Source organism: Primulina tabacum, chromosome 11 (assembly GCF_025594145.1).
Source record: "Primulina tabacum isolate GXHZ01 chromosome 11, ASM2559414v2, whole genome shotgun sequence".
In the NCBI taxonomy this organism is placed as follows: domain Eukaryota; kingdom Viridiplantae; phylum Streptophyta; class Magnoliopsida; order Lamiales; family Gesneriaceae; genus Primulina; species Primulina tabacum.
In genome coordinates this window covers 1,689,717-1,908,046 of record NC_134560.1, presented here as the reverse complement: position 1 = coordinate 1,908,046, position 218,330 = coordinate 1,689,717, and the positions used below count along the sequence as shown (strand labels likewise).

The following is a 218,330-nucleotide window of genomic DNA, read 5'->3' as shown; positions in this document are numbered from 1 at the left end:
GTTAAAAATTGTATACGAAACATCATGAATTAATGTTTTAATTCAAAAATGTCTATTGATTTTTTTGTAATCTAATATTACAAAAATATATCTGAATTAACCGGTACTTAATATTTTACGTAACACCAGATTGATGCCTAAAATTTTAAATAATGAAGGAAAAAGGAAGGGGTTTTAAATTAAAGCCATAGAACATGGCGTGGCTACAGTGATTGTGAATAGTGTAATAACTGTTTAAATCACATTGACGGCAAGAAATTGTCTTTCTTAAAATAAGATTAAAGATTTTTAATTTTTGAAAAGATCAATCATATAATCAACTAATCTGTACGTAGTAATTTGATTTTTGCTCCCCTTTTGACTCTGCTTTATCATGATTTAGAATTGCAAATATTACAAACATCTATTTTATTATTATAAATGAGCATGTCTCTTGTGAGACGGTCTTACAAATCTTTATCTGTGAGACGGGTCAATCCTACCGATATTCACAATAAAAAATAATACTCTTATCATATAACGAAAATCTAATGGCTCCAAAAATTTCTGTATTTGGTATATGAAAGCCGACAAAGATTATCGAATTTTCATGCTCTTTTCTCATCTTTACACTTCCATATTCCTTTGGTATAATCTTTGAATTGTGAACACCAGATCGAGGTATTCTAATTACAGTAACCACACTTTTTTTATGGGGAGTGTTTTGTTAATTACACTCCAACCCTAATTTTTTTAATTCACAAGTCAGGAAGAATTGCATCATAAAATAAAGGAATTTTATTTAACATTTTAACTTTTATTTAAATCTATTTTGATTTTTTAATATCTATTGTGCCATTATCTCTCTAGTTTTCAATAAAAATAGAATAATAATTTGAGAATTATAATAATTAAATTAAATTTCATGAATAATAAAAAATGGCAAAGAAATTCCAAATTTTTTTTGAAGTAGAAACTTTTTCAGAAGAACTATTAAATGTATGGAATTTCAAATCGACATTTTTTCTTTTAAATGAAAAAAAAAACTTTGGACTCAATACAAATTATGATTTAATTAATGGGAAATAATTTCATAAATATTTTTTAAATAAAAAAGATGAGAAATTATGACACATTAGCTGATAAAAAAACAAATTAAGAGTTAACTGAAACACAAATGAATGATTTTATATTAAAATATTAAAAATAAAATAAATACTGAATATGTTATCATGTAATATAATAATTATACATATTACATGCACATTCAAAAATAGGAAAAAACTTGTTATTGATATTAAATTGAGAAAAACGTAACTGAAAGAAAAACGAATTCACAAATTATTAAAGGGTTACAAAAAAATAAAATAAAATAAATAAAGAAAGAAAGCAAGCTAAAGGGGAGGGTTAAGTTGAGGGTAGGAAGAAGAAAACGCAATTCTGTGTGTACAAATATTGATGAAGCTTCTAACTTTATGAGAGCAAAGTCGATTAGTCTGCATCGAAAGCAGTTTGAAAAGAGATATTCCTCATTTCATGCGTATTCCTTGCGTCGCCGGAACACGGAATACCGAAAACAATGGTCATTCGCTCGTTGATTTTTTTACCATATATCTTCCTTTTGGCCCGCACTCCCATGCAATGCAAGTGGACTTTTACGAGAAATTGGCGGTTCATTGCTAGCTCAACCAATTGAAAATTTTGGAGTATAGCAAAGTGTGTACGTTTGGTTTGGTGCCTTGAAGCCCAAGCCCAAGAGCTTCACCAGATGAAGATAGCAAGATCGACTGTTTGCTTTCCTAGAAACGATTCCAAGTGAAAAATGTGCTTCATATTTAAAAATAGTACTTTTATTATCATATGACATATATAGTATATAGTACGACTGCCGGCTAGCTAGTATCTGGGAGATCTTAACAGCACATACAATTATCATATAATTAAAACTCAGGTAAAGAAGGTGAAACTCACGGAAAGCACAATGTGTCATATGTATATCACATCTAATTGTGAAATACATCAGAAGCTTTTTCATTCTATCATATATAAAATAAGGATATATATATATATATATATATATATATATTGAATTTACATTTCAGGTATATATATATTAGTTTTTTTCTCAAATAATTCTTTTTGGACATGGACTAATTGAGAGTTGGTGGAGTTTGTCAAAACCCCAGCACTCTGTAATACAAACTAATTATCGTTAAAAATATCACTGATATATCATGGATGAGCTCATTACCTCGACCCATCAAGAGCAGGCCCAAACCCCCGGCCCATCTCTCGTCCAGAGGAAAAGCAGGCTCATGACAGGCCAGTGTATTCTCATATAAATATTAAATTTGAGTGTCTAACTCATCATTCACTATATTATTTTTCAGCAGCACTCTTAGATGCAACCTGCGTTTGGACTAGTGTCACTTGCTGGAATCGGATCCTAAATTTTCAGTGAGTATCAATCACCTTTAAAAATTAAAGAAAAAATACATTAATATTTTCAATTCAATTTATAAAAAGGCATGTCCTTGAAATATCTCATAAAAGTATCGAATATAAAATCAAACAAGCACTAGTCTTTGTGGGAGATCGAGCTTCAAAAACTTTAAATAATACTTCTTCTTCCGTCGATCCCAAATATAAATGTTGCATTTCATATTTCAAACGTCTTAAATATATGGTCTAATGTCTGTATTTAGTACTATTTATCAATTATTTTATTAATCTACCATATTCATTAAATAGATTAACTATTTCTAATAATTTTTATATTCCATGAAAACCTTCGTTAAATAAGAACAAAATGAAATATTTTTTTCTAATTATTTGTTGCGAAAACACAAATAAATGAATGGGATGGAGGTACCGGGGTAGTATGTAAAAGAGGAAAATGATGTACAATTTTTATTTAAACTTTTAAAAAGTAGCAAAGAATTGCCAGTGCTGGCTTAATTCGCGAGATGCTGTGGTGATGGTTCTTTTAGTTGCATGATCAAGGGAGATCGAAAATGTTCAGAGGTACAAAAGATATACAATGATTAAACATAATTACTGATTCCCCATCGGAACAAATTATTGGCAAAAGATATTTAGTCTAAAATCCAATGATCACGGGGAAACTAGTTTTTGTTCTGTATCAAAAATATCCGCAGGAGGAATGAAGGAGTCATATGAAAGTCCAGGCACGTTGAAAACAACGTCGTGTATCCTCCATATCTCTTCCATCCTCGTCCTGCTGTGATGCATAGACGTCTCGCCGAATCGGAACACCGTGGCGACGGTCCTCCCTTGATGTGCGATCAATATCCCATCGACGTCTCTATAATCTCCAATGCTGCTACCTATGGTGGTCTCCCAGTACACGGTGTCGTTTTCCGTGGAATGTACTCTGGTGAGGTGAGAGTCTTCCATGTAGATTAAGAGGCCACTCTTCTGGCTGAAGTATCCATAGAGAACATGGCGGATTACCACTGCAGGGCCCTCGTTTCTCTCCATGACCGCTGCTCGATCCGCAGCTACTTTCAGGACGAAGCAATCGTCGTCTCCGATGCGTTTCTCGCCCAGGCATTGTGCTTTTGCGAAGAGGCTTGCGGTGCTCTTTGGATCCAGGCCCTGCGCAATGGTGAAAAATATTTTAAAATTAATGTTTTTTATATAATGATATTAAATCTAGCTGCCATTTGATATTTGTGGTCCCGATCGGAGTAAGACATAGCAAAGCTTTGAATTTTAATGGTTTTTACGGATCCAAGAGTGTGGCAGCATGTGATCTCTTTAGCATATTTGAAATTTTGTAGATTGGTAGCTGCATCTCTCTTTGGCACAGCTTTTCTTGGTTTGACAGAGGAATATAGATCTTTGTAATGGATAAAATAATGGCGAAAATGAAAGAAATATAAAGGATGAAAGAAATATAAAGGATGGGAGTTAAAAAAAAAAAGTAAAAGCACCAAAATCAAAAGTATATGTATCTTCAATCATACACTTTTATTATATATAATATAATATAATAGAATTCGACTACAAAACATTAGATATCACGAACATTTACTATCACTCGATATTTATTTTAAATAAATAAAATTATATAAAATGATCAACGAGATCTAGATCAAATGTCGTACAACGTTATACGAAAAAATTAACATGGAAAATAATTGGGGTACAAAATAAATAGGAGAAGTTTGTGAAAAATTCTCAATCAAAATATTTTTTTGGGTTCACTTCCTACCCACAAAATTATGGTACTATGTCATACAAAATGTGGTACTATAATAGTACCTAAGACTGAATAAAAAAAAATCGACGACACAGAATTGAGGGCTAATTTCCCGAAATAAATAAGTGATGATGTCAGATAGTATCCGTATTGACATGCTCTGTCTCCATAAATCATGTGCGTGTCCAAAGATAAGTGTTGGGTAAAGCAGGGGACACTGTCAGTTCCCATATCCATCACTAAATTAAATCCATGCTATTTATTGATTAAAAACATTTCTTGGAACCTGTTATCCTCACGCTTTGCCCATTAATTTTTTGCTTAATTACATCAAAAACCCAAAATTTAAGACAGATTCGTGAATGCAATTAGTTATTGTACATAATTTAATATATTAATTTACCTGAATGATACGACGTAGAGGACGTTGGGGACCTTTAGCTGCATGAGTACCGAGCCATGGCGTATGCCTCCACGCAATGTTTCCGTCGCTGCCGGCGACCACTTTATTTCCGGCGACCGCCAGTTCAAGTGACCACATACCCGGCGACATTTGCCACATTACAAAACACCCATTTTCACCGCTTCTTGAACCCATCGTTCTCACGCTTTTACCAGACGAAATCTCCGTTTCGCAGCGTATCAGTTTCACAACCCCAGATGTGTACATGTTCTTCGAACATTTTTGCTGCTTTGAGCACCCTGTTGCCGCCAAGTATTGCTGAATTATGTAATACGCCGCAGATGTCTCCTGTATCCAAATCAAATTCAAATGGGCTGAACCGATAACCAGAAATAAACAATTTACAGCTGCTTAATTTGATCACTCACGATGGGGATGTCTTTAATGTGAAGTTGCGAGATGGGTTTGTTTGAAATGGGTATCGGAGCGAGTGGGCATCCCAAAACGCCAAGTAGAAGTCTTAAATCTTGCATCTTCGCTGGACTAACGTTTCCGGATCCGTACAACGGTGGTGACGATGGAAAGCTGCTACCTCCGGGTGGCACACTTCTCTCCATTCCGAACCATTCCCTGATAATTTCCCAAGAACTCTCCTTTTGTTTCCCTTCTTGACTTTCCATTCCTAAATCCGGGCCTTCCATCAAAGGAGTCAGCTGTTGAACACACCACCTCTGTTTCCTATGACCCCTCGAAGCCATCGTTTCTACGCAAATGCAGCACTTTTTGCAATCCTAAGTGTTGATGAGATCAAAAGAAAAAGAAACCAAGAACAAGATATGGAGATTCCAGCATAGAGAAGATATATTGTGAGTTTTAGAGTGAAAGAATCGGTAGCTTTAGGCTCAAGAAGGGACAAAAGGGACCGTCCATCTACCCAACCGCAGAGAGTGAGATCAGAAGATGACAAATTAAGAGTGATATTATAGTGAAATAGAGGTGATTTTTGGGGATCGGGGAGGGGAGCTGTCGCTTTTGGACTGAAATTGTCGTCTCATTACTTCTTTTATTCTTTCGAGCCACTCCAAATGAGAGGGGTATATTGCTGCTGCACTTGTCATCAAGTTGTTATGTATGCACCTACCGTTTTAAGACATATTTTATTAGGATATAACTTAGTACGGGAGTCCCATGAAATTTTCTCGAGTTGGGAATTTCTCCAGCTGTAATAGCTTATTTCCCACTACTATTTTGTATCACTGCTATTTTACTACTATTGTTATATACTTGTAAACCAATATATCCCAATACTATAAAGCCAACATGAGCCATGTTTTGTCATAATGTTTTGTCATAAAATTCCTCATCATAAATGATGCGATCCGGGTGAATCGGGTGAGTGAAGTCGGGACAATCCACCGAACCTGATTTGTGTTTTGTTTAAGGAAATGAGCGAGGAGATAAATCTGTGAGCTATAGCTTCCATTGTGACCTACAGACAAGGAGATGAACTCGTGAATGGGCGCCGGAGGGGTGTCCGGCGTGGCCACTCCGATGTTTAAGTCAGCAGGTGAAGATGAAGGAGAATGACAATATATGTGAAGATATATGTAAATGCCAAGAGCCTCGAATCAAGAAATAACTCTCTCTTTTTATGGAAGACATAAATTCTATTTATTGGAGAAAATATGGTAGGTACCTTGTTTTTAATGCCTACTTGTCAATTGATCATTATAGATGTTGACTTCCTGTCACGCCACCCTATTCTTCTTTCATGTCACATCAATAGGATTCTGTCAGTTATATTTCTCGAGACAAGATCTTATCTTCTAAAGCACTCGAGTACGGCATTGTTATCGAGGTAGCTCGGGTAGAATGCCTCCCAAGAACTTATACGAGAGTCCGGGCTTCTGGTTGCCCGTGGAGTAGAGCACGGGCATCTCTCTGCCCGACTGCTAAAGAAAGCACTCTGCGTATTGACCTTGTATTGGGAATCCATTTAATATCCCGGGTCATCCATGACCCGGACTCTTATGGGAGTATCATCATACTTCATGCAAAAAACTAGATTTATTGTCAATGGCTTTTTACGTTTGAATATATTTTTAGCATTGTCATAAGTAGGTCTCTAAACAAATCTAGTTTGGATTTGTGAACCGAAATCGAACATGTCAGGAACGTATTTTTGTTTTAATTTTAGATGTTTACGTGAGCATCTTGTATAAAATATAACATGGGTTTAGGTGCAGCATAGACCAAATCGTCTCCAAGATATATATGTATATTAGTTGAACGTATAAAGTATAACTGATCTTTCTAATTTATAATGGAAACTAGTAGTCCGATATCTATTTTATATTGAAGTAAATCAAACTTATACTTTTTAAAAACTTTTAGTTTAAAAATATGATCTCATGGCATTTTTTTTTATGACGCTCCACTCGATTATCTTTACCCCCATTCAAATGTATAGCCGTTTGGCAAAGTAGTTGGGCAATTGGCATCTTTTGGGCAAACCAAACAAATCTAAGATAATATATCAAATCTCGTACCAAGTAGGATATGTATTTCACCCACCTATTGATATATATTTTACCATGTAGCAACATATTTATTTATATACTTTAAGGCAGGATCCTACTACCTTAAAAATATAGATATTCTTTCTTTCTTATCAAATTTAATATTGTCCCATGCATCGCTTCCGATCTATACATTTCAACAACAAATTTCGACACACCTAAACTCGGAATTCTAATCAATTAAAGTTCACAAGACTGAAAAATATTTTCAAATGGAAGTTTTTTTTTTTAGGTTTTTAGTTATGAATCGCAAAAGTTAAATTCAAATTTGTTCTTCTTTCCCATAAATATTTGAGTAGGTCTCTTGTGAGACGGTCTCATGAATTTTTATTTGTGAGACGGGTCAACCCTATCGATATTCACAATAAAAAGTAATACTCTTAGTATAAAAAATAATAATTTTTCATTTATGACTCAAATAAGATATTCTTTTCACAAAATACGATCCGTTAAACCATCTCACACAAGTTTTTTTCCGAATGTTTTACAAGAAAAGGACGCATTGGTAGAGGCAAATCAAACGTTGTGGATATGAAGAGTTGGAGAGTCGGCATCAATTGGCTCCAAGTGGGTCAACAGATATATTGACGCCAATTGGTAGCTCAACTTCCAAGGCAAGACTAAATTTTAAAAACAACAAATAAATAATGGGTCTTTCGTATATAGAAATGGTTGGTGTAAACTGAACCTTGTTATTTTACTTTCACATTGACAAATAATTTAGAATTATTTTTATTATTTTATAAACGATAAATTTAAATATGTATTTGGATAAAAAAATGTGAAAATATTTTTAAAATTGTGTTTTTTACATATAGTTTTTAACGAAAAATTATTATATGCTTTTTTTTTTTTATGTTTTTAGAACTGAAGGTAAAACATACTATTTTTTAATTTTTAAAACATTTTTAGAGAATAGTTTTTTAAACACATATTTATTCTTAAATGAACTTTTACAACATTTTAGATTTTTTTTCAGAAAGAACTTTCACAAAAACATTTTACAAATATTAGTCCTAATAGAACTGTAGACTTAAAATCTATCTTCTCTATTTATATTCAAAGGATAGATATATTATATATATTGTATCATTATCATCATCATTATTATTATTATTTTAAATTTCTTGAAAAATATCTTATACTGAATATAGTAGTTATAAGTGGATTATATACTTTATCAAAATATATATTTATAATATTTTTTATTGAATAAAATACATATTTAAAGAAAATTGATATACTTATCCATCGAATCAAGGGATGTGATGTTCCGGTTTGGACCCATTAAAAGCCCAATTCCAGATATCTCTACAATAGTCAAGAGCTCGGCCCATTAAACACGATATTGGCACGTGGCGCATTAACTTGAGGACGACAATAATTATCGCGACATAAATACAAATTGACCATTCCTGTTGTAATAACCTGCTCATTTATTTTCGTTAAAGAAAAAAACTAGCCATTTATTTCAACGATGATTTTAAATTTATAATATTGTATCAAATATATTTGTTTGTTTATCCGCCCATATTAAAAATATTATAAAAATAACTAAGTTCAAAAACAAATTCAATATTTGAGTATGTTTCTCGTGATACGGTCTCACGAATCTTTATCTGTGAGACGAGTCAAACATACCGATATTTACAATAAAAAGTAATACTCTTAGCGTAAAAAGGTATCACTTTTTCATGGATGACTCAAATAAGAGATATGTCTCACAAAATATAATCCGTGAGATCGTCTCACATAAGTTTTTGTCTCAATTTTTTATCTTTGTTTAATTCGTCAACTAATTTTTAAGTTGAACAACAACTTACAATCTTTTAAAAAGAATGTGGTAAAAAATAACTTTATAAAAAAATTATAAATGTGATTGTATAGAAGCCAAAGACTGATCATCCTGTCAAGATATAAAAACTGAGACGGGATGAAAATAACTTTGTGCGGAAGTAAATTAAACCATACATGGAGTATATACTGATTACACATTTTAATTACGATATTGAATGGAAACATGACTTGTACTGCAAAAGACAATTCTTTAAAATTATATTTTCTTTTTAAATGAGATTGTACATTAAAACTTTTGTCTTTATAGAATATCGAGTTTCTTAAAATTTAGATTTGATATATAATATTGTCGGAATTTATTCAATGAATCATATCAAGATCAAAATAAGTCTCTAGAATAGTTGTTGAAAAAAACGAGTGAGATACGAGAGAACAAGGAGAGAATATATAAAGTTCGTGAGAATTTTTTGAAGAACTCGAAAAGACGAAGCATCGTAATTTCACTATGTTGTTGTGACATGTTAGAGACATTTGAAGACACCATACGTACAACGTGTTAATTGAATAATTGTTTTGTTGCTCCAAATTTCGATCACACTGATTTACATTCTTGTTTTTTTGTTATTTTTGCTATTGATATTTTAGGATGCAATCTATTTAATTGATTTGTTAAGGAATAATGTTTTTTTTCTTCACCAATACTGGTTTGATAAACCTGATTTCTTTTCTAGTTAATATTTTACCATGAGTCATTACACATGTTAACATGTGCATAATTATCTCATCTTTATTTTGAATCAAGTCATTTATTTATGTGTTATGTTATTCCGCTGCATATTGTCACAATATGTTACAATATTTAGAACAATACTTATATTTGATAAACACAATCTTTATTATCATGTTAAACAAAATTATTTCAAATATGTTTATTTATTTTTTATATATATATCTGTTGAAAAAAAATATTTCCTCTGTGTATTCAGGCAGATGTATATGAAGACTTGTAATTTGGTTAATAGAATGTCTCTTTCAAATTATTTTTTTTATAATAGTTATGACATGTATAATTGCTTTTATATTTAAAATTGATCAATGTATATACAAATACTTTGACGTGATATTTATATACTTTTTTTTAAATATCGATAATTTAACTTTCCGAAAATTATATAATTATATTATATTATTTTTTAACTGTGGAGATCTTGGTATTTTAACGTGAAATATTTAATTACAGCATTTCTTCCCTACGAAGTTCTAACATCATAATCAGTGCATTAATCACAAAATGGAACCACTTTATAATTCCTATATGGCGTTGAAATTAATGGCGAGCTACCCACTTTGGCCCCTTTTTTCCATTTACATCGAATCTAAGTTTTAAACTGCATCATTGATTGTTATGTCTACTGTCCGGCGTCTCTAACGTTTATTTGTGACGCAGGTGATAAACCACAAAAATTTATCTCCACCAACTACTTGCACCAGTTTACGAACAAGCATAGTAATTCGGATAATCACAATTTTTGGCTACATCAATATCTAAATATGATGCATCTTTTTATTTTCAATATTAATACAATGATAATTTAATTAAATAAAATATTATGACATTCAGAGGTGTGAAAAAGTTTCTCTTAAAAAAATGAGGTTTGACCGATGCCATTCCCTCAAATGTGTAGGTTCTTAGCAAATTGAAATAAATTTTATAACTGCCCGAAACTTTGATTATTGTAATCTGAAATGATTTGTTGATAAATTGATGTGATTATAGACAGAACGAATCAGACCGGGAAAGACGAGCGAAGACACGAATTATGTGCGAGGACTGAGCCCCTCGCGCATATGGGCGACCCAGCCGGGCGCTTATGCGCGAGGTAGGCAGAGAACCTCGCGCATATGCGTGACATGGGTCCACGCATATGCGCGAGTATGGCAGAGAGTTGCAAAGAACCTCGCGCATATGCGCCGGGTGAGGGCGCGCATATGCACGAGATGCCGTGATAGATACGCGCCGAGACATAGTGTCTCGCGTATATGCGCCGAAAGAGGTCGCGCATATGCACGAGACGTGCAGTACCTAGAGTGAGCTTCAACTGGACGTAAGTTTTATTACGTTTTGTTATGATTTGAAAATATGATATTGAAAGAATCGGATATGATTCATATATGATTTTCTTGACATAGTAGACATCATATAATCGAAACCGGAGCAAAGAACAGATACCGTATAGAATTGTTATGATTTTCAGAGTTGATTTGATTGAGATTTGATATCATATTTGTGTTATTATCGATTATGAGATGTTGGAATTGACATCTGATTGATACTGTATTGCTGTGTATATTGAGATTGTACCGTTATGCCGTTGAAACAGAATTTGATTGAGTTCTGATTATATTCAATATTGATTTGAATGGTGTATTGATACGATACCCTCGATATTGTCATTGCCAGATTGAGTAATTGACAAATTCGAATTCAAGATTTCGACAGAGCCAGAAACCGACGAAAGAAAGGTATAAATCAATGTTGATCCGAGATTGCACAACTCGAGTTTCCCAAAATCACATACTTAATTGTCATTGCCTCGATATGTTTCAATGTTTGAGATTGATATGCTTATTCTATTGATTTATAGTTAAGCATATTTTATGTGAGGAGTCATGGGCGGATATGCCTAGTCCTTGGGCTGATGTGCCTGATATTTGGCGGAGATGCCAATTTTGCGGAGAGGCCAAGTCTTGGGCAGAGGTTCCAAGACACCGGACGTTTGGTCATATCGATGTTGCCTAGGAGTAGAGCGACTTCTATCGCCGAGATTCGATATGGACAGGACCAAAGTCCGTAAATAAGAACGTACCGCCACCGCGATCGGGAGAGTAGGTGGGAGATTGTTACGTTCTTATTCAGATCGGGATCCCTAGACTAGGAAAGAGTCGAGTCAGAGATTATGAGTCAGAGTTTGATTTGCAGTTTTATATCGATTCATGTCTTTCAGATTTGATACATGTTATTGATATTTGTTCATACTTTTATATCTGTTTATATGATTGCATGTATACATGATTTATACTGGGAATATATTTCTCACCGGAGTTATCCGGCTGTTGTTGTATTTGTATGTGTGCATGATAACATGTGGGACAGGATCATGGTCAAGACGAGGATGAGAGATTATACTTTAGCGTGGAGATTCGGACCCAGAAGTAGAGTAGGTTTCAGCACTTGATATTTAGTGGCTGAACCCTAGTTGATTTTAATGTATTGAGTACAAGACATGTACTTTACTTTTGATATGTATATCAGATTGATTACATTATGTTTCCACATTTGTATTAAAAAAAAAATTTAGACCATGTTTATCTTAATTGATTCAATTATTCCCAAAAATGATTAAGAAATGAATTAGCATCCGGGTCCCCACAATAACGCATTAGGGAGTCCAAATAAAAAAGATCTACGTAAGGGTTAAACACCAATTTCATTTTCTGAAGAGGGATTTTTCCCTACTTTTGATAAACCACAACCGGAAATAGGGTAAGTAATTTATTTTTTAAAAAAAGGATTCAGAAAAAGTCAATTTAGAAAAAATTGTAAACACTGAATTTGATAATTGGGCCAAGAAAGAACTTAAAGTTTGTTACTCATCCCATTTATGGGCTTTCATTCAATAGGCGGTGCGCACTATAAAGCCCAACCCAAGTACACTAATACGTTTTGAATCTCAGTTCTTAAATACGACGCGCTGGTCTGTTTTCTCGTATTCCATTTGATTCAATTTCATAGGGTTTCTTCAACGCCTGTTCAATTCACTACTCGTCATAATATTAACCACGATATCTTTTCTTGATGCTCATGTGTAATTCTAGAAATCTTGGAACGAATTAGTTGGACATGAATGGATTCCGCTGAAATTCCGAATAATTAGGGCAAAGTCCTTTTCCAACTGTTGAATATTGGGAAAAAGGAAATTAGGGAAAAGAATAGATATGCCGTTGTTTCTGTCTGATGAAGAATTCCAGCGGCTATCTCACGACGCCTCACTGGTGGCGGATAAGGCGGACGTTTTCATTCGAGAAATTTACAATCAACTTGAAACCGCCAAGGCAGAGGCTGATGCGGCCGCCATTACAGCAGAGCAAACTTGCTCTGTAATTGAACAGAAATACGTTGCTCTTACAGCGGAGCTTTCCTTCCTCCAATCACAACACTCCGAACTCATCACCGCCCTTGATAAACGTGATCTTGAATTCGGGCAACTACAATCCAACAAGCAACAATTCCTCCTCCAGTCTGTAAGTCTGAGTTTTACTTATTATCATTATTTTTTTGTCCATGGCCAGTATAATAGATCTCCTACCTTTTGTTTGGACGCTAATAAGGTTGAAAAGGATGGGTTGATTGAAAGATTGAAGCTGGAGGGATCGGAGCTCCATAAATCAAAGAGGCAATTGATGGACATCCTGGAGCAGAAGGATTTGGAAATCAGCGAGAAAAATGCCACCATTAAGAGCTATCTTGATAAGCTTGTACAGAAAATCTTTATCCATTTTTTTTCATTTTTATTTTTCCTTTGAAATTGTTTTAAGTGTCAGCACGCCCCGATAGTACTTGTATTTTGTGGAAGTTTAATGCACCATATGTTCAATAAACATTGAAGGTTTTTTTATCACTTACAATTACAAACACACAGGCATATCTAGATGTATATTTGTTTTTATGGAAAATCTTTGCTCCACCAACAATGTAGAGCAATAAAATCTGTGATGCATCCTACTTGTGATGCTCAAATCACAATGTTGTTTAGTTAATCCTTAACTACCTTTCTTTAAGGTCAACTTTTCTGAGATCGGGGCATCAAAAGAAGCACATCAAGCTGACCTAGAATCTGAATTGGCGCGATTGAATGCTACAACATCCCGCCTTTTGCAGGTAAGATGAATTTTTCTATTAAATCCTGATGGTTGCCTCATTTTTCGACAAACCACCCCGGATTTCTGATTTCAAACAATTTGGGCCACATGTACTGAATTGGACGGACAATTAAGTGTCGGGATTTGCAAATGTATTTTTGTCAGGAGTATCTTGTATTATTCAGTTTCTTTCATTATAAATGATGTAGTGTTAATAATGACATTTTACTGGATAACATATCTTTAGGGAGTTTGATGGGGATTGATGAAATGCATGGCGCAAGTGCAGAATATATATATATATATATATATATATATATATATATATATATATATATTAACGTTAACATTGGTTATAAATATATGTCTGTATGAATTTATGAAGCCATGGTGTTGCCTACTCGCTAGGGAATGTAATTCTTGTGGTTCATTTTTTCCCAGTATTTTCCATCAGGCTTCCTGTATCTGGATTTATATAATGTATTATTTGTATTTGTTGGTAAAGTTTGGAGTAAAATCTTCTATTTTATCTTATCTTTTGCAACACTAACATCAGTTCATTGTTTGAATTTGGAGCTGAGCAGGAAAAGGAGCTTCTTGAGAGGCATAATTCATGGCTAAATGAGGAGTTAATGGCCAAGGTGGACGATATCATCCAACTGCGGAAAGAGAACGGGGAACTTGAGGCAGATATGTCTTCCAAGCTTGCTGATGTAAGAATCATTTTACTGTTTCCTGTTTAACAATTGCAAAGAATTTGTTTTACGAGTGGTTTGGGTTTTTTCTCATGAAACTAGGGCTACAATCTTAGTAAGTTAATATTTTGTAATCCAGGCTGTAAGTGAATATAAACTGAGCGCTGATTCTTTGAAGTTCCACAAGGATAAAGTGAGTGAATTAGAGGAGAAGCTTGCATCCATGGAAGAGGTTTGTTTGTTTCATGCTTTCTCGAGTTTTCTTGCGTCTTACATGTACCTATCTGTTTAAATTGATGTGTATCTGATTTTCTTGTTGAGTTTCACAATTTTGGCATTTATCTTGTTCCTATAGGAGTTACTGTCGACTAAGAAGGAAGCTGCGGCAGCAGAGCAGCATTTTACAGCCGAAATTTCAACTGTAAGTTTAACAACCTGTGGATGCTTCCAGATTTCGTTGTTATATTTAGTGCTATTGACGGAATTCCGTCGTTGTTCGTCTATATTTATTTCATATTAGGATTGTGATTTGTGAAACTTCATATTGTGTGGACTAAAAAATGTTTGCATCGGCATGCGAATGATGTTGATTGCACGTACAGTCTTCTAAAACCATGGTCATGGCGTCTGTCTTATGGTATATTGTGTTTTAACATCAAATATGACCAGAGCTTTTTGCTCAATTTCATTTTAAGAAAGTGGCTTGTTTTACTGTGTAAAGTTTATGATAATACTGTATTACGCTTGTATTGTTTTGTTCAAATGTTAAGAGTTCATGATCTTTTCTGTTATGTGATGGCTTTCTGAGCTATTGAATTGGACACAGTTGATATGCCCTTTCCTGAAATTGATTATGATTTTTGTTGTTGTTTGTGTTTAGCGTGGACATTTGACTGGATATAATTCGTTTAAACATAAATGATGATATAGTATGGGATAGAGTATAGTGGCGTATGAAGATTCATATAGCCGAACACACCTAGTGGGATAATGGCTTGATTGTCGTTCTCTGTGTTTAATGTGGCCTTCTAGACAATCAAACAATAGCATTTTTAGTGTTGCTCGTATTTACTTTTGGCGTGCTTGCTACTTATATACATGGAGAAATTCTATTTGGTTTTGATATATGCCAGTGGGTTTATCTTTCGGTATTTTTGAAAAACATAGGTCACCAAACTCCTGGATCTGTACAAGGAAAGTTCTGACGAATGGTCGAAAAAGGCTGGGGATCTCGAGGGAGTAATTAAGGCTTTAGAAGTGAGCTCTGTTATTTTTATTTTGTTTGAATCTGTAACTATTAATATAACCCCTTGTGCTCATCCCCTGGAGAAATGTTTTGTGGTATGCTTTAATTGTAGTCTTGATACTTGTAGAATTTCCACAATTTATGTTGGTATCTCTGAGCAGACTCATTTAAATCAAGTGGAAGACGAACATAAGGAGAGGCTTGGGAAGGAAGAGTTTACAATGAAGCAAATGGAAATGGTATGACATATTCTGGCCACTTTTTTCTGTAAATATAAAACTTCTTGGTAATGTTCTTACCTTATTTTTTCTAGCAAAAGATGCACTTTTATGTAAAAAAAAATTATACCCATCCACAATAATGCCAATTAAGCAAAAAAATTATAACCAGCCACAATAATGCCAAATAAGTCGGGGTCATAATTTTTCATTTATATTTTTACTTTTTTATTTTGGCACTTTTGCACAGGTGAATGTCTGTTTGTCTTGCCATGATAAGAGGATAGAAACTGAAAGGAGCAGAAAATTACAAACATATACCCATCAATCTCCCTATGCTCTTATTTTTGTCAGTTATTTTTTATAATAAATAAATTTGTTAATTGAGGTGAACATTAATTTGGGTTTTCGAAATTATACACCGAAACAAGCAATGAATCGACTCTCCACTATCCTAGAGATGTCAACAGGCCGGCCCGCAACACCAACTAATGGGTTGGGTTGGTAATATCCGAACTTGCCAAAATGGTGGACTGCCCCAACCTGCCAAATTAGGCACAAAATTTGCTAGGCCCACTCAGCCACCTAAAGTAATGGGGTTGGGTTGGTGATTTCCCAACCCGCCAAAAAGGCTGACATCATTATCTGTTTTTGACGAGGCTGGCATCATTATCTGTTTTTGGTGATTTGAAAACAAATGTGCTAATTCTTTTTACCAGTTTGGTTTAATAGTTTTCACCAATTTATCTGTTAAATTTTGTCGAGGGGATCAGTTCTTATCTCAACTAATTAGCAATCGTTTTCTTTTGTCTGTTACAGGAATCGGATGAGTTGAAAGAGAAACTTCAGACTTGTGAGGCGGAGCTAGAACGTTTGAGGAAAGAAAATGAGCTAAAGCATCCTTCTCTGAGTGATTTTACAGCTAATTCGTGAGTCAGATTCCATATATGCACACACATATTAATGAAAATTTGGTTAACTTATTTCTCAGATTCTATGCTTCCATTGTTGGCATGGTCTATATAGTCGATGTTATCTCCTATGCATTTTGTCATTGATGTTTTGGGTAGTATCTGCTTTATGTTTCTGTTCTTTTGCCCCACTCCTTAGGGAAAATATATACTCTGAATACAAAGGACCAGCATAAAATTTCTCTTCTGCGATTTCTTTTTCTGTGTTTAGTGCTTCGATAAAGAAATTATTAGGATGATCATGTGGCCTTCTGCTAACTGTGTTTAGAGAAGAAAAATTTACCAGCTGAAATCAAAGGGCTTCAATATACTTCTGCAGGATTTATTTTCTTTATACAGCTAAATTCAGGATAAGAATCTCTAAAGTCTATCCTTTTTTGTCTTTAAAAGAAACTATTTGGAGGCCTATTTTGCCAATGACCATGGGTTGAACAAGTGGTATGATGTGGGAAAACTTTTTTTTTGTTACGGCGGCGACATTTTAATTTTCAATTGTTTTACTTTTCCATATATCTTCACTTCTCTATGTAATTTGTAATTGTTTAATGATGTACACAAAATTAAATTTTCAGATTTGTCTATGTGCCTTTTTTTTATTATCTTTTTTACCATTGAATGTTAGATGGATGGACTTGGTTGATACCGGTGAATTGGTTGAGGATGACCGAGCAATTGTACCAAAGATTCCGGGCGGGGTTTCAGGAACAGCGTTAGCAGCTTCACTCCTTAGGGATGGATGGAGTGTGAGTTGTATCTGTATAATTATTTCTTCTGTTGAATAAATTGCCTTGAAATAATCAAACTTTCACATCTCTTTTATTTCATGAGAAATGGATGGGCATAACGGTGTTTCATTTTTATGTAATTGAATTTTTTTTGGTTTTGTTTTACTCGCTCTTGAAATAAGATTTTCAACTTCCTCGTAGCTGGCCAAAATGTATGCCAAATATCAAGAAGCTGCTGATGCACTGCATCATGAGGAACTGGGAAGAAAGCAAACACAAGCTATATTGGAGCGGGTATGCTTTATTGAACCATCATCCATTTGATTGCTGATAAATTTGAAGTTGCAAATACCAGTTTGTCAGTTTCTTACCAAATAACTACCGTTTGTTCACTCTTGCGATTTTTCTGGAACTACCAACTAGAACTTGCTTTTGGAAAGAATTGTTTTCTAATTTAGCATCAATAAACTTTAGACTTTAAGGGGCCAAATTTTTTTGGCTAGTATCTGCTGCTATCTGAGTAGGTGCACCCATTGCCCCAGGTGAATCAGATTTTCATTTTCTAAAACATTTGATTGTTTAGCCATGCCAAAATACATTTTCTTGTTAAAAAATTTGAAGCCAGAGAGCATTGGCGTTATCTAAGAATTACAATCTTTTTTCTTTTGAGAGAGAGAATTACAATCTTGAGTTGTCATTCATCGTTACAATATATACATGGCATGTGGAGAATTTGCATGAAGTGATGCTATCCCAAATATGACGATTCTACTGAGTGATGATATCCCAAATATGACGATTCTACTTTTCTTCAAGCTTTCTCATTCTTTTGTAGGTACTTTATGAAATAGAAGAAAAAGCTAGGGTCATCATGGATGAACGAGGTCTGTTCTTCTGGATTGTCTGTGTTTTAGAAAGTTTCATAAACTTCTGCAACATTCTATCATATGTACATTTATGCTTTTCTCCTTTTCTTGCTCCATTTCTGTATATTGGGAAACTAGTATGGTTCAACAATTCTTCTTGAGCTTTTTATGAACTTAAACAAGGTCTTTATTCTGGGTGAATTTCTAGGTGTTAATCATTATACTTGCGATTATATTGGGGAAATAACAGATAAATTTGAACACGATCAGCTTCCTTTCTATGTCACCGTGTGATGAAAAATTGATGGTTGTTCTTTAGTTTATCTGATATGACCTTTTTCTAATGTCCTGTAGGTTTCCAGCTTTGACAGTTTGAATTTTTTGTTTGCAAGTTGTGTAATAGGTATTGATAGTAGCTTGAAAAGTAGTTGTGTTGCTAATGTTAGTTCATGGATGAAAATATAAAACTAGATTGATTTTTAAATTGTTTTCTGTGCATCAGTTGTTTTTATATCTTTTCAGCACAACCTTGTATGTGTTGAAATCTTGGAAAATGAATGTGTTTCTCTCAAACACTTTAAATGAGGGTGACTGGACTTGTTCACCTTCTTGAGGAGGTGTTCATGAGTTAGCTTTTATTAGCGAGCCCTTGTTTTGTACTAAATTGTTCGAAGAATGTACGAGGGAAAACAAAACACACAATTGATGGAATATAGCCAGCATGATTTTGTCTATGTATGTGCAATGCCGGTTTTATCTTATCTTTAGTTTGTTATCCTTTTATTTTCACAATTGAGAATCTGAAAATAATAATTTAAGAAATTCTCTCTCTTCCAGAGGAACACGAAAGATTGGTTGAAGCTTACTCCGCTCTTGACCAAAAACTGCAGCATTCCCTATCCGAACATTCTGATTTGGAAACAAATATTCGAGAGCTGAAGGTTTGTTGGGTGTGGTCTATTTTTTCTGGTAACCTAACCTAAGCACATAGGTTTTCATGTGGGGTGCTATTGTTGAGGATGCGGCTCAAATTGTTTCCCAGGCTAGCTTGAAGAGGCAAGAGCGTGATCGTGCTGTTGCTCAGAAGGAGATCGTTCAACTTCAGAAGCAGGTTTGATTGGAGATGATTTCACTTTTTATGCTTAGATCTCCAAATATAATGTTGGTTCTAAGTGTAGTTTTGCTTAAGAATACTTTCAGATCACATATTGGGTTGACCAGGTCTGTGGCATATGATTGGTGTATTATATTTACGATGCTTTACGCTTGCTTTCCGATTACCTCAGGTGGCTGTTCTTCTGAAGGAATGTAGAGATGTTCAGTTGCGTTGTGGATATGTTGCCTATGATGATGAGATGATTACTGTTCCTGTGCAGTTGAATGCTGAATCAGATGCTGAAAGTATTTTATCTGTGAGGCTGGTAAATATTGTCCGGGTCTCTCAACCATCTATGCAAATACCTTCTTGTTGACAATTATCACAATTTTATATCCACTGATTTTTATTAATTTCCTTCAGTTGACCTTCAAGGATATTAGTGGATTAGTTGAACAAAATTCCCAGCTGCGGAGCCTTGCTCATGACCTTTCACAACAGATTGAGAAAAAAGAAGCAGAGTTAAAGGCATGATGATGTTTCTCTCTTTTACGCGTGTTGAAATTCAGTTTTATTCGGACTAATGTTGAGATTTTTATTTCTTGAATTTTCAGGAAGAGTATGAGATGGAGCTTCAGAAACATACAGCTGACACAGCATCTAAAGTTAACGCGGTGTTGCAAAAAGCTGAGGAACAGGGACAGATGATTGAATCACTTCACGCCTCTGTAAGTTTTTCAGGTGTTGGTTTGTGCTTTAAAGGATCTTTTTGTCCCTTTATACATGTCATAATAGAAATAAATTTGACAAATGAATTTGATATCACGTCCTGATTAAAACGAACATCTTTGGTAAAATCATGCTGCATGTGGAAATAGGTGGCGATGTACAAGAAGTTGTATGAAGAGGGAGAACTTAAACTTCGCACGGCTTATCGTCTACCCACGGAAACAGCACCAGGCAATTTCTTCTTTATCCTTTCATTTTAGTTGGAAATGGACTTGTGATTGTTCAAGTGTTTATCTTTGTATGAATATGAATACTGCTGTATTGTTGCAGAACTTGGAAGCCAGAAGGTCATACAGTTAAGAGAAAGCAGTCTTGTATGTTTCTATTAATGTGCATGGATATCAATATATGCACGATCTGTCTATTGCTATCTGATCTTTGTAAAATTATTATGTTTCTTACTTCACAGGAATCATCAAGTAAGATACCAGAACAAGCTTTTGAGCGTGTGAAAAGTCTTGAGGAAGAGTTATCAAAATCCAAGTAAGCTGCTGCTTCTTTTCTGCTTTTCCATTTCTCTCTCCTGATCCTTTGTGGCTAGGGGTGAGCATTAATTTGCTTAAACCGACCTAACCGAACTAATTCAGAAATTCAGTTTTAATTTCAAAAAAGACTGGTTCAGTTTCGGTTTTTGATTTAAAGCAATCAGTCAACAAATATTTTTTTAAAAATAATATTAATTTTTTATATGACTAAATGATATTTATAGTATACACCATATATTTTTGTTGTGGGCTGTGGGGTTCAACCTTTATATTCTCGCTGGCTTTAGCCTTATTTATTATTTATTTTTTAAAATCGGTAACCGAATAAACCCATTTTTTATTGGTTCGGTGTGGTTCGGTTTTCACCAAATTCGTTTCAGTTTCGGGTTTATAAAAAAATTCGGGTTGGTTTTATATTGCTTAATTTCCTTCTTTTCACTGTATTTTTTCGAAGTAACTGTTGGATTTCGAGGCTTCTGTAATTGGAAGTAATATGCTGTTGGTTTGGGACATAAACTTGTCTAAAGATAAATTTTTATATATATTTTATTTTGATATTGATTTCCACCAACCATATAGTTCCTTTTGAAGTGGTAACCCGTCCTTGTACTCCCAAGTGACTTTACTGTTGTGTATTTGTTGTTTAAATCAGGAGTGGCCTAATATCACTTCGAGCTGAGTGCGATAAGCTGTCTCTGGAAGCACGATTTGCCAAAGAAAAACTGGCCAGATTCATGAAGGAATTCGAGCATCAGGTTTATTTTGAAGCTATATTTTGGGCTATGGCTTGGGGGGTTATAGAACATTACTTTATGTCTTTACTTGAGGTTATAGAAATTTGCTTAAGCTCTTTGTTTAATGGTTATAGTTTGTGTGTTTTGTCAGAGAGAAGAACATAATAGAGTCCTAGCTAGAAATGTTGAATTCTCTCAGTTGATAGTTGACTATCAGAGGAAAGTACGTGAAAGTTCCGATTCTGTAAATGACTCCAATAAACTTTCCCAGAAGTTAACAATGGAGGTGAATTTTTTTCTCTTTCTTGAAAACTAATAAATATCATGCAATTGTTATTATGGGTTTTATATGGTTTGATAGGTCTCAATATTGAAGCATGAAAAGGAAATACTGCAGAACTCTGAGACGAGAGCTTTTGATGAAGTTCGTAGTTTGTCGGAGAGGGTTCACCGTTTGCAGGTCTTAAATTCTAAATAAATAATCAGATGGTAGTTGCTTTAAATGTCGATTCTTCCTATTATTTTAGATATTTCTCTCTTTGTCTAGGCCAGTTTGGATACCATACAAAGCACTCAGGAAGTCCGTGAGGTAGCTTGTCTTCCTCAAATTTATTACTCTTTCTAATGAGTCCCTTGTATGTTAATTGTTTAATTTTTCATGGATTAGGAGGCCAAAAGTATTGAGAGGAGGAAGCAGGAAGAGTATGTAAAAAAAATTGAGGTATTTTTCCCTATGTTGAGTTCTCATCATATCCGACTCGTGGATGAAATAGTTTTGGTGTTTGATACTAGCAAGCATGCACATCTGATCTTTGAGAGGCTTTCTGGTTTATCTGCACCCAGATGTGCAACCTTGCACACTCATTTGTCTATTAATGTGTTTAAAAATAATGTTAAACGCAGCAAGAATGGGCTGAGGCAAAAAGGGAGCTTCAACAAGAGCGAGATAATGCTCGAAATATTGCACTCGAGCGTGAAAGCACCTTGAATAGTGCCTTTAGACAAGTTGAAGAATTAAGAAAAGAATTGGCCAGCGCATTGCAATCCGTAGCTGCTGTGGAGTTGAGAGCTGCTGTTGCAGAGGTCTTTAGATAATTAAGTTGCTAGTAATTATGTTGTAGCTTCTACTTGGTTGACTAGCGTAAGTATTTTATCCAGGCTCGTTGTGCTGATTCGGCGAAGATTATGGAACCTTCTCGAGTGAAGGTAATGTCTTTGAAATTTTGCTTTGTGGTAGCATTTAATCCTATTGTCTACCCAAAGAAGAATCTTAACTGTTTACAGGGGGCAAAGTTATTTCAGAGCAGTCTTCATTGTTCTCTGTTTGTTACCATACCAATGCTTACTGTTGGCTGGACTGATAACTGTGATTATTTAATAATGCTGCAAATTCATGTTTGGGTTTAATTTTGCGTGTGCATGTTGCGAATAATATTTATCTTCTATCCTAGCTGCACTCTATCTGATTGACATATTTTATGCTTTACTCTTTGCTTCAGGATTCTGACTCTGTCGAAGGTGATCCATCCTCTTCTGCTAGTGAAAAGGTATTTCTGAAATTTAACGGTAGTTAAACTATCACTGTTTTCTCATTCTGAATCCTTATGTTTTTCTATCTTTTTTTTCGTCCTCACATGAGATTGCACCTCCCCTTCCCAAAGCTAGAAAAAAGTGAGGAAAGAGATCGTCCTCACATGAGACTGCCTTGGCTATGTTGACTTGTTAATTGTGCTAGTGTTTGATTGTATCTACGTGTTATAATCTGTCATATTTACTTCATTCTGATTCTCTCCGTCTGTTTGTTTCACAATTTGTCTTTTCCATTTCACTTGGTGCCTTAACTTGTGGTTGCATCTCCGAAAATATGATTCAATACTTTTTTGAGACATTCTCTTCAATTGGCTACGAGGAAATGTGTTTTTACATTTTTTTATTTTAATTTATGTCGCTGCATTATGCTTTAGATTCTGGCAAACTTCCGTGAGGAAATTGAGAATTTGAGAGGGGAGGCACGGTCTAGCAAAGATCACATGCTTCAGGTATTTGATTTCTTCATATTTGCGCCATTGGTTCCATGTAGTGTCCACTGAATTTCATTTGCTTTTCAGTACAAGAGCATTGCTCAGGTAAATGAAGCAGCCCTCAAACAGATGGAATTGGCCTACGAAAATTTTAGAACTGAGGTACCACTGATGTACATTGGGTTTCATAAAATTCATCGATTAATGTTATCATTCGCTATGCATTTTTAATCTGCTCTGCATCACAGGCCAATGATGTGAGAAAATCTCTTGAAGCCGAGCTTCTTTCACTTAAAGGGCAAGCCAAAGAACTTGAAAATGAATGCAAATTGAAGACTGAGGAGGCAATTTCTGCATCCGCTAGGAATGAAGAAGCTCTTACTGGTGCTTTATTGGAAATTTCGAGTCTGAAAGAAGATTGCTCAGTTAAAATGTGAGTTTCTTGGCTTAGAGTAATGTTGTCGTAAGACAAACTCTGATATTAATGGGCTACGAAGCATTGGTCCTGGCCAATATTTTAGAGCCCATGACAATATTTCCAAAACAATCCTGAGGCTCGAAGAATCTTGAAAAGGGTAAGGGGTAATAATGCGAAAGGGGAGACTGTGGTGCATTATGTTATTTAGTTTCTAGAATGAGACTACTAGTTTGGCTGGGGTGAAGCGGTGAGCACACTTGTACGGAGGGTTACCTTTGGAAAGCTGTCATATTAATATAACACATTTTACTTACTCGTTTACCTTATTTTTCCAATTAATTGTGGTACATTCTGTTATTTTGTTTCTAGCGTGAGACTGCTAGTTTGGCTGTAGTTTGGCTACGGTCAAGTGGCGAGCACACTTGTACGGAGGGTTACCTTTGGGAAGCTTTCATATTAATATGACACATTTTACTTAATCGTTTACCTTATTTTTCCGTTTACCTTATTTTTCCATTTACGTATTCTGTTTTTCCACTAGTGCATTATTTCGTTTGTGGTTGCAACATTTGGTTTGTTCTGTCTTAGATTATTGTGTTCTTGTACTGCACTAGGTCACAAATCTTGTTGATGGAATCACAATTCTCCACTCTGAAAGAAAATTTGGAGCAGGAGCATCAACGGTGGCTTTCTGCCCAAGCGAATTATGAAAGACAGGTTGTCAAAAGACACTTTACATGTTTCACCTTTTTGTTTACTCATGACTAGTGATTTATCATTAAATCGCTAAAAGCTTTTCTAAAATGTGTTATATACTTGGTGCAAAAGTATAACAGCCATTGAAGAGGTACTCAAAATTTTCCTGTGCTGCTTATTTATACTGATTTTGGGGGATGTGTTTCTGATCTGGTGGAATTATTGACATTGGTTTTCTGAGGATATATTGTTTCTGATATCGTGAACGATGTAATTGTAAATTTGTGGTTGGTTCAGATAGAGTTTTCATTATGCCAGTTAACTAGACATCACACTTGTGAGCATCAAAAGCCACTTAGGAAAATGATTGTGAAAGACTTCATTGAGGTTTTGGCACCAGAATGAAGTAAGACGCATTAACGCTGTTTGTTGCAGTGAAAGTACAATTTTAAGGGAAACACAAGTTGCTTTTCACCAAGTAAATGTTATGGGCTATGAACCTTAAGCTGTATGTAACATAGCGCTTGCTTCTGTATCTGAATTAGAAGGCTTGCATGTAATAATAGACTTTGTTTTCTGGGATTTAGGAATAAGAAAATTGTTGGTGTCAGCATTTAGGATATGGTTTCTGTTGGATTCTTGTACCTTGTCTAATCGAATTTGGTTTTCACCTTTTTGAAAGGAGATTGAACATTCGAACCCTAACGATCCTTGTGGTTTTGGTTATAGTTTGAACTGATTGTTATGTGCTTGTTTCTGGTGGATGACATATGCGTATGTTCAGTTATGCTGTTTTACCAGGCTTTTTTATTATTTTGTGCGTTGTTTTCAGGTTATTCTACAGTCAGAAACAATACAGGAGTTGACTAAAACATCACAGGCATTGGCTTCATTTCAAGATGAAGTATCTGAGCTCCGCAAAGTGGCAGATGTGCTGAGAAATGAGAATGTAGTTTCTTACCCTACAGTATACTTATCTTATTTTTATTTTAATTTTTTCATATTTTACGTGCATTATCATGATGAATACGAAAACGCTATGAACTGGTTTTCTGAATCCTATCACTCTCATAATGGTATTGAAATCTATTATGTTTCCGGAGAAAAATGTGACCAAGTCCTCAGCCTTCTTTCATCGCTATATTGTCTTAAAAATCTACGTGTTGTTTGGTAGCATTTTGATAAATATGTTTTGGAAGATTATGTCAAGAATGTGATGTATATCTGAATCATTTCTGTAGAACTGTAGATGTCGTGCCATGCCATGTTAGAGAATTTTAGGTTAGAGGTGTTGCGTCTTATGTTTTAATTAATGTTATTTTAGGTAGTTTAAAATTGAAACACTGTATTAGTATTTCTAGTATAATATACTAATAAAATTGTTTTAGGACGCTGAATGATGAATTTAAACTAAAAAATGCTCCGGACATCCACATTTATTAGAAGAAATTTTGAAATATATTGTTAAAAGTTTGAGTGATAGATACCAAAATAATGATTAGGTTTCGAATATGAAGTGTACATTTTTTAGCATTTGTACAGTATTTATGGAAATAGAGAATGGAAGCAGAAGGAGAGATCCTGCATAAACATGGTCTGTCTCTGGCATTTTTTCTGAGCTGGCTTCTTTTGTTTCCACAGAATGAGCTGAAGTCAAAATGGGAGACAGAAAAGTTAGCTCTGGAAGTTTATAAGAATGTGGCCGATAGTAAATACGATGAAGTCAATGAGCTGAACAAGATCTTGCACAGTCGCCTTGAAGCCTTGCACATCAAATCAGCTGAGAAAGAAAGAGGAATAGCTTCTGGAAGCACTTCCCAGACTCGTACTGATGACGATGGGTTGCAAAATGTTATGAATTATCTCCGGCGGTCAAAGGAAATAGCCGAAACAGAGATTTCTTTGTTGAAACAAGAGAAGCTTCGATTGCAATCACAGCTAGAGAGTGTTTTGAAGTCATCAGAGGATGCACAAACATCACTTCGGTCAGAGAGAGCTAAATCTCGATCCTCATTATTCACGGAGGAAGACTTCAAATCTCTCCAACTTCAGGTTAGAGAGCTGACACTACTTCGGGAGAGCAATGCACAGCTCAGAGAGGAAAACCGGCATAATTTTGAAGAATGTCAGAAACTCCGTGAAGCATTACAGAAGGATAAGAATGAAATTGGGAATTTGGAGAAACTTCTTCGAAGCAGAGAAACTGATTTGGAAGCTTGTAGAAAAGAAATTGATATGCAGAAGATGGAAAAGGTACATCTTGAAAAGAGAATTAATGAGTTGGTGGAAAAGTGTAGGGATGTTGATGTTAATGATTACAATCGCTTGAAAGAATCTTCTCAGCTGATGCAGTCGAATTTAAGAGAGAAGGATGCACAAATCGAAGAACTTGAGAAAAAAATGTCCGAGAAACAAGATTCAGCGTCACATTTAGAACAGGACCTTGCCATGTGCAGAACAGAATTGAATGAGAGAGATACCAAGATTAGTGAACTCTTGCAATCTGAGGCTTCGCTGAAATCTGAGGCTGAAAAATATAAGCGATTAAATATTCAGGGAAGGAGGAAGTTCGAAAACCTGTTGAAGGAGAAGGAAGATCAAATCAAAGAGATGCAAGCGCAGGTTAAACAATTAGAAGATGCCAAGCAGGCTAAAAGAAATTTAGGGGATTCTGCAGGCGAACAAGCTCTGAAAGAAAAAGAGAAGGAGAAAGACTCCAGAATACAGACTTTGGAGAGGGCGTTGGAGAGGCACAGAGAGGAGTTGAGGAAGGAGAAAGAAGACCATCTCAAAGAAAAAGAAAAAAGTCAGAAAATTCGTAAAACAATTCTTGACTCTCGTGAGATTGTCGAGCAGCAGAAGATTAAGCTCACAGATGAGCTAAGGAATCACAAGGAAGCTCTGAAAGCGCTTCAAGATGAAGTGGAGAAACTAAAGGGCTCTGGAGGCAGTCAATCTGAGAGTACATCTGTGGTTCAACAATTTTCCAGTACCATTTTGGATGATATGTCATCGGCATACTTCCAGGCTGTAGAAAATTTTGAACAGGTTGTGCAACCAGCTTGTGATGAACTTGAACCTGCCAGCGCTAAAGATGCTCCGGCTCCCTCTCTCGAAAATACGTCAGCTGTTGGAGCTTCAACTGGTCAGTCGATAGCGTTAGTGTCCCAAATTCCATCAGCTTCCGCTTCTAACGTTGCTTCAAAAACTGTGGAAGAGAAAGAGAGAAGATTTGGTTTAGGAAAGGCGAATGCTAGAACAGCAAGGAAACTGGTCCGTCCTAACATTACGAAACCTAAAGAACCTCAGAGTGATGTGGACATGTCAGAAGCATACGAGATTAATCCCTTGTCATCTTCGCAGAATGCAGAAACTCAAGAAAGTGCAGCCCTACCAACAGCGCCGCTTGTGCGGAAGCGTTCATCAGCATCAATTTTATCTGATGGGCAGGAGATGCCTGTTCCAGAGGAAGCAATCCCTGATATGGTAGCTCCTGTGGTGAAAAAGGCAAAAGGTTCAGAGAGCCTACAAGATGGTGGTGAAGAAAAGCCTGCCTCTCCTTCGAAGCTTGTTGAGGTTGTACTCACTGAAGAATCATCAGATGATGTGGTAAACATTCGGCAAAGTGTTAATGAGGAACTGGTTGATGCAGAAAAGGATGAGTTTGAAAATGTAGAGGAGCAGATTGAAGAACCAACAGTTGATGAACAGATTCATTCAGATCCAGCGAATGAAGCAGGAGCGGGTGAAGTTGCGGATGAGAAATCAGACAAACCAAGTGAGACTGTCCTGTCTCCGGAGCTATTGAGAGATCAAATTGAACAAGACATCCAGCAAATAGTAACAGAATTTGGCTCTGATGTGGAAGAGGGAGAGATGGTTGCAGACTTGGCGGATAATGATGGTGATAGCTATATCCCAGGATCTAGACAACTTCCGGCTGAGCAATCGGTAGAACCAGAAAATTCACCAGGAATGGAACCCTTTATTCCTGTAACCTTTGACATCGGGGAGATTGATCCTCCCCTGACTCCAGAGGAGAAGAACGATGGCGGTGACGTGATTGGAAATATTGTTGAAAGTTCAGATAAACTTAATGATGGAAGCGATACAGGTGGAGAAACGGATCAGTTTTCTGGGGCTGTAACTACTACCACGGACGATGTAGATCCTGCGGCTTCTGAACAAGGTGATACTGGAGGGAAACCAGTATCACCTCTAAATAGCAGCTCAACTACTATTAATTTACAGGAGAGGGCAAGGGAAAGGGGACATTTAAGACAGTTAGGCAGAAACATTTCTTCCTCGAGCCGACCTCATACAAGAGTAGTTCGTGTTCGTGGTAATCGTGGCGGCCGCAATGGACGAGGACAACCACGTGGTTAAGGGAGCGTTGTATTTTCGTCCTGGTTCTCTTGTTGATTACACTATTCGTTTATGATGCAGATGCACAAGGAACTTTCCTTTGATCCGAATTTTGCCCAAGAAATGTTTTGGATATTATTATTCAGATTTGTTGATCAAAACTCAGTCTGGTTAGATAAAAACCCTTATCATGTCCCTTTCCAAATATATTGTTCCGTTTTAATTGATTGCTATACATATTTATATACGCAACCTCTCTTCTGAGTTGAGGCAGTCAACGTCTTTGCTTGATGTAAATTTAGTCAGTGAATTATTTATATAGCCATTTTTAGTTTATTTATTTATTATATTTATATTTGTATTTGTACAAATATAAGAATATTGCAAGCGCTTTTCAGATATAGCTTGGCACGTGCCCACCTTTTGTTCAAATATAATCATAAATCTTTTAGCGTTTGAAGGAATGCTATAGATCATATCTTTATTATCTGACGCTAATTTGTTGGCTTTTCTATCTTATTATTAATCCATGTTAATAACTCTCCATCTCATCAAAAATGATGGGTCCACGAGCCACATATTCATTACATTAACACTTATCCATTATTAACACACGCCCACATTCATTTAATTTCAACTTTCATTATTTATGTGTCCCACTGTCCACTTACTCATTTTTTTTTATTTTTAATATTTCAATATCTTTCTAATATTTTTAAAATTTTACAACAAATATTACTAAAAATAAATAGTATTATTATTTTAAAAATAACTTAATTCCAATATTCATTAAAATATTATTAAGAAATGAAAAAAAAATTGGACTCTTTTATAGTGAGTAATTTCGAATATAGCCGTTGGTGCATAATTTTGCCGTTTGAAAATAGCCGTTGGTGATAATTAGCGACGGTTTTTGAAAAACCGTCGCTATGTGCGACGGGTGTTAAAAAACCGTCGCAAATAGCAACATTTTTTTTAAAAAAACAGACGCTTTTCACTTTGCGACGGTTTACGAAAAACCGTCGCAAATTTCGAAATAACGCCGTTCATTCTGATGAATTTCTTGGCTGCCATGTCAGCCAAGATTATTAATTCTTGCGCCCACATTGGTGGGCGAAAATTAATGGGTGTTATTAACACCCATTAACCAATCAATGTGGGTGCCCTTACGCGTTTACTCCATACGTAAATTATGGCGATTGGCAAAATAATTTTTTTTAAAAAATAATGAGAATAACAAAATAAACTTGATTTTGTTGATGATATCGTTTTTCTTCCCAAAAAATACTGTACGTAATAAATTTGCAACAAATAGCATGAACAGAAAAAAAGAAAACCATACAAATGTTATTTTGTTTTTGTTTTCATGAGTATGTCTTTTGATATGGTTTTATGAAATTATATTTGTAAGATATATCGATTCAATTCATGTCTATAACGAAGAATAATACTCTTTAGTTGAGTTCGAGATCTTTTTTATAAAATTGATATGAGACGATTTTATATTTTTTTTTATAATAACATAATAGCATCTTGTCACGGCATTAATTTTCCATCATAAATATATGTATGCAGTATGCATACATTTTTAAATTAGAATAGTAAAATTATAACTTAAATCATTGCAAAGCAAATATTAACATAGAAATTTAAAATTAGAAAGGATATGTGAAAAAACATTTTCTATTTACATGTTTATGACATTTAGATATTTTATATTATGCTTGAATATTTTATACTGTTTCAAAATTATTAATGATTAAATTAATATTTAAAGTTTGAACAAAATGTGTATCAGTGTACATTAACAAATATCTATTGAAGCGTCAATCTTTTATTTCATTCCATAATCTTGAATTTACAACTTTGAAAGCTAACAAATTAAAGTTATATTATTATAATTGATGATGCCCCGAGATATCCCGGGTCATGGATAATATCCATGGTTAAATGCCCGGGTCAGGAGAATAAAAGGTTCTGACCATACCAATAAAGTAATCGGACGGATCGGCACCCGAGTCATGAAATTACCCAGGATAACGAGAAAGTGGCTGGAAGAACCCACGGAAGGGCCGATCAATCAGAGGCCAGGCCACGAGATCACCCGAAGCAGAACCTCTCTGAGAAGTTATACATTTATGTTCTTATAAGGAATCCCAAGGAATACCTCACCCCGATCACTTCGATATGAGTGAAGTATTTAATGCCGTCGATCAACAGTGTTTATAGCCGATTTATCTCTGACATTATTACAAGTGGTCAATAAATCAAGTGGCCTGGATGTGACAAGTGTGCGATTTGACATGTCAGAACAATGTGGTATAATCAGCCACCCTATTATAATTAATGCTCTCACACGAAGAACGAAGTCATCATTGTATCCTCTACTATAAATATCAGGTCCTTTACTTGCATTTAGGATTTTTTTTTGAGATATTGATTCACATTTAATACTCTCATTTACTACACACCAATCATCACAACCATCACTTGGCTACATTGGTTTTATTGCTTGAGTACCCTGCTGACTTAAGCATCGGAGTGGCCACGCCGGACTCCCCTCCGGCGCCCATTCACGTGGTTATTTTCTTATTCACAGATCCTTCAAGGAGCTCGAGAAGTTACGATCCAAGCCCGGCGTCTAAACTCCTATTTCCTTCAATATCCTGATAGTTTACCCGGCAGAGTTTCTGACCCGACTCGTCCGTTTCGTCCGGGTTGCATCATTGGCGCCGTCTGTGGGAAATTCTGAGTTCTAAGACGTTGATATGGCTCCTACCAGAAGAACAGCAAATCAAAACAACACTCATGTTCAAGGAGAAAACAACACTCGTATCTCTGGTGCTGATGGTCCTCCCCCTAATGGTCCTCAGCCTACCATTCATTTAACCACCGAGGAGTTACAGAAGATTATAACTGATGCTGTTAAAATGGCCACGGCAAAGAAGGCCACTTCTCACCATGCCAGTCATCCCGAGCAACAACATGAACAGCCGCGAAGGGAAGAAAGAAGGGAAGAGGAGGGGGAATCGAGCGCGGGTTCTAAGTCTCCCACTGTTGCGGAAGAATTGGAAGAATTAAGGAAAAAAGTGAAAGTGTTAGAAAGGCATGTTGGTTCTAAAGGCAACGCTCCGGTTGCAAAAGGTTGCCCATTTTCTGACATCATTGTTCGAGAACCATTACCCGGGCATTTCAAGTCGGCTAAAATCAAGGACTACGATGGGAGTTCTGACCCCGAAGAGCATCTCGCTCGTTTTGAAAACATGGCTATGTTGCATTGTTATGAGGACCAAATTAAATGCAAAGTATTTCTAACCACTCTGATTGACTCGGCTCAAAGGTGGTTTGAGGGTTTAGCTCCTCAGAGTATTCTTTCTTTCGAAGATTTTCAGAAGGTGTTCTTACATCAGTTCAGCAGTAGTAAGAAATATAAAAGAACCGCCTTTAGCCTATTCGAGGTAAAGCAGCGCCCGGAGGAAACTCTAAGGGCTTATATCAAAAGATTCAACCGAGTAGCCTTAGACGTGCCTGCTTGCGCTCCCGAAACAAAAACTACTGCCTTCACGCAAGGATTGCTAGAAGGGGATTTCTTCCGCTCCCTCACCAAAAAACTACCCGGAGATTTCGAAGATCTTTTATCCCGGGCAGAAAAGTACATCAATATGGAAGAAGCCCAGCACCAGAAGAGAGAAGCATTGAAGAGAGCAAGGGGAGACCGGGCTGTCAGACCTGAGGAAAGAAATAACAAGAGGAATTGTACCGGGCATCTTTCTCATGTTCCCTTGAGAAATGCCCGGGGTATGGAAGTTCAAGAATGCAGTTCGGATGTGGCCCCACTCCCTAGTATCACACCCCGACCGGTCCGATCAGAGAAGGTCAGATATTGCACCCTACATAAAGAATGCTCCCACAACACGAATGAATGTCGATCCCTAAGGAAGGGATTTAAGAAGCATGCTGAGCCGGAATCTCGCCCTACTCGGGAGGAGCCCAGGTCGCCGCCCTGGGTATCACGGCGACCTGGACCGAATGTTCCTAGGAGATCGGATATCCCCAGTGGAAGCAGAAAAACAGAAGGGAACTCTCGGGAAGAAAAAAGCAGACAAGTGGAACGAGAAGACCTTCCCCCTATCCGGGGAGTGATCAAAATGATTTCGGGAGGATCTACTGATGGTGACTCCAACCGAGCCAGGAAAGCTAGGGGTAGAAGAGTGTGTTTAGAAGTTGATGGGAGAAATCGAAGTGAGCCGGTTATTAGTTTTGGCCCGGAAGACCTCAGAGGAGTCAGCCTACCTCATAATGATGCTCTGGTTATTCAGGCCCGGGTCGCTAATTATGATGTGTTGAGAGTTTTTGTGGATAATGGGAGTTCTGTTAATGTTATTTTCAAGGAAGCCCTGGTCCAGATGGATTTACATGAATATCCGCTGGAAGTAGTTGCGACGGCTCTGTTCGGCTTTGCCGGTCATGCTGTATACCCTGAATGGGAAATCATTTTACCCCCAACACTTGGAAGTGGAGATTTGAGGAAGACAGTTATGACAGTTTTCACCATAGTAGATGCCCCATCTTCGTATAATGTAATCCTTGGAAGGCCAGCTATGAACGAGATGAGAGCTGTAGACTCTTCTTATCACCAGAAGATCAAGTTCCCGATACGAGGGCAGGTGGGAGAGGTTAAAGGAGACCAACCCTCATCCCGGAAATGCTATGGTGAAACAATCCGAGTAGACCAGAAAAGGGCGAGAAGGGAGGACAGGGGAAAGAAAATGGCCCAGGGAGCAAAGGAGGTAGAGGGAAATGAAGTAAATTTTGTGGCAGAGGACGAGCAAGAGGTGGTCGAAATAAAACCAGGAAAAAGTATCCGAGTGGCCCGAGACCTGGAAGACTCCACCCGGGTAAAACTCCTAGCCTGTTTAAAAACTAATATCTCCATTTTTGCATGGTCCCAACAGAAACTTGTGGGAATATCACCCAAAGTAGCCGAGCACAAACTAAACATCATCCCCGGATCTCGACCTATAAAACAGAAGAAGAGGCACTTCGGGCCCGAAAAAGACAAAATCATAGAAGGGCAGGTGAAGGAAATGTTGGGAGCCGGCCACATCAGGGAAGTCCAATTTCCCACATGGCTCTCTAATGTGGTCCTTGTCCCTAAAGCCACAGGGAAGTGGAGGATGTGTGTAGATTTCCGAGATTTGAACAAAGCTTGCCCGAAGGATTGTTATCCGCTTCCTCGAATTGATCAGTTGGTAGATTCAACTTCCGGCTTTGAGTTACTAAGTTTCACGGATGCATATCAGGGTTATCACCAAATCCCCTTGGCCCGAGAAGATCAAGATAAGGCCAGTTTCATCACTTCTGGGGGTACCTTTTGCTATGTGGTCATGCCGTTTGGATTGAAAAATGCCGGGGCCACATACCAACGCCTTATGAATCAAGTCTTCCAAAAGCAGATAGGCAGGAATATTGAGGTATATGTGGATGATATCTTGATTAAGACTCGAGAAATGTCTTGTTTTATTGATGATTTGACAGAGACTTTTGCCACATTGGAAAAGTATGAGATTAAGCTCAACCCGGCCAAATGTGTGTTCGGGGTCAAGAGTGGAAAGTTTCTGGGTTTCATGGTTACAGACAGAGGAATTGAAGTCAACCCTGAAAAGATAAAAGCTGTGATTGACATGCCCTCCCCTCAATCTACTCGGGATGTACAGAAATTGACCGGGAGGATTGCTGCTTTGTCCCGATTCATCTCTCGATCTGCTCACCGGAGTTATCCCTTTTTCCAAGTCCTCAGAAAGGCCCAGAAGTTTGGTTGGAATAAAGGGTGCGAGCAAGTTTTCCAAGACTTGAAAAAACACTTATCCGAGTTATCTGTTTTGGTAAAGCCGGAGCCGGGGGAAAAGTTGTGGATTTATTTGTCTGCTACAGAACATGCTGTCAGTTCTGTTCTCATCAAGAAAGAAGGGAAAGATCAGAGGCCCGTATATTATGTTAGTCACGCCCTCCGAGGAGCAGAGTTGAAATATAGTGAAATGGAAAAAATAGCTCTAGCCTTGGTAATGATTGCCCGAAAATTAAGGCCATACTTTTTGTCTCATCCGATAGTGGTCCTCACCAATTCCCCACTTGGAAGAATAATGACACATTCGGAAGTCTCAGGAAGAATGGTGAAATGGACAATAGAGCTGGGGAAATACGACATCGAGTATCAACCCCGGACCGCTATCAAAGCTCAGGCTCTGACAGACTTCTTGATAGAAATGATCCAACCGACAGAGGAGGAAGTGTGGAGAGTCTTCGTTGATGGCGCTTCAAATCTATCCGGATGCGGAGTTGGAGTGGTCATAATAGCCCCGTTCGGGGAAAAGATAAAATTGGCCTTGAGAATCGATTCCTGGGTTACAAATAACAAAGCTGAATATGAAGCTGTTTTGTCAGGATTACAAGCCGCCCAAGAAGTTGGAGCCTCCCGAGTAATTATTTACTCTGATTCTCAGTTGGTGGCACAACAAATTAAGGGTGCTTACGAGGCCAAAGATGAAAAAATGCTCAAATACTTGAAACTCATAACAGCCCGAGCTGCCATTTTTACCGACTGGAGCACCGAACAAATACCCCGAGAAGAGAATGAGGAAGCCGATAGTCTGGCCAAGTTAGCTGCTTCTATGTCCGAAGTAAATACCCGGGAAATCATGTGTTTTACCCGATTGGTACTATCTGTGGATGAGGCATCACCTACCCAAATAAATTCATGGATGACTCCCCTGATTGAATACATAGTCCATGCCAAGCTTCCGATTGACCGAGTTCAGGCTTTAAAGGTAAAGAAGCAAGCACCCAGGTTCACTCTATTAAACAACACTCTTTACAGGCGATCATACCTGGGTCCTCTGTTGAAATGTATCTCAGAAAGTGAAGTAGAGTACATCCTCCGGGAAATTCACGAAGGGTGCTGTGGAGAACACTTGGGAGGGATGGCCCTGTCTCGGAAAGTCCTATTAGCAGGATTTTGGTGGCCCCGGATGGATCAAGATGCCGCCAGACTAGTCCGAAAATGCCAGGGTTGCCAACGTCATTCCAATCTTCACCATCGCCCAGCTGCAAGTATGCAACCAATCTCCGCCTCATGCCCTTTTGATCAATGGGGTCTAGATATAGTGGGCCCCTTCCCAATGGCCCGGGCACAAAAAAGATTTCTCCTAGTAGCTATTGATTATTTCTCCAAGTGGGTGGAAGCTGAGCCATTATCCAGGATTACTGAAGACGAAGTTATGAAATTTCTTTGGAAAAGCATTGTTTGCAGATACGACATCCCTAGGAAGCTAATTTCCGACAATGGAAGACAATTCCAAGGAAAAAAGATCACCTCCTTGTGTCATGAAATGAAGATTATTCAATCCTTCACCTCAGTAGCCTACCCTCAGGCTAATGGCCAGACGGAAGTAACTAACAGGATCCTCGTGAAAGCACTGAAAACCCGGCTCCACGGAAAAGGAAAAGATTGGGTGGAGGAATTGCCAAGTGTTTTATGGGCTTACCGAACTACTCCTCGATCATCTACTCTGGAAACACCCTATAGCCTTGTCTATGGGTCAGAAGCAGTCCTGCCAGTGGAGATCGGGCAATCTTCTATTCGGATAGAGTCCTACCCAAATCACAATGATCAGTCCCGGGCCATTGAACTTGATCTGGTTGAAGAAAGGCGAGACAGAGCTAACATTCGAATGGAAGCTTATCGTAGCCGGGTAATGAAATCCTATAATAAGAACGTTCGGGCGCGAAACTTTCAGATATGGGACTTGGTCATGAAAAAGGTGAAACCGGTAGGCGATGTAGGGAAATTGGAAGCAAAATGGGAAGGACCCTTCAAAATAATTCAAAGAATCAGTTCTGGTGCAGCTTATTATCTTGAAGATTCTCTGGGACAAACTCTCAAAAGGCCATGGAATGCTTTTCATTTAAAGAGATATTATGTGTAAAAAACGCTTGTATCTACTGATTTCTACATCAAATAAAAAGATTGTTCGAGAAAGCGTGCGAATACTTTCAAGTCCAGGGACCCGTACCCTGGCCCGGTGGACCCGTACCCCGGTTATACTTTCAAGTCCAGGGACCCGTACCCTGGCCCGGTGGACCCGTACCCCGGTTATACTTTCAAGTCCAGGGACCCGTACCCTGGCCCGGTGGACCCGCACCCCGGTTATACTTTCAAGTCCAGGGACCCGTACCCTGGCCCGGTGAACCCGTACCCCGGTTATACTTTCAAGTCCAGGGACCCGTACCCTGGCCCGGTGGACCCGTACTCCGGTTATACTTTCAAATCTAGGAATGTCGGGGAAGCCGTTATCAAATGCGATAAAGAGATCTCATTAACAAAGAAGATATTTACAGAGTGCCCGAAACCCGGGAGTAAAAAAAAAAAAACAACAAACAAACTTGTTTTATTTGGGATCCTGCTCCTTGTTCTGCTCCTCCTCCTCTTCTGGGAGAGAGGCTGCTGCTTTCTCTAAGTCTGGAAAATCTTCCTGGTCAGCTGGGACCAAACCCGCCTCCTCGAATTGTTCCAGGCACTTGTTGAAGCCCTGTTCAAAGTACGGGAAGGCTTTCTTAGCCAACATCAGCTTGAACTCAGAAGATTTTAAAAAGTTGGTCATCTGCTCCTCCTGAGCAGTCTTAAGAAGGGATACGGCAGCCTTGAGACCATCAGCTCGAGCACGGGAGGACTCGGCTTCCTCCCTTAACGCTTGTGTCTCTGCTCGGGCCGCTGACAGCTCTGCCCGCATCAAATCCATTTGCTGCTCCAAGACAGCCCTCTCCCGAGCCAACACATGCTCGTGAAGCTCGCTCAAACGACCCACCTCCTCTCGGAGTTTAGCATGCGTCTCCTGGGCCGAGGTAGCCCGAGCATTGGCCCCTTTAGCTACGATAGCTACTCGCTCGTAAGAATGTACGAGCATCTGCAGGCCCTGAAAATATTGTGCAAACTTGGGGATAAAGCGAGAAAAGAGAGAGAAAGGGAGAGAAGAAAAAAGGGGGGGGTTTACAATTTCCTGAACTTACAGAAAAAACTCGGGACGTTCCTTCGCAGAGAAGCACGTTGGGATGAAGTCCCTGAAGGTGTGCCACCTCGTCAGGACGAAGAAGGCCTAGAATCATTTTAAGAAGGTCCGCACCAATATCTTCCCCGAAGATGTTGGGAATAACCCAATGCCTTCCCCCGGAGGGCCCGGTAGAAGAACCTGTCATAGGAGGAGACCGGACGACCTACTCGACGTCATCCTGTACTGCCACCACCGTTTCCTGGATGGCTTTCCTCTTTCGTTTATTAAGAGGAGCTGGATCCTCTTCGGTAGATGGGACGGCGGATTCTTCCTGGGGAAGAATGGGTTCCTCACGAACCATCATTTCTGCTTCATCCCCCTGTCCTTCAGTTTCCCGGGATTCAGCCAATGCCCGGGCTTGGCGTTCTTCCTCCTCTTGAGTTTCCCGAGCTTTTTTCTCAGCCCGGGCTCTTTTTTGTTCGGCTTTTCTCTTAGCCGCGGCCTCCTGGAAACTCGTCCTGATCATGTCTTCGGCTGCATTACGAAAACAGCACGTCAGATGACCAAGCAAGTAAAGGATACATAAAGGGAAATAATGGTAAGATAATACTTTACCAGCCTGCGACCCGGGGTGATTGAACTCATCTATTATCTTGTCCACGGGTCTTCAGGCCGGGAACCAATCCCATAATGAATCAAGTTATCCCCCTCGATCAACATAGAGGAAAGATAAGATTGTTTTTCTAGGGCCCCCCAGGCTTGGATAAAAGGAGGGAGGAGTTTGTAATCCCGGGGAAGCTCGGGTTGGGAGGGCATAGCAGAAAGAAAGCCCAAGACAGTGGTAAGGAGAGTCGGGAATTGAAGAAAGAAAAATTTTGTCTTCCATCCCTTCAGAGAGGAAGGGATATCAGTCAAGAACCGGTAATGCATCCGGGCCATAAAAGAAAAGACCCCATCATTTAGCTGGCAAGAATAAAAATAATGAAAAATTGAAGAATTGATGAGAAGTTGTTTCATACGGAACAGTACAAAAGTAGCAGCCATAATACGAAAAGCGTTAGGGTGGAGGTGATTGAGGGGAAGGTTGAAAAATCGGGCAACTCCTTCAAAGAAGTGGTGTATCGTGAAGCGTAGACCACTCTTGAGCTGCTCAAGAAAGAAAGCATGATAGCCGGGGGGAGGGGTATCTGGGTGATCGTTCGGTCCGGGAATTTTGATGTCATAAGTAGAAGGGATGGAGCCCAAAGATCTCAACTCCTCTATACTACCCGGGCGAAGGGTAGAAGTCACAGTGGAAAACCATGGGAGACTTGTGGCCTTCTCTTTTCCCTTACCCTGGGTACCAGCAGGTCGAGAAGAAGAAGTTTTGGATTTTTTAAGGGGTCGAGAATGGGAAATGGGAATGCCTACTGGAAGGCGAACGGAGGTCTCAGAAGGGGTCGGGGAGTTATCCTCCGATCGACCTCTGACATTTTTGCCGGACGTAAAAGATGTGGAATTTGACATAATGAAAAGGATAAATGAGGAAAAGAGACTTACTAGGAAGAAATGGAGATGGTGACCGGTTGTCGACAAATGGAAAGATCGCCGGAATAACACCCACGCGACGGAAAAGCTCGAGAAAAGAATTTGGCAGAGCTTCGCTACAAGGGAATTTGCAAGTGAATTTTGAAAACCAGTCATATACTATATATAGGAGAAGAGACTGATCTATACCGTTGATCTAAAGCAGATCGAACGGACCAGATCATCCTCGAAAATTGGGCGGCATCAGTGGGCGGGATATTTGAAAAGACGTGAGCACAAATCGAGAAATTATAGTCATTCACTTGCTCGGAATACGGACAGTTCCTGACAGCTCGTCAGAGGGGGATGCGTCGTTCTGACATCGCATTAAATGATCAGGGAAGGCTAAGCCCCGGCGTATTATCCCAAGCCCGGGTGGTACGAAGCCCCGGTGTATTATCTTAAGCGCGGGTGGCACGAGGACCCGGCGATCAATTAATAGCGTATGATTTTCCTGTTTATTGATTCTTAATCTATGCCGGCTTGTTCACAAAAGATATAAAGTAGCAAGATACATTAAAATTTTTATTAAGGAAATGGTCGGCGTCGTATTACAGCTATTTTAGAAGATACATAATCCTGCCATTCATTCATCCAATCAGTCAACTCTTGAAAGTAAAGATTGGTGAAGGACTCGGCGGTTGAAATCTTGTTCAAATGATGCCACTCCTTCCACAGCATAGCATGCAACAGAGCTTGGTCGGTGGCTAGGTCTGCAATTCGAGCTATTTCAAGCTCTCGCCTATATTTCCTCGCCACTACTCTCTGTGCGCGAGTAAGAGCCAGGCCATTCTGGTAAGCGATGGTAATATCTTGAATCTTGCACCAAGTGGAAATAACCTTTACTTCGATATACTCTTCGACAGTTCTTTTTAGATTCTCCACGTAAGGACGTAGCTCGGCTGGTATTTGGCTATGTGCACCAACGGAAGAGACTGTACTGCTGCAGACACTGGAATCACTTGAGTTCGACATGATGAACTAATACTCATTTCATCCATATCGTCTTATTTATAGGAATGCGACATTTAATGTTAAAGAAGGTAAAGAGACCCTAGGCAATCGAAGCACCTTCCTATTTACCCAAAGGGAAAGTTGATCACCATCATTGACTGAATACATAAACGGTCAGGATTAGTCTTGAATATGGAGCAGAGCAGACGGAAGGACGTGCACAAATATCTAGGTGTTATAACCTTGGAATATGAAACGATTGTCGTCGACATAAATAAGCATGCATCATAATAATCCTCATGAATTGACCGGTTACACTAACCAACGAAGCATATTAGCCCGGGAAACGCAAGGTCCCGGCACTATCTACAGGCTCGAATAATGTGAGGCCCCGGTATATTCTTATAAGCCCGGATGGTACAAAGACCCGACATTTGATTTCGAGACTAGGATACTATTGTTTATTGACTATCAGTACCTATTTGCGTGCAGGAGATAAAGAAACATAAGACACGATAATTAATAATTTTTTATTATTAAAGAAAGATTCGACGAACTGTTACATTATCCATTATTGAAGATACAGAAATTTGCCATTCAGTTAGCCAGTCGGTCAATTCATGAATCCGAAGACTGATGAAGGACTCAGCAGTTAAGATCTTTTCCAATTGATGCCATTCTTTCCACAGCATCATGTGTAACAGAACCTGGTCGGTAGCCAGATCTGTAACTCTACCCACTTCAAATTCCCGGGTGTACTTCCTTGCTCTTGCTCTTTGTGCTCGAGTAGGAGCCAAGCCGTTCCGGTAGGTATCATTCAGGTCTTGAACCTTGTACCAGGTAGACATGACCTTCACCCAGATTAATTCTTCAATCGTCTTCTTCAAATCCTCCAGATGAGGACGCATTGCGTTTGTTACTAAGACGTGTGTGCTACTGCATTTAGTGGAGTCACTTGAAGACATGTTGAACTGATGTTCACCTTTCATTTCTATTCCATTATTTATAGGCACATGACATTTAATGGATGCACATCGTAAATGGTATCAAGTAAGACGACAGGACGTTCACGATTATCGAAGCATCATCCTTATCCATCTCGAAATATGGAACGTTTTTCGACAGGAACTTAATATTGATGCATGCGTCATTATGATTCTACATCATAGCCCGGGAGGTTTGAGGCCCCGGCGTCTTGTTTTATAGCACGAGGAATTTTAGCCCCCGACATCTCAGTTAAGGAGATTTATTTTTCAGTTCCTAATACAAATACAATATCTAGAAAAATTGAAATTCTCGACAGAATTAGAAATGGACAAGCATTTTTATCCCTGAAAAGGGTGCTGGGAGAGTAACGGAGATATAAAACAAAAATAACTTTTATTCAGAAGAAGAAATTCTTGCGGACTACATCGTAATATGCTTCCTCTACAAACATCATCCACAGGGTCATCCAGCCCTTTACTTCTCCAGTAGACGATTTGAGGAAGCTGTCGGATTCGACAATGTCCGTCAGAATTTTCCTTTCCTTGTAGAGCATCAGCTCGTAGACATAATCGTCCTTGAAAAGATCAGCTGTCTCAGAAACATGCAGACGTTCCCTATACTCCTTCAGCTTTACCACCAGTCTAGGAGTATTAGCTTCCCCAGTCTCGTAAAGAAACTTCAATCTCTGAAGCTTTTCCCAGTATTGGATAATTTTATGGAAGACTTCATCCTCCAGTTCCAGTTTTCGTTTCTCCCGGGCCGTTTTCATGAATTCTTCCGCCATATCAGGAGTCTTGGAGCCACTTGCACCTGCCATTGTATTCTCTAGAAGATAAATGTCGGTGTCATTGAACCAACGAAGGGTTGTTATATATATAGGAGAGTGAAGCCAATCCACACCATTAATCCATAATGGACCCAACGGCTCAGATATTCATCGTAAATAGTGCAAAGATATTCATACAGACGAGAAGATATTCGAAAAGACAGGTCCAGGATTCAATGCGTCATAATAATTCATTCTCTTGGAAAAAGAAGAGTCTCTGACAAATCCTACGGCCTATGTCAGCTATAATCCACGTGTCCATATATTACGATCAGCCTAAAAAATAATAATAAGCAAGTAAGCAAACAATTTTCCTGACCGGGCACACGAGACTAATCGGGACAACGAGTAGACTCTAGCCCGACTAATTAAGGTAGGAGTGATGATGCCCCGAGATATCCCGGGTCATGGATAATATCCATGGTTAAATGCCCGGGTCAGGAGAATAAAAGGTTCTGACCATACCAATAAAGTAATCGGACGGATCGGCACCCGAGTCATGAAATTACCCAGGATAACGAGAAAGTGGCTGGAAGAACCCACGGAAGGGCCGATCAATCAGAGGCCAGGCCACGAGATCACCCGAAGCAGAACCTCTCTGAGAAGTTATACATTTATGTTCTTATAAGGAATCCCAAGGAATACCTCACCCTGATCACTTCGATATGAGTGAAGTATTTAATGCCGCCGATCAACAGTGTTTATAGCCGATTTATCTCTGACATTATTACAAGTGGTCAATAAATCAAGTGGCCTGGATGTGACAATTGTGCGATTTGACATGTCAGAACAATGGGGTATAATCAGCCACCCTATTATAATTAATGCTCTCACACGAAGAACGAAGTCATCATTGTATCATCTACTATAAATATCAGGTCATTTACTTGCATTTAGGATTTTTTTTGAGATATTGATTCACATTTAATACTCTCATTTACTACACACCAATCATCACAGCCATCACTTGGCTACATTGGTTTTATTGCTTGAGTACCCTGCTGACTTAAGTATCGGAGTGGCCACGCCGGACTCCCCTCCGGCGCCCATTCACGTGGTTATTTTCTTATTCACAGATCCTCCAAGGAGCTCGAGAAGTTACGATCCAAGCCCGACGTCTAAACTCCTATTTCCTTCAATATCCTGATAGTTTACCCGGCAGAGTTTCTGACCCGACTCGTCCGTTTCGTCCGGGTTGCATCAATAATGAACATCAAAATAGTTAAATAAATATAATTAACATATCTATGACATACTAATTTATCATATTTTTTTTATAATAATCGTCACAATTCTAGTAGTTTGAGATATTCAAATTTTGGTGATTGTGCCGATATCAATTTCAAAAACTTTAGATAATACTTTATAATAATAATTTTTTATTTGTGAAATGTTGAAGTTGGTACACCGTCATTAATAAAAAACATGCATTGATCTCACAATTAAGTACAATTAGAGCTGTGGAGGGAGTTTATTTATATATAATTTCATATTTTTCTCAAATTCTATGGATAGGGAGTTTATTCATCTATAGTTGTAGATATAAAAATTATAACTAAATAATTATTTAAAAATAAAAATATATTTGATGGCTCATGGACTATTTTAATTATGGAAATTGATTATTCTAGTCTGTTTCCGGTAATAGACACTTCGTTCAAACTAAATGATCGATTTATGTGGTGTTTGCTTCAAATTCCTTCGTCAAATTTGTAAAAAAATATTCAGACAATAAAATAAAAAAAACCTTATAAATCTATTCATGTATATCACAAATTTAACGTTAAAATAAGTAGAAAATAAAAATTACAATGCAGTTCTTTCTTGGGTCAGGAAGAGCAAGATGAGCTAGCAAAACCCAATCTACCTTTGGCAATATCAAATTCCCAGAAATTGTTCTGTTGCATTATGTTGCCAATCACAGAGGTACCAGGCCAAGTAGCATTCACAAATCCGAGGCATTTAACACCAGTAGCGGCATCAATCACATAACTCTTCACTGGTGGCTCAAACATTGCTCCATCTGCGAAATGGAACACCAGTCTTGGCACCAAAGATTCTTTGAAACCCGTCGAATTGAAGCAGTATTCTAGTGGTCCAAAGTCCAGATTCAAGGTCCTAAAACCCGAAAGTGAGGGCTTCAGAGCATCCATTACAGGCTGATATGCCGGTTGAGTCAACATCGTTAGGCTCGAACCAGAGTCGACTATCACCCCTCCTACGCCATTCACATTCCACACTTCAATAGGGATATCCAACAGTATGCCTCCTATTGAGATTCCTTTAATATTTACAGCATAAAATGGAGGGATCACTCCTAAAACTAGCTCTGTGTATCGAAGTTTTATAGGGGACATGTCCGTTTCGTGGTAGGAGCCGAAGATTAGGTAGCTTGATACGTTATTGGGGCTTAAGTGATCAACTAGACAATATGAGAACTTGCCACCAAATCTTTTAGCTGCTTTAACTGCAAATGAATGGTTGCTGTAGCCTAGCCCTATGATCCCATCTGCAGCGTCAAAGCTTTGGCCACGGGAAGATCCGCTGCACCCAACCAGCACATTTTCCAGGCTTGTTTTCTTGCCGTTTGTTAGGTTGAATGTTATAGTCTCATTTGCAAAGACTCCTACTGTAGATGATCCATCTAAGTACCTGATCATGACCATTAATAATCAAGAATCGGATCCGGTCAAGAACTAAAAGTCTCGAGTTAAAGTGGAATGACACTTTCTTCCACGATTAATCTAATCACACTTCTGAGTTTAGGTCGCCTATGTAGGAAGCATATGAAATTATTAACACATCCCTTGGGGTCAACTATATGGATTTCTCTTTTCTACATCACGAAAAATGGGGCCAATGCTCAAGATAAGAAACTGCAACTAACTCAACCAAACAAGTTCTTGTGGTGATGGAGATATGTTGTACATAGCATGTGAGCCATTCTACTTAGAAATAAGTGTCATTACTAACCTGTAGGATGTAGGTAAGAGGTGTAATGAGTTCACCACCAAGATTGCAGCTTTTCCTGGTGACTGCTATTTTATCAAGTTAATACAAAGTTTCCACATCCTCTTTTACTTTTTCCCTGTGCCTATTTCTTCACTCCAAAAAGGAGTAATTTTGAAATGGACGAATGTGTCATGAGGTAACAAAACTTGATATATTTTTTAATATATAATTTAAAGAATATATTGCATTTAAAGTATGATGTTTCTTTGCTTGATGGAGTAGATACGTGAATGTCACTACTCACTCTTGATTATTTCGAACGGTCTCAACTTCTTACTTCACTTCAATGAATTTTTAGCTCATTTTTACTGGATCATCCGATAAGAGTCATAGAAGCAAGAGATAAGGAAACCATGTTAAATGACATGATTATGGTTATCGTCATCATGGTGTGCCTTTTTCAGCTATGAATTTCACACCTTCACAACCAATTAAAAACTAATTCAAGGACCCTCTTCGGCAAACGTGCAGGAATAATAAAATGCAACAAATGTAAAGGTTTATTAAGTACCTGTAATCATAGGCACAAGGATCCAACGGAGAAGGGCACTGAGCAAGGGAGAACAGATTTGCAAGCTCAATCTTGCACGTGCTCGAAGAACAAGGCACAGTCTTGAATGTGGACGAATCATCAGCACGAAAAACCCGCCGGTTCCTCAAATTTGTCCCGCATTGTGCACCTTCACACCTATACATGCACTTCGTCCAAGTCAATTCACTTCCGGTGTCAGCAATAAGGGTGATTTTTTGTGCGGGGGTTCCAACTTTGAGGTGCACAAAATACTGTCCTGTACCATAATCCGCGCCGGAATTCATCGGCATTTCACCAGCACTGCTGCTGCTGCCATTTATGCAGGCTTGATAATAACCGGTTTTCTCCTGGACTTGTCGTCTGGTTGAACTGAAACCGGCATGCTTTAGCCTCTGTCTACTCGATATCGCCCCAAAGCGAATTGTATCATGGTGGAGCATTTGCTTTATTCGCTTAAACGTCGAAACGGAATGGACTCCATTTCGCAGATTTCTTAGCAGATCATCCCTGTGAATCAACTCCAGCTTAGTTCCAAATGAAACTTCATGACCTTTCACGAGCTCTACTCCTGAGTTAGTTGCTACAAAGAACAGGATGATTAACAAGCAAGAGTCTCTTTTCTGCCAAAACATCACCATATTTCGTATCACTGATGGATTAAGCACACGAGTCTTTAAGATTATTGAGCAAGGAACCAATTATTTAAGCAACGCAACCAATTATTTAAGCAACGCAACCAATTATTTAAATTATCGAGAGAAAGTTGGCCGAGAGGGGCTTTTGTCAGCAAAAATTTCGGCAATCTTTCTTGGAGAGAAGGGAGGGCAGTGGAATTTATCCAGGGAAAATGACAGGGATATATAAAAAACCAAGTGAGAAAAAGAGTGCAACATTTAAAAACTGATTTAAATTCAACATGCATGGGTGCGTTGTTACATGAAAAATTCACGATCGAGTTTGATTGTAAATTTATTTGCTGTCATATCATATATTATCGTACGTTTGTTGTTTCTTGTATCTTCGGGGGATCTTAAATTCAACCATGCTTGTCTTAATCATTATATCTGTATGTCAAAAGCGTGTGTGAAAATACTGGAAATTAAGTTCATTTTACAACATTTTCTGTAAACGGTGAGACAAGATAACTAAAAAAATAAACTTTTGAAAAAATGACAGAATCCAAAGATAGGTAGGTGTACATGCGATAATGTCACGATTGTAATGATGGAGATTAGGTTCCAAGCTTTGGATTCGCACCCATTGTTATTTTCCTTTAGTACTGGGCACTGCTGACAACCTGGCTCAACAGGTTTTTTCGGGATAGTTGAAAAAAAATTTGAAGATAGAATTAACAAAGGCAGAATCCAAGGAAAAACGACGCTTCTGGGATTACAAAATGTGATCTTGTTAACAATATCAAGTGGGGGAAGATAAATAAATTAATTGAAAAAGGTCAAATGCACACACATATATATATATATATTATACATGTGTATAATAATTTTATGCTGGCAAAGAATATTAACAAATCCGCGTGATGAGCTGTTGTCATATATATATATATATATATATATATAAATAAAAACAGCTGTCTGGTAAATGAATAAAATATCTGAGTTTGACCCCTGATTTTGTGCCATGTTAGCTACCTCTTCTGCATTTTTAGACCCCACCCACTCAAATATTTCCTTTTAGTTTTTTCTTCTTTGGGATAGATCACCATCACTTTCACCGCACATTTCATGCTACTATAAATTTCGAAAATGGGTTTTGTACTGTTCCAAGTTGCTGTCTTTTCTGGGCCTGTCTTTTTCTTTTCTCAATTGGATCATCGTATTTTCCTATATAAATTTCTTCAAATATATATGTTACAATCATTAATTTAAAGGAATATGCCACCAGCTTCTTGTATGGTTAGTTTTTGCACCAACATTCTCATATTACATACTTGAGAATCAATATTTCCGGGATATGAGTGGAAAATGGAAAGTTAAATACATCAAATGGTACATTACCAACGAAACTAATATCTGAAATACGGTTAATTAGATGTTACCTTTTAACATAGTATTTTAAGTGTTTTCAAGAATTTAATTAATGGAAATTAACAGTGTATTCAAGAATTTAATTAATGCAAATATAACTTAATTATCCAATTTAATATCCGTATTAATTGCTAATTAGTGAGCACTTCTAGACGAGCAGACGAACCGTCGAAATTCAACTTACATAAAAAAAAATTTATACCACATAAATATATCAAAGTTCGATGGTTCCATTATCACAACAGAAATTTATTACCATAAATTTTTCTAATCTTTTGCTAATATATGCTCCTGAGTCCTGATAATAACGACTAAAAAACGTGAAACGAATGAATTAAATATAAATAAAATAGGAAATTTAAATATAGTTTGTTTTTTTTATTCGGTGTGAAAAAACAGGTCTATATAATAAGACGGAGAAAAAGAGAGCATTTTGAGAATCAGAGGCGGAGGTACATACAATTGGCCAATTTTATTTTTAAAAAAAATTTGTACGTAAATTTTGTATAATTTTGGAATAATATGATATTAGTTCGGGTAAATCAATTTAAAATATTAAAAGATTATAGAGTTTAAAATTCTAGCACGGGCAGAACCATGTTTTGGCTCCGCCACCGTTGAGAATTTATCCCAAAATCCGAAATTCAAACATTCTATATACTATTCTTTATGTAAAATGTTTTATTATATTATTTTTAATATAAGAGAAAATAAGAAAGCATATAACTTTGATGATTTCTCCTAGTGCTACCTTTAATCAAATTTATCCTAATTTTAATGTTTATCACGCCTAAAACGAAAAAAATATTATAAAATCCTATACAATTATTTTTACTTTTTAATTGTTCTAATTAATTATAACCAAAATTTATATAAAAAAACTAATTCCAAAATGGTTAATATTATTATAATCTCTAAAATTTTCTTGAAAAATTAATTCTTAAAAAATATTATATACAAAAAGTATAAAACCACTAAAAAAACATAAATATTGTGCATGGAAGAGCGAGAGAGAGGTGAAAATTATGATTGAAAGGCCGATGCTTGCGTCTTCCTCACCTTGGCCGCTTCTCCTTTCCTCCCTCCACGTCTCTCTCGCCATCCCGATATACATGCATAATTTCCCATTTTCTCACCATTTCGTTTACAAATCCTCTGCCGATGGCTGTACAAACTTTTACATTTGCCTTAGCCCATTTCCAACATCAATGCACGCGTTTACAGTGGATTTTCTCAAAGACCCGTTATTAGTTTCTGCTCCAATTTTTTGCGTTTCGAATGATCTCCTCGATCGAGGGAGAACCCGATGGCCTTCATTAGACGTCCGCTCCTTCCATCCCATTATCTTATACGTAATGTGAAAGCATTTTGAGTGTTCGAAATTTGTGTGCGTACGTGCATTTGATTCACAGGATCATAAATGTAGAGTTGTCTGTATTCTTTGACATCCTGGCTTGAACTTTGAACATGTAACCTTCTGGATTATGAATTACTTGCGTTTTATCACATGCCGCAATGCCATTTTATGATTTTGTCTGTTCTGCCGTTTTTTTTGCAGATTTTTATTCAGTAATCTTGAATTGTCATTCCTCCCAGGGGGTGGAAACTTGAATGAGGTAAGTATTTACCGTCGGTTGATTGTATTAAGATGCTGGTAATGTAATGGTAGGAAAATGTAACATGAATCACAAATGATTGGTTTACATTTCAGAGCTCTGCATGAATCGGGAAAAGATAGAAGATACTATATGCTATTATTTGATTAATTAGTTTCTCTGTTTTCTCTGTAGTTTCTTTTTCAGTAGACTTGGTTTTAGACATTGTGCCGTGGCTACCACATCAAATTTCCAAGATGTTAGACAAAAACCATTTCGGGACTTACGCTAATTCGCAATTCACGGAATGATCCATAACAGAGTATGTGATGAGGGTCATGTCCGTGAAGCACAAGTTGTAGTATCATTGAAAAATGAGTTTGTTTTCATACTTTATGGTTGCAATTGGTAGATAATGATTCTCTGAAGATGCAGTGATTAGAAAAAGAATTTTGGTTTTCTATGCCAATGCAGATGAATGCGCCATCAGAAGAGGGAACATTTGAGTCTGGTTGGATGGACTTGGCTGCTAAAAATCCCAGTTCATTAACTTCAAATGCGCCTCATTTCTTGAAGAAGCCAGAGCAAATGCCAAAAAGGAGCACGAATCCTGTCCATATCTTACCATGCGAACCTGCGTCTGCGGATCTCAATTCTCACGTTAATTCAACCTCAACTCACAGATCAACCAGTGACTTTAAAAGGACGCAGCCAATACTGCTGACTGGTACGAATACATGCCCAGTTCCCAGCCCCGGAAGATTTACAAATACCGACAATCTGACAAATACAATATCAAGTGGAGCAATATCATCACCGAAGTCTGTGGTAGGTAACGCTAAGAGTACTTCGTCAACCATCAATCATGGCTGGAGCAGAGGTAGCAGCAACCGCAGTGACAGTTTAGACAGTACAAGTGCACCCTTAAAGCCCCACACCGGAGGCGATGTTAGATGGGATGCCATTAATTCAGCTTCTTCTAGAGATAGTCCTCTTGGTCTCATCAATTTTCGGCTTTTGAAACGGCTGGGGTATGGAGATATTGGAAGTGTCTATCTTGTCGAACTTCGAGGAACGAATGCCTTCTTTGCTATGAAAGTTATGGATAAAGGTTCTCTTGCAAGTCGGAATAAGCTACTTCGTGCTCAAACAGAAAGAGAGATTCTTAGTCTTCTCGATCACCCTTTCTTACCTACCTTATATTCTTACTTTGAAACTGAAAAATATAATTGCTTGGTCATGGAGTTTTGCAGCGGAGGAAACCTTCACACGCTTCGACAGAAACAACCCAATAAACATTTTACGGAGGAAGCTGCGAGGTTCCTACCGAATCACTCTGATTTTCTTGTTTCTTCTAGTAACCGGTGAGTACATTTTCAAATTTAGATTGTGTTTGACATCTTGCAGATTTTTTGCATCGGAGGTCTTGTTAGCTCTTGAGTATCTGCACATGCTAGGAATTGTATACCGAGACCTTAAGCCGGAAAATGTGTTAGTAAGAGAAGAGGGACATATCATGCTCTCTGACTTCGATCTATCACTTCGTTGCTCTGTCTGTCCGACACTAGTGAAATCTTCATCTGTTCATGTTGGAAATTCAAGCGAAAACTCCGGTGCTATCTTGAATGATGACAATATGATCCGGAGTTGTATGCAGCCATCGAATTTTTTCCCGCGCCTCCTTCCTACAAAAAAGAACCGCAAATCCAAATCCGATTTCGGGCTGACCAATAACTCTAACGCCCTTCCCGAGCTAATGGCCGAGCCGACGGATGTTCGTTCTATGTCTTTTGTTGGCACTCACGAATATCTAGCCCCCGAGATCGTTCGGGGAGAGGGTCATGGCAGTGCAGTGGATTGGTGGACATTTGGCATTTTCTTGTACGAGCTCCTACTAGGGACAACTCCTTTCAAAGGTTCTGGAAACCGTGCTACTCTGTTCAATGTCGTTGGCCAACCATTAAAATTTCCAGAAACGCCGCAACTGAACTCGACGGCCCGTGATCTGATAAAAGGGCTGTTGGTGAAGGAACCTCACAAGAGAATTGCATACAAGAGAGGTGCTACTGAAATAAAGCAACACCCTTTCTTTGAGGGTGTTAACTGGGCCTTGGTAAGAAGTGCAATGCCTCCGCACATACCCGAACCTGTAGATTATAAGCAGTTTGCCTCTAAGGATTCAGCTAATTCAGACAAGAAGATGGCTGACATTGGAAATGATCGAAACAAAAGCAGCTCCACTGATTCTTCTTATGTTGAATTCGAGTATTTTTAGGATTTTGCCACCCATCTTTTTACCTCTTAAAGTCTTTTTTGTTTTCGGGGGGAAAAACACACACACAACAATGTGTATATACAAGTTATGTGAACCTTTTTTGTCATGGTTTCTTGCCTATGCACTTTTCCATTTGTTTTACAGTGTTATAAAAGTCACTGTGCAGGACCGTCTAGGCACCACGTGTCTAGGCGGTAGATGATCACTAATCGTCCCAAGTTTAAAAAAATCGGTTGATCTAGACGATGCTAGAAAAATAGCATGTCTAGGCGGTTAACAAATTGTCTACGCGATTATTATTTTTTAAAAAATAAATTTATAAATATAAATAACTTTTTCTTTAAAAAATAATAATCGAACTAATTATTCATAATTTTTTGAAATACATGCACATAAAAAATGTATGCAATTACCCGTTGACCTGGACAATCATAAGGACGGATTTAACAAACCCGATTCCATTATAGTTTTTCTATTTGTAAGATTATCGTTTGTCATTATTCATACAACAATCATGATAGACGGGTTATTTTGTTTTTTAACTTTAGTCAACTATCAGAAGAAGTTATTTTTCTTAATATATAATTGACCGAGGATTATTTTGTTATAAAATAATATATCATGCTATCTTCTTTTCAAGCACCCTTGTCATAAAACCGCAACCATGACCGTCCCATCTACGAGTATTTCCAACCTTTCATTCTCAATTTCTTAACCAAGAGTAATAATCTCAATAAAGAGCGAAAAGAATTGGTTGGAATGAAAAAAACTAATCTCAACACCATTAAAAAACACATAAATTGTTTTTTTTTTCAGTCAAACGTGACTGTCCGCTCTCTCGACGTTTGTTCAATTCCTCTCAAGGAATGCCCACTATTTTTCTTCAAATTTCATGGATTTTGTGAAATTCTTGTACCCATAATTGGAGGCGATTGTTAGGAGGCTTATGTGGCAAGTCGGTGGATGGAATTTTAGAGCTCCTTGGACTTGCATGACAAGTACATGATTCTAAAAATCGATTTAATTCTTTATTTGAAAATTTTGTGCTGCTTGAGGCTTCTTCCACGGAACAAAACTACAAATTTGACGGCAAAATTTCGTTTCATGATTTATGATAAATGTAGATAAAAAATGTGGGTCTTTTGGTCATTATAAAGTGATAAAAAAATTATTCGTACAACTTAAAATCATATATTATATATTTTTCTTATTATATTATTTATCCTTATATTCCTAATTTTAATCACTCAAAGTACTCTTCTTTTAATTATTCTACCGTTCAAACCATATTCTAATATTCCAACACGAAGTAAATAAAATCTTACAATTAGAAAATTCTCATTATATTCTATTATTCGATCAGCGAACAAAATCATATTCTATTATTCGATCAGCGAACAAAATCATATTCTATTATTCGATCAGCGAACAGTACCTAAAAAGGTCAATCAGCGCATTTCATTCATTGAAAAAATATAATCATAAGAAAAAAAAAATTCAACTAGATTGCTATTTCGGTCATTGTATAGTGAGAAAGATGCCTCACTGCACATTTTCCATATTTCAATTTATCAGGAGCAATATAAGCCACCTAGACCGACCTGATTCTTTCGCGCTAATGCCATCTTGGGCTCCCGTCGGTATCAACGATGAGAAGGAGGAGTCACTGATTTGATTGGACTTCGTTTGATCGTATCTAAGGAACAAGATTTGATTGGACTTCGTATGATCGTATCTAAGGCACTTGTTCCGCTCCAAAAACTGGTGCCTTACTACTTGGACTCCATGCGCAGTCTGAGATATAAAACCACCTATCAAACTGAACTAACCATAGAACCAACCCAAGGAAAAGGAAATACAAATTCATTGAGAACTAATATGATTTGTGCTTCCACCCGGGCTACTCATTCTGTTTTTATAGAGACCCGAGGTTGAATCAAAATGAATAAAGGTGAGCCCTTTCCCCGGAACAAAGTATAAAATTAAAAAATTGAACTAATGTTGGTGGGGTGCGCCATGGCCAAGATAGCAGTGCCACATCTAGGCGACGCACGAAAGCCCAGGTAGCAAGCTACCTTAGTCGACCCTCCCCCTACAAAAATAAATTTAATATCGTGTGGACAATTGATCCACGTATCAAATATTAATATTAAACTGATAAGAACAGATACTACTCTTGATCTTAGCCAAAAGGCCGAGAAAGGTATGAGAGTTTAGCCGTGTGGTATGGTCATTTTTATAATCCCCCTCATTCTGATGCTGCAAATCAGTCGATGTGGGATACCAAGTTGCCTTGCCTTCCCCAAGTTCGTGCTTAAACTTCACACAGTACCATAGAGACCAAAGTTTTCAGCAGTTCATAAAGGGAAAATCTTGAATTTAGTTTTCTCACTCAAAAAATCGTGTCTAATCCCAACATTATATTAAATATGTAATTTCATTTTAGATTTACAAAATAATAACTAATTAAATATTTAAAAATATTTATTTCGTACGTAGAGAATATAAATAATCAAAACTGTTAAAAATTTTTTTGAGTGATTTGTGGTATGAAATGCGTGTAAGGTTATTGTTAGAACATAAGGTGACTCTCAAGTTGGTAGTTGTAAAGTATACTCCAAAGGGTGACTTATCTGATAGTTACAATAAATAACTATAATTCGGTTAGTCAGAAGCTTTGGGTAGATCGAAGTTCAGTTGGACAACTGGAAAAAGGCTTGAGAAGGTTCAACCGGTAGTTATCTCTTGTGGACAAGTATATATAGCTTGGTTAAAGGAGGCAAGAGGGATTTGAGATCTTGACAGAAAAACAAGCCAGGAGAAAGTGCACGGATAGGGAGAAACATTAATGAGAGCATTTGAGAGTTAGAAAGATCATTTGTGATTCAATTTTGGCTATTGTTTTGTGCACTTGTAATCTGTTCCTTGTAGTGATCATCAATAAAGGTTTGGCTGATTCTCCCGTGGACGTAGGCGTTTTCATCGCCCAACCACGTATATGATTGTGCCGTGAGTGTGTTCATATCAAAGTTGATCGATTATTCTTTACAGTTATGAATTTTAATAAAAAAAAATTCTACTTTTATCCATATTTTAGTTAATGCATCGAGATTCTTTTTCGTAGTTCAGTGGATTCTTTGCGTATATTGAAATCGTGAAATTCCGTAATCTTGTATACATTTCTGGAACTACTACTATCACAACAATATTTATAGTTTCCACACACATTTGAAGCATGAAAATATATTTTTACTCAATAAAATCAGTGTAATATGAAACATCAACATCTGTGTCCACGTAACGTTGCTTTTGAGTGGAATACAAAAAATTTAAGAACCATTTTCCTTTATAACACACTTGGTGTATAGTTCTATCGATAGAACTATACATATTTTCTTATGTGTTCCACAAAAGGGCACCGGGCATTTTAGTCTCATCCTCATCAACTTCCTAAAGGATCGATGTCAAAGAATAAAAATTCCAGCACACAGCTATAATGTCACGTGTTTACGAACGATCCAAAAAAAAAAAACTGAATGCTATTGTTCAATGAAGATATTATTTAGTGGCAAAGTTGAAAAGTGAAAAAAAAAAACAAAACAAAATGGAAAAAGAAACGAGATGCATAACACGTAGATGAGATGTTGCAGAGCTGTTTCGCCGCCACGTGCGTCCATAATAGATAAGCTTGGCCGATTCAATTCGCCGCCAATTAATCGAGTACGCATAAATAAGTTCCAAGAAAGCGATATTAATTCTCGTCGGAAGTTGGTGAGATCTGAAGAAAAATATTGAATCTAATTTGTTGAAGGATGTCGGGAGCTCAAGGAACGCAGCCGCCGGGGTCGTACGCAGCGACGACGTACGAGTCAGTGGAGGGCGGAGATAACAAGACGCGGCTTGATATCCGGTCCAAGGAAGACGAGGGCGGTATCCAGATAGATAAATTGCAGGACAAGGTGGAGGACGCCGCCGGGAAAGGAGGTCCAGTTTTCGGCGCTGGCAAGGACGATGATAAAGATGACTTAGGTGTGACAGGCACAGCTTAGATTTTTCCAGCTAGCTACCATGTTTGCAGATTGTCGAGCTGCTTTTTGTTCATTTAAACTTTTCGAGTTCTTTTTCTTTGTTGAAATGTTCACGTGATGTGTTGTAAATTTATTCCATAATTTGGTTTTTGGACTTGGTATCCAAAATCCTGACTTGTAATGAACTTGGATTTCTTAATTATGTCAGTGAGCTGCACGTGGATCCATGTCATGTTAAAATTGGATGATTTTTTTATACAATCGAGAATCTAATTTCTAAGAATATTTTAAACAAGATGAATTTAATGAGCAGCATCCTTAAATACAATTTCCACATGAAAGTGAAATGGAGACCATGAAACAATTTAATGAGCCAGAACATTTGAAACATCACATATTAACGCTGCGTGCAACAAGAAAACAGTACATATTTTAATAATCGGAGTCCCTGCACGCAGTCAATTAGGGGCTTAATTCAGACAGTCTTTTCTTGAACATATTGTAGAATCGACTACTTGCAGGGATATCTAGAAAAATCTTGTTCAAAGTTATGATACGGGAATGAAAATCTCTGAGCTGCCGTTGGAACCAAGTCAGAAACTTGTGAAATCTGGCGATATTTTCCACTGTGATCCATAGTTTGATGCGTAGCGAGGAGTTTATCCAGGAATGTCCAGTCCCCAGAAAATTTCTCCTGTTGCATGACCCTGCCAACAGCAGGATGCCCATCTCCACCCCCAACTCCACTTGATGTTAAATTCAACAAGTTCTGCGTACACTGCAAGTCCATGGTATTCAACGGAAGTGATGACAAGAATGAAGGTGGAATAGTTGATTCGGGGCTCGTTAACTGTGGAAGATGCATGGAATTGCTAGGATCAAATACATAATTCATGTTGTATTGTATTTGATCAGTAGTTATCTGTTTAGGTACCAAAGTAGAATCTGCAATGGTAGCCTGGAAAGTTGCAGCCACCTGCTCAGCTTCTTGATCGGCCTCGGTTTGGGGATGGAAGCCTCTGGTGTGATTTTTCTTTTCGAAAACCCTGCAGACCACCCATCCGTCCTCCTGCTTCAGGAAATGACCCAAGTTTTTTAACCATGGTTCACGAAAAATCGATATATACATTCAAGTTTGATAGTCATTTCTATATATACGTGAGAGTTGGAATTTGGATGTGATCATCATGACAAATAATTATAAGCTTGCATTCGTTATGGGAATTGTGATTTATCTATATAAATCATAAAGGAGATATGAAGGTGCGCATTTATAAATTATTGTCATTTAATTTGTTTCATTTGTATACCCCCGATGAATTTAGATGTTTTGATAAGTAAATGTGGATACATGATAAAATGATTTTTTCTATTAATTTGTCCATTTTTTTGTTTGGTTAATTAACTTTTCAAAGTTTTTTTTTGGTATAATGACTTTTAATTTTCAGCTATTTTGATTCAATTATTGACATGACAGCTACATATGTCATTATTTTTTGATGTCACGTTATCATTTTTCGGTAGTATATCAAAACCAAACTTTGAAAAGTTAATGAGCTAAAATTAAAAAAATAGACAATTTAATGGACTAAAAAACTATTTTGTCAATAATCTAAGTAATGATATAATTTGTGATTGAAATATGTATAATGGATGGAACAAACGCTTTTCAAACACAAAAGTCACATAATAATAAAAATAACTACAAATAATAACTGAAAGTTAGAGAAGTGTACTTGGATTTGAGCATTAATATCGTCATCCAAACGATACTCGTGCATGATCCAATCAGTCTTGCATCCATGAGGGGCCCGTCCTGTGTAGAAAACCAGGGTTTTTCTCATACCAATTCTCTTCGAACTTTTCAGGTGGATCCCCTTGTCCCGACCCGTTGCCTTCCAGAAACCTGCTGACGTGGCCCGATTGGTTCTTGTTCCTGTGGGATACTTTTTGTCTTTGTGGCTGAATAAGTACCATTCATTCTGGGGACTTGACCCGATTCTACATTTATCTGCAGCACCCATCATCATTTTTTTTATCAATACAATGAGTTTCAACATGCGATGCTTAAAAAAACCAGACACAAGATTTGGAAAAAAACAATATTTTGAGGGTAAACCTTTGAGGTCCCAAGGCTCAAGTTTGTTGAGATCGACTTCCCGAATAACATCCAAGTCAATGGGTTCATAGGACACCTTCTTCCTCAGGTAGTAATATAGCAGTTCCTCGTCTGTTGGATGAAATCGGAAACCTGGTGGCACCGATAGCTCCCCGTTTCCACGCATCATGTTTTGATTATATCTGCAGGTTAATGTTCCACACGTATGCGTAAGGATGAAATCACGTGCAGTTTACAAAAGAAAAATTAATAGAAGTTAATGGATATCATGGCAAGAAAAAAGAAAAAAAAGCAAGCACCAGAACCCTAAAAGTGGATGGATTAATCTTTCATGATAAAGTTAAGAAAGCTGACAGGTGACAGCTAGGGTTTGTTTGTGGCCTTCCAGACACCTAAGAATTAAACTCAAGTTTTAGCTAAGGTTGCCAAAGTATGACTAGTTTCATCTTTCGACAGGGAAATGAACACAAAACAGAACCAGACGGCGCAGATAAATTCAGGAGAGAAATCAACAAAGAAAACAGGCAACCTGAATTTACTATTTCGTGTTTCTCTGAAGAGAAAAAATAATAAAAGGAAGAAGCAAACCTTTCTTGATTAGGGTTTTGAATTTTCTAGCTTCAATGCAAAAGGTAAAGGACAAGCAAGTGATCATATAGGAGAAGAAGATGGTTCAACCAACTTTTGCGGGTGAAATGCACACAATTCGAGTGGTATTAAAAAGAAGCCAGAACACGCACAGATAGAGAAAGGTGAAGTTTAAGTTAGAATATATTAACATATAGGAGAATTTATTTAGTTTAATTCTACAAAAACTAGAGCTTAGACTCAGGATTTAGGAGGATATATTATTTTCTTTTGTATGAAGAAGAAGCGAAGGTTTTACTGTTATATAATAGAAATTAGCTAGGGGTGTGTTTCATGTTGCTGAAGTGAAAATAATTAGATTTTATGAAATAAATGTTGGTTGAACAGGAGAACTATTCATCCCAAAATTCGCCGCAGATAAATCATGAATATCTGCTCCACTGTCAATTACTCATCACCCATTTAACTTAAATTTATTTATTAATATGAATTTACTATATTATGTGTGTGTATATATATGTGACAAAATTTGCATAGAGACGTATGCACGTACGGGCCGGGTCAGAGTCAAGAATAATGAAGGGAATTTATTTCATTGCAATCACATTTTGTGTACATACAAAAGGACATAAAATAAAATAAATATTTATCGGATCGATTGTCTGTATGTGGATTAGCCAACTTGTTACAAGGGATGAACTTTGACTGAAGAAAATTTGATTTCAATATTCTCTTTTACAGGAAACATGTTGAGAAATTAATTCTCAACTTATTTGACCAAGTTAGAGCTACCTCCAATCAGTCAAAGTTCATCCCTTGTAACAAGTTGGCTAATCCACATACAGATATACAATCGATTCGATAAATATTTATTTTATTTTATATCCTTTTGTATGTACACAAAATGCGATTGGAATGAAATATATGTATATGTATATGTGCAGACGACCGTATAATTAAAGAAATTATATATAGTTTGGATAAATTGTGATTAATTTGAGTCGAAGAGTTCAGAATCCTAGCTATAGGTTTAAACGGTATAGTAGAAAAGTACCACTTAAGATACAAATTCAATGGGGGAAGGGAGTGTAGATGGGCATATGTATATATGACATATATGGATTCAACAAGAAAATATGAAACAAATTAAATAAGGTCGGTTGTTGGGTTAATGAGATGTTAAACTCGAAGGTTGAAGCCATCCGATAGTTCTTCTTCATTCTCACATGTAGCTAGAGATCAAGAAAAAATCTTACATAGTTTTATTTATCTCGATCGCTATTAACAATAAATGTGGATTGTTAGATACACACTTGGGCTAACACTGATTTGGTGGATGAGTTTTGGATCATTCATGAGCTTGATTAGTTAATTATTCATCTTTCAACAAAGCTAACGTTGAAAAATCGCAGTATATTATTTTTTTCTTGCTACATGAAAAAATCCCAATTTTTAATGTGCCTTCAATATTTTCGTAAATTTCAAAATAAATTAATGGGAATATGAAGTACCCATCCCACTAATATATATTTTTTATTAAATTAAAATAAAAATATGTTGACCAATTATTTCGTGAAGTTGATGTGTATGATAATGCTGCATGCACGAGTGAGTGCTGTATATATATATATATAATAAAAACATTTTAAAATTGTTTGATTATTTCGGAACGGCCGACAAATAACAAATATGGAGCGTTTAAAGGATGAAGCAGCGATTAACACGTGAGAGAAGCGTAAAAAGAGAGAGCAAAATCCTGAAAGTCCGTGACATGTACGCGTTCCCATCCAACCTAAACCCCATGCATGCATGCCTCGATTACCTTAAACTATAGGCCTTTTATTTCAGAGCCAAATGGATTCCCATGCCACGTACGCCTCAAGATGATCATTCACCATTCTTGATCGGGACTAATCATATTTTCCATTTTATAATTTTTAAATTTTCAATTTTTCTTATACCATCGGTCAATTCATTCTCTTAGTGAACTAATATATATTTTGTTTCAATTTTAATTATTTTTCATGTGCACGTTGACATATATAAGATCCGACAATTAGAACATGTCTAATTTCATATTATCCGTTTTGCTGTCACATCATCATTTTCAGTATCATGTCAATACTTCAATGAAAAAGTACAAAGTAATGTACTAAGATCGTGAATTTATCGACAATATAATATTCATATATGGAAGACATAGCAAATCATAAAATTGTAAATATAAATTTTTTTCCCTTCTTGTTGGAATAGATATTATGATTGCCAAATATCATAATTACTGTAAAAATAATATGAGAAAATAATCAAAATATCGGATAAGTTTCCTCATTTTGTGTTTTGATTTTGTAAATATTCAATTTTGGGATTTGATCTTATAAGTTATGTTTTGGCTTTTGTTAATTTTTTTTATTGAATGCTGACATGTCATCGATAAATGATAACGTAACTCCATAAAATACTGATATATCTGAGATTACGTCATAAATCCATAAAAAAGACTAAAGACCAAAACACATTTAACTAATTACATGAGCAAATCCTAAAATTTAATGCTTACAAACAAAATGAGTAAAAACTTACATGACCATTTTGGCTATAATATCAAATAATATACAAGAAACCGAATTATAATTTTTTTTTCACATGTTCATGTTTTAAAAAAAGGGCCGAGCTGGTGCCCAGTGTGCAAGGTAACAAAATCATATATATGCGTGTGTAACTCGAATATGATTGCATATTTCAACGAAAATAATTATATAAATAGATATAAATATAGCAAACGAGATGGTCAAACACGTAGAGAAATTAAGCAAACTATGCTGCATAATTAGTGCATGTGTTAATAAATAATCCAGAGTTTAATAATTGCAATTAATATATCTAATTAAAAGTGCCGTCGCCTTCACGAATACTTTCCAACATTAATAAGCCACCCAGCTGGATTAATTATAATTAATGAAATATATACATATATATATATATATATATATATATATATATATCTTGAGAGATCCCATGATTAAGGTTCCACACCAGGATAAGTGAATCCATGTAATAAGAAACTTCTATTCTTCAACAACATTTATAGATTGATATCCCCAATACATTTATTATCACAACTTGTTTATATTCATCTCTCCAAAATTTCTTTGAGAGATTTATGACTGATATATACATATAACGTGCAAGCAGTTGAATATATCTCACAGCACATGCATTTATAATTAAAGCTACAAATAGAATATGGCACCATTTGATTTTCTTTTTTAAAAATTAAACTTTTATATAATTCCATCCAATTTTTCAATGTTAAATATGCTACAACATTTATTGATTGATTTTCTACACGTCAAAAGTTTTGCATATTTCGAATAGCTGATCGATGAGAGTTTAAACCAAAATTAAATTTTTTTTTATCAAGGCAGTGATTGTTTTCTCATGTATATATAAATAATAAAATTATTATATAAACCTCGCATCTTATGGTCGGTATATTACTTTAGGTTGCGCTTAGATGGAAGGATTTCAAATGTATTTTTGTATCTCCTTTATATTTATATAATATTTCATGTTAATTGTGATGAATTTCAAGTTCATCCTATAATGATGTCATTTAAAATTCATTCTACTTTTTATATAACTAATATGTAAACAAGTAAGATATGAAATTAAGGTTTGATATAATTTTTCATTGTTAACAATATAATTATAATCGAATCCTATGAATTTGAAATCCTTATAATATCCAAAATTTTAAAATTCTTATTATTTTTATAGATGAGCTCAATAATAGCAATTAAACGAGTGAACATTAGCACGACAACATATTGAGCTTGTGAACCAAGTCTTTATTGATGGGCTCAACGCATCCCCGATTAAAGTTACACAACGTGCCTGTCAACATAAGCAACATACTTGTGGGAAGTAACAAGTTTTAAGCGAGTGTCCCCAACAATATCTCGATATATCTAATGAAATCTAGACTTGTTAAATTAGGGTAAATGCATATTAGGACAGCATAGGGCCGGTTAGAGTCAGGGTAAACATGATTCTTGCTTGGAGGTTTCATTAATTTGGTCACATCTTAAGCAAAGTTAGAAGTTATTTATAATAACAAGATGCTAACTTCCGGACCCCTTTTAACACTTCTGTTTGTGTTTTCAGATTTCGAAGGTCCGATCAGAGCTCCCCAAGCGAAGATCCGACCTCCCAGCTATCTTTCGAAGGTCTGAACCGAGCTCCCCAAGCGAAGATCCGATCTCCCAGCTACCTAGGGCCGTGCTTATTAAGAGGCAAATGAGTCCAATGACTCAGGACCATTTCTTTTTTGGGGCCCAAAATTTTTTTTAAAAAAATTATTATATATAATACTAGTTACTAGATAGCCCTAAACCAAGTATTTAATCAATGGAACTTGCTTAGCCTGTTATCGATTTATTCCTCAATCTTCCCCAATATTCATCTGCAGACAAGCCTTAATCGACTCCAGTCATTGCGTCGTATCTAGGTTTGATTGAAAGACTCGTGAGGAGTTGTAAGTCTATTTTCTCATATTTGCTTTGTTCGGGCTTCTAATTTTTATTGTAGTTTTTTACTTTCTTCGGGGCTTTATGTGGTATCTATAATCTACGATTTTGACTGAAATTTTGGTGGATGTAATGCTTATCCGGCTTTCAATGTGTAGTGTATTTTCTGTTTTAATTCAAAGTGTTTTTTTCTCGAAATTTTGGTCACGAGTCTTTCTCAGACTCTTTTGTCTTTGTTTGCTCATGTTTTCTGTTTCGCCCCACGTATGACAAGTTCTCTTTCTTCGTACGAGCTATTTGTCTGCCTCGGTATTTACTTTCCTTGTAGTTTCTATCTGTATATGAAAAAGTTAATGTGGATGATCTATTTTCGGAGTTGACATTCTTGAGGTGTTCATTACTAAGAGAAGCAAAATCGGCCATTGATGTAGTGAATTACTTGAAGAAAATGGATGGGTGTTTCCCAAATGCTCATATTGCTTATAAAATCTTGTTGACTGTCCCGGTCACAGTAGCAAGTGCAGAGCGAAGTTTCTCAAAGTTAAAGCTCATCAAAACTTTTCTCCAATCAACTTGGCTATGTTATCGATTGAGAAAGAAATTACTGAACAACTTGATTATACAAACTTGATTAGTATTTTTAGCTCTAAAACTGTTAAGCGGGTTATTTTTTAGTGATCATTTTGGACATGTTTGATATTTTTATTCATTTAGTTTTTTATATTGTCTTTGACGTATTGATTTAATTTGAAAAATTGCTATAGAACTAAAAAAAATATGAACACACATTATGATTCAAAGGCCTGTTTTTAAAAGTTAGACTCATGCCCAAATATTGTTAGGATCAGCCCTGCAGCTACCATCCCGGATTTCAGCAACATCAGAAACATATGTTGCAATTTGCAAATGATATGTTTTCTTTAATTTGTGGGAAGTAAAACGTTTGCATTTTTTTTAAATTGAACGTGATCCAAACTTTTTCTATATATATTGCGTGTTTTTATTCTAATTTTTTTTTTTTGGCAAATGGAGTTTTTGCATTTAGTCGGTTGTAAGTTTTTGGTTTTTATATAGGATAATTTGGATATTTTAAAAATGAGTACACAGATTATTGATTCATGAGACCATCTCACGGATAAAGATTCGTGATACCGTCTCACAAGAGACCTAGTCTCCGTAGAGACAGTATATATATATATATATATATATATATATATATATATATATATATATATATATATATTAAGAAGCAAAATTTAAAATTTTAAAAATATATAATATTAATTATATTGCAAAAAATTGTATGAGACGGTCTCATATATCGTATTTTGTGAGATGATATTTTATTTGGATCATCCATGAAAAAATATTACTTTTTATTGTGGATATCGGTAGGATTGACCCGTCTCACAGATAAATATTCGTCAGACCGTCTCACAAGAAACCTACTCTAATTATATTTATATTATTAAGCGGGAACCATAATAATTTCAAATAACATTTTGAGATTTTTTTGTAAAAAAAGTAGTAGTAAGAATGGTTCCTTGGTTATGAGAAGTCTGTCCTTCAATTTGGAAGACACATGAAATTGACATTTTTCACTTTTTAAAAAAGTCAAATTTATGTGTTAAATAAAAATAAAACCAAAATTATCTTATTAAATTTTTTATTTGGGCTTGAAATTTTCGGTTTTAAAGGCCCAGAAACTCAAAGAACTGGGACCGAACAAAAAATTATATATCGACATTAGGACAATCAGTCTGTATGAATGGTATAGGGATGGGGCCTATATTTCCCTCGAAATCAAATCATAAATACATTATTATATGATTGAATTAGTTGGCGATTTTGAATTTATAACAAGCACTTGTCAGTTCAATATAGTTTTATATTGAGTTTGAACAGAGAACCAAGGGTAAATTCATAATTAATTTTTAATGAAGGATTAACTAGGATATAGTCTCTCTCTTTTTTTTTTAATATGATATAGAGTCTTATTTTCACACAAGGAAATTTTTTTTTAAGAAAAATACATTTTTGCAGCATATAAAGGAAGTTTCAACCCAGTGAAGGGAGAAAATACACGCGATTCTGGTTGGAAAAGGAAAGCAGCAGGAACGGGACTTAAATCACTTGATGTTTCAGCCAGAGTTCCTTGCCATCACAAGACTGAGACAGTGGAAACAAGCTCATACAAGGTCCTAGACGCCGTTAGGCAGATTCCGCGGTCTCAAAAAGCTTGCCATGGTTCTCAGAATAAACCCAAACTTTGTTAAAATCCAATTGACACTTGGTTCATTCTTCTTGCTTCTTCCACTTAACACAAGTCAGGATAATAAGCAATGGAGAGAAATCAAAATTAAAAAAAAAACTAATTTTAAAGTCTAGTTCGATTTTTTTTGTGTGCACAAGTAAGCAAACAAAACAAATAAGAGTCAAGTGGTAAGATAAACGCAAGCCAACAAATCGTTTTTTTAATTGTTCTTTCAATCCCAAAAAAATTAAATTCAAAAACCTATAATTCTTTATTATTTCATATCTGGTTTAATTGACATTTCAGAAATTAATAGTAAAAATAAAAAATTCCCAAAAAAACTCTGAACGCCTAGAACGCCTTGGCGCCCTTGCTGCCTAGTTGTTTGCCTAGCTCCTTTTCAGCGTAGGTGGCTACCTAGCCCGAGTTTTAGAACAATGTATTATATTTATAGTAGTTGATGCGTACCTTATTTCCAAAACAAAAGAACATATCAGACAATTGGCTTTCGCAGTATGGAAGGTAATGGACACAAACAATGAACACTAACATCGGGTAGGTAGTATCCTCTCACTAATAATTCAGAAAAGTTAAAAGTACATTTGAATTTGCCATATACACAACATATTGTACCGTTTTCCAGAGGAACTGAGATAAGGATTTCATGTAATGCCGAATCAAATTGCTTCATGGCCCTGTTACACTCACTTCTCTAGCACAAGTAGAGGCATTATTTGAGAGCATCTCCTGTTGGACGGACAGAGGAGCGGACTAAGAAAGAGGGCTTCTAACCCTTGTCTTGCAGAATTGAACAAGGTATGCCGCCTGCCTTTTCACCAACACGGCATGCACCAACTCACAAAAGAAAACCAATTTATTCATATTAACGCATCGAGATATGAATAGTTTCTGCAACGGTTGTACTGAAGGAGGCTACCATAGGTACGATCCCACACCCCAATGAATAGGCAATCTGTATCAGGACTAAATGAGACTCCAGAGATCTCACCAAAAAAATCAATCTCCTGCTCTTTATCATATCCATTCTTCACGTCGTACACATGAACAAAATCAGCTGGTTCAGCCATCACCATAAACTGCCCGTCAGATGTGAAACGGATGGAACGAATAGCACCAAGATTTCCCTTGAGTACAGCAATAGATTTAGACAGCATCCGCGCATCCCATACACGACAAGTCTTGTCCTGGTTCCCAGTGGCAAAGGTGTACCCATTCGGATGCCACGCAGATGCAAAAGAGAAATCCAAGTGCCCTCGCATGTGCGCAATAGCCTACAAACAAGAGGAGTCAATATAGCCCCCCAAAAAAGCAAAAATGATAATAATTTACCAACAATACTTTCTAAGTCAACAGCAACTTAGACCAGAAATTCCACGTAGGACCTTCTCAATATTTGTTTTACCCGACCGATGCAACTTTCAGAAGGAAAATACTAACCTTTCCAGTTTGTGAATCCACCAGCATGCCATCAGGATTGTCCCCAACAATAGCAATTATTTTTCCATCTGGACTTAGAGAAGTATGCTGCAAATAAACCAACAAAGAACTACCATTTCACATATCTTGTAGAGAGAGGAATCAACCCACACATCAAGAAAGAAAAAATAAGTAAAAACTAGCCAATCAACTATATCCAACAAAAAAACTCATCAATTTACCATTTATTACCATCAAAAAATTAGGCAAGGTCTGCACAGTTAATGCACCACAGCCATCTAGACTACTGAAGATAGAGAAAACTCAATGCTTCACTCGTATCTTCGAGTGAGCAACTTGCAACTTTATCATTAATAATTAATTGTTGCCTAGGCTACCATGGCAGAGCAAACTGAACTTCAAGCAGAAATATATTATTCAAGCTCAGCAAAACAAGTCAACTGAACATCCAAAACTCACAAATATAATAAATAATTTTAACTCCATGATCACAAATACACACAGTTCAAGATAAGTTGTCACAACAAATGTAAAGAATGGATGATTTCAATAATCTCGCACCAGGTCATACCCCTCTCATATCTAGCTTCCTCTAGCAAGGATGCAGGAGTAACCACATGGCTAGGAGCCCAAGGCTATGCAAGATGACATGAATTGTACACTCACAAAGGTGACTATTATGCCAGCTCACATTGCAGAAGCAGAACAGCTTAAGCAACAAAAGTAAACTCTCGTGGTCACATCGGAATTAAAAAAGGGGGAATTTTTTCGACTCTATACGCATTTGCACACGATCAGAACTTACATTTACAGGCCACGGATAAGAGAAATGCTTAACAAGCTGAAATCTCTCCATATCGAAATCTCGCACACCACAGTCGTTATTGGAAGCAGTGAAATGAATAGAGCCACTGATAATGATTTAAACCCATCAGTATGACATAGAGATAGTAAGAACTGTCAGTGCTGCAGTACATTACCCAAGAGAATTTGTTTGATATTAAAAAATGAAAAATGTCACCTTGGACTGCCATAGATATCAATTGCATTTGTGATAGCATTATCGTCGTAAGTTGTCCTCATGCAAAAGCTAACCCCAGGCCGATCAAGATACTACATCAATCACGAAATAGTTAGTCACAGTTTCAATATAATATCCGGCTATCAAGAAGCAACAATTGGCATTCCAAACATAGTTGCTTGTTTATTTCAATTATATTATACCGATAGGCGCATGATAAAATTGATCTACGGCAACGCTATTTGCAGTGATAAACCATATATCATCAGAAAAAACACATACTAAATCAAACGTTACATCGATGAATAAGGAGAATATTACCTTGCAAATAAGCTCCCCTTGGAATCCCCCAGCAATCAACAAATTGTCACGGACTGCAAGGGTGCTTACTTGTGTATGAGTAAATCCTTCCAGCAAACTTCCAGGATGTTTCTGAAAGAGAGATAATTGGTTTATCTGTCACAAAACCCATGAAAAAAAAATAAAATATAAGTGAAAACAAATTAACCCAATCAGATATACACACCTCACAAGGAGCCACATGACCAGAAACATTAAGAACTTCAGTCTTTTTGGAACTCAATGACGACCAATGAATGATTGAGTAATGCGACATGAGGTAAACATCATGCTTCGAGGTTGACCAAACCAGGTTCCTCAACTGCAAAGGAAGACAAGACTCATGAAATTTTACAAGTTTAATCCACATCGACTATGAAGCAGTCAACAAGCAACCAGAAGACGCCAAACTCCAAGGATAATTGGCTGTGGTTATGGACCATGGTTTTCAGTAACATACTAAAATTAATCTTAGAGGGTAATTCTAACTTGAATAGATCATATTTTTTTCTCAAACACTTCCAATATCATACCATATAAAACAAATTCATCATCAATCACATCACCCAAAAATTAGCAGCATAATCAATTTATGCCTTCAACTCACCTAGCTCCAACAAGAAATCCATTAGTGCCCATCTAGATCGATAAAAGAAGCATTTTTATTTCATCTTGCTTTAGGCGTTCAGATGATCTATTTCGGGGCATTAATGCAAAGTGAAAGACAATGTAGGAGATTCTATTCACAGATCAAAAGCTTCAATCGGTAGTCATCAGCAGGAAACAGGAGAAAAGCCCAGAGCAGAAAATATCATCTAACCTGAAAATGAAGAATAGTCGATTTGACAGATCTTGTGTTCTGCCAGAACTCATAATATACTCCATCTTTTCTTGTTAATTTGCATTCCTATTAAATCAAAAGCAAGATGTACACACTTTATGCACCAATAAGAGTTACAGAACTGGTCACCACATCACTGCGACCATTTAAAACTGACACTTACCTTTTCTGATCCCTCTCCAGATTGGGGTATATTTTCGTAATTCTTATACTGTTCTAGTCTAGTCTGCCTATACTTCTCCCGGGATATGCTTAGCCTCTCCCATGGAATGCCTTGGATGTCCTTTCCCTTCCGTGCCTCAGCAGCAGAAGTATCTGTAATCTTGTTGTCCTGATTCCACATCTCAGTTAGTTTGTATCATCCATATTCCATGGCAAATGATAAAAGGAGAACTTTTAAATCAACAACATATTAGTGTGCATGAAAGATTTGTAGGCAGATTGAACCGACCAAGTTGTCATATTCATCCTCGTCTTCCTCCTCTGATTCCGAATCTTCAATTAATCGACCAGCAAAATACATATCTTCTTCTACTTCACCCATTTCGTCGTCACCAGCTGCGTAATCTATCTCTTCCTCTTGAAAGGACATCTCTGAGTATGCAACTTTGATAGCTAATTAACTTCAAATCATGCCATCATAACATTTTACAATGGTTACAATTACTCAAATGTGGAAGGAAACCCTCAGATTTAAAAGAAAACTAAGACTTTCTCATAAATGGAGAGGATAAATTTTTGAACTACAAAGGACGACCTGCCCAACAACACACAAGCCACTAAAGGATTGTTGCAAGAAAAGAAGCTATACGGATAAGAAATTCTATGATTAATCCTGCTGTTTTGCGACATTAACAATTCATAATCTAAACAAGAGAATCCCAAGAAAACCACAAACCACAAAACAAAACTATAAAAATAATCACAAAAGGAAATTTATGTTCGGTATGAAAAGTAAAGATCTTTGTAACCAAATAAAAATTTAAAGACTCGGAAGTTAGCAAAATGGAAGAAAGATCAAGGGAAAAATGCAAAGGAGTACTCTGCACTCACTAATGAAACCCTAGGTACTGAAAAGCAACAAATTGACGAACACGGCATAATCTAACAAATCAACAACACAGAAAACGCAACTATATGGACTTAACATAAAAAAGGATGGCATAAAAATCAAAACTTTAATTCTAACCTGTAAATCCTTTATTTGATTTATTTACAACGAAATGTTGAATTGCCAAGCGAAAATTATGACAACAGAGTCTCCAGACTCCGATCGAAGAGCTTGGGTCCAAGTCTCTTCGCCTTCGATCAAGATGATGATCTATACAGCTCAATTCAGAACGCCAAAATCATGATATACGACATCAACGAGTTTTATTTTTCTTTTTTAATTGTCGATTTTTATTGCGGTAAAGAAAATGTGATAATTAGGTTTGGATTTGTGCTGTTTTGGATGTGGGGAAAATCTTCACCGCATTTTATATGGCTAAAAAACAAATTTAAGTAAATACAAGGTAATGTTCTGAAAAACTAGATAATGGCAAAACATTTTCAGCAATTAAATTTTAATACAGCCCCTCGTATTCTCATTTATTCTCAATTAACCACAAAGTTCATATTCATCCCAATGTTTTAAAAAGCCCGGTTAAGCGGAAGTGTTTTAAAAAGCCCGCTTAAGTGGAGCCCCTCGTATTCTCATTTATTCCCAATTAACCACAAAGTTCTTATTCACCCCAGTGTTCTAAAAAGCGCGCTTAAGCGGAACAAAAACCCCGTTTCGGAGAAAAGCGGAAAAAAACGGTCAAACTGGTGGTCAAACTACAATTTGATCGAATTAAACGTAATTAAGACTTTAATTAAGTGCGCTTAAACACAAGTAATCGCATCTGTTTATTTTTTATTTTTTATTATTCTTAAGGTATGTTTTTATTTTAAAATAATAAATTAAGTTTATAATTTAGATGTTTATTTTTTAATTTTAATTATGATTAAGCGTGTATGACAATGATTTGACTAATATTTAGTATTTTTTAATGTGTTCTAGTTGCAAAAGCAAATAAAGATTGTAATTTCGAGATTTTTATGTTTTTATAAATATGAGAATTAATGCATCAGACTTAAATTTATGTATTGTTTTATCTATTTATTTGTTTGAGATAATTACAATTACACTAAAGATAAAAACGCTTTTTCACGCTTAAGCTCGTGTTAATCTCGCTTAAGCTTGAAAAGCTTGGAGCTCGATATCCGTGCTTCGAGACGCTTCATGCTTTTTAGAACCTTGTTCACCCCATGATATTATTTATTTGATCTGAAGGTAAGAAACCTCGTAGATAAAGCTCCAAATGAGTGCCATTTTTTGTTTTTAATCCGACAAGTTTTCAAGTTTTGTGTTGAGTTGCTTCCGGTCTATCGACAAATATTTCATATTGTAATTTGTTCATTCTAAGTTTAGAACTTCTTCATAAATTTAATTGCATCTGAATCTTCTAAATGTAAGAAAATATCGAAGAAGTAGATAATCATGTATGTCAATGCAAAAAATACGAAAAAACAAAAAATTTTGTGTATCATGTACGTCTTGAGCTGAGATTTGTCCATATATAATATTTTTAGCAGTGGAGAACATACGTGTCCGAATGGACAATCGGATGTCAAATTTGTTTTTTTTTTCCAAATATTTTTTCTGTGAAAAACAAATTTCTGTCGAGCATCTTCATTTAATCCATTAAATATTATTATTTATATTCGTATTTGTGTAATTGTCTTTTTTTTTGGGTATAGTGGAGGCAGTTGTTATGGGTGCAGGAGCAGCACCTGGAGGCCTCAGCTATTCCTCCTTACTTTTAATTCAATTCGGTGTCTCTCCTCTGTTTACTTGATTCTCCCTTTTCCTTCAATTTCACCACAGTTCCTCCTTTCGCTCGCTGGAATCTCTTGTTCTTTTTTGTTGTTATTTTTATCTGTTGATATTTGTCTGTATCTATTTGTTTTATTCCTCCGCGGAGCTAGTTTTAGCTAAATTTAGGGGTTATTTTTGTGGTTTTGAGCTCTAGTTCTTAGGATCGAACCAATTTGTTTGCCTTCTGTACTTCTTCCTTTCAATCTTCATCTGACCTTTTTTCTTTTCTTTTCTTGATTCAATAACTTTGGAAAATCAGGTTTGGAGATCTGTCTCGATTAAACTAATTTTAGATTCTTTTTCTTGGTTATGTTTGGGTTTTCACATGGGCTTTTGAGACTTTCCTTTTTTTACCCCATTTAATCCAGATGTGAGAAGAGCTCCAGTTGTCGAGTATCGATGTTATAGAAGGAAAATTTCGAAAAGGTTGGAAATTTTAGCCATTTGAACCATAAATTTCTTGTCTTTACTCCCAAGATTCAGCCTTTGCTCAATGAAGTTGATCTTCGGGGTGGTTTCGCTGCTGTTATTGTTTGTTTTTTGAAAATGATAGTCGAGATAGTGTTGACTAAGCTCTTATAGTTAGGATGTTACCTTTTATGATTTTGAGCTTAGTTCCTTAAACTTGAGTTGGATTTTCTTCCCCTAGTTATATTTAACGAATAAAGATACAGAAGTCAGCCTCAGAAGTCAGCCTCCACATTTGCAATGGGAAAATAAATTAATTCTATCATTTTGGGAGTGGCTGCTTGAGTTAGTTTTCCATTCAAGATGTTCGAGCAGTTCATTAATTTTGTTATTCGGCCGCCTAGGTACATTTATTCGTCTCTCTTGTTCAATTTTCTTGTTTACTCTTGTCAGGATGTTGGTTTTTGAACTTGCTTGTCGGTTTAGTAAAAATCTGTGATATATATTGTGCTATAAAATTGGATCGTATATCAATTATCTTGTGAGTGATTGAAAATTTAGACCAACTCATTTCTCGAATCAGTGTCTTGTTCACATTCATCACCCCCTTGGTAAGCTGCCTCCTTTTCTATGGTCAAGCGAAGATGTAAATTTGTTGGTAACATCAACTACCCAATTTGGATATAAATTGTTCTTTTATTTACTGATCAGAAGTACAGGAAGTGGAGGAACAAAAATTTGCAATTGTACACAACCAAGTGATTCTTGGTAGAGCTTCTTGCGTTCTAGATGTTGCTGCTTTTATATACACTATCTTCTGGTCCCTTAAAATAGTTACTTTACGTGATAGCTCCTAAACCTCAAATAATTTATTCACTTTTTTCTCTACGATACCTTTACAATTTTGCAAATTATGATTAATTGTGATACCTTGTAGCATTTGCCTGCACATCTAAGCTCTTTCTTTGCATTATTGTTTTACCTGTAGTCTAACCTCCTGCTTTTAAAACAGGGCTGAATATAACCCAGATCAGTATTTATGGGAAAAGGATTTTACTCTCGGAGGAAGAAAATACATAAGAGAAGACCTGGAGGCAAGTATGGCCATCAGTCAACAGAAACATATATTTTGCAATTAATTAATAGGAATATAAGATGCTTGTTTCCATTTTCAACCATGAAGTTCTGAATGTATTAAAGAGTTAAAAAATACGGGCTGCTTGATTTTGCAGCTTATGAATGAAAGAGGCCATAGCTTGAGGTGTAGTCATTATGTCCCTTCACAGGTTCCTGAGGATGTTCCCCTTCCCTGTGTTATCTACTGCCATGGAAACAGGTATTCAATTGGCTTCTAAATTACCATGTTAGAACATAGTTGCTGCTGCATATCATGGAATGCACTAAGTGTATTACCTCATATAGTCATATAGTCTGAGTGGCGTCTATAGGAACACCGTGAGGAAAACAGAAGTGTCATAACATGTTGTACTATTGAGATGTTTAAAGCTTTACCTAATATTGTCCATCTTTGATGCATGTTTGCAGTTAGTTATATTTGGTGTGTTTAGTTGGATGTAGATCATGGATTCTACCTTTCTGGTGTAGTATTTTTTCTGGTTTACCACCTAGTTGGTTCTCTGCAGAACTGACCGAAAAAACGATGTCTTTTTTTATAGAAGTGGCAATTGATGTTGGGAAAAGCAGATTGCCTGGATTGAATCTCAGAATATATAGAATTTTATATGTATACAATACTTTTCTAAGTATAAGCTTTCATATATTTAAGTTAGTGCATTTTTTTTCAAAGAAAAACACCGTCGTGTAAAATTATCAATTATTGAGGCTAGGTGTGTGAGCTTGTGAATCTTATTTGTTTATTTTTCTCATGCAGTGGGTGTCGAGCGGATGGAAATGAGGCAGCTGTGGTTCTTCTGCCTTCGAATATTACTGTATTCACTCTTGATTTTTCAGGGTCTGGCTTATCTGATGGGGATTATGTCAGTCTTGGTTGGCATGAGGTAGTTTTCCCTTTGTAAATATGATATCTCCGAGTTTCTTCTTTGAATGATGTATTTCTTGCCTGAATTTTCAGAAAATTGACCTGAAGGTTGTGGTTTCATATCTGAGGAGTAATGAGAAAGTATCTCGTATAGGTCTTTGGGGAGGTCGATGGGCGCTGTGACAAGGTTCGTGATTGTTTTCTGCTTTGAATTTTTTGAATGTTAGTTTGTGCTCCAGATTTATTCCTATGTTTTTTTTTTGCTTCATATAACAATGCAATCCCCGAGGTACAATTTAACCTCTTATTTTTATTCTCGATCAAGTAGTCATTTATAGATAATTTTTCAAATGGGGATGAATATATGTGCAATAGTTTCATATAGAATGGATCCAGTTGGGTAGATATTTGAGTTTGGTGTTGACTTCTATTGACGGATGTGTGCGTTATATTGTTGAGGATATACCAACATCTATGAGCAACGTACGGGCACTGAAGGCTAATTAAAGCCAGTAATCAGGGTTCACAAGTCTTTTCTATGCCATTTTTTGGACTTGTTGGATTTTATGGAACTATGTAATGGTGATGAAATGTAGAAAAAACCAAAATGGCTATAGTTGTCAAAAATCTGAATAAAACTCCTGTAGAGAATGTGAAGAAAGGAGGTTTGGGACTTTGTTTTGCCCTCACCTAGATTTGATGCAAGTCAACAAAATTCAATAATTTTCTGTGAACTTTCTATCGAAGTTTTTTTTCTCCTGAAAGGACTATGACTATGAATTTAACGTTAAATACCAGAAACATCGCATTACAAATGTTTTCATGATTATCATAGGAGTCAATAGATTTTTCGATTTGATTTTGGGATTCCTGGAGGCCTACTATTTATTTGCTGCAAAATTTTTGGTATAGTGAAGTAGTCTGTTCACTATATGGGCACATTATGTTCCCTTGTGCCAGAGCATTTTGAAGGGACATCATTTTTCACTAATATAATGCCATTAAATTCTCATATTGCCACTATCAGTTTTTATAATTATCATATTACCTTTATCTTTATATTTGTATAGTTTTGTTATCTTGCACATTAGTGTCCTGGGACTGATGCTCAACTTGTTTTTTTTAAGTAAGTTTCTTTTCAGATGTTCACGTTTTTTTTAAGACTCGTACGGAGCCACCCCAAAGGCTGGGGTGGGCTCCAGCCCTGATAAAAAAAAATCAGTAATTATAATATATATGCAATTTTAACCTACATTAAAGTTTTGTCGGACCCATAAAATAATTATATTTAATAACTTAGCCCGCTAAAATATTATTCAACCCATTTAATCATAAGAAGAATCAAATTACTCTATAAACTACAATTTTGGAAGCCAAGACTTGGAGCTGAAAAGGATTGTACGGCGGTGAGCCTCGATTGAGTTAGCACAAAGTGAAATGATTGTTTTTTGATACTTAATTGGTTTATTTCATTTATTATGCAGAAAGATTCGAAATATGGCTTAGTTGAGTTTGTAGTTATTTTTTAGCTTATGTAGTGATGAAGTCATAGAATATCATATTTTTGTTATGTACAGAGCTTGAGATTAACTTTCGTATGATGTATATTTTTAGTTGTTTCTGGATTAGTGCATGCGTTAATAAATAATCCAGAGTTTTATAATTGTAATTAATATATATAATTAAAAGTGCCGTAGCCTTCACGAATACTTTCCAACATTAATAAGCCACCTAGCTGGATTAATTATAATTAATGAAATATATATATATATATAATGAACGAATCGGACGTTGGATATATATATAATCCATGTAATAAGAAACTTCTATTCTTCAACAACATTTATAGATTGATATCCCCAATACATTTATTATCACAACTTGTTTATATTCATCTCTCCAAAATTTCTTTGAGAGATTTATGACTGATGTATACATATAACGTGCAAGCAGTTGAATCTCACAGCACATGCAATTATAATTAAAGCTACAAAAAGAATATGGCAGGTCAAAAGTTCTGCATATTTTGAATAGCTGATCGATGAGAGTTGAAACCAAAATTAAATTTTTTTTATCAAGGAATTGATTGTTTTCTCATGTATATATAAATAATAAAATTATTATATAAACCTCTCATCTTATGGATGGTATATTACTTTAGGTTGCGCTTAGATAGAAGGATTTCAAATGTATTTTTGTACCTCCTTTATATTTATATAATATTTCATGTTAATTGTGATGAATTTCAAGTTCATCCTATAATGATGTCATTTATATTTTTTCATTGTTAACAATATAATTATAATCGAATCCTATGAATTTGAAATCCTTATAATATCCAAAATTTTAAAATTCTTATTATTTTTATAGATGAGCTCAATAATAGCAATTAAACGAGTGAACATTAGCACTACAACATATTGAGCTTGTGAACCAAGTCTTTATTGATGGGCAACGCATCCCCGATTAAAGTTACACAACGTGCCTGTCAACATAAGCAACATACTTGTGGGAAGTAACAAGTTTTAAGCGAGTGTCCCCAACAGTATCTCGATATATCTAATGAAATCTAGACTTGTTAAATTAGGGTAAATGCATATTAGGACAGCATAGGGCCGGTTAGAGTCAGGGTAAACATGATTTTTGCGTGGAGGTTTCATGAATTTGGTTACATCTTAAGCAAAGTTAGAAGTTATTTATAATAACAAGATGCTAACTTCCAGATAATGAACAAGCAAAAACTTTCAAGTGACAGATTTTGGAATATAATAATAAAGAAAAATGCACTGATTCCAGCTATGGAACTGCAGAGAAATAACCACACCATTAAGAAAGTAGAACATGGGGAAAGTATTCTACATGTTGCAGCACAAAAATGAGGCAAGAATGGAAACACTGGAAGTGAAAGCAGTCGAAATTGAAGTAGAAACACGTGTTTTGCTTTGAAGTAAAGATTGTAGGAACAATACTTGGGATAGTATCATTCTGTGGAAAACACCATATATCAACAGATCGGTTTTCACTGGCATATAAGTAGTGCATTCAACTAGAAAATGGTTGACAAGATATGTTAAGTTCACAAGTTTTCACATGTCTAAACAGTTGCTTCAAATTCATACAGAATTTACTTTCAAAGAGAAATTAAGGAGATGAAACATCTATTGCATGGTGAGGAGCTTGAAATAAGATTGTATGATTATGGCGGCATCATATTAAAGTACAACTGCAAATGAAGTTAAAAAATACTTTTAAAATGAAAGTTATTAATATTTGAAACTGGAATAGTAGAAGAGAAAATAAAATATAACAAAAAATGTAATGTATATAATCAGATGATTAGATGATATTTTGGGAATTATAAGAAAGTTTCACCCTGACACGAAAATTAATAAGTAAAAAAAGAATTTAATATTAATAAATAGTATATAGATATTGCTAGTGATCATTGTAAAAAAAAAAAAAATCAAGCTTCACATACCATGGAGAAGTTCAGAGAATTTTAGGAAGAGATCACCCGCCTGATGTACTATAAGGTGATATGTGGCGGGGACGAGTCTGAGGGAACCAAATTTGAGGTGCGCAAGGATGTCGAGGAAAAATAATAAAACAAAGAATAGTGGATGTTCATTTTGAAATAGGACAAAGTGAGATAGTCTGTAGTTGTCATTCATTCGAGTCAGATGAATATTTTGCAGACATATTGTGCCGGTTTATGCAATGATGTGAGATCAGTACACAAAATTATAGCCTTAGGAGATGGAAGTGTGATGCAAATCGCTTGTAGACACGGGTGAGAGTCAATTATGATAGTGGGATTACTACTCCTGGCCAGGAAAAATATGATGAATTGCACCAAATTTTTTAGGACTAGCAGGTTTGGTTGTGGATGATGAGGCAAGATTCCATGAGGTAAAAAGCTGGATTGCTTTCAAGAAAGCTTAGTTCAAATTGAGAACGATATCAGGTCACGACGGTGAAGATTTTGTTCATACACGTAATTCAGTGAGATCTGCCAATGTTGGAGAAGTTGAAACCACCTTTGCTATTCAAACTCTGGACATGAAGTGTATAAAAAGAAAGGGAGCCCCTCGGAAGGCTCGAAGAAAAGGACCCTAGGAAACTTGAACAAAGAAAAGCAAGGTAATATTAAATAACTCTTTTTCTTATGTCAATATTCTCGAAAAATATTAATAGTAATATTCATTATTTGGCTAGGTACAAAGGAGTAAGTCGAAGAAAGACACGGGTACCGATATCGATAGCGCACATGATGTTAATAATTTTACCCCTGCTACGCAAACACTCCGATATGGAGTCAACTGCGGTTCAAGTTTTGGGTTGGATGATGTAATATTTTTAGTACTTGCATATGCCAGAGAATGATGAAACTATTGGTTCGATAAATTGGAGCAGTCATGAGAGCATGAATGCTTTCTTCCGTGGAGATTTTTGAAGAACAAGCTCTTGGAATTTTTTTAATTTACATTTTATCATTTTGCACTGTCGATCTATTTTTTGGAGGATGAAACGTATGCTGCAATTTGCAAATGATATGTTTTCTTTAATTTTTGGGAAGTAAAACGTTTGCATTTTTTTTAAAAATTGAACGTAATCCAAACTTGTTCTATATATATCGTGTGTTTTTATTCTAATACTTTATTTTTTTTTTGGGCAAATGGAGTTTTTGCATTTAGTTGGTTGTAAGTTTTTGGTTTCTATATAGGATAGTTTGGATATTTTAAAAATGAGTACACAAATTGTTGTACTCGTTTGGTTGTACTTGTAACATGACCTTTTTTCAAATAATTTTGCTAGGTATGTCATGTCAGTTGGATTAAGTATTTGAAAGTTATACATATAAACACGAATAATCATCTCTCTTTGGTTTAACATGACATTAGAGCTCTGACTCACGTTGAGTGTTAGATTAAACCACCTGCTTATGTACTGCAAACTTCAGTAATCATTCATAGCGTTGAAGGTATATTTGAATTTCTCTGGAAGATGTGCATTCTCTCAAGATGTCAAGGGATTATTGTCATCGGGAAACTGAAAAGCAGAGACCTCCACTCATGCACGACATGAAAGCTGAGGTGTGTTCATCCTCATTCCTAGATTCAAATTATCAATCTTTTGGAGATTTCTTGTGTTAATCTTTATCATTCATCCATTATTTCTTTTTACGTATTTTGTGTATGGATGCTTTAATGTGGCATTCCTTTTTTAATTAAATATACATGAACAGATGGACCACTTATTTGAGTACCATTTTTTTTATTACATCGGGATCCGGGGTCTCATTTTGAGTACCATTTGCATTCGCTTAACAATTGCATACTGCTGTTCATTATTTTCTGCTTAACCAAGATACCAACATTTGTGATCATGCGAAAAGGAAATGATATTAACATGCATATGAAGCAGAATAAATGCATTAAGCATGATTTTTGAGGCTCAAGTAAGGATTCTATCATGCTTAGCCGACATCTAATCAAATTTACATGCTATCTGTTGTCCTGATTTTAGATGCCATATCTTCATGGTTGGTCAACTCTGTGTACTTCAATTCTTACGGTTTTAAATACAAAGATTTGTCAGAATTTTCTTCTAAATTGTGGAGAATCTTCCAGCTTAATTCCTGGAGTAATAAGTGAAAAACTACCATATGGTTAAAACATCAGTTTCAAATTTACATGTGATGGATGAAGAAGTATGTTGGCCATTCAGAGCAAACAACGTGAAATCAACAGGTAGCTCAGAAATCAGAAAGTTATTCATAAGCGTGGAAGAATCTAGCTAGATTGTTCTGCAGATTAGTTGTCTAATTTCGTGAGACTGCTGGGATTTCTTAGATGAAACCATAATTTGTTTTCACCCAAGGCTGAAGAAATAGATAAATTAAAATCAGTGTGGCTATCTTGTAATTTAATATGAGTTCCATGGATTTCATTATCTAAGCTGTACCATGGCCAAATCGTTTCACGGTTAACAGGCATACACATTATGCAATAACGTGAATGCAGACTTTTGAGCACTCATATTCGTGACTTTTCACCAACCCTATATATCTCTATCTTAGGTAAAATAAACATACGTAATTAGCAGAAAGATTAAGATATTAGTTATGCTATTGCACAAGGAATCTTCAAATTGTTTTCTTCAGAAATAAAGACATGGGCTCCTTTATTAAGACATGATACGAAGCTCAACCATGCATTTTGTCATCTTACTTAAAACTTTAACGAGGGCGTCGCAAGTGGATTAATATATCATTTCACGCGGTCACGCCCCTGGCCAATCAATACGAGACAGATAAAAAGTGCCCTTTAAATCCTCTAGTGTTACGGGGAAATATGGAAGCATCAGCAGCACATCTGAGGAGTTAGAAAGAATGGTACTTCTTGTTTCTCTGTTTTTATATCTCTTGCTCTCAAGAACCTCTTCATGTAGAGAAATTCAAGGTATGTCAGATTATGCGTGAACTCATACACATGTATGTTTGCATACCTTTGAATAAAAAAATCTGGTTTCTATTTATTCTTTGAGAACATCAATTCTTCATTTTCAATGTATGTGTTGTGCAGAAGTTGATCAGTTAAGTCATCCTGTTTTGCACCTGCCTTTGTATCATGTCCGAGGAGGGTCTCACTCGTTTCAGGCTTTGGACTCGGACCCGCCCTTCTTAGAGACAATTGTTTTTGATGAAAACGTGTCAAGTTTCTAATTTCCAGACTTGATGGATTGGCAACAACTCGACAACAGTTCATCCCGTTACCACCTCCATTTAAAAGGATCAGAAAGCTAGATTGATGAAAAATCTGTTAATGTATCTCTGAATCCGGGTATACCAATTGGTATCTCAAATTACTACACAAAAATAGGTCTGGGAACTCCAACAACGTACCACAACGTTATTATAGACACCGGCAGCTCCTTCTCATGGGTTCAGTGTGAGCCCTGTTTGGTCTATTGTCATCCTCAGGCAGGTTCACACTTTAACCCCTTTGCTTCTAGAACATATCAGAAGCTATCCTGTGGAACGAGTCAATGCTCTTCCTTGAAGGTTGCCACTCTTCACAGTCCTTTGTGTACGGCTTCAAATACATGCATATACTCAGCTACATATGGAGATCAATCATTTTCTATCGGATATCTCAGCAAAGACTTGCTGAAATTTGGCTCAGAATCACTCCCTGGTTTCTTGTTTGGATGCGGGCAAGACAACAATGGCTTATTCGGCAAATCAGCTGGTCTGATCGGCCTTGGGAAAGATGGTCTTTCCATGTTGTCTCAACTATCTACAAAATATGGTAGAGTCTTTTCTTATGGCCTCCCAACATCCACATTCCTGGGAAATTCTGGCAGCAGAGGCTTTTTATCGATTGGAACATCTTCAAATTTCGGATCAAAGTTCACACCAATGTTAGACGAATATCGAGATTCTTCATTGTATTATGTAAAGCTGTCGGCCATATATTTGTCTGGTAAACCGTTAGCAGTTGGATCATCCGCATACAGATCCCCTACCATCATAGATTCAGGCACCACAATATCACGGTCATCTGCACGTGTGTACTCGGCACTCAAGAAAGAGTGTGTTGATATCGTATCTACCAAATTCAAGATCGCTCCATCCTTCTCTATTCTTGATGCATGCTTTCATGGCACTTTTGATCAAATATCTACTGCTATTCCTTCAGTTGAACTGATATTTCAAGGCGGAGCCGACCTAAAACTGGCCCCGCACAATATCATAATAGAGGTTGAGAAAGGTACTACGTGCTTGGCCTTTGCGTCCAGCTCGGGTATGGTTATTATCGGCAACACACAGCAACACACTTTCCGTATTACTTACGATGTCGCGAGTTCAAAAATCGGGTTCGCAGCTGGTGGATGTCGCTAGGTAGGCTGGCGGTTGGACGTGGCGGCTTTGCTTGTGATGATCATATAACTTGAATGGAATTCATAGTGTGCATATAATTATGGCTTTCTTTGTAGAAAGATGATTGATGTACAAGTGTTATTAATTTCCACCATATATTCAACTTCATATTATTCATATATCATAAGTTATTTGCTGCTTCTCCTTGAAAGATTTCGAAATTTCTATGACCTATAAGATAAAAATGTGCAAGATGGTCTCAATGGTGGTATTTTGTGAGATGAATATCTTATTTGGGTCATCCATGAAAAAGTATTACTTTTTATGCTAAGAGTTTTACTTTTTATTGTGAGTATCAGTAGGGTTGATCCGTCTTACAAATAAAGATTCGTGAGACCGTGAAATTCTCTAATATTAATAGACATCCCTCCATATATTTTTATAGATTTGATATGTACAAATGTCATATTGTTTATCTATGCTTTAAATTTCTCGTCGGATTAAAATAAATTTAAACGATTTTAATTCAAATTAATCGAATATGATGATATATATCAATTTATCTTTCTGTTTTCACGTTTTAAAAAATCGAAATATTTATTTACCCTTGTTAAAATATATTTTTTTAAAAAAATAAATGATGACTTTATTAATGTAATGTGAATAGACGATATACTATTTAATACCCGACATTTTCCAATTTGAAAGATTTGGTCCTACTCTTATGTGGCTAGTCAGATTTATCATCACAGATCAATTATTAATTACCAACTGTCGGTGCACAGCTCGCCAGCTCGGTAATAATTTTATTATGTCAAATTAATTTTTTTCCCAAATAAATTTATATTTTTTGTCTTATCGAAGAAATAAAATCAATTATTAATAAACAATTCGGTGTCGACACGACTCTTGTAATTTGTATATCAATAATTATGATACCCCGGATTGAGGATGGGCTCAGCCCGCTCTCGGTAGCCCATCTAGTTGAGAACTCGACATTCAGGGAAGCGCGGGAGGTCATCTGGGAGGTCATCCCAGCCGACCTCCCATAACAGCAGTTTCGTGACCTCCCACGCCGACCTCCCAAGATGATACCGAGCTGACCTCCCAAATTATGATATTGGTGTGATTGGAAACATCTCGGCCGAGCTCCCACGTCGAGCTTCCGTGAGGTCCAGACTTCAGGTAGGCTCGTACCTACGAGAGCTCTTACTCAATCATTAACGCGTAGCCCACAGAAATCAAAGCCCATTAAAAATCTAACCAAATCTGGCACAAGATATACTCAAATCTTTCAAGATTCAGAGGATCTAAACTTACCAAATCAGGACTCTATTGTTCCCCTATAAGTACCAGGTTTCGTTCACTGTTTATTCATTCATATATTCACACTTTCTCAGCACACACATTACTCTCTCAAATTTTCTATTCTCTGACTTGAGCGTCGGAGGAGCTACGCCGGAACAACCTTCCAGCCCCCTTCTAACATTCTTGCTTGTGTTGCCAGATTTCGAGAGTCCAATCCGAGCTCCTCGAGTGACGTGCCGACCTCCCAGCCAGCGTTCCAAGGCCTGATCCGAGCTCTCCAAGCGAGGATCTGACCTGCCAGTTAGCATCACCGATTTTATCATTATCAATTGGCGCCGTCTGTGGGAACACTGAGCAAAGACGTAGACGTGAGAATGCAAAAGGAAATTGGGTGGAAGAGCTCCCAAGCGTGCTATGGTCGTACATGACCACTCCGAAGATTGGCATCGGGGAGACGCCTTTCAGCTTAGTTTATGGAAATGAGGCAGTGCTCCCGGCAGAGATCGACGAAGAGACCTCCCGAGTAATATTCTATGATGAGCGAAACAGTGAGATGCGAGCAGCGGACTTAGATTTCTTGGAAGAAAAGATGGAAGCCGCGACCATAAGGATGGAAGCTTACAAGAGACGCACAGCCCAATCGTACAATAAGAAGGTTATTCAGAGGAGCTTTCAAGTGGGAGACTTAGTTTGGAACAAGGTTCAAGATGTGGACGTGGGAAAGTTAGATCCAAGATGGGAAGGACCATTCAAGGTGGTGGAGAAGCTTAGCTCGGGTGCCTACTACTTGGAAGATCTGGCAGGGAAGAAATTGAAGAGGCCATGAAATGCTTACCACCTCCACAAATATTGTGCTTAGATATTATACCTTTAATTTCTTTTATTCTGTCAGTTATTTTTCTAGCAAGGACCTAAGTATTCGATGCTATATTCAGTTATATTATTAAAATTACACATTTTCATTCAAAATTATTGAAGCCTATAAGGGTTTTCACCATGTCTTAATGAAGGAGCCCCGGAGCTCTCATCTTGGTTACGCAAAGTTTATAAGGATTTTCACCCTAAGTCAAATCAGGAGCCCAGAGCTCACCTTATCTTGGTTACGCCAAGGTTATAAGGGCTTTCACCATCAGTCAGTTCAGGAGCCCAGAGCTCACCCCATCTTGGTTACGCCAAGTTTATAAGGGTTTTCACCAGATCTCAGTTCAGGAGCCCATAGCTCACCTCATCTTGGTTACGCTGAGGTTATAAGGGTTTTCACCCTCAGTCAGTTCAGGAGCCTAGAGCTCACCTCATCTTGGTTACGCCAAGTTTACAAGGGTTTTCACCCGATCTCAGTTCAGGAGCCCAGAGCTCACCTCATCTTGGTTGCGCCAAGTTTACAAGGGTTTTCACCCGATCATAGTTCAGGAGCCCAGAGCTCACATCATCTTGGTTACGCCAAGTTTACAAGGGTTTTCACCCGATCTCAGTTCAGGAGCCCAGAGCTCACCTCATCTTGGTTACGCCAAGTTTACAAGGGTTTTTACACTCAGTCAGTTCAAGAGTCCAGAGCTTACCTCATCTTGGTTACGCCAAGTTTACAAGGGTTTTCACCCGATCTCAGTTCAGGAGCCCAGAGCTCACCTCATCTTGGTTGCGCCAAGTTTACAAGGGTTTTCACCCGATCTCAGTTCAGGAGCCCAGAGCTCACCTCATCTTGGTTACGCCAAGTTTACAAGGGTTTTCAACCGATCTCAGTTCAGGAGCCCAGAGCTCACCTCATCTTGGTTACGCCAAGATTATAAGGGTTTTCAACCGAAGTCCGTTTAGGAGCCCAGAGCTCACCTCATCTTGGTTACGCCAAGTTTCTAAGGGTTTTCACCCGATATCAGTTCAGGAGCCCATGGCTCACCTCATCTTGGTTACGCCAAGGATAAGGGTTTTCACCCGATCTCAGTTCAGGAGCTCATAGCTCACCTCATCTTGGTTACGCCAAGGTTATAATAGTTTTCACCCTCAGTCAATTCAGGAGCCCAGAGCTCAACTCATCTTGGTTACGCCAAGTTTAAAAGGGTTTTCACCCTCAGACAGTTCAGAGCCCAGAGCTCACCTTCTCTTGGTTACGCCAAGTTTGTGAGGGTTTTCACCCTCAGTCAGTTCAGGAGCCCAGAGCTCACCTCATCCTGGTCACGCCAAGTTTAAAAGGGTTTTCACCTTCAGACAGTTCAGGAAACCAAAGCTCATCACATCTTGGTTACGCCAAGTTTAAAAGGATTTTCACCCTCAGACAGTTCAGGAGCCCAAAGCTCATCTCATCTTGGTTACGCCAATTTTAAAAGGGTTTTCACCCTCAGACAGTTCAGGAGCCCAGAGCTCACCTCATCTTGAATACGCCAAGTTTAAAAGGGTTTTCACCCTCAGTCAGTTCAGGAAACCAGAGCTCATCTCATCTTGGTTACGCCAAGTTTAAAAGGGTTTTCACCCTCAGACAGTTCAGGAACCCAAAGCTCACCTCATCTTGGTTACGCCAAGTTTAAAAGGGTTTTCACCCTCAGTCAGTTCAGGAGTCCAGAGCTCACCTCATCTTGGTTACGCCAAGTTTAAAAGGGTTTTCACCCTCAGACAGTTCAGGAGCCCAGAGCTCACCTCATCTTGGTTACGCCAAGTTTAAAAGGGTTTTTACCCTCAGTCACATTAGGACCCCAGAGCTCACCTCATCTTGGTTACGCCAAGTTTAAAAAAGTTTTCACCTTCAGACAGTTCAGGAGCCCAAAGCTCATCTCATCTTGGTTACGCCAAGTTTAAAAGGGTTTTCACCTTCAGACAGTTCAGGAGCACAGAGCTCACCTCATCTTGGTTACGCCAAGTTTAAAAGGGTTTTCACCCTCAGACAGTTCAGGAGCCCAGAGCTCATCTCATCTTGGTTACGCCAAGTTTAAAAGGGTTTTCACCCTCAGACAGTTCAGGAGCCCAGAGTTTACCTCCTCTTGGTTACGCCAAGTTTGTGAGGGTTTTCACCCCAGTCAGTTCAGGAGCCTAGAGCTCACCTCAATTTGGTTACGCCAAGTTTACAAGGGTTTGCACCCTAAGTTAGTTCAGGAGCCTCAGAGCTCACCTCAGCTCGGTAGAAATTTACGGTTCGCCATTATTTTATTAAAGGTTGTGCCGACCTCCGATGGCCCAGCTTACCTCCCATGGCATGATCTTACGGAGTTATTATTTTATTAAAAAGTTCTGCCGACCTCCCATGGCCGAGATTACCTCCCACGACATGATCTTACCGAGTTATTATTTTATTAAAAAGTTCAGCCGAGCTTACCTCCCACGGCATGATCTTACCGAGTCATTATTTTGTCAAGGGTTCAGCCGACCTCCCATGGCCGAGCTTACCTCCCATAGCATGATCTTACCGAGTTATTATTTTGTCAAGGGTTGTGCCGACTTCCCATGGCCGAGCTTACCTCCCACGGCATGATCTTACCGAGTTATTATTTTTTCAAAGGTTTTGCCGACCTCCCATGGCCGAGCTTACCTCCCACGGAATGATCTTACCGAGTTATTATTTTTTCAAGGGTTGTGCCGACCTACAATGGCCGAGCCTATCTCCCGCGCCGTGATCTCACCGGGTTATTTTGTTAATGTTATGCCGAGCTTCCATGGAGCTCCCGGTCGACCTCCCTCAGGATGACCTCTTCGGGTTATTATTTCATGAAGTGTTGGGCCGAGCTCCCAGCCGATCTCCCTCGGGATGACCTCCTTGGGTTATTATTTTATGAAGTGTTGGGCCGAGCACCCATAGCCCAGCCGACCTCCCTGAGGAGGACGTCATCGGGTTATTATCTATCAAGTGTTGGGCGGAGCTCCCATAGCCCGGCCGATCTCTCTCAGGATGACCTCCTCGGGTTATTATCTATCAAGTGTTGGGCTGAGCTTCCATAGCCCGGCCGACCTCTCTCAGAATGATCTCCTCGGTTTATTATCTATTAAGGGCTGACCGAGCTCCCATGGCCAAGCTGACCTCACTCAGCGCGGCCTTATCTGGTCAATATTTTATTAATTGTTGGGCCGAGCTCCCATGGCCTGGCTGACCTCACTCGGCGCGGCTTTACCCGGTATATTTTATTATGTTTGGCCGAGCTCCAAGAGCCCGGTCGACCTCTCTCAGTATGACCTCATGTTATTATTTAGTGTTTGCCGAGCTCCAAGTGCCTGGCCGACCTATCTCAGGACAACCCATGGGCCACTGAGAGCTCAAACCACAACGAGCTTTTGGTCTACAACGTCAGCTCGACATGAGGGGGGACTCGTGATACCCTCGGATTGAGGATGGGCTCGGCCCGCTCTCAGTAGCCCATCTAGTTGAGAACTCGGCATTCAGGGAAGCGCGGGAGGTCATCTGGGAGGTCATCGCAGCCGACCTCTCATAACAGCAGTTCCGTCGATCGGGGAGGTCAGCCGACCTCCCACGCCGAGCTCCCATGCCGACCTCCCAAGATGATGCCGAGCCGACCTCCCAAATTATGATATTGGTGTGATTGGAAACATCTCGGCCGAGCTCCCACGCCGAGCTTCCGTGAGGTCCAGACTTCAGGTAGGCTCGTACCTACGAGAACTCTTACTCGATCATTAACGCGTAGCCCACAGAAATCAAATCCCATTAAAGATCTAACCAAATCTGGCACAAGATATACTTAAATTTTTCAAGATTCAGAGGATCTAAACTTACCAAATCAGGACTCTATCGTTCCCCTATAAATATCAGGTTTCGTTCACTGTTTATTCATTCATATATTCACACTCTCTCAGCACACACATTACTCTCTCAAATTTTCTATTCTCTGACTTGAGCGTCAGAGGGGCTACGCCGGAACAACCTTTCGGCCCCCTTCTAACGTTCTTGCTCGTGTTGCCAGATTTCGAGAGTCCAATCCGAGCTCCCCGAGTGACGTGCCGACCTCCCAGCCAGCGTTCCAAGGCCTGATCCGAGCTCTCCAAGCGAGGATCTGACCTGCCAGTTAGCATCACCAATTTTAGCATTATCAAATTATATATTTTAATTTCACGTCAAAATAATAAAAATAATAATTTATCTATATTTTACATTGACTGAAGTCTGGTAGTGATTTTTTAAATAGAGCTTTATTTTTAACAAAAAGTTATTACAAAATAATGTCATATAATTTGTTTTTTTTTTTTTCAAAAAAAAATATTACAGATTTCTTAAATCTATTCATTTGTATAAAAATCTCACATCGTGTATAATTTCTAAAAATATTTGCACATGGACTTGGAAATAAAATTTTTTAAAGTATGAACAATCATCATATGTAGCGACCAATCCTTATGTGTTCGTATAGTTGATTAGCCAAAAATAGTTAAAAATTAAGCCGAAATCCGCAATCCAACATTATTTTAATTATATGATTCAATTCTTTAGGATTTTTATATTTATTAAATTGTTTAACTTATCCAATATTATCTTCTCTCCTTTTTTTTCTTCTTTTTTTTTGTTTTTTACTTTTTTTTACCGATATATGACCTGAGTTTTGAAACTGTCGAAAGGGCTCAACGAAAATAAATTAGATTGGAGAGATAAGAACCTGAGAGGGTCAGAAGCTTTCACGCTGTGGAGCAATATGATGCTTTACTAGAAATATTTCATAATTCCAGTACAGGAAATACAGTCTCTTTTGAAGATATTAATTCATCCCACTCAGTTTAAATCATTAGACGAAGATCAAAATGTCAATCACGTTATAGCTGAAGAATTTCTGAAGACTAACGCTTGAAAGGAAGAATTCACAAATAAAAGAAGTTTCTACCCAGTGAAGGGAGAAAATACACGCGATTCTGGTTGGAAAAGTACATTTGAATTTGCCATATACACAACATATTGTACCGTTTTCCAGAGGAACTGAGATAAGGATTTCATGTAATGCCGAATCAAATTGCTTCATGGCCCTGTTACACTCACTTCTCTAGCACAAGTAGAGGCATTATTTGAGAGCATCTCCTGTTGGACGGACAGAGGAGCGGACTAAGAAAGAGGGCTTCTAACCCTTGTCTTGCAGAATTGAACAAGGTATGCCGCCTGCCTTTTCACCAACACGGCATGCACCAACTCACAAAAGAAAACCAATTTATTCATATTAACGCATCGAGATATGAATAGTTTCTGCAACGGTTGTACTGAAGGAGGCTACCATAGGTACGATCCCACACCCCAATGAATAGGCAATCTGTATCAGGACTAAATGAGACTCCAGAGATCTCACCAAAAAAATCAATCTCCTGCTCTTTATCATATCCATTCTTCACGTCATACACATGAACAAAATCAGCTGGTTCAGCCATCACCATAAACTGCCCGTCAGATGTGAAACGGATGGAACGAATAGCACCAAGATTTCCCTTGAGTACAGCAATAGATTTAGACAGCATCCGCGCATCCCATACACGACAAGTCTTGTCCTGGTTCCCAGTGGCAAAGGTGTACCCATTCGGATGCCACGCAGATGCAAAAGAGAAATCCAAGTGCCCTCGCATGTGCGCAATAGCCTACAAACAAGAGGAGTCAATATAGCCCCCCAAAAAAGCAAAAATGATAATAATTTACCAACAATACTTTCTAAGTCAACAGCAACTTAGACCAGAAATTCCACGCAGGACCTTCTCAATATTTGTTTTACCCGACCGATGCAACTTTCAGAAGGAAAATACTAACCTTTCCAGTTTGTGAATCCACCAGCATGCCATCAGGATTGTCCCCAACAATAGCAATTATTTTTCCATCTGGACTTAGAGAAGTATGCTGCAAATAAACCAACAAAGAACTACCATTTCACATATCTTGTAGAGAGAGGAATCAACCCACACATCAAGAAAGAAAAAATAAGTAAAAACTAGCCAGTCAACTATATCCGACAAAAAAACTCATCAATTTACCATTTATTACCATCAAAAAATTAGGCAAGGTCTGCACAGTTAATGCACAGCCATCTAGACTACTGAAGATAGAGAAAACTCAATGCTTCACTCGTATCTTCGAGTGAGCAACTTGCAACTTTATCATTAATAATTAATTGTTGCCTAGGCTACCATGGCAGAGCAAACTGAACTTCAAGCAGAAATATATTATTCAAGCTCAGCAAAACAAGTCAACTGAACATCCAAAACTCACAAATATAATAAATAATTTTAACTCCACGATCACAAATACACACAGTTCAAGATAAGTTGTCACAACAAATGTAAAGAATGGATGATTTCAATAATCTCGCACCAGGTCATACCCCTCTCATATCTAGCTTCCTCTAGCAAGGATGCAGGAGTAACCACATGGCTAGGAGCCCTAGGCTATGCAAGATGACATGAATTGTACACTCACAAAGGTGACTATTATGCCAGCTCACATTGCAGAAGCAGAACAGCTTAAGCAACAAAAGTAAACTCTCGTGGTCACATCGGAATTAAAAAAGGGGGAATTTTTTCGACTCTATACGCATTTGCACACGATCAGAACTTACATTTACAGGCCACGGATAAGAGAAATGCTTAACAAGCTGAAATCTCTCCATATCGAAATCTCGCACACCACAGTCGTTATTGGAAGCAGTGAAATGAATAGAGCCACTGATAATGATTTAAACCCATCAGTATGACATAGAGATAGTAAGAACTGCCAGTGCTGCAGTACATTACCCAAGAGAATTTGTTTGATATTAAAAAATGAAAAATGTCACCTTGGACTGCCATAGATATCAATTGCATTTGTGATAGCATTATCGTCGTAAGTTGTCCTCATGCAAAAGCTAACCCCAGGCCGATCAAGATACTACATCAATCACGAAATAGTTAGTCACAGTTTCAATATAATATCCGGCTATCAAGAAGCAACAATTGGCATTCCAAACATAGTTTCTTGTTTATTTTAATTATATTACACCGATAGGCGCATGATAAAATTGATCTACGGCAACGCTATTTGCAGTGATACACCATATATCATCAGAAAAAACACATACTAAGTCAAACGTTACATCGATGAATAAGGAGAATATTACCTTGCAAATAAGCTCCCCTTGGAATCCCCCAGCAATCAACAAATTGTCACGGACTGCAAGGGTGCTTACTTGTGTATGAGTAAATCCTTCCAGCAAACTTCCAGGATGTTTCTAAAAGAGAGATAATTGGTTTATCTGTCATAAAACCCATGAAAAGAAAAATAAAATATAAGTGAAAACAAATTAACCCAATCAGATATACACACCTCACAAGGAGCCACATGACCAGAAACATTAAGAACTTCAGTCTTTTTGGAACTCAATGACGACCAATGAATGATTGAGTAATGCGACATGAGGTAAACATCATGCTTCGAGGTTGACCAAACCAGGTTCCTCAACTGCAAAGGCAGACAAGACTCATGAAATTTTACAAGTTTAATCCACATCGACTATGAAGCAGTCAACAAGCAACCAGAAGACGCAAAACTCCAAGGATAATTGGCGGTGGTTATGGACCATGGTTTTCAGTAACATACTAACATTAATCTTAGAGGGTAATTCTAACTTGATTAGATCATATTTTTTTCTCAAACACTTCCAATATCATACCATATAAAACAAATTCATCATTAATCACATCACCCAAAAATTAGCAGCATAATCAATTTATGACTTCAACTCACCTAGCTCCAACAAGAAATCCATTAGTGCCCATCTAGATCGATAAAAGAAGCATTTTTATTTTCATCTTGCTTTAGGCGTTCAGATGATCTATTTCGGTGCATTAATGCAAAGTGAAAGACAATGTAGGAGATTCTATTCACAGATCAAAAGCTTCAATCCGTAGTCATCAGCAGGAAACAGGAGAAAAGCCCAGAGCAGAAAATATCATCTAACCTGAAAATGAAGAATAGTCGATTTGACAGATCTTGTGTTCTGCCAGAACTCATAATATACTCCACCTTTTCTTGTTAATTTGCATTCCTGTTAAATCAAAAGCAAGATGCACACACTTTATGCACCAATAAGAGTTACAGAACTGGTCACCACATCACTGCGACCATTTAAAACTGACACTTACCTTTTCTGATCCCTCTCCAGATTGGGGTATATTTTCGTAATTCTTATACTGTTCTAGTCTAGTCTGCCTATACTTCTCCCGGGATATGCTTAGCCTCTCCCATGGAATGCCTTGGATGTCCTTTCCCTTCCGTGCCTCAGCAGCAGAAGTATCTGTAATCTTGTTGTCCTGATTCCACATCTCAGTTAGTTTGTATCATCCATATTCCATGGCAAATGATAAAAGGAGAACTTTTAAATCAACAACATATTAGTGTGCATGAAAGATTTGTAGGCAGATTGAACTGACCAAATTGTCATATTCATCCTCCTCTTCCTCCTCTGATTCCGAATCTCCAATTAATCGACCAGCAAAATACATATCTTCTTCTACTTCACCCATTTCGTCGTCACCAGCTGCGTAATCTATCTCTTCCTCTTGAAAGGACATCTCTGAGTATGCAACTTTGATAGCTAATTAACTTCAAATCATGCCATCATAACATTTTACAATGGATACAATTACTCAAATGTGGAAGGAAACCCTCAGATTTAAAAGAAAACTAAGACTTTCTCATAAATGGAGAGGATAAATTTTTGAACTACGAAGGACGACCTGCCCAACAACACACAAGCCACTAAAGGATTGTTGAAAGAAAAGAAGCTATACAGATAAGAAATTCTATGATTAATCCTGCTGTTTTGCGACATTAACAATTCATAATCTAAACAAGAGAATCCCAAGAAAACCACAAACCACAAAACAAAACTATAAAAATAATCACAAAAGGAAATTTATGTTCGGTATGAAAAGTAAAGATCTTTGTAACCAAATAAAAATTTAAAGACTCGGAAGTTAGCAAAATGGAAGAGAGACCAAGGGAAAAATGCAAAGGAGTACTCTGCACTCACTAATGGAACCCTAGGTACTGAAAAGCAACAAATTGACGAACACAGCATAACCTAACAAATCAACAACACAGAAAACGCAACTATATGGACTTAACACAAAAAAGGATGGCATAAAAATCAAAACTTCAATTCTAACCTGTAAATCCTTTATTTGATTTATTTACAACGAAATGTTGAATTGCCAAGCGAAAATTACGACAAAAGAGTCTCCAGAATCCGATCGCAGAGCTTGGGTCCAAGTCTCTTCGCCTTCGATCAAGATGATGATCTATACAGCTCAATTCAGAACGCCAAAATCATGATATACGACATCAACGAGTTTTATTTTTCTTTTTTAATTGTCGATTTTGATTGCGGTAAAGAAAATGTGATAATTAGGTTTTGATTTGAGCTGTTTTGGATGTGGGGGAAATCTTCACCGCATTTTATGTGGCTAAAAAACGAATTTAGGTAAACACAAGGTAATGTTCTGAAAAACTAGATAATGTCAAAGCATTTTCAGCAATTAAATTTTAATGCAGCCCCTCGTATTCTCATTTATTCCCAATTAACCACAAAGTTCACATTCACCCCCTGATATTATTTATTTGATCATGGCAAGAGATTCAGTTGTCCCTCTAGTCCCATTAATTCTTGCAATTTCTGCTACATATCAGTAATTTTTTCTGATGATGGAACCAGCATATAGACCTGCAATCTTATTGTCATGCACTGAAAAATCAATGTACAAAATTTATATTACGAGCATTAAATAAATTTCTTCTGACGACAGATTGAAATATGATAATTTATACGAAGTAACGATTCTATATAGAAAGAATTCATCTACAAGCAAGCAAATAACACATCTTTTTTAACTCTATTGTTAGTGACTCAAATTCATGTTCACACAACTTGTATTAATATTTTGAACTCTAAAGTTATAAATTGGTAGTTTAAATCGAAATCATAAAAAATTCTTTAACCATGATGGATTGATGATGTTCTCAACTTTGTCTTCTCAACCAAAAGTGAGAAAAAGACCGCCTGAATGCATGGTTGAAAAATGGTTTTTTGTTGGTTTCTTGAGCTAGAGTTTGGTCACTTCGAGAATAAATTTGCGAGCCTTCGAGAATAGATTGCATGATCAAGCAAGTCCCTTTCGATCTCATGCTTCTAGGAAGTATGTAACAAGAGTGGCAATCGAGTTTGATGAGTAAGTTGATGCGTTCTATTTTTTATGTGATGGTCGCTGAACTTGAATCGGAGCTTCATAGAAGTCTAAAAGGAGGCAAAACTCGAAATTTGTAGCAAATGGCTTCTGACTTCTGTACTTTATGCCTATAGATAGAGGCCCTCGACAATGGACATAGATATAGTGGTTTAAACATGTCTATGCACTACGAGCAATCAATCGATTTTGAGCGGACCAAACTGGACAGTAACTAAGTTATAAGACACCATTAAATCAATAAAACTGGAAGCAAGTAATTGGCCGTCATCGATCCTTAAAACACATTATTAAGTTTAATATATATTTAATATCCTAATTTGGATATTTGTTGTACTAATGTATATTATCAATGTAAAAGATTATATCAAGATTTTCCCCAAGTCGGGAAAATCGAATGATAAGTCATAAATGATCAAAAATATACAATAACAATTAGTTCTAATTATGGTTGAAAGATGTTAATGTAGACATATTTAAATTGGTTAGAAGATAATTCAATATCTTGGTTAGAAACTCCCGGTCCGTTAGGTGAATTTGTCACTTATAAATATAAGATTTTTTCATGACAATATTTGAAGTTCATGATTATTGATTTTTTATTTTAGCACTTTGTATCTTTTGGCTGACATTGAACTAATAATGTTTTATGAAAGTACGAAACCTCGTAGATAAAGCTCCAAATGAGTGTCATTTTTTTTGTTTTTAATCCGACAAGTTTTTAAGTTTTATGTTAAGTTGCTTTCGGTCTACGGACAAATATTTCATATTGTAATTTGTTCAATCTAAGTTTATAACTTCTTCATAAATTTAATTGCATCTGAATCTTCTAAATGTAAGAGAACGTCGAAGAAGTAGATAATCATGTATGTCAATGCAAAAATACGGAAAAACAAAAAAGTTCGTGTACAATGGAGCTGAGATTTGTCCCTGTACAATATTTTTAGTATTGGCGAACAGACGTGCCCGAATGGACAATCGGATATCAATTTTTTTTTATTTTTTTTTTCCAGATTTTTTTTCTGTGAAAAACAAATTTCTATCGAGCATCTTCATTTAATCCATTAAATATTATTATTTATATTCGTATCTGTGTGATTGTAATTTTTTTTTTTTGTATAGTGAAGGCAGTTGTTATGGGTGCAGGAGCTGCACCTTGAGGCCTCAGCTATTCCGCCTTACTTTTAATTCAATTCGGTGTCTCTCCTCTGTTTACTTGATTCTTCCTTTGCCTTCAATTTCACCACAGTTCCTCCTTTCGCTCGCTGGAATCTCTTGTTCTTTTTTATTGTTATTTTTATCGGTTGATATTTGTCTGTATCTAGTTGTTTTATTCCTCCGCGGAGCTAGTCTTAGCTAAATTTAGGGGTTATTTTTGTGGTTTTGAGCTCTAGTTCTTAGGATCGAACCAATTTGTTTGCCTTCTGTACTTCTTCCTTTCAATCTTCATCTTACCTTCTTTCTTTTCTTTTCTTGATTCAAGAAATTTGGAAAATTAGGTTTGTAGATCTGTTTGGATTAAATTAATTTTAGATTCTTTTTCTAGGTTATGTTTGGGTTTTCACATGGGCTTTTGAGACAATATGTTTTCCTTTTTTTACCCCATTTAATCCAGATGTGAGAAGAGCTCCAGTTGTCGAGTATCGATGTTATAGAAGGAAAATATTGAAAAGGTTGGAAATTTTAGCCATTTGAACCATAAATTTCTTGTCTTTACTCCCAAGATTCAGCCTTTGCTCAATGAAGTTGATCTTCGGGGTGGTGTCGCTGCTGTTATTGTTTGTTTTTTGAAAATGATAGTCGAGATAGTGTTGACTAAGTTCTTATAGTTAGGATGTTACCTTTATGATTTTGAGCTTAGTTCCTTAAACTTGAGTTGGATTTTCTTCCCCTAGTTATATTTAACGAATAAAGATACAGAAGTCAGCCTCCACATTTGCAATGGGGAAATAAATTAATTCTATCATTTTGGGAGTGGCTGCTTGAGTTAGTTTTCCATTCAAGATGATCGAGCAGTTCATTAATTTTGTTATTCGGCCGCCTAGGTACATTTATTCGTCTCTCTTGTTCAATTTTCTTGTTCACTCTTGTCAGGATGTTGGTTTTTGAACTTGCTTGTCGGTTTAGTAAAAACCTGTGATATTTATTTTGCTATAAAATTGAATCGTATATCAATTATCTTGTGAGTGATTGAAAATTTAGACCAACTCATTTCTCGAATCAGTGTATTGTTCACATTCATCACCCCCTTGGTAAGCTGCCTCCTTTTCTATGGTCAAGCGAAGATGTAAATTGGTTGGTAACGGCAACTACCCAATTTGGATATAAATTGTTCTTTTATTTACTGATCAAAGGTACAGGAAGTGGAGGAACAAAAATTTGCAATTGTACACAACCAAGTGATTCTTGGTAGAGCTTCTTGCGTTCTAGATATTGCTGCTTGTATATACACTATCTTCTGGTCCCTTAAAATAGTTATTTTACGTGATAGCTTCTAAACCTCAAATAATCTATTCACTTTTTTCTCTACGATACCTTTAAAATTTTGCAAATTATGATTCATTGTGATACCTTGTAGCATTTGCCTGCACATCTAAGCTCTTTCTTTGCATTATTGTTTTACCTGTAGTTTAACCTCCTGCTTTTAAAACAGGGCGGAATATAACCCAGATCAGTATTTATGGGAAAAGGATTTTACTCTCGGAGGAAGAAAATACATAAGAGAAGACCTGGAGGCAAGTATGGCCATCAGTCAACAAAAACATATTTTGCAATTAATTAATAGGAATATAAGATGCTTGTTTACATTTTCAACCATGAAGTTCTGAATGTATTAAAGAGTTAAAAAATGCGGACTGCTTGATTTTGCAGCTTATGAATGAAAGAGGCCATAGCTTGAGGTGTAGTCATTATGCCCCTTCACAGGTTCCTGAGGATGTTCCCCTTCCCTGTGTTATCTACTGCCATGGAAACAGGTATTCAATTGGCTTCTAGATTACCATGTTAGAACATAGTTGCTGCTGCATATCATGGAATGCACTAAGTGTATTACCTCATATAGTCATATAGTCTGAGTGACGTCTATAGGAACACCGTGAGGAAAACAGAAGTGTCATAACATGTTGTACTATTGAGATGTTTAAAGCTTTACCTAATATTGTCCATCTTTGATGTATGTTTGCAGTTAGTTATATTTGGTGTTTTTAGTTGGATGTAGATCGTGGATTCTACCTTTCTGGTGTAGTATAGTTTCTGGTTTACCACCTAGTTGGTTCTATGCAGAACTGGCCGAAAAAACGATCTCTTTTTTTATAGAAGTGGCAATTGATGTTGGGAAAAGCAGATTGCCTGGATTGAATCTCATAATATATAGAATTTTATATGTATACATTACTTTTCTAAGTATAAGCTTTCATATGTGATATGTTTAAGGTAGTACATTTTTCTTCAAAGAAAAACACCGTCGTGTAAAATTATCAATTATTGAGGCTAGGTGTGTGAGCTTGTGAATCTTATTTGTTTATTTTTTTCATGCAGTGGGTGTCGAGCGGATGGAAATGAGGCAGCTGTGGTTCTTCTGCCTTCGAATATTACTGTATTCACTCTTGATTTTTCAGGGTCTGGCTTATCTGATGGGGATTATGTCAGTCTTGGTTGGCATGAGGTAGTTTTCCCTTTGTTAATATGATATCTCCGAGTTTCTTCTTTGAATGATATATTTCTTGCCTGAATTTTCAGAAAAATGACCTGAAGGTTGTGGTTTCATATCTGAGGAGTAATGAGAAAGTATCTCGTATAGGTCTTTGGGGGAGGTCGATGGGCGCTGTGACAAGGTTCGTGGTTGTTTTGTGCTTTGAATTTTTGGAATGTTAGTTTGTGCTCCAGATTTATTCCTATGTTTTTTTTTGCTTCATATAACAATGCAATCCCCGAGGTACAATTTAACTTCTTATTTTTATTCTCGATCAAGTAGTCATTTATAGATAATTTTTCAAATGGGGATGAATATATGTGCAATAGTTTCATATAGAATAGATCCAGTTGGGTAGATATTTGAGTTTGGTGTTGACTTTTATTGACGGATGTGTGCGTTATATTGTTGAGGATATACCAACATCTATGAGCAACATACGGGGCTAATTAAAGCCAGTAATCAGGGTTCACAATTCTATTCTATGCCATTTTTTGGACTTGTTGGATTTTACTGGAACTATGTAATGGTGATGGAATGTAGAGAAAACCAAAATGGCTATAATTGCCAAAAATCTGAATAAAACTCCTGTAGAGAATGTGAAGAAAGGAGGTTTGGACTTTGTTTATCCCTCACCTAGATTTGATGCAAGTCAACAAAATTCAACAATTTTCTGGGAACTTTCTATCGAAGTTTTTTTTCTCCTGAAAGGACTATGACTATGAATTTAACGTTAAAAACCAGAAACATCACATTACAAATGTTTTCATGATTATCACAGGAGTCAATAGATTTTTCGATTTGATTTTGGGATTCCTGGAGGCCTACTATTTATTTGCTGCAAAATTTTTGGTATAGTGAAGTTGTCTGTTCACTATATGGGCACGTTATGTTCCCTTGTGCCAGAGCATTTTGAAGGGACATCAATTTTCACTAATATAATGCCATTAATGTACTGCAGCCTTCTTTATGGAGCCGAAGATCCTTCCATAGCTGGAATGGTGTTAGACAGTGCCTTCTCTAATTTGTTTAATCTTATGATGGATCTTGCAGACGTGTACAAAATTCGGCTGCCAAAGTTTACAGTATGTTGCCATATGCTGTCATCTGATCCTTTTTGTGTTTACACAATTCAAGTTGCATGTGGCTGAACAAAACATTCATGCATAGTAAACAAATGAAACTGTCTCAATGCACTTTCGCAATTTTTTTTGTTTTTCTTATGTTTCTTTAACTAGTTAGGATGAAAATCCCTTCCAGACTGAATTCAGTGCGTCTTTGGACATCCAGATAAAAAATCTTCAATGTATTATATTGGAAACATAAAAATATATTGACCGACCAACATCATGTTCTTTAGCATGCGGATACGATCACATGTTTTGCTTCTTCTTAGTCTGTTATCTCTTTCAGTTGCATATTCATGCAACGATATTACAAATTAATCTTAGTAAAAGAGAGATCAATCTCGTTATTATAAGGTTTCTCAAATTTCTGAAGAATGATTTTAAATTTACCGTTTTCCTTCTGAATAATTAGTGCTACCACTTTCATGTATTAGGTTAAGGTGGGTATCCAGTACATGCGAAGAATAATTCAGAGGAAGGCCAAGTTTGATATCATGCGACTTGATTGTGTACAGGTCTGTACATATACGTTGGATTTTAGCAAGTTTATTTTGACCCTCGTTTTTTATTTGCACTTTCTGATGAGGTGAAACTGCCTTTTTACCCGGCCCTAGCACTTTCTGAACTGATCTTGGTACTTATCACGACTTAATTTTAAATCGACTATGCAGGTTGCACCAAAGTCATTTATTCCTGCTTTGTTTGGGCACGCAAAAGATGATAAATTTATCCAGCCTCAGCATTCAGATATTATTTTTAAATCATACGTGGTATGAAAACTTTCTACCAGTCTCATGTTATAAACGTCTTAATAAGAAACACTCAAATTTATTGGTTATGCAGGGTGATAAAAATATTATCAAGTTTGAGGGTGATCACAACTCATCCCGACCCCAGTTTTATTATGATTCTGTATCAATTTTCTTCTACAATGTCCTCCATCCTCCTCGGCTTCCATCTAGGAATTCAGCAAAAATTGAAACATATTATGATCTCGGAGATCTGAAGGTTAAGTCTGGTATGGACGAGGTAATTTATACTGCACATTGTTTAGTAAATCGTTTCTTTTATGGGGTACTTCGAAATTTTGGGCTACAATTTTGGATAGTGTTCAATTTTATCATTGATACAACATATCAACAGTGTGTCTACATATTTTGGTTGGTCTATGTTCTTACTTAAAATTTGACCAGATTTGATGTAACATTCTAGTTGGAAGTTGGAGATGATTTAATCTCATTTATTGCATTTTTAAATGCATATTTGTATTTATATATGTGAATTCTACTCTATGTTGGCAGTGGTGTTGTAAGAACATGTAATAACATATTACCTTATCTCCTAGTGTTTGTTTGGCTGGCACTTAAACTTGGTCAGTTGGTCGGGACCTTCTATTCAATCTAACATCAGCTTACTGTGTGGCGTGTGTCCCTGAGCAATATCCTGGCTTTGGAGCGGTGACCAAGTATCAACTTAATTGGTTTATATTCATATTGAATTCTGCAAGCAGTTTTACTTTTTTCTTTTTGGTATTTCACATAGTACCATGTGATCTGGTATCTGAATGACTATCCTTGCTCTTTGTGAAAGCTACGAGGAATAATCTTCATAATTCATAAATCACCTATTCAAATTATCTTCGGCGAGTCCATTTTGTGCTAAACCATAGCTTGCCAGTGAACACCAACTTTTTAGTTTCTCTCGTTCCTTGTCATTTATGGTTGATTTGCTTTTATCACCATTATTTCTATGTTTTATGTGGAGCTCGTCCTCTCTTTACCTGATAAATACTTACGTTTTTTCCATCAGGATCTGTTGTATGAGATAATTGCTGGGATTCGAAATGTGAGTGCTGATACAGCGAGTTCTTCTTCCGCTCCATGTAATGTGTCATCAGTCAAGTCTGTGGGGGACCTCCTTTCGGATATTGCCCCAGTTGTTAGCGTAAACTTTTAACTGTTTCTGGTTTAAGTTGCTCTTATATTCAAGTGATTAATCAGTATGTGTAGGATATATTTCCGGTTTGAATCCTTAAAACTTGTCTTATAAATGTATCTACGATTACTTTATTATTGCAGGATGGCCTGGCTGTTGAAGATGCAGAACTTCACGGCATTGATGAACTGCCTTTACAGGTACTTCGGTGGTAAAGGAAAAAAATTAAACTTTACCAATATATCTCAGATTTGATTGTTTCTCATTCAACGAATAATGGACGACATAGCTATCTCTGCAATATCTTTAGTTTTACAGTTCAATTTTTTATTGAGTAGGACAAACCAAATGATCAAAATGAAGAGAGTTGCTCATATACAAGCTCAAATAGAGAAAGCTGGGGACGATGCTCATCTCTTGGCAGCGACGTACCTTCTATGGATTGTACTATTGCCAGTAACTACGATCAGGTATTTATCCATCCTCTATTCAAAAGGGACAAGATTTCCCCTCTCACTCTCTTAATTCTTAATCAATCTATTGGATCATGGGTTAAAGCTTCATGATAGCAACTTCATGTACTGATTGGCAGAAAACTATAAAGGTGCTTGCAACCCCTCTTCGAGATTCTCAGCTAAGTTCTTTAAGCTCACCTAAGGACGACAGCAAGAAGAAGAAGGATAAAGCTTCCTCATTGGACACTAAGAAGGCCAAACGGGACAGGTTTGAGAAGCTGGAAGCTCTGAGCCAGCGATTACGTCTTTGCATCCTCAAGAAAGTTAATCATAAGAGACATTGCTCATCATGAGCCATCACTACCACCTGTGTGTTATAGACTAGGATGGTGTTTTTTTCCCTTTCCTTTTTTCTAATTTCTGTTTTCTATGTTTTTTTATTTAGTCTTCCTCCTCGTTTATACTCGTGGTTTTCTTTGTTTTTTAGCACTATGAAGAGGGATAAAGCATGATTCATTTAATTGCTTATTAGCTTGCATTCAACCTTGAATTTAAAAATGACTTATTTTGTGTTAATAATGGTTTATTGAATTCAAATTTAGCGGTCGAATTCTACCAAGCAAATATTTTTAACCTATTTTGAAAATTTAGATCGTCTCCAGCTTCAGTGGAAGCCATTAATGAAATAAATGATTGTACAAGGCTCGAAATATAAGAAACAAAAAATAGAATACAACCACTGTTCAAGTTCCCACCAAGAAAAATGAAAGATCGAACCTACATGAAATTAGTGACCGGGAAATAAATAAATTCGGCAACCGTATACGTAAAGAACTGCAAATGAGACGTGATATAAAATAATATTACAGCCTATAGCCATGCAAATGCTTGGCCCACCTTCTAGCCATGAAAGGATCATGGTAATCCCAACTCTCTGCACTGCTAATCCTTCCATCTACGGGGACATGACCATCCATATTCTCTCTTTTATCCTCCAAATGCACAACAATTTCACCCCTTCTTACACATTCGCCTTCTTCTCCACCATCAATGTAGCTATACTCCACGCTTACATGTCCCGATTCACCTAGATACAGAGGAAGATTCCTCTCTTCACCGCCTCTCAGCTCTCCAATACTAACAATCCTTGAGCTTTTCCCAATCCTCAACTGGATATCTTTGATTGCGCCTCCCAATGTTCTCGCCAGAAATTCCTCAAATTCATGCATGACGAAGCCATTTGAGGCACCAAAGCCGAAACCCATGTGGAATACTCTAACCAGGATTTCCATGTCAAACTGGTGGTAGGATCTTAATGGGGTGTCTGCGAGGTGCAGAATACAAGATCTTGGGTTCTTGTGGACACGATCTCCAAGTATCTTCACTCCTTTCTCGAGCCCTTCCATTGGGTCTGCTTGCCCCGTATAGAACAAACGATCAATGACTTGTAATGCAGTTCGTTTACCATAAGAAGTCATGCGCCTAAGAGGAAAGACTCTTGATGCTGCAGAAGAGTAAGTGACGATGGCTAAACGATCAATAGGACGTAACGAGGAAACAACCAATGCCATGGATTGCTTCATAAGCCTCAGGTGTGGCCCATTTGGGCTCGTCACTAAGACCAAGTCAGTTGCAGGCTGATGTGATGATCTCACGCGAAGATAAGCTCCATTGTTTGGGGAGCACAAAAAGGGAGGAGTTTCTGCCCCCGTTGACGGAAAAATATGTGCAGCAAGAGGTGAACCTGCCATTGATGATGACCCGGATACATGATTAGACGGAATCCTGCAATAGTGGCAAGAACTAGTTCCAGAATCTTGACATGAGCACGAATTGAAGCTTGGTGGAAGCAGAGAGGCAGTCAAAAGAGAGAGTTGAAGGCGGGGTTGATCGCTTGTGTGGTCAGGTTCGACTGGATCGTCATCATCATAACGTGCAGAACGCAGAAAGGATCGCCTGTGAACCCGAGAATTGGCTATGGAGTCGTCGATGATTCGTAAAACTGGGTCAGTCTTGTTGTAATGGATGGAACACCGGGTATTAAGGTTGCGTGGTAGCTGTGTCCATTGAGCACGACAAATGGGGCAGGTGACACTACCGTGCCGTACATTGGAAGCGATGCAAGCAAAATGGAATGCATGGGAGCATTGAGCTGTGAATATAGCCTTCCCAGGACTGTTACCTGAGCTGTAATTCAACGGATCAAGACATATTGCGCACAAGTTCTGCAATAAGCATTGGGAAAAAGGGCATAAGAAATTCAATAGTTAGAAATACGATGAGATGAAAAAGAGAGAGATACTCGATGCATTGTAAGCTAGCTCTTTTTCGTGTCTGATTTTCCTAAAAATTCAATCTTCGTTCAAAAAGTACGATAATTAACCCCCTACGGAGTGTCGAATAACCCAATCATCTCCTCCAGTAAAAACCAAAAACTACATTTTGGTCATAAATGCGCAAACTTCTTGAAAGTTAACCGAGTAAATGCTCCACAATTAAACCTGTACTAGATTCAGAATTAAATACAAAAACTGCTAATAGATTGAGCATGCAATTGATTAAAAATGTCTGGAAAAATAACACCATAAATAAAAATAATTCCTCAAGAAAGAGTAGAAGATCATGAAACGGCATGAAAACATACCTTATTAGAAGAAGGGCTTGAGCTTGAATCAACTCGCTCCGAGATCTCTGAGGAGACCTTCTTGCAAGAAAAATTCCTCTTTTGATTCCCCCGTGGGATAGCATAATCGGGTGAATCAAAAAATCGCTGGAAAAAAAACAGAAAAATCAAAATTCACACAACTCCTAACCTCCAATCTTCCGTCAAGAACATGGAATTTGATCTCTGGGCAAAATTAAGACTTACACTGGGGGCGACAGATGCATCAAGAACATGGGATTGTGGACTCTGGCAGAAAGAACCACACGTCTGCACAAATATTCTCTTGGCCGCTTTCTTGAATTTCCACGGGGCACAGCCACCTCCTCCGCCCATTTGCACCACCTGAACACCTCCTCCTCTCGTGTTCTGGTAATTCTTTTTTAACTGTTGAATGGAACAAGATTGTCCTGAAATGGAATGCAGGTGGAGAAGACAAAAGGTTTACAGGAATTCTGTGCCATTTTCCATTATATTTGATATGAATTACAATGTTTGCCTCTCTTTGTGTGTCTCTCTCTCCACCTTTTTGAATGGTTGCTCAGTCTTGTTTCTCCCTTATTCTTATTATTTTATTATTATTGTTGATGATGACTGAAATTGATAGGCTTCCACCATTTTAACTGTAGCCACTTTTCCCAGCTGCTGCTAAGTGAGAGCCTACCACTATAAATACAAAACCAATACTGCCCACATTGGTTAAATAATTTTGATTTACTTTTACCGTTCAGTTTCACAAATAAAATTTGATACGACGTCACAAATATTCTATTTAAATTTTTGATAATAAAAAATATTATTTTTTATTATAAATATAAATAGAGTTGATTTACCTCACAAATAAAGATATTCGAGACATCTTTCATTTTTTCAGCTGCCATTTATATAATTACATTCTTTCTTGCAAGATAGGCCTGCAAATTTAATGAGATGCAGTTAAAACATTATTTATATATATATTTTTTAATGAGTTTGAGTTTCTTAATTTTTATTTTTTTTGGGCCTATGATTTTGTCGTATTTGGAGGGGTGTAGTCGATATGCTGGACAAAATAATCATCTATTAAATATTCGAGTAGATAATTTTGAGGATATTCTAATTGATTGAGTTTGATCAATAATTATGTGTTTTTCTTACCAATATTTTATCCAAAAAATATATATTACATATTTTGTTTGGTACGGTTTACTGGATAGAGTGATTTGGAATGTGCATCGAAAATCTAACGGCTCATTAAAAAAAAATTTGAGTATGTGAGTTGGTCTTAAAATATAATTAAATATACTCAAATTTAACCCATTTTCGATAACTGTTAATGGTTAAAAAAACTCGTGTTTTGCATAGCAAAAATTTGTGTGAGACTGTATTATATGTCATATTTTGTGAGACGGATCTCTTATTTGGATTACTCATAAAAAAATATTATTTTTTATGCTAAGAATATAACTTTTTACTGTTAATATCGGTAGGGTTGACCCGTCTCACGGATAAAAATTCCTGATACTGTCTTACAAGAGACATACTCTTTTTGCATTGTATGCATTATGTATATCCCATGTTTAATTTATACTAGTAAAAGATGCACACGCATTGCATGTGTTATAATTAATTTTAATTTGATCAAATAATACTAAACATTTAACATAAAATTATTTTCAATTTAGAATAGCTGTTCGATTTAAAAAGGAAGTTTTGTTTAGACTTTTTTATACCTAAAATATTGATATACTTGAGGAGATTTTTAGTAGGGTAAGAAGGATAGTTACTTTAAGAGTTTCACACTTAATAATATAGTATAGAAGCATAGATAGTATATAATATGATATTTATTTTTCTTATATATATTATAGTTTTTCTTATATATTATAATTTTTAATATTTAATAAGAATGTAAATATTAATTACAAGGTATGTGAATGCAAAACAGCCAAACAATAATCGTCTTGAAATTTATAAACTCTCCAATGATTAATATACATTTTTAAAGATACCAAGTGAGACACGAGTGGTGCAATCTGGACAATTTGTGAACTTTCAAATTTCAAATCACAATAATTACTTGTCTAATAATTCAGACAAAAATGAGATTAGCTCGATGAAAACATAAGAAACATCCGTTGTCCTGTCATTTAAATTCAAGATTTTAAGAAAATGCAAATAAATAATGTGACTCAGTTTGGTGAGATGTCAGCATTGTTATGTGAGATGTGAACATTTACGTGAGAAGAATTGCAAATATCGGAAGAATACGAATTCAATTTGTCAACAATGTCACAATTTTCAAAGCTGATTGGCTATTTCATGCACATGGAGCTTTATGAACAGAGCTCCCTCCATCTCAGTTTATGTATCCCAATCAGAAGCTTTATAAAATAAAGAGAGAGAAAAAAGAGAGTGTTTTTTGTTCTCTTGTGTGAGTTAGAGAAAATATTTTCTCGGTTATACTCGGGTTGGGAGTGTGAGATAGTTAATATATCATTGTGTACACTTGTTGTAATATTTCTCATGTTATAAAAGATCTGCAGTAGCTCCGTGGACGTAGCGTATCTTGGGTGAACCACGTAAATCCTTGTGTCCTTGCTAATTATTTTATTCCATAATTTTTTATCATCACGATTGTTATCGTTTCAGTTTAATTATCCAACAGACTCATGCCTCGTGCCCGAACCCATTTGCAACTTTAAAGCCAAAACGAACACAAAAGAAAGCACATAGTGGTGCCAATGGACTTTTATTCACTTTACTTCCACCCGTTGCATTCCAATCTCAATTGGGTCACCAAATAAATCAATACATACATGATATTTATTAGATAATAAATAGAAAATGAGGACCAAAAAATCGAGTTTATTAAATCACCATGTTTGATTGCTTTCATACTAACCACAAAAAGTTAGAACAATCTCTTCCCAACCCAAATTCTCAAATATACCAATTTTGAATTCCGGAAATTTCAAAATCTTGATGATTTTTTTAAGTGCAAAATTCAAAGTGACATGACATTCCCATCTTCGTCCTCAAAGAAACTTCTCTACTTTTAACCATTTTGATCTCAAAAGATGGGAAATGGACTGTCTCTGGGTTTAAAGCATATATTGATAGGATGAAGGTTTTTTGCTTTAGGGAATCCAATCAATTTTTTTTTGCTACTGATTAACCACTTTTGTCCCTCAAAAGAATAAAAAGATTTTGTGGTCACCTCTGTTTTTAACACCAAACCACACTATCTTTTCAAAAACGTCCACTTTTATTTTTTTATAACATAATTAATCAACAGTGATGATGTACAGAGTTTTTCAGGAACAATTGTTGCTTCAAATAATAATCGTTTTCTTAATAATATCATAATTTATAATAAATGGAACCGATCTTGATTTTGATAATGATAGGATTGGACATTTAATTTTAGGCAAAAACTTGTGTAAAACGGTCTTACGGGTCGTATTTTGTAAGACATATCTCTTATTTGGGTCATCCATAAAAAAATATTGTTTTTTATGCTAAGAGTGTTACTTTTTATCGTGAAGACATATTTTTTATTTGGGTTATTCATCAAAACTTTGACCAAGTCAAACCTCAGATTAAGGAAAACAATTAACATATTATTTAATAGATTAAATTAACGTATATTCATGTTGACACTCGTCTTTTGTCGTTATCATAGTAATTTATAGTAATCTTCCTCGAGGTTATGATTCGATGAGACATTCATCCTGTAATGATTGTTTAGTCACGCTTTAGTTCATTCTAATAATAATTTAATGTCATTCATGTACATTTTAACTTTATTACAACACAAAAATTCTCACGAGACTATCTCATTGGACAATTTTAACGATACAGATATCAAATTCGACTTAACTCATGAAAAATATTACTTTTTAGCTCAAAAAAATTATTTTTCATTGTAGATATGTGTTGAGTCGATCATCTCATGGATAAAAAGATATTAATTTATCTTTATCTTTTATTTTATAATAATAATAATTATTATTTTTACTTACAACACGGTTTCAATAATATAGTTGGGCCCTTCTTTAAAATAATAATAATTTAGTTGGGCCTAGTAAAGCCTACTGGGTTCCAAGATTATTATATTAAATGCAAACAGGCAACAATTGGCCCACTAATACTGAAGGATCCAATCCTTTCCAAGATCCAGCGGCCAGCGCTCGTCTGGATGTATTTTTAAATTTTAATATTATTTGACTGTATTATGAATATTAAATATGAGTGGCAGACATATGACATCTTCATTTCATTTTATATTTATATATTATATTAATGTTATATCTATCTGTTGTGCCTGATATTAATGAAGCCCAAAATTCGGCCCAAATGAAGCCCAAAGTTCGGCCCAAGTGAAATTGCAGTTGGCCCAACGAATCAACGTAGTATCAGTCGCTGTCATTACCCGACATGGAAGAACGTGGAAGAACGTGGAGTGATGGAGGAAGGGGAAAAACTGCTGTGCGGAATGTGAGAAAAGGGAAAAGATAGTTAGATAGAGGGACACACAAAAACAATCGACAAAAAGTCTACAAGCAACTTCTCTGCAACTTTGCTTTCATATCAACAATCGTCTTCCATTGATTTCAGATGTTTATTCCATTTTCTTGTAAAAACTTTGTTCGAATTTATAACGGCATAACATATGTTGATGTTGTTTATGAGTTCCCCCTTTAATTTCATTATATTAGTCATTTCATGTTCTTATTTTTGGAGTCATTTTGAGGGAATTAGAACGAACGATCGAATCAAGATTCGTAACGTTTGATTAGAAGTCGGATTATTTCACAAATTTGGCACGAACACGTGCCTGGCACGCCCGCAAATTTCGTGACAAACAAGTTGACACGCCCAGTTGGACCAAATGCCTCCAAAGCGTACTGAGAAGAGTGAAGGAATTCCTCCATCACTGGGGAAAAGTCATCGCGCACAAGATGAGTTTCAGGAAACTGATGCAGAAGGAAGAACGGTTGAAAGGCTCGTACACCAGTTCGAGGAAGAGACTATGAAGGAAGGAATTGCTGTTTCTGGTGGTGATGGGTCTTCGCCGAACTTCATGTTGGCCATGGAGAAAAATATCCGCATTGATTTAAAGGAAATGACTCAAACTTTCGCCACTGTCATGATGGAATTTGTGGCAGAAATGAAGGAATGGAGAAAGTCTGCAAAAGGCGAAGTAGTTATACCAGAGAGCGATAAACTTCAAGAGAATGACGTCAAGCTGCTGAAAGATCAAGGCCAAGGATCAGGAGTTTCTCAGGCAGGTGAAAGTCGCCGCTTAGGGGAAGCACGACTTCCTGAATCTGCCAGGGAAGGGAGATACACTCCTCCGCACAAAAAGGATGAAGAGTTGGGGTTGAAATTCCAAAACTGCAACAACAGTAAACAAATGGCTGGTAACGTATTCTCTGTGACGTCTCCTAACTTACATCCATGGATGTATTTTGATGGGAGAATGCGTGGATATTCAGCGCCAGGTTTGGGGAATAACACTCGGGGGGCAATCTATCCTCCTCACCAGTTGAGACAAACTCCAACATTGGATTTTGAGATGGTACGTGATGTGATTCAAGAGTTGTATGGCCCAGGAGTGAGGCCAATCAACCGACCAGAATTCCATAAACCATATCCTGATGTTGTGGATCGTGACAACCCTTATCCAAAAGGATACCGCATTCCAGACTTCACGTTATATTCCGGGGAAGACGGTCAATCCAGCGTGGAACATGTAGCCAGGTTTACAATTCAGTGTGGGGAATTTGCAAATTTGGAGAACTTTTCTAATTACAAGTTACGTTTGTTCCCCAATTCCCTGACCAGTACTGCTTTCACGTGGTATGCAACGCTACCTCGTAACTCTATTATGACTTGGCATGATATGGAACGTCAATTCCATACACAATTCTTCAGAATGGTACCTGAGATTAGTATAGCAGAATTGTCAAGGGTGGTCCAAAAACCCGGGGAATCTGCTAATGATTTCATTTGTAAATTCAAGAAGGTGAGAAGCAGGTGCCGAGTTTTCCTCCCTGAATCAGAATACGTGAAGATGGCACAGCGAGGACTCGATTTTGAACTTAGAAAGAAGTTCCAAGGGATGGAATTCCGTGATTTTTATGAACTTGCTGTCAAAGTGTCAGAGTATGAGGAATTGTTACGAGAGGAGAGTCATAAAAGAAAGTCTACAATGGGATCCTATTTCCAGGAGGTGGAGGAAATTGCGTTGGCAGAAGTAGCAAATTCCAGATCACGCACTGTCCCTTTGTTTAAGCGCAAGAGTGAAGAACTTTCCAAGAAATACATGCCTCCAGTGCAAACTCCCTATACTTTCGATGCATCAAGGACGGAGGAAATCTTCGATCATTTAGTGAAGGAAAAATTTATAACATTCCCCCCAGATCACAAGCTACCCACCAGAGAGGAGTTGAAAGGAAGAGATTACTGTAAGTATCACAATTCCTTCAACCATAATACTAATGCTTGTTGGGCTTTCAAAAATGTCTTGCAGGAAAGAATCAACAAGGGAATTCTGAAATTTCCTGAGAAAAATGAAGCAATGATAGTAGACGAAGATCTGTTTCCCCCGGTAGCTAATGTGAACATGAGCGGTACTGACTTGCGCTTTTTGATCAATGAGAGGAGAAGGAGTGTAAACAGAGACATGTCCTTTAGACCATGAACAACTATAAAGAAGTGTTGGGTGCCTCGGAAAATGATGTTTGAGGCTAAAGAGAATAAAACAAAAACGTTCCGTGGAACAGACTGCTATTACAGTGGGAATGCTATGTATTATAGTGGGAGGAATACGGGATATGGTTGGGAATCTATGGCCAAAAGGCCAGAGAACCAGTACTTCAAAAGAAGCTCACGTTCTTGGTCGTTGAATGGCGAGAGAAGAAATGACCCACAGTCGGTCCAGAAGATAATCCAGAGGCCAGCACCTCTAAGCGCTGATAGAAAATATGAAAGGAAACCTCGTTTTGTTATTCCTCCCAGAGCAATCTCTGATGGTGTATGGAAGCGGGTAGAACATCCAAAGTTCCCAAAACCTCTTTCTAGGACCCAAAAACGACGCTTGCTGAGAGAGAAAGCTGCTGAACGCAGGTCTGAGATGGAGGAGTCGTTCAAAGAAAAGAAGAAATTTGAGAGGAAGGCTACTGAAGATAATGAGGAAGAAGATGATGACTTGTTATCTGAGGAAGACAGTGAACCAGTCAAGAAGGGCTACCTTCAAAGTGGGGCAGATTCTGATTTCGTTTGAATGTGCCACTGGCTCGTTAATGTTGCCAGAGGAGTTTAAACGCAAAAGGACATTTGAATCCAATGTATTCACTGTAAATCAAATTGGTGCAGAATCCGTTCAATCCGATATTGTGAATGAAAGCGTGGGTGTTTTTGTCGATGAAGAGAAAAGAGTATTGATGAAGCGACCCACCAACGAAATGACTATGCATATCAAACCACTCTATATTGTATCGCATGTGAATGGAAAGCCGTTGTCTAGAGTGCTGATAGATAATGGGTCTGCTGTGAATATTTTTCCGTACAGAATCCTTCAGAAATTGGGGAAGAATGTGGAGGACTTAATTCCTACTGAAGTCTCTGTGGCAGCCTTTACCGGGAAGTCTACAAAAACTCTTGGAGTGTTGCCGGCAAACATCACTGTAGGGTCCCGATCTTCGTTGTCAGCCTTTTTTGTGGTAAATTCCAGTGCTAGTTTCCACGCTTTGTTAGGAAGGGATTGAATTCACACCAATCATTGTGTACCATCATCCATGCACCAATTATTGTTGATGTGGAAAGGGGATGAAGTGGAAGTGGTACAGGCTGATTCACAGCCGTATCAATCTAATTCCAATGCAGTTGAGGCTAGATATTATGATGGAGCCTTCGGACCTATCAGAATTCGTGATTACAAGGTGAATGGACAGCAAGGAGCAGTCTACATGGACACCAAGAAAGTAAGGGAAGCAGTTGAAAAAATTCTCTAAACCCACCGCCATGGTCTCTCCTAGACCCATGGTTCGACCTATTATCGAGGAGGTCGATGATTAAATTCACTAAGGAAGATATGGAAGTGGCTGCAACTTCCGAGTGGAAAGCCACATTGCAGCAGCTGGTGACTGAAATACAATCTCAGGAATTATGGGACATTGATGGAATTGAAGTAATATTTGAAGACGGATTTGATAATAGTGAGGAAACAAAGTTACAGTTGGAAGACATAGTCTTAGCTTCGGCTCAAATGGAAGATCGGCAGCCGGAGACTCAGGACCCTTTGAAAGAGGTGAATCTGGGAACTGTGGAATGTCCTAAACCCACGTACATCAGTGACTTATTGGGGGAAGAGATGAAAGGGGAAATTGTGAAACTTCTCATGGAATTCAAAGATTGTTTCGCATGGGAATATGAAGATATGCCGGGTATAGACCGTAAATTGGTGGAACATCGACTACCAATTAAAGATGGTTTCAAACCATACCAACAGCCGGCTAGAAGGATGTCCAAGGCGATTGAAGCAAGGGTGAAAGAAGAGATCGAAAAATTGCTCAAAGCAAAATTCATCCGCCCAATAAGATACACGGAGTGACTGGCAAACATAGTCCCTGTCATGAAAAAGAATGGGAAGCTTCGAGTTTGCATAGATTTCAGAGATTTAAATTGTGCCACCCCGAAAGACGTTTATGTCATGCCAGTAGCTGATATGTTAATCGATGCAGTGGCAAAAAATGAGTTGATGTCATTTATGGATGGATTTTCAGGATACAACCAAATAAAAATAGCAGAGGAGGATGTATCCAAGACAGCTTTTAGATGCCCTGGAGCGATTGGCACGTTCGAATGGCTTGTTATGCCATTTGGATTGAAAAACGTGGGGGCAACCTACCAAAGGGCCATAATACCATTTTCCATGACATGATCGGTCAGTGCTTAGAGGTATACATTGATGACATTGTTGTGAAATCAAGAAAAGCAGCAGATCACCTTGGCCATCTTAAGAAGAGTTTTATAAGGATGAGGCAGCACAACTTGAAGTTGAATCCTTTGAAATGTGTTTTCGGTGTACAAGCTGGGAATTTCCTTGGGTTTTTAGTTCACCAACGGGGAGTAGAGGTGGACAAAAATAAGGCTAAAGCCATTATGGCAGCGATGCCACCGAAGGACAAGAAGGAGCTACAAAGATTCCTCGGTCAGGTAAATTATTTAAGAAGATTTATTTCAAACCTGGCAGGTAAAACTCGTGAATTTTCTCTATTATTAAAGTTGAAAGAATCGGAGGAATTTAAATGGAAAAAATGTCACCAAGAAGCCTTTGATAAAATAAAAGAGTATTTGTCTAAACCTCCTGTTTTGATGCCCCCAAAACATGGTTTTCCCCTCAAATTGTATATATCGGCCGCTCAGGATTCTATTGGGTGTCTTTTGGCACAAAATAACCAAGAGAATCATGAGCAGGCCGTTTATTATCTGAGTCGATCACTAACAGAGGTGGAGGTTAGATATTCAGTCGTAGAAAAGTTGTGTTTGGCGTTGTATTATTCATGTACTAAACTGCGGCATTACCTGATTCATTCAAGAGTTTATGTGATTTCGCAGACAGATCTTGTCAAGTACATGCTTCATAGGCCTATCCTGACTGGGATAATTGGCAAATGGTCGCTGGCATTGGCCGAATTCACATTGATTTATTGCCCCCAAAAATCCATGAAAGGCCAAGCCATTGCGGATTTTCTGGCAGACCACCCTATGGTTGATACGGCAGGGAGTGCACCAGTAGATATCCCAGTATTATATGTTGATCAGCCTTGGATTTTAAAGTTTTATGGCTCCAGCACAGAGAGGGCATCAGGGGTGGGAGTCTTGATAACATCCCCAACGGGAGTGAAGACTGCCTTGTCATTCAACCTAGACTTTCCTTGCACCAATAATCATGCTGAATACGAAGCATTAGTGATTGGTTTAGAGATTTTACGAGATTTGGGCGCTAAAGATGTGTTGATTATCGGATATTGCCAGTTGGTTCTTAAGCAGATGTCAGGGGAATATAAATGTTCGAGTTTGGCGTTGGCCCCTTACTTTACTGCTGCTTCACAGCTCCTTGATGATTTTGAAGATGTGACGTTCCAACATGTGCCAAGGCAAGACAATTGGGAAGCTGATGAATTGGCTCAAATTGCTTCTGGTTTAAAGATGTCGCCCGAGCTCACCCGCAAACTCTTGTTGATACAAAAAAGAAATCATCCTTCCATTCAACAGCGAGGAATACAAGTGGATACTTTCGATATTGATGTTGACCTCGCTGGGGATTGGAGAGATGAGATAAAAGATGCATCGAGAAATCCTGAACAGAAGGTGCATTATGGTTTGAAGGTGAGGATCTTACATTATATCTTGATGGGAGATGAACTGTACAGGAAAGTGGATGATGGTTTATTGCTGCGATGTTTGGGTTTCCCAGAGGCCATGAGAGTAATGCAGCAAGTCCATGAAGGAATATGTGGGGCATACCAGTCAGGGGTTAAAATGAGGTGGTTAATCCGCAGACATGGCCATTACTGGCCATCGATACTGCAGGATTGTATAAGATATTCGAGAGGATGTCAACGGTGTCAAAAACACGGAAATATCCAGAGAATACCAGCTGATGAATTGCACGCCGTCATAAAGCCATGGCCCTTTCAGGGGTGGGCCATGGATTTGATAGGGAAAATTTATCCTCCTTCATCTAAAGGACATTCCTTTATAATTGTGGCTACCGATTTTTTCACCAAGTGGGTTGAAGCCCTTCCTATGAAGAAGGTGGAACAGAGAGATGTTGTTACATTCGTGAAGGAGCATATTATTCACAGATTTGGAATCCCGCAATCGATCACCACCGACCAGGGAACTATGTTCGTGGGGTCAGAAATGAAGGAATTTGCCGAGGATTACGGAATCCAGTTGATTAATTCTTCACCTCATTATCCCCAGTCCAACGGTCAAGCTGAAACTTCAAACCAAGTATTGATCAAGATATTGAAAAATATGATGGAGGATAATCCCCGAGATTGGCACCGTCTGCTATCAGAAACTTTATGGGCTTATCGGACATCAAAGAGAAGTGCTACTGGTACAAGCCCTTTCACCTTAACTTATGGGCATGATGCAGTATTGCCTATGGAAGTGGTGATCCCTTCTTTGAGAGTGATGAAGCAGAATGATTTGGAACCAGAGAGTTACACGGAAGCTATGATCATGGAACTTGAGGATTTGGATGAGCTTGAGAATGCAGACATATAATGCTTTGATGCTTCAGAAATCCAAGGTGGCCAGAAGTTACAATAAACGTGTGAACAAGAAAATATTTGAAGAAGGAGACGTGATTTGGAAGGTGATCCTACCTCTTGGGTCCAAAGACAGGGAACTCGGCAAATGGTCGCCCAACTGGGAAGGGTCATTCAAAGTTCATCGAGTTTTAGATGGAAACGTATATTGGCTGTCAAGTCTGGATGGGAGGCCATATAGAAGGTGCATTAATGGCAAGTATTTAAAGCACTATTATTCCAGTAGTTGGGTAGAGATGTCGGAGCCGAAGGGTTCATGAAGCGGGATGCGAAGGAGTGCAGTACAGAGTAGGCTAAATGGCCACTTTGTTTAGATCTGTCATAATTAACTCGTAAGGAGTTCCTATGAATATGCAAGGAATATGCTTTTAAGCCATTCCTTGCTGAACTTGTTTGTAAATAGTGATGAAGTACATGTAAATAAATAAATGTTGGCTCATGGAGTCCGTTGTAATTAGTTTATGTAAAATGCTCATTGTGTTAGTGGGCCAAGTTGGTGACAAAGCGAAGTTCATTTAGTGCATGTCTTGAAATGCCGACGGGCTTTATTCGGAATTTGGTTCGGCCGTTCATTGGGAATGTGTGTTAATTTGCACGTGTTGGCATCATTATTAAAGGTTCAGTTTTAGAAAAATTTTGGCAGCCTGCAAGTAAATCCCAAGCAGCAGGTATCACAACAAAATGAAGTTTTAATCATTCTCCAGCATCCACAAAACAGAAAAAGGAACAAGCCAAATCATGGCAAATTCAAAAGCAGGTGCAACATGTCAAGAAAATACTACATTATGGTCCAGAAACGCCATAAAAATGCCAAAACCTAAAATAAGATCACCATAAAGATCAAGAAAGATCAAGTTGGCGCAATTCTTCCCATTTGCACAGGCACTCGGCTCGAGTCTATTCAGCAGCCTTCAAGTCATCCTCCCATTGTTGATAGGCTTGTTTCTGATTTATCAAATCATCACCCAGGCATTGAATGTCGATCTTGAGTTTATCGGAGGAAGCTTTTACAACTTCACTCTCGTGCAAAAGAGTTACCATATCGGCTTTGTGTCGAGCGAGCTCCGTTTCTAATTTCTTCACCATCTCCTCCTTGGCATCGAACTCTGCGGTCTTTTGATGCAAAATGGATAAGGCGGTTTTTCTCTCGGAGAGTAGGCTATCCAATCTTTCTTTCTGTCCCTTGAAATTTCTTACTTGAATCAATGTCTCGGAACAAGTGGAACTCGAAGCCTAAAAAGCAGAAAACATAGACTGGCAGAGTATTCAGTACATCATGCAACGGGGATGCGGAGGAAAAATCAGGGCTACTTTGCAATATGGACATGGCAGACAGAATGGTGCTTTTCTCCATGGTTCCTAAGGCATCGAGATTTATATTTAGAAAATGCCAGCAGCGAAGCCTTGGCTGTGGCTACTTCCAAGCCAGTAGGAATATTAGAAGAAGAAACCGTAGGAGAGGCCCCTGAATCTAAAAAGCTAAAGTCAAATTCCTGATTCTCTTCAACCAAAGAGACCATCGCCCTCCGTGCCGATAAATCCTACAATGCTAAAGAGAAGGTGAGACCCAAAAAAAAAATAACTGACAATGAAAGGGAGAGTAGAATGGTTGTTACCTGAAAGTGGGGGCCAGCCGAGGGAGATTTCTCTGCCACATCATCAAAATAACCCCCGGGAAGAACTTTTCTACGCTTGAGTGAGGCCAAAGGAGTGGCCAAAGGGATGTGCTCATCCGACTCGGTTTCTCTGGAAGGGCTGGAGGTTGAGGAAGAGTCAAGTTCTTCCACCGTCACAGAGGCCAGCTGAAGGAATGGAGGTGGGTGGTTGGATTGCCCGAGACAAATGAGTGGTAGATCGAGTCCGCCGTCTTGACGGCGAAGGAACAGATACTTGTTTCACTTGAGCAGACGGAGTCACTTGGGTAGGATTTGGCTTCCCCTCCTTGCCTTTTCTATCATTCCTTGCAACCGACAGATCCAGGGCTTGTCGGGGACTTTGAAGATCTGCATATCAAAACATATAATATTTTAAAAGCTGAGAGTCGCAAACCATACCAAAGGCAGGAGGAAATATACCTGACATGTCCAGCTCTGCGGGGATAAGACAATTGTATCTTGCAGTCCACCACGCAAGGTAGTCATCGGAGACTGAAATGGGGGCCTCCACAACAGGGGTCTTGAAATATTCTACTTGCTCCGATAATTCAATCAACGATAGTGAAGTGAATTTTTTTTGAGACAACTCCGCTATCGTCATCTCATTCAGGGAGCGAGGCAGATATAAAGCGTTTGAAGGCACGGTCGGACATAAACCTAGCTGGGAGGGGTACAAGGTTGGATTGTAAAACTCGAAAATATGGGCACTCTGATCACGTGGGGACACCCCGTCATGTACTAGGAAGCGAGGATGTAGGATGACGGTCCGCACATTTTTAACCAAAGAAGATACGTCTATCGCTTTACTGGTAGCCATATACCCAATCCACGGGTAATCATCGGCGGTGATTGGGAGGAAAGGAGGACGTTGAATTGCCCGAGAGAAGGGCAGAGATCGCATAAAATCACACACTCCTGCAACTGTGAAAGTACTCTGGCAAGCTAGGAGTTCCTTCCATGACAGCCTCTCAGATAGAAGTCCGGGTGGGGATTTTAATTCAGGAAAATAAGAGAACAGCCTACATCTGAAGAAACCACATGACCCCATTAAGTCTAGAGAGGGGCACTTCATTCACGGCAACATTCAACCAATGGTAGAGTGATCCCAAGAACATCACACCAAGACCGTGTACATTTCCAGCGCTCAGGGACCTGGCAAGGGCCAGATATTCCATAGTCGGCTTACCAGAAGAAGGACAAAAAAGATACTTACATATCAGTACCCACATAAAGGATATACGTTCTTCGCTGGTAGGGGAAGTCCTCTTGAGAGCGCTCCAGGACCTGATAATCTGAGAGTAGGAAGAAGGGCTCCAATACTGTTCAGGGAGCTGAGGTAAGTCACGGGTATCCGCCAGGCTAGCAAAGTCGTTCCCTAGAATGGGAAGACCAGTGAGATGCAAAACATCTTGAAGAGTGATGGACATAGGGCCGCATGGGAGTATGAAGAAATTACAAGGCAGTGCCCACAGCCGGATGGCACCCTCGATGAGGTCGAGATTGAAAGTACGGTCGGTGGTGGACATTTGGATGAATTGGTAAAGGCACTGTTTTCGCCACATTCCCCCATCAAACTTTTTCAACCTCTCAACCCAAACATTCCAGTTAATATCTCCCCTGGGTAAAGATTTAAATTTGGCAAACTCAAAGGGTGGAACAACGGTGCGATTTAGCAATAAAGCGTTTGGCTCAAGGATGGACAGAGGGAATAGCATGTTGGTGGCCTCGGTGGATAAAGGAATATGGATATAGGAAGGATCAATGGTATGATTAAAGACTTCCACCGAGTTAGAGTCCTCCTCAATGATCGTCAAGGGTCTGCAAATGGCATTAGATTCAGAGTAGGATGAATTGAGACTTAAAAAAGTACACCCAGATAAAGATGAAACATACCCAGAGGTAGACATCCCGGTAATGAATCTGCTGCTGGATGAAAGAGATTGGCTTCTACTGGTAGAACGATGGGTGCTCACAAGTGAAGAATCACTGCTTGTCCCTGCGAGTTAATACACACAAGCTACTTCATATCTTAAACCAAGAAATCCCTACGGGAGAGAAAACTAACACTGACAGAAAAGAGCATCAAACGGCATGAGGATTTCGTTATCAAAAGTGCTCAAACAAAGCCCACCCTAATGGATCAACGCAAAGTTTCGAACAAAAACAGAGGGTGTTCACACAATTAATTCCACCATATTAAATTGAAGGAATGAACCCAAGAACCTACCTGCTTCCTGGGGTTGCACGGCCAGCAAATTGCGAGGAGAATAAACCAAATTGCGCAAAGGGAAGCCCACGTCAACCGAAGTGCAAAACCCACGGAGAGGTGGATGGTTCCCGGTATTCCACGAAGAGTATCGCGGGGAGGGCGAGTCGCGCGAAGGAAGAACGGGCCCTGGTTGCGCCCAAATCGAGCCACACGCTGAGGTTCGCAATCGACTAAAAGCGTCCGGACGGTGGGTGAAATCAAGGAACGAAGGTCGGTAGGACGATGTGACGTTTCTGTTTTCCAGCGAAGAGGTATGGTGATGAGGCAATTTAAGGAAGGAACGAAGGGAGTGTATGAGATTTGTAGGAATTTGGTGCGGAGATCGAGGAATGGAGTTCAAGAAATGAAAGTGGAGAGAAACAAAATAAATCAGGATCTTTTATTGTGAGAGGATTTCAGTGATTAATCTCATTTTGAAAGACTCCAGAAAAATTGGGATGTTTGGGAACTGTGCGAGGGAATTCTAATTTTTTGAAAAAAAAAAAAGGATGTCTCACCTGTTATCCTATCTTAGGAAGATTGATTCGGCCCATAAACGAGGTATTATTTGGGCTCATTCAAAAGTCTAGAGAAAAGGGACACGCTAAAACATAGCCAAATTGGCCCATGGGCCAAATTGGCTACGGGGGGCAATTGTTGTGCCTGATATTAATGAAGCCCAAAATTCGGCCTAAATGAAGCCCAAAGTTCGGCCCAAGTAAAATTGCAGTTGGCCCAACGAATCAACGTAGTATCAGTCGCTGCCATTACCCGACATGGAAGAACGTGGAGTGATGGAGGAAGGGGAAAAACTGCTGTGCGGAATGTGAGAAAAGGGAAAAGATAGTCAGATAGAGGGACACACAAAAACAATCGACAAAAAGTCTACAGCAACTTCTCTGCAGCTTTGCTTTCATATCAGCAATCGTCTTCCATAGATTTCAGATGTTTATTCCAGTTTCTTGTAAAAACTTTGTTCGAATTTATAACGGCATAACATATGTTGATGTTGTTTATGAGTTCCCCCTTTAATTTCATTATATTCGTAATTTCACGTTCTTATTTTTGGAGCCATTTTGAGGGAATTAGAACTAACGATCGAATCAAGATTCGTAACGTTTGATTAGAAGTCGGATTATTTCACAAATTTGGCACGAACACGTGCCTGGCACGCCCGCAAATTTCGTGACAAACACTATCATAGTACACAAATGAATATTACAAGTTTTATGAAAAAACTTAATTCATTGTTTATTTGAAAATCTTACAATGTCAAATCGTCAAAATTCTATTACATCTTATATAATTTAAGACTACTGAAAAATAAAGATAAATTAACTAAATTGTGCAAATTATATTCAATAGTTAATTAATCAAGTTTATCGGACATATGACATAAATTAAACCAGATAAAAAAGGTATAAATTTTAAACTCAATGAGATGAATTTATTACACGTCATAAATCATTTATAACATTTTTCTATGTAATAAAAGCAATCAGAAGAATTTAATTCCATATTGTACAATAACGAAGAATGTAGTGTTTTTTATGACGTGACGTTAAAAGTTCTCACTGAGTAAATTTCTGGACTAACGCAATAGCATGCAAACTAAGTTAGTCAAATAAATCATATTGAACAAATGATGTGTGACAAGCTCGCCGACAAAGTATCAGTAAGAAGAATCGAAAGCATTTTACCTACTCTATCAACTCGGATATCTAACGCAGAATTTGTAGCTTTCCTAGTTTTGTCTTGAGATGATTTAATCACAGATGCTTTGCATGTGATGTAGTTAGTAGTCACATTGCTGGGACACAACAAATGGAACATGAATTCAGGATCCTTTGACTTTGGTTCACTAACAGATCATGGAAATGTCGTTGCCACGAAATTTTTTATTTTACATTTTTTTATAAAAATTTACTATATATATTGATTTTTGAATAATTGTATATAATGTAATGTATAATAATCCGAATATTTATTAAAAAAAAGAATTTATAGCACTGGCCCGAGTAATAAATAACTCGATTTGGTTTGTACAGGGTATGGATTTTTCACTACTAACATATTATGAACGAAGGAAGAGATGGATGTTCAGATTTCAGGGTATTTTCACAATAATAGGTCGATAAACTATTTTTGGATTAATCGTTCTAACACGTGTTGTCTATTTGTATAGTTTTTATATAAATTTAGAAATCCAGAATTCATGGGAAAAAAAATTAGAAATTAAATATCAAATAATATATAAGTTGGCATATTTTTTTAAGGGAGTCAAGCATTCTTTTAAAAAATATATATACTTTTTCAAAATCAGTAAATCGCACCCAAATATCCAATAAAAATAATGACTAAACGAAAGTAAAAAATTAGAAAGATTAAATATCAAAAGATATCTTAAACATATTATATGCTTTGATATGGAATTAAGAAAGATTGATGATGATTAAATCACCATTTTTTTTTCTTTTTTTTTTTTGAATGAATTAAATCACCATTTCAATCATATGGAAATAGCTGAGAAACAGCGAGGCAAACTTTCGAGTATTTGATCAAATCCTGATTGTTCACAGCCAGGGGAGACGGCCGGCCATTGAAACTCGCTTCGCAATCTCGTGCGTAGCCTTCAGCGTCAGCTGCTGATCGATCCAGTTCGTAGTAGGTATCCGAATAGATATTATCCAGCGCTTCGCCGAGTGAATGAACCGCCCACCTGTAAAAACGTAGGCATTTTTTCATACCGACTAGGGTTTCATCTTTATAGCCTACTTTCGTGGTCTCGATCCATGAAGCAATGTGATCCGTGGCGTTGCTTGTGCTTGTATACGCCTCACGGAAGACTATGTACGCAAGTGTGAATCGATCGGCGTTTTTGGCGAGTGGATTGGAGTAGATGACTGTGCGGCAGAAGTCGAAAATCGTGGTGCTTTGGCATACCTTGTTGACTAATTCGTCGGTCGTGTTGTTGTCTGAGAGTGCTGGGATTGGATTTGTGCAGAAACAGACAACGAAGGTGAAAATCAGGGGGCGATAGCCGACGGAAACTGACATGATTCAAGTTTTCAGTGCTGCGAATTGTGTGATGAAATTATTTGGAAATTAAATAAGGGTCGTTGCCATTAATGGTCACATGTTTTTTTTTTCTTTTTTTCACTAATGGTCACAGGTTAAAGACAGGAGGATTCTTTTCCAAATCTAATACAAGTCAAGGTGCAATGTTTCTCTTCATGAATTTTGAGAAGTTAATGTGATCTAATTCGGAATGTTTGTAATCTAAGTTGAAGATGGTTAAATTTACGCAATAAAGAGTGGATTTTGTAAATTTATGTGGGGTTCATCAGAGTTGAATTCGAATTTTTGGTGTTTGTAGAATCTGATATTCGTAGGCGCGCGATGAACGAAAAGACATAATTGCGAAATATTTATTGCGTTACTTGGTATTCTTGATGTTTAGATGTGACATAAGATTGTTTGTGTGGAGAGTCATTACATACCTTGCTTGGTCCATTGACAGATCATGAAACTCTCATGAGCCACAACCTTTAATTCCCAACAAAATGATACAGCATTCTCAACTTATGCTTAATTAGTTTTTTTGTTTTTAATTTACTATATTACTTTTTTAATAAGCTACTGTGCTATACTATTTATATCAGAATCACTAAAGAAATTGTACCAACCAACCAACCAACCAACCAATATCGATTTAAGTGGTCAATATTCAATAATTTGATTTTCTCTTAGTAAACACTTCATTCTCTGTGTTTTTGTGAATAGGAAGATTAATATTGAATGTGCTGAAAGTGTTTTCACAATATATAACGGAGTTTGAAATGTTTACTGTATTATTGTGTTTGGCTCGAGAGTTTTTCACATAATAATAATAACAATGAAAAAAGCATGATGAAAAGAAAGAATACAGCAGCAAGGATCGCGTAACGAAGACAATCTGCAATTCAGAATTCCATTGATCGAGAAAAGATCAGACGAGAACTAAATCACCATTTTCATCTTGTGGAAAGAGCTGAGAAACAGCATCACAAATATTGGAGAACTTAATCAAGTTCTGATTCATCTCAGCCAGGGGTGATGGCTGCCCACTGAAACTGGCTTCGCAATCTCTTGCGTACCCTTCGCCCATAACCGCCAATCGATCCAGTCCACCATACACTTGCGAATCCATGTTACCCGTGGCTTCACGGAACGACTGAGCCGCCCACCCGTAAAAGCGCTGGCATTTTTTCATACCGACTTGAGTTTCATCTTTATCGCCTGGTTTGATCCAGGAAGCAATTTGATCCGCAGCTTTGGTTGTGTTTGTATACGCTTGCCCGAAGGCAATGTACGCAAGAGCGACTCGATCCGCTGTTGAGGCGCGCGGATCGGAGTAGATGACTGCGCGGCAGAAGTCGAAAATTGTGGTGCTTTTGCATACCTTGGTGGCTAATTCGGTGGTGGCCGAGAGGACTGGGATTGAATTTGTGGAGAAACAGACGACGAGGAAGGTGAAAATCAGGGGAAGATAGCCTACAGAAACCGCCATGATTCTTTAGTTTCAGCGATGCGATTGGGATTCGATTGTGTAATTAAATCAAATTGGGGTTGATGTTGAAGACACAAGGATTCTTTTCCAAATCCAACACAAATCAAGGTGCAATGTTTCTCTTCTTTGATTTCATGTATTTTGAGAAATCAATGTGATCTAATACTGAATGTTCGTAATCTGACGCAAAGTCGGCGAAATTTACTTCAGTTGTTTCGTTACATTTTTACGATATATATACGTATATCTTTCGACGCGCAATAAAAGATGGGATTTTGTAAATCTTAGTGGAATTCTTCAGATTCGGATTTGATCTTGATAATCAGTATATTTGGTGTTTGCATAATCTGATTGTCTTTGAAACATTGAGAAATGTAATTGGACCATGGGTGTCGAAAGCTGGGCAATTTTGAATTTTATCATATTTGATTAGGGATTATAAGACATTTATTTTCTCGGAATTAGTGTGAACATAATAATTACATTTGACCACAGGAAATTATTAATGTAAAAATATCATTCTCCAGTAAACTTGTGTATACGATCTATTATCATTTTTTGACTCTTACGTTGCACACATCTAAACTTGTGATACATATTTATCTGATTTATAGTTGAAGTGAAATATAATATTTTGACCCAAGACCTAAAATTTTTTTATGATTCGGGTCGGATCGGAGATCGCCTTACAAAATTAAATCACAAGATGATCTTATAAGAATTTTCGTATAATTTTAGTAAAAATTTGTTACAATTGAACGTTGAACCTGAAACCTATATTAATTTGAGTCTTTGGTGCCTCTGTCATCATTTTATAAGTTGGTACTATAGCCTTTCATAATAATAAGTAAATCGATGGATATGTTATATATTTTAAGGGGATATACTATTATTATTATCCAAAAATAAATTGAATTTCTATCAGAGTAATTTATGTTGTATTTACTATTACCTACATAAATTTGTATTTTCAAAATAATTTTGGTCATTAAAAAAATACAATGCTCTTAAACCTTGGGGTAAAATGGTTCAAACTAGGGATGTAATCGAGTCGAGCCAAGCCGAATTATTGAATGTTTGAGCTTGGCTTGTTTATAATTGAGCCGAGCTCGAGCTTTATTTAACGAATATATTCATGGCTCACGAGCTTATTCAAGTTTTTATTGAACCTAAACGAGCTCAATAAATATGAATTGTACATTTAAATATTCATTAAATTCATTAAAAAATAAATTATACATTTAGAAAAAAATATAATATTTTATTAAAATTTGTCAATTTATTATAATAAACAAATTTAATAGATTTTTATATTTCATAATTAATGTGTTAAATCAATAAATTAAATATCAAAATTATTATTTTTCATGTAAGATATTACTTATAAATTTACTAACGAACATGTTCACGAGCAAACGAGCCGAATATCGTAGAGTTTGAGCTTGGTTCGTTTATCTTAACGAGTCTCATTAAACGAGCTTAACGAGCTTTTATCGAATCGAACTTCGAATAGCTCACAAACGATTTGGTTATTTACCTCCCTAGTTCAAACCTTCTTTTTCCAACTATATTCACTGGCACAAATCAATTGGCTAGTTCCCGAAATATTTCTTTCTCGAACTAATATATTTATGTGTTGGCACTTGGCACCAAACTAAAGCAGTTAGCTCTGGCAAATATCTCTTGGCCTTGGTGATAAAGAATAGTGTAATGTTTAACGTATCATCAAATTTGAACAATAATTTTTATTACACAGAAAATTCAATACAAAAATTACATTTATCAATATGATAAATTCAATATAAAATCTCACGATTTAATTGTTGTAAATATCGTTGTACGATATTTTGGTTATACTTTTAGCATTACTAAAAAATAAGATCCCAAAAACCACGAGGCCTTTAGATCAAATCTTATTTGTGTGGTTAGTTATCTAGTTTAGATATGAAATATCTTTCTCCATTTTAAAGAAAACAGTTAGTTTTAATTTTGTAACATTAATTGGTCATGGTGGTTGCAAGTCCAATGTATTAAAAAAAACTACATTAACTGAGTAATAAATAATTAGCAGCTCAACATTTCAAAGTGATGCCAACCTACCCAGGTAATATTTCAAGTATTGCACGCAACAGTTAAAGGGACGAAAAATTATTTATCAGAGACTATAAATGAACCTCGTGATATACGATTTAGTTGGGGAAAAAAGAATGTGTATCTATGTTTTTTCTTGGATATTAAAAAGAAAACTGTCTGAGTTTCATGATGTTTGATTATGACATAATCATTAATACAACAAGACTCTTCACTGGATATATTTTTCCGGGTTGTATGCGCTACTATCCTTATCCCAAGGGTCTGTCTGCCCTAAACTTGTCCAGGATAAGTGCCCGCAAGCATCAACCAAGTACAAGATCGGCTTGCACATCTCTTTGCGGGAATAGAGATCAGTATCACCATATTTGTGGGAAAAGATGACGAAAAACGGAACCATGTATACGACACACGGTGCTTCACCGCTGATATTTTTTACTTATTATAAATAACGGATCATCAAATCTCTAGTCTGGCCTTGTTCAAGCCAACATCAAGAGGCTGATCGATTGCAAAGCTCCAAATGCAATCAACCGGTTCCAGATCATCAGCTTGGAACAATGACCGCAAACTGTCATCATCAGATTTCTCATAATGCAAATTTTGATCACGGGCCGGAGGAATAAGTAGATTTTGTTCGCATGATTGATCAAGATTGGATGCAGAAGTGCTTGAAACTTCTTCGTCTATGTAATTACATGGTGCAAATGTATCTTCTGGCTCTTTGAAGTACTCGTTCCCTTTATAGATCACGCCCTCTTTAAGCCAAGGAAAATCAAATACTCCTAGGCCATCCCCAAAATCATAACTCTTTTCGTTATGCATCAAATCGTCCAGGACACTAAATTCGGATTTCTTCCCTTTCTTGGATTCTTTGTCGTCTTCTCCATGATCTCTTGTCCTCTTCCTGATTTGTGTGCTCTCTATCCCTCCAGCCCGATCCATATCTTATTGTTGCGGTCTGAAAACAAGAAAATAATAACGAAAGAGATGTATAGTTACATGAAAATGCTTTTATTTCAAGAAGATTAGATGAAAGTGATGAAGAGAGGAGGATCTTTATGCCTGGTTTCTGTTGTTTGCCTTGTGTTTTTATCCCTTCTTTGTGTCCAATTTTCATGGGAGCTGTGTTGGGTTTGCGTTTATCATTTTTGAGTCACAGGCTATGTGATTCAAAGCTAATTAAAACTGTTTTCTGGACACATGGAGCGTGAGGGAGTGCAAACAATTACACACCGTTCACCCTTGTCCCCTTGCATTTCTCTTTTTGACACTATGCACCGTGTGTGCATACAGATAAAATTTGGCATAACAAAATCCTATATTTACGGGTCTTTCCTTCATCGGGATGTCCTCAGTCCCTTTAATACAAACTCTGGATGAGACAGATGATAAAAAGTGCTCATTTTACGCTCATACTTTCTCGAAATGGTTTGTTGGAAAATTTGGCATACACCAGGCCAGTTGGCCACCCATAAAATTACTTCAAATGAATATGTTTTTCTCTAATCTTGAAGGGGTGAAGGAAGTGGTTTAATTAAAGGCCCTTCAAGTTTTTTTTTAATATATATTATTAATAACAGACAATATATTATCATAGTAATTCACGTAGAGATTTAGGTGAAAATAATCAATCTAATCTGAGTGTACGAAAGTCCACACAAATATTTTGAATGTGACCACACAAAGTTTTTGTTTCAAGACGTGTACCATCTACATGATTTAAATGGCATTTGTAGGCTGTAGCTGTCATATTTGATCGAATATACGACTGCACCCGGCAGACATATCTATCCACATTCCATAAACAAGGTAAACAAGGGAAACATAGAAAACTTGACCATATAAAACAATGTTAACAGAGCTTGTGTCTAGTTTGCAGCTTGATACAACACCATGAACCAAATTTACACCCTTTATGCAATGACTGATAATGTACCATCGAATTTATATTTCAGCAGAAATGAAGAGATGAGCAGGAACAGGCAAGAAGTGAAACCATATAATGAAGTATCACGAAATGTTGAATTGCTTAAAATAATATTTCACTAGTGCTTCCAAAAATATATCTCAGCCGCAGCAACCTCCACCTTGAGATGAAGAACCATTCCTGCCACCAGATGGGCCGGGTATTCCACCAAAACCAACTTTTATTCCGAAAGACTGCAAAAAAGAAAAAGAAAAAGAAATTAATATAGTTTTTTGCAAAGTATATTGATTATAAGGTATGAGTAACGCTCATGGTCAATGAAATAATTACAAAAAAAAGATTTTTTTATTTTGCTTGATAGTATACATACATACTAACATGAGCTATTTGAGGTGAAAATACATATTTTGGTTTATTTACTGAGAATAAAATCGGAGGCCGCGGATAAGAGCTATTTGTTCGAAGATGAGAACCACTATAGACGTTCTTAATTAAAATCTTCAAAAGAAAAATGAGTACTCATTACCAAAAGGAAAAAGGAGCTAACCTCGTTTGACACGTCAAAAACTCCATCCTGGATTTTCTTATATATTGTTGCAGCTGTTTTTATAAATGCCTGCAGATAATTCCTTATAAACAAAAATAGAAAGAAAAAAACAGATATAAAAGGTGCATTAGGGTGTCCAGTTTCCTGAACTGATTCATCACCTCCTCCACATTTTGAGCAGTTTTTGCAGATGCTTCCATGAAAAGCAATCCATGTTCCTTTGCGAACTGCTCCCCTTCTTCAGTGCTAACAGCCCTTCTGTGAGCGAGATCACACTTGCTTCCTATCAAAATCACTGTCATGTTAGGATTTGCATGCTGTCTTGCATCTTCTAGCCAGCTAGCCAAGTGATTAAATGTTTCCCTCCTGACACGTGGTAAAGGAAATAACAATTCTTAAAATCAAGTATGCTGAATTTGGAAATTACCTTTAATATATTAAAAAAAAAGTGGCTCGATCCATCTTGCATCATGATGGAACGTAGTGATAAAAGGAGTAGTTACAAAGGGCTGTGGTGCAAAATCATATGAGGTGAAACGCAAAGCATTAGACGTTGTAACAAAGGTGTTCAAAATATCAGTCATTATATAGATCATCCAGTATAACAAGATATGGAATTCTTCCACAGAGTTCCAACCTTTGCAGCATTCAGTGGTCTTTTTTGGGAAAAAATAATTACGATAAAAATAGCCAAGTTCTGTACACAAAATATTACACACAGATGGAAGAGCTACCTGGTGATGTCATAGACTAATAGAGCACCAGCAGCTCCTCTGTAGTAGGACCTTGTGATGGATCTAAAGGACTCCTGCCCAGCCTGAAAAGTTAATCCAACTTAAGATTTAGGAATAGAGTAATGATCCTTGGGCTTACTAGCTTTACAAGTTTCAGAAAATACATTGCAGACCTATACATAGCTCAGTAATTCAATAAATGAATAACCAATATGCATTAGCAAGAATTTCAACAAATGCAGTTTCCAGACTGGGAGGAACTGTAAAAAGTATTTCAATAAAAGTAGTTAAGACTCTAAGAGGTACTCAACATGTAGAAAGAAAATCCGCAGTTTCTATACCTTAGATTGAGAGTGTACTCACATTCTTTAGACTCGTTTTATTTGAAAATGTCGAATTTAGAAGCAAATAGTAACAGTATCCCAGTAAATCGTCACAAAAGACAGAAGAATATGTTTGCTACCACTAAAACTTTATTTTGCATGATTTCTGAAATCAATATCTACCGTGTCCCATATTTGAAGCTTTATGGGCTTAGAGTCAATAGTAATCATCCTCGCTCCAAACTCAACTCCAATAGTTAAGTCATGCACCGGCTGGAAACGCTTGTCAGTAAATTGAAGAAGAAGACATGATTTTCCCACTCCTGCATAGAAAAAAATTCTACGTCACTGGGATTTTTCTCAATCAACCACCCAATGTAGCTCGAACATGACACACCGATCAATCTAATCAATCTAGTTGGTCGGCTAATTGCAGTGAGCCCTTTTCTCAAAGCCTTAAAACTACCAACTGCTACGAATTGGCTTCACTTCACATTAGATGTGGTCAAACAATTAATAACTCAAACAAAGACTAGAACTTTACTAATCCGCCAAACTGAATTAAATTTCAAGAAGAGCAGAGCACACCCAATCTCCAAGATAACTACAGGCCGCAAGCAAAACCTAGTCTTCTTCAAATATCAAACCACAACATACAAAGAAAAATAAATAGTAATAATAAAGAGTGTCAAATTTCAATTGTATTAAACAAAAACGATTTGAAAAACATGATAGGAAGCTGGAAACGGAAAAAAAAAAGAAGGTGCAGACAGAAAAGTAGAAATTACCTGTATCGCCGATAATAATATACTTGAAAAGATAGGCGTAAGACATAATTTTGTTCGAATCTGGATCGGGAAAGAGACAGAAAATCTGGAATTCGTGAAATGTGGAGATGAATAAGGAAAGACTTATGATTAGCCGTATTTATTCACGAAGAAAAAGGATTTGATGATTATCGATACGTTCCAGCGAAGCACGGATGCTTGGATAAATATTTTCTTTAGAATTTTATTAATCGTTTCTCTCTACAGAAGAAAACACGTATTCACCCTTTTCTTTTTTGAGGGGCCGGGGTTCGCTGATTTTGATTTGTTAATCAATATGAAGTAGATAAAAACTTACACGAGTCGTATCTTGTGAGACAAGTTTTTTATTTGGGTCATTTATGAAAAAATATTACTTTTTATGCTATGAGTATTACTTTTTATTGCGAATATCGATAGGGTTGATCCGTCTCACAGATAATGATTCGTGAGACCGTCTCACAAAGAAACCTACTCAAAAAAATAAGCCAATTTTCCATTTGTTGTGATTTATATTATTAAACTTCAATTCAAATTTAATCATATATTTTTCGATTATTTTAGCCAATTACATTAAGTTCACGTCGAAAAATGACTAATGTTATAACAAAAGCACACTAATAATGAAATTTAGCACAAAAAAATAAAATGACAAATAAACAAACATACGTGACAAAAAATTAATTTTCTCAAGTTTATAAAGGAAGAACATATCATTTTGGCTTTTTCAATAATAACACCTCTTCCATTAATCTGCATATTTCATATAATTTCCATTTTAAAATTTTAATCATATGGAGACAGCCAAACATTATTTAATATATATAGGACCTCAGTACAAAAAAACAACTATTATTTCATATAATTACTATTATTTAGTATCCTATAAGTTGATAAGCATGGCTGCATTTGAAGTGATATAATAAATAATTGAATTATTATTTATATGATCAACAAATAAATTACCACAATTGTCGAGTCAAGGGAAGGACTTATACCAAATCTTAAACAATTAATAATGGGTGTTAAAACTTTTAATTAACATCGGAGACGCTAACGACGTCGGTGCATCGATCCGACTCTTTTCCTCGATCTCTCAGCCAATTTGACGATGTCGATGCCGTTTCCTATCACCACAACTTGATTTTTCTGCTGCCCCTCAATCGCTAATGATTCAACACCTAAATAAATTGTCGTTAATCAAAAGATTATGAATACATTATGTTTACAATAACTAAAAATTCAAACTTCACGACGAACCTCAAGAATCAGCTGCGATGGCGAAAGCTTTTCTTGGGCATTTTGGACAAGGCGTGTGTACTTGGATATCTAATAAACACAATACATTTTGTTTGTTCAAAACAAATTTGACTTTAAAAACAAACACTTGGAAATAATTATGCCTTACGTAGCATTTTAAACATCCGAACATTCATAGAAGAAAAGAATTTTATTGGTATTTAATTTGAATATTTCTATTTCTTCCTACTTTTAAGTTAATATTTATATGGATTACCAAAATTTATCATACTGCATGTAGTTTAAAATTTTTAAATAAGCCAATAAAACACGAATTTTCAATTTTTTATGACAATGAAATCAACCATCGTTATTTTTCGGTGCACACTGTGTAAATTATAAGATTAACGTAATAGTATGCAAACTATGTTACCCATCTAAATTGCACTGAGAAACTCTCGTTTAGGAAAAGTGCTGGCAGGAAAATCGAACGTTTGTGTTATGATTGAGAGGGACAAATATAGTTTCTAGTAAAGTGTATTCGTACGTGTTTCAAGTCTTCAATTATTTGATTATTTGGTTTTTCGTTATTTGGATTTTGGAGATCACCATCTTCAAACCCTAAAAACTATATTTTGTTTTGATCTCTGAAATTACGATGGAGAGTGGAACAAACATGGCAACATTGAAGTTTTAAATCAAGACATGGTCAAATTGGATCGGTTGACGGTACGTACTTTATGTGATGGCAAAGACAAAATAGAAATTTCTTCTCAAGGCAATGAAGATCTTCTACATTCTTGATCCAAATTTGGAAGACATTCCAGCACCGACTGATGGAGAATGGTCACATAAATATCGTCACAACTTGAATTTCTCGACTTTAGTTTAAGGCAAAAACCTGCATGTGACTGTCTCACGGGTCGTATTTTGTGAGACAGATCTCTTATTAGGGTCATCCATGAAAAAATATTACTTTTTATGCTAAGAGTATTACTTTTATTGTGAATATTGATAGAGTTGTCCGTCTCACAGATAAAAATTCGTGAGACGTCTCACAAAAAACTTACTCTTAGTTTAGTAGCAAAAGCCGGAGGCCTGGCCCTTTTTCAGCCACATCCCAAAAATAATTAAGCCCAAGGCCTGTTTGCCTTTGCCCGGCCCACAACCTGTGAGGCTTTAATTGACATGCCATGTGCTGGAGAAACGTTAAACCTATTATTTACAGGCTATTAATGAGGTGCTATAATTAGGTTTATCCACTCAATAACAGTAATAATAATAAAAAAGGGACTGAGAAAAAATTTGAATTGAATTTGTCGCAACCACTTAAATTTAGGCCAACTTATTTTTCGTAATTTTTTATGACTTGAGAATCGCAACCTGAGGTAAACTACAACCTAACACGATATCTTATAAATCATGTTAATAATATAAATTGTACAAAACAAACATTGTATGGTAAATTCACTTCGAAAAAATATTGGTAAAGAAAAATCGAAATCATTATGTTAGTTAAATGTTAGCTTAACTTCACCATTGAAGTCGTTGTCCAAGTTAAGCTAGGTCCTTTATATTGAATAGAATAAATAAATACTATAATAATAATTGTATCTATATACGGAGTTATCAGCTATCGACACTTCAATAATGAAGCGGATTCATGAATGTATAAGTCAGTTGAGGGGATAATTTAATACCTTTAGACAGTACATTCATATTTATGGAATGATATAAATTATTTTTTAAAAAAAAATTATATAGCAAGGCAAATGTTTGTTGAGGTATATTAATTGTCCCGAAAATGATCGAATCGTGACATTTATACTCATGTACTATTTAAAATATCGGAGTTGTATCATTAGCATCATCTATAAATTTTTTAAAGCGACAAACGTTCGATCATACATATAAAATCATGACTAATGTCAAGATTCCGATTCTCATGTGTTACAAATAGTCTAATTATTGAAAGATATATTGTGGAGTGTAATAACTGTCCATATCAGAAAAAACGATTGAACAATGACGATTGTATTAGTTAAAATATTGATGTTACACAATTACCACATTTTTAACGTTTGGTGAAACCAAGATCGGTCAATCACAAGTTTTTTTTTTTTTTTTAAAAATAAGAAATGTATCCCAAAATCACATGCATGTCAATATTTGGATCCAACTTGGTTGCATATAATCAATGAGAATTCGTGTTGAGGGGCCTTTACAAGATTGGGGGCACATATATATCCCTAATTCATGAGCTCGCACGTGCCACCACGCCTCCACACGTGTATGTATATGTATGGTGTGTATCTGCTTCTGCACACGCGTGTATGTATATGTATGGTGTGTATCTGCTTCTGCACACGCGTGTATGTATATGTATGGTGTGTATCTGCTTCTGCACACGCGAAATAAAGTAGATAGGCAAGTCTAAGCTTCGTGCCTTGTCTCACAATGGCAATAGCATATTGGATGTTGGGCCTTGTTTGCCTAATTTTTATTTTTTAAAAGGAGAAATTAAATTAGTAAAAATGAATGAATGAATGAATGATTCACATGCCAATGAGCTGGAAAAATCTTGGACAGTTTCCATTTTTGAACAATAAAAGGAAATTAATTTAAATGTTATGTTATATGTCCATTAAAACCGTTACATGTTATTTTCGAGATTATAAGCTACTCCAAATGAAATTTAATTTCAAAAATATATTTCGAGTAATTCTTAATCTAAAAATAATATATAACAGTGTGTAACTCTCATTGTACATATAAAATTTTCTTAATTTAATTGGTCGTTGCGTGGAATATTCGTTTTTATTTAAAGGACTAGTAAATTTATTTTTGTTTTTGGATATTTTGGATTTTGCCAGTGAAAGAGAAAGAATTGCATCCACGGGATTTATATCATTCGTTTTGACTTATGGTCCAATCGCCTTCAATAACTTGAATTATTCTAAATTAAACATGTAAGATCCCGGGGGGGTCTTTGAACTATGTGGTCAAAATCTTCTCACAAATAATATTACCAGTTAGACAAAAACTTGTGTGATATGGTCTCACGGATCATATTTTGTGAGATAGATTTCTTATTTGGATCATCCATAAAGATTATTACTTTTTATTGTGAATATTGGTATGATTGACCCGTCTGACAGATAAAGATTCGTGAGACCGTCTCACAAAAGACCTACTCATTACGTTATCAACTTAAAAAAATTTTAATATTACGTTATCACGTTTATTTTTTTATATACACTTCTAATTTATTGTTTATATGAAAATTTGGAAAAGCCTTTTCAGTTGTCGTTTGACCAATCGTTCTTCAACTCTGTGTCGTGATTGGCCTGATAGTTTATCCAGAAAGGGCGAGGCCCCATGTTTATTTTTATTTTTTTGAAGCAATTTAATTTCATTCAATGTCTCTCTCCTCCACTTATTATTTGTCATAGCAGCAAAAAAATACCAACAATAAGAAACAAGGCTATGGGGCAGTTTCTTTTCCTTTCCACCACACTTTTTTCACCGCCAAACCTAAGCTCCAATCTCTGATCATTGCTAATTTTAGGTGCTATTCCTTTTCCATCTCTTCAAGCTCGCTGCCTTTTGGGTTCTTGATTAATGGCTCTGAACCTTTGGTTTCAAGTTTCTCTTCATATGTGCTAATGACTTTTTGATTGTGGATCTGGGTTGGATTTTTTTTATATATCAAGTTCCGATTTTTATCTGTAGATTTCCCTCAAACTGCGTGTTCTGATTAATTGTTTGTTTTGTGAACGTGAAGTAACTGCATGTTAGCATAACACTGCTGTATTTGTCAGGAACTGAATTGATTCAGTTCATCTTTTACTTTTTCCCTGGTGGTTCTTGATTCCCTGTTTGAATGTTATTTTTCTGGGTTGAATCTTTTCAACTTTTCTGAAGTGGGGTTGATTTATAATTCAGCTAAAAGCCTCTTTTCTGGGAGAAAAGTAACTGTATGGGCTTTGTTGGAGTTATGTGACTCACACTATTCTTTACTGTGCTGTAACTGTCTTTCCAACCTTTTTCTTGATGAAAATTTTCAATCTTTTTTTCTCTCGTTCCAATTGATATTCCAAAAATTTTTGTGCAGCTTTGAGTTGAAGCTTTCGAGTATGTATGTATGTGGGAGTTTGAATTCGTCCTTCAGTTTGAGATTTAGGCCCTCGACTGTTTGTAGATTATTTTCTGAACACTCTTATCTTTGACAGTTTGTTCCGGTGTGGAACTTGAGCAATGCTATTTGTCAGCTGAATCTTTAGACACTACTACTGCTTTTCACTGATATCTATTATCGGAGCATTGCAAATTTTTACTCCTTGCACATCTAAAAGCCATTCTCCATGATGCTTCCTTGTCGTTTGTGAATACTGTTTATTTATGCATTGAAAGCATAATTAAGGCATTTCGCTTATGCTTTTACTATGTTTAATTATTAAAACACTGTAAATACTGTAGTTATATATAGTGACTGTAGTAGCTTAATAACTTTTCCTTTTACAGGTTTGCTTCTTCAGAGTCGGTGCTGATAAGATGTCTGGGTGTTAAATCAAATATGGTCAATTTTGTTATTGTTGCGGCTGCTAAACATATTATCTGGATCTTGCTTTAAGCTTAGTCTGTTGTTTCTCTGATGGCCTCAAACTATGGAGCTATATCAGCAGATTCTGCTGGATCAACTGCGCTGGTGACTGTACAAGCTGATAAATCAAAAACATTGCCGAATGATCTCCATGAATCCTTGGAAGATCTGTCATATGGTAACTTAGATTCGAACATTTCTTCCATTGGATCAGATCTTGAAACAAATGAGATTTGGAATTTTATTGATCAAGAAAAGACAAATGGACAAGGAAGTGTGAAGAACAGTTCAGTTTATGCAAAAGCTAGTGCTGGAGCAAACAGCATTGCTAAAACCAGTGGCAGTGCCAAAATAAGCGATAATGCCGATCTTGTTGAGAGTGGGAAGAGCAGCGTGTGTCGAGAAAGCACAAGTAGTAACGTGAGCAATGAAAGCACGTGTAGCAGTTTTAGTAGCAGTATCAGTAAGCCCCATAAAGCAAATGATGTACACTGGACCGCCATCCAAGCTACCAGAGCGAGAGATGGCATGTTAGGGCTGAGCCATTTCAGGTTATTGAAAAGATTAGGTTGTGGAGATATTGGGAGCGTTTACCTGGCTGAGTTGAGTGGAACAAAATGTTACTTTGCCATGAAAGTAATGGATAAAACGTCCCTGGCCAGTAGAAAGAAGCTCCTTCGTGCTCAGACTGAGAGAGAGATACTGCAGTCCCTGGATCATCCCTTTCTTCCGACTCTGTACAATCATTTCGAGACCGACAAGTTTTCTTGTTTGGTGATGGAATTCTGCCCCGGAGGAGACCTACACACTCTTCGGCAGAGACAACCTGGGAAATATTTCTCCGAGCAGGCTGTGAAGTAAGATAATTCGGACCAAATATGATGGTGAAGTTGAATTTGTGTCTGTTTTGCTATTTTTGTTGGGTAATATCTGCCATGTTGTTTGTTTTTTTATTTATAATATTGTTACATACCTTATGTATGGAGCTCATCACCTTCTTGCCCGAGATGCCATGCAGATAATGCTATCCCATTTCGCCGTTGATCAATTTCAAAATTCCCCTCTGCCTTAATATTTTCGCAAATGATTTTCTACAAAATGGACTATTTAAAGTTTGGATTCTCTTATATGTTGTATGATCAGTAAATATGTAACGTATAGTACTGTTTAGCCCTCTGTCTAGTTGGGATGAAAGATGTTTCGCTCTGCCCGGCTTTGGCATATCAAGATGGTTATTCTTCACTATACAAATTAATTATTTCTTATTGTTGTGCCATCAAATAACATGTCATGTCATAGTCTTTTGCTTTGTTTAGTTTCGTTGGTTGTTTACTTGTAGTTTTGTAGAAATATGATTGAAGCACATATTAGTTAGCTGTAATTTTATTAAACGTTAGCCATGTAATCACTTTGATTGATACAATTTTTTTAATGGTTATGCTTTGGCAGGTTTTACGTCGCCGAAATCTTGCTGGCTCTGGAGTATCTACACATGCTTGGGATCATCTACCGTGACCTTAAGCCAGAGAATGTCCTTGTTAGGGATGATGGACATATAATGCTCTCAGACTTTGATCTTTCACTTCGTTGCGTTGTTAGTCCAACTTTGGTCAAAATCTCATGCCTTGATTCAGATCCTCAGCGTAAAAATTCCGTGTATTGTGTCCAGCCAGCATGCATTGAACCATCCTGCATTCAGCCATCATGTGTTATTCCAACGACATGCTTCGGTCCTCGTCTCTTTTCTAGCAAATCCAAGAAAGATAGGAAGCCGAAGAATGAAGTTGGAAACCAAGTTAGCCCGTTACCCGAGCTGATTGCTGAGCCAACCAACGCTCGATCTATGTCGTTTGTTGGAACTCATGAATATCTGGCACCTGAGATCATCAAAGGTGAAGGTCATGGTAGTGCTGTGGATTGGTGGACTTTTGGGATCTTTATTTATGAGCTTTTGTTCGGTAAAACCCCTTTCAAAGGATCTGGCAATCGGGCAACATTATTCAATGTTGTTGGACAACCTCTTCGATTCCCAGAATCTCCGGTCGTCAGTTTTGCTGCGAGGGACCTGATTAGGGGCTTGCTCGTGAAAGAGCCTCAGCATCGTTTGGCCTATAAACGAGGCGCAACAGAGATAAAGCAGCACCCTTTTTTCGAAGGAGTTAACTGGGCTTTGATACGCTGTGCTACACCTCCCGAGATACCCAAGCCTCTTGACTACGAGCGAATACCTGTTCCAGCAGCATGCGCGAAGGGAAAAGCTAATGCTTGTGCTGCTGTTAAGGATCAGAAGGGTGATAAATATCTGGAATTTGATTTCTTTTAGTTCATCTTGGTATTGATAAATCAAGAACTGTTATTTTCTAAGATCATGATCAGAAACTCGTGGGATTTTGTTAAATTTTACGTATAAGAACATGGAACTGGACAAGATTTGGCCACACATTCTGTATAATTCTTTTCTGGTGATCTTTAAAGAAGGCTTGTTGAAATTAAAGACTTTGTAGGGCCGAATTATATAGGCGCCACTCATCTTTGTATTGTAGCTTCTATACGCTTTTGTGGTGGTGACATATGAACCCGACATAGTTAGACGTTGCTTGATATCCACTATTGTCTTGCTTTTATGATGAGCTGCAGACCAGAGAAGGTGGTCATAAAAATTTGGTATCTGTATAATATAATCGTAACATCGTTGAAACCTTTCTTTTCAGGTCTCCCCACTTCATCTTAATAATTCCCTGTTTATCCATTACACGAAACTCTTCATGGGATGAAAAAAAACAAGAAAGCAACGATAAAGATCAAAGCCTGTATATATTTATTTTATTTTTTTTAAAAAAGTAATTATTTGAATAAATTTAAATCATACAAGTACGTCACTTTAAGAAAAGACAATTCAGATTGCTGTTTATAACCCGTGCTGGTTGGATATATTTCCCAAACTCATATAAATTAATGTTATGCGAAGTAAAAACGTGCCTAGATATAATATTACACGCACACACAAGAAATGAACTTTCGAGGAAGATGAACATGGGACTTAGACCCTACTGCATCTTCAAGTCAGAATCTTCATTTTGATGTATTTTTTTCTTTAGTGGATCTGGACTTTAAAGTCTCCTTTTGTGGGTTAGACTTTTTACCGTTTCTGGTAACTCTTCTCTTTTAATGGCCGTTCCAGTGTACAGGTCAACTGTAAAATTTACAAGCCTTCACAAGTTTTCACCGCCTACCCGACTTTTCGGTGCTCCATAGTAGCCATTTACGTGAAAAGTGTGAAACCTCGATTTTTTCAGGAGATAAGAATTTTGACGATAAGTCTAAGTTTTGGAACAAATAAACCAAGATCTAAGATTTGATATGATACTGATACAGATAAAGATCTATGATTTGATTTGATTTGATATGATATTGATACCAGATAAAGATATATGATTTGATTTGATTTGATATGATATTGATACCAGATAAAGATCTAAAATTTGATATGATAATTATCCTAGATTTTAAGTTTGATTCAAATTTCAAACACAAGGATAATACACGATCAGGATAGCAGTCAACCCCTATAAATAGGAGAGCCATGCCATTAGAAATTCACACCTTCATATTTTTGAAATTTCCTCTCTAGTTCTCCCTAGGAATTTTAGGGACTTTGCTCTTTTAGTGTGCTGAGTATCGAAGCTCTGAAGCAGTCCAGATCCAGGCTTTGTTTCGAAATTCTACCATCACCAGATCTCTTTTTTTTTTTATTTCGAATTATTCAAGGTAAGTGGGTTTTTGTTATACTATAATTTGCACATTTGTCCTTCGTAAGTGCGCTTTTGTTATGTATATTTTCTTTCTTAAGTGAGTTTTTGTTTGTCACACTTATTCTTTGAAGTGGACTTGCGTTTAAAGAAATTATAATTTGTGTACGAATCTCCCTTCAGTTTTTGAAAGTTCGTTCGAGCATAATTCATTGTTCATGATATATTTTCTTCAAGATTTGTCAAGTTATTATGTTCAAAGCACTGTTAGGATTCGATTGGATATGGGAAAGTATTTCCGAACTATGACCCTTATACGGTGGAATGGTAACCGTTGTACGGCCTCACTCCATAGAGGATTAACATATTGGACATGGCCTCACTCCTTAGAGGATTAACATATAGGAGACTGATATCAGGAAACCATGGAAATGAGATGACTTTCAGTGCTATATGAGTATGCTAAACAAGTATGATGTACGCGTATGATATGTGATGACATGTTATGATCACGAAGTATGATTATTCGTTATTATTCAAGTTACGATATGCTATGTAAAATTTGAATTCAAGTATATGTATATGTCGTTTCATGTCTCGAACGACCCTTACTTGCTGAGTATTTCCCAAAATACTCACCCCTTACTTCCTCTCCACCCAGATAAGAACGAAGAACAAATTGATAAAGATGAGCAAGAGCAATTTTGGGGATGGTAGAAGATCTCGAGTTATTCCAGAAGTTTAAAGGCTTAGTTTATGTTTATCGCTTCCGCACTATTAAAACATTTTTAATCAGTTTATTTTAGTATTTAAGTTGTAAAGACGATTCTTTTGTTGATTTTGAGAAATAAACTGGTTTTGGTATATACTGTATTTGAAGGCTTATTGTTTGACGATTATGTGATTGTCGAGCAACGTCGGTGTCGACTAACCCCGGTCTCTGGACGTGACAAATAGAAACCAACAAATTACTTTTGTCCGTATTCTTCTATTCTTTGAATCCCGAAATGGGAGAGAATCAGAGCTCTGTTAAACATTATTTTTAATCGAGATATAGACGTGGGAAAGGTTAAAAGAGGGCATGATGGAAGGATAATAGACGTTACCTTTCTTGGATTTTGACCCCCATTAGCTTTCTCTTTTGTCAAAATTAAAAGTGGAGTCTTTGCGCTCTCTCTCCCCCTTGCTGTTGCTTCTCTCTTGCTACACTAGTGAATAATTGTTTTTACTCTAGAACACGCAGTGCCAAAAATCTTGAATAATTGTTGTGTATAGTTAGTTTACTTCTTGTTTAAAATTTTTCGAGAAGAAGAAATGGCTGTGGTTCCACAGGAAGCCATCCACCAATTTGAAGCGTTAATGGACGAAGGTCAGCTCCATTTGATCACTTTGTATCGCTATTTCTAGATCTTTTATTTATGAACCTTTACTTTTTGTTTCTTCTGGATTACCTTTTCAATATTTGATTATTTTCTCGTGGAATTCGATGCAGTTGATGAACCTCTCAAAAGAACTTTTCAGGTTCTGTAATTTGTTCTTTTCTTATTTCTTATGTGCTTTGGTTTTGTTCTACCTGATCTGTTAATATACTTTAATTAGTAGTGTTGTTCTTGCAAAAATCACATTTTTACAAAATCCTTATCGTTCCATTCAATATGCAGAATGTCCATCAAGGATATCCTCACGAAACTCTAACTCGCTTTCTGAAGGCAAGAGAAGGAAATGTTACCAAGGCCAAAAAGATGGTTAGAAAAAGATCTTTTGGCCTTTTAAGATATGAAAAAACTGTATGTGCTGAACTCTTACTTGCCAAATTGCTGTTTGATTGATTTTCACAGTTGATAGATTGTTTGGAATGGAGAGTGCATAATGAAATTGATGATATGTTAGCGGTGAGTAGTGCTATTCATGACTAGAATTTGTGCAAATTTGAATCTTTGATGTACTTTTTTGCGTAGTTTTTGTACTCAGCATAATTGTATTGGCTCCGATATTTAAGTTTCGATGCAGAAACCCATTATCCCTGTGGATCGTTACAGAGCGATACGTGATTCACAGCTTATAGGTTTGTCAGGTTACTCGAATGAGGTGAGAATTCGAGTAAAGACGAAGCTGAATCAAGTTCAACACTAAGAGTTCACATACTCTTACCATTTTCTTGATATCATTCTCTGTGATCTTTTCTGATATCCTGATGTTTCTAATGACAGGACCTCCCGGTCTTTGCTGTTGGAGTAGGTCTCAGCACGTTGGACAAAGCATCGGTAAGCCATGTTGCATGTTTCACTTGATAATAATGTTTTTGTCGCGGTGACTATATTAATCTTCATTTTTAGGTTCATTATTATGTTCAATCCCACATCCAGATGAACGAATATCGAGACCGTGTGATTTTGGTTAGATTGAATATACCAATACTTCCTGTTTTCTTTTTTTAACGTTTTGTTGATTTACACACCATATTTATTTTTAGCCTGCTGTTACCAAAAAACGTGGGAAGCTTGTTAGCAAATGTATTAAGATTCTGGATATGACTGGTTTGAAGCTCTCAGCCTTAAACCAGATAAAGGTGCACGATCAATGAAAGATTCACAGATCTTTTGCAGTACTTATCCAGCTATAACTATAGCTGTAATATCTTTTTTCCTGTTTTTGTGTTTGTTTGTTCAGCTTGTTACTCTTATTTCTTCGATTGACGATCTGAATTACCCAGAGAAAACTCAAACTTATTACATTGTGAATTCCCCGTATGTCTTTTCTGCTTGTTGGAAGGTTCGGCCCCTTGTTTTTGCTCCATTTCTGTTCTATTTTAGCAATTTGCAGCATAGAATTTGGAGTTTGCTTTCTTTTTTGCCTTGGCATCGGATGGGGTAGCGTAATTTTCTTTCTGATATCAGATCGTCATGCCCCTTCTGCATGAGAGGACACAGGAAAATTAATGTGTTGTCCGGTTGTGGACAGGAAGAACTATTGAAGGTACTTTCTTTATCGTACTTTTTTTGGTATCACATTCTTATATTACGTAACCTTCGCAGTTTGCTTTGTTCTTGTGTTGGCATCTGAAATCTTGGATTTTTTTAATGATTATATTTGGTGCAGATAATGGATTATTCGTCCCTCCCCCATTTCTGCCGTAAGAGAAGCTCGGGTTCTTCAAATTATAGCAGTGACAATTGCTATTCCTTGGACCACCCATTTCACCAACTTTTTTACAATTAAATTAACCAGCAAGCCGTGATCCGTGAACCTGTTAGGCCGATAAAACATGGGTCTGTGCATGTCACCGTGCCGGAGAACGCTGATGACGAAGACATTGCCAAGACGCTAGAATCCGAACTAGAGAAATTCAAGAATCTTGAAAGATGTCGTGAATAAGGATGTCAATTTTCCAGTAGGTTTGTGTTGGGTCCCGGGTTGAAAATCACTGATTGATAAGCGAGCGGACAGGTAAAGTGATGAATCGCTTCACAAACTCGTGTTCTCGGACAGTCTTATAAATCTAACATATTTCTTAGGAGACGGCCGCAGGCAACGCACGTGCTCTCACATGTTAGCACGTTTTTACAGCATAACATTGGTGGCGGTTCCCAATCTATACAGTGTCTGGGCAATGTAAGAAGTTAACATTTTAATAAATTTAAGTTAATTTGTTTAGCTTCTAGATTACCTTACCAGCATGGAACCTTCGAATTCATTTATTCTTCAAAAGTAACTAAAATTGTAATAATTAACTTGATAATTTTTATGGTACCAAAACCCACTTTCTGAGTGCGTTGTAAAATCGTGTTTGATCAGAGGGTGCAAAGTGCCACGTGTGTATAAATACCACTTAACTGGCTGATTATGAATTTATGATGCATAAAAGATAGCAAACAGTTATCGGAAATGAGTAATTCGTCAAGATAAATTATTAGGCCAGAAACATTACATAATTATGATAATAGAATGCAACTTCGTTACAGCAGCATAGATATATAGAGTTTGTGGACACCATGATAAGCAATAAACCTTTGATTTCATAGCAAAGATCGAGGGACCGTGGCTGCTGGCCTGCAATACATAGAGGTCGGCCACATTTATCAATTCTTGAATAAGTCATAAGAAGTCGCAAGTTTACGAGATTGATTACAGACCAAAGCTGCGTCATATCCATGAATTCGTTGTACAGCATAGCAATCCAGAAAACAACAAAAGTTAGATAAGTTGATGTAGGTAAACATACCGATTGTTAACGAGCTCTAGAACTACAGCAGATGAACCTCCTCCACCGTTGCAGATTCCTGCAACCCCAAACTTCCCATTTCTCTGCCTCAGCACCTGAATCACCATTCCACAAGGATTAAAGATAGCACAAAATGCTTCGCAAGAACTTGACAAGGCAGGGAACATACGCCTAACAATGTGATCAAGATGCGTGCTCCACTACAGCCAATCGGATGTCCTAAGGACACAGCACCGCCATGCACATTCAACTTGTCCTATAACCAGAGAACCTCAACAAGGAAATAAGAGCCAGTCTATCATACATGGATGAAATTCGTAAAGAGTGACTAGCAATACTCACGGGGTCGATGTTGAGAAGCCTCTGATTAGCAATAGCCACGACCTGCAAAAATAAAGTTAAAATTGTCTACCTGGGTGAGCCACATATAATTGAAATTCAGCACAGACTCTTACAGAAAAGGCTTCATTAATTTCATAATAATCAATACTATTTGCTTCCAGACCAGAATTTGAGATTGCTTTTGGTATTGCAATAGCTGGAGCAGTTGTAAATAACTCAGGTGCCTGCACAGCCAACACAATAACTTATCAAGCCATCAAAGTTACTAAACTCAAAAAACAAGGTTTTTCACAAAACCTGTGCTCCATCAGCATAGCCTCTTATTTTAGCAATCACTTGCAATCCATGTTTAATCGACATGGCACCACTCACTAAGACTACCGCAGCAGCCCCATCGCTGCACAGAATAAAAAACATACTTGAGGCAGAGAAACGCAGAGACAAAATAACAGAGGGAAAGTGGGAAGAAGTCAACCTTATACTAGAAGCATTTCCGGCAGTGACGGAACCTCCATTCTTCTTGAAGCTTGGTTTAAGCTTTCTTAATTTATCTGCATCAAACTAGCAACAGAAAGAGAAAGGAACTTGAACATTTGTGAGTGAGGAACAGAACTCGGAAACTAAATAAGCACTCCAGATCCTTGAGAAATGTCGATCTCACTATAGAAAATGGACAAGATGATGCAGTTAATAATTTAACGAATGAGCAAACTTAGTAAAGTCCGAAAACATTTCTTGCATATAAAACCGACTTTGAATCATCACCACTCAGTCTACAGTTTTCAACTTCAACTTAATAAAGAAATCACACAATCAGCAGGGTGGTACAATTTAGATATTAAGAGAAAGCATGAAATCATCAAGCAATACAAATAAACTCGTTTGCACACTCATAACACTCGGATTCAATTTTCAACATCTTCTGGCTTCTAAAGTAATTTGAAGAAAATAGTTTATTTTACCACCTTGCCTAAACCTTCATCTTCGTCAATAATGGTAGACGGCCTCCCCCTACCACCAGAAATTTCAACCTGCGTGTATGAATAAAACCATCAGCGAATCTTTGGAACCCACTGCCAGTTAATTTCTAGTAAGCAGAAAATACTCTCACCGGAACTATCTCCCACTTGAATGCACCACCGGTTTCTGCAGTAATGCCTCGTTTAAAACTTTGAATAGCATAGGAATCCTAGTAAAGATATATATATATAATGCAAATGATGCATGGTATCATTAGTCACCCACCAAATATATATGAAATGCAGAAATATGCCTACTACAGCATTTATATGATAACGAAAGAAGATAGACATGGTAGGATGGATGCGCACCAGAAAAAAAAAAACAAAGTAAGCATTCATTCTGGACGCAAAGAGATTGAGACAGTTAAATTGCCAAAAATAACTTTCTTGGTCTTACAGTGACTTTTCTCACTAATTAAAAACAATGATACATAGTAATCGACACTTAAATGGACAAGAATGGAAGTCTTCTTGCACCAGCATTTAGTACTATGTATTTCTAGAAAAGGAAGTGTCTTTTCTTTAAGAGAGTAATTTGTTCATTATAAAAAATTATGCAATGTCCAATGACAACCATCTTATTAATTAGTAATCAACAATACCAAAATGGTTTTATAATTTGACAGCAATAAACCATTAACATACAAAGGAACTTAGTTGATCTGTGCAGATTGAAGACAATTTGATATATCTTGAAAATCAAAAAACAAATTAGCAACCACAAAACATTACCTGCTCTTCTCTAGTTATTTTATGTTGATCGGCACACAACTCTGCACAAACACCCATTCCAAAATCATTATAGACGTCCCAAAGGCCATCTTTGAGCATGCCATCAATGATAGCATCGTGTCCCAGCCGAGATCCTGTCCTGTTAAAAAATGGCAAGTAATCATAATAATAGGCACCAGTTATATTAACTCAACTTCCCACCTTCCCTTCCCCCAAATAGAAGTCAAAAGTTCATCGATTAATAGGGAATCATGTGGGACGCCAGGTGCTCCTTTTTTCTAATGAAAGACGAAACAAGAAACACGACAATATAAGTCAAATAATCAGAATCCTGACCTTACGCTAGGCAGATACTTTGGTGCATTCGACATACTTTCCATGCCCCCAGCAACTACTATATCATTGTCACCCACTTTTATTGATTGTGCCGCAATCATGGTTGCTGGGTCAATGATAAAAAAACATGATGAAGTCATTCCAGAATCTTTCAAATAGGAAGCAATTGCTATGACAGAAATGCCGACCAACCTTTCATTCCGGATGAACACACTTTGTTAATGGTGGTGCAGATTACCGAATTGGGTATACCTGCACCTAGTGCAGCCTGCCTTGCAGGGGCTTGGCCCAAATTTGCACTAAGAACGTTTCCAAAGAAGACTTCTTGCACCAGAGAAGGATCCACCCCAGCCCTTTCTAGAGCACCTTCAAATATAGAGCAGCTTTTAGAATGGACACGTGATTCAATCACAAAAATCAGAAAGGAGTTAAACTACACTTAATTACAATTTTAAAGTGATCTCACATTTAATAGCTATTGAACCAAGCTTTGTGGCGGGCAAAGATGAAAGAGAACCAAGCAAGCCACCCATTGGTGTCCGCGCAACACCAACAATACAAACATCTCAACAAAAATCATTAATGTTAGCTTATATTTAAAAAGCAACCATCCAAATCAGCTAGAGTGTTATTAATAGCTAGCTTCAAAGGAAAGGCGTAAATAAATTTAACTAAACAAGGACCAAGCGTATTGACATGGGCTCGTTATACATGAATTGATAGAATCTTAATTCCAGATGCTATGCGCGAAAGAGAGCTAATCACCTCTAGGTTTAATAGCGTCATCTGCAGCCATGAGAGTCGGCAAAAAAATCTGCAGAAACCCAGAAAAGACATCAAACAGCCAAATTGAAAAGGAAGATGAAATGAAGACCGACGATGGAATGCTCACGAAATTAAAAGAGTCTCGATCACAGACACTTGACTCAACAATAACATCGAAATTAAAAGAGTCAAGAAATTCAACGAAAATATCAGCGAACACATTCAAACCGAACAAAATACGATAAAGAAACGTAAGAAAGGGGAAGAATTCGAAATGGGAAGTCATTCGTGGCAATCAAAATAATCATATACCAAGCTATGGAAAGGTTGAATTTAAATCAGCCGATTTTCTTTGGCAACACCGCCTCTCTTCGATGCTGCGTCTGCTCGGTTCGGCGATTTGGTATCGGAGGATCACCGACGGACAACCCCGGGAGGGTGAGAGAGCTTTGTCGTAGGAAGTGAAGTCCCGCTAGAGTCAACGCAAGAGACCAAATTTTACGCTTCGATTTTTGATTGGAAACTGTGCCCAGTCCTTGTCTTATCCAATTTATTTTGTAAAATATTATGGTCAAAAGATTTCAACAAATAAAATTTTAGAATTAATATCATCTTTGTTAGATAAAAGTTGGTATTTACGTGAAATGATAGCAACCATCAAGGAATGACTCCAATTTTTTCTTTCAATTTTATCCTTATATAATACTAATATTACATTTTTATTTTTTATTTTTTTAAAAAATTTCAATACACTTTTATTTTTATTTGTTTATTTAAAAAATTCAAATATCAATTTAGGCTCTCTATAATTTATCAAATTTCACTTTAGTCCATCGATATTGATAAAAAAAGCTATACACACACGCATCGCGTGTGCAGAATAACTAGTTTATATTTACGCTGATGTTCAAAAGGAAATAAAAGATTTTTTTTAAAAATAAATATTATAAATACAATTTTTTAAAAAAATTGTACATACAAGCAGAACACTCTCAGCAAGTGAACTAGGGTGGTGTTTTGATAGCTCCACCATACTCGAAAAATCCAAATAAATGAGTATCCTTAATTAATCAGAGAATGCGCCTGAATGTGAGATTGATTCGTACTGATTCTGCTTTCATAAGATTGGGCACTGAGTGGAACCAATCCCGTACCAGAAGTGATCCGTGCTTTTAATACAAAACTATGTTGTTCAGCATGGTTAACATTCTTTAATCTCTTGCTGGGATGTCCACCTTTATTTATTCTAGCCGGCTCATCTGGAAAACAGTACAACACAACACTAGCTTTTCCAATCTTCATCAAGTTGAAAGCCACATTGAACAAAGCCAATTATTTGCTTGCAAACTGCACAAATAAATGAAAAAAAGAATTATGCACCAAATGAAACCGAAGCAATTTGGGGAGTTGGCCCGTTGAGTTTTTCATCGTTGGAGATTATCATCGCCTCCTTTATACCTAGCTTTGAGAACCTGGAGAGTAACAACAGAACAAGCAACAGAACTTTATGTCGTGTTGGTATTCCTTCAAAATGGTGAAAGAAAGCAATCTAACCAAATCCAAGATATCCTTACTCCTTAGGGGGTGGAAAATCATTCCAGGTATACGCATGGGGCTGATAACCACTGTAAACTAGTTGTGTCAATCCTTCACTTGAAACATAACATGTGTCTTGATATATTTGAAACATCTTATACTTATGGTCATTAAGTTTAATAAATTTAAATATTCGCATACTTTTAATTTTCTTTTATAAGTTTGTGAACAATCCACAAATTGTTGAGTGTGTTAATTCATGCATAACACAAGATTGTGCATAATCAACTAATTGTAGTTGAACATGTAAATATAAGTAGTGGATGATCACCGAATTATATATAACTAGGCGCATTAATCCTTTTGACTTATCCTGCTTGATTGGACTATATTAGAAGTAGAACATGTCGAGGTCAAATGATTTTGTATTTTTATTATTATTTTTTTAAAAAAAAAACCAAAAATTATTTTGAACATTATTGATAGTGAAAATTAAGCAAACTCCAACATCAGAAAGAGAGAGGGAAAAAAAAACAAATTCAAAAGTTCGATTAGAGGTCAGAGAAGTGAAAAGGTTGATTATTGCATGTGTTTCACGGGAATGAAATTTTGAATTAAAACAATAATATATATAACAAATTAATTTTCCCCATCACAGAAAGATAAATTATTTGTTGAGGTCAAGAAATTAGTTTAGAAAGCGTGGGTGGGGTTGCGCAGGCAGGCTTGACTCCAAGTCTAATGTTTGTTTACCAAAGGCAGCCAATAGTACTCATTGATGGATGCAAGACTTCTCATTTTTAGGCTTTCTTTCAGTGAGTTTTGCCATTAAAAATTTAAAACACTGTGTATGTATGTGATAAAGTTAGGCTACCAATCTAAGCGGTTAGCCTTCCATTTCCCAACTTCCAATCTTTAGTTTCCTCTACGATTTAAAAATAATCAAGAAAAGTATAGTTGGCTAAACCCTTTTACCTTAGACTCCAAATTTATTTTATTGACTAATATGTCCTTTTGTGGATCTTTGTCTGATCACTTTACCAGAACTTCAACCTTCATTATGGAGGATAGGACTGTAACTTCGCATGTTGGAAAAATGGCACGTGAACCATGAACTTGACTCTCTATTGTAGACGTATAAAAACCCAAGGTTGTAGCTTCAACTTCATGGTCACTTGATTCTCGTCTTCCCTTCATAACAAATTTAAATTCTATAATAATTGTGAAGAAAATGGGTCGATTTGTGGGAGGTGTTCTCACGTTCATGAAGATGATTTTCTTGGCGTTTATTGCCATTCTATGTGTTGAAACTCCTGTGGAAGCAAGAAGAATGAAATCTGAGGTTGATGAATTGTTGGTTGATTTTGCAGGTTACGGGGAGGAGAAGCTCTCCGCTGTTGTAATAAGTGGTACACTTCTTTGCCATGCTGGTGCAAACGACCAAATTTCCAACCATCCGAGTCCAGTCTCAGGTAGATATATATTTTTCTCAACTTTTGCAGCCCTTAAAAGTGTGCTTTTTTAAAAAAATGAGTGAAAATTTCCCACGCAGATGAGCTATAAGATTTAATTCCTTTTACATGTACATTTCCAGGTGCATCCATGGCCGTCTTCTGTGGCACAAATGGAAGGACAAAGAAATTATGGGAAAAAGGCACTACAGATAGCTTTGGAGACTTCATAATCGATCTTCCCTCGCATCTCCATGCAATCCCATATTTGGAAAAGACGTGCCAAGTCAAAATCCTTCTTCTTCCAAAGAATTCTCCTTGCAGACAATCCTTCACTGGTAAGCACAAAGGGATAAAGTTAAGATCCAGACGCGAGGGTGTTCGTACTTATACTACGAATAACATACATCTGATGGCCAAACCTTCTCACGAGCACATGAGAAATAGAGGCAAGAAAGAGCTAGTCATGCCTGCTTTGTGAAACATGAAGTATCTTGGGTTATTTGCATGCATCTGGAGTAGATGGTGCATAGTCACGCTGAGTTGCAGGTTTCGATTGGGTTGATGAGTTGCAGGTTTTTAAATGCTGAAAAGACTTAGAGTGTAGTGCTGTACAGGCTAATGAATAAATTATTCAAAATTTTGAACAGATTTTATCAAAATGCATATACTTTTATATTTAATAACAAACAAGAAGGATCCTTGAAGTTGCGGATCGACACGGGCACGGGGCATCATCATCTCACAACAACAGATATTTTTCAAAGCAAGGATGTCAATTGAATAGTAGAATACCCAAATCTGGCAGGTTTGGGTTGCCGGAGTTATTTTCAATAATTTAAATAAATTGATGAAAAGTGAGACACGAATTATTATTAATGACAAAAACTTGTGTGAGACGGTCTCACGAGTCATATTTTGTGAGACGAATATCTTATTTGGGTTATCCATGAAAAAGTATTACTTTTTATGCTAAGAATATTACTTTTTATTCTGAATATAGATAGAGTTGACCCGTCTCACAGATAAAGATTTGTGAGACCGTGTCACAAGAGACCTACTCATTATTAATTATAAATATTTCTGTTTTTGGATTTGTGCATGCGTTGGGCTATATTAATTTCAATTTTTTTTAGTACAATGTAAGGAGAGCGATCGAACCTTCACCTACGGATTACACGGATGAGACCACTGCCACTAGGCTACAAAGCCCAGCCCGGTCTCATATTAATTTCAATTTACACCTCAAATTGACCACTCTCTCTTTTTGGACAATAAAAATCACAAGTTGTGCTTCCAAGACTCCCTCATCCTAAATGACTTCGATTATTTTTCAAATGATTTGGAATTATCTCCCTCACGATGATCATATTTCCAATAAAAATATTTATATATTTTCCAAAAGCCATAAACATCCTAATAAAATAGTCATAACACTTGAAGTTTAGATTATAGTTTCAAATTTGTACAAAGAATTCTTGATTATAGAGTGGAGACGAATTATATCAGTCAAATATGTTAAAGTTGGGGGCCGGAGATGGCTAAAGGTGCACACCATATTTCCTTGAAAAACAATGGTCCGAATATATTGAAAACATTTTTATTTATTAATTTTCAATGAAAAATACAAAATAAGAAGGCATGCTTATTATAAAATCTCACACTTCAGAATGCATCATTCTTAGAGGTAAATACTATTTCACATCTTTTTAACTCGAAATGGACGTGAAGATTAAAAGTGTCTAATTTGAGCGAGTTATATTATATAGAGAGACAAATCCGATAAAGATATTCAATTCATATTATCTCTCTCCTCTATATATACATATAATATTAAACAAGAAAATATGCAAAACATGTTGTTCAGTTTGCTTGGGCAATCATATTAAAAAAGCATAATAATGAGTGGTCAGTGGTTGTTGAATCCCCACATTTTGATAATTAGGAGTTCACTTTAATGTGAAATTGTGGGGGCATGCAATTAGCAACTTTTCAAGCACGTGTGTGCATGCCACGCCCACGGCTTCAAATTTTTTTAAAATCTGGGGTTTTTTAAAAAATAATGTAATTTTAAAAAATAAATTCAAAAATAATGTAAAAAAAAAAAACCTTTTCAAAACTACGACAATTCGTGCTGGAGCGTAATCGACGGTATATTTTAGCGACAGAATATATATTCAAATGGTCGCTAAAAACCGTCGCTAAAATTCAATCCGCGACGGTTGAATTAGCGACGGTACGTAAACCGTCGCTATATTTGAATCAACAATAAAAAACCGTCGCTAAATGCCAAAATACCACTAATTTTGAACTTTCAACGGCTTGCAACTTTGGAGCGTGCAATGTACGCTGCGGGGGATGGGGAGGAGTTAATTTCAATGGCTTGCAACTTTCAACGGCTTGCAACTTTCGACCAAGACGGAGTCTGAAAACCCTGCTGACCAAACAAACCAAAGTCACCCATCCCTGAATCAGTCCGCGCTTCGTAAGCACGGACGTTGGTCCACGTAAGCGACAGAATATTTTAGCGACGTAATATATATCAAAACCGCTTCGTAAGCCCGACGCTGGTCCACGTAAACGACGGAATATGTCAGCCATCCCTGTTTTTTTCTCTATCTTCACTACAACAAAAATGACTTTTCGCAGCGCGCAAATTCTCTTTCCGCAGCGTACATTGCACGCTACAAAGTTGCAGGCCGTTGAAAGTTCAAGATTATACGGGGGATGTAGTGCCCAAATTTAGTACACGTATAACCCATGCATTAATTAAATTGTTAAATATTTTATTTAAGTTTAAAATGATTTTAGTGAAGCATGATTTATTTAAATTACATTATTTTAATGTTTATGTGATGCACGTTAAAATGTTTTTCAAGTTTCATGTTCCAGACGATTATTCGAGGCGAGATTGAGGAAAAGAGACCGGTGACGATTTTGGCGATTTTAAACGTGGTATTTTATTTTAAGTTCGAGATGGGGCATTTTAACTCTCATTTATTAAGTTTTTAGCATTTTAAAGCCTAATTTAATTATTAGATGAATTTTAGAATTTTAAAACTTTTAAAAGACTAGCACATGTACATTTTATTATAAATTAGATATTTTTGTTAAAGTTAAGGGAGAGTTAGTATTTTAAAATTAGTACTAATTAATAATTAAGCAAATTTTACTTCTCTTAATTTACTAATCACACGCACACACACACACATTTTACACACACTAAATAACGCAAACACACACACACTCTTCAATTTAGATTTTCATCATTCTTGGAGAGGAAACCTAGGGTTCTTCCTCCTACAGCAGCCGCCCCATCCCCCTTTATCATTCCAGCAAGTTTCGTGAATCTTATTGCAAGAAGCGCCACGTTCGTCCCGGATCAATCCTCACGCCATCTCCGCTTCGGTATCGTCGTTACGGTATTTCAAATCATCAAAAGGCACGTATATTCTGTTATTGCTGCATCGATCTCGTCATATTACGCGTGTGTTGTTATTTAGGTGTAAAAATACATGTGTGATACGTAGAAGTTTGAGCAATTATGTTTAGAACGCTTTTGAAACCATTTTAGATCTAAATTTTCGATTTTTGCTGTCTTTCAAATGCTGCGATTTTTCGGTCGCATTTTTGAGAAAACTTTCAACACGAAAATTGTAGAAATTTTCGATACCTTCGATTTGACAGTAAATTCAAAATTTTTGGATGAAAATTGAGTGAGTTATGACGTTTTTCATGAGACTGCTCAAACTTCGTTTTTCAGAAAATTATGTATTGATGTGTTCTCGAGATTTTATTGTTACAGGCTTCGTTGGGAATCGACGGTTGATCGTTGCTGCGTCTAGGTATACTTAGTATGAAGTTGGGTTGTTATTGGATATGTCGTTCGGTGTCGATAGGCACTCGAATACACTAGAAGTCGTAGGAATCGATTTGGTGTCAATTGCCACGTTTTTGAATTGCATATGTTGTAGGGTGGACGTCGTTGCTTTGGGTGCTCGTACGAATTTGGTTCGATGTTATGGCTTGCTAGGATGAGTCTCGGGGTGTCGGTTCATAGTCCGTACAAACGAGTCTAGAATGATAAGCATGACAGGTACATGATTTTCGTGAGTTCGCGTCCAACGAGTGAACACGGACCCTGGCACGGGGTCCGTGTCTTTGTTTCTTCTTGACGGTCCTTTTTGCGAGAGTACACGGACCCCTACACGGACCAGGGCACGGGGTCTGTGCCTTTGTTTCTTTTCGTTGTCAAATTTGCGAACCTACCCGAACCCCTACACGGACCCTAGCAGGGGGTCTGTGTCCTTCAATCTTTTCGGTAGGTCCTTTAGCGAACCTACACGGACCCGTAGCCGGATCCTGGGCACGGGGTCCGTGTAGTACCTATTTTGGGAAAATTTTATTGAGTCATGGAGTTTCATGTCTTGGGTTAGCACGAAGTTTTAAATGAGATCAATTCCCGGGTGCTTTAGAATGTCTTGAAGTTATTTATTGAATTCGAGGTGAGCACGAATACCTACGTCTAAGTTATGCAAGTTAAGTATGAGAATTCATGATTAGTATGGGCAGCAGCGGTCCCTCGCGAGATCCAACAAATCCCTCAACGCCAAGTAAGTATGTTCGACCTGCAAAAGAAAATATTTCAAGTTTTTGAGGTATGCTAAATGTCTTGTGATCAAATTATGAATGAGTTTGGAAGTCGGTGAACGTGGCCGAGGACCTCTCCACCCCGTTAAAGCATGAACGGGTTTAGATCAGGATTGGAAAGTGTTAAAGCATGAACGGGGATCTCATGTATGTGGCAGTGGGTTCGCCCCTGTCATCCCAGTACTGTGGTTTAGTTTGATCAGGCGAATTATGTTATGAGTCACTTGCTTTGAAACATCCTCTACGCAAAATGTTGAAGCCATGTATGTTTAAGTATGTTCAAGTATGCAAGCATGTTTAAGAAAAGTTTATGGCACGTCTAAGCATGTATGTACGTATGTTCAAGTTTTATCTTGCAAGTTCAAGTTAAGGTATGTATGCCTATTTTAAAGTTGCATGTGATCTTATTATTTAGTACTTGTTAATTCCAGTTTATACGTGTTGAGTCTTTAGACTCACTAGACTTGATCGATGCAGGTGAGGATGTTTATGAGGAGACAGGAGGTGGGGACCAAGGAGCAGACTTGGACTGAGCGGGAGGCTAAACCCGAGAACCGCCCACGCTTTGAAATTTTTATGAAATGATCAAAAACTCTGATTTTATGTCTTGATTTATGATGCTTTGAACAAGTATTTTATTTAGCAAATTTTGTACCTGATCAATTTAAAGAGGTATTTTATGTTTAAGAAAATTTTAAATTTTTTTCCGCAAAATTTTTAGTAGTAAAAATAGAGTACGTTACAGAGGAAACAGTATTTTGGCATTTAGCGACGGTTTTTTAACTGTAGCTAAAATCCGTCGCTGATTCAAATAATCGTCGCTAAAATGCGCGACGTTTTTTTAACCGTCGCAGATTCAATTTTAGCGACAGCTAAGTTAATTTTAGCGACGGTTTGGATATATATTCCGTCGCTAAAATATATCGTCGATTATGTGCACCACCGTCCGTGCTTATGAAGAGCGGACGCATTTTTTATTTTTTTTAAATTACATTATTTTTAAAAAAAAAACCCTGAAATCTGTGCTACATAATGGCAATACAAACAACTTGTCGATAGGGGCCTGCGTACATGTTTAATGAGTGTCTTTAAAGTTTATATATGACACGTAGCATCTTCCAGCAAGAAAGACAAAAGTCCCAATACGAATGATATAAAAATCATTTAAAAAATTTGAATGCAAAAGGTTAATCACCTTTGCATCACGTTACATGGATAATCATGTATACGTTACAGGCCGTAACATGGAAAATTAGGACACATACATCGAAGAGAAAGAGCACTTTCAGATTGTGGTGCATGAAAGAAATCGAGAGAGAAGACAATTATTTTGATGAAACAACTTGCAGATTGTATTCGAAAACGGCTACTTATTAACATATATAATGCATAAGCATTCCAACAAATTGAGTAACTGCATATCCACATGTAGTTAGCAGTCCTTCCAGACAACGCAGTTACTTACATAACAGAGCAAGCATTTGGGTTCTCGTCACTGAAAATTTGAGGCGCATAAGCATACTCCAAGTTATACTTTGGAGGCCAATACTCGTTCTTCTTGATGTCGGTTTTCTTATCGTCTTCTTCCTTGCTTTCCTCTACTTGTTTCTTGTCATCTTGTTTTTCATCCTTCTTCTCGTCTTCTTTTTTCTCTTCTTCCTTCTTCTCTTCATCCTTCACTACGGAGGTTTGTTTACCGGTTTTCTTGTACACATCATTCACTAGCTTATCTGGATCAAGAACGCCTTTCACAGTAACTTGATCATTTGCTATGTCTGTTGTCACCGATTCTACCCCTGTAGCACAAAACTGTGTCAGTATATTTTTATGCTCTAAAAATCGATGAATATCTCATAATCTTTCCATCCGCCAATCGCGCGTAGAAACCGACTAAAAACTCTATTACTAGCTGCTTACCACGAATTTTTCCAATCCTCTTCTGCAATGCTTGAGCACATGCTTCACAGTGCATTCGAACTTTCAGCACGACGTTGATCACGGGAGGAGGCTACCAGGTTCAAAAGGAAACAGCCCAATTAGCTCAACAGCCATATATATATGCATGGACATGTATGATAAGTATCAATTTATTACATATCACGATTCCAAAAGACAAACAACAAACGATTTGATAAATGTGTTTCCAATTGCATGCATTTGAAAAAGAAGAACTAATTTAAATTCACCGCGTGATATGCGATTATCAGTATTCAGTAAGATACATACTGCACTAAAACTGCAAGATAAAGCAGTAGTAGTCCTTAAGATGAAAAGAGGAAAAAACCCTCGTAAAGTACCTTAAATCACAGGTTTAAATAAATTTACTGTAGCTCAGTTCGTGAAACAGTCGGGTCCACTGCCAGCTTATTTGCAGGACTGTACAGTACAAATACAGGGCCCATGTATTCGAATGGAGAATGACTCATCGTTAAATCGCATCGTAAAACATGCCGGGTGATTTTGCTTTCATCATTACTAATTTCAGCTGAGCGGTGATTTTCATGTCAGCAATGTAACAGCAGTCACAAGTTGCACTGTGCTCACCGAAAGCTGCTGTCTACTTAATGCCACAAATCAATAATTTTATGCACTGTTCTAATTATCAAAGTTGGACGTGGTCCAGCTCTTTCTAACTACTCTTTTTCAGAAATTGATCACACCCGTTTTTATATATATAATATAATAATGCGACATAAATTCAGGTTCTTAATGTGAATAAATACTATCATCGCGTAATAATAAAGAGACGGGATCAAATAATAAAAGAATACCTCTACTTTATTTTCTTCTTTGGGTTCTGGCTTAGTTTCTTCCTTTTTACTTTCTTCCGGTGGTTTAGGTAATGGTGAAATGAGTTCCACTTTTCTCCCAGTTTTCTTTTGAATCCTTTGGCACACCTTAGACGGGTCCGCCGCATTGCCTTTCACCACCACTTTACTCGCCTTGCAATCCGCCGTAACGTCCTCCACTCCTGCGTGTTTTAAAATTAGTACAAATTCTTAACTCTGATAATAATTATATATATATATATATATATATACATTTATAAAATATAAAAATCAATGTAATCATAAAATTACAAAAAATGACGAGAAAGGCGGATCAATGGAGAGATTTAATGACCTTGAAATCCTTTGAGGGATCTAGTAACTTTCCGGGCACAAGCCTCACAATGCATGTCTACCTTAAGAATGATTTCTTGAGCCTCTTCATCTTTCTTCTTTGCTTCCTCCTTTTTATCTTCTTTTACTGCTGCTTCTTTAATCTTCTCTTCCTTGTTTCCCTCCTCGTTCCTTTCCTTCATTTACATCATATGGATCAGAAAATAAAATATATAAAAGAGCAAAGAAAGAATTAAGAAACCCTTGTTCCTTTAACTGACAAGAATGGCTGCGCACATACTCAATAATGCGTATCTATGTATCAGATATAAACAAGCACAAAAGAGAGTAAAATATTGGTCTCCGACCAATGAACTGAAAGAGAAGGAAACTTTGAGGAAGAGGATACTCACTTCTCCCATCTCTTGTGAAATTCAGGGTCGATCTATGGGTAGACAGAATTACTATTTGTTCAATAAAGAAATGGTGGCCATTTATCTTCTCTCCGTGTTTAAATTGTGGGCGTGTGTGTGAGTGAGGGACCGCAGACTGTTTGCTCTATGTGCTGTAATGTGTGTGTGAGGGACACCGAATTTATAGTGGTGACGCAGAAACTGACCGTAGACCCTGAAAATTAATGTGCGTATCAGAGTCAATATTCGGTAGATTTTGTCGCGTGAATCGGCTAATTGCGTCAACACCTAGTCTAAAAAAAAAACAAAAAATAGCATGTATAAAATTGATAGTATTTAAGATTTTGTATTTAAAAAATCGTGCATAATATATCATAAAACAATCAATTTGCCGAAATAATTAAAGTTTCCCATACAAACAAGATGGATAACTGACACCTTTACCTTTACATGAATGGAATCCCCGTCATGGCCTTCAAATTGTCATTTCCGAGTAGATCAATGCTGAAAGTTACTAAAGTCTTTACCTTTTCTCCTCACAAACATTTTTTCAAAGAGTTTTTTGTCCACAAGATTAACATGCACTCGAAAACCTCGATCAGACTTACATAATTTATACAAAAACTCTTTCAGACTATCTCATAGATCAATTTTATGAGGTTTTCAACCAGATCCGATTAATGAAAACACATTATTTTTTTATATTAAAAATATTACTTTTCACAACAATTATGGATCAGATCGACCCGTCTCGCGGATATAAATACGTGAAACCGTTTAAGAAGAGACCTACAGTAACAATGTACTATTCTCAAATCGCATAGAAGCTAGGAAAATGGCCATAAAATTTTGTAAGTTTATGCTATTAAAGGATTACGTTCTAGAACAGGTAAAAATTCAATCAAAATTCACTAAATTTTTTTTTTGATAAATCACATCTTATTTGTCCGATGATTGTGGAGTCTACCCATGGTTAGGCAAAAACTTGTATGAGACGGTCTCATAGGTCGTATTTTGTGAGACGGATCTCTTATTTGGGTCATCTACGAAAAAATATTATTTTTTATGCTAAGAGTATTCCTTTTTATTGTGAATATCCGTAGGATTGACTCATCTCACAGATAAAAATTCGTGAGACCGTCTCACAAGAGATATATTCTCATGGTTATTGAAACTCCTAACACCACAGGGGTGAACTTTATAATGTTAACTAAAGTAAATTTATATATATATATATATATATATATATATAATATATAGAATGTGGTCAAAATCGTCAACGAAGTCTAATAATAATAATAATGATAATAATAATAATAATAATGTAATTTTGGCCAGGCCCTAGTGAAATCCAACATCGGGTCCATTAAGATTTACGAAATAGAAAAGGATGAAAGCTGGTGAGGATCCACAACTCGAATCACCCAATCAAAATTTAACACGTATCGTTGTTATCTTCCTCCCTGTGCACCGAGAAGCCGAAATCCATGAAAAAGGTTTCGATAACCCAAAAAAGGGTAACGAGATAAAGGCAATGAGGAGAGAGTTTGAATGACGTTTTTGTTTTGGTGTCTTCAACTCCATCAATTTAAGAGAATTCCGAAATCTTCGTCACATGTGTTGCAGTGATATAAAATAATACTTTTTAAATTAAATTTTTTTTTATCGACTTCTCTACTTTAGTCGTGCTTTTTTCATGTGTTTTGGTATCGACTTTCTCAAAATGATTATGTATTTGAAAATGTTACGTCAAAGGTATAGGATTGGATACAACTTTAGGCTAATTAGCTAATTAGCACCCAATTAACACCGAATTATTTATTGCTTACTTTTAAGTATAATTATAACATTGTAAAGAAGAATATATGTGTCTTAAAATACAAAAAATATTAAAAATAAAGATAGAATAATATTAAAAAAAATAAATAAGCCCTACCATTCTTTTTATAGATTTTAGATTAAGATTAACATAATTAAGTTGATTTTTTTAAAAAAATAATACAATTAATTAAGTTGGTAGAAAAAATGCGCATTTAGATGTAATTAATTATAAGAAGCACGATTATGAATCTTTTATCCTTATACTTTTGTTGTTGAAAAGTCAATTAATTCTTCTTGCTTTTTGTTCTTATGAACAAATATTTTAAAATGTCAATCAATGGAAATTAGTCGACTACGACGCTGCTTTAATCTTTGAATTATGAGTAAGTCTATTATGAGATGATATTTCAGTTCTATATTTGTGAAACGGGTTATGAGACGGTTTCATGAATTTTTTTGTGTCAAATTATTCTTGTGCAGCCTGGTCAAAGATATTTGTATAATAATAATAATAATAATAATAATAATAATACATGCAATGTAAAATATATTGACTTTGTGTAATATTATTAAAATTTTAAAAATTAGTTTTGAGTGGGCAAATTTATGAACAATCATGCATGAACTGGAACTCGAATCGAAAAAAGTTATTCGATTTTGAATAAACTCGAGTCGATTAATCGAAGAAATATATCAAGACACGTCATTTTCAAAAGCTCTTATACGGCTGTTCTGTTCATGCAACCAAATAACCTATATTTGCTTTCGTCCAAACTCCCAAACGAGGCGCCCTCTCATTTGATTTTTTGGGTTGGGTGAATAAATACAGATAAAAAGTTAATAAATATGTCTCTTGTGAGACGATACAATGAATCTTTATCTGTGAGACGGGTCAATCCTACCGATATTCACAATAAAAAGTAATAATAATATTTTTTCATGGATGACCCAAATAAGAGATTCGTCTCACAAAATACCACCTGTGAGACCGTCTCATACAAGGTTTTGTCAAATATAATTTGGTCTATTTTTTTTAAAAAAAATTGGTTTGTTCAATTTTAGTTTTAGTATTGTATTTCTTCAATATTTTCCAATTTTACTTATTTTTCATTAAAATACTATCGATATAATATTGCACACTTAATCAGGGTTTTTTTTATAAATAATGTAAAAAAAAATTTCAAAAATAATTAAATTTTTTTTTTGCAAAACTATCTTAATCTGCGCTTACAAAACGCGGACACTCGCTTATGTGGACGAGGGTCCGCCCTTACAAAACGCAGACGAGCCGCAGGACGCTCGTCCACGTAGATATATTATTATTTTATTATTATTATTTATTATTATTTTGTGATGGTACGTAAGTTTATTATTATTATTATTATTTTAAATAATTAATTTAATTCGAACATATTATTATTATTTATTATTATAATTTTTAATTATTAATTTAACTCGAATGAAAAATATAAATATTTATAATATATGTTAATTATTAAATATTTTGTATTATTTGTTTGAGTGATTGAAAAATTAGAGATATGAGAGGATTGAAAGAAAACGTACATAAAATCAAAATTTTAAAAATATGAGAGGATTGAAAAAATATTTATTGTTCCATTTTAAATTATTGTTCCATTTTAAAAATATGAGAAGATTAAAAATATGAGAGATATGAGAGAATTGAAAAATATTTTTTATTTTTAAATTATTATTCCAAGAAAACGTGCATAAAATCAATTTGTCAAAAGTATATTTTAGGAAGACCCATTTCGAATTCTCTCAAAATTATATAAACTCATATTTTATAAAAAAAATTAATTGTAAAACATATAATTCTATATAATCGATTTATTATTATTATTAGATTTATTAAATAAATCAATCTATAAAAATGAGAAGACCAAAAGTGAAGGAAGCAAGCAAGCATTAATAATTTCTTGTATAAAATAGAATCAATCTTATATTTTCACGTCGTTTGAGTTTTTATGTGACGATTGAAATTAAATTAATAATAATAGCTTAAATAGAAAATAAACAATATAAATTTAATAATAGAATGAAAATATTATAATACAGCGTAAGTTTCATCGATACTATAGGTTAAAGTTAAAATTCTTATTGGTGTATTAGTGAAAGATTACTATTTTTATTCTGCTTAATTTTCTTCATTCAATCCTCTCATATCTCTTTAATTTTCTCTTTTCAATCCTCTCATATCTATAATTTTTCAATCACCCAACTAAATAATACAAAATATTTAATAATTAACATATATTATAAATATTTATATTTTTCATTCGAATTAAATTATTAATTAAAAATTATAATAAATAATAATAATATATTCGAATTAAATTAATTATTTTAAATAATAAATAATAATAATAATAAACTTACGTACCATCACAAAATATTAATAAATAATAATATAATATTAAATAATAATAAATAATAATATATTTACGTGGACGAGCGTCCTCGCTTACACGTGGAGCGTCCATGATTTGTAAGCGCGGATTAAAGTAGTTTTGAAAAAAAAAAATTTAAAATTATTTTGAAATTTTTTTTTTACATTAATTTATAAAAAAAACTTCACTTAATCGTCATATTTTTTCAAGTCGGGAAATGACTAAAATTACAAAACCCTACAGTAACGAATTAAAAAGAAAATTTGAAAACAAAGAAGATAAAAGTTGTGCCTATCATTTGTCGACAAATGCCACACACACACACACACACACTATATATATATATATATATATTTATTCTTGTATTTTATTAAGTTTGAGCACATGATAGTAACTACCTAAGAGGACATCAACTTTTTTTTCTAATTTTACCCTTACATGATACTAATATTACACTTTTGTTTTTTGTTATTCAGTTTTTTTTTTAAATTTCAACACACACTTTTATTTTTTTTTATTTAACAATTCAAATATCAATTTAGTCACTCTATAAATTATTAAATTACACTTTAGTCCATCGATAATGATAAAAAAAATTTGTACACACGCATCGCGTAGTGCATAATAACTAGTACATATAAATGATAGGCACAATATATACACACACTTCCGTGATTACGAAGATTCCTTAGAAACGTGCACGGTTCCCCAAACCTTACCTTTATAAAAAAGAAAAACATGGAAATGACTATTTCAATGAAACATGAATTAGTTAATGGAAACTAGGATGATTAGGTATATATAAAGATATATAGAAGTTGGCAAAAACTTGTGTGAGACTGTTTCATGTGTCATATTTTGTGAGACATATTCTTCTTTGGGCCATTCATGAAAAATTATTACTTTTTATGCTAAGAATATTACTTTTTATTGTGAATACGGTGTGGTTGACCCGTCTAACAGATAAAGATTAATGAGACCGTCTCACAAGAGACATACTCATGAAAGTAATATTAGAAATATAGTTTTATTATATTCTTGTTCCTGCTTAAACTTCCTAACATAAAATCGAATCTTGAAAAAGCGACAAATTTGGGCAAGAGTTCGATTTGAATTAGAGTTTTTCGAAATCACACACAATTAATTTAACTCTTGATACAATGATATTGCTTCTTGATCAAATTTAGAAACATGAATTGAGTTCGTTTATATCCGTTTTATTTTTCATATATTTTTCAATATTAGTAACACTATTTCAAAGTTTGGAAATTACTCCTTGTCAAAAAAAGAAAAGAAAGTTGGGAATTACTCGTGGCCGGCTATTAAAAAACAACATGGAATATATTTATATTCAAATTAAAAAATCAAATTTGAGTTTGACTTAAATTTAATATTTTAATTTCAACAATATAATATTTGATCGACCGTACGAATATATCTTTAGATAAATACGACCTTCAGTTGGGAAAAAAACAAATCTTATGTCACGTCTTAGTCTTACCTAGTATTTAAGTGTTTCAAATTTCAATGACTTCATAAAATTTAGTCTCAAATTGTAATAAGAAGATAGGTGAGTTTAACGTATGACTTGTCTCTAAGTTCTTACTAATTCCGTTTTCTTCCTAATTAAAACACATTAATGATCTCATCAACGTCTCTCCCATTCACGTTTTCTTTCATTTTAGTTATTCTCAATAGTTGCGTGGAACCAGATTCGTCTCTCACTCGTCATGGCCGAAAAGGTACGAAAAAAGAAGAAGAATCCATGATTAATATTTTCTGTCTCATGACTTTGATTCTTTAATGATCTTTGAACAAGATGAAGAATTTCGATATGTTTTCCATGTCCAATTTACGTTGTTTCTTGAAAGATTTGATTGCCCAAAAAATTATTTATCGAATAGGTGACTATCATGGTGCTCAAGGTCGTTGATCTTCAATGTTCACGCTGCTACAAGAAGATCAAGAAAATTCTCTGCAAATTCCCCCGTGAGTTTTTGTATAGAATCATCATGCATGCTTTATATATAATAACACAAAAACTCATCTTTAGAGTGATTTTTAACCCGATTCAGTCTATAAAAAATATTATTTTTTTACGTCAAAAATAATATTTTCATTTGAAAATATGAATCGAGTCACTCAGTGTTTAGAATTACTCGATAATAATCATGCACAATTCAAATCAAATTATAATTCAGTCATCCGCACAATATCATATTATTTGGATTGGAAACTGAGTTGTATTCTTCGATGTAAAAATTTTTGGGACGAGAGAAATTAGAGACCAAGTATATGACGAGAAAGCAAACACGGTCACCATCACGGTGGTGTGCTGTGATCCTGAGAAAATTCGGGACAAATTGTGCTGCAAGGGTCACAGGGTTATTAAAAGCATCGAAATCAAGGACCCTCCCAAACCCAAAGAGCCCGAGAAGCCCATAATCATCGTGGTTGAGAAGCCCGAGGAGCCCGAGAAGCCGAAACCAGGTGGGCCGCCTCAAGTTGAAAAGCCCCAGGAGACTCCGCAACCCGATCCACCAAAAATCCCAGACCCGCCTATGCAACCCGAACCAGTTGTGTTCCCTGGACTGCCGCCGCTTTATCCCGTTCCGACTTGCTGTAGCCAATGCTACGCCGGTCATGATGGGGGGCCGTGTCAACGTGGGTACGGAGTTCCACCGCCGCCACGACCATGTTTTGAAGGTTATTATGGTTGCCGGTGTGGATACGGCTATGGAAGAGATTTCCACGATTTCAGCAGATGTGACTACTACCTGAGTGAAGAGAACCCATCATCTTGCTCCGTCATGTGACGCCATGAATCTTGATCGGTGAGGAAGTGGTGAAATCAGGTTTCCACGTTTTTACTTGATATTTATGTCATAGAAAAATAATTTTTGAAGATACTGTTATCTTGAGACATCGTTTGATAAATTCATTCCAGTTACAATTTTTTAACCATGCATGCCAGCATCACAGCATGGATGGCCACCTCAGAATAATTAGATTTGGAATTTGATGTATTTCGGCTAGATTAATTTAAAAATAATCGAAATATTAATTGAAACTAAACTTAAAATGAATGGAGGAGGATTTCAAATCGATTCCTCAAACAAGTAAAATAAATTATAATATAAGATTTAAAATCCTTGTATTTTAATGCAGCAATGTATATGATATATACCAACACAGTCAATATATGGTTCAATGGTAAGAAAGAAATAGAAAACATGATTCATATATATACAAACTCATGATGGAAAGAGATATGGATCATTTTGCTCATGAGCATCCATTGATTTTCAACGAATTAGAGGAGTAGATTCCTCAGTGCTGCAACGCATGTGGATTGCGTGTGCTATCCAGCCCCTACTACTTGTGTGCCATTCAAGATTATATTGCAGGCTGCAGCTTTTACCTCCACCAAGCTTGCCGACAAATTGTATCATTTTTTCCTTCGTGGTCGTTACAGTACTTTAAAAAATAAACTCTCTCGATTTGCTTGCAAAGCCACGTGATAATAATTGTGGGTGCGGTGACTGTGGGAAATTGTGCAAGAATTTCACCTATCATTGCCCCGAATATGAATTTGTTCTCCACCCTCAGTGTGGTTTTCCCGATGGTAACTATGCGTAAGGAGGCTTTGCTGCTATGTGATGTTTATGGGAGAGATCACGAGGGCTATTTCTTCTCATGTCACCAATGTGAGTTTTGGATTCACCAAGATCGTGCCTTGTTACCCATCTTAGTGAAAGTCGAAGAGCATCACCACCATCTCTCTCTCCTATTCTGCTGCAGCCTAGGCCTCTTTATTGGAGATCTCGAGACTCGAATGTCTATTTTGTGGAGAAATCGCATTAAAAAGATCATTTGGAGTTTATTATTGTTTGATATGTCACGTGGATTGCACAACATCAGATATGAAGGATTCGGTTAACTAAACAAACTTCGTTTCAGATATATGAATATGTGGTAGAATTTATACACATTTTTTATGACAAAAATTGCAGGTGCAGTACTTCATCTGCCGACGATGTTAGACGATACATTTCCGAGTTTGATAATGCGTGCAAGAGATGGCTATACAGGAGAGCAATTCTAAGGACATGTTGGAAAAGTATCATGCTCATTCTTTGGCCTTGACAGATGGCAGTACTGCACACGAATCAATCTACAATGCATGCTTTATAAGCTGTGTCATGACATTCAAAGTTGCAAAAATGTGTAGCATTGTCAACCACTGAAGCGGAGCTCATTGCAGCAACTCAGACATGCAAGGGGTTGTTATGGATGAAAGGGTTTTTGGATGAATTAAGTTTTGTGAAAGATCAATACAAGTTGTTATGTGACAGTCAGGTGTGCAATTTATCTTGGAAAGAATCCTTGAATGTGTTCAAGATTTAAGCATTTTGATGTTTGCAATCATTTAATACGTGATGTTTTAGAGAAAAAAGTTGTTAAAGCTTGAAAAGATTCACATGGATGAAAATAGATCTAATATGATGACCAACACATTGCTGAAATGGAAGTTGGAATATTGTAGAACTGTTGCAGCTTTGATCGAATTCATAAGACGGGCTTGAAGAGTAGATGTGGGGCCCTTAGCTCCTAATCGTTATTACAATGCACTTTGATTAGATTTAACTAATTACAGCGGAAAACGAATTTAAAATTTCTTGACCATGAGCCCAAAATATTTCTTCTATAATTTAAATACTAAAAATAGTATTTAATCTCACATCATAAACATGCCCACACGTAATCAAAACCAATCATATACAAACAACTTATATCCTCGGGACATGCCCCGGTATATAAATACATATACATATATAATGCAAACAAAGTATAAACATCAACTCAAACTGTGACTCCCTCCTAGAAGTACCATCTCTGGTCTCCTGATATCCTGGAGTACCTGCCATTGTCCACACACAAAGACAACAACAGTCCCCCTTGGGGGTGAGCAAAGCTCCGTATGGAATAATCATCATATATACCACAAGTATCTAAACAATGATATATGGTATGCAATGCATGTATGTCGTGGAGGTATCAGGTCAAATGCCCATCCACTGAGCACATGTCAGAATCAAACGAATCGGTATCAAATCAATGCTCGAGCTGGCACACCGGCCTCAATAAGGGATACTCGTATGATAGCGTCGACAAAGCGCCATCAAATCTCAAATCTCATATCAATCGTCGGGGCCACAAATGTCTATGTTTTAAGGGTCATATAATACCAAACATAGCATTGTGTTCACAAACCCCAGAATCCAATCAAATCATATCAGGGTATCCAAGGATCATAGCTCAACGTGCATGTCATGTATCGATGTATGCATCAAACGATGTGTGTTAACAAAACATTTATTTTATACATCGATATTCCAATCACAATGTCATGTATGCCACATAAACTCAACAAATAAGGCATATAGACATGTATTCTCATTCCAATCACTCAAACCAATCCAACATATATCATATAATACAGATATATGTCGTATGTTACCCGGTCGCAACATACCTCAATTCTTCGTTTCCAGTTGATGTAGCCTGAAGATATCGGTATAATACTTTATCTACATCAATAACATACTCATTCCAATCAAAAACATAATCCAAAATCACTAATATGAGTTTCAAATATCTTTTGAAACTTCAAAAATTCATATCAAATCAAAATCATATCATAATTCAATTCCGACTTCAAAACTTAGTTTCTTGTCGGTTATTCTACCACATATAGGAATCTCGACTTCAAATACATGCTATTTCAGCACTTTCATATTTATAGGTACTGAAACTAGAAGAAAATTACCTCAAAAGGAAGCTCTCGACGCGAGGATTCCGAATATATAATTTGTTTCAAGTTTGGACAACGTTTCGAGGGGGATTCGTACGATAGAACTTGAATTCTCTTATTTCTCTCTCTCAACTCTCGAAGGATCCAAGGAAATTGCAGCAAAATTCATGCTGATCTTCCTTAAAACGTGTGCTACAGAGGTATTCGCGCATATGCGCGTACCAAACTCGCGCATATGCGCGCATAGTTCTGTCCGCGCGTGCAGTTCTACGCAGGTGCGCGCCTTGCTGTGTCCGAAACGCTATTTTAGGTTTCGAATTAGCAAAAATGGTAAACAGGAAAGTTGTAGATCTATGTCTTTGCTTTCACTTGCCACTAACCTCACTCAATTTGGATATCGGATGCGAGAGTTATGCTCATTCTCCCAAACTGTGTCATTGTAGGAACTACAACGCACACGATACACTTCGGGATGATTTTGCCCATATTTCCAAATGGATTTGGACAAAACTCAAAACATGAAAGTTTTAGTATACATCACGTGTTTCAAATACAAATCAATTTCTAATACAATCTTTCATCCTCACCACCTATTTTCTCACTTTCATTGTCATGATATACATCATATACATAATCACATGACCATTTCATGAATTATCGATAATCAACATAGGATTTACGATAATACGATACACAGTCCTTACAGTAGAATTGCTAAGTAATCAAGTAAACTTTGAATTTAAAGAAAGCTAAATTTGAATTCAAAAAAATCATTTTTAAATTATAAACACGTCTTGACACATGTCTTTGAAATTCTTTTCAGATATATTATGCTCATGCTTCATCTTTAATAGCCTCGTCAAAACAGACAACAAAGATTGACCATATGAATTTCCATCTCAGTTCTCCTTCTCGGCTAATTTGATCATCTCATACAATGATTTTACGTAGTTGTTAGGACTTTCTCGAGCCTCGACAACTTAGTTTGATGGTGGGAATTCTTAATCGAAGTTATCATTTTCATTTTCAAAATTTTATTCGAAATTAAAATTTTCTTGAAAATTAATATCAAGAGCAACATAATCATCATGTGCAATCATTTGTGGTTCGCTAACTACGTTCAAAACATGTTACGAAGAAGACGGAGCATCAAGATTAATATTTTTATATGACAAACGTACTTCTCCCCATGATAATACAAACAGGAATAATCAGATACAAATTCATATTGTCCTAAATGTACTTTAATTGTATCGTCATGTAAAGAAGTTTTATTCTGACATTTTTATAGTTGCATGTGCAACACATTTTGCCATTTAATAAATATTCTGGATAAGTTAAGGAAACACAACAAATGACTCTACATCAATACAATATTCATGGGTTAAGAACATATTCTCTAACGTACGATACATCCAAATTCTATCGTTACTAAATAAATTGACAATAGAATTGACGATTTTGACTTAAATTTGATAGTTATTTTAAAAAAAATATTTATAACATACATTAATTACCTATGAAATAAATTATCTTTAATAATAATACATACAAGATCGATATTAATTTATAATAAATATTGAAGTAAATAAAATATTTTAAAATATATTCATATACTTACATTACTTAAAAATATTAAAAATTAAGCAGAATATTGAATTAATAAATAAAGATATAAGTTATATTAAATATTACATATTATTAGTAGTTTAAATAATAAATATAATAATATTTGAATTTATAATTAAATTTTTTATTAATTGAAAAATTAACATGTATGATATATAAGTTTATGAAAACATATATGATATATAAGTTTATGAAAACATATATGATATATAAGTTTCTTTGGACAAAATTCTTGGCAGCATCAATAAAAGCCAATATGAGCGTTTGAAGCTTAAACTTATCTGAGAAGCTTGAGTGAACATGATTTTGAACCATCAACGAATGTTAAGATCCCTAACAAGTGATCCAATGTGATCTTCAGACCGGAAAATTATAGGTTTTATACATAGTTTTATGGTTTTACCAAATCTGTTCCGTATCGCAGCTTTCCCAAGTTTGTTTTCAGCCTTCTCTTGAATAAGTGACACATGCTGCTATTTGCAACACACACAACACATTGTTTATTGACTAATTCTCTCAGAAGACATTTTTTACATCACTTGAACAATAGTCAAGTTAAATCAAAATAAACCTGAGTAAATATCGCTTCCTACAATTCGTGACATTGATTTGTTACAAATAATCTGATGAATATATACATAGTGTAAATTCTCAAACATGTGTATTATATTCCAACGCTGAATTAATTATGCTTTCATCTTTCTTCGGAATGTATCTTCAAGAGGCATTCATGGACCTAATCAAATGGAACTATCAGAGAGTGAGAAATAGTAAGATGTATATGAACTCTCTAACATATGCTGCTTCAACTAGGGAAAGGAGGTTGAAAGGAAATGCGGAACGGGAAATGGAGTATATTACTAACCTTTTGGATGCAGTGTTTGGATTTCTTAGCTTATCATCCACCTTTGTTAGCATAGAATCTTTTTCTCTTATTGCTGCTTCTCTCTTGATTTTCCTTGACTCCACTTCTATTGCTTTGGCTAGTGTTTCAGTTTTTTTCATAAGCATCTGGAAATAACAAAAATAAATACTTGAGTTCGTGCTATAAACAATCACTACTCCAACATATGAATTAAGAGTTAGAGTTACTGTTTTACTACCTTGATTTCTTCTTCTTTAGTGTTCAAAGTGCGGTCCTTCAATTCACAGGACTTCCTCAAATTTAGGACTTCTCTCTGAAGCCTATCATATAAAAATCCTGATACCATGTCTTCACCATCAGTATTATCAACCTCCACTTCTTTAATCTTTTTGCAGCCGTCATTCATGTATTTGTTGTTTCCCATTTCTCCAATTCCTTCACAGTTACTTGTTATTTGATCAAATGTTACCTTACTGTTTGCCTCCGTATTTTCCTTTTCACTGTTATCATCTTTAACCTTGTTCCTGGAAGTCAATAAACTTTTTTTCAACAAACTTTCTCCAGAAGGATATTTCTTTTTCAAACCATTAACTGGATTAGTTTCTGCTGTAACAGTTGAAGCTTGTTCTTGATCCTTCGTCTGCTCTGAGCCTTTAGCAATGGCAGAAGCCCTTGGTAGTGATGTTGATCTCTTTTTCATTCTATTGTTGCTTGATAAGATCCCAAATAAATTACAGGTTTTTACGTTTTTAGGGGATCCATTAATCTTGTTTGAAGCACCAGGGTCGTGCCTGAATCCTTCTTCAAGTGTCTTTAGCCTCAACTTCAACTTATCCTGGGGGCCCAAAAAACGAGCATGTTTATTTCACCATATATAGGTGTTTTACCAAAATGGGGCTTGAAGTGTCGTCACCTTGACTTGTGCTTCTGCATTGGCAGTTCTCTCCGAGCTGGTTAGTTTGTCTTTTAACTTCTGTATCTCTGCCTACAATTCCGAGGTCTCACAGTTAAAACGAAGGAGGTCTACAAGTTCAATATTTTCATTTATAACACAGTATATTCAGTTTCACAGATGCTATCAGAAACCTGAACTCAATTTCGTTTCTACTTTCTAAGATTCGTTAGCATAATGCCTGTTTATATGGTTAGTTGTTAAGCATACCTGCAGTGTCCTTCTCTCTTCTAGCCATTGCTTGACAGGCATTACTTTGTCCTTCTCATCTTTCCACTCATTAGCTACAACACTTGCTACTCGGTTAGCTGAAACCTTGGCCCTTGCTAGTTCCCTTTCCAGCGTCCTCTTCTCGTCCTACGAAATTGGAGAAAAAACTTGGGTCATTTCGTGGAAAATTGTTTTACCGTGATATTTAGATAAATCTGGAATAGATGGCTGAAGCACAAGATTTTACATTTAGTTCAGATATCTGTCGCCTGTAGTCACGAATAGCGTTGGCTGTTGCTCCACCAGCAAGTATGGCCCCCTCAAGCTCCATGATGGTTTCACTAAGCTTTTCAATAACTAAAACCTTCTGCCTATTAGTATTCTCGAGTACTCTATTCTCCTCCTGCATTACATTAGCATTTTTTTGTTAAAGTTCTGGAAAACTAACCCCGGTCAACCCATATTTGATTCAAAGGCTACCAGGTATATCTCAATTTGTCTCCTGAGCTCGAAGTTCTGATTCTGAACCTCCTCTACTATTAGTGCTCTTTCTAGAGCTCTTCTCAATATTTTTTCTGCTTCAAGAAGTGCCGCTTCTTTGGATTTGGTGAGACGTTCCATAGCCTTCTTATCCTCTTGAAGCGCAGCAATCTAAAATGGCCGAACACCAGAAGTTCAATGTACCTTCGAACTCTAGTCATAAAAGATTCTAATGAATAGAAAACATGTTTTCCTCATCTGAGTACCTCATTTTTCCGCATCTTAAGTTCTGCTTCTAACGGGGCAATAACCAACTCAATGGCGACAGAATCATCATCCTTTTGATTGGCATAGACCCTCCGCAGAGTCGCTTCAACTGCATATTGTGCAGCCAGAGCTTCACGCTTCTCACCTGTGAGTTTCATGATGTCCAGATTCTGCATCAATCACACTTAAAATACTTTAACCATCTTAATTCACAACTTTGTACATGAGCACTTTAAAAAATATGTACCAGAAAATGAATACACACCTTTTGTTGAACAAGGCTTTCATTGATTCTTAGCTTCTCTTCCAACATTTCTACTTCACTTCCAAGCTGTCAAATATATTGTTCTGTCAAGCTGATATAAATGCCAGATATCGATAGTGTGTGTGTGTGTGTGTGTGTGTGTGTGTGTGTGTGTGTGTGTATTGCATCTCCTCGGGTTAAAAGTTTCAGTCTTCGTTTTCATATATATATATTCTACCTCTTCCACAGCCTTATCCTTGAGGATTTCTGTTGCTCTCAATGCTTTAATTTCACTTTGAGCCTTCCCCAATTCCCTCTCCTTCTCTGAAGTTACAGTAAAATTGAGCATGTGATCGGTATTAACCATTATAAGATATTTGAAAAAATACGCTTTAAATGTTAAACCGATGTTCACATTTCCCACTATGGGAGGATGGTCAAAAAATTATACTTCCATTTGACTTGAAGTATAATATAAAATTTATGTTGTGATTCCCTTAAAGAAAAAAGGCGTAGAAATCACGTTCGTTTGAAATAGAAGCACAGCCTTTAGCCAATTATGACATTAATTAATTATGATTCATGAGTATTTAATATTAAAAAAATTGTTTGTTTGAAATAACTTGCCGTACGTGACAACTTTGAAAATTACCATATCTATCTAGCCTTCATCAATCTAAAGTATTGATAATAAAATCCCCTTAATTTCATTATTTAATATCAGTTTTTTTTTTTACAAATATACCACATGTAATAATTTTTTGAATGAATAAAATAATGACAAAATAATAAATTTGCTCATAAATGTTGTTTTTTTCAATGATTTTCTCAGGTCTGAGTGTAAAAAAATCTATATATTTCAGACAAACATGTGTAATGTAATACGACAACGTGCACCAAAGAACAAAAGAAACACGAAACTTAAAAAGTACTGCATGACATGAGCGTGTGCCGTTAATCTTTAAAGAACAAGGAGGAACAAAGAGAAACCAAACCTCTTAGCAGATTCTGCATTCGATTGAGCTCCAACACAACAGGGCTTGTATCAGAAAGAGAGCAAGCATCTTCTCCATTATTAAAACCATCCATTTTCCCTTCTGGGCTCATTCACTACCGCCCGATCGAGTTTAAATAACAGGAATGTGTGGATCAATAAAAAGTTGGTGGGGTTGTTATGGGTTTAGTATATGTAGGAAAAAGGAGGAAAAAACAATAATTATCGATGGATGTTTCCTACTCCCATAATAAGAATCCATACTTGTAAGGAATTGACCGCAAAGAGAGGAGCTTTGGATTGGGATTTCCCCCTAATTTTTAAGCAAACTCTTGAAATCAACCGTTTTTGAGCCGGCTGGCCTTAGTTGTTTATGAAACACTCGCATTTAAAAACAACAACAACTCGGTTTAATGTTATCTTTCCTACTCTTTTACCAATTTACATCTATTAAATCAATATCATTAACTACTTGTACAACTATTTTATCATAATAAAATCATCATTACATAAGGGAAAATGGATAAATTGCTTTATAAAATGTATTTTTCCAACATTTTCTTAATTTGTGTCAAAACACACACAAGCCTAATTGAGTGGGATGGGGGGGAGTATTGGTTAACCTCCTAAATTTATTGAATAATTGAAGGGACTAGAAATATAGGGATTTGGATCTTCTGCTGTGCCTGAACTTGTGTTGTGCTCTTTTTACATGAGATGATCAGCTGATCTCGTTACGTCTGACAATTTTTCAGATTTATCTGACATTGTGTGAGGTCCATCAGATGATCAACTGATCATCTCCCGTAAAAAGTACACAACACAATGTGCTGTGTTTTCTTCGGCCACAGGATCCAAATCCGAAATATAGATATATATATATATATATATATGTATATATATCCAAGAATTTGTTAGACTTGGGTGGGTGGTGACGTTGAAAAGAATAATGACTATTAATTATAGCTTCTGGATAATTAAGGATAAAGATGAGAAAATGCAGCGTGTTACACCTCTCCATGGTCGTGATCTGAAAATGTTGATGGGCACCACTAATTAATTGCTTAAGCGTTAAACCCTCCTAAACTCTAGCTTAATTACTCAACCAAGAAAAAAAAGATGCATATCGTTGATGGAAAATTGAATGAAGTTTCTTACAAGTATACATGAAAAATTCTTGCATGAGAAAGAAGACAACGATATTTAGATTAATGGAGTAGAATAAATTCAATGTCTTATTGGAAGTAATGGAAATTGAAAGTGACTTTAATTTGGTTTCAAGCCCAGAATTAGCTGTCGCGCTTACTCGGTTTTAGTTGGTGAATTTTGACAAATAATAACAAGTTTGATCAAATAATGGAGAGTAAGTAGGAACGTGACCATAGTATGAGTATGTATGTCCTAACCCAATAAATATTGGACCTTTAATGGTGTTCGTTTCCAATTAAAACTTGCCATATTTTACATCTTAATATATTATTATAAATTATCTCGTTATATAATAGTATAATTTAATTGTGATTCTGAAACGACGACAAAAAAAAAAAACACAAATGTGAATTTTTCGGGTAATATTTGTAATTTTTTTCACAAAAACTAGTACGATAATGTATCACATGTCAATTTTGTGAGACATATTTCAATGCGAATTAAATTATTTATTATAGACATAGATGAAGTCGACGAGTTATTTGAGAAAATAGATGAAATAGAATGGTTAGATGGAATGGGGAAGAGGAAAAGAACTTGTGGGCCATGGAGGTGTGTGTGCCTTCGGATGAATTGGGCTTGGAATTAAAGTTTTGCTTAAAACAGGATAATGGGCCAATATATAGGCCTCTCATAAGATTTTAGGGGCCCGATATTCGATTTGTCACACTTCGCAAAAGAAAATTTGTTCATGACGTATTGGTCAGCTTGATTTAATTTTTCCTTATCCAGTTAATTTGATTTGTTACAAAAACCAATCAGATTATAAATTAATCAATTTCACACGAGAAATATATTTAAAATCATTTAATATTCATTCAATCTTATTATGATGAAAGTAATATTTTTTGATACAAAATAAATAAAAATATAATAATTTAAGAAAAACCCAAAAGACTTGTATACCTGAAATGGTTCCATGCTCAAAATCAATATTGACACATTTTTTTAATGGAAGCATGAACGTGGAATCTTGTGCAAACTCGATCGACAACCCAAATCAAAATTTTTGCTTATTTAATCTTTCTCATTGAAGTAAACAAGTTAATTTTTTTACATCCATAAACTCATTCAAATCTTAAACAAGAATCAAGAATCAAGAATCTTATCTAAATAATAACAATAATAATAAAATCTAATTCATCATATCAAACAATAAAGAATGCCATAGTAATTACAAAAACAATCCTTTGTAGGAGATTTCTGTTATTTACATGAGTATCCTCATAATTATTACCTGTAATATGTTAAAGCAAATTCTCCGCAAAACCCATGTAGTAGTGTAGCGTGTATTCATGGCACTTGGCCTCTGCCTTTGCCCGCCAACAAAACCTTCTGTGTGTCTCTCTCGCGTATTTAATCCACCATCTTCGGTTACTCACTGAGCAGTGTCATTAGCCCTTAACCGCCAAAACCTGCCACCAAATATCCTACTCACCATTTGTCTCATTCTCTGCGCTGAACTCACTCCAAGTTGTTTTCTTCCGTTCGGACCATTTTGAAATTTCTTCATTGTTTCTTTGATTCTTTTGGTTTTCGTAGTTGAAGTTCTTGCTGCTCAACCTTTAAGGTACGTAGAAACCTTTATGTTCGTTTTGATCAGTGGTTTTTGCGTGTGGATGCTAGTTTTTTTTTGTGGATGGTGTTGAGGTTGGTCGAAATTCAACACAGCTCATTTCGTTTTTGGTGTAAAGAGACGATCTTTAGTTCAATTCAGCAATACAGAGGATGATATTCTACATTTTGAATTTGTTCTGGTTCTTAGTGGGGTTTAATTATTATTTACTTTCTTTTGCTTTTGAATTTATTTCCATGCGCTGTGAAAACCAGAATTAGCCAAGTGATTTCTATAATTCTGGTCTTTAGAAAAGTTAGCATACGGGGTTTGATATATTCTGTGCGATCATAGCTTGGATTGCTTGTTTCATGTGAGGGGTAACTTGTGAATGACGATTTTGTTTGTAACGTTTTCTCTTTCTTTATGTTTTCGTCGATCAGCATGTCTGAAGAACAGGTGATGAGGGCATGGGAAGAGTGTGTGATTTCACAGGAAATGGGCAAGCGTACTATTCACTATATCATACGGGACACCACAGGATATCATCTCCTTGCTGTGGTGGGGACCGAGAGAGGGAAGCACATGATTTATACAGTTGCCAGGGATTTCATACGAGTGTTTGGGTCAACCAGTGAAGTCCATGATGGAAAGAAATGGCAAACAAGACGTGATGTGGTTGAATGGCTTGTGAAACTAGTCTCAAAACGCGCCCCAATTCTGGTTGATTCAAGTATGTAATGCTTATTTATTCTAATTATTTGAAATCAATGATTTAAATGGAAATCTTATATAAAAATTTAGTTGTTTTGAGAATTCTATATTCACGTTAAGAGTTTCCAGTAGGTTAGTTGCATGAGGTACAGCTAATCATTGCAAAGACGGCATCACTAGGATAATATGGCCTTGAGAACTATGCAGGGGGTAGCGCACCACGCAGAGAGACAATTCGGAAGCTTTTGTGCTTTAGATGTTAAGTTTATGCATTTGCCGCTTATATTATTTGCCAATGCTTCATGTGAAATGCTAACTTTCTCCTTTATTAAGTTGTTCAAGCCATTAGTTATCCATGTGCTAGGTCATTTCTAGTTTGATAAGATGATATCTTTCAAGTAAGTTTCCCACTCAGTAGAATTGATCTGTGAAGTGTTACATATCCTTGAGTTTATATATCTCTGCTCACTGTTCAATTGGCAGATGAACTAGAGGAAGCATCAGCGGAGGCTTTGGTAGATGAATGCATTTCCATTTTCTCTCAGGATGTCTTTATTATTTTATTCCTTTCCAATTACTGCCAGTTGAAGCCTTCCTTTTGGTGGCAGTTGTTTCTTAGATAATAGTTTTTTTTAATGAAATATTCATGTCATTAGGATTTATTTCCTAAAATTAGATATTTCTTTGTGTGCTGATTGAAATGAAAATGACGTAAAGACTTGTCATCTGAAGAGAGTTTACAGGGGATTATTGACATTAACTTAACTCCTCCAGTCTCTTTGGCATACTTGCAGGAACTAATTGAGCTTATTTCTCATTTTGGTTCCTTCGCTTGTTTCTCCATATCCATGAGTTAGCATTATTTTGGCAACCTAATCAGTTAATGATCACGAGTTTTTCCATGTTACTTAAGCATCTCTTAGCTACAAAGAGTTTTAGTTATTTACAACCCAAAACTGTGAGTAATCTACCGTCTGCATTGTTATGCAATTTAACAAGAAACAGTTATAGTGCAAGAGTTGCACGTCCTTGTTCACTGAAAGTTTTTGAAGTCGAACTTTTTTTGTTGAGCTTTATATAACAAACTTATGAATATCAGTTACACTTCATCAACAAACTAGAAATCTAAGATACATTGTCAAAATTCACGTGTCAATATGGAAATTGAGATAGCTTACTGAGCTTCTTTTCATTTAGCCAAGTCAATACTTTCATAGGGGGGTGTTAGGTCTCGATATTTGGTTTGTTTACAAGAAAAAAATGCCGTACATAAAATATGCTGTCTTAATTTATAACCTATTATGTATACTCAGATTGAGTAGTTTATCATAATTTTATGACCTAATATGTGCTGTTTAAACAAAAGAAAATCTAATTCCAATGTCTTGGTAAACTAGCCTTATGCTTTCTAAGACATTATTAATAGCATAAATCATTTGGTATAGTCAAATTGATAGAGAGCGCCAGGAGTGATGGGGCTTCTCTTTTGTGACTATTTGATTTCAAAACTGACTGGACTGCATCACAAACTTGTCTCACAGTCAGTTTTCAGCACTTTTTGTTACAAGTTATAACTAAAAGGCATATCAAATATATTCATGGCTTTCTTTCGAACCTTCGTCGCGACATTTGCTTCTTCGGTCCCTTTCTACTTTTGTTCTTTAATTTACTATTCAGATATTTCCCTACAGCTTCAGTCGTTTCTTATATCATAGCCAATCCATTCCACCACGAACTTCTAATTATGATATATCCTACATATGCATACAAGTTGAACAATCACTTCATTCTTATTTGATTTCAAAGCTTCCAAACTTCCAACCATTTTCTGAAAATGATGCATGTTAATCAGTCAAGCATCTACATGTGTGACATAGACTCGAATTGCAAAAGAACACGAAACAAGTCTAACAATGAAAGGATGTTGATATTATCAATTTTTATGTTTTATCAAATATCCCCTGCCTCACACCAATGGATACACTTCTTAACACAATTCAAGGAATGTTTACCCTAAACGACTCAATGTGTGATGAGTCAATAGGATACCATGGTTCGTTCTTCAAATGCAATCGATTAGCTTCCGTCTTGCCATCATTTCCTTTACTTTATCCCCATCACTGTTCCATGCACTCTTAGGATTCTTTTACATGTAACAGTTCGTGGTTGGCTGTTACAAATTTGAATCAACGCATGAATATTCATATTGTACTACATAGGGAGTAATGAATTATCATACGGGATAAATATATACCCCCTTAATCATTTTCGCATGCACATCCACGTCAAAAGGAACCTTGATCTCTCACTAAGTATGAAAGTTATGAAATTAATAAACATAACTTACTCAAAAAGAAATATGAAATCTGAAACGAGGAATTATTGAACCAATGCTTACTATCCTTAGCTAGGTAATATTGCTGGAAAGTTATGATATCATAATATTGCGAAATAACTGAGGAAATGTTGAAGTAATCATACAAAAATGCGAATCTCACATGAATTCTAAAATCTAATTTTTTTATGTCAATCACATTATGAAAATCTCTTTTAGATTTAGCGAGGCATGGTTTTATCTCCTCCAAGTGTCTACCGTGCCCTGGGCTTGGTTAAAGCCGTTGGATTGCCAGATAGGAATGATGTTTAATTTGTAACGTTTATTATGAGAATCAAAGAGTTGTTAGAAAAAATAAAACCTTTTTAAGAAAAAATTATCTTGAAACCAATTGAAGGTTTACACATGTTTAAGAAAACGTGAGGCGGAGGCGGATGTAGTATCCAAATGTTAAATACCAGAAAAAGGTGTAGTGTTTCCTACTCTTTTCTTGCGAATTACTTTGGAGACTCTGTCTTACTTTGATCAAATTCAAGGTAAATTGTAGATGCCTAGAGCTTTCCTCAGTGAGCATTCTATTCATAAAGTAAACTTCAAATCGCTTATCTGGGGAAAGAAAGGCCATCTCCTTTTTATGTGATTGTACTGATTTTATGATTAGAATTTGGATTTTGTGAATTCATCTTCTTTGGCTTTATATAGGTTTATGTATTTTTTTTCTGTGTCTTGAGTGTGTATTCACGTCTGACTATGAATTTGTCCACACAAACATATGTGGGGGGACGAGGGGGGTAACTCATCAATTGTGAGTTCCTTACTAGTAGCCATTTCACGTGTCTGACACCTATCTTGCTAATATCTCTATGTTATGCCAAAAATATCAATCCTGTTATATTACTTTCTCAATTTGGCTAGATTTTTGGTTTTGAATGTTATTACCTGTAATGCCGTATCATTATTTTTACCATTTCACCGTCTAAAAATTTCATTCAATGTCAAGTTGTTCTTAATCTCCTACTTTGATTAGGAAGTACATTTCTATTATTAAAATGATGTTAAATATGTGGTGACTTTCTTTGAACCAATGCTTTTCTTAATGCTGATATTCCGAAGTTTGATGGAAGTAATCTGTCAACATGGTTAAGGTGATTATCTTTAAAGTTGTAAGTTTTCATAATGGTTTGAGCTTTCAGAATTGGTATTTTATATGCTTCAACTAAGCCCGACTTGGGTTTTGTATATCCTGATGATCTTCGGAGGTCGCTTTTAAAATATCATTTGCCTTTATTTCCCAACCATTATTGAGTTGCCACTTTGTCTTTTATCTTGATGTTGCTTGCTTTAATCTCCGTGTTGAACCGTCTGGGCTTCATACCCCGTTGCTGGCACATTATTTTTTTCAAACCTCAGCTACTTATATGGTCAATCACTCTTGCCATCAATCGTGCAAAGAAGAATGAGACATGGTACAAAAATGTTGTGTAATAAAGATAGATATCTGGATTTTGCAGACAAACTGCACTCAAGGCACTTCTAACAAGTATTTTGAGATATGTAGCTTGAAAATGGTTGGAACTTCATTCTTTACTTATTGAGATGGTTTTTACCTGTGAGATCCATTTGAGCTAGTAATAGAAGAAATGGAAGCTGTGAATCCTGGAAGTTGTAGTTAAGAGTTTATATTTCTTATAGCAACTATTGGATTAATTATTCTTTAATGTGAATATATTTATGTAATTTAACATTTTGCATGTTAACTCCCTGTCAGAGCACCAGCGATTACTTGATACCGCACCTTCTCTACAATATCTCATGTCGGTGATGACTCGTTTCTCCACTCGTCGAAGACCCAGCCCTTCAGACGAGGAGGTAGTTCTCATCATTTTGTTCCATGCAAATATCTTCTGATCATATCTGCCTAAATTCAGGTCTTATTATTTGATTGATTGAAAATCTTGATTTCAGATCCAAGAGTACAGTGCAACGGTAGAAGAAAATTCAGATATTGTGTGGTCAGGCGAATCTTGGAAGTGCTGTAAACAGCTGACTCATTATCCAACTTTCTGCAGAAGAGGAACTAAAATACCTGTAAGTCTCAAATATGCCACTAATCTTGCATTTGCCAGCTAACCTTTGTAGTAGTTCTCACAATCATAGTCATAACCTGTAGGTGCATTCCTTTGTATGGGTCATGGGCAAAGGTGAGAAGGACCTCGTAGGTTACATTGAAGATATGTATGAGGATCAGCAGGGGAGAAAATGGTTAAAGTGCGATGGCTAAACTTTCAAGAGGAAATTAATTTTCCAATTCCTTGCTTGAATTCCAATGGAAGAGAAGTTTTTATGACTCCTATTGAGCAGGAGATAAGTGCAGAGTGCATTGATGGACTGGCTGCAGTTTTGACTCCTAATCATTTTGAGAAATGTTTGGCGCTTCTTCCACAAAGCATATCGTTTGGATGTTTTTTTTGCCATAGGGAAATTGTAAACAAAATTATGAAGCCCTTTAGTTTAAGTAGATTGCGCGGCTACTCTACTCAGCCAATCCTGTACACTCTGGAATGCTTTGCCCGGCAATGCAAGAAGAGCAAGAAGTCAACTCAAGAATTAGAAGTTTCTGCTCCTGAGGAAACTGAAAGGCATGGTTCCAAGAGTAATAAAAGTGGAAGTTCAAATCAGACTATTGGGAATCAAACCTCTTCAGTATTGGACAATCAGGGCAAAAAATGTGAAACGAGTGGCCAAAGAACGAAAACCAAACTGTCAAGCAAGAGACCTATGGATAACAATCTTGTTGTGTCTGAGCCACTGGGTCCAGTCCCATCCAAGGTCGATAAAAATATTGAGCTTCTTTGTCAGGATAGTGGCATGCGAGGCTGTTGGTTCAGGTGCAAAATCTTGCGTTCAACAAAAAAGTGCCTGAGGGTTCAATACCTTGATGTTGATGATGTTGATGGAGCTGGGAAACTTGAGGTATATATGCATTGCATGTTTTGTTTTCCCCTCAGTTTCTGTTCAATATCCGCTACCCTTGCAGTTTCCTCTGTCAAATAATTAGACAACATACTTGGAAATGAGTACTTGATAATTTTGACTTGTAGCTGATATATATTCCTATTAATCTATCGAAGTGTGAATTGTACAGGAATGTGTTCCAGGTGGCAGAGTGGCAGATCCTGATAAGTTAGGTATAAGATGTGCTGGCCGCCTTACAGTCAGGCCATGGCCTTCTGAGGATTCTTCAGACTCTAAGCTTGAAGTGGGAGTGGGAGTGGCAGTTGATGCACGCTGGTGCGATGGCTGGTGGGAAGGTGTTGTAATTGGTTGCGACCCATCAACTACTACTAAACTACAAGTTTACTTGCCTGGTATGCATTTCAATTTGCGCCTTTAATGTCTTAGTGATATGGGTTCGATTAGTTATCATTTTGTGGCAGGAGAAAGCAAGTTCTTGACTATTGAGAGGAACAATGTAAGAGTTTCAAGGGACTGGATAGACAACAGATGGGTAAATGTCAAGCCAAAGGCGGACATACTCTCTTTCTTAACTTCAACTCTGAACCCGGCCCTGGAAATTCCACCTCTGCCAATGTTCTCCAAGACTAATACCTCTCCAGAGGAGAATAAGAATAAATGTGACTTTCAGAAAGTTGCGGGCGCTGAAACTGATAAACGCCAAAATCCAAGTTTTTCTGCCTCGGTTGATCTGAAAGCCGAGAAACTTCATTTCAAGAAACGACTTATGAACAGGGACGATGAAGGAAAGTCTAACGCAAGTTCTGTTAATGAGCGCAAAGCAGTGCCAAACATTAGCTGCCAGTCTAAGCCATGAAACAGGAACATGGTTCGGCTGCTGCAGTTGTTTGCTTCTTTTTTGGTAACTATACATGATGCTGCACATGTTTAAGCTGTAGCACACCATGTATAGTTACCAAAATAGATGCAAACAACTCGTAGGACCATTAGTTTTATGTTTTCGGCTATGTTTTTCAGACTACAATTGAATTGAACTACAATTGCTAAGCACAGTTTTCAACTTTTCAATAGTATTGGTAAAGTCTAAGGTTGCATTTCGATAGAAGGATTCGAAAATAAAAATTTCAAATTTATAATAAAAAATTCATCGTACTTGTTTATTAACCCGTGCAATAATTTCCCGGAAATGGAGTAATTTGAATATCCAGGAAGTTTGAAACCCTTTCCCAAATCTTATTCTCAAATCCAAATGTAACCTTAGGTGTTTCTCTTCGGATTGTTATAGAGTTGTAGTGTGTACATGGCGAAATAAGATGTGGTTTTCGCACTTGGCCTGTCCGCTTGCTGCTCCGCTCATGCCTCACGCGTTACTGCTTCTGTTCTTTGCAGTATCCCCAACAACAACATTAAACGTGCTTTGCAATTATCTCCATGTGAGATAACGTGTTCTTGAAAAGCGGGAGATATATTTGTTTTCTTTTTTAAAAAAAAAAATTGAACATTTCTATTCTTGCAAATCATCCACTTTTTGAACATTTCTAAAGTTATCTCTTTGTAAAAGCAATCTTTCAAAAAATAATACAAATATTGCTCGTCCAAATTTGTTCCTGGCACATCCCACCCAGTAGGGGTGATCAAATTTTTTTTATTAACCGCTCAAACCACATTGCACCGCACTGTTTTTCCTAATATTTTAAAAAAACCGCAAATAAAAATAATAATCATAAACCGCACAGCATACGCGGTTCGGTTATTTTTTTTTTTGCCCAGTCATCATTCATTATATCTCAGTTATTTTCAAAATTATGTTGTGTTGTTAAACTATTAACTTAGTTTTGAATATTGATTATTGTTTTATCTATTTTTATCTTTGTATGATTTGAACTATATTTTATATTTGAAGACACTATATTTTTGTTATTTTCAAATAAATTAGAATATATATTCTAATATTTTTCATTAAAAAAAACCCGTAAACCTACCGCAACCGCTTTAAACTGCTCAAAATCGTAAGACTAATTCTACATGTAAAACCGCGATTATATTTTCAAAATACTAACCGACCGCATATGACAATTCGGTTTAATTTTTTTTAGAAAAACCACAAAACCACACTGTGATCACCCCTACCACCACCGAGAGTTCCTATCCTATTTATTATTATATCTTGCTTTCTTGCAACTCAATAATCAATAAGGTGGGCTGAATATATTTCGTGGCCCGGGGAAATGGCCCCTTAGTCAAGTCTGTGGCCCATAACTTTCAGTGACGTCCGATTTCCTTCTTGGCCCGCATATGAAGTCACGCCAATGATGACATCATATACATGTGTGATTACGTAAATAACCCTGGAATATGAAGTTTCTCCTACTAGTAAATAGATACTTGGCCCTTTCAAATTAATAAATTTCGATTTACACTTCAAATCTGCATACCGAGAATAAAAAAAATTGAGAAAAGTAGCTTTATACACGCAAGAAGATTTAGAAATGCAGGCAATTACAAAGCTGATTATGCACTCAAGAGAATTCGAGGAGACCACGTTCAAGAATCCGAAGCGTCTTCTTAACTTATATATAAAACAAGTAGATTTCTCAATCTGAAATTACAAAGAATCACATGTAAAGAGGGGATTAGTTCCACGGCAGTGTGCAGTGTGATGCGTAGCATGGTTTCTTGGATTATCCACCCGTGCCACCATTGTTGATGAAGCAAATATATGCCAAGAGTGCAGAAAATCAAGAGATTTTGAGAAGTAGCAGCTTCAATGGGTGTTGGGATTGAAATCATTAATTATATTATGACAGCAATTTAATCCAAGAACCAAACAGATGAGAAAGCTACCTCATGCAGTATGTAGCACCAAGTTTCGATTTGGGGGAGATTTAATTTTTTTGTTTTCTAACTTTCACGGTTATTTAAAGTTTTTTAATCCATTAACTTACATTTTATCTAAAAAAAATTTGTCATTACTTTTATTAAAATACTGATGTGACATCATATGTGTCAATAATGTATGTCGTCTCGTTAGCAACATGTGGTGCTACATTAACATTTCAATGAAAAAAGACTAAGATGGAGTGACCGAACAAAAGCTGGGGATTCAACAGTTTCATGTCTAAATAGGATGAAACTAAGGTTACTTGTAATTAAACATGAAGTTTTATGTTCAATAATAAGCTGTCTTAGCTTCAATTTATGCCAGAGTTCGAAACTTAGCACAGAGGAAGCAGCATGTTATAGGGTCAAACTAGGTTTCTCCAGTTACCCCTCCGTATAGTGCCATTCTTACCACCTGGAAGATAACTGCAAAGCCCAAGAACATAAAATCATCGGTGTTAGCATGTAACGATGAGACGTAAGTCTTAATTTATTTCCAACACAGTTTTACAATATTTTCTTCATTAGTCACGCCAAGCGTTAGTATGAGTACAGAAGATAGTAAAGGGAGAATCTTGGAAAATTAGGCTTACAAGAAATGACAAGCAAGACTGCGAATAGAATGAGAACAACGTGTGCTGGTTCGAATGCATGTTTGGAGGGTAAAGAACCCACTCCTCTCCTTGTTATGTTCTTCTCAAACTTGGCCACTTTCTTCTCCGCCAGCCGCTTCGACACAGTCTACAAAACCCCATTTTATTCATCATAAATTGTTTGTGATGCATCCCGATATTATAATATAAATCAGAAGCCTAAGTTCAAGGGAGAATTGCAAAAAGAGAGAGAGAGAGAGACTAATTTTTCTTTCTTCGGACAAGGAATTTAATAATAAAAAGTAAAAGAAGATGACACTTAAACGCGCAACCACGCAAGTCATCTTCTAACTCCTGGCCATCAGGGTTAATTAATATTTGTGTCATAATAAGCAAACGGAGCCCTATCAAACGACTATCAATCCACCACCATTGATGATGTCGTAAAATTCTTAAAACTCTGTAAGAGGAAAAATCAGTACTTCGTATCACGGAAAGAAAGAGCACACATGAATATCTATCCAGCGCAATGCTCGTGAAATATAAACCATAAGATAGTTGTTGTAGTTTCACAAATCGAAAAAATAAATAAAAATATCCCAGATTTATTTTGCGAAAGCCGGGGGAAATTGATGAAATCTTGAGGGGGGAAATTAAGATACGTGAAAACAGGAGCTATTAGATAGAACGCAATTCATGGCGAACAAAAATGCGTATGAAATTAATTAAATAAAATTAATCTGTATGTTGCTGCTCATCCTCAGAGAGAGTGACAGGGATACCATTTTTGGTTGTCCGAGGAAGAATTGTTCACAAGATTGAAAGCAGTGCGCTGTTGCTGTCAGAAGATGAAAGACTTTTGTAAGACTGCAGAAACCTCGGACTTATGACAGAAACCTACGACTTTGGCACTGTCACACACACACATATATATGTATGTATTTGTTTTTCATCTCCTCCCTGTTAATATTTCCTTCTTTTTCATATAATCCCTTTTCACATTTTTTTTTTACCTTCCTTGCCCGCAAGAATCCAGCATTAACTGTGGCCTGATTTATCATTAACAGCATTCCACATCAGAATGGATGTTTCACAAGTTCAGTTTATGGATACGTCCATGACCTTTAAAATTTCTTATGTTTTGGGTAACACTCGATCGATATGAATGTCATTTTAATATCTTGCCAAAATCAAATTTCTTTTTCTAAATCAAATCAACCGATCCTATCGCATATTTTTTCTTTTCCATACATTGAGAGTGGATCATCGTTCAAATATTACCCTGTTACATAAATATTATTTGTCTCATTCAATTGCTTAAGTCAATTCATTTGCAATCTTGAAACAATTTATTTTTTTTAATTCATCTATCGGTGGAATATCATCTTACAAAAGAAAAATTTTGAGTATCTTAATCATGTGTTCCCAAAATATATTAAAACATAAATTATTCTTACGATAGACAATGTGTTTTAGGGGGAAAAAAAATTTGTATATTACTTTTTAAAAGTAAATCAATTGGAAGGTACTCATCGATCATATTCAAGACCCCAAATATAGAGTTACAAAGAAATATTTGACTGTTGCCTTCATTCAATTTTTATCCATAGGTCGCCATATAAGGCAAACGAGCATTAAGTCGAGTAAATTAAACCCAACAACATTACACCACCCAGAAAAATATTTGTACAGATATTGTTCGATATTGACAGCGCTGCTCGATAATTTTCATCAAACAAGTTTGAACACGGTACTATATTACAGCATTAATCATCGTCGAATCAAATAATCATTTTTCCATAGAATCAATAGTACCAGCTGCATGAAAAAGGGGGAGCTGCAGAAGGTTTTTTTTACCCTGTGTTATTTTCGAATACATAAACAGCAAAATTTAGAAAATGCTATGTGAACCGACTAATTGCCTAAAAAATAAAATGTTTATCAAAATTAGATTCCTACAGGACCTGAGGCCTGACTGAGGGAAAGATCGCCGAAATTGATATAAACACCACTGGGGGCAGATAGAAGAATACATTTCTCACCAATTTTGCAACTGAGAGGTAACACTTTTTGTGACGGGGTGGTATTCTGTATGTAGATGTCTCTTAGCCTTCTCTGAACCAGGTTGCCCAAGCCACTCATCATATAGTCTTCTGATTCTAGGATTTTCAAAAGGATCCGACACCAATACCTAAAAATTAGGATATTTGGGCAATTATAAGTCAATTGAAACCAGTAAGCAAAATCAACATTTTATCAGAAGAATACAATGCACCAAATCACTATTTCGATGAAGATATTATTGAGAATTACTTCCATGCACAATTATTTACGGTCATGACATCAAGAATCACTCGCTCCCAAACTCGTTCAAGGACATTGTAGTTTTATGTTTTCTCGAGAATGTTCTGATGTTAACGAAAAATAAACTGATCCATACATGTGTACCCATTTACTAATAGCGAATGGAAATTTGGGCAAAAATAATAACAGTTGTTCAGGCTTAACCCACTAGCAGTTAACTTACGCTTTCTGAATATGCTGCTTCCAACAATGGAATCAAATCTTTTGCAGATTGGCCAGCGATTGGCTTGATTTGACCTCCACCGTTCAAGCATCCTGTAAAATGACCAATAATGCCAAAGCCATATAAGATTTATAGAAGTAACACACTGATTATGGTAACCAAATCATTTATATGACAAGACAAAAATATTACCTGAAGGACACGCCATGATCTCCAAAAAATGATATTCACACTTCCCACTTTTAATTTTCGTGACAATGTTTCGCAGGTTCCTGAATCCATAACACAGGGCAAATCTCAAGACAACTTTACCCTGCACCTGCATTACAAGAACCATCATTAATCAGAATACAGAACACAAAAGTGGAATTTCTTATTTGAAGAATGAGTAAATAGATGGGCTGATACAAACATAGCACAGACAACTTCATGCTACTTGTATCAGAGAAAGCAAAACAATCAAAACTGATGCCATAAATGATACAAGTGTCATTTGAGGGATACAGAGTATTAACACAAGAACACGTCAATTAATCAGACAATTTCAGTGGTCTAACTGGAGCATTTTCAGGATCAGACAACAATTTTCCCAAATCTCAGAAAACAGTGTCCATAAGCTGGATATATTGCACTTACTTCGAGAGTCACTTCACGGAAATCTGCATTTCTGATAGTCTTATACTCGAGTGGGCCTTTGATTTCCTTCCCAAAAAGCAGCTTTGTAGCGTATCTAAACACAGTGTCAGCATATCCTCCAGAGCTTCCATGAGCTCCATAAAGATGGCCATCTTCATCTACATTTGACAATCTGTCAAAAAACAAAGTCACCCTATCAGTCCCTCGCCACATCCATTTTCTAAATAACCTAGAGATGGTATAGAAACTCACAATTTATCAACAGGAGATTCCTCCAGATTCGTTAAATTAACAGATCCCAACTGCAACAATGAAACAATAAATTTTCAGTGAACATATAAAGTAGATAGAAGAAAGAAATCAGACTGCAACAACCAAAAGCAAACCTTAATTAAATCTAAAACTTCTCCGGTAGTCAATACAGAATCAACTTCTGCAATTCTTTCACCATCGGAGTCCAATTGGAACACAAAATCATCACGAGAAGCCTCAAGTTTTTTGTCATAACATGGCATAACAGTAACATGATAGATCTCTTCAGGCCTGCCCAAATATAGAGTCAACATTAAATCAATCCTTTTCCAACCTCCAGCTTTCAATATAGGCCATAGCCATTTTTGCGACTGCTCCTAACACAAAACTAAGTTTCATTAAAAATAATTGTTTACCCTTCCTAGTAGTTTTGGTAACATCATTGTTGCCATATTATTAAGGTGGTTTCAGAAACCAACTCATAACATCCAAAACATAAGCACTATGATGCAACAGAGCAAATATTTTGAATATATGGGCAAATTATGGATCACCTGAGTCCTAATTTTTGGCATATGTGGTTTTTAATGGCAGAGCCGATTGTTTGTTGAGGACTTTTAACTGAGGAAATATATGGTAAGATATATGATCCAAGAGTTTTTTCTGCATAGCATATCCAACCTGCAATTAACATCATGGAAAAGTCAGATACAGCCTTCAAATTGGACACATCGTAATTCAATGCTTAAACGGACCAACTTTGCTGCAGCTCACCCTCAACTCAGCTTCAGCAAGAAAAAAGAGAAAAGAAAAATTTTTCAATCCATCAGGCATGCCGTATCCAGGTGGGGAAAAAAGTGATTTGACATCTAGCATGGGTACAATAATTAGAGATTTACACTAGAATCTCAGAATAAATGACACACCGGGACATGCAGATGAAATCATAGGGAGCAGGGGTGATTTTGATCTCTCCTCATCAGTTGGGCTGCATTTGTTATACCGTGCTAGGAATTCATTACAGGACTCTATAAGTGTTAAATCCCGACTGCAGCTGGTATCAAATATGGCTTTCACACCCAAGGACTTGAATAATGTTGTGAGCTTTCCAAATATCTGAAAAATATTAAGTTCTTGGTAAGACCAGAAAACATGAATCCGAGAAGATAATCATCAGACAGTATCGACAAATGGACAACATGAGAATTTCAGCTGTAACCTCTTACTCACCTGATAAGGAGAGAAGCCAAAATGAACTGCAAGGGAAGCCCTGGACTGGGGAGAGAGGGAGACGATGACATATTTTCCTTTGTCGAGGTTGGAAAGAAACTCATCTAAACTTTGCTTCTCAAGCATAACTGTCTCTGCCGATGTTATGCACCCGCTGCATACACATGAAAAACACAAGTTTTGTATTTTTCTATTATAATCTATACGGAATAAGAAGCAAATCAACTTAAATATTCTTTCACACCTTCCTCCCGAACAATTTTTTAGTTTTCTATTCCCTCCCAACTCCTCTCTGTCTCACGAAAAGATTACACACTCACAAACAAAAAAAGTAAGCAGTGATATCCATTCAACTTGAGCAACAAGTCCACCTTACCTGCATGCTAAGCAGTCTTTGAGGGAAATCTTTACTGGATCAGTTTGCACAGCTTTAGGAGCACTACTTGCTTTTCCTACACCCTGATTCATAAATAACTATAAATGTGCGTATTTACCAATCGTCATGCTCGTGTTTTTACTCTCCTGTGAAGTTAGGATGATAGCAAATGATTAAACAAAAAATATTTACGAAGCAGATCATAAACTGCTTGATTGCGGTAAACCAAGAAACATCACTTCCTAAGAATCATAGATCAAATTAGAACCGTAAAGAATTATCGACCAAACAAAAAAGCACAGAGAGAATATGTCAAATATAAATTAATTATATATATATAAAAATACGAACAGAAAACCAGAACGACTCGTCACCTCAGTTTTAATAACGCAACCCTGAGATGGTGCTATGTAATCATTCAAATCCCCAATTCTCAACGTAGCTGAAAATTTTTCCGACATCGTACGTTTGTTCAGATAAAACAAAATTGGATTACATGCACTTGATTGTGCTAAAAAAATCTATTTTTAGTATCTTCACCGCGGAAGATAAGGATTTGAAGCCATGGAGGTTTAGGAAAATTAGGGCTACAAATTGCTGAAACGGGGTATGTGGAGGTGAAGACGAGATAATATTTCACTGTGTTGCCGGTGCACAGCTCTCAAGTAGCAGCGAAATAATAACAATAATAATCAATATATTACTTCAATACAAAGGGATATTCCTTTTAAAAAAGATTGCAAACTTGTCTTTTTATGCCAAATTAAAATTTCAAGTACAATCCCTCCTTTTTTAAAAAATTAATTTACGATTTGTGATGCAAATTTTATCCAAAAAAATTGATTCAATAATCAAATTTGAAAATATAATTTTATATTTATGTTTCAATTTTTATTTCAAATATATATATATATATGAGTAAATTTCACATATTTATGTTAATGAGACCGGTTGATATTATTATATTTACAAATAAAAGTAATATTTTTTGTATTAAAAAATAATAATTTTTCATTAACCGAATCACATTGGAAGTTCGTCTCAGAAAATTAATGCATAAAACAATCTCATAATAATTTTTTAAAAATATACTACTGCTCGTTTCAAGCTTAAATGTACTCTTCTAAAATATTACCTTTACACACATCTACATGAAAACGTTGAATGCATCACAAAACAGACACCTACCCTCAAAATATAAATTCAAATGCCAATTCACCCATTTTTCCCCAATTTTATATAATTCACGTTGAAAGCATGCGCATGTTCGCTGTGAAAATTTCTATTTAGTTAGATATTAAAAAAAACTTCAAATATTGAAGGAATATAATGCACCGGAGAAAGTAACGCTTGCATTTACAGAATAAGACAAGTCAAAACAACTCCCACCAAAGCCAATAACTGCCCTTTTATGACACCATTTATTTTATATGGCCTTGAGATTACTCGGTTGTTGCTCAATCTCTTCCATAGGTCAATTATTTTCTTACCTTAAAAGATTTTATTTTAACCCAAATCAGGACTAGATAGTATCTTTATTTTTGTCTAAAATACACCCTCTAATAAGTGGTAGATTTTGGCATATAAACTTTGCACATCCATACACTGGGCAAGAACGCAATCCCAGACTTGCCCAAAATTGACAGACACCAGACATCCTTTTAGTAACGTAGTACAAATTCTACAGCCATAAGGAGGGGTATTTATTTTTTTTACGACACACCAAGTTTATTTTACAAATTTTCGGACGTCCCCCACCACTATCAACCTGGCTTATCCTACTATCACTCACCATCTTCGGTTTCCCTTTTCCAACTTGTTGTTCTCATACAAACGGAAGAGGCTGAAAGCTGAGATGGCCGACATCACCACCATGGAAAGGCTCACCAGCAATGAACTGGATATGCCCTCCGCGATTTGGTTGCAGAATTTACCATACATGATGCATATCTTCATCCATTGCATTTCTTTATGCCCGAATTTCGCAAACAGCGCCGACTGTGTGGCCGCTGCCGCCGCTGCTAATGTCACGTAGGCCATCACCTGAAAGTACAAATTCACAACGTTCGACTTTTGACGGATTAATTTACAAGAAGTCCTCTCTCTCCATCGCCAGATAGAAAGCTACTTAAATAAGTAGGAAAACTCAACTTCTTGAAAGTTACATGAACACAGCTATGTCGAAAATTAACGTGTGAATCCAAGAAGGCAGATGTTTTCGAGAAATGATCAGGTTTAATGCATGATATATACAATCTTACTGCTGCACAATTCCATACCTGATCTCCAGAGAAAATGGCCCAAGCCAAGGGTTTGTTGAACAAAACAATCCCTCTAATCATATTCACAACACACCTCAAAACTTGCACCAGTGAGTAGGCAGCCGCTAGCCCATCTGCCACCACCAAGAAACTGCAACATATTCAAAAAATGGAACCATAGGATCTTAGTAAAGTAAGTATATAATAAAACCGATCATTTGGCATAGATCTTACACAAGGGCTTTCATGTCTGTAAACTTAGCCTCCTTCCGTATTGTGAAAATCTCCTTAACCTGAGAATCGGTTCCTATAAGAACAGCGGAAAGAATGGCCAAACCGGAGATCACACACCTCAGAACCAGTTCCACTAGCCTCAACCTCCTATCTATCACCTTCAAATTGCTCCCATTGTACACAGGAACATTACCGGGACTGGGGCTAACTCCCACATTAAGGTAATTCATCTTCACACACCAAGCTTGTGCAGAAATCAGTGGAAAAATGATGGAAGTGGTTGGAAAATGGATAGACCAATTCCACTTCTCACAATGACAATAAATTTTAGCAATAACTCGACAACCCAATGCTGGCCTACCTTCATTCCACCACTTATATAAAAATCACCCTAAAGAAAATGAAAAAAACTATATTTGTCTTTTTTAATCATAAGGAAGCCTATCGTAATTATACTTATATGTTTTTTTTTAAATATCATTTTAAAATTTCCGATTGATACTTACATGGTTAATATTAAATCTTATTGCAATGCTGCACATTTTACAAATTTTTTTAGGGGCACAAAATGATATGACCATGTCTTTTTTTTTTCTTGGTGTTGGTTTCAACTATTATATAATTATACTCATTTTCTTTCGCTACTTTGAGCAAAAATTATATCTCCTTTATATATAATATATAAGTGGCAATTTGAAACCGAAGGGGGGCATATCAACCTCTAGTCGTATATTTAGTAAAATATCTGGGACATCATTTGAGAAGGAAGGGCAGTAAGATTGCTATATTTTCTGGGGGTGAGGGGCAATGATTGCTTGTTTCAAGGAAAAAATATGAAGTGACAAGACGAGGGCTGAGCATGGGCCATCTATTTTGAGTCTCTCTTCTCGCAGTTAATAAGCCGTACTGGAATTATTTGATTTATTAATGACTCCATCGGATCATATTGAAAATTCTAGAAATATTGAAAATGTAGTATGTGTTATTATCGTTAATCGATTTCCGTGTGTTTGGTAGGTAAAATTTCAATTTCGTAGAGTCCATTTCTTGATTTTGTTAACAATATATACATGATGATATACCTCACTTTGTTACTTGTATATAAATTTGTTTATTTTTATATTTAAGATAATTGAAAAGCAAAGTTTACAACCAATTTTTTATTTTATTTTATTTATTTATTTAATTGAAAAAATGGTTGCACGTTTTCCAAGATTAGTTAATAGAATCAACAAAAAATGTTATTAAATGAGAAACAATACAAATGACACTTAATGCTGAAAGTTGAAAAACAAAATGAAAAATTGCCACGTAAATTTAATTTCTAATTCAACAAATGAGACAGTAACCCAGATTACCGATGCAACGACCCACTTTTTCAAGGCGTATAATCGAACTTGCACGAGTCATGACCTGCCATGGGTAATAAAACACCCAAGTTAGAAACCATTACGTACTAATTCATTTTTGAGATCAGAAATGATGCAATCACAAGCAGTAGGCACATGCAGAGGTGCACCTAGCTAGGTGGGCCAATTTGTGCCATTCATAGAAATAACGTTAAACGTTTCAAGTTTTGTTTAAAACCAAGATCCACTTCTTCTCGAGTTGAGATCGATTTTTAAATGTTACAGTCGTTTCGTTCAAACAGCAGTATTTCGAGCTAGGGTCGAGCCCCGTCAGTCCCGACGGATCCAATAAATACATCCATGTGAGGACAGATGATTTAAAAATATTTAACATGGATCCTCTCTTCCGGACCCACAAGATCCCAGACCTAACGAGAGAGATCTCTCTCCCTCCTTTTTTTTGCATAGGTCACAGCCTTCACCTTCAGGTACTTTATGCTTAGTTAACTTGCGTTACGCGGGAAGCTTCAAGCTCTTCCTCCGAAAGTACGGAGACGGTAAACTGGGCTCCATGCAGCTTGCCCCGAAATGACCTGGTCGATAGATAGTGAGATGTGCCTACTGGGTTTGAGACCGGTTAAAACTGCGGTGTCATCGAAATAACAACCGCTTCCCTTGTGCCTCATATTTTGATAATAGCTGTTGAATACATAAGATGCGTAATCCTTTGTTGTGTTGGGGTAAAAACGTGTCTGGTTCATTGAATTGTGATGCAGTTCGCACCATTGGTACATGCCCAATTCATAGCCTTGACCAGATCATCTTCTGATGTTTGATCATCTGCTATGCAGTAATCCCTCAAAGTGCGCATCTTCCAAACATGTATAAATATTGATAAATCATCAGAGAAAATATTGCAGAGACACAACACGCGGTTTCAAGAAAAGGTGAATAGAAAGTTACCCGAATTCTGAGATATTGACAATAGAAAGATCAAAGTTAGTATAATCTTCTTCTGCATTATGGAAACAGAACAGAAATCCTGGAAATGGGAAAAGACTATGCAATAAGAAAAATGCAGGAAGTAGTATAAACAGAACATCTTTCAGATCCAAAGCCAAGGACTTCAGATGTGAATTACCTAGAAATCCCTGTCTGATCCTTACTGATAAGACGTGATGATGTTAGAATAATCTCAACCGTAACACATTTTTGACTGGGATTCTTGCCCTTTTTTCAAGTTTTAAAAAATAACGGTTTACAATATGTTGTGCTAATACACACAGACATGCTCCATTGTTTAAGTTTTCACGTGGCCTTTGTAACAGCGAGTACTCAGATCTCCAGACCAAAATTAAATTGAGCTCCACTGTACATTTTATGATTTAAACAACAGCCAACCGTTTTAGCATTTTATATTCACTAAATCACGACACACTTAGAAATGGGGATCGATCTGCCATTTCTTCATTGTAGAATGGCCTCACCTTTTTACGGATTCAAACTCACTGTAGCGCCCCTTCCCCAACAGTTCTCAAATAACAAAAACCAAAATGCGGGTATCGAATTTCCATGGCAGAGACGAAGCCATTTTAATCACATCATGGCATGTTAGTGATGCATGAAATCGATTAGCTTCTCATGATATGGTCAATTGACAATTATAAACCCAACACATCACAAATCAACATAAAAAAGAAACTATGCATGTATATGCCAGCACTGAGTGTCATGGATAACAGTTGCAAATTAAAGAAAAAATAATAGTGACCACTGTACATAAGAGGGTGGCCATGAATAGCATCCAGTAAGATGGGAACATTCGCTTGCATCCAAGCTGTTTCGCGAGTTTGCTTTTTAATCTATAAGGAAAAGCAGCAACTAAAGGTTTGACAGACATAATTAACAATGAAGTTTCATGCCGTGTACGAAATCGAAAGGTCCACCATGGAGAATGATGAAACTCAAGGAAGTGAACCCAATGAGTGACGATCGTTTGACAGTGCCTCCACCTTCGAAGTTGTGTCATACATGTTCTTCAGTAGATCCTGGATTTTGCTATACATCATTTGGGAAGGGTCACTTGTTCCTTCACCACTCTGTGACACCCTTGTACTTTCCTGAAGCTTAATCTTTTCGAACAAATATTGTTTCTCGGCCTCAGCCTCATGCATTCTTTGCTTCAGATATCTACTTGTATAATCCTCTTCTGACTTTTCGCTCTTGGCGAGTGAAATTCTTTGAAGCCACTCAGCTTCTCGTCGAGCTTCATTGGCTTTCAGCTCGAACATGTCAGCCTCAGCCTGTTTGAGCCTAACAATATTATCAAGCTCATCAATTTGTATCTTCTTTCTCTGCCTTTCCATCTTCAGTGCTGCCACTTCCCTGGCTTTATCCTTAAGCTCTTGCTCACAAGCATCAACAGCCAAACGGGCTTTTTTTACCATCCGCATTTTCTCTTCTGCAACATTCTCCATCTTTTTAACAGCTTCCTGCACTACGTCTGCTATCCTGTTGAATGCTTCCTGTGGGGATATCATCCTGCCACTTTCTTCATTCTCTTGGATCTTTAAGGGGTCTGCCTCAAGCTCTGTAAAGGTAACAAAATTTTAATAAAATAAGAGCGAGTCTCTGAAATTAGTATTTCCAGTATCATGCAAAAGGAAACAGAAGTATGGAACTCATTGTAAAGAACTTCATCGCAGGAGTAACTCAAAGAATCTCAAGAAGTTGCAAAAGAGGATTAATTTGTTCTATATGGAATTTGATGCTAACGTATTTAACAGAACAAATCGGACAAACTATAAAGCAGATGAACATAATTCACCTTGCAGGTTGCGAAGGAATGTCGAGCAATAATAACCTAAGCTTAGATGGCACAAACAAGTTGATTGAAAAATAGCTGTCATCCAGTAACTTGGTATTTGGATTTGAAAAATGCTAGTCACGTAACCTCAGGAGTAGACTAAGTCAATCTTGAAATAAAAACAATAAGGATGACTAGAATAGCCTATTATTTGCATCTTGAACTCAGAGGAAGAAGCCAAATTATATGTTGTCAATCCGCAGAATGACAATACTATGCAAGTTAAATTCATTTTGTTAATTGGCTTCTCTAAAAAATTAAAATCCAGGTGTAAAACAATTTCCCCCCAAAACTATTACGAACAGTGGAAAGATAGGATACACTACCTAATATTAAATAAAGACGACGTCACATCAAAATGTAAGGCAGGTTGTTAGAGGTAGACCCCTTTGAAATAAATCCTCATTTTCCGTTTCTCATCCCAAACATCGATATAGCATTCTTAAATGCAAATCCCATCAAATCCTCCTAAGCCATGTACAGTATGTTTAATACAAAAACCAAAAGAAGTTCGCAACTGAAGATATGAACAACAATCATTGGTTCACCAAGCTGAGTATAGTAAGCCCTATATAATAATCTGTTTTTGTGTTCATTTCATCAAAAACCAGTTCATTTCATCAAAAACCAGGCAACAAAGAAAAAATATAAATGTAGCAACGAGCATAATTCACGATATAACCTTGTGAATAAAGCTTACCTTGAAAGAGCAATAAGATTACTTTACAAGCCATAGGTTCTGCTACCCCACCCTTCAATTTTTCAATGAGCTCCTCACACTTCCTGAACAATTTCCTGCCTCTATAATCCTCACTCCCACGGAAAATTCTACTTACAAAGTCCAGTTCTCTGATTAAAGCATCCCTATCCCAGGTCGGCGCACAATGCTGGAATACATCTTTCACCCACCCTAATAACTCAGATGTCCTACTACAAGCTCTGCATCTGAAAAGCATCTCTGCTGAACTAGTTCCATTCTTCACGCAAGGGCCCATGCCAATTTGTCCATTTCGAATAGCACAGTCAGTGTGAGTCCAGTGAGAACACAAATCACACCCAATCCAGCGGCATGTGTTAACCTCAAAATCAAACTTTTGGCAGATTACACACATGCAAAGGTTGCAAAAACCATTTCTCTTTACGCACAATTCACATGCACAATCCTCCGCTGGTAGTGCACTTCCACATGCTATGTTTCTGCACTTCTTGTACAAGAAAATGTCCATCAGCGAAGCTTGAGATAGACTGAGGCTTGGATGCAAAAATGCCTGGATTCCAGTCTTTATAGAAACAAGAATTTCTAGCTGAATCCTGTGTGCCATAGTCAGATTTTTCTCAGTCAAATCACCCCTACCTTGGACCAGCTTCTGCAGAAAAAGAAATTCGTCTCTTTGCTGAGAGCCGCCCAACCCTTCCAGAAAAGCACGAAGTTCGTTTTTAAACTTGTCTAAATACTCGTCTGGGAGATTCTGCATTTTTTCTGCTATGATTTCTATCCTTTCACTAGCCACATCCCGAAGAGACATTTTATCTGCATTCGAAATATGTCGGACGACAGAGTGCCCAGCAAAACCATTCTCTCTTTCTTTTTCCTTGTCCGGTTTCTTTGCTGTCAAAGCCTCAGCAGTGGGCCAAGTTTCTCGTGAACTGGCACTTTCTGTTGGAGATTCACGAACTAACCCATAATTTGAGCCATGTTCCTGAAGATTTGGAGATCCACATACATCTGGTGCAACTAAGGAGAGAGAGGTCTGCAGAACTCCCCCAGGTTGCAGCTGTTGACGAGGTGGTAGCATTGAGGATTGATTATTGAAATGAGAACCAGAAGATGTTCCCATATGAGAATAACCTGAAGTAGCAACAACTTAAAGTCACTTAACCACCAACAACGACAAACAACAATGTATTCTCGCTTACATCTTAATGTAAAACAATAATCACAATCTTCTAGGAAAGGATTGAATTGGCATGCCAGTACAATCTCTGATGAATATAAAACAAAGATCGATGGAATGGATCAAAACACAACATAACAACTCTAAGAACTACCAAGACCCGTAGTTTTGTATTACCAATCACCAATAGCTTCAACAGGTACAAATAACAAGAGAAAGCATTTTTTCATATGAAGCATTTTGTCACATGAAACTTTAATTTAGATATAGACCTCTGAAAAGCATAATAAAAAAACATTAAAATCACAAGTCCAGATAACTCCCGAAGGCAAATCAAGTATATTGTAAGTAACAGTAACAGAAATTCAGAGAAAAAAATATCATCCCTGTTATCCAAAAAGGGAAGCTTTGTATAAAATGAGTCGAAGGACAATTTCAAAAAAAATTCTAGCACACGAGATCAAAATCCAATTTTACAACCAGTCAACCATATTTCCAGGGATTAAGCTTCGGTAGTCAATATGACCGAAAAAAAAATAGAATAATTATTACATGACCGACGTGGTAAATATATGCTTTCTCGACAGATCACCGTAAGAAGTAAGAAACTACCAAAAATCCATAACAAAGGAGCTAAAATTACACGATTAAAGCCGAAAATGAAATTCCAAAACCAAACCAAACCAAACGCCGACTTATAACAAGCAAGATCTAGGTCCAGCAAACACTTAAACAAAATAAATAAATGTCACTTGAAAGGATCCATCTCATACCTGAAACGAGGTAACAAAACGAAATTCAAACAAAATTCCGGGAATTGACTCAATATTACCCCTTTTCCTCTTCGAAACCCTAGCTCAGCCGCAACGTATATGGGACGGAGAAACGCTGACTAGCCTGAAATTCCCTTGCTTTCTACCGTTTGGACTCGTCGAAGAGGGAGCAAAAACAAAACAGGAAAGTTGAAAAATAATGATAACCCGAATGGTGAGTACCCGGTAATCAGCGGGACCCACTTTGTTAAACTTCTTTCCGCGTTGACTTCGTTTATCGACGTCTCTCTTTTTTTCTTAAGTTTCCACTTGTTAAATACTAGCCGCATAGTACACCAACGTAACATCCGAGGATCGTTTTTCTAAATACGTTTTTGTAATTAAATAGGATATTTTATTTTATTTCAACATATTGTACTTTTTAGTTTTTAAAAAATATCTATCACTGTTTTCAAAAATATATATATATATATATATATCTCACTTTTAACATAATTTCTAAATATTTCACGCGCATTATATATATTACGTGAAAATTCAATATGTATACATACATCGCATGCAAAGGGACGCTAATTATTATCATATTTTCATATCTCTTGATCGGTTGATCCTTCAACATGAGAGGTCAAGATGCACATATATTTTTAAGTAATGTGATATTTGAAATAATGAATTTGACATATTTGGAACAATTAAATTTGAAATTAACTCTCATTTGACTTAGGCACATTTATCATTATCAAGAACAGTGGTTTTAAAGAATTTTAATTTCATATTAAAAAAAATTAAAATTCACCCAAAATAGGTGTGATTTAAATCCTTTGTCGAATAAAGCCATTCAATTACATTTATTCATTCAAATGCAGACTAAACGATCGAAATAGTACAGTATGCAGTTCAACTTTTAAATTTTTATTATGAACCTAGCGATTTTTTTTTATATATATTAGGTCGGAGCCACGTTCATTTTTACAATTTATTTCAAATTTTAACATGGCAAATGTACTATAATCCGGCCGCTTTATTGGGAGCTAAAAAAAGAAAAGAAAAATCATTCCCTCTGTTGTTAAAAATAAATTACACTGAATGTTCTGCTCTGGCTGGTGTGATTCAAAATGCAAGATCCCCTAAGTTCTGCCGATTTTTGGATTTATAGTTGTATGATTAACTTTTTGAACAGAAATCCCAAATATATGACTTATTAGCAGCTTATTTTCCTATTACTTCATGATTTTAATCAAGAAAATTTAGTATCTGCAATACAGTTTTTATATATATTTGTCCATGAGATACATAAACTTCTGACGTAAGATGAAAAGATTTCTTAATTACAGGAAAAGGAAGAGGATCATAGACTCATAAGTATGGCACAAAGTGATCATATTCCTACACTACAAGAAAAATGCCATACGACAACGGTGTCGTAGCCATTTTAAAACTGTTGTTAAAGCCAGTGTTGTTAGCTACAATTTGCGACGGTTTTAACAACCGTCGCAACAAATATTTGCGACGGAGAGCGTATATAAACCGTCGCTAATTAGCGACTGTTCTTTATGTCGTCGCTAAATTTAGCGACAGTTTAGTATTTACCGTCGCTAAATGTAAAATCGTCTCTAATTAGCGACGGTTTATACATTCCGTCGCTAATTTTTTAGGTAAATAAAAAAAATTTAAGAATTTAATAAATCTGTGTTTTGAATTGGTACAATCGTGTAAGAGATAAAAAAATTTAAGTATCGTGAAGTGATAAAATCGTGTAAGAAATAAAAATTTTAATTGTTTTGAAATGGTAAAAAAATCATGTAAGAGATAAAAATTTTAAGTGTTGTAAAGTAGTAAAATCGTGTAAGAGATAAAAATTTTAAATGTTGTGAAGTGGTAAAATCGTGTAAGTGAGAAAATTTTAAGTGTTGTGAAGTGAATGGAAGAAAATGAAGCGAATTTAAAGGTATTTATAGAGAGTGGTGGAAGAAAATGGAGGGAAGTTTAGGCGGGATCGAATTTTTTGAATTTGCGACGTTTAGTTTAGGACCGTCGCTAATTTTAGCAAAGGTTTGAGCTAAACCGTCGCTAACGTTAGCGACGGTTCTAAAACTGTATGGTCTAGACAGAAAGTCAGATCTTATAAATCTGGACAAAGAAGCGGACCATCAAGGAGTAGGATATCATCCCAAGCATCGAGTACATCTCGAAGCACAGGAAGAACACCTACGAAGAAAACTTTCAGAAGAGCTTATACTCGAGCCAATGAAAGTTTCAGGATTGCAATTGCTGGACATGTGGAGCAAGAGGTCATATTTCGACCAATTGTCCAGAAAATGAAAAAAGAGGTATTAAACGTTTCGATCCTACCCCGGATATTGAAGAAGCAGTTTATTACCAAGATCTAATTCAGGTATACAGATTCGAGGACATTGCCTCGGATGAAAGTATATATGAAGAAGAAGAAGAAGTCTTAAGTCAGGAAGAATCTGATGGAACAGAATCGGAATCTGACTGAGGACGAGGTGTTTCGACACGAAATACATGAAGATTTGTCTGGGTTTTTCAGTCAGACAACAATCTCTCATAATATGGTCCAAAAGATCATGAGAGAAAATCCTAGCCTACAGAGATATCAAGGATTCTCTGCAGGACAGGTAGAAAAGTTCTTAGGAAGTCTTGGCCTAAGAAACAGAAAGCATCATCTAATCTATAAAGTTTCTAGAAGGGAAATGGCAATCCCAATAGAACTCACAGGAAATAGAATGGAGATGCAGTTAATTCTTTCTGAAGAAATTAAGGAGGAATTACAAAAACTCAAGATAGAAGTAGCAAGGACTATGTCCTGGATTCATATTTGAGCAATCCAAATTATGATAAAGGCTACTTTCAAAGAAGGGATAGATTCACCTATTGATATTGCTATATGCGATAAAAGAATGGGGAATCTACAAGATTCAGTACTGGGAACAATCTCAAGAAATCTCTGTGCAGGAAAGATTGTAGGAGTAATCTATCCAAGGATAGCCTACAACCTGGCAGATCGAGATTTCAGCCGAGCCTTGACATTGCATCAGAACTTCAAGGAAAAAAGGTTGATGAAATAAGCGACGATATAGATAAAACAGTCGCTAAAATTAGCGAAGGTTTTAGGAAAATCGTCGCTAAATAACGTTGTCTTTTGCTATAAACACACGCTAATCGTAAAACCGTTGTCGATTGTTCAAAAAAACACGCTAATAGACAACGGTTCATGAAACCGTTGTCATAAACGTTCAAAGACAACGGTTTTACAGAACCGTTGTTATTGACCCTAAAAACCGTTGTCTTTGACCCCCAAAAGACAACGGTTGTCTTTTGCTTAAAAAATTATCTACAACAACGGTTTTAGTTAAAACCGTTGTTAAAAGTTTTTTGATAGTGCTAACTTCCCGACAAAAGGGAGCACAAAGAAAAAACGACGAGTACTCATGAGTGCCGTTTTACAGACGAAGAGAAGTATCCACGTGATCAGAAGAACAAACCAAGGGTGCATCATTAAACCAAGATTTAGCAATAATTTTTGTCGGGACCTCGATTCGTCGGCAGGAATCGATTTTCTTGATTTGTGAGTCCGGCCAGAGGGATAGAGAAAGTTGGCAATGTGGATTGGGAGGAAGAAACATCAGTTCGGAGCGTACATATGATGTTTTCAAGCGTGTCTCGTGATGTTTCACCAGTGGACTGCACGGCTTTTCAGATTCTGATAATATTTGAAGGAGCTCTCTCTCCTGTCTCAGTTCTTTCATTTTTTCCAATTGTCGAAACCTTTCTTGAAGCAACGCAATGGAGGAAAGAGTTACCGTGCCTTTACCAAGATCAGCTTCCGCTACCATTTTACCAGATGGATCACTATGTGTCTGTAAGATTAAAAGAAAAAAATCAGGGTTGGCTGTTTGAGTTAAGCTGCACGGTTTTTTCACTTTACGCGTATATATATGTAGTGTTTTAGGATGTTCGGATTAAAAGGGTTGCTCTCTTTAGAAAAAGAAATAAAATCGTTTGGGTATTTCAAGAAATTAAGGAGGTGGAGAATCGGCAATAAATGCAGAAAATCCAAGAGGAATAAGATGAAAGGCCAATCTTGCGAAGTGTTAGTGGGGAGAGAGGCGCAAAGAAGAAAAGAGTTTTGGAGAAAAATCCAAGAGAGATGGTTAAATCTAGTGCATGGAAGGGTGTGTTTGAAAGAATAATAGGTTGTGTTGATGCTATGTGAAAGTGTCCTCCTCTATTAAGAAGTTGGTGCCTCTTTCAGTGTGTGCACGTCAAGTTTTCTTCCTTTTCCCCTCTTTTTTTCTAAACTTTGATAATCATGCATGTTTTCCAACAATTTGAGGTCTTCTTATTAATTACATCTCTCTTTGAATACCTTTTTCTTTGCTAGTAATTCTTTGTACATTGTTCTTGGAATTTATTGTTTGGAAGGATGCATGATGCCCTAATCCACCGAATATTTGAGAAGTTTGTTTAGCAAAATATAAATGACATGATCAAAATCCAATAGAAGCGATTTTTGAAGTATCTACGTACAAATTGTACTCTTCGAGCGAAAATATATTGATTAATTATATATGTAATACATAGATTTCTTGACGAACTAGTTAAAATGATATCAAATATTATTTTATATCAAATTTCATGTACCAAGGATCGTGGGTTTAGTTGAAATCATAAAAATATCTTCTATTTACACAATCTAAGTCCGTAAACATGACTAATAATATCCAACTTTAAATAATTGTCGAGATACATGGTTAAATAAATAAAGGGCCAATTTTCCTATGCAATAAGATCGTGTGTGGGGAGCGGGAAGCAATGTCAAGAAAAGATCAGATAAAAAAAATTACCAACAAATATGAGTCCTTTCTCTCCTCAATTCTCTAATTCAAATGTCAGCGATCCCCATTTCTCATCTGAAAATATGGGTCGCCCTTAAATGGATCTTCTGCAGTTGAGGATGAAAACAAATTGATCCATGCTCTGTGGGTCCTGAGGAACGAGTTTCTATGCCCGAATCTGATATTGACGACAGTGGCTCGTTTAATGGTGTAGTAGTCACACAACCTTCTCTTTTCACCGGGTACGACAGAATCCTTGAAATGGCACAACATATGGACCTGAAACAATTGCTTGTTTCCTGTGCCGAGGTAGTTTCAGAATTAGACACCATCTCTTTTACAGATAGATCAATGTTGCAATATCAGCAGCCGTGTCGGTATCTGGCGAGCCTTTAGAAAGATTAAGCGCATACATGTTGGAAGGGCTCCGGGCTAGATTGTTGGCTTCTGGAAGTATAATATACAAGAAGTTAGTGCAAGTAATTACCAACGAGTTCTGAATTGATATCTTCCTTGCATGTGCTTTATCAAATCTGCCCATAATACAAGTTTGCATACGTAAGATGTGGTAAACATACTAGCTTGTGAGGACCCTGAACGGGTGGAAAGGCACGAGGCTTTTGGTAAGTGGAGAATACGGCTGACGATGGCTGGATTTTCTCAAATTCGATCCATTGGGTCCATCAGCTAACAAAGGCATCGTGGATATGTCGAAAGAATACAATCCCATCTACGCAACCGCTGCTGGCGACGTTGCTGTGTATCTTGGATGGAAGTTTAGAGCTTTTAGCTGCATGACACTTATTTCGGGTCTAAAAAAAACGAAAAAAGAAGTTGTTTGCAAGTTTAATTGTTAAAATAATATAATGTTATAGATGGATATATAATTATTGAAAAATGTTATATCTATACTATTATATTAAGTGTGAGGGCCTTAGAATAACTACCTTTAAGGACACCAAAATATTTAATTCCATAATTACCCTTCTTATTCTACTAAAAATCTTTTCAAGTCACTCCATATTTTAAATAGAAAAAAATCAAAACAAAACTACCTTTTAAATCGAACAACATTTCTAAATCGAAAATAATTTTGTATTAATTATTTAGTATTATTTGATCAAATTATCAAATTAAAAATAATAATAGCACATGCAATGCATATGCATCTTTTATTAGTTTACAATTAGAGTTACAAAGACGATTTGAAATTAATAATTTTGTAATTTCAAATATATTTTGTAATCCAATATATACATTGTACATATATCATAACTCTTAATTATTTATTGGATTTCTTTATGGCTAAGGTTGAATATGGATCTAGTGTGTTATTAAATTAACAAGTCTTTCTAAAATTTAATATTTTTAAAATATAATTCATTATATATATATACACACACACACACACATACATATATAATAATGATAACCATTATTCAAATAGATTTGATACGGTAGGATACGGTAGTGTACGGGAGATTAGAATCTACGTGTTATCCGGACCATCCACCATGTACGGTTAATTGCCTTTGGTCTCCTCTAAATATTTTTCATCATTTCTAAATATCCTATATATTTATTTATTAATTTACTTTATACAATATACTTTCCTATATTTAATTATATAAGCTCTAAAATTTTAGATCAATAATATATATATAATGCACAACAAATATTCAACTGTTAAAGAGAATTTAATCATGCAATTAATACAATAATTATAGCAATATGTACTAATATTTTGATAAGTCAAAATAATTCAATCCATAACTGAAAATAGATAGATCGGGCCGGTCATTTCAAGCGAAGTATGGTATAAATTTTTTGATAATTGATTTTTCTGTTCGAATTTATATTTGATTATGATGAAATATAAAACAATCAACAGCAAAATCAAAGGTTTCAAGTTCGTAATTTCATTAAAAATTGCAAACTCAATCTAACCTATTAATTACCAGCACTTCTAATGATTAGAAAGCCAAACCCAAATCTAAGTCTGAAAAGATCCTTCACGATTTTTTTATCCTTAAAAATCTTTCATACAAAAAATTCAAATAAAAATCTATATGTGATTAAACAAGTTATTGTTTTGGTAGAACTCTTAACATAGAGATAAGTTCAAATATTTAATGGAGTTTTAGATAGGATAAAATATCTTTACAATATGTATATATATACACCTCGTCCGAACAATACACTATAACTTTGCTTCTTAATTACTGAACCCACTTCTTCTAGTTCTCTGCTCCTTAATTTGTATGTGCCGTGGAAGACTCAGTTTCAAGAACATCCAAGAACATGGAGCGCTCAGATTCAAGAATACTACCCGAGATCAAACAGAACCTACAAGTTAGCAATGATCTTGTTGGAACTTTCCGATCTCTCGGGTTGGTTAACGACGTTCACCCTTCGATTCACAATTCTGATATTAACGCTGCGGATGGTGAAAGCTCCATGAACATCATGAGTAGAACGTTAACGACTAAAAAAACCTCTGATCAAACTCAAAGTTTCTTGAATGGCTCCGTTGCTAAGATGACGCGGGGACTTCAGGAGTTCACTAGTGCAAACTCGTTTGGTTATGGAATTACAGGGGAGTCTCGCGTGGGTGGTAGTGAAGGTAAATAATTTAAGCAAATAAAATACCTTTTTCCTATTCTTGTATATTTTTATTTTGAGTTCATAAGATAATTGTTATTTATAGGGAAAGATAGAATTTGGGAGAATTCATCTCGTGTGAGGAAAAATTATTTTAATGATCAAGGATCATCGTCAGATGTTCGCGGAACAAATCCATTCTCATTCAACAATCCATTTTTTGAGGCTATGGAGCAAATTAGATATTCAACCAATGGAATCAAATTTAATGAACTAAATTATGGTAATTATACGTACTCTTCTTATATATGTACATGAGTTATTCAAGATTAATTATTTGGATCGTTTCTACGTCATTTTCTTGAACCGTTTCTGCAGGGGGGAATAATATTTCAAAGAATCTTGGAGTTGGAAGTTCAACCGGACAAGGAAAGATAGATTATTTTCATCAATCACAACCAGAAACTGACCACGATGAAATAAGAAACATGGATATTGGGACATCACTCTCCAGTAATGATCCAATTCTCAAGACCCCTATGAATCCATTCATAGGGATCGAAATCGATGGACTTCGCTCCAATCATGGATACTATACAATGAAAAACTCGTGGAATCAGAATGCAACACATTCCAATGCCCTTAAACGCAGTAATTTGCAAATTGGAAGTCAGGTGGGTGAGAGAGAATTTACGTGCTTCCAGGAAACTTTAGGAAACTATAATCCGAGGGCATGGCGACCACGGACATTGTTTTCTCAATTCCAGGGCTCTTTTCTTGAGCTGATGACTAATAAACAGGGAATTTTTCTCTTTCAAATGCTTCTTAATGAATGCGAAGATGAGCAGCTGGATTCCCTCGTCCAAGAACTCTTGTGGGGGGATACAAAATCGTTCATAAGTGCAGCATACTGTAAAGAGGGGTGAGCAGGACCGGACCATTTGGTTTTTTATTTAGAATGAATATTTTTCCTGTTTTTCTACAGATTAACTCCATATTTTTCGAAAATCGAACTAATTTTCGTGGGATTATATCTGACTTATTGATTCCTGTTTTGGCAGATCAACTTCAATCAATAAACTGATAAAGAGGATCAAGAAAACAATTCATGCTTACACTCTAACGAGGCTGTTATCTACCACATTAGAGCATCTGATGACTGATAATACGGCGAAGACAGTAATAAAACAGTGCCTAGATCAATTTGGAAGAAGACCAAATGAGGTAATTAAAAATATTAAAGAAAATTAGGATGATTGAATACAGAAATATTGATAACGCAATTGATTTAATATTCTGGTGGAGATTTCAGGTTCTTTATGAAAATGTGATATTGCATTACATGAAACTGGCTACAGACGAAGTAGGGTGCAGGTCGTTGAATGAATGCATCAGCACTATTTCTGGCAAACAAAAAATTAAACTGTTCGAAAAAATTGTAGATGATGCTGTGTTACTGTCAAATGATTGTTACGGGTAACTAACAAATTACAGTCTGAATAATCTTACTTTTGTGATAACATTTATATGACTAGTGAATGTTGATTGTTCTTTTTTCCCAGGAACTATGTTGTGCAACATGCAATGATACTTGGTAGTGATATCATGACTTTTAAGGTCACGCAACGCCTCCGTGGGCACTTCACGCAGCTATCCCAAGATAAAAGGGGCAGTCATGTGGTCGAGAAATGTCTTAATTCTTCAAGCTTTGGGACTGATTTAGTTGTTGGAGAAATTTTACAAACGAAGTTAGCTCCTTTTCTACTTGCTTGGCATCAGTATGGTAATTACGTAATTCAAGCCGCCTTAAGGAATCTCAAGGTAAAGCTTGTTTTACTGTTATCTACATAGTTACCGGCTGCTAAAATGCCAATACCCTATTATCTTCTCCAAGATTGACTACATACTTTCCTTCTTGCAGAGACAACGAAAGAAGACCCTTTATGTGATTCTTGTCAAAGCTCTAAAGCCTCATTTCCCACAGCTTCAACGCAGTGCAGGTGGAAAAAAGGTCGTTAATCTCATCATGACTGATATTGAGTTCCCTTATAAATGCTGGCCAGAGTATTAGTCAATGCAAACTGAGGTAAATGAACTTATGTTGCTGTTGGGTAATTATATTTGTTCGGTGAGGAGTTGTTTAGGTCCATGTAGGTAACTCATTTACTGCTGAAGTTTTAGTTCGATGTACTTTGTTTTGTTTAAGTTTCCCTTTCCTCTCTTAAATTTTTGGGCAAATATTAAGATAAATTTTATTCATGCTAAGGCATTGGGTACATGATCATATATAATTTATCTTTATAATTATCCCAAATTTTTAATAATAAAAAGGACATCAACAATTAATTAATAACAACAATAATATTTTTTGTAAAACTATCTTACGAATATTTATTCGTGAAACGGGTCAACTTTACTCATATTTACAATAAAAAGTGATATTTTTCATGTATGATCCAAATAGAATATTTTCCTCACAAAATTGATCTATAAATTGTCTCACATGAATTTTTGTGTAGTTTAATTTATTGTGAATTTTAAATAGACGAATTATTTATGTTAACATTATACAAACTAGCGAATTGTGGTCACACGCAGTATGTGTTGGTACAGACAAATAAAGAATGACAGTATTTTTTTTTAAATAAAATAAAATAAAAGATATCAATTTTTTAAATAGAAAGGTAGTAGCTAAAGTTATAAATTGGAGCTAAAGTTATAAATTGGATAAATGTGATATTTGATATTTATTTTTTTAGGAATTAAAAGCGTATTTTGGAACTATATATGAGAAAAGTTTTATCGTTTATTCCAAATGTTAACTAGTTCTTGGAGTAGAACTTTTATTAATGATATAGATTTATATAAAACCATATGATTAATATTCAAGAACCCATGCATCATCCCTAGATTAAATTAATTTAATCAGTGTTTTCAAAATCGGATGGGATCCACCGGTTCGACAAGAAACTAGTCACCAGTACGATTCATATCATACTTAAAAATTGTTTTATTGTTTTAACTATTTTAGTAGTGAATAAATATATTGTAGTAATCTACCAATTTGTTCAGATATACTTTTCAGTTAAGGAAATATATATATATATGAATTATCAAACAATAAAATATTTATTAATTGTGAATATATATATATATATAATAAAATATTTATTAATTGTGAATATATATATATATATATATATATTTCTTGATAAGTGAATTTTGATTTGTCCAGTTCACTCATATCCAACATATGTGCATGAATATCCATACTATAAACATAAAATAAGTGCATCCTTTGTTCACATTACGCGAAATTAAATTTCACCAAAAACAAATCAAAATCTACGCAGCCATACCAAATCTCACCAAAAGTACTTTATTCTATGTACAAATTAACCAAAAATGGATATCTTCAAGCAAATATGCAGAAAGCATCATTGCAGAAGTCTTTCGAAAGAAATGAGCTTCCTGAAATGTTCCCAAGCCTTCTCCCAAACAACCGCCACGTAGCGGTCCGGCGCTACAGCTGCGCCATTGCCGTCCTTGGCCGAAATAACAAACCTGTATTCCATACCATCAACCACCTGACTTTCTGCTCTTAACACCGATACAAGCTCCAACTTTTTATTGACCTGCTTGTTGTGCTCGGCCACCGCAAATTTCACGATCTGCACCAGCTTCGGGTCGTTTGGGTTATCGATTATGTGCCAACCGTAACCGAAATCGTTCCTGGCAGCCGAAAATTCAAGAGAAGCTGAAACCAACAGGATCGAGCAGATTACGTGACGAAACATGTGGGTTCTGAGTGCCATTTATTATTTTTGGTGGAAATTTCTCTGTAGAAATGTAGAAGTAGATAGTTCTTGAAGTATATATACGGCTTCGATGCTTGCTTGCTTGGTAATTTATAGTGGCAATGTATGTAAGCATGCACGTGTGGGAAACAATGCATGGGGGGACTGATTTGATTCTACGAAAAAATGGGTTTGAATTTGTTACAGAAACTGATTCTCGTTAGAAAAATCCGAATAAATATTGGAAAATTCAACTTACACATGATTAATATTAATATCGAAACATGATTAATATTAATATTTCGATACTGCATGTATTAGGGCATCTGCAATGGTGGGTTGTTATAATATCCACCAACTCATCAAAAATCGTGGGGTCCATTGCCACATATTTATTATAATAACATATCTCTTTTACTCACATTCCTTTTAACATTAATACTCATTATTTATAGGTTTCACAGTCAACTCAATCATCTTAAAAAAATCATATTAAATACAAATGTTTTACAATATTTAAATCATTTTGTAGATGTTCCAACGGCTAGTTTCCAACGGTTATTTTACAATGGCAATTTTGTAAAGATGATAATAATTGAAAATCACATTAATCGAAATGAGAAATACAATAATTGAAATGTAGAATTCAAGAAATTTGTAAAACATAGTCTTATTATTTTCATCCATTGCGAATAGAAAATATGATTGTTGGAACTTAAAAAAAATAGATGGGTAGAATGTTAGAGAGTAGAATTGAAAAGTGTAGTGACTTGGAATGAAAATATATGTACACATTGGTTGGTATTTATTGAGAAGATTTCAAACCAGTTGTTAAATTTTTTTTAGATTTTTAATAATTTAATTCGAATTTAATTTAAAAAGCTAAAAATAATTATAAAATTTTTTTAAAAAAAACCGTTAGAAAAAAGGATTAAAAAAGTAAAAAAAATTAAACAAAATAATAAAAAAAGTAAAATAAAAAAGTATTAAAAAAAGTAAAAAATAATAATAACAAACAAAAAAAAAATGGGAAGAGGGGAGTTTGGGAAAATAAATTAAACTTAACCCTAAAATCAGTTACTTAGGTTGCGTTTTATCTAAATGACTGGATTGTGCAGATAAATTATATCATGATTATTAAAGTAATTAAATAGGATTTGGAATAATAACAGATAAATAAGAATATGTTTAGTTTTATTGATTGATTATGATTAGGATTGATATTAAAATTAAAATAATTTCTAATCTACTCCTTTGATCATTTTACTTTGTATAATAAAATTAAATGATAATTATAATTGGAAAATATTATTTTTACATTTTTATATTATATATTTAATTTTCTTTGTTTTAAGTAGTTTATGATTAAAATATTTTATAATGTTCCTTAACTTTTTTAAAAATAATAATTTTCATTCCAAATAAATACATACATATTTTTTTAAAGTGCTTAATACTTTTATGATATAATATTTAATAATATTTCATTATCTCAAATATAAGACCAAAAAATTTAAAAAATATTGTAAATATTTCTGTTCACATTTCAAAATTATAAATGTAACTATTTAAATTTGGATAAATGTAAATAATTATAAATATGCTTTTATAAATTATTAGTGAATAAGCTATATTAATAAATCAAGTTTAAATATTATTGATATGAAATAATATAATGATAAGTAAAATTTATAGTAAATTTGATAGATAATTAATACAACTATAAGCAAGCTAAGTAAACGCGACCTTAAAATATTGACAGAACAAAATCTTTAAGATTACCAATTTTTTTGAACATTTGATTATTTCTTTATTGAAAAGTTAAATATTGCATTGTATAAAATGTAATATTATTATTACGGAGGAAAAAAACTATCATTATTTGATTATGTCCGTGCTACTAATTGTATTTCATTGAATGTGTTCCAAGTGCATGTGTCTGAATATTACTCCTCAAATTCTCATTGGACTGAGGAAACAGATAATTTCATATCTAGTCCTGATGCATGCCAGACAAATCAGAAAGAAACGAGACATACTTAAATTTCATGAAAATGGGACAAACTAGTATTTAAATTCATTTGAAAAATTTTCACAATCCTCCATTTATTTAACATCAGTTAATTTTAATAGCAGGTTTTATTCCTTAATTCCACAATAACCTGAGAACTGAGACATAAACTAGACACAAATTCACAGTTATTAAGTTGACATACACACACATGAAATCTCCATTATCAATAAGCTAGCCATGCATCACTTGTCAATTCTCAAGCTTTTCGAAGTGCTTCAACTTCATGTGCTTCGGAGCAGGCCAACTATCCAACCACACCAGCGCCACGTACTTGCCCGGTGCATGGCCGTGACCTTTAGCAGCGATGACAAGAATCAATTCCACCGAATGATTTTTATGAACTGAAACACCGTATATGATATGTGCATCCACCACCTTTTCCAGTTTCAAATGTGTATTCTTTTCTTGTTGTGCTCTTCCACTCCAAACTCTGCGGCTTGCTTCACCGAGTGGAGGTCTACACTGACTGGATACCCGGCCTCCGCCGGATTCGCCTTGGAGGGTTGGAAGTAGTTCGAAGCCGTTAAGCATGAAACAAAGGCTACGAGAAGGAGAATATATGATTTTTTAGCCATATTGACGACCATTTATATATTGAATAATATTTAAGATATAAGATATTGGATTGGAGTTGTGCTGTTTTTTAAGACATTTGGCTGGACAACACCTACAGCTAATTATAATATTGCAACTTTGAGATAAGATTTGTGGATTGAAATTGGGGGGTCGGGGGCCGGAGGTTATAAATTAAGTAGATTTCATCAGCTAGGGTTTCGTTATCAATGGCTTTATTTTATTTGATTGATGATTTCTCCATTACAAAATACTGATTTGTATCCATTTTTGTTAATGTTAATTTCTACATGTAACACACACACACTCTTCCCAAGGCTAAACTCAATAGCACTCGATATATATGTATGTATATCTTTATTACTTTTTGTGACTTTAGATTAATGTAGCATTCAAATTAAGCTTCGAAATTTTCGGTTCAAATTTACAAAACATCTAGCCAAGATACGAATAATAAATGAAATCTTCTTGAAGCTAGGAATCTAACCAATCATCTATTTTAATTGGCTTTTGACTGTTGAGTCAGTTTCCACAATGAACTGGGTTTTGGATGGATATGTATGGTGTCGTGTTGTTCACAGCTCAACACCGTTGGATTAAGTGGATTTCATATCAGATCCATGTGATCCAACGACTCTACTGTGTATATTTTTATCAATGAAATGAAATGCCTTCAAATTAGTTCGATATTTTGTGAAAGTATTCTATTTATAAGAAGAAGTTATCATATATGAACTATTGAAGGAGAACTCATTGGTAAAATATTGATAAAAAATGGTTTAATTTATGACACACTTAGGTTCCGTTTGGTATGTGTAATGATATTAATTAATGATTAGTAATAAGATGGATTATAAAGTGAAATATATGGATAAATAATATGATGGGATAAAATATATGATGTTTGGTATAATTTTAACATTATAGATTAATTTTGTGTATTAGCATGAAATGACTAAAATATCCCCCACTATATACAATATAATTACCTAACCTAAATATAATAAATAAATAATAATAGTAATAAGAAATAAATAAGTAGGTAATTTTAAAAAATCTTAATAATATCGATAGTAAGTACAATAAAAAAAATAATAAATAAGTCTAATATATTAATGTTAAATATATTGACCATATTAATAAAAAGAATTTCGGAAATAAATTGATAATAATAAAAATATGAATAATAATAACATATATAATAATATTAATACTGATAGTGATATTAATATTAAAAATTCATTTTTTATTAATTTCTAAACTTTATTTTTTATTATAAATCTCATTAATTATAATGATATTATTAATTTAATCAATAATTTAATTCCTATAATCTCTTTCTATTAAGAAATATGAGGGGAAAAATATAATTTGTTTATTTTAGATAGTGTATCCTACTTGATTTGTGAGATTAATAATCAAATAGTTATCCACAAAATTGGACTTAACTCGGGTCAAAATAATTATTAAATTATCTTAAATTTTTAGCCAAACATTGGATAAGTGTTTGACTATTCATCTATTCTTGTTTAATCCACTCAACCAAACACACCCTTAATGTATAATATAGAGTTGTGTGATTAAAACGTATTTTGAAATTATAATAAATATTTACCATATGTCAAAAGTCAGTTATTCTGAGGGAGTTAACTTTAATTAATAGTATAGATAAATGATAATAATAATAATTATTATTATTATTATTATCATCATTATTTATGTATAACGACATTAAGAAAAATCTTAATCTTATGTAAAGTGATTAAGATGACAGAAATCATGATTGGCGGTGCTGGGCAAACACCTTGGTACAAGGTTAAAACACCACCAATCTATTTTCATGATACAGGAGCTGACATATTGTTAGGAAATAATTTTCTACAGATGTTCAAGTCCTACACTCAAGAAAATGAGACTAGAAGATTAGTGTTCACAACACCCTGTGATCACAAAATCATAGTCCAGAGACTACGAGAGGCATTTTACAGAAAATTGCCGATCCAATTTCGCAGCAAGCGTGGTGATTCAGGACAACTTCTGAACCCAAAAATGAAGAATTCTAGACGGTTTGGAGAAACAATGCTCCAGTTAAGAGCATATCAAGTATTCCAACCAGAAGATATAGAATGCCTTAAGATAACTCTACAAACAAATGAAGTAGAGTTCGAATCTAAGGTATCATTGGAAGATGTCAAGAAAAGGATCAGAGAAAATTACAATGAAGATCCCTTGACATGGTGGGACAGAAATCAACTCAAAGGTTGCCTTAAGATTAAGGAAGGCAAAGAGTATGAATTTGTCCGTTGCAAGCCTATCCCAATGAATATCATTGATCAAAAGGATATGCAAATTATAATCAGGGAACATTTGGACCTTGGTTTAATCAAAGCAGGTATGTCACCATATAGCAGTTCAGGTTTTCTGGTAAGAAATCATGGTGAGATAAAACGAGGAAAACCCATATTGGTTATTAATTATCAAGAAATTAATAAAATTCTGGAGTTTGATGGGTATTTTATACCAAGCAGAGAACATCTAATTAGTTGTATACGCAATGCAAAGATATTCTCTAAATTTGATTGTAAGTCCGGATTTTATCAGATTCGGATGGAGGAAGGAAGCAAGAAATTCACAGCTTTCTCCACACCTCAAGGACATTATATTTGGGAAGTGTTACCAATGGGATTGGCTAATTCACCCCAGATATTTCAAAGGAAAATGGATAATCTTTTTAAAGATTATTTTAAGTGTATGTTTGTTTACATTGATGATGTTTTAATAGCATCTAAAGATATGAATGAACATGTTAAGCATTTGGAGATTTTCTCTAATGTTTGCAAGAAAGAAGGACTGGTTTTATCTGAAAAGAAAGCAGTCATTGCTACAAGAAAGATTGAATTCCTCGGAATTGAAAT

The 218,330-nt window shown here is 36.2% G+C and overlaps 26 protein-coding genes, 1 long non-coding RNA gene, 1 other non-coding gene and 1 pseudogene across 39 annotated transcripts; 11 read left to right on the top strand and 18 right to left on the bottom strand.

Moving 5' to 3' along the window:
* Positions 1 to 2,960: 2,960 nt before the first annotated feature.
* LOC142518220 (uncharacterized) lies at positions 2,961 to 5,686 on the bottom strand. Its single transcript, XM_075620956.1, has 3 exons — positions 5,036 to 5,686; positions 4,608 to 4,955; positions 2,961 to 3,597 (listed from the first exon to the last, which is right to left on the bottom strand). Exons 1-3 carry the CDS (start codon positions 5,363 to 5,365, stop codon positions 3,094 to 3,096), a joined length of 1,182 nt encoding a protein of 393 aa, XP_075477071.1. The 5' UTR covers positions 5,366 to 5,686; the 3' UTR covers positions 2,961 to 3,093.
* A 7,052-nt stretch (positions 5,687 to 12,738) lies between these two features.
* Positions 12,739 to 29,711, top strand: LOC142517652 (nuclear-pore anchor). Its single transcript, XM_075620011.1, has 34 exons — positions 12,739 to 13,285; positions 13,373 to 13,519; positions 13,824 to 13,922; positions 14,488 to 14,616; positions 14,738 to 14,830; positions 14,954 to 15,019; positions 15,766 to 15,855; positions 16,006 to 16,083; positions 16,882 to 16,991; positions 17,656 to 17,776; positions 17,960 to 18,052; positions 18,594 to 18,642; positions 19,462 to 19,565; positions 19,667 to 19,735; positions 19,911 to 20,045; positions 20,144 to 20,248; positions 20,335 to 20,448; positions 20,599 to 20,680; positions 20,780 to 20,823; positions 20,919 to 20,992; positions 21,647 to 21,749; positions 21,880 to 22,014; positions 22,090 to 22,188; positions 22,276 to 22,317; positions 22,396 to 22,449; positions 22,632 to 22,811; positions 22,887 to 22,934; positions 23,228 to 23,275; positions 23,693 to 23,767; positions 23,837 to 23,911; positions 23,998 to 24,182; positions 24,782 to 24,884; positions 25,696 to 25,812; positions 26,505 to 29,711. Exons 1-34 carry the CDS (start codon positions 12,980 to 12,982, stop codon positions 29,247 to 29,249), a joined length of 6,117 nt encoding a protein of 2,038 aa, XP_075476126.1. The 5' UTR covers positions 12,739 to 12,979; the 3' UTR covers positions 29,250 to 29,711.
* Positions 29,712 to 31,996: 2,285 nt separating this feature from the next.
* LOC142518428 (uncharacterized) lies at positions 31,997 to 37,213 on the top strand. Its single transcript, XM_075621213.1, has one exon. The coding sequence runs from the start codon at positions 31,997 to 31,999 to the stop codon at positions 37,211 to 37,213; it is 5,217 nt and encodes a 1,738-aa protein (XP_075477328.1).
* Positions 37,214 to 44,298: 7,085 nt separating this feature from the next.
* Positions 44,299 to 47,089, bottom strand: LOC142518134 (aspartic proteinase NANA, chloroplast-like). Its single transcript, XM_075620828.1, has 2 exons — positions 46,132 to 47,089; positions 44,299 to 45,260 (listed from the first exon to the last, which is right to left on the bottom strand). The coding sequence occupies exons 1-2, from the start codon at positions 46,788 to 46,790 to the stop codon at positions 44,438 to 44,440; spliced, it is 1,482 nt and encodes a 493-aa protein (XP_075476943.1). The 5' UTR covers positions 46,791 to 47,089; the 3' UTR covers positions 44,299 to 44,437.
* A 2,085-nt stretch (positions 47,090 to 49,174) lies between these two features.
* LOC142518133 (serine/threonine-protein kinase RHS3-like) lies at positions 49,175 to 52,291 on the top strand. Its single transcript, XM_075620827.1, has 5 exons — positions 49,175 to 49,666; positions 49,756 to 49,813; positions 50,000 to 50,114; positions 50,267 to 51,111; positions 51,200 to 52,291. The coding sequence occupies exons 3-5, from the start codon at positions 50,100 to 50,102 to the stop codon at positions 52,065 to 52,067; spliced, it is 1,728 nt and encodes a 575-aa protein (XP_075476942.1). The 5' UTR covers positions 49,175 to 49,666; positions 49,756 to 49,813; positions 50,000 to 50,099; the 3' UTR covers positions 52,068 to 52,291.
* Positions 52,292 to 54,071: 1,780 nt separating this feature from the next.
* Positions 54,072 to 54,274, bottom strand: LOC142519938 (U2 spliceosomal RNA). The gene has a single exon (XR_012813823.1). It is a non-coding gene; the product is annotated as a U2 spliceosomal RNA (small nuclear RNA).
* Positions 54,275 to 55,631: 1,357 nt separating this feature from the next.
* On the top strand, positions 55,632 to 56,356 carry LOC142518136 (uncharacterized). The gene has a single exon (XM_075620831.1). The coding sequence runs from the start codon at positions 55,880 to 55,882 to the stop codon at positions 56,114 to 56,116; it is 237 nt and encodes a 78-aa protein (XP_075476946.1). The 5' UTR covers positions 55,632 to 55,879; the 3' UTR covers positions 56,117 to 56,356.
* A 40-nt stretch (positions 56,357 to 56,396) lies between these two features.
* On the bottom strand, positions 56,397 to 58,919 carry LOC142518135 (protein SOMBRERO-like). Of its 2 annotated transcripts, none has more exons than XM_075620829.1 (4): positions 58,803 to 58,919; positions 58,215 to 58,396; positions 57,832 to 58,106; positions 56,397 to 57,167 (listed from the first exon to the last, which is right to left on the bottom strand). In XM_075620829.1, exons 2-4 carry the CDS (start codon positions 58,381 to 58,383, stop codon positions 56,607 to 56,609), a joined length of 1,005 nt encoding a protein of 334 aa, XP_075476944.1. In that variant the 5' UTR covers positions 58,384 to 58,396; positions 58,803 to 58,919; the 3' UTR covers positions 56,397 to 56,606. The 2 variants fall into 2 exon arrangements, with proteins under 2 accessions (XP_075476944.1, XP_075476945.1); XM_075620830.1 differs by having other exon boundaries at positions 56,397 to 57,164.
* A 7,157-nt stretch (positions 58,920 to 66,076) lies between these two features.
* LOC142518231 (putative WD repeat-containing protein C2A9.03) lies at positions 66,077 to 70,721 on the bottom strand. Of its 3 annotated transcripts, none has more exons than XM_075620974.1 (10): positions 70,434 to 70,721; positions 69,696 to 69,867; positions 69,408 to 69,575; positions 69,224 to 69,310; positions 68,591 to 68,725; positions 68,386 to 68,496; positions 68,065 to 68,156; positions 67,849 to 67,954; positions 67,044 to 67,130; positions 66,077 to 66,877 (listed from the first exon to the last, which is right to left on the bottom strand). In XM_075620974.1, exons 2-10 carry the CDS (start codon positions 69,834 to 69,836, stop codon positions 66,464 to 66,466), a joined length of 1,341 nt encoding a protein of 446 aa, XP_075477089.1. In that variant the 5' UTR covers positions 69,837 to 69,867; positions 70,434 to 70,721; the 3' UTR covers positions 66,077 to 66,463. The 3 variants fall into 3 exon arrangements, with proteins under 3 accessions (XP_075477089.1, XP_075477091.1, XP_075477090.1); XM_075620976.1 differs by having other exon boundaries at positions 69,696 to 69,850; XM_075620975.1 differs by having other exon boundaries at positions 69,696 to 69,838.
* A 1,256-nt stretch (positions 70,722 to 71,977) lies between these two features.
* On the top strand, positions 71,978 to 82,614 carry LOC142518424 (aspartyl protease family protein At5g10770-like). Its single transcript, XM_075621209.1, has 8 exons — positions 71,978 to 72,958; positions 73,567 to 73,648; positions 73,787 to 73,890; positions 74,446 to 74,572; positions 74,647 to 78,693; positions 78,769 to 81,014; positions 81,138 to 81,262; positions 81,359 to 82,614. Exons 6-8 carry the CDS (start codon positions 80,945 to 80,947, stop codon positions 82,454 to 82,456), a joined length of 1,293 nt encoding a protein of 430 aa, XP_075477324.1. The 5' UTR covers positions 71,978 to 72,958; positions 73,567 to 73,648; positions 73,787 to 73,890; positions 74,446 to 74,572; positions 74,647 to 78,693; positions 78,769 to 80,944; the 3' UTR covers positions 82,457 to 82,614.
* A 7,215-nt stretch (positions 82,615 to 89,829) lies between these two features.
* Positions 89,830 to 94,122, bottom strand: LOC142518000 (putative WD repeat-containing protein C2A9.03). 2 transcript variants are annotated; one of them, XM_075620566.1, is made up of 10 exons: positions 93,839 to 94,122; positions 93,101 to 93,272; positions 92,813 to 92,980; positions 92,629 to 92,715; positions 91,995 to 92,129; positions 91,789 to 91,899; positions 91,468 to 91,559; positions 91,252 to 91,357; positions 90,450 to 90,536; positions 89,830 to 90,283 (listed from the first exon to the last, which is right to left on the bottom strand). In XM_075620566.1, the coding sequence occupies exons 2-10, from the start codon at positions 93,239 to 93,241 to the stop codon at positions 89,870 to 89,872; spliced, it is 1,341 nt and encodes a 446-aa protein (XP_075476681.1). In that variant the 5' UTR covers positions 93,242 to 93,272; positions 93,839 to 94,122; the 3' UTR covers positions 89,830 to 89,869. The 2 variants fall into 2 exon arrangements, with proteins under 2 accessions (XP_075476681.1, XP_075476682.1); XM_075620567.1 differs by having other exon boundaries at positions 93,101 to 93,243.
* Positions 94,123 to 96,016: 1,894 nt separating this feature from the next.
* On the top strand, positions 96,017 to 102,663 carry LOC142517891 (uncharacterized). Of its 5 annotated transcripts, none has more exons than XM_075620392.1 (13): positions 96,017 to 96,585; positions 97,566 to 97,647; positions 97,784 to 97,887; positions 98,450 to 98,576; positions 98,651 to 98,745; positions 99,565 to 99,688; positions 100,165 to 100,245; positions 100,402 to 100,500; positions 100,574 to 100,759; positions 101,540 to 101,674; positions 101,809 to 101,865; positions 102,004 to 102,135; positions 102,258 to 102,663. In XM_075620392.1, the coding sequence occupies exons 3-13, from the start codon at positions 97,787 to 97,789 to the stop codon at positions 102,471 to 102,473; spliced, it is 1,353 nt and encodes a 450-aa protein (XP_075476507.1). In that variant the 5' UTR covers positions 96,017 to 96,585; positions 97,566 to 97,647; positions 97,784 to 97,786; the 3' UTR covers positions 102,474 to 102,663. The 5 variants fall into 5 exon arrangements, with proteins under 5 accessions (XP_075476507.1, XP_075476508.1, XP_075476505.1 ...); XM_075620393.1 differs by having other exon boundaries at positions 97,566 to 97,651; XM_075620390.1 differs by having other exon boundaries at positions 96,017 to 96,957; positions 97,566 to 97,629.
* A 179-nt stretch (positions 102,664 to 102,842) lies between these two features.
* LOC142519190 (putative E3 ubiquitin-protein ligase EDA40) lies at positions 102,843 to 105,402 on the bottom strand. The gene is made up of 3 exons (XM_075622127.1): positions 104,990 to 105,402; positions 104,765 to 104,890; positions 102,843 to 104,345 (listed from the first exon to the last, which is right to left on the bottom strand). The coding sequence occupies exons 1-3, from the start codon at positions 105,116 to 105,118 to the stop codon at positions 102,984 to 102,986; spliced, it is 1,617 nt and encodes a 538-aa protein (XP_075478242.1). The 5' UTR covers positions 105,119 to 105,402; the 3' UTR covers positions 102,843 to 102,983.
* A 13,352-nt stretch (positions 105,403 to 118,754) lies between these two features.
* On the bottom strand, positions 118,755 to 120,301 carry LOC142519228 (uncharacterized). Its single transcript, XM_075622172.1, has 2 exons — positions 119,664 to 120,301; positions 118,755 to 119,588 (listed from the first exon to the last, which is right to left on the bottom strand). The coding sequence occupies exons 1-2, from the start codon at positions 119,675 to 119,677 to the stop codon at positions 118,790 to 118,792; spliced, it is 813 nt and encodes a 270-aa protein (XP_075478287.1). The 5' UTR covers positions 119,678 to 120,301; the 3' UTR covers positions 118,755 to 118,789.
* A 3,617-nt stretch (positions 120,302 to 123,918) lies between these two features.
* On the bottom strand, positions 123,919 to 124,647 carry LOC142519535 (uncharacterized). The gene has a single exon (XM_075622578.1). The coding sequence runs from the start codon at positions 124,565 to 124,567 to the stop codon at positions 124,007 to 124,009; it is 561 nt and encodes a 186-aa protein (XP_075478693.1). The 5' UTR covers positions 124,568 to 124,647; the 3' UTR covers positions 123,919 to 124,006.
* Positions 124,648 to 128,471: 3,824 nt separating this feature from the next.
* On the bottom strand, positions 128,472 to 131,180 carry LOC142519045 (ras-related protein RABB1c-like). Its single transcript, XM_075621931.1, has 6 exons — positions 130,981 to 131,180; positions 130,376 to 130,515; positions 129,870 to 129,952; positions 129,297 to 129,501; positions 129,136 to 129,204; positions 128,472 to 128,821 (listed from the first exon to the last, which is right to left on the bottom strand). The coding sequence occupies exons 1-6, from the start codon at positions 131,024 to 131,026 to the stop codon at positions 128,729 to 128,731; spliced, it is 636 nt and encodes a 211-aa protein (XP_075478046.1). The 5' UTR covers positions 131,027 to 131,180; the 3' UTR covers positions 128,472 to 128,728.
* A 4,475-nt stretch (positions 131,181 to 135,655) lies between these two features.
* On the top strand, positions 135,656 to 139,462 carry LOC142519043 (serine/threonine-protein kinase D6PKL2-like). Its single transcript, XM_075621930.1, has 3 exons — positions 135,656 to 135,805; positions 136,762 to 137,697; positions 138,290 to 139,462. Exons 2-3 carry the CDS (start codon positions 136,892 to 136,894, stop codon positions 139,161 to 139,163), a joined length of 1,680 nt encoding a protein of 559 aa, XP_075478045.1. The 5' UTR covers positions 135,656 to 135,805; positions 136,762 to 136,891; the 3' UTR covers positions 139,164 to 139,462.
* Positions 139,463 to 141,588: 2,126 nt separating this feature from the next.
* Positions 141,589 to 144,243, top strand: LOC142517869 (SEC14 cytosolic factor-like; annotated as a pseudogene).
* Positions 144,244 to 144,465: 222 nt separating this feature from the next.
* On the bottom strand, positions 144,466 to 148,534 carry LOC142517868 (acetyl-CoA acetyltransferase 2-like). Its single transcript, XM_075620359.1, has 15 exons — positions 148,321 to 148,534; positions 148,009 to 148,057; positions 147,710 to 147,808; positions 147,436 to 147,609; positions 147,244 to 147,349; positions 146,908 to 147,046; positions 146,265 to 146,342; positions 146,119 to 146,184; positions 145,629 to 145,714; positions 145,451 to 145,550; positions 145,267 to 145,377; positions 145,154 to 145,195; positions 144,981 to 145,067; positions 144,812 to 144,906; positions 144,466 to 144,639 (listed from the first exon to the last, which is right to left on the bottom strand). The coding sequence occupies exons 2-15, from the start codon at positions 148,037 to 148,039 to the stop codon at positions 144,606 to 144,608; spliced, it is 1,248 nt and encodes a 415-aa protein (XP_075476474.1). The 5' UTR covers positions 148,040 to 148,057; positions 148,321 to 148,534; the 3' UTR covers positions 144,466 to 144,605.
* A 464-nt stretch (positions 148,535 to 148,998) lies between these two features.
* Positions 148,999 to 149,698, bottom strand: LOC142518417 (DNA oxidative demethylase ALKBH2-like). The gene is made up of 3 exons (XM_075621201.1): positions 149,583 to 149,698; positions 149,399 to 149,480; positions 148,999 to 149,177 (listed from the first exon to the last, which is right to left on the bottom strand). Exons 1-3 carry the CDS (start codon positions 149,696 to 149,698, stop codon positions 149,079 to 149,081), a joined length of 297 nt encoding a protein of 98 aa, XP_075477316.1. The 3' UTR covers positions 148,999 to 149,078.
* Positions 149,699 to 150,711: 1,013 nt separating this feature from the next.
* LOC142518986 (uncharacterized) lies at positions 150,712 to 151,747 on the top strand. Its single transcript, XM_075621859.1, has 2 exons — positions 150,712 to 151,016; positions 151,139 to 151,747. Exons 1-2 carry the CDS (start codon positions 150,776 to 150,778, stop codon positions 151,474 to 151,476), a joined length of 579 nt encoding a protein of 192 aa, XP_075477974.1. The 5' UTR covers positions 150,712 to 150,775; the 3' UTR covers positions 151,477 to 151,747.
* A 5,188-nt stretch (positions 151,748 to 156,935) lies between these two features.
* Positions 156,936 to 159,322, bottom strand: LOC142518943 (heavy metal-associated isoprenylated plant protein 7-like). The gene is made up of 5 exons (XM_075621803.1): positions 159,160 to 159,322; positions 158,769 to 158,943; positions 158,417 to 158,616; positions 157,563 to 157,653; positions 156,936 to 157,441 (listed from the first exon to the last, which is right to left on the bottom strand). The coding sequence occupies exons 1-5, from the start codon at positions 159,166 to 159,168 to the stop codon at positions 157,107 to 157,109; spliced, it is 810 nt and encodes a 269-aa protein (XP_075477918.1). The 5' UTR covers positions 159,169 to 159,322; the 3' UTR covers positions 156,936 to 157,106.
* Positions 159,323 to 164,954: 5,632 nt separating this feature from the next.
* LOC142519503 (uncharacterized) lies at positions 164,955 to 166,352 on the top strand. The gene is made up of 3 exons (XM_075622538.1): positions 164,955 to 165,133; positions 165,296 to 165,380; positions 165,669 to 166,352. Exons 1-3 carry the CDS (start codon positions 165,122 to 165,124, stop codon positions 166,205 to 166,207), a joined length of 636 nt encoding a protein of 211 aa, XP_075478653.1. The 5' UTR covers positions 164,955 to 165,121; the 3' UTR covers positions 166,208 to 166,352.
* Positions 166,353 to 171,437: 5,085 nt separating this feature from the next.
* Positions 171,438 to 175,233, bottom strand: LOC142519460 (microtubule-associated protein 70-5-like). The gene is made up of 11 exons (XM_075622487.1): positions 174,849 to 175,233; positions 174,092 to 174,177; positions 173,875 to 173,940; positions 173,609 to 173,779; positions 173,343 to 173,513; positions 173,110 to 173,265; positions 172,863 to 173,009; positions 172,614 to 172,685; positions 171,939 to 172,535; positions 171,701 to 171,846; positions 171,438 to 171,571 (listed from the first exon to the last, which is right to left on the bottom strand). The coding sequence occupies exons 1-11, from the start codon at positions 174,958 to 174,960 to the stop codon at positions 171,553 to 171,555; spliced, it is 1,743 nt and encodes a 580-aa protein (XP_075478602.1). The 5' UTR covers positions 174,961 to 175,233; the 3' UTR covers positions 171,438 to 171,552.
* Positions 175,234 to 177,326: 2,093 nt separating this feature from the next.
* LOC142518547 (uncharacterized) lies at positions 177,327 to 184,734 on the top strand. Of its 2 annotated transcripts, XM_075621336.1 has the most exons (7): positions 177,327 to 177,626; positions 178,055 to 178,344; positions 182,429 to 182,529; positions 182,626 to 182,748; positions 182,831 to 183,633; positions 183,806 to 184,028; positions 184,098 to 184,734. In XM_075621336.1, exons 5-7 carry the CDS (start codon positions 182,920 to 182,922, stop codon positions 184,490 to 184,492), a joined length of 1,332 nt encoding a protein of 443 aa, XP_075477451.1. In that variant the 5' UTR covers positions 177,327 to 177,626; positions 178,055 to 178,344; positions 182,429 to 182,529; positions 182,626 to 182,748; positions 182,831 to 182,919; the 3' UTR covers positions 184,493 to 184,734. The 2 variants fall into 2 exon arrangements, with proteins under 2 accessions (XP_075477451.1, XP_075477452.1); XM_075621337.1 differs by lacking the exons at positions 177,327 to 177,626; positions 178,055 to 178,344 and having other exon boundaries at positions 182,051 to 182,529.
* Positions 184,735 to 186,543: 1,809 nt separating this feature from the next.
* LOC142517610 (uncharacterized) lies at positions 186,544 to 188,038 on the bottom strand. Its single transcript, XR_012813340.1, has 3 exons — positions 187,892 to 188,038; positions 187,110 to 187,257; positions 186,544 to 186,942 (listed from the first exon to the last, which is right to left on the bottom strand). It is a non-coding gene; the product is annotated as an uncharacterized LOC142517610 (long non-coding RNA).
* An 849-nt stretch (positions 188,039 to 188,887) lies between these two features.
* Positions 188,888 to 192,804, bottom strand: LOC142519068 (protein NAR1-like). 2 transcript variants are annotated; one of them, XM_075621960.1, is made up of 11 exons: positions 192,505 to 192,804; positions 192,131 to 192,213; positions 191,755 to 191,908; positions 191,451 to 191,640; positions 191,079 to 191,205; positions 190,659 to 190,815; positions 190,525 to 190,574; positions 190,273 to 190,444; positions 189,829 to 189,955; positions 189,637 to 189,728; positions 188,888 to 189,300 (listed from the first exon to the last, which is right to left on the bottom strand). In XM_075621960.1, the coding sequence occupies exons 1-11, from the start codon at positions 192,589 to 192,591 to the stop codon at positions 189,148 to 189,150; spliced, it is 1,392 nt and encodes a 463-aa protein (XP_075478075.1). In that variant the 5' UTR covers positions 192,592 to 192,804; the 3' UTR covers positions 188,888 to 189,147. The 2 variants fall into 2 exon arrangements, with proteins under 2 accessions (XP_075478075.1, XP_075478076.1); XM_075621961.1 differs by having other exon boundaries at positions 192,131 to 192,276; positions 192,505 to 192,803.
* An 889-nt stretch (positions 192,805 to 193,693) lies between these two features.
* Positions 193,694 to 194,982, bottom strand: LOC142519212 (CASP-like protein 2B1). Its single transcript, XM_075622153.1, has 3 exons — positions 194,626 to 194,982; positions 194,410 to 194,542; positions 193,694 to 194,173 (listed from the first exon to the last, which is right to left on the bottom strand). The coding sequence occupies exons 1-3, from the start codon at positions 194,853 to 194,855 to the stop codon at positions 193,919 to 193,921; spliced, it is 618 nt and encodes a 205-aa protein (XP_075478268.1). The 5' UTR covers positions 194,856 to 194,982; the 3' UTR covers positions 193,694 to 193,918.
* Positions 194,983 to 197,660: 2,678 nt separating this feature from the next.
* LOC142517830 (OBERON-like protein) lies at positions 197,661 to 201,707 on the bottom strand. 2 transcript variants are annotated; one of them, XM_075620294.1, is made up of 3 exons: positions 201,568 to 201,707; positions 199,541 to 200,689; positions 197,661 to 198,564 (listed from the first exon to the last, which is right to left on the bottom strand). In XM_075620294.1, the coding sequence occupies exons 2-3, from the start codon at positions 200,676 to 200,678 to the stop codon at positions 197,939 to 197,941; spliced, it is 1,764 nt and encodes a 587-aa protein (XP_075476409.1). In that variant the 5' UTR covers positions 200,679 to 200,689; positions 201,568 to 201,707; the 3' UTR covers positions 197,661 to 197,938. The 2 variants fall into 2 exon arrangements, with proteins under 2 accessions (XP_075476409.1, XP_075476408.1); XM_075620293.1 differs by having other exon boundaries at positions 201,509 to 201,695.
* Between the last annotated feature and the right edge of the window lie 16,623 nt (positions 201,708 to 218,330).

Coding starts and splice junctions, on each gene's coding strand:
- LOC142519212 (XM_075622153.1), bottom strand. CDS start 194,855: ATGAATTACCTTAATGTGGGAGTTAGCCCCAGTCCCGGTAATGTTCCT. Junction 194,543..194,625: donor ACAGACATGAAAGCCCTTGT/GTAAGATCTATG, acceptor AATATGTTGCAG/TTTCTTGGTGGTGGCAGATG. Junction 194,174..194,409: donor CCATTTTCTCTGGAGATCAG/GTATGGAATTGT, acceptor TTGTACTTTCAG/GTGATGGCCTACGTGACATT.
- LOC142518986 (XM_075621859.1), top strand. CDS start 150,776: ATGGGTCGATTTGTGGGAGGTGTTCTCACGTTCATGAAGATGATTTTC. Junction 151,017..151,138: donor CCATCCGAGTCCAGTCTCAG/GTAGATATATAT, acceptor GTACATTTCCAG/GTGCATCCATGGCCGTCTTC.
- LOC142519503 (XM_075622538.1), top strand. Junction 165,381..165,668: donor AATTCTCTGCAAATTCCCCC/GTGAGTTTTTGT, acceptor TTGGGACGAGAG/AAATTAGAGACCAAGTATAT.
- LOC142517868 (XM_075620359.1), bottom strand. CDS start 148,039: ATGGCTGCAGATGACGCTATTAAACCTAGAG. Junction 145,068..145,153: donor GGCTTCTCAACATCGACCCC/GTGAGTATTGCT, acceptor CTCTGGTTATAG/GACAAGTTGAATGTGCATGG. Junction 144,640..144,811: donor CTAGAGCTCGTTAACAATCG/GTATGTTTACCT, acceptor TATGTATTGCAG/GCCAGCAGCCACGGTCCCTC.
- LOC142518000 (XM_075620566.1), bottom strand. CDS start 93,241: ATGTCCTTTCAAGAGGAAGAGATAGATTACGCAGCTGGTGACGACGAA. Junction 92,981..93,100: donor AGGATGAATATGACAATTTG/GTCAGTTCAATC, acceptor ATGTGGAATCAG/GACAACAAGATTACAGATAC. Junction 91,358..91,467: donor GATATCTATGGCAGTCCAAG/GTGACATTTTTC, acceptor AATCATTATCAG/TGGCTCTATTCATTTCACTG.
- LOC142518133 (XM_075620827.1), top strand. Junction 51,112..51,199: donor TTTACGGAGGAAGCTGCGAG/GTTCCTACCGAA, acceptor GACATCTTGCAG/ATTTTTTGCATCGGAGGTCT.
- LOC142519460 (XM_075622487.1), bottom strand. CDS start 174,960: ATGAGCCCAGAAGGGAAAATGGATGGTTTTAATAATGGAGAAGATGCT. Junction 173,514..173,608: donor TTAAGATGCGGAAAAATGAG/GTACTCAGATGA, acceptor CGGCCATTTTAG/ATTGCTGCGCTTCAAGAGGA. Junction 173,010..173,109: donor GACAGATATCTGAACTAAAT/GTAAAATCTTGT, acceptor CCAATTTCGTAG/GACGAGAAGAGGACGCTGGA.
- LOC142518136 (XM_075620831.1), top strand. CDS start 55,880: ATGTCGGGAGCTCAAGGAACGCAGCCGCCGGGGTCGTACGCAGCGACG.
- LOC142519068 (XM_075621960.1), bottom strand. CDS start 192,591: ATGTCGGAAAAATTTTCAGCTACGTTGAGAATTGGGGATTTGAATGAT. Junction 191,206..191,450: donor GATTTCATCTGCATGTCCCG/GTGTGTCATTTA, acceptor TGTTAATTGCAG/GTTGGATATGCTATGCAGAA. Junction 190,575..190,658: donor AAGTTTTAGATTTAATTAAG/GTTTGCTTTTGG, acceptor TCATTGTTGCAG/TTGGGATCTGTTAATTTAAC.
- LOC142517891 (XM_075620389.1), top strand. CDS start 96,917: ATGATCGAGCAGTTCATTAATTTTGTTATTCGGCCGCCTAG. Junction 97,888..98,449: donor ATCTACTGCCATGGAAACAG/GTATTCAATTGG, acceptor TTTTTCATGCAG/TGGGTGTCGAGCGGATGGAA. Junction 100,501..100,573: donor TTATTTTTAAATCATACGTG/GTATGAAAACTT, acceptor TTGGTTATGCAG/GGTGATAAAAATATTATCAA.
- LOC142518428 (XM_075621213.1), top strand. CDS start 31,997: ATGGCTCCTACCAGAAGAACAGCAAATCAAAACAACACTCATGTTCAA.
- LOC142517652 (XM_075620011.1), top strand. CDS start 12,980: ATGCCGTTGTTTCTGTCTGATGAAGAATTCCAGCGGCTATCTCACGAC. Junction 13,923..14,487: donor CAACATCCCGCCTTTTGCAG/GTAAGATGAATT, acceptor GGAGCTGAGCAG/GAAAAGGAGCTTCTTGAGAG. Junction 24,183..24,781: donor GAAGATTGCTCAGTTAAAAT/GTGAGTTTCTTG, acceptor GTACTGCACTAG/GTCACAAATCTTGTTGATGG.
- LOC142519045 (XM_075621931.1), bottom strand. CDS start 131,026: ATGTCTTACGCCTATCTTTTCAAGTATATTATTATCGGCGATACAG. Junction 130,516..130,980: donor TATTATTATCGGCGATACAG/GTAATTTCTACT, acceptor TTTTCTATGCAG/GAGTGGGAAAATCATGTCTT. Junction 128,822..129,135: donor TTTTTGACGTGTCAAACGAG/GTTAGCTCCTTT, acceptor TCTTTTTTGCAG/TCTTTCGGAATAAAAGTTGG.
- LOC142519190 (XM_075622127.1), bottom strand. CDS start 105,118: ATGGGCGGAGGAGGTGGCTGTGCCCCGTGGAAATTCAAGAAAGCGGCC. Junction 104,891..104,989: donor ATGCATCTGTCGCCCCCAGT/GTAAGTCTTAAT, acceptor TTTTTTTTCCAG/CGATTTTTTGATTCACCCGA. Junction 104,346..104,764: donor CAAGCCCTTCTTCTAATAAG/GTATGTTTTCAT, acceptor TGCTTATTGCAG/AACTTGTGCGCAATATGTCT.
- LOC142518547 (XM_075621336.1), top strand. CDS start 182,920: ATGGTTAAAGTGCGATGGCTAAACTTTCAAGAGGAAATTAATTTTCCA. Junction 183,634..183,805: donor ATGGAGCTGGGAAACTTGAG/GTATATATGCAT, acceptor TGAATTGTACAG/GAATGTGTTCCAGGTGGCAG. Junction 184,029..184,097: donor ACTACAAGTTTACTTGCCTG/GTATGCATTTCA, acceptor ATTTTGTGGCAG/GAGAAAGCAAGTTCTTGACT.
- LOC142518943 (XM_075621803.1), bottom strand. Junction 157,654..158,416: donor AAGAAGAAAATAAAGTAGAG/GTATTCTTTTAT, acceptor TGAACCTGGTAG/CCTCCTCCCGTGATCAACGT. Junction 157,442..157,562: donor GAGGATTGGAAAAATTCGTG/GTAAGCAGCTAG, acceptor TTTGTGCTACAG/GGGTAGAATCGGTGACAACA.
- LOC142518231 (XM_075620974.1), bottom strand. CDS start 69,836: ATGTCCTTTCAAGAGGAAGAGATAGATTACGCAGCTGGTGACGACGAA. Junction 68,726..69,223: donor CGACTATTCTTCATTTTCAG/GTTAGATGATAT, acceptor CTTCCTTTGCAG/TTGAGGAACCTGGTTTGGTC. Junction 68,157..68,385: donor AAGGGGAGCTTATTTGCAAG/GTAATATTCTCC, acceptor TGATTGATGTAG/TATCTTGATCGGCCTGGGGT.
- LOC142517830 (XM_075620294.1), bottom strand. CDS start 200,678: ATGGGAACATCTTCTGGTTCTCATTTCAATAATCAATCCTCAATGCTA. Junction 198,565..199,540: donor AATCTTATTGCTCTTTCAAG/GTAAGCTTTATT, acceptor TTACCTTTACAG/AGCTTGAGGCAGACCCCTTA.
- LOC142518417 (XM_075621201.1), bottom strand. CDS start 149,698: ATGTTTCAAATATATCAAGACACATGTTATGTTTCAAGTGAAGGATTG. Junction 149,481..149,582: donor GATTTTCCACCCCCTAAGGA/GTAAGGATATCT, acceptor GTTACTCTCCAG/GTTCTCAAAGCTAGGTATAA. Junction 149,178..149,398: donor CAACTCCCCAAATTGCTTCG/GTTTCATTTGGT, acceptor TTGTATTAAAAG/CACGGATCACTTCTGGTACG.
- LOC142519043 (XM_075621930.1), top strand. CDS start 136,892: ATGGCCTCAAACTATGGAGCTATATCAGCAGATTCTGCTGGATCAACT. Junction 137,698..138,289: donor TTCTCCGAGCAGGCTGTGAA/GTAAGATAATTC, acceptor ATGCTTTGGCAG/GTTTTACGTCGCCGAAATCT.
- LOC142519535 (XM_075622578.1), bottom strand. CDS start 124,567: ATGGCGGTTTCTGTAGGCTATCTTCCCCTGATTTTCACCTTCCTCGTC.
- LOC142518424 (XM_075621209.1), top strand. CDS start 80,945: ATGGTACTTCTTGTTTCTCTGTTTTTATATCTCTTGCTCTCAAGAACC. Junction 81,015..81,137: donor TTCATGTAGAGAAATTCAAG/GTATGTCAGATT, acceptor TGTGTTGTGCAG/AAGTTGATCAGTTAAGTCAT. Junction 81,263..81,358: donor CAATTGTTTTTGATGAAAAC/GTGTCAAGTTTC, acceptor TCAGAAAGCTAG/ATTGATGAAAAATCTGTTAA.
- LOC142518220 (XM_075620956.1), bottom strand. CDS start 5,365: ATGGCTTCGAGGGGTCATAGGAAACAGAGGTGGTGTGTTCAACAGCTG. Junction 4,956..5,035: donor ACATTAAAGACATCCCCATC/GTGAGTGATCAA, acceptor ATTTGGATACAG/GAGACATCTGCGGCGTATTA. Junction 3,598..4,607: donor CTCTACGTCGTATCATTCAG/GTAAATTAATAT, acceptor ACCATTGCGCAG/GGCCTGGATCCAAAGAGCAC.
- LOC142518135 (XM_075620829.1), bottom strand. CDS start 58,383: ATGATGCGTGGAAACGGGGAGCTATCGGTGCCACCAGGTTTCCGATTT. Junction 58,107..58,214: donor TGAGCCTTGGGACCTCAAAG/GTTTACCCTCAA, acceptor TGGGTGCTGCAG/ATAAATGTAGAATCGGGTCA. Junction 57,168..57,831: donor ATATTAATGCTCAAATCCAA/GTACACTTCTCT, acceptor CATTTCCTGAAG/CAGGAGGACGGATGGGTGGT.
- LOC142518134 (XM_075620828.1), bottom strand. CDS start 46,790: ATGGTGATGTTTTGGCAGAAAAGAGACTCTTGCTTGTTAATCATCCTG. Junction 45,261..46,131: donor CCTTGTGCCTATGATTACAG/GTACTTAATAAA, acceptor GGTCATGATCAG/GTACTTAGATGGATCATCTA.